The sequence below is a fragment of the Lemur catta genome, chromosome 6, assembly GCF_020740605.2.
Source record: "Lemur catta isolate mLemCat1 chromosome 6, mLemCat1.pri, whole genome shotgun sequence".
In the NCBI taxonomy this organism is placed as follows: Eukaryota; Metazoa; Chordata; class Mammalia; order Primates; family Lemuridae; genus Lemur; species Lemur catta.
The window spans coordinates 14,478,185-14,766,542 of NC_059133.1; the positions used below are offsets into that span (position 1 = coordinate 14,478,185).

At 40.2% G+C, this 288,358-nt stretch overlaps 3 protein-coding genes, 2 long non-coding RNA genes and 1 pseudogene across 13 annotated transcripts; 2 read left to right on the forward strand and 4 right to left on the reverse strand.

The window, feature by feature from the left end:
- Positions 1–32,246: 32,246 nt before the first annotated feature.
- POLR3B (RNA polymerase III subunit B) lies at positions 32,247–148,799 on the reverse strand. 3 transcript variants are annotated; one of them, XM_045553042.1, is made up of 28 exons: positions 148,515–148,799; positions 143,600–143,632; positions 141,365–141,421; positions 141,215–141,279; positions 138,567–138,642; positions 135,759–135,859; positions 131,408–131,499; positions 130,286–130,403; positions 128,494–128,602; positions 119,305–119,427; positions 114,056–114,175; positions 109,415–109,549; positions 94,985–95,146; positions 92,108–92,308; positions 89,937–90,099; positions 88,539–88,692; positions 85,572–85,646; positions 84,921–85,019; positions 80,794–80,921; positions 71,867–72,076; positions 69,320–69,478; positions 67,448–67,565; positions 63,344–63,486; positions 45,267–45,370; positions 44,487–44,653; positions 40,691–40,804; positions 37,892–38,065; positions 32,247–33,009 (listed from the first exon to the last, which is right to left on the reverse strand). In XM_045553042.1, the coding sequence occupies exons 1-28, from the start codon at positions 148,584–148,586 to the stop codon at positions 32,880–32,882; spliced, it is 3,402 nt and encodes a 1,133-aa protein (XP_045408998.1). In that variant the 5' UTR covers positions 148,587–148,799; the 3' UTR covers positions 32,247–32,879. The 3 variants fall into 3 exon arrangements, with proteins under 3 accessions (XP_045408998.1, XP_045408999.1, XP_045409000.1); XM_045553043.1 differs by lacking the exon at positions 109,415–109,549 and having other exon boundaries at positions 148,515–148,741; XM_045553044.1 differs by lacking the exon at positions 94,985–95,146 and having other exon boundaries at positions 148,515–148,741.
- LOC123639344 lies at positions 102,107–102,782 on the reverse strand (annotated as a pseudogene).
- On the forward strand, positions 148,781–153,102 carry LOC123639346. Its single transcript, XR_006735696.1, has 3 exons — positions 148,781–148,845; positions 150,039–150,173; positions 153,077–153,102. It is a non-coding gene; the product is annotated as an uncharacterized LOC123639346 (long non-coding RNA).
- A 1,423-nt stretch (positions 153,103–154,525) lies between these two features.
- TCP11L2 (t-complex 11 like 2) lies at positions 154,526–192,168 on the reverse strand. 4 transcript variants are annotated; one of them, XM_045553046.1, is made up of 11 exons: positions 192,076–192,104; positions 184,761–184,952; positions 182,452–182,587; positions 178,807–178,927; positions 176,279–176,499; positions 174,274–174,410; positions 169,426–169,563; positions 164,499–164,686; positions 164,107–164,288; positions 161,140–161,312; positions 154,526–156,868 (listed from the first exon to the last, which is right to left on the reverse strand). In XM_045553046.1, the coding sequence occupies exons 2-11, from the start codon at positions 184,915–184,917 to the stop codon at positions 156,624–156,626; spliced, it is 1,698 nt and encodes a 565-aa protein (XP_045409002.1). In that variant the 5' UTR covers positions 184,918–184,952; positions 192,076–192,104; the 3' UTR covers positions 154,526–156,623. The 4 variants fall into 4 exon arrangements, with proteins under 4 accessions (XP_045409002.1, XP_045409001.1, XP_045409003.1 ...); XM_045553045.1 differs by having other exon boundaries at positions 191,970–192,104; XM_045553047.1 differs by lacking the exon at positions 169,426–169,563 and having other exon boundaries at positions 191,970–192,168.
- A 32,580-nt stretch (positions 192,169–224,748) lies between these two features.
- On the reverse strand, positions 224,749–234,613 carry LOC123639348. 4 transcript variants are annotated; one of them, XR_006735699.1, is made up of 5 exons: positions 234,538–234,613; positions 228,878–229,081; positions 228,616–228,708; positions 228,172–228,285; positions 224,749–228,061 (listed from the first exon to the last, which is right to left on the reverse strand). It is a non-coding gene; the product is annotated as an uncharacterized LOC123639348 (long non-coding RNA). The 4 variants fall into 4 exon arrangements; XR_006735700.1 differs by lacking the exon at positions 234,538–234,613 and adding an exon at positions 233,825–233,854; XR_006735698.1 differs by lacking the exon at positions 234,538–234,613 and adding an exon at positions 233,334–233,704.
- Positions 234,088–242,962, forward strand: CKAP4 (cytoskeleton associated protein 4). Its single transcript, XM_045553049.1, has 2 exons — positions 234,088–234,681; positions 240,423–242,962. Exons 1-2 carry the CDS (start codon positions 234,241–234,243, stop codon positions 241,749–241,751), a joined length of 1,770 nt encoding a protein of 589 aa, XP_045409005.1. The 5' UTR covers positions 234,088–234,240; the 3' UTR covers positions 241,752–242,962.
- The last annotated feature ends 45,396 nt before the right edge of the window (positions 242,963–288,358 follow it).

Below are 288,358 nucleotides of genomic sequence, written 5' to 3' on the forward strand. Positions count from 1 at the left end.
CCGGGGGCGGGTAGTGGTGGGGGGGCGGTGGCAGGGGACTCCTGGAGCCTGGAGCGTCGCCTGCACGGCCACGAGTGGGGCCCCATTTCCTTCCTTCTCCTCTTGTGGCCCTATCCGTTTTGATCCTGCGGTAGATTTGGAGTGGGGGCCCTGGGAATGCAGGAGGGGGTATGTCTTGTCTCCCACGCGGATACGCAGACACGCGTGGGAGAGTGAAGAGCTCGAGGGGGAGAGAACTGGGAGGGGAACTGAAGCCCTAAGTCCCCATCCCCCAACCTGAGCGGCGTGAAGGCCGCTAGGCTGGGAGGGGGTGAGGGTTCGCCTCCTCCAGATCTTTCTGTCTTCCCCCGGGTCTACGTCCTTAGTCCCGTCTCTCCTTCCCGTCTCGCTCTCCGTCTCTGCCTGTCTCCCTGTCTCTGTCTCTCTCTCTCTGTCCCGCCCTCGTCCGCTGTGTCTGTCCCTGCGCCCCTCCATTTCTCCTTCCTTGGCTGCTTGTCGCTCTGTCCAGTCCCTGCCGCCACTTCTCTTTGTCTCTCTCCAGGACTCTGCCCCTCTCTGTCTCTATGCCCCTTGGTCTCTCTGACCGCCCCCCGCCCCCGCGTCTTCCCGTAACTCTGTCTGTCAGTCTGTCTGGGTCTCAGTCCCTCCCTCCCTCCTGTCCCCACCCCCCGTCCGCCGCGAAGTTTGTGAGAAGCCCGGCGTCCAAGTGGGGACGCGGCTTTCCCAGGGACCCTCCTCGGCAGAGTTTAAAGTACAGAAAGCGGGGGCGACGGGCTGGGGGCTGGAAGTGGAAGTGGGGGGAGCCGGCTGCGTCTCCCGCGGGCCGCGATAAAGTGGCCGTTCGCGGGCCGGCCGCGCTGTGATTAGAATATGAATGGGGCTCGGCGGGCGGAAGAGAAAGGCGGATTACCCGGGTGCTTTGACCATGGACAGAGGCAGCGCCCGCCGGGCCGCGGAGGGGGCGGGGCGGGCGGGAGTCCCCAACTCCGAGCGGGGGGGGGTCTCTAACCTGGGACCCCAAGCTGGGCATGGCTTCCCAAGACCCTTCGGAAATCCCCCCAGTCAGCAGCCCCCACAAGCGAGGCCAAGAGGGACAATGCGGGGGCGGGGGTGGCAGCGGTGTGGGGGCCCAGCACGTGCCGAGTTAAGGTCACGGTGCGGGAGGAAGGAGGCGGCGCGAAATGTGGTCTGGACAGAGCCCCAGCTTGGCTGACTGCAGCGCGGGGTTCAAATCCCAGCTCTGTAAATTCCTTAATCTTTCTGGGCCTCAGCTTCCTAGTCTGAGAAATGGGGCAAATGCCCTATCTCAGGGTTTGAGGGAAGATAAAACGAGGTAGTGGGTGTAAAAGCAGCATGTCCTTCAGCGGCCAACTCCTTCCCTTCGCCCTGGTCTCAGCTAAGTGTCGCCTCCTCGGAGGCCGAACCTGACCACTCTGTGTGAGGGTACCTGTGTGCTCTGGCCGCTGATGGGTTCGTTACTCCGTTTGTTTCTGCAGGAACTTTGTTCACAGCCTCATGTCCAGTGCCCAGAACAGCGCCAGGCACGTTCTCTCCCGTTGCAATGGTTGGTGAAGGCAAAGGGATCCAGGAAAACCTTGGCAACTGAAGGCCACGGTGGCGATCGCCGCATGTCCTCCTGGTGTGAGTGGTGGCGAAAATGGCGGGATTCGAAATCAAAGATCTGAGTGTCTGGGTCCACTTCCTGCAGCCTTCAACTTCTCTGTCAGCGAAATGGGCTGAAGAGTAAAAGCCTCCTTCAGCAGGCGGGAGGGTCCAAGCCAAACGTAGATGGAGCTTGGCCGGGTGCGTTCCGGTGGCAGCAAGGAGCAAGTCTTCAAGGTGGACAGCTGCCACCACATGGGGTGCTTTGGGTCCCTGAGAGTCCTCGAGGGATGCTGTGGGAAAGAGGTGGTCTCTGGAGGGCGAATGAGACTGTTATTACTGCTATTATTATTATTATTTTAATTATCGCACGCCAAGTGGGGTGGGCCTGGTTCGTGGGGAAGGATGAGGGGAAAGAACCTGGAGGTAGAGGAGCAGCGAGTTGCTCAGGGGCCCACAAGGTAGGGTGCAAACCCTAAACACCTTAGGATGTGAGGCTGGCAGGGTGCCTCTGGTCCCTGCCTAGCGCTGGGAGGGCACAGATTCTCAGCCATGACCACGCTGCTGCACCTGGGAGCTTAAATGAAAGTAATATCACTCATTTGTTCCTTGGCAAATTTTTATGGAACACCTACTGTGTGTCTGGCACTATTCTAGGAGCTGAGTATACAGCCCTGAACAAAATAGACTAAAAAAAAAATCCTGCTCTCCTGGAACTTACATTGAAGTGAGGGGAGATAGATAATATATATGATATATAATTAGATTACATAGTACAATTGCTAAGTACTGTGGAGGTGGTACCAGGGAGGGCCTCTCTGAGGTGACATTTGAGCTTAAAAATAATGCTATCTAGGGGCTGTTAACAAAAGTATGTTTATTTTTGACAATTTATTGAGCTGTGTACACTTACAGTTTTGTGCATTTTCTGAATGTATTTCATACTTCAATAAAATGTTTGCTTGGATGTAATGCTAATAACATTATAATAATAATAGCTACGATTTACTATTTATGTATTGACTATGTGTTTCCATGGTAATAGGCATTTTCCACACATTATCTCCTTTAATCTTCACAATACAATGAACACATAAATATTATTGTTGTCCCCACCGTTAGAGGGGAGGACAGCTGGGGTTCACTGTGGCTCTCTTGCCCTTTATAGGCACTGTAGATACAGGAATGAATGATCCAATTCCTGTCCTTCAGAGACTTGAAATCCCAATTGAATATAACACAGAGAGGCGATGGGGACAGTGTGGGTGCTGTGGGAACAAAGAGGGAACGCATGTGATAGAGTGTCATTGGAGGCCGATGTCCAGGCCATCCTGGAGGAAGTGATGACCAACCAGGAGCTGAATTAACCAGATAAGGGGATCGAGGGATGTTACAGACAGAGGCAAGCGCAAAGAGGAGAGAGTACCTGGTGTGTTTGGGGGCTGGAGCCTGGCCTGGCTGCCCAGGGAACCCAGGAGAGAAGTAACAGGTGATTTCACTGGGAGGCAGGCAGGGGCTATGCTAAGAAATCTATCCTGGAAGGATTTTGAGCATACAGAACTAAATCTACGTTTTGGAGAGACTACTATGGCAGCAGTGTGGTGGCAGGATGGGGGATGGCTGATGGAGGGGCTGGTCTTTGGGAGGGAGGCCATAGGTACATGGCAATGGGGGACACTTTCAGGACATTCCTGACCTTGATGGTGATTACCTGTGGCCAGTGAGTTGGAGAGAGGTGATATCCAGGTTTCTGACTTGTGCAATGAGTAGCTATTGATAGCATTCACAGAGATGAGCCAATTGTGGGGGAAGAAGGGAATAGTGGGAGGAGGGAAGATTTGGCAGCAAGAGAGAGGTAGCTTGATGTGCCCATAAAATTTTCTAGTAGCCCAGTAGCAATGCCAGGCATGCAGACCCACAAAGGTGTTCAGTTAGCACTGCTTGTGTAGACCTGGGTGGCTGCTGAAGCCCCCAGAATGGATGACTGAGCAGTATAGAAGAAGAGGGTACAGGGTAAACACCCCCTTAGATCGTCAGTCATGCTCAGCCACCACTAGTTCTTCCCCCCTCTCCACCCTTGCCCTGGCTTCCCTTCCCCCTTATTTGGGGCTTGGCCATTGGCTTCATTTGGCCAACAGAATGTGAGCAGACACCATATGTCACATCCAGCCAGAGACCTTAGATGTGCTGGGTTGGTTTGGCTGGTGTTCTTGGACCCCTGACTTGCCTTGAGCAAGCCCCAAGTAGTCACTGGTCCCAGAATGAGAGACCCGTGGAGCTGACTGGAACCTACTGAGCAGCTTGAAGAGCTCCCCACTTCTCCAGAGGCCTGAAGACTTCCCAGTAAGAAATAAATGTTTGTTGTTATAAGATATTGAAAGTTGTTAGTAATAGTCTTACCATCCTAAAGGGGAAGACAGGTCTATCAACTGGGTTTTGGTATATTAATATATTCTCCTTTAAGATAGTAAGACTATTATTAACAATAGCTAATGTTTATTGAGCATTTACTAGGAGCCAGGCACATTTATATCATTGAATCATTACAAAAATTTTGTGAGATAGATACTATCATTATCCACACTTACACATGAGGCACAGAGAAGTTAGGTAACTTGCTTAAGGTCACACAATAAATAACAGCAGAGTCACGATTTGAATCTGGGAAATCTGCCTCTAGAAAGAATCACCCAACATTTAAGGGGAGCCTATCAAGGTCCTGATGAGACTGTCCCTCTGGGGATGACATCACTACTGTGAACTGCCTATGAGAATAAGCCCGTGGAAGAACGCTAGTTGACCACTCTCTGCACACATTCTAGCTTAAGCCAATCTTTCATCCAGAAATCCTTGGGACTCTAGCAAGTACCTCAGATCTGAGCTCATCTCCAGAGCCACCAGAAGCCAGGCTTCCAGGTCACCTGACCCACATGGACCTTTATTCCCACAATGCAAGCTGACCTCATTTTCCCAAACCCTTCCACGGGCCTCTGCAACTCATGGTCCATCACCAGCAAATTTTTCTACATCCACAACCTCTTCTCTCTAATGTCTCTCACCTTCTTTCCCTAACTGAAACTTGAAGATACCACCTCTCCCACATCCCTTTCAAAAAGAGACCTTTTTCCCGCTCACATCTCACATACCTGGGGCATTGAGGTGAGGAATTTGTGCTGTTGCTCCTTGGAAATCTCCTCCAGTCCGGTGGCTGTCAATGTGCTTGTGGCCCCTGTATTAGATTGGAATATTTTCCAGTAAATATTCACTCACATTTCCTTCCTTATTACAGCAGAGTAATACCTACTTTTTCACTGACTTTGGGCTTGGCCTTGTGATATACTTTGACCATGTGAGAGAATGAGATACAAGCAGGGGTTTAAAATGTTCCTATGCAACTTACTTTGCTTTTGTATTTCTGCCATTACCATGAGAACATATCCCAGTGGCTGCTGGTACAAGGATAGTGAAGAGAACTTCAGAGCAGAACTGTCCTAAGAGCTCTTATTTTGCTTTTGCACTTCTGCCATCACCATGAGAATATTCCCAATGGCTGCTGGTCCAAGGACAGTAAAGAGAACTTCAGAGCAGTTCTGTCCTCAGAGATTCTGATTCAGAAGGTCTGCAGTGGGCCCAGCGACATGCACTTTGTAAAAATCTTTATTATAAAACATTTCAAGTAAATATAAAATAAAAGGGAATAGTGCAATGAATTCTTATGTAACCATGAGGCAGTTATTATCAACATGTGGTCAATGTCATTTCATCTATAAATCTATTCTATTTAACCTCCCCTCTCTTTCACCCCCAACAGGTTTATTTCAACACAAATCCAGACATCATATACGTTCATCCATAAATGTTCTCAGTATGTATCTACAGAATATAAAAATTTTTAAAAAACACAACCCTAATATTATCACACCGAAAACATCAACAGTAATTCCATAACCATCAACTATTTACTGTGCAAATTTGCCTAATTGTCTGGTAATTTTTTTAAGTTGGTTTGTTTGAATTAAGATCCAAACCAGACCCACAAAATGCATTTGTTTGCTGTAACTCTTAAATCTCTTTAAATTTGGATATTTTCCCTCCTCATTTTATTCCTTCTTATTTATTTGTTGATAAAACTAGGTCATTTGTCTTGCTGCGTGCCCAACATTTTGCAAAATGCTAATTGCATCACTGCTGTGTCATTTAACATGCTCCTCTGTTCCCTATAGTTTTTGTAAATTGGTAATTGGGTTTAGAGGCTTGATCTAGTTCAGGTTCAAGTTTTCAGCAAGAATAGCACATGGGCAGTGGTGTGCATTTTCTATTATATCACATTGGGATTCACATAGCATGTGTCTGTGCCATCAAGAAAGTCAGTGGGTTCAGGGTTACCAACCCGATCCATTGTTGTAAAGCTCCCCAACAGCTGTTCACCTAGTGGTTTTAGCAGCCATTGATGATCATAGCCTAGATGGATTATTTCTTATTAGGGGTTGAAAAATGGTAATATTTAATTTTATCATCCCTTCTGCATATATTAGCTGGAATTATCTATAAAAATTGTTTCCATCCACTACTTTGTTGCCTTGAGATAGAGTTCATATAGGAAAGGCAGGATAAATGTTTGACTTTTTCCCTTTACTTACCAGTTTTCAAAAGAATAATTTTGTTCCCTAAATTCTTCCAAAGGTGACCTTCATTGGATATTTTATTTTACTAGTGTTATGACATTATAGAATTTAACAAATTTGATGGGCTTCAATCCATTAAGTTATTATTTTTGATGCTAAAATTGTCCTACCTTTAAGTTGGCCCCTGAGCCTTTTGCCATGACCCTTGTGGCTTTTGATAGCTTCTTTGCTCTCTGGCATAACAAGATGATCCAGGCTCATCTTTCACAGTTCTTGCCTTAGACATGGAATCAGCTATTTCCCCAAGGAGCCCTGCTTTCTTTCAATGGGAAATGATATTTAGAGCATTTGGTAAGCTTTTTAAACAGTGGTCTCCCTGTCTCTAATCTCTGTCTCCTCGAAAACATCCTCCATCCTCTATACCACTGTCTAATGATCTTTCTCCAATGCAAATCTGATTGTGCTCTTTACCTGATATTAACTGCTCGTGGTGCATCTTCATTCACAGGTTCAAGTCTAGGCTCCTTACATTGGCACAATTCCCGTTTGCCTAATTTTGTGGCTCACTTTTCTATCTTTCTAGGATTTTTTCATGGGCATACAGTATCCCCTAAGCCTGTCAAAGCATTTTTGTAGCTTTCTAACCAAGCCATGAACTTTGTCTTTATAAATTAATCTTTGCCTGGAATGTTAATCTCACATTGTACTGGAAATTCATATGTGGCACACTTGTTAGTTATTCTGGGAAGTTTTCCTGGTCTTATCACAAAAAATTAAGTATTTCCTCCTGGCTATTACCTTCACATCTTGTTCATATCCCTATTATATTACTTATCATGTTGCCACGATTATTAGCCTTTATATTTATCTCTTGCACTTGGCTGTGAGTCCTGAAGACTAGGTTGTGTGTATGTCTGTGTGTAATAGCTTCAGAGTAACAATACCATATTATTACTAACAATATAATTACTGAAAACAGTTTAAGGTCATTTTCTTGCAGAGCCTTTTGTCATTAGGGCATATTTTGCACAAACTGTACAGTCAACTAATTGTTTCAAAGTCCCTTGGGAAAAATAGATAAATTATCAACTTTATCCATTTGTTATGTCTTCTTGGAGAATGGATCCTTTTATTATTATGTAGTGCCCCTCTTTGTTCCTGACAATTTGCCTTGTTCTGAAGTCTGCTCTGACTAAAATTAACAGTTATTTCAGTTTTCTTTTGATTAGTGTTGGCATGGTATATCTCTCTCTTTACTTGTAATCTATCAGTGTCTTTATATTTAAAGTGTGTTTCTGTAGACAATATATATTGAGTCCAGTTTTTAAAATCTACTCTGATAATCTCTATTATTGGCATATTTTGACATTTGTATTTAAAGTGATTTTTGATGTATTTATGTTAATGTCAACCATATTTTTAACTGTTTATTATCTATTGCCAGAGACTTACTTTTCTGCCTTATTTGGCTTTAATTGTGTATTTTATCTTCTTAGTATACTGTACTTCTTTTTTCAAAATGTTAGTGGTTGCTCTAGAGTGTTCAATATACATTTCTAACTAATCTAAGTCCACCTTCAAATAATACAATTCCTCTTTATGTGTAGAGCAGGCACCTTGTAGCAGAGTATTCCCAGTTCCTCTCTCCTGCCCCTTATAACATTGCTGTCATTTATTACTTATCCACATGCTATAATCACCCATTAGATTGTTACTATTACTCCTTTAAACCACAATAATCTTCTAGAATAATTAACAAAAAGAGAAATAAAAGGTTTTATTTTACCTTTATTTATTGCTCCCCCAATGCTCTTATTTTCTTTATTTAGATCTGAGTTTCTGATATCATTTTCCTTCTCTTTCAAGTTCTTTTAACATTTATTGCAAGGAAAGTCTGTTGGCAAGGATCAATGAATTCCTTCAGTTTTTGTTTGTCAAAGAATGTCTAAATTTCTCCTTCACTTTTGAAGGATGATTTTCCTGGATGCAGAATTCTTGGTTGGTATTTCTTCTTTCTTGGACCACTTTAAATATATCACTCCATTCTCTTCTTATTTGCACAGTTTATGACAAGCCCACTATAATTCTTACCTTGGTTGTTTTATAGGTAAGGTGTTTTCTTTCCCTTCAGCTTTTTTCAAGATTTTCTCTTTGTTTTTGGCTTTCTGCATTTTGAATATGATATGCCTAAGTAGGGGGAGTTTTGTTTTGTTTTTTGTTTTTTTAGTATTTATCCCGGTTGGTGTTCTCTGAGCTCCTAGTTTGATGTCTATCACTAATTTTGGAAAGTTCTTGGTCATTATTACTTTAGCTATGTCTTAGGCTGTTTTTGTCTTTTCCTGATGTTCCAGTTATATGTTTTGAAACTGTTACATATTTTGAAACAGTTACATATTTTGAAACTGTCCCACAGTTCTTGGATATTTTGTTCCATTTTTTCCCATTCTTTTTGTCTTTGCATTTCTATTTGGAAATTTTCTACTGATCTGTGTTCAAGCTCATTGATTTCTTTTTTTAGCTGTGTTAAGTCCATTAATGAGCCCATTAAAAATATTCTTCATTTCTTTTGTGGTATTTGTGATCTCAAGTATTTCTTTCTGATCCTTTCTTAGAAGTTCCATCTTTCTGCTTAAATTACCCATCTGTTTATGCATGTTGCTTACTTTTTCCACTAGTACCTTAATATAGTGATCACAATTATGTTAAATTTCCTGTCTGATAATTCCAACATCTGTGTCATACCTGGGTCTGGTTCTTATGCTTGCCTTTTCCCTTCAGCCTGTTTTTTTCTTGCCTTTTGGCATGCCTTGTAATTGCTGAAAGCTGGACACAGTACATTGGATAATAGGAGCTGAGCCTTTAGTGTGAGGACCTATGTTAATTGGAATAGGAGTTGGACTTTGTTTAATGTTTGCTATAGCTATAGATGCCAGAGGATTAAAATTCATTCAGTGTCCTTGTTTTTATCTTTCCTCTTGACTTTGGGCTTCCTGAAAGTAGTCTTTTTCCTCAGATACAGTCTGAGTCTTGCAACTATTTCAGCTGTAATGCCTTATTTTGCTGGAACCCTGTTGGTGTGGTGGTTAAGGTGTGAGGGATAGGGAGTCTTCTGTAATATTCCAATTGAACATTTTAGTGGGCCTGTGTCTCTGGACTGTAATTGCACAAGTATTTGTTCTTTTATAGCTTCCCTTTTTTCCCCTTCCCCTTTGGTGAGACAGGCTAGAGGCGGCTGGAGTGGGAGTGATGCCCTCCTCGAGGGCTCTGGAACAAGGCTCTAATGAAATCTTTTAGCTGGTGAGTAGCCCTTTGTTATGGAAAAAGCTGGGGACATATTTCACAATTATTAGTCTTTTATTCTTCCCTGCCAGAGCCACAAAGCAATCTTTCTCAGATTTTTTTTTGTTTGTTTTTTAGAGATAGGATCTTGCTGTGTTGCCCAGGCTGGTCTCCAACTCTTGGCCTCAAGGCATCCTCCTGAGTAGCTGGGATTACAGGCATGAGCCACTGTGCCTGGCTTTTTCTCAGATTTTCACATGAGAGCTTGGTGGGGTTGCTGGAGGTAAAACCCATGAAAGTTGGAGGGGTGGCATCTCCTTAAGACTGAGGTCCCCAGGAACTTTCTTGCTGTTGTACTAGTTCACATTCAGCCTCTAACAATTCATGAAAATGACCATTTAATTATTCCTGTCAGTTCATGGCTCTAGTGTTTTCTGTTCTAGGTAAATAGATCTTGAATGTGACCCTCTGGATCCTACTGTCTCTTCATATTTTGGAGTGACACTTTGCCCTGCAACTGCAGTTTTCTAGTGGGTCCAGAAAAGTCATTGCTTTTCAGTTTGTCCGGATTTTTCTTGTCATAAGAATGGGAGTGACAACTTCCGAGCTCAAGGGGTGAAATTGGAAGTTGATTCATTTGTTTTCTTTTTATTTTAACTTTTTTAAAAAAAGTAACTCATTTAAATCTTTCCAAAGTCAAATCTGCATATCAACTCTAGAAAACAAGCTATACTAAGAAAGATTTCATATTCCATCCTGTTCCCATCAACCCTGTATTTTCCTTCCTCTATAGTAACCATTTCTTTTTTAAGAAAACTTTTGGTTTATCCTCCCATTTTTGTTGTAGTGGCCTTTATATAAATGCCCCATGTGATTGTGATGCAGAAAGTTCTTGCATCCACTTTGAGAGACACTCTTCTAGGGAGAAATGTCTTATGAGGGAGTCAGTAAATGTGCATTTGCAAAAAGAAAGAAAGGAGAAAAAAGAAAGAAAGACAGACAGAAAGAAAGAAAGAGAGAAAGAAAGAATTAATTTCCAGTTCAGAGAATTACAAGATAAATAACCACCTCACCATTTCTACCAAGTTCTAGAAACCTAACTCAAAAGGCCTAAATGACAGAAAGTCTATAGTCATAGAGAGATTCCAAGTTTGGCTAATTGAAAGGCTCAAGAATGCCATCACTCCCCCAAGTTTCTTCCACATTTATGCTCTGCCTTCTGCTTGCTCTTGTTCTCTGCTTGTCTTTCCTCATCATTACACAACGGCTGTAGTTGCTAAAGCATCGTAGCCTCCCTTACACACTTCTCAAAGACTGGAAGGAGGAAAAAGAATATTAATATGTCCCTTCCTTCTGTCCTTTCTTAAGAGTAGAAAAACTTTCTCAGACTCTTCTGGGAAGATTTTCCCTCCTATACCATTGGACAATTGATTTTCACCTGTCCATTCCTTAACCAATAATAGGCAAAGGGAAAATAAATACCATGACAGGCTAAGATAAACCAGAATTCTCCCCTGGGGCTGGAGAGGGATCTATCTTTCTCTGAAATACACAGATACCAGGTACATGAACCAAATCTGTGTTTGGTTGCCAAGGAAGAAGGGGAGGAATGGGTAGAGAGCCAGGAGTGCATGCTATACCATTTAAAAGAAGACCAGCCTTGCATAACTTCACGCTGTGTAGTGGGAAGGGCCCTTTTGCTCAACTAACAAAACATACATCTTGTCCATGAATACCTTCACCCCAGGTTCTATCCTTGCCAGAGCACATGACCTCCAACTCTCTCCTGTTTGATTCTCATCAATGGTTCACTTGTGAGAGATAATACTCATTGCAGATGACACAAAGCTTTCTGCTCCACTCATTTCTCAAGATGGTATCTTAAAAACTGGGTGGTTTGGTTTAACAGGTATAAAGAAGACTCATGTCCCCAGCCCTGCAAAAATACCTCTTCTCCTTGTTCATGAGAAGAATGGGTTTACCACAGCGGAAGGCTTTACTCTTGGTAGCCAGTGCTTTTGCATACAGTAGACAGGCTATATGCTCAGGGAATATGAATGGAATGAATGAATGAATGAATGTCTACTTTTGAAATGCAAAACTGAGAGAAGACAATTTACACATTTAATGCAATTCCAAGAGAAATTCCAGTGTGATTTTAGTTCCTCTGGAAGTATATCAGTGGGACTTAGTCAAGAAAATTTTTATTTATCTTTTTAAAAAATTATTTTTGCCTTTGTTAAATGACAAAAGTAATAAACGTTTGCTATAAAAACTCAGATTATATGAGGGTGTATTAAAACTAATAATCTGCCTTTCCCTCTATAATTCTACTGTGATAATATGTATTAATAGTCTGGTGTATATGATTCTACCCCTTTTTCTATGCTCAAACATAAGCAAATTAACAATTGGATAAGAATATTGCATAGTTTTGTTTTATCATAATTTCTCTAATCTTTTCCATACTGAAGGTCATTCAGGATGTTTCCAGGGTATTATGGGTTTTTTTGCCAGTAGAGATAATGTTAGACCATCCTTCTACATATATTCTCAAGCACTGGTGCTTTTATTTATTTTATTTTTTATTTTTTTTGAGACACAGTCTCACTCTGTTGCCCGGGCTAGAGTGCAGTGGCATCAGCCTAGCTCACAGCAACCTCAAACTCCTGGGTTTAAGCAATCCTTCTGCCTCAGCCTCCCGAGTAGCTGGGACTACAGCCTTGTGCCACCATGCCGGGCTAATTTTTTTCTATATATATTTTTAGCTGTCTAGATCATTTCTTTCTATTTTTAGCAGAGACAGGGGTCTCGCTCTTGCTCAGGCTGGTCTCGAACTCCTGATCTTGAGCGATCCTCCCACCTCAGCCTCCCAGAGTGCTAGGGGGTGCTTTTATTTCTATGAAATAAATGCTATGAAGGATATTGCTAGGTCATTTAACATTTTAATCACCCTGATGCATTGCTTTCCCCAAAAGGTTAACACTTCATACTTCCACCACCAATATGTGAATGTGCCAGTTTCTGTATGCCCTTCCATGCACTAAATGTTATTACTTAAAATTTTTTTTTAGTCAAATGTAGAGTAAAAATGATGAATAATTGCTGTTTTAATTTGTATTTTGTTGAGTACTAGTGAGGTTCTAGTACATTTTCTTGTGTTTATTTGGCTTGCATTTTGTCATTTGCAAATTGCTTGTGTTAGGCAACTTCTAAAGTGGCTCCTAGGGAGCCCTACCTCCTGGGCTTCATGCACTTATGCAATCCTCTCTCCTTGAACACGGGCTGGATCTAGTGGGTCCCTTCCAATCAACAGCATATGGCAGGTGTGATGGGATGTCACTTCCAAGTTTTTTTTCCATTGTATGATTTGTTCTTTGAGGGCCTTATTTAAGAGGTCTTTCTGTCTCCAAGATTACAAAGATAGTTTTCATTTTTCTTTCATATGCTTAATCTTTTATTATTCAATCCAGGCATTTAATCCATCTGTAGCTCACCTTTGTATGCTATTCTTTCCCCAATGTATTAATAATGAACCATTCCTTTTCACCAGAAACTATTGTCTTAGCTTGACCTGTCATAACAAAATACTGTAGACTGGGTGGTTTAAATGACAGAAAATAATTTTCTAACAGTTCTGGAAGCTAGAAGTTCAAGATCAAGATTGCAGCCAATTCAGTTCTGGTGGAAGGCTTTCTTCCTAGCTTTCAGACAGGTGCTTTCTTGCTATGTTCTCATAAGGCCTTTTCTCAGTGCATGTGCAGAGAGTGAGAGAGTCTCTCTTCTTCATTGTCTTCTTCCTTTTTTAATACCAGTGCACAATATTTATTTATGCTTGCCTGTTTTTCAGAGGTAAAAAATGTTTGTTTCTGGCTTCATTAATCATTATGAAAGGAAATCCAGCTCTTTGGACCATGAAATTATATTACTTAGGAATCACCAGGTAGCCAAGTGCCTTATTTATACCTAGGAGAAGTTAAAGCAGCTACTGGACACTGGCCTGGAGAATGCACTAATGAGAGATCATGGTCTAGGTCTCTAAAACAGAGGGAAGGCTGCCCAACATGATCCCACCATATGAAAGATTCTCTCTTTCCCGACTGCTCATAGAGTAAAGGCTCATCCACTCTCTGCAACCAAAGGCAGCCATGTGGTCATCTGACTGGTGCATCCCAGGATAAGTCAGAGGAGACTCAAGACACAGATGCCATTCAGTGCAGAGTAGGTGCTTCCTGCCATCTTTGTGGTCTAGATGGCTTACACACTCTTGGCAAGAAAAGGATTTCAAAGCATGGTCTACAGCTCCTAGAAACCCTTTTCCTCTGTTTGGGGAAAGTCAGAGATGGGTCAGGAAATCTGTCCATCAGATCCTGTCTCTTTGTTCACTTCCAAGGTGCCCCTGTGTGGTGATGCCATGTAGTCTGACCCCAGTCCCACTGTCACATAGATAGCTCCAGCTAGAGGAAGGGTGAAACCCAGCAAGGTAATGAACCTATCGAATTACTTCCAGTTTTTATAAACGTGGGCTTTTGATGCTGGGGAGATGGCGATGAAACAGACATGGACAATTGAACTCAGGCATAGCCAAATGGAAGATATGCATAGGGCAAGGTATGGGTGGGGTGTGTGTGCACCCTCTCTTTGGTGCCACTCTCCCAGAACCTCAAGGTGTTCACCAACCTGGAAGCTCTTTCTTCCACTTCTTATAATCCTATTGGATTAGGGGTCTACGCATATGACCTCATTTAAACTAAATTAGCTCCTAAAGGCACTATCTCCAAATACAGTCACATTGGGGGTTAGATCCTCAACATATGAATTTTGAGAGGGCACAATTCAGTCCATAGCAGCTATCTGTTAAACGATCCATATTTTTCCCCCTGGTTTGTGGCATCACCACAGTCATACTCTAGCTTCCCATATATGAGCTCTCTGGTCTTTTTTTTTCATCTATTTGCCTCTTCCTCATTCCAGTTCCACTTTATTTTAACACTATGACTTTGTGACATTTCTTTATATCTAGTAAGGAAAGTTCCTCCTTCTCTTCTTTTTCAAAATTGATTTAGCTACTCATGTAACTATGTTTTACATATACATTTTAGAAGAAATTTGTCAGTGTTACCAAAAGTCTTTGAGTGATTTTAATTGAACTTGCATTAAAATTAAAATTGTTTTGAGTTGAATCAGCATGTTTACATGTTAGTCATTCCACATATGAACATGGAATAATCTGTTCATTTACTTTTTTAAAAATATGCCCTTTAATTGAGTTTCTTGGTAAAAGTCTGCCACTGTTTGATTTAGTCAGCAGACTTCATGGTTTGACTGCTATTGTGAATGCTATCTTATTGGTTCTATTTTCTATGTGGTTATTGCTAGTGTACAGGAACTCTATTGGATTTTTTCTCATACCTTCACTTAGGCATGTGGCAGTCACGCAGATGTGCCACTCGGATTTCCTTTAAGAGAAGCCACCTTGGGATCGTAATAGTTAAATAATACAAAACTATAACTTGAAAGCGTTGTTCTCCTTTCTTCTTTACTTAACAATATATGTTGAAGCACATGAAATATTATATGTATATGGTGCTGCATTGGTCTTTAAAATTTTGAATGGTATGTCTTCACATGGATGTTCCATAATTTATTTAATCAATTCTATCTTTGTTACATTAGATTGTTTCTAATCTTTTTCTAGTATAAACAATGTTACAATGCTTGTACTTTTGTCTTGCATACATATGCAAGTATTTGTATGCTATAATACTAGAAATACAATTGCTAGGTCAAAAAGAACATACATTTTAGAATCAGCTTGTCAAGTTCCATGAATGCCTTGTTGGAATTGTGGTTCGAATTTCATTGAATCTATAGATCATTTTAGGGGAGAATTGACAGGTGTATATTATTATCTTCCTATTCATCGACATAATAGATCTCTCTATTTAGATCTTTGTCTTTTAATTGATATCAAACAATAAAAGGCCCAAAGAAGTCAACATTGTCTAAAGAAAAAAAGTAAGGAGGAGACTCTTGTCCTACCAGCTATTAGGACTTACTCTGAAACTATAGTAATTGATAAATTTGCCTCTGTAAAATTAATAACAACTGTTCATCAAAAGGCATTGAAAAGAAAGTGAAAATATAAATTATAAGCTGCTGCTTTAATATTGTTATGTCAACTTTTTTGATTAGCAATTCCGTGTTATACATTTTTCTTACCATTGATTTTCCAATCTTTATGTGTGATTTACCTTTACGTATGTATTTTGTAATCACTTTATAGCTGGATTTTAAAGATCCAATTTGATAGTCACTTTTTAAAACTAGGTAAGTTAACCTGTTTAGTGGTTTGAACGGTGACCCCTAAAAAGGTATGTCTACTTCCTAACCCCTAGAAACTATGAATGTGACCTTATTTGGACAAAGGGTAGATGTACTCAAGTTAAGGATCTCAAGATGAGATCATTCTGGACTATTCAGATGGGTCCTAAATCTAATGACAAGTGTCCTCCTAAGAGATACACAGAGGAGAGACATGGAGAGAAGAGAAGGCCATGTGAGAGAGGCAGAGACTGGAGTTAGATGGTTACTCACCAAGGAATGCCTGGAGCTACCAGAAACTGGAAGAGACAGGAAGGATCCTCCTCTAGAGTCTTCAGAGGGAGCGGCCCCCTGCTGACACCTTGATTTTGGACTTCTGGCATCCAGAACTGAGAGAGAATAAATTTTGGTTATTTTAAGCTATCAAGTTTATGGTAACTTGTTATGGCAGCCCCAGGAAACTAATACATCCTATTTATATTTATTGGGATAAATAGCATATTTGGCTTTATTTTTAACATTCATTTCTGTGTTTTGCTAACCATCCTTTTTATTTGTCGCTTTCTTTCATGATTTCTGTGGGATTACATTTGCTATATTTTTTCACCTCCCTGTGCTGATTGTATTTCTATTCTTCTAGCAGTGCCCTTGAAGTTTTAGCTAATACTTCATTAATCTTCTTATAAAAAGACTAAAATCACACAAAAAACAAGAACCTTCACATGTTATAACTGCTCATTGAATGTAACTCCCATTTAATATTGATTTCTAGAATTTGTTTCACTTTTCTATACGCAAAATTAATGGTTTTTTAGTCTCTAATTAATTAAATTTAGCCACACATTTATTAATTTCTGTGTTCACCACCGTGTCTTGAATCCCATAGCTTTCCTCTTTTCTTTTTCTGAAGAACACATTTAATGGGTAATAAACTCTTGTAACCTTTGTATACTGTCAAATGGCTAAAATACTGTTAACTATTATGTCTAAAATAGTTATCACTCTAAATTAAAATTTAGCTGGGTAAAAAATCCTAGCTAAATTTATCCTTTCTATCTCTTAATGACTGTTCCACATTTTAAAAAATCTCTCTTTCTCTCCTGTTTTCTGTATTTCCCAGTCTACTATTTCTTTCTCTCTTCTACTAAGACCAGTCTGGAGTTTATTTTTTTCTTCCTTAGATTTCTAATTGGAATTTTTTCATATGTATATACATTTTAAATTTAATTTTTATTTCTATTTTATTTTATGTTGCTAGTTCTCTAAATATGTTATTTTTCATTTATTTATTTAAGGACACTAAACAGACTAATTTATAGGTTTTGTTTTAATTTTATCTAAAGTGAATCCATATTCTGATTTTTAAATCTTATTTGTTTTTCTTAACGTTAAGATTTCTTAATGTGCTTTGGAATTTTATCTGCAGGCTCATTTTGACAAGAGTCTTTCTCTACCCTCTTCCCTCCTCCCTCCCCCACTCTGTCCCTCTTTTTCTCTGTGTTCATTCTCCTGCCAGCTAGCTTAATGGTTCCACTTTGTCTTCACCCTCCTGGACCAGGTTTTATGTGGCAAGGTAAGGTTCCTGTCCCATGGTGATATTGAAGAAATGGCACATATGCTACCAAGCTGTCAATGGATAGCTTGATTTAGTCCCTAGTCATAAACCATGGTGTGTTCTTTGCCTCCCTGGGACCTACAGCTTCATGCAAACCTCACTCCTGGCAGCAGTTGGCAATGATTTTTCATCCTCCTTTTATAGGTAGAGGGGCCTTCGGTACACCCTCTGGTTTCTGGTGGTGACCTTAGCTGCATAAGAATACTTTTAGACCCAGTTACCCTGCAGAAGACAAACTTGCAGCTGTTGTGGCCAGCTGAGCCCAGTTTGCTTGTTTCCTTACTTGGGATTCTCACCTTGTGTCATGGTCCTACTTGCCAGTGCATGGAGCTGTTAATTTTGTTCTTTGAGCCTGGCTATGTTTGCTTAATTTTCTGTTTGTGTACTTTGTCCATTATTGCTATTTGTTTGGGAAAAAAGGGGGAAAGTACCTCAATGCATGGACTTATAGAGCTATATTCTTTAATGTTCCCCAGGTTTTTTTTTTTTTTAAAGTATTAGAGTTCCTAAAATTTTGGCTCAATTCCTACTAGGAAGGAATCCGTGTGGGTCTTTTTTGGAGGAAGATACCTGGCTAAATCTTTACTACTTTGTTTTGTCTATATGATTGGTCTGTTGAGATTTTTTCTCTCTTTTCTAAGGTGAATGTTAAACATTCCTATTTTCCTAAAAATCATCTTATTCTGTTTTTTAAGTCTTGTTTTATTTTTAATTGACAGATAATAATCGTACATATTTATGGGGTACAGTGTGATGTTTTGATATATGTATACAATGTGTAATTAGGGTAATTAGCACATCTGTCACCTCACATTTATCATTTCTTTGTGGTGAGAGCATTCAAAATCCTCTCTTCTAGCAATTTTGAAATATACTATATATTATTGGTAACTATAGTCACCCTACTGTGCAATGGAACACTAGAACTTATTCCTCCTATCTAACTGTAACTGTTGACGAATCTCACCTAATTCCCTACCCTTCCCAGCTCCTGGTAACCACTATTGTAAGTGATCAATTTTTTTAGAATCCACATGTGAGCGAGATCATGCAGTATTTGTCTTTCTATGCCTGGCTTATTTCACTTAACATAACGTCTCTAGGCTCATCCATGTTGCTGCAAATGACAGGATTTCATTAGTTTTTATGGCTGAATAGTATTCCCTTGTGTAAATATACTACATTTTCTTTACCTATTCATTTGTTGATGGACACTAGGGTGCATTCCATATCTTGGCTATTGTGAATAGTGATGCAGTAAACATGGGAGTGCAGATATCTCTTGGGCATACCAATTTCATTTCCTTTGAATATATATCCAGTGGTGGGATTGCTGGATCATATGGTAGTTCTGTTTTTAATTTTTTGAGGAACCTCCATACTGTTTTTCATAATGGCTGTATTAATTTACATTTCTACCAACAATGTACAAGGGTTCCCTTTTCTCCACATCCTTGCTAACACTTGTTATCTTTTGTTTTTTTAATAATAGCTACTCTAATATGTATAAGGTGATATCTCGTTGCAGCTTTGATTTGAATTTCCCTGATGATTAGTAATATAGGTGCCTTTTCATACCTATTGGCCATTTGCATAAGTTCTTTGGAGAAATGTCTATTCAGATCTTTTGCATTTTAAAGTCAGATTATCTAGTTTTTTTGCTGTTGTTTAAATTCCTTATATATTCTGAATAATAACCTCTTGTTAGATCAATAGTTTGCAAATATTTTCTCCCATTCTGTAGGTTACCTCTTCACTCTGTTGATTGTTTCCTTTGCTGTGTAGGAACTTTTTAATTTGATGTAATTCCACTTGTCTATGTTTTGCCTTTTTTGCCCATTCTTTTGAGGTCTTATCAAAAAATCCCTGCCCATACCAATGTCATGAAGCATTTCCTCTATGTTTTCTTCTAGTAGTTTCACAGTTTGGGATCTTACATTTAAGTCTTTCATCCATTTTGAATTTATTTTTGTAAGTGGTGGGAGATAGGGGTCTAGTTTCATTATTCTGCATGTGGATATTCAGTTTCCCTAGCACTATTTATCGAAGAAACTGTCCTCTCACCAATGTGTGGTTCTTGGCACCTCTGTCAAAAACCAGTTGGCTATAAATGCATGAATTTATTTCTGGGTTCTCTATTCTGTTCCATTGGTCTATGTGTTTCTTTTTATGCCAGTACCATGCTGCTTTGGTTACCAGTCCTTTGCAGTATATTTTAAAGTCAGGTAGTGTGATACTTCCAGCTTTGCTGTTTTTGTTCAAAATTGCTCTGGCTATTTGGGGTCTTTTGTGGTTTCATAAAAACTTTTAGGTGTTTTTTTTCTATTTCTGTGAAGAATGTCATTGGTATTTTGATAGGGATTGCACTGAATCTGTAGATCACTTTGGGTAGTATGGACATTTTTACAATATTAATTCTTGCAATCCATGAACACAGGATAGCTTTCCATTTATTTGTGTTCTCTTCTTTTTTTTTTTTTTTTTTTGAGACAGGGTCTCACTCTGTCACCCTGGCTAGAGTATAGTGGCATGATCATAGCTCACTGTAGCCTCAAACTCCTGGGCTCAAGAGATCCTCTTGCCTCAGCCTTGTAAGTAGCTGGGACCGCAGGCATGTGTCACCATGTCTGGCTATTTTTTTCATTTTTTTGTAGAAAAATGTTGCCCAGGCTGGTCTCAAACTCCTGGAGTCAAGCAATCCTCCTGCCTTGGACTCTCAACATGCTGGGATTACAGGCATGAGGCACCATGCCTGGCTTATGTCTTCCATTTTTTCATCAATGTTTTATAATTTTCATTGTAGAGCTCTTTCATCTCTTTGGTTAAATTTATTCCTGGGATTTTTTTAAGCTATTGTAAATGGAATCGCTTTCTTGATTTCTTTTTCACATAGTTTGCTACTGGCATACAGAAATGCTCCTGATTTTTGTATGCTGATTTTTTTTTTATTCTGTAACTTTACTGAATTTGTTTATTAGTTCTAACAGTGGTGGAGTCTGTAGGATTTTTTATATTTAAGAACATGTCATCTGCATACTAGGTCAGTTTGACTTCCTCATTTCCAATTTAGATGCCCTTTATTTCTTTCAGTTGCCTAATTGCTCTAGCTAAGACTTCCAGCACTGTGTTGAATAAAAGTGGTGAAAGTGGGTGTCCTTGTCTTGTTCCAGATTTTACAGGAAAAGCTTTCAGCTTTTCCCTGTATGATGTTAGCTGTGTGTTTGTCATAAATGGCCTTTATTTTGTTGAGCTTTGTTCCTTCTATACCTAATTTGTTAAGAGTTTTTATCATAAAGGAATATTGAATTTTATAAATGCTTTTTGTACATCTATTGAGATGATTACAAAGTTTTTGTCCTTTGTTCTATTAATGTATCATGTTTTATTGATTTGCATATATTGAATGATCCTTGCATCCCTGAGATGAATCCCACTTGATCATGGTGAATAATCTTTTTGATTTGCTTTTGGATTTGGTTTGCTAGTATTTTGCCATTTTAAAAATGACAAATAAGACTTGTATAATTATTTTAGTTTACTTGGAGATTATTTTCATTATCTCTCTTTATTATTTTGTGTTTTTGTGCTTTTCTCTTTCTTCATTAGGTTTATTGATTGACTGACTGGTTGAGCTGGAGTCTTGCTAAGTTTCTCAGGCTGGTCTTCAACTCCTGGCCTCAAGAGATCCTCTTCCCTAGGCATCCCCAAAAGTTGGGATTACAGGCATGTGCCACAGTGCCTGGCCTTTTATTTCCATTTAGAAAACTCCTTTTATTTTCATACCCCTCTAACTTTCTAATACTTTAAATTCTGTCTTCACATTAGTTTTTCCTTCTGCTCTTGTTATGTTTATTCCCTTTTCCTTTTTGTAATTTCTTGAGTTAGATTATTTATTTTCTTCCTTAATTATTTGTAAGTATTAATGTCTTTGGTTATGAATTTTTCTCTACTTCAGTCATGTCTCATAAGTTTAATAAAGTATTTTCATATTTGTCCTTTTCTAAATATTTTGTAATTTTTGTTTTGATTTCCTTTTTGATTAAATAGTTGTGCTTTTTTGTTTTCTTACTTCTAGTTTTGTCATTGATTTTTAGTTTACTTGCATTGTGACTGTATGTTGTATGGTTCTTGAAAAGATATTGGTTATCTGCTTTGGTTGTGTAAAGTCCAATGCATTGAAGTTGCCTAAAGTATTTTATTTAGGCCTTCTATCAGCTCACTTATTATTTTGTAAATTATATGGGATATAGATGGGGAGAGATGAAGTATCTTACTTCTATTTCTACCTCTTATTTCCTTATGTTTTTGCTTTATGAATTTGGAAGGTATTGTATTTGGTATGAATAAATATAAATGTAAGGTCTTCATTTCACAGTTTACCTTTTATTACAAATTGCCTTTATTTGTCCTTTAGGCAAAAATGATGCTTTTTGCCCTGAATTTTCTTAAGTGATAGTTTTTCTTCACAATTGAAGGATAATTTTACTGGATATAAAAGTCTAGGTCAGTAGCTTTTTTCTTTCAACGTCTTATATATTTCATTCCATTTACTTCTTGTTTGCATGATTTCTAATGAGAAATCCATTGTAAGTCTTATCCTTGTTACTTTATAGGTAAGATTCTTTTTCACTCTGCATTGTTTCATGATTCTCTCTTTGTCTTTGGTTTTCTGCAGTTTGACTATGATATGCTTGAGTGTAGCTTTTTGGTATTTATTCCACATGGCATTCTCCAAGCTTCCTGGATCTGTGGTTTGGCATCTGTGATTAATTTTGTGAAGTTTTTGGCCATTATTACTTCAAATTTTTCCTTTGCTCTGTTCTCTCTTTCTTCCTCTGCTATCCCAATTATGCCTATGTGTTACATATTTTGAAATTGTGAAATTCTTCCACAGTTCTTGGAAGTTCTTTTTTTTTCTTCTCTCTCTTTGCATTTCTGTTTGGGAAGTTTCTATTGATCTGTCTTCAAGCTCACTGATGGTTCCCTCAGCAGTGTTGAATCTACTTATGAACCAATTGAAGGCTTTCTTCATTTATGTTAGTATGTTTTTGATCTCTAGCATTTTCTTTTGATTATTTCTTTGAATTTCTATTTCTCTTCTTACATTGCCCATCTGTTCTTGCATTTTGTTTACTTTTCTCATTAGAGCTCTTAACATATTAATCATAGTTATTTTAAATTCCCTGTGTGATAATTCCAACATCTGTGTCACGAGTCTGGTTCTGATGCTTGCTTTGTCTCTTCAGACTGTTTTTTCTTGCTGTTGGTGGGCCTTGTAGTTTTTTGTTGAAAGCTGACATGTTGTATTGGGTGATAGCAACAGTCTTTGGTGTGAGGATTACATAGGTTATTAAGTATGAAATGTCCAATTTCCTTAAGTACTAAGTTTGACAGTTGATATCTCTGACATTTCACTTTGACGCTTCTTGTTTTATTTTTATTGTGAAGGTACATTCTTAGTCTTTCAAATTCATGTTTTGGCTTGTGATTATCTTATAAATGTTTTTTAGAGCAATTTTTGTGAAACCATGGATAACTCAAAATTCATGTTATTTTAGAATATGAGTTCTGTCATGGAACCAATGCAGCACATACAGCTTGAAATATCAATGAAGTGTATGGGAAGGATGTGGCTAATGAATGCACAGTATGTCAATGGTTCTGGTGATTTTAATCATGAAAATGAGCCATGTGGGTGACCTGAGACCAAGGTGGATAATGATGAGTTGAAAGCTATAGTGGAAGTGAATCCATCTTAACCTATGCGTGAATTAGCAGCAAGGTTTGATGTTACGTATTTCAACAAGATTGGACCATTTGAAACAAATCAGCAAGGTAAAGAAGCTGGATGGATGAATTAAACGAATGTCAGAAGAGAAATCATCTTGAAGCTTGCTTTCTTTGCTGTCATGACATAAAGGTGAACCATTTCTATACTGTATTGTTACATGTGATGAAAAATGGCTTCTTTTTGGCAATCTCAAGTGTTCAACACAATAGTTGGATAAAGATGAAGTCCCAAAACACAGTCCAAAACTGAATATTCATCAAAAAAAAGCTAACGGTGCCTGTTTGGTGGACAAGTGGGTCTCTATTGGCTTACCACGATTCTAACTGGAATTAATGACATGAAGCAAGGGTTCTCAAAGAAGAGAAGGGCTAAAAGGCTCAGAGGGCTCCAGATCAGCTGATCAGTAGATAATAATATTTCTTTGAAGCCTCTCTTGTAGCTGGACCCAACTCATTGATAGGCTCTGGCCGGGTTTCAATTGCTGGTCTGCTTGTGCCTCTCATCCCTAATCTAGGTTTAACAAGACGAGCCCCATTAAGAAAGTCAGGGCAGTTATCCTTTAAGTGAGCAAAGTGACTCTTCACAGAAGGACTGATTTTAATAACCCAGTGCAAGACCCCCTTTAAGGTACAGAATGATTCTGGCACATCAGTTAAGTGTTACACAAAACAGACGTGGGTATTCAAAATCAAAGGAGTTTTTCATTCATGTGAAAAGGGATCAGTAAGCTGCCTGAAAACTGGGGTGCGTAAAAGTCTCTGGGGCCTCTGTCCACAGCAGGAAAAGCTCAGAGCAGATTGGGCACAGGGGGAGGTAGCCTCAGCTGCCCATAACTCAGAGATAGAAGACAGTGATCTTCCTGGACCGCCTCTGTTTCATGTGCGGGCTCCTGCCTCTGATCTTTCGGCAGTTGCCTAATTGCCAATGACTGTTTCTGTGGACACGAGGGTCTGCTGAATGTGTAAGGCCTGCATTTTTCCAGGGGAGACTTTTTCCTTTGCACATAAGCCAAAGATTCCTTCATACACAAATTCTTTCTTATGCAGGTCATCAGATTCTTATGCAGGCAACATTAATGCTGAGTTCAATGCATACAGCTGAATATGTACAGAATATATAAAATCTGGTAACACGAGGCAGTGGGGATGCTGGATGGGAAGAACAACAATGCCATATGCATGTCTTGAATTTCTTTCACACATGAAGACTGCACTCCTACCCCAGTATTGGGTAAATACTTTAAGCTGTTTGTTTCCTGAGGGTGGAAATGGCTTTACTTTCAGTCAGCCACACCCTTTGATCCAGCCTCCAGTGTAACTGAAGGCAAACATTTTCGAGTTTTTGAACAAAGATTTAAACTTACTACTCCAACAAAGATCGAACTCTAGCCTTATGAGCGTGATGGGCTGCCCCACTTGGGAAACCAATCACACAGCTGGACTGAACTTCATTTAAAAAGAGAAGAGATGCTTTTATAGAGGGATGGTAAATAGGTTTCACAAGGAAGCCACTTCAATTAATCATACTGATAGCTGGTATTTATCGAGCCCTTGTTATGTGGCTCACACAAATTGATTCGATTGGCCTCATGGGTAGGTACTATCATAACCTAATTTTTACTAGCAGGTTGTGGGTCAGGATTTGAGGGCAGGCAGTCTGATCGCAGAGTCCTTGCTCTGGACCATAGCATGCTCCTGCCTCCCAGCTGATGGGTTATGGCTGTCTGAGCTTGGAGTTCAAGAGCCTGAGGCCAAATTCAAGTTCAGCACTGTAGACTGCCCTGAGTAATTAGGGAGCTGCCAAGGGGATCCAGACACAGAATGGAAGCACATGTATGTGTATTTGCTGTCCCTGACTTTATTTAAACGGAAAGGTCCTACAACATCTGTACTATCAGAACTGTGCCTGTCTCATAATCTCTCCAAATATTTACTCCTAGATTTTTGTAACATCTGACACTGAATAAGGTAATTAGAATAACTCTCCCTGCAGGCAGAGCAGGTAATAAATTACTAACAGCCTCCTGTTTCATTTTCTGGACCAATGTTTCTATATTTCAGGTCTTGAACTTACAAAGACAGTTGATGCTGAGATTTCTGCTCTGGGGACCCAGCACTATTGCTGTCATCTTAAAATGCAAGCAGTACTTTAGCTGGCTTAGGAAAGGGCTCTCGCTAGGACGTTTGAGCCCATTTACTCTCACCAGACCATTCAAGAGAAAGGCAGAGTGTTCAGCTTTGGGGTAGACTGGGAGCTGAACAGTCTCTGCCACATGGCAGGCAGGCAGAGGCAAAGCTGAGGGTTGATTGAGTAAATGATGAAAATCAGCATATGTCTTTGACAAAACCAAAAATAGGCTAGATATAGAACAAAATCAGGCTGTGGGCAAATGTGAATATAAAAATAGAGATTATAAAACTAATCTTATTTTTATGACTGTAACATTACAGTCAGATATATAAAAGTACAATGGACAATAGGAATGAACCTTATTTAACTTAATGACCAACATATGACTGACATTAGTTTTATCTGATGACAATTACAACTGTTATATTGAAGAAAAAACAAGGGCACTGAGTTCATGTTAACATTTGTTAGTACAGTCACTCTATTATTCAGAAGCAGATTGACTATCACTTTCCTGAGGACAGATATGCATAACTACAATTTTGAAATTGTTCTCAATTACTTTGTAGTTTAAACCACTTTTATACACATTGTCCAGTTCAGTGGTTCTTAACTGGGGGTGATTTTGCCCTACAGGGATTTGTCAATGTCTGAAGACATTTTTGGTTGTCAAGACTAGGGGGACTTTACTGGCATCTAGTGGGTAGAAGCCAGGGGATATTGCTAAACATCCTACAATACATGGGACAGCCTCTCACAACGAAGAATTATCCAGCTCAAAATGTCAATAGTGCCTTGGTTGAGAACCTCTGGCCTAGTTTGATGTTTACATACATAAAGAGAGGAAAGCTAATCTTTATCAAGTGTTTAGCATGGGGCAGGCACTGTTCTAAGTGCTTCACCTGAATTAGCTCATTTCCTTGTCAAAGCAAACCTATGGGGTAGGTAATATTCTCATTCCTGCATAAACCTGTATAGAGTGGATGAGGCAGGTAGGGGGGCATACCTACTCTACGGAACAGATGAGACAACTGAGACTCAGCTTATTGGTGGAAGAACCTTGGCTCTCTCCTTTGTCGATAACATCACTGCCAACTCATTTTCAGGACAGCAGCTGTAAGGTAAGTCGCACTGGAGCTTCCTGACTCTTACGGCTCAGCCACCTAGAAAAGAATTGAAAAATTCCAGCACCAAACTATTCCTGTGGGCCCCAAGGAAGCTGTGCAGCACCCAGACTTCAGTCTGCTAGCTGAAGTGCTTTGCTTTGGGAGAGGCAAGGCTGTTGCATCCCTTGGACTTGGGCAGGAGACTGACATAACCAGCTGGGATAGGAATAGAAAGTGTGGCTTTCTGAGCAGCCATCCGGAAAGCATCTTTGCTGTGGAATATCGTCATGGGAATAGTAGGTAGGTCCAGCAGGGAGTAGAAAGGAAGCTGCTCAGGGAGAAAGTGGAAACTAAGGGCTAGAGTCAGAAACCAGTCAGCACAAATGAGAAGCCACATCCTAGGTTGCTAGAGAAGAGCTTTTACTATATAAACCTTAGATAAATCAGGCTTTTCATGCCAATTTCCTCTGCACAGGGTCTCCATGAGCAGGGGAGGAGGTGGGGCAGGTTGGAAAGTGCTCCCAAGGAGCCGTGGAGCCCTGTAGGAGGTGAGAGCCAGTACAATCTTCTCCTTAAGGGGAAGTCATGCCTAGCAAGCAAGAGAGAAGAGTGGGGAGTTAGTTTCCAAGGAGGATTTGTTGGCACCCCTCAAAAATCCTGGCCGGGCGCAGTGGCTCACGCCTGTAATCCTAGCCCTCTGGGAGGCCAAGGTGGGTGGATCGCTTGAGGTCAGGAGTTTGAGACCAGCCTGAGCGAGACCCCGTCTCTACTAAAAATAGAAAGAAATTATCTGGACAACTAAAAATATATATAGAGAAAAAATTAGCCGGGCATGGTGGCGCATGCCTGTAGTCCCAGCTACTCAGGAGGCTGAGGCAGTAGGATTGCTTAAGCCCAGGAGTTTGGGGTTGCTGTGAGCTAGGCTGACGCCATGGCACTCACTCTAGCCCCGGCAACAAAGTGAGACTCTGTCTCGGAAAAAAAAAAAAAAAAAAAAATCCTAACACTGGCTCTAAGAGAGTTTGGGATCCAAAGTCTTGTAGCTTAACATTGGTTCTCAAATTTTAGGTTGGATTGGAACCACCTGGAAGTCTTGCTAAAACACAGATTGCTGAGTTTCTCCCACAGTTTTGTAATGGGTTTGAGGAGGGGCCAAAGAATTTGCATTTCTAACAAGTTTCTAGGTGATGCAGATGCTGCTGGTTCAGAGACCACACTTTGAGAACCACTGGCCTAGAAGCATCCCAACTGAGTCAGGCTACCCACCCTTCCAAAGATCTGTCATCACTATTTAACCACAAAAGGTATTATTATTCCACTTTCTTCATATACAGTGTTCCTTATAGGAGTCACTATTTTAAGTATAGCAAATTCGCCAAACTTCCACTCCAGTTATATTAAAAATGTGAATACAAATTTCATCCCAGCATCCAATATGAAAGCTTTTCAATCCATCATGTTTTAATTTATTCACACTTCTTGCCTCCATTAATGTGGATGATTGGGAGTTAACCAGAGTTAAAATTTATCATCCATACAATGAGAGCTATTACCTGGACTTGGAAAATACTTTAATGCCTTTGACCCTGTTGTGAGATGTTAGACTTGTGAGTAAAAATGCCGAGTTTTGGGTTGCTCTGAAATTTTCTGCCATGACATCCTGACCATGAATTGCTTCTGGAGCCCGTGTCTGAAATCCAAATTGGTAGCTTGGCTTTGGTAATCTATATACTTCAAGATTGCCACTACTCCCTCCCCTCCCCCATTTAAAACTGCTTCTTTAAAGCTCAACATTAATTTCCCACCAACCTTGGTCCTATGGGCTGACATAGTAAAAATCCAACTTTTGGTCAACAAATGAAATAAGCTGTTTTCAAGACACATATGGAGTAAATATGGATGGTAAAGAGGTGCTACTTTTACAGTCACTTTTCTGACCATCCATTTCACAACGGAATTATTTACAGGTCTCTCAGAAACTGGCTTCTCTATTACTCAGACGGCAGAGAATGGATGGGCCCAGCCACTTGCCCTAATGTGTTCACTCTCATGTGACTCATTACTGCAAATAAAGGTGTTGGCCAAAAATGCTCTGAAGCAGCTGAAAACTATCCCATTATGTAGCACCCAATCAAGGACCTTCTTTTTTTTTCCCAATCCTTTGCTTGACTCTCACCACATGGAAGCATTTTGAGAACTGGTTCTGTGGGCTTCAAGAAACTATTCTGGGACTCCTGCACTGACAACAGGCCTCACTTTGATGTCAGTCGTGAATGGTTGTTCCAGGGAAGTATGTTCTCTAATTCCACAACCTTCCTTCCTCCCCATCACCATTTAACAGGGAGGCTTTCCCAAATAGCTTTTGCAAAACTCTACAGTTTCTGCACTTAGTCCCAGTTTCCAAACTTTCTCTTCCAAAAGAAACTCAGGGTTTGCCTTTCCTAACTCTTGCCTGATGAAATTGTACAGGACAGGGCTAGTCCTGGCAGTGCTGTTAGTAAGGTGTACATGATTATTATTATTATCAATTAAAACAATAGCAAACATTTGTGAACTCCTGTTATGTGCCAGGCACTGTGGTAAGCCCTTTAGATACATTATCTCATTTAATCTTAAAAATAGCTCTAGGTGTTGGTACTATTATAATCCCTATTTTGAAGATGGGAAAACTAAAAGAACACAGGGTGTTCATGTATTATGTATTATATTCAGGGTGACATGTATTATGTGAAGAGACTAAAACACAGGTTTAGCTGTATTCTTAACCACTTAGTCACCTGGTAGTTTTTTTTTTAGCTTATTAAAGAATAATGCACATTCAGAAAAGTGAAAAATCCTGAGTGGATATAGCTTAATGAATTTTCATAAAAGGAACACACCCATGTAATCAACACTCAGTTCAACAAAATATTACCAGTGTCCTAGAATCTCCCCTTTTGTACCCTCTTAGCCATTAGCCATATACTCTGCATAGGGAACTGTTATCATGACTTCTTATACCATAGATTAACTCTGCCCATTTTTGACCTTAAAAGGAACCAATACAGTATGTATTCTTTTGGGCTTAACTTTTTTTGCCCGATATTATCTCTGTGAGATTATTTATAATATTGTATGTAGTAGCAATTCATTTTTCATTGCTGCATAGTGCTCCATTGTATGAACCTACCACCATTTATTCTATTGTTAATGGGCAGGGGTTATTTACAGCCTGGGACTATTACAGATATACTGCTAGAAACATTTTTGTACACACCTACTGATAACACATATGTATACATTTCTGCTGGCTATACACCTAGGAATGGACTCGCCGGGTCTGTTCAGCTTTGATACTGCCGACAGTTCAGTCTGTGCTGTTAAATTGGCAAATGCCTTGAGGGGTATAATGGACTGAATTGTGTTCCCCCCAAATTTGTATGTTGCAGCCCTAACCCCCAGTGTGACCGTATTTGGAGAAAGGGCCTTTAAGGAGATAATTAAGGTTAAATGTGGTCATAGAGTGGGACTCTAATCTGATAGGACTGGTGTCCTTGTAAGAAGAGACACCCAAGCTGGCTCGTTTGTGTGTGTGCACTAAGGAAAGACCATGTGAGGACGCAGTGAGGTGGCCACCAGCTAGCAGGCAGGGAGGCTCACCAGACACCAACCCTGCTGACACCTTCACCTTGGAATTTGAGCCTCCAGAACTGTGAGAAAATAGATGCCTGTCATTTAAGCCATGCAGCCGGCAGCATTCTGTTCTGTTAGGCTGTGCTGAGTCAAGGGGAAAGGTGGTAACGAAGTTGAGCTCACCTCAATGTGCTTCCTTTCTATCTGGGATCTTGACCTCTCCAGTTCTGGTGTCTTGGCAACTATGAGCCCACAGTTTTATCTCCCCAGCTCTTCGATTCTGCCAAAGCTCTTGTCAGGGTCACAGCCTCGTAGTGGCTTTTGGTGTGACCTTTTGGCCTCATCCCTGTGCCACATCCAACCTGGCAAAAGCCTTGAGGGGGAAAAAGTGTTTCGAGGGTGGCCTGTAAAAAGTTGCTCTATCATTACTGGAAATGGAAATCTAATTGGTAGCTTTAAAACAAGTAACTTTAAATAATTTTAAAAAATAAAACTAGTAGAACTAACTCGCCAATTATGGCTGCCTTTTTATTAAAGTATTTCCCAGAGTCAAATAGCTATTCAAAGGTAATCTCTGCTAATTTCTGAAATATCAAGCTGAAGAATTTTTTCCCTTGAGGATGTCTCAATTTGGAACCCATGCTTTTTAGATTTTGTAAACTTAGAGAACTTAGAATTTCCCAGATGGTTAAAAAGGTCACTCCTCAAAATGATCAGAATGGCCTGGAACAGTTTTCCAAAAAAGATATTTATCCATAAGTGATACAACCACTGACTGGCACTTGAATTAAAAAAAATTGTCAATTTGGAGACTGAAAAATATAATCATGGGTAAAATCAAACCAAAGCTAAGTGAGGCAGCCTGGTCTTGAAGTCCTTGCTGTCCCCTTGTTGGTGGTATGACACTGGGGAGTTACTTACTTAGTGCCTCAGTTTCTTCTGCTATATAAAGGGAATAATCACACTTGTGAAGTGTTTTCAGATCTCCAGAGCATGGTTCATCATTTTGTCCTGGGAACTCCCTCACCACTGACGAGGTTAATCCTTAGCATGGATAGCAGGACGGTTGCTGTGACTAGATGATGTGACTCTGCCTCCTCCGCTGGATCATGTGCTCCGTCAGGCAGAGACCATGTCCCGCTCTCCTTTTATCCTTAGCACAGTGCCTCCTGCATGGCAGGTACTGAACGATGAATGATGGAGTCCTCGTGCCAGTATTCAGTAAGCACACTGCCTAAATCTTCCTGGCCTGATCCTCTGAGTGTTCACTGAAACAGTGAGCCACACATTGCTGGCAACTGTATTTCTGATGAAGTTGGTTAAGGGGAGTTGCCACATAATGCGGGGTAGTCAAGATCACCGTAGAAATTCCTTCAACAGCCCACAAAGCACAGCATGATTGTATATTCAAATCTTCTATGCACCATCAATTTTGAGAATTACAAGCTAGACTAAAGGAGCAACTGGCGTAGCAAAGATCTGGGCATTCAAAGTCCTCTGCCTTTATAATAGCCATGGAGCCCCTGAAGGGAAGGCTGAGGAAGGCCTGCTCACTTGCAGAGTGTCCTACATAGTGAAGCCTCTGTGACTTTTACACCTATGTTAGAGATTTTTATTGTGAAGAACACGAAGTGAGGCTGAGCTCTCAAGTCAACGACTAGTCTGGCTCCTGGAGCATCTCTCTTTTGGACAGTCCCAATACCTATTAGCTTGGGATCTTAAAGGCTTTGAAAAAAGCCTGTGGATGTTTAACTTGGTTACACCCAGCTTCTCAACCTTATTTTGACACTGGAGCTTGATTGTTGTTGGTGTACGATACCTATTAATATTCTGTGGACCATTTTCAGTATGACATGCTAGGATTGTAACCTTAGAACATTACTCGAAGCTTTTCTGATTCTTATTTTATAAACAATCCTTAACACAAATATTTATCTGGCTTCAGGGCAGAGCAGTTGAAAACAAATTATAAATGAATAAAGAAGGCTGTCAGATTAAAAAGAAAATGGAAAGCTAACATCCTGATAGAAATGGAAGGGACAGAAAATGACAAAGCATCCATGGAGTTATATTCAGATATTTAATAAATATTTTTGCATCGTATGATCATGGAGGTTCAAAATAGCAGCAATTGAGTATATGAGAAAAGATGAACTTCTTGCTTAACAAGGTAGGAATAAATTTATTATATTTCATCAAGATTAAAATTACAAAGTTTGGGTGTGTAAAGGCAAGGTTTAATTGTTGGGAAAATTTATCCCCCACAATACCAGACAAGAAAGCCATCACTTGTTGGCTGCCATCACAGCTTCATGTGGTCCTCTTTCCTCCACATACTGCTCAGAACCAGCCACCTCAACAAGAGCCAAGCTGACCAAACCAAATGAATTCTTCAGATCCTCCAAGTTGCAGAAGAATCTTGAAAATTGTTAGCCAGAAGATATCATGAGAAATTTAACCCCAAGCATTCTCTTTAATGAATAAGTTCTTCCAATGAGTAAATTTCAAGGTATCAGAACATAAATAAAAGTTTATCCTTTAGGTCATGTCCATCTGTGAATCAAACTGCGTTACAGCCCATGTTGTTGACATCTCTCCCATGGCTGGAAGCTCAATGATGGAGGTTGTTTACTCAGTCTTCTAGTACGTAAAAAGACTTTCATCAATTTTTTCGTTGTTTTAGAGAGAGAACACTCAAAGGAATTATTCAGAGTAGTAGCAGTCCTCAATCCCTTCTGCTTTCCATTGCATTGAACACATCACTTGTTCTGTTTAAATAATCATCTTTTCCATCCTCATTCATTGTACTTGGACAGTTTTAACCTGGGAATGATGTTCATAGATTGCAGCTCCTGGAAGAGCAGCTTGCAGGCGTACGGGATGCGGAGGGAAGATACGTGGCATGATGACTTGCAGTAATGGCACCTGAAACCCAAGTCAGCATGTGTTAGAGGGATAGCAGCTCAGAAACAAAGGTCTGCCACACAGGAAATGAGAACTGTTTTCTACAAAATTGTATTATTCCATGAAATTAGTTATTTTTCTAAGTGTTCAGTCGCACTGTCAAATATGTACATATGTGCCCAGAAAATAAACATCCAAGCAAAAGAAAAAAATTAAGACAAATACCACTCCCTCCAGTGTTAAAAGCATGCAACTTGAATCAGTTGTTATCAAATTTCTAGACCTTTCTCCTTAAAATGAAAAACATCTGCCCACAGACTTGTTTTAAATGAGCCCTAGAAATCCAAACCATCAGAAATTTACTCAGGTTTGGATTTTTTCATTGTTTAAAGAGTTTTAAACTGATTCAATCAATCTCCATGTATTTGGTAAGCATCTACGATTCTAGTAGTACATGATTATAGGCAAGATCCATAACAATTATAATTTGGTTTCTGTCATTGAGATATTTAAAGTCTTATGGAAAAAAACAAGACTTCTGAATAGGAGAGTGGTGTCCAACTAAATGGCTAATTTTTCCGGTGCTTTCGGGCTTGGTTATTTCCGTCAGTATTGGAAGGTACTGTACTTGTACTTATGCCGTGCTGTCCCCTGTGCAAAACTAAGGAATATGTGTGTGTGTCTATGCATGCGCATATATTCCCACTTAATCCTTACAAACAGCCCATGCTCCTAACCAATATGCCTGCCATTCCAATTAGGATTTTCTTTTCTCTTCCTTCAGGAAAAGCCAGTGAACTGAACTTAATCAATGGCTACAACTGAAGAAGGGTCCCTGGGAAGAAAATGAGTTATTCTTTCAGGTTTCAGACCAAAATAGAACCTGACACTACTCCTCAAGGGTCTGGGGCAGCTAGGACAAATCCTGATACTGAATAGGTAGAAAACTGGGTCCTCCCAGTTAATGGGGGAAAATGAATGCAAGAAGAATAGCAACTGAAGCTTAGACCAGAACCTGGAGGGAGATTCCTCAGCGAACAAAGGGCTAGCCATTCTGGAGGGTAGCAAGACAGTATATGTACAAAATGTAAATGTGTGCATTCTTTGATTAAGTAATTATAAAGTGGCGAAGGTGTGTGCACAAGAATGTTTGCAGCCACACTATTTACAAAAGCGTAAAGCAGGAGACTGTGCAACTGTCTACTAGGCAAGTGTTTCTGTGACTGTAGGACATTTATATAGAAGGATGCTGTGCAGCTATCACATGTGATGATGTAGATTCATATTTATTAAAATGTAAGGTGTCCAGGACACACTGTGGAGCGAAAAAGGCAGCTTGCTGAACAGCATGGTCTTAATGGGGCCTTCAGATGGATTTCAATAAGTGTATAGAGCCCCCAAAATCATATGTAAAATTTTTAAAGATTTTTTTTTTTTTGTATGTGTGTATTTCTATTTTTCTGCTATTATCAGAATCTTGAGAGGGTTTGTAACCAAAGGGGGAAAAAAAAACTTAACTACTGGCAACCAGAAATGTCCCAAAGAATTATTAAAATGTTAATAATGGTCAGCTCTGGGTGGTGGGAATTAATGTGACTGTCACTTTTTCTTTATATTTTTTATAACTTTATAATGAGCAGGGATTATTTTTGCAATCAGCAAAATAAAGTTTTTATTATTTTAGAAAATAAAAGTAAGCACAGAGGCTGTGAATTTGAATGTGGTGGTAAATAACTATGTAGATACAGAACTTCTTGAGGAGAAGAGAATGGGAGAAGAAGAACCATCACAGATGCATGCTTGACGTCACGATCACGGGACCCTGGGTGCTTAAAACTGTGGAGTACTTGATCTATCAACCGTAATAATATAAACTTGGTAAGTTACTTTTTCTTAAAAGGTTACCTGAAGACCTCTTTAATGTATTAGAATTTAAGAATTATGTTTTTAATGTGCCTGAGTTGATCTAATTTATTCACCATTCATGTTCATGCTTTAATTAAATTGAGGAAATGGATTTAACTGGGGTAACTACTGGCTGATTCTCATGTCTAGTACATTACTCTATGACTTCAATCCAAGCTAATCTAGTTAAAATTTCCATATATGCTGATTCAAAATCCAGAAGGCCCATTAATCTTCTCTATTATTAAATATTTCTTCATCATTTAAAATGTTCCAATGCAACTGTGTATGTGTATATATAAATAAATTACCTTACCCTGTATCTGAACAATTTCCAAAGCTAGAAACTTGACCTGAACAACAATAAAATAAACTGATTTTTTTAGGACAAAGACAGCAAAAGGGGGTGGCTGTGGCTTCACAGGAGAAATGATTGTCCAGTGAAATATCCTCTATGAGCTAATTATCTTAATACGGATTTTCTTTTCCCTGTAGCTTTCCTTATGGACCTCTCTTTTGTGACTTATGCCCTTGGAGTCTTCTGCAGAACAACAGTCTTGCTGTAAACATCCCCATAGCAATGCCTTACTAATGTGCAAATCACTGACAAAAGGCCAGTTTCAAGGTTCTGAACTGCTCTAATTACCCAGCCTCCATTGTGCGGCTCATTAAAGGGCGACTTCCTCCGACAAGCGCCCATGCTCCCTCCCACACAACCCTGCACACATGATCAGGTAATGATGAGAAAAATGACAGCATCATTATGTTCCTCGGCCAGAAGCAGCGCACGAGGAGGCGGCTAGACTACCAGAATGGATTAGGATTTTTTTCTGTTGGCAACAAGGGTATAAGTAGGCCACTCAAAATCAGACATTTGGTATATTAAGGTCTGTTTAATTACAGTAAAGAACCTCAAACTGTATAACCTGATTTGGTCCTTTCAAAGGATTTCAAATACAATACACACCAAACACATGGGTTTCAAAACAGGCATTGCCATCAGATGATCTCTAAATGAGACAGAAATGAAGCAGGAAAGAAGACATACATTTAACAGAAAAATGCTGAGACATCAATCACAGCTTACATTAGTTTCCCTGAGTACCAGTAGAGGAGAAGGGAAGGTTTTCAAAGTGCTTAAGTGAATCTGGTTTACTGTTTTTTCTTTGAGGATGAGAGGAGGGAGGAAGAATGCAGGGAGAAGAAAAGGAAACTCTTTTTGAAATTTCATGACCTCTATTTTTAATGCAATGATTCTTCTGTACCGTCCTTTCAAAGTAAATTACTTAAAAATCCTTGTGCCAAATTTAAAGATTTAAGCATAGTAGAACTAGGTTCCAGGCAGCTTTCCCTCCCTCCCTCCCTTCTTCCCTTCCTTCCTTTCTTCCTTCCTTCCTCAGCCCAGACTATAAAAGGCAAGCTCAACATGCATTCCAAAAGATGAATAGACATCTCAACGCTGAAGCAAACTCCCATCTCATGGATGTAAGAAAGAGCCAGGCTTATTCTTAGAATTATGTCGCCCCACTCTGCAACCTTATGAAAAGAACAAACTGTAAATGGCCACCTCTTCTGCTAGTTTTTAAAATGAAATGATTTCTTCAAAGACAGGACTCATCAAATCTTCTACACCAAAATCATAAAATAATTGGCTAAAATGTTTTGTTATTTAACTAGCAAGATATACATTGTGTTCTAAGAAGCCACTTGTTCTGACTCTTGATTGGCTTTATTCAGCCAAGAAACTGGCAGCTCAGGATGGCAAGAAGTTAGGACTCTGTCTGGAAGGAGGCTTCGAGAGGTGACTCATTGGGCAACAGGTGGCCCATGTATTCCTCAAACCTCAGCAATGAATGCTCATTTGGACCTAAATATATCCTTCTGGAGATGGCCTCTCCCTAGGAAAAAGGTGCTCTGGGGAGGGTAGGTGAGAGGTGAAGGGGGCATTGGGGCTGTTTCTCAGCCCTGTAGCACCTGCCTTAGACCTTGCCTCTGACAGAAAAGTTAAGTAGAGCCTGGAGAACTATGGGCTCTCTTGCCTATAGGAGTATTTTAGGACTTAGGATCATGACTAACCCTAAATAGAGCTTTTTGTTCTTTGGTGGTAGACTGGAATCATTACAAATAGGAAAGGTGCTACAACTACACAAACAAAAACAAAAAAATATATAACATCATCTTTTAAGCTGCCTTTGTGTACTGAACTGTACATGGAAATGATAAACTTTATGAATTACATAATTTATTTATTGGCAATCTTACAAATGCAGGGTATCATTCAGCAAGTATTTTTTATATAGCATCTACCAGGTCCCAGTCTGGAGAAGTGGGGCAAACAAAACAGATGTGATCAGAATGAACTAGAAGATCAGCGCCCTTGAGCAGCCATCACCTGTTCTCTGCTATATTTCTGGGGCCTAGAACAGTGTCTGGCAATTAGTAGCTACTCATTAAATGGTTGTTGAATAAATGACTGAGACATTCCATGCCCTCATGGAATTTACAGTCCAAATGTGAAGCTGCTTGTCATGGGAGAGAGAGGACAAGTGGTCAGGGTACAAGAGTTGGTCTTGTCTTAGTCACCAATTTGCTGTAAGCATCCCTGGCTTTTTGAGTCTGAAGTTTAAATGAGGGCATTTGACACAATCTTTTTTAAAGAGTTTCTTTAACATGCTGTGATTCTAACTTCCAACAATGCATCTGCAAGGATTTTTTTAATAGGCATATAGTGTCATAAAAGGTTCCTGAAATAATATTAAGAATAAGATAAAGTTTGTATTCTCTGGGAGCTTAAACTCTAGTAGTGTAGAAAGTAGATTATGCAGACAAACGAAACATGTACATATAGAATCCCCAGGTACAGGAATGCATGCACAGGGAAGGGCACGTTAGTGATCACAGACACTGGAGAATATGTGGGTATGATCCAGGGTCAATTCTTGAGCTGTGATTTAAGAGGCAAGGGGTGTGATATGAGAGACATATGGAATCCACTTACCAGCCGGAATACCCTAGAAGTCCACACTGCCCACAGACGTCAACCTCAAAGGCATCACTTGAAATCATTAGTCTCTCTAGCAAAAGCATACTGGCTCCATAACCAATTAAACAGTCACGTTCCATTTCTCCAAGACGCAAGCCACCATCACGAGATCGACCTTCAGTGGGTTGCCTTTGAAACAGGTTATTAGACAAATGTGTTTTATTACATCAAACAAACAAAGAGACAGCATCACATGCTGGCCAAGAGCACAAGGGTTTGGAGCAGGGCTTACCTGGATCCAAATCACTTATCAGACAGTGACCTTGAGCATGCTCCTCGGCCTCATTTGTAAAAGCACACCTATCCTAAAGAGCCTCAAGTGAGAAAAGATGTAATACTGGTGGTTGCTATTAAATGAAAATAATATATAATTATATAATATTATAAGATGTACTAATATACTTATATGTAAACACCTAAAACACAAGTGTTAGTATTACTATTATCATTACTATTACCGTCACTATCATTATTATTAGGATAGTAGAGTTCTCAAATAAGGGAACAATATCTTTGAATATTTTCAGAGATGTCTCAGTACTCTGTTACTTAAAAGCAGAAAAAATAAGCAGAACAGATTGTGGAAGAAATCTGGGTCTCCCAGGAGTCACTGCCAGAGCTCCAGGACTGTTAACCCCTGAAATGGATTCCTTGTGGTTTATGTACATGCTGGGCTTGAGAATACTTTAAAAGGGTAAGAATCCAGGACCCAGAGATGTAGATAAAATTAGGGAGTTATGAATAACTCAGGGAACCCCACTTAGGTACTGAGCACACAAATTATTTTGAAAGAAAAGAAAGTGAGTTCCCTGGCTGGCTTATTTTGGAGGGATACTTCCTAGAGGTCCTCTCTGGGAAGGGGTGAACCATAAGCCCTTTGTTTGCTTTATTCCATAGCGTCTTTTAATCTGTATTGTTCTTGCCAGTCCCCCGAAGAATTAAGAAGGTAAACACAGTATATGCCAACACATGCTGAAATATTTAATATTTTTAAAATGTTGTTGAAAATTACAAGAGGAGATCAAGTAAGTTGTAGATTATTTGTGGACAGAGAATCTATGCATGAAAGACTCACAAATAGGTCTAAATGAACACATTAAGTGGAAACTTCATAACTGAGCACAACATCTATACATTTTTATCTGTTGGCAGAACCACCCGTAGGTGCTCCGTCGACCTGAGGTCACTGTGCAAGGTGAAGGTGGTCAGAATTCAGTACTTGGATTTTAACCAGCTGAGATAACTGACTACAAACAAATGCTCTCTAGGCAGTCTTCATATGGAAGACACAAAAGTAATACCAAAGTAATAACTTCTTTTACACAACAAAGCAAAATATAGGCAATAACTGCTTTGACATTTATGTTGCTCTGAAATAGTTTTTGGATGTTGTAACTGACATGGCAGTTTAGGAGGGAACAGAATTTAGAGGAGAAACACACCTAACCTTAAGTAGGGTCTCATTGCTGAGGTGATTATTGTGTTAAGAATCTCAACTTCTCTTCCCTCTGCTGCAATTTTAAGCCCACATATGTCTATCGTTTCAATAGACATATGCATTTGCTCAGTTTTAAATGGTCAAGGGATTGAATCATCTATACCCCTCCCTTGTTTTTAAAAAAAACAAAACCTAAACAACACTAGCTGCTTCGTTCCCTGCTCCCCCGTGTTGTTACATCCAAGCAGTGCTCAGTGAAAGTGGGGAAGGAAGCAGGTACTGACTGAGCATCACCTATGGATCGGCACTCTATACATTCTTTGTTCAAACCTTGATGTTCACCAGCACCCTGTGAAGTAGGTATTACCATCTCCACTTTATATATGAGAAAAACTGAGGCTGCGAGAAGCTAAGTGATCTGTCCAAGGCTTGTGACAGTGCTAAAAGGTGGAGATGAGATCACATCTGTGCCTATCTGGCTCCAAGGCCTGGGTTCCCTCCCCTAGCCCAGGGTTCTTCACTACTGACATACAGAGCTGGGCAACTCTTTGTTGTGGGGGGCGTACCTGCAGTATCCTTGGCCTTCACACACAAGATGCCAGTAACTCCCCCCCACCTCCAAGTTGGGACATCTGAAAATGTCTCCAGACGTTGTCAAATGTCCTCTGGGAGGCAAAATTGTTGAGAACTACTGCCATAGACCATGTTTCTCCAACTGGAAAAAGTAGTACTAAGAATATGTGAAACTCAGTAGTTCTAATTCTCTTTCCCAGCAATTTACCCATTCATCAACACCCAGACATTGTGCTTGGAATTAAGGAAGGATACACTGGTGATCAGGGCACACATGGACCCTAACCTGCTGGAGCTTATTCAAATAAGCATGCAAGTACAGGTGCCTTATGCTTCAATAACATTAGTTTTTTAAAAAGTACAATTGTGGTTTGGGCTACCAAAGAATGTACACATGTGTTCACATGGGTGCATGCAGGTGTATCAGTATGTGTGTGGGTATGTATGTACCTTATATATGAACCTTTCTCAATAGAACCATATCTGCAAACATTTACATAGTAAATGGCTGTGTTAGGAGTCCACTGGCAAGACCTACAGTAGGTTTTTCCTCTTGTGCCTGTGAAATAATTTTTAATTGGCTGCTATGTTTCATATTAATCACACATAAATGATTTTTCTTAATGTCTAACCTGAAATTTTGACATCTCTAGAAAACAGAAACTTTATTGAGTCTGCATTTTGCTGTATCTGGAAAAAATTGACTGCGTTATAAATTCTTTTTGTAACTACTGTTCTCTTACCTGGTAAGGACGGCTCGTGGGCCCCGGGCCCGGGCATGCATTTTATCCAGCACCATGTGTTTCAGTTTCTGATAGTACACGGGGCCGAAATAGATGTATGCCTCTAAGGGCTCACTGAAAGAAAGGGCAGTGTTTTGGATTAAGAAACTAAGTTTGGGCTAACAAGAGACAGCCTTTTCTAGGACTCATCACTGGCAGGTCCTTGTTTATGAAGAGGTTTATAACTGATTGGGTAAAAATGATTTTCAGTCTGTAGTGAATGAAAAGGCTAGATGTAAAAATATAAAAGTACCATAGCTATATTAAAAGATAAGTGGTTTTATAAAGAAATAAGCATTTAAACAGGTTGTGAAACAGTATATATAGGACGATCCCTCCTTCATGGCTACCACCCTGGTCAGGCCACCATCCTTTCGTGCCTGGGCTACCACAAATGATCTTCTAATTGGTCTCCCTGCTCCCACTCTTATCCTTCAACAATCTATTCCTCACATAACAAGCCAGGGTGATTCCTTCTAAAAAGTAAATCACAATAGGTCATTCCTCTGCTCTAAATTCCCCCATGTTTCTCATCACACTCAGAATCTGTATTGCCAAAGTTTTGTATCACAGCCATACAGCCAAATACATCTTGGTTCCCGCCCTCCTCATACTCATTTCCTATTCCCTCTTCCCATCACCGCTCACTCTACTCTAGTAACACCAGCCTCTTCATTGCTCCTCAAATGAGGCAAGCCTGTCTCTGCCTCAGGACCTTTGTGCTTACAGTTTCCATCACCTGAAACCTTCTTCCACATGGCTCTGTCAAACACTTCACCTCTGCAGAGACACTTGTCCCGATCACCTTATCTAAGGGAGGCCTCGCCACCCCCAGCATTGCCACTGCCCTCCCCTCACCCTTCAGTGCCCTTACCACCTTCTGGTTTCACAGTATACATTTATCATTTCTGATTATTGCCTGTCTTCCCCATGAGAAGTAAACTCTGCAAGGATAAACACCTTGATTCCTTTGTAACTGTGGGTCCAGCACCTATGACCTTGCCTGACACACAACTAGTGCTCAATAAATGTCATAATCGATTCAGTGAATCTTTAGAAAAACTATAGTAAGGGTTTAAAAAGAGAGTGAATATACAAGTGCTTTGACAGAAGAAACCTTTTTTCTTAAGTCTGGAGCAAGAACCACCAGGGAATTGATGCCTTTAAAAAAATTTTTAACTGCCTCAGAACTTCCCTCCTCAAAGGAAAGGAAGCACCTACCATGTGCCATTTCATCCACATAATAATCCAGGGAGGGAGAACTGTCATCCCTGTTTTGAAGATGAAGAAATAGGCACAGAGGGTCTGAGAGGTCAGCTGAGAGCTGGTGAGTGGTGCAGCAGCAGTTCAAATCCAGAGCTCTCCCTGTCACACTGGCCAGTCCTGAAACAAGTAAATTTTGGGCTATAGTATGAGGAAAGAGTGAAAAGAGCAAAGGAAGGAACAGAAATGGCAGAGAGGCAAATAAAAATACATGGCCCCTGCTTGCTTGGTATATCTGATCGCACTCTCAGCATCACTAGCAAAGGCTTTCTGCAGTGTTCAAGCCATTCTTGCTGGCTTAAGCATGACCAGATTCTTGGAAAATCAAAGTGGAGTGGAAGGCACAGTGGAGAGGGTATTAAGAGACCCTGTTTTTGCTTCATTTCTGTCACATAGCAACTGCATGACCTCTCCATCTCAGTATGCTTAGTTGTACAACAAGGCAGTCAGAACAAGGTTCCTTCCAGCTGTAATAGCGAATGATTCTATTCCTCAATAGTATGGTTGCTCATGGCAAAATTTATGAAACTGTTACCCAATGCTATTCCACCATCAACAGCATAAAGCCATAGGCAATTTCTCCTCCAAGCTACGCTCAAGAATGAACAAGGGATGAAAGTTGGTGGATAAATATGTTTGCAGGCCCTCTGGAATTTTCAACTAACAAACAGTGTTTTTCAACCTTTGCCAGTGAAATAAATGACAAAGAAATGAAAACTATGGCTGGAGGTGGCAGGCCTGGGGGAAGCAGTGTGGACTGGGACATAGACTACCACTGTCTACAGCAGGCAGGATATAACCCATCCAATCTTTTAGTACAGTTATGTTCAGGAAGGTCCACCAACTTGCCCCTGTGATTTTGCACACTTTCTAGTCAACATCTGCATTATTTCTGGGTGGAGAAGTGAAGACTAAGGTGATCAATTAGCAATGACAACTACATTTTTTGAAATGGATCATTAGTCTTCTCCTGTACCGCGATTTTCTATAACATCTCAAGTATGATACACCTAAAGAAATTCACATTACTATAGTCTGAAAAAATCATTTTAAAAAGCAATCCATATTTTTAAAGGATACAGATTTTATTTTAATCACATCTGGAGAGTCTATTTGCAGCACCAAATCAAGCTCTGTTCTCACACATGCCTCTACGCTGAATTTCACTCGTGTTCAAGTGGCTTAAAACCTCAGAAGATGAATATAAACACTATGTCCTAGAATTTTACCTGGCATAAAATACATAAGTGTGTCTTAATTTAAGCAACTGATTTGATCCTTTAAAATCATGTGTGATTCAAGTTTCTAAACCCTGTCGTTAACGATGATTCCAGGGACCTTTGTTTCTCCTTGGTTAATAGGAAGATCCCACACTCTGCCTGGGTGACCTGGCTCTTCCCCTTCTCCACCTGCACCTCCAGGCCACCAGCAAGGCCTCTTCTCTACACTGCAGCCAAGCCTGCCTCTTCTGGTTCCCTGACCTTCCCCACCTCTTTCTCTGGCAAAGTGTTAAACATACTTTTCCTCGCCATTAAACACTTTTCAAATGGCCTATCCTTCTCACCCTTCATAGCTCAGCTTAAATATCCACTTCCTCACAGGGGTCTTCTAACCTATTCTTTGTCTTCATTTTGGTGAGAGCCGTTTGTACTTGAATTTATTTGTCTGCATTCCTTCATGTAACAAATATTTATGGAGCACCTGCTGTGTGTCAGGTCCTGTGCTAGGCACTGGAAACGGAACAGTAAACAAAACAAACCAGCCTTGATCTCATGGAGGTTACATTCTAGCTGGGGAGACAGACAATAGTATTATATGGTATTATTATATAGTATATTTGATAATGAGGAGTGCTATAGATAAAAATAAAACAGGAAATAGGCAGTACTGGGTTACAGTTTTAAATTAGGTAGTCATGATAGGCCTCACTGAGAAGTAATCTTTTGTCTGTTATTTTTCAATGTCTAGTAATACATCTAAATGGTCAGCTCCAAAGGTCAGGGACCATGTTTACTATATTTACTGGTATATACTTAGTGCCTAGCACATATTAGGTAGGTGCTTAACACATCTTAGTGAAAAAATGCATGAATGCTAGGACTCAGGCTATCTGTGAAAGCATTAACTATCTGATACTCATCATATGAACGAAGAGAAAGTTCAACAGGTAAGGGAAACCTTTGCATTACATACAATTGATGTGTTACTTAGAAGAAGGGCAGAAGTCATTTTGGTAAATTAAATCTTTTCTACTTTTAAAATTATAGCCTTACCAGTATAAATGGCACTCCTCAATTTGTCAGTTTTCTAAATTTGGATTTTTTTGGTATCAGATTTCTTAAAGAAATAAAGCTTTCCTCCTTAGTCCTTAAAACGCTTACACCTTAACGTATGCTTCTTAAGGTATACTTAAGAAGTGTGTCTTGAGGGATCTTACCTCCTTATCCTAATAAAACCATTCTTTTTCTTTGAAATGGCTCAATCACACACTTACCCTGTGATGCCAGATGTAACATAGTCTTTCCCCAAGTAGTTATAACCATGGCGAACGAGGTCTTCACACACATCCTTCACTTTACTCCCTCCAAACGCAGTGCCATAGTGGAACCGGCCGTCCAACACACCGGCCTTGCCAGCCAGCAGCTCAATTAACTTCCCCACCTGCGGGATGTGAACAAATTATGTGAGTACCTCCCTGTGGCACAGGAATTCTCTTTGCTGATTTATCTCTGGCTTGAGACTATTACTATTAATAATAGTGATAAATTAATAGCAGCAATATTTATTGATCTCTTGCTATGACAGACTCTGTTGAAAAAGCTTGACATGTATGATCTAATTTATACCTCTCAATCCCCCTATGGTGTAGGTACTATTATTTTGTCATTTTACAGATGAGGAAACTGCAGTACAGGGAAGTTAAGCAACTGGTCCAAGGCCACACAGCTGGTAAGAGGTAGAGCCAGGACTGCAAAGAATAACCCCCAAAAGGGAGATCCACTGAGGTCTGATACAAGGGGCTTTCCTTGCTGAGGGATAAATTCATCACTCAGAAGTCTCTGCTCTTGAAGGGAAGTGCAGACGAACTCCTTATTCTCCCTGTAGAGGAGAGTGGCCCAGAACTGTCAGGAGCTACCAGGAACCTGTTTATCTGGCAAGGGCTCTTTCTAAAAATCAGCTTCAGGGTCCCATCACCTCCACTCATTATAACTAAACTAACAGCATGCTTTGTTCCTTAAAGGCAGCATCTCTGAAAAATCTAAAGATAACTGACCGTCATTCGAGATGGGAAGCCGTGTGGGTTCATTATGATGTCCGGACAAATGCCAGAATCACAAAATGGCATGTCTTCCTGGGGGACGATCAAGCCACAAACACCTGGGGGAGAGAAGATTTCATGCCACGTAAAGCAAATCGGCAGAGAGGAAAAATACAGTACTTAATTGGGATCTCCCTGCTGCTATCTCTATTTCCACTACTCTAAAACCATCCCCATGGTCCCTATCAAGAGTAACAAAAGCAATTTCCAACAATCCTGCTAGACAAACAGTTCAAAAATGACTCTCCCTGCAGAAAGGCACTGCAGCCTGTGTACTGTCCTGCTGGCATGACACACAATGGTGTTGTCAGGCTGCTTGCCCACCCTCCCGTGTCATGGAGACTGAAGAGTAGAGACTTTACTGGGCCCTGGGTCTGCGATGTCCCTGAAGCTTTAAGTCAGCAGCAGTTTTGCTCCTTATCAGCTAGTTCGTGATCCGCTAGTTTCTATGCCCAAATTATAGGAATCCAAGTTCTCTGACCACCAAACACAGAAGTGATCGAATGAGGGGTATACTTAAAACGTGGATTTAAAAAACTGTGACAAGAAGTACTCGTGTGTGGCTGATGTGCTAATAGGTCTACCTATTGGCTGCAGAGCTCTGGCTGGTTGGCTGGTTTTTGCCAGGGCTTCCATGGCTGAGTCTAAACTGCCTGAAGGAATTTTAATTCCTATAGCTTATAGCACATTAGAAAAGCGATCTTTGATTGAACTTGTAAAGTTGAACAAGAAAATTAAATGCCAAATCACTATTAGAAAAAAAGACTAGAATTAGAAATGGAATTCTAAGAATGAAAACAGAACAAAAACCTACCAACTCTATGCACTACTGATATTCTCTTAAATTAACTGTACTTTATTACTCCCTTAATATTATTCTAACCTGTAGGAGATTTTGTTGCTAAATAGTTTTTGATTCCTCTTATTTCTTTTTCTTGGGAGGAGTAGGAATAGAATTTAGATAATTAACTAAAATCTCCATTATTCAGAATCAGAAAACTAGCATACAATAGCATTGGACTAAGAAAATGCTTTTATATTTGTAGTAAGATAAAATTCCTTTTCCCCACGTGTAAAGTTATTAAACATCTTCACCTATTGAAAAGAAACTGCTCTCAAATTTTTCATTCCTGTTTGACTCCTACATAATTATTCAAACTACTTTAAAATAAAATTTTTTTGTGATTTGTTTTAATCACTAAGAGCTAAAGTCTAAAGGAAAAGAAAGCCATTTGCCTATTTAATACCACTTATTAATAGTCTGATTTCTAGTGGTTGCCAGCAATATGGTAATTAGGTTTGTGGAGCTGAATTCTAGAGCATGTAGTTCCTTTAACTGGCTTTTTGCTGGAAATGGTATTGTTTATTTAAAGAATGTATGCTTTCCTACATGAAGAACAGAAACAATTATTCAGTTAACTTTATTTCAAATTCAGCTACAATGTGTTAGAATTTAAATCAAGCAGACTGTGTGACCCTTTTTTCTTCCCTCCAAAAATCCATCTTACCCACACTGAAATTATCTGACAAAACCCTAGGGCTACTGGGAAATCTACTTTGAAAGAGATCAAATTGTAAATCTAGGTGCACCGACAACAACATTGTTTAGCAGTGAACAAAATGTTAGAAACGGCAATTCCTAAATGGGCCGGTCTCGGGACGTACTTGGGTGAGAATGTAATTTTGGCTGGTTTAGAGATGGAGGGTTCAGCTACACCCCTTAAAAACAAAACCAAAGAAAAACCTCGGCACCCCTTAAGCAGTAGTTCACAGGGGGATGCTGGCGTCTGCTCAGGAGGAAGCTGCCTGTCCACCCTCCAACAAGAGAAGGTGGGAACGAGGGGCAGGAGGTACAGAAACTGACCAAGGAAGCATGACATACTTATATTGAGGGAGGGTGCGGAGAGATGACTTGCATTTTGTGTTTTTAGTTTCAATTGACATGTTTAATCAAGCAAATTCAACTTTATTATGTTATTAAAATGAAAAACTCCTCATTCCCCTTGAAATGTGAATTTCTAATAACTTTGCTTGAAATCTGATTAATATTTAGTATAGAGCTTCCTTTTTGGGAAGTTTTCTTTCATATCAGCCTTTTTCTGACATTTTGTTAAAAAATACATATACGTAGCTTTCAGATTTTTTTCATTCTGTCACAGGAACTGCTTTGGCTGTATCTGAACCAAGGCACCTGTAAGCCAAAAATTAAATCTTAGCTAACTTAAAATTACTTTAGGCTCTGAAAACCCTTTTATATGCCAAGATGGTTCCCATAGCAGACAGCCCTGTGTTGTTTGTTTTGTGTGAAAGTGAATGATAAAAGATCCATGAAATCGACACAGAAAGCCAGAACAGCAGAAAGAACTGAGGGCTCTCCATCACTGCGGCTTCTACCCTCTGCTGACTTGCAGAACAATGGAAGCTACACATCCAACTGCAGATCTGACACAGCTGTGCATTTCATTAGATGAAGAGCACTAGTGACACAAGTAAATAATTAACTTATTCTGGTCCGCTGACTGTGCTTATGAGACCAGTCATAGCTGACAGATTTTAATACAAGTTAACACAAAGAGACCATAATGAGCTTAGAAGTTAAAACAAAATATTTAGACAGAATTTGGTGATCTCGAATCTCAAATTAGACAGATGATTTTTAAAAGTTTGTATTTTACTGAATTCATTAAGGGTAAAAAGAGAGTTCTCAATCTTAGAACCAGACTTTTCTTTTTTTAACGGTATTTTTCTGTTTCAGAATTATTCAAATCCTTAATCAAAATGGGAAGGTTTCTTTTCTTGTTTTAAAATGGAAAATTTAGAATTGTGTTTTCTCCATGGACAGAGGCATAAAGTCCATTCCAATATTTAGAAGTCTTAAAAGTTATGGTCATTTTCCTTTAATGCTGGTTTAAAAATGTAAACGATATGCAGTACGCTTCAGTGTGTTAATACTCCCCTGGATCCTTGAAAAGAGGATGGACTACAAATAAACCATATCTAATGGAAGCTGTTGTGAAACAATTACCAATTCATACCTTAAATGCTTACACAGCATTTCAGATTTTAAAATAAAATTTCATCCCCTAGCTCATGATGGTGTCTCAACCCCATTGTTTATAGCACAACCTCCTGGCAGTAAAATGCAAATACACCAGTTTAACATGCCCTCCAGGAACATTTAATGCACTCCTGGGGGCAACTTGGAATCAGACCACAGACTATACTACAGAACTTTTAACAAATGCAGACAGGTAATAAGGAAAACTGGAGTCACAGAAAGTGATATATTATTCAACGAAATATTATTCCATCACCAAATCTTAATTTTAAGTTGTAAAGAGGAAGAATTTAGGGAGTCTTAGAACTCTCACTGCCAATACACTCAGGAGAGGCAAATCTGGGTCCCAGTGTCACAGTTCTCTGTGTTATGTCCCAGACACTGCTGGCTCCTGTACCAATTTGTTATTTGTATTTCTTTGGTTTCACAGAACCATATAGAAATTGTTTAGGAATAGGTTTACCCAACAAAAGTCCTGTTAATCTCATGAATCATTTGATTGTCCTGAAAGTATTTCCAATGTGATAAACAGCAACTGACTTATGCAAAAGACATTTTTGGCTTTTTAAAAATACTAGTTTTAGTGTACTGGCTCTGTGGTAATGGGTTATCTTAATTCAAACAGAAAAAGATAAAAGGTAAGAACATAAGGAAAAAGGTAAGGAAAAATCAAAGGATTCTAGTGCCATATCAAGACAGGAAAGCAAATGGCAACTGCAGAAAACTATAATAATATCTTTATTTCAGGAGCTGTCTTTGATGTGACTCCAATGTGTTGAAACCTGGCTAGTAAATGGTTTTCGATTCTGCTGGTGGCCAGGTGTCATTTTAATATCACAATCAGCTTTAATTTTTAATTTTTAAATTTTGATTGAGCAAGTCTACTTTCTACGTATAACAACTTTTGGATTACATTTACCACTCTGAGGTTGATATATATTATTACTCTTCCAAGTGAGGAAAGAAAAAGAATTATTTCCCTCAATCACTAAGCATATGCTGTGTGACAAGTGCTGTGAGGAGGTAGGCATACAAAGAGGTTCAGGACCTCAACTCCAGAAAGCCAGAGGTAGCTATGCAGAGCGATCAGAGCGAATACTGAAAACTAAAACACATTCTCATGCTCTAAATGATGTGGAGCACATCTGGCAGAGTCTAAATTACATACTTTTACTTTCTGCAGATACTTAACTATTAGACAAGGCTATTTATTCTGCACAGTTTAACACTCTCTGCACTGAATGAAGGGTGAAATGATGCTGTGATTTTTCTCTTATCATAGTGCAAGAAGAGGGTTGTGTTTACTAAAGGAGGGAACACTATCAATGCCCTGTATTAACGAGTTTTAAAAATGTGGGGGAAATGCCAGCTGTAAAGGATTCATCACTCTGTGGACCCAGAGACTACATAGGGCAGACTATCAAGGAATCAGGTGACCTTAATTTGACTCAATGCTGTTCAACTGATATTGTGATACCTTGAGGGTGCAGGGGAAGCACCACTTTCTGGTGAGCCTTAGTTGTTTGGTCTTTGTAACGGGAATAATTAGCACCTATCTCATGAGGCAATTGTGTTAGAAGAACTGATGAGCTAATGTCTGAGAGGTACTTTAAGGTCCTTAGAGAAAGGCTGCATCTAAATACAAGGAATTATTATTATATAAGAAACCTAATTACTCTCAGCAGGAAGCAAACTAGCAAAGCAAAGGAGACCAACTTAATGAATAGAAGGAGCAGTTGCAGTTGCACTAACTTTGGCTGAAGAGGCCTAGAAGAGCTAACTCCTCAGTGGGCTGTTCAGGTCACTTAACATTATCAAGACACTGTCTCCTGATAACTTTAGAACTTCGTGAAGGGTGTGGTGCTGTGGATTTCTAGCGAGGAATAGTTTACTGCTGATGAATATGGTGGTCAATGGGGCCAAAGCAGCAGCAGGAATGCTTTCAAGTTTGTTCCTATTAAGTAAGAAATGGTTTGCTTTGAATAAACTCGTCTCAATAAGCCTTTATACATTCAGAAATGAAAATCTCTAAATCAAAACAAGAAGGCTAACACAGGTGGTTACTCCTTTCTTCCCTCCCTGCTTTCCAGTTATCAAATTAACCTTTTATTTTCACACCACCACCTTAAATAATCCCAAGGGGGAGGGGAGTAGACAAAAACTGTTGAATCATATTAGCTTTGTTCTGTTGTTGAATCATTTCCAGATCTATCACATCACTTGCCATATCCCGGCTGACATATTTTTAATTCGGCTCTTCCTTACATGTTAACAGATAAATAATGCATAAGAAAACTTGATTAGCTTTCTTATTAAAACATCACTCTAAATGAGAGGAGGCGCTAGAAGACAATACAGTTTTTACACGGCTTTCCCATGAGCAGTTGAATGGTTTGATGTGATAAATTTGCATAGTCTGAAGCACACAAAGGGCTGATTAATTGAAACCCTTACAATGCTTCTGGAAGCAGCTATTGTAAAACAATAACCATAGGAACTTTACAAAATACACACGGCTGAATGTGTCAAGAGCTTAATAAAATGTGTTGAGGCTACACTATTTGGAAACAGAATTGGAGATTTTTATTCTGGGCCATAAAACACTAAATACCCTAATTTCAAAGCTTTAGTTGGATATTTACTGAAAGGTCAGAGGGTTACTGGCTAGCTTCTGAAAACCAAAATTTGTTCTTAAAAAGGTAAATTCAATAAACTCTTCTTATAATAGGGTGTCTATGTGGACAAAAGAATCCTGATTTCTAACATTAAAGTAAGAGTTGCTGGAATTCTTTCTGGACCCAAACTCTGATGGATCGCTTGGCATCATACACCTTATGTTGAGGCTCATACTGTTAGCCCCATCAGGCCCTTTCTCCCCTCCCACTTAGAAACTTCCATTCAAGAAGGATCAAGCAAAGTAGGGAGCCAAAGATATCCAGACTGTTTGAAACTTCAGACTTGCAGAGAGGATTTTAGACAGTCTCAAGTGCTACATGAGTACAAGATGTTATTATTATTACTTTAAATCAGGGTCTTTACACTCTCAATTTTAGAAAACATAATTTAGAAAAAAGAAATAACAAATGAAAGTCCAGCAAAACTAAGGTTTTTAACCAAACCTTTTTCAAAAACAGATCAACTTTCTTCCTGGCTTTTCTACTACACATGAATTAACATTTTCTTACTTTCCACAACCTTTTTATATCTACTGTAAAAGGATTCTTTAATGTATTAGAAGGTCAAGGTAGGTTTTCTTTTCTTCTAAGAAACATTCACTCAAAATCTTAATAAATTAATTCAGTAGGTTGCTGAATAACTTTTATTAATGCAAAATGGAAGCAAGTGACCTAATAATGGAACTTTTTTGGAATAAAAGAGGGTCAACGATGAATCTTCCAGATGATTTTATCTGTATATGTGTAATCCTTATGAACCAAAGATAGATATCTGACCATTAAATGAAAAAACCACATTTTGATAAGACTAGACTTCTATTTGAAAAGAAAGGTTGACTTTACTCCATTTAAACGAGCTGTCTGGTCCTTCAGGAATTAGGGGGAGATACTGAGGAGTGTATGCCATTATCTCAGATTTGCAGTTATTAAAAAGCTTCTGTTTGCCAGGACAAACACTCTTGCTCAAATATAGTTTTTCCTCTCCTTAGGAATACTGTTCGGTATTGATGCCTGATTCTGTGATCTACAGGACCTTTGTTGGAGGTGCTAATCCTTTTTCACATGAGAGACTGAGAAATGTTCTTTCAGGGAAGTGATATATTGTTTTTTTTTTCTTCCTCCCCACATCAAAGGAGTCTACTTTTTCCTCCTTCATTGTGAAAGGCAGCAAAAGAGAAAATCTGGAAATATAATAATTTGGTTTGTCTGAAATGAAATGTAACTTGAGAATTCCTTAGACTGTCAGACATTTTTGTTAAAGAATTTTTTTTAAAAAAGGAGTAGGAAATCTTCTAATAAATGCACTAATCATCAGAGAAAACAAGGCTCAAGATAAAAATATTTGCCGATTATGAGTTCCCTCCATTAGAATTTATACTGAAGTTAAAGAGGCTTTCATCAGTTGTTTTGATTTTAACAAGAAGTTTAGTTCCAAGCATAATTCCAATCAGTATTATATGTGAATGTCTCTTCGTATCTTTAACTCTATCCATAAAACTGATCAGAATATGAAGAGAAAACATAGAACATTCCAGATTCATGTTCAGCTCTATTTCCCCCTTGGAATTTCATTATCAGTCATGGCTTCACTCTAAAACACCTAGAAGTCTGGGACGCTTGGGAAAGGAGATCGAGGCTTCAGGGTTTATATGCTTCTCCTCAAATAAATTTCAAACAAAACTAAACAAAACTTTCCTAACTTTGTAAATAAACGCACAACAAATTCACAACTTTGGTATACAGCTATACATATCTCACCTTTGCCAGCATTTTGCATACTACTAAAGGTTGAACAGCTCTAGAGATTCTTGATCAAAGGGCTGGCTCTTTTTGGGGAAGCTGATTCACTGTACATTTATTGATAAGATACATAACTGACTTTACAAAGATGCAAAGGAGGGCTGTACTTCATTAAGATTCTTTGAATGTCTCATTAGAAGCCTGTATTGAAATTCCCTCATTTCAAAGTACACTGCCAGTGAATCCTGCCTGCCTCTGAGCCCAGAGTAGTCTTTCTGTCAACTGTGACACCATCTTCTTTATAAAACACTTTTTCCTTCTTCAACACTTGGCTCTCTCAGCTTAACCATCCTCCAATTTGGAGGTTACAGAAGGTGATGCTGTTTATTGGGTCTGTCACATCTTTAACTGACGAAACACTTTCACTTCTCCACTGGACCTTCTCCGACCAACTACATTCAATCTTTGCTTATCACACAGCACTGATCTGATTCCCAACTACTTAGTATCGATTCTCTTGTTCCAGTTTACCCACTCATCGTGCCCCCTTCAATCTTCTTCACAATCTCTTTCAACACATATAGCATATGACCACCCCTGTTCAGCCTTCCCTTCAGATTTGTTTCATTTAGCTACTAATTATCCTACCACCTTTGAAATGATCAGGCTTGAGTGGGACAGACACTCATGTTCCATGAAACTAAATTTTCAAGTCTCCTCTAATTGTTAGAGAGGATATTTTAAGAGGCATTAGGCATGCAAATATGATCTACACACCATGCACGTACAAAAAGAATTCCTAAAAACAGCTTTGTTGAAGTAAACTTTTTTTTTTAAAAAAAGACAAAAATCAGGTAATCTGCAGGGCCATATTATTTTCTGAATGACAAGAACAATACATTTAAGGCTCCAAATGAAGACAGAAAAAGAATACGCAAAAAGATACACTAAGTAAAAATAATCTTTAAATTTTCTTATAGAAAATACATATGTGTCAACTTGCAGATTATGCTATAAAGGAAAAGATAGCATTTCCAAACAATTCTACATTTCAAGAGTGAAAACTAAGTTGAACTAACCACTGCTTTTACTCTGGTATGTGTCTAGATCAAAGCAGAAACAAACAAAAAAGCACTGCAAGAATCATGGTATGATACATGTATCCTGAAAACTCACACAACACTTTAAAATTTTTATCAGCTCATTTCATGACAATTACAAATGGCATAACTGACACTGTGGACCACATTCTCTGTTTTATTCACACTTTACTTTTAGGTCTGATCCAGTTTCTCTTTGAGTCCCACACTAAGGGTTGGGTTATTGTGTGGCTCCTTACAGACACCTGCCAGCTGTGCTCACTGCACATGAAGGTTCCAAATGAACTAACTGTAATCACTGTCCAAAACACTTCCTCCAAGTGCCCGTCTTTTTCTAGCTTTAACTATCACAACTAGCCAGATGAACTACTAGAATGGTCAAAGTTGAGGGCTCAAAAAATTTACTTTCTTTTATATCTGTTTGAATTCTCGATAGATTTTTGAATTTTAATCAAGGCTACTAAAACCTGACCAGAAGACCAATTAAAGAAGGGAGAAGGGATAGTGTTTTACAAGTGGATTTTAGAAGGAAAGGGATACCAGAAAATACAGCTCTATTTTAGGAGTACCTCTTAATATGAGGGTTGGCAGGCATTTCTGGAACAAGGTGTGTGAGGATAAAATTTATTCTGAATTGGAGGCAGGTGTAAAGCTGCTTATTCAGGAAGAATGGGAATTTTGAGAAGATGCTCATTTTAAGGAGGAGCCAAAAAAGAATATTATGAAGTACTGGGATTCAGTCTCAGGAAAGGCTGTGTCTCTTCCAAGGGGAAATCTCTGGGAATATGGCAACCCCTGGGGGCAGTGTGGTAATGATATAAGAGCCACCTTTAACCAGATTTAACAGAATGGGCAATAGACTCGGAATAAAACACCTGGATTTAAACCTTGGCTCTGCCAGCACCAAACTGTAGCAGGCAAGCTACTCACCTCTCTGAGCCTCAATGTCCTTATTTTGTATAGTAGGAATAACAACACCAACTAGAACTATACAGGTTAAAGGATGGAATTTAGATGAAAATTATAAATTATCAATACACAAAAAGTATTAATAAATATGAAAAAAATGCTATAAATCTGGGGATAAAGAGCATGTAGATGACTCAGTTTTTCCCTTAGCCCTAATCTCTCTCTGGAGCTCCAGATTCTATATCCAATTGTCACTAGCATCTTCTCTTGGAGTCTAATAGGCATCTCAAACCTGAGGCTAAAACTCTCAACCTCTGCCCTTGCCTAACTCCCTTCAAAGCTATTCCTTCCCCAGTCTTCCACATCTTGGTAAACAGCATTACCAGCTGCTCAGGCCACAAACCTCATCCTCAATTCCTACCTTTTCCTTTCCCACCAACCAAGCCATCAGCAATTCCTATTGGCTCTATCTCCAGAGTACATCCAGAATCCACCCACTTCTCTCCATTTTCCAACTGTTGCTGTCCTGGTCCGAGCCACCACTCTCTGTTGCCTGGACCACTGCAATGATCTCCTTGACTCCCTCTTTGCCCCCTTCACCCACTCTTCATACTGAATACGGCTCTTAAAGTTGTAAGTTAGATTTTGTCACTCCTTTGCTCATACTCATGGCTATGGTTTGTATGTCCCCACCAAAACTCTTGCTGAGATTTAATTCATGTGGGGCCTTTAAGAAGTGATTAGGTCATAAGATCTCTACCCTCATGAATGGATTAATGCCATCATCACAGGAGTGTTTTAGATATTCCAAGGATGGCAAGCTCTCTTGCCCTTCTGCCTACCCACCATGGGATGACCCTCACCAGATGCAATGCTCTTGGACTTCTAAGCCTCTAGAACTGTGAACCAAATAAACATTTCTGTATAAATTACCTAGTCAGTGGTATACTGTGATAGCAACAGAAAACAAACTAAGACATTCACCATCCAATGGTTCTATTGGTTCCCAGTATATTTAGAATAATGTCCAAGCTCCTTTCTTTTGGCCACAAGGTTTTATAGGATGTGCCCCTATCCTATTTCTCTCACCAAGTCTCATACCATGCTCTGCCTCAGGCATATATATGCCTGGCCAGAGTGGCCTTTTTTCTGTTCCTTGAATATACCAAGCTCATTCACACCTCAGAGTTTTTACTCTAATGGTTCTCTCTGCCTAGAACTTAATTCTCCTAGACTTTTGCTTGGCTGGCTCCCTTATATCCTTCAGGTCTCAGCTCAAATGTCACTTCCTCCAAAAGGTTGTGCCTGATCATCAATCTAAAGTACCACCTCAGCTTCCCAAACCAGGTGCTCTTTTACATCATCCTTCACATATGGCACTTATTACTACCTTAAACTACTGTGTTTATATTTTTGTTTACTTCTTTTCTGTTTCCTCCCCCAAGATAACATAAACTCTAGGAGAGCAGAGACCTTGTCTGTCAGTCTTGTTTACCCCTGTACTTCCAGTATCTAGAGCAGTGCCTGGTACATAGCAAAAGCTCCATACGAGGATGAATTAATCAATAATATAAACACTAGAGAGATCCTCCATCACCTCAAGTCAATGAGACGCAAAGTTGCTTTGTGATTGGTGCCATCATTTACCAGGCTTCAAACCACAAGCCCTGTGGCCTCCTTCTCTTTATTTCAGTCCATCAACAAGTCTACTGATTTGCTCTTCTCTGCCGTCCTGCACTTTCCTTTCACATCTTTATATAGCCCTCCAAGTCCAAATCCTGTTTAGTCTCTGAAGCCTTCCTTTGCTGCCTAGTCTATATGACCTGGGACAGATCTACTAGTAACTCACCTTTACTGCCTGCTACATGTGCACCATGCACTGTGTTCACTGTTTTACACACACCAGTAACAACCCCTAGGAAAATGTCTCCTATTCAAAGACAAGGAAACCAAGGCATAGAGGGACAAAATAGCTTACCCAGTTAGAGCTCAAGACCTTTACCTCTCTGTTATATTTATTTATTTATTTATTTATTTTTTTGAGACAGAGTCTTGCTTTGTTGCCTAGGCTAGAGTGAGTGCCGTGGCATCAGCCTAGCTCAAGGCAACCTCAAATACCTGGGCTCAAGTGATCCTCCTGCCTCAGCCTCCTGAGTAGCTGGGACTACAGGCATGCGCCACCATGCCTGGCTAATATTTTCTACATATTTTTAGTTGTCCAGCTAATTTATTTCTATTTTTAGTAGAGACAGGGTCTTGCTCTTGCTCAGGCTGGTCTTGAACTCCTGAGCTCAAACAATCCGCCCGCCTTGGCCTCCCAGACTGCTAGGATTATAGGCATGAGCCACCGCGCCCGGCCTCTGTTATAGTTTTTCTTAACCTGATGATTTTCTTTAAATACTGAACAGAGGGTGGCCATTCAGTATGGCCCACTGGACAGGGCAGGACTAACAGCACTAAATTACAGAATGTGTACTTCAGACTCAAGTTCCATTAGAATCTTGCTACTACAGAACAGGTTGTCTCAGAAAGCAGCAAGGGCTTCCCTTTACAGGCCACAATAAATGTGGAAAATGATCTGCCAAAGATAATCTAAAAAGAACTTACACTGGAAGATGAATTTAGACTAGACTTCTAAAATGTCTTTTCACACTCTAAAATTCTGCTCCTATGCACAATAAACTCTGAACTTCTCTATCATTTATGGTCTTTCCCATATAACAGTATTTAACTATGTGATCCTTTGTATCCACCTTTTTGCTTCAGGTGTATATTCAACTCTTCAAGGGTATTAGCCGCAAGCTGAATTTCCTTTCTATCCCCTGGGAGCTCACCACAGTTCTGATCTCACAGTAGTGACTTTAATATGACCAAATAGATTTCCCTGGGGCTGTCAAGGCAGATTCACATTTGTGCCCAGGGTGAATGTGGGTGGGGCATGTGTACAGCTGACCCCTGAACAACATGGGTTTGAACTTTGCAGGTCCACTTATATACAGATTATTTTCAACCAAACACAAATTGAAAATACAGTATTCACAGGATGCAAATCCACATATGTGGAAAGCCAACTTTTCATATACTTGAGTACCACAGGGCCAACTGTAGCATGTGAGTAAGCAAAGATTTAGAAACAATCCCCAAGTATCTGAGGAACAATTGTATTTAGTTATTTTGGTTGGAAAAGCTTTAGTGGGCCTGTTTCATCAGTGAGGATTGAGCAGCTCTGAGTCTTAGGTATAGAAACTCTAGGTGGTAGTTCAGATAAAAAGGAGACATCCATTTCTCACATTTACTAGGAAGAATAAATTACAATCATTTTGGGGAGCAATGATTTTGGCTTGTTATGTCATTACAATTTCCAACAAGAACAATGAACATTTGAGATTGTTATTTAATAAATTATTCCACTGACATGTTGAGTGGACACCATATTATATGGAAAGTGCTGTGCTGGGTGCTTTCAGGTTAAATAAATTGGTAAGGCATGTTTCCTATCCTCAATGAACCTAAAGTATTCTTATCTAAATTAGCCAGAAGGTATTCTGGATATTCAACATCAAATAACATACAATTATTTTAACAACACCATTGGTATTTTTGAATCTTTACAATTTTTTTTAATAAATGAAAAGAACTTCAAAAAATAGACTTCTAGCTACTGTCACACCTCTAGCTTCAGACGGGTGGCATTCAAGGAAAAGATCACAGTTGTAGAACTCAGTTACAATAATAATCTAAAAAAAAGATAAATTATCTTCAGATAATTAAGAGTTGATAAAATATGATTAATACTTTTCTGACGATTGTTAGCATTTAAGTCATAATTCTCAGGGTGTAAGCTTTAAACACTTCAATCTTAGAAGTGATTAAAATAACCAAATCCCCCAGAAGCCTTAGAGGCAAGGCTCAGGTCAGCACATAAAAGGTTAGCACTCTAAAAATCCTTCTCACTTCTTATTAAAATAATTTTAATTTCAGTTCTATAAGCTGCACTGAAAAAAACTGAGCACACTCACTAAGCATTTTTGTGTTGAATATTCCCAAATAATATACATATGGATTTCCTGTTAAACATGATGAATGGAACACATGTGTTTATCACCACTGCTTTCCCAAAGTACCTACCATTATCCCTCAGTACCTGCCATTATCATCTCAGTACCACCATTATCCCTCTTGCCCACAAGAATATAAGTCCCACAAGGGCTAGAATTTTTGTCTATTTTGTTTATTGCTTATTACTAGGACCTAGAGTACTATCAGACACTCAGAAGATACTAATTATTTGTATAAACAAATGTCTGTATAAGAAATCATCAGATCTCTGAGTTTCTATTCCTCACCTCCTATAGCCAGGAAAGTACTCTTTTCCCCTAACCTTTACTTGAGTAACTGAGCCACGATGCCTGAGACCCAATGGTGGCAAGCACAGCAGAGGGTGGGTGCTCTAAAGCCTGACGTAGAGGAATTAGATAAAGTTTGCACACTGAACAGTGAGCTGCAGCCCCTGCCCCTACCTGGCTCCTGGAGATCAGCTGATAGACTTAAGCACTGTCCCCACCCTCATTCCCAGCTCCACCCTTTAGGTAGGAGTTAGAAAGATCCTACTATGTAGAAACTGGCACCAGCAATACAAACGGTTCACCATCTGATCACCCTATAGTCATGTCCACCAGTTGGCAAGTTCTATCCATGAGACATAGAGCTTTCACATGGTTTTTAGGGTTCAAAGGTGTACCAGGTATTAGGGGAAAGCTTCCAACAATGACAACGAATCGGACACTAAAACAAACAGAAGAGGAAAAAAAATCTATCAAAAGGCAGAAACAAGATTAAGAACAGAAAAAAATTAAAAAGAAAAAAGAAAAACCCAAACACTAAAACTAAAAAACCAAAAAATATTTATTGCTATAAAAAAGAAAGAGAATATATTACCTTTAAAAATTAATTAGAAGCTGGATGTAGTGGCTCACACCTGTAATCTCAGAACTTTGGGAGGACGAGGTGGGAGATCACTTGAGGCCAAGAGTTCAAGACCAGCCTGGGTAACATAGCAAGACTCTGTCACTATAAAAAAGTAAAAAAATTAGCTGACTGTGGTGGTGCGCACCTGTACTCTCAGGTACTCAGAGGCTGAGGCAGGAGGATCCCTTGAGCCCAGGAGTTTTAGGTTACAGTGAGCTATGATCACACTACTGTACTCCAGCCTGGGTGACAGAATGAGACCCTATCTCTAAAAAAAATAATAACAATAATAAAAATTTTTTAAAAAGATAAAAATTTAATTAGATATTACAAATATATGTAAAAAAATCTGAAAAATAAAGTTGATCAAATCTCCTAGAAGAAAAACAAGAGGGAGAAAAAATTTTAAAAAACTATAGCATTAATCTGGAAGATCCAACATCTGACTAATAAGAAAAGCAGAAAAGGTACAGGGAAAATAATGAAGAGGAAATTAGCAACAAAATAATATAAAAACATGTGCAAAAATTGGAGGAACTTAAACTTCCAGAAGGAAAGGGTCCCCAATTTCCCAGTACAAGGAGTGAAAAAAAGGCCTATGAAATTTCAGAATTCCAAGAAGAGAAGACGACAGTAAAAGCATCCAGAGAAAAAGGGATGGGAAAGGAAGCAGGAGGAGAGACAAATGGGGTACAAAAAAGATCAGGAAGAAGAAATGCCATCAAAATCCTTTGGGAAAACAATTTTTCAACCTAGAATTTTATACCTAACCAAAGTTGGGTCAAAAGGAGAGGTAGGGACTGATGTTTTTCAATTAAAAAAAAAACAACCCCCAAAACCCCTTTTTGTACTATTAAACCTTTTAAAATCATGTGCATTTATTATTTGATAAAAATTATACTTAAAAGAAAAATTATGTCCACTTAAGAGTCCTATGTCACTCCTTCCATTACTCCGCTGAAGCTTACACTACCTATTTTTTGTTTGTTTGCTTGCTTTTCCCCCAATCTTTTCAATAAATCTGATGAAGCTGTAAGAGAAGGGACTATCAAGGGAATCCAGGCTAATCAGAAGGTTTTTACCCTTGGATTAAAAGCCATCTGGAAAAGAAAAAGTGGCAAGACAATCTCCTCACTACAAGTGAAAGGTCAGCTAAACCCAAGAGGATTTCTTCAGTTTCGTAAAGAGATGTATAAGTCAAAGCCTCCCTAAGATTGAACAGATCTCTAAAATCTGCTATTTCAGATCATTGCAAATTAGAAACTGTTTCTGTCAATGAACAATGTCCCTATCACATTAACTGTCTGAAAAAATGCTATAGCACAAAGACTTCATGATATTTTACCTAGAGGTCTGTATTTATAGTAGCTTACTGATCAGGTGGTTTTCAGTTTCAAAAGCACTCCTTTGTTTATACGCATGTACTCACATACATAGTATTTAGATTAAAACCTGAGTAAAATCAGTCCATCAGGAGTAGAGAATTTGCTCCTTATTACTTCTACCTTCAATTCATTCATTCATTCATTCATTCATTCATATTTATCCATTATCCACTATCTATTAGGTGTCTACTATGAGAAAGGCTTTATCAGGCTTTATGGAGAATATAAGGACATGGTCACTACCTTCAAGAAGTTTAGTGGCGTTAGGACACATTAGATAATCATTGAAATGTCTGCTAGTCTGTAACTCTTTGCACAATACTCTGATGAGACAAAGACACAAGGATTTGCGTTATCTGAGGCTTGTAAACTGATTTGAGAATGGGGATATTCTCTTATGGTGTGCATTCCTGTAAAGCTTCCAGTGTCACCATTTTATAAGAAGAGTATCACACTTTGCTCTTGTCCAGGTAATAGTTACATCAGTTAACACCGAGACTATACATGAGGCTATGGTTAACCCAGAGTAAGAATGGCTCAGCAACTGTCAACCAAGAGAAAAGGAGAAATCGTTTCAATACAGAGAATTTGATTTTCACTGGCAAGCCATATAAAACATTAGAACCTGAAGATATTTTAAAAAGCACTCAAAGGGCATTAAGAATTGGTATCTTAGAGAACTGTATGAATTAGAGATGTCAAATTCACATTAACAGATGGAACAGATTTTTTCTTAAAAGTATTGACAGGCTAAAATAATCTTGCTGCTCACTAACTAGAAATACTTTTGATGAAAGAATACCTTGGTCTGAAATAGTTTCATTAGCAAAATGAAAACTAAGTCTGAATTCACTTAACCAAACTGTAATGTTAGATCTACTTGCTTGGCAAATAAAGTTAAAATAAAAAATCAGCAGGAACAAAATGTGTAGTTATCTTCAAACCAATCAATTAAAAACAAGAAGATATCATACTAGTGATTTATATGCAAAGGTGAGAGTCAAGGTTAAAAAGTATTATAGAAGTGATATATCTCAAGTATACATCAAAAGAATAATGGTCAATGTTAATGATCATTGCTGCCATTTCTTGTGCACTTATTATGTGCCAGGCACAATGCTAACTGCTTAACAGTCAGGATGGCTTAGTAGTTAGTTAAGAGCTAGGACTCTGGATCCAAGCTGCCAGAGTTCAAAAACCATTTCTACCACCAACTGTGTGACCTTGGGCAAGCTATTAATTTCTCTGTGCCTCTGTTTCCTCATCTGTAAAATGTAGATAATAATGGTACCTACCTTTGAGGATTGTGTGAGAATCAAATGAGTCAGTACATTTAACGTGCTGAGAACACTGCCAGGTACACGGTTAGTGCTACAAAGTGTTAAACCACTGGTGTGGTTCTTAAAGCTAAGTGGCAGGCAGAGCCAATTTCAAACCCTAGGACAAATTTTTCACTTTAAAGACTACACATATTGATTAAAAGAGGCCCTACTGATAATGAGTTAATCAACTGTGATATAGTACTATGTTTCTTAAAGATAAACAAAATGAAACAAAACCACAAATGAATAAAAACTTAGCAGTAACCATCAATGAAAAGAGTGAGGCTTGCCAACAGGATCAGATGTAGGAGACGGACAAAGCAGTGCATTGGGGTTAGGAGACCCAGGTTCTAATATCACCTCAGCTACTAACTACCAGTGCACCCTTGACTGGCCACTGAGTATGCAGGGTCCGAACCTCCTCATCTATTAAATAAAGGGGCAAACAATTTTGAGGTATCTTCTCATGCTGACACCCTATGATACTATGACCCAACAGAACATAGAATAGTTTAAAGATGTACCTTTCAGAAAAAAGAATAGCTATTACTATATATTTTTTGAGCAACCACATGTACTTCAATAGGTACATCATCTAGAATGTATTTATAATTATAATTTTGCAGGACAATGAATTGCAGGAGAATGAAATGAATAGCATAGCGAAGCAAGTCTACCATATATTTTTAAATACCATTGAAATATAAACAGGTTAACCTAAGAAATTAAACAGGAATAATTTTGATTACAATGTAATAATTTTCTAAACATGCTAACTTTTTAAAATGAAGTTATAAAAAATTTCTTACATATGGGTTAATAAATACTTTAGCATATTCAGTTTTATAATCAGGTTGAGAAATGATACAATTTACCTTTTTGCCCATGACGACTGCTGAATTTGTCTCCAATCTCTGGACGCCTTGTCTGTCTCAGCAGCATTTTGATCAGAAAAGCATCTTCAGCATTTGAAGATATCATTACTTTTTCAATATATGAATCTGTTGCTCCTTTGTAGCTAATGGTAAGAGAAAATCACTAAAACACAGTTTTCAAACTACTCTTTGTGAACTTATCAGCCACATGTCATATTTAATTTAATGCCTACTGCAGAATATTTTGACATTCTCATCTTGGGCTCTGAAAAATGACTTTCATTTTTTTAACATTAAATTCAAATTTTACAATTTCCCTTTCACAGTCCTATACATTTATATGAGGCAGGCACACTCAATTTAATCCTCACAACAGTCCCATATCGTTATTTTCTTATTATAGAAGAGGAAAACTGATGCTTACAGAGGTTGAGTAACTTGTCCAAGGGCACACGACTCAGACAAAGTGGAACTGGGATTGGAACTGAAGTCTCCAAGTTCTTAATCACTTTTGTAAGAGCACTTTTACCTACTCAGCTTATCCATTACTAATTTTGTCACACACATTGCCCCTTCTCTTACTTGTTTTCACACAACAAACATTATTAAGAGTCTACTATTTTTTTCCCTGAAACTCTGTGGTTGAGGAAAAAAAAGTCTATTTTTTTTTTTTTAAGCTCAGTAGAAAAAGAGTCTACTATGCATCAGATCCTTATAGGCTCTAGACACACAGAGACTAAGTGGAAACAGTTCCTGTGCAAAAGGAGCTTTCAATCCACTAAAGGAAGAGAGGAGGTAAATGTGATAAGGACATCAATGGTATGGAGAACAGGAAAGGCCCAAGGGAGACAACAGTTAGCTATGCTGGGGGAATGACAGTGGCAGCAGGGAGGGGCAGGCTGTCAGGCCCTGCTACAGAGGAGGTAAGCCTGGAGGTGAGACCTGAGCAGGCAGAGGGAGCAACCTGAGCAAATGCATGAAGCCTAACGTAGGATGGTTTGTTTTGGAGACTAACAGGTGACTTCCTGAAAACACAGGGCCTAGCGTGTGAGGGGGAGGTTAGAGAGGTGTGCCGAGGATGCTCTTCCCACAGGCCACATTGTCATTCCAAGATTTACCTAATTTACTCAAGTTTTACCTAATAAATTACCTAAGAAAGTAACATGACCAGAGGAGTAATTGAGAAAAACCACCCTGGCAGTAGCGTGCAGAGAACAGAGAGGTACAAGCCTGAAGGCAGATGAACAGTCAATAATAACTAAGAGTTCAGGAGCAGAGGGTCAGAACCTGAACAGCAACAGCAGAAAGAAGGGAAGAGGGAGAGGATAAGAGAACTTCTAAGAAGATAGGACCTACAGTAGTGGTCCTCAATGTTTTTGGCACTAGGGACCAGTTTCATGGAAGACAATTTTTCCACAGACTGGTGCCAGTCCACAGCCCGGGGGCTGGGGACTGCAGACCTACAGGACTGGTTTGTGTGGCAGGTGAAGGAAAGGAGTCAGGTTTGTGCTGTTGGCAACTGGCTGGCTGGTGATGCCATTCACTGAGAGGGATCCAGAGGAGGAGCCCATTTGGGGCTGGGTTTGGGGCCCCTGTAAAGCCGTCCAAGTGCTGGTACAGAGCCAACATCAGGTATTAATAGATGTCTATCTGGAGTCATCAGCAAAAAAGAGGGTGACCGGAATGCTGGGAATGGGGGAGCTCATCCAAACAAGGTGCAAGAGCCACTGGCCAGGCAGGAGTGGTGTCACAACATCAAGGGAAGAGGGGTCAGTGGTGTCAAATGCTATAGAAAAGTCGTATGAAATTCACTCATTCACTTAATAACTATTTACTGATGATTATCAACTATGTGCCAGGCACTGTGCCAGGCACTAGGTACAAGGTAAACAAAAGAGACAAAGTCTCAGCCCACAGGAAGATTTGGACTGAAGACTCCATTGAATTTGACAGATCTGACCAACTATGGGTTTTGCTTGCTTATGCCCTGTCTTCCCTCACCAGGGTGTGAACCCCATAAAGGCATGGACTGCTGCCAATTTTGTTCACTGCACTATCCTGTGCACTTGGAATAGTTCCTGGCATAGTGTTAGTGCTCAAAAAATATTTCTTGAATGAACTGAACAAATAGGAAGTCTTTGGTGACCTCTTCTGGGGCCATTTTAGTGGAATGAAGAGGTAGGAGGATAGCTCTGAAGCTAAAGGAGGGTTAGGGAGTGAGGCGAAGGTAAAGAGGTAGAAACGGAGATGACAGACTTCTCTTCTGAGGATTTTCACAGTGAAAGAAAGAGGAACAGAGTGGTAGTTAGAAAGGAACACAAAGTCCAGAAAAAGCTTTTATTTTCTTTTAAAAATAAGAAGTATTTGGGTGTATTTTCTAGCCTGTGGGGAAGGAATCAATAGAAAACAGGTTGAAAATATGGGAGGATAAAAGAAAAGTGCACATTAAGAACTCGACAGAGGAAATGAGCTTTGAATAGAAAAAGGTATCCTCCTTCAGTATAGGAAGAAAGCCAATGGTACAACCACCTTTGTATCTTAAAACAGCTTTTGGCTTTGTAGGACTCAGTGCAAGGGTCCAGACTCTTCCCCCAAAAGAGAACTGCCTGTTTCTGCCTTGCTGTCTGACTCCAGAGACAAATCCATGGCACCCACAGCACTTTGCTGTATTTAGCACAGTGGACAAGCATGGGGCTCTGGAGGCAAACTGTGTGAATTCAAATCCTGGCTCTGCCGCTTGTACGTTACTTAACCTCTCCCCTTCCCTCAATTTCCACGTCTTTTCTAATGACTTACTAAGAGAACATAGCTCATGGGGTGGTAGTAGGATTAACTGACCAAACACATGTAAAATGCCTGGAACAATAACAGGCACAGCGTAAGTTCTCAACTAAGCTATTATGAACATGGTAATTACTGTACTTTTCTGTGTGGAGATTTTTGTCAACTAGATGTGACTCTGTAAACATGGCTTGTGGCTTATTTCAGCTTTATATCACCGGTACAAGATGCAGGGTGGCTGACACAAAGCAAGCCTCAACAACTGTGTGTTGAATGGATTTTAAAACTGTCTTCACAGCTTGGGGATCCAGTTCTCCTATGTAACTTCCACCCCCCACCTCCTGAATTTAGTTAATCTGGTTTACCTTGGCTAGTTACTATCTTTTCTAGTTTGGTGTTTTTTTGGTTTTTTTTGACACAGGGACTCACTCTGTTTCCCAGGCTAAAGTGCACTGGTGTAATCATAGCTCACTGCAGCCTCGAACTCCTGGGCTCAAGTGATTCTTGCACCTCAGCCTTCTGAGTAGATGGGATTTCAGGAATATGCCGCCATGCCTGGCTAATTTTTTTTTTTCCTTTGGTAGTACAGATGGGGTCCGGCTATGTTGCTCAGGCTAGTTTTGAACTCCTGGCCTCAAGTGATCCTCTTGCCTCAGCCTCCAACAGTGCTAGGATTATAGGCATGAGCCACTGTGCCCAGCCTAGTTTGGTTTATATATCACAATGTGGTAACTATCATTGGCTTATCTCATTAAGTTTCATATATTATTATATTTTAGAGCCTAGAGGAAATTTAGAGATTAACAAGTCTCTTTCATTGTACAGATGAAAAATCTGAGGCTAAAGGTATTTAAATCCTTTACTTACCCGTAGAAGAAAACACACAACACAACCAGTGCTAGAACCTGGTATATTCTAGTATATTGGTGATGCCATGCTGTGTCCAGATTTTTTTTTTTTTTTTAAACACAAATCTCATCATGTCATTCTCTACAGAATAAATTTCCACCTCTTCCACATCCCAGCAAGCTGCACTGATCCTCCAAAACCCAGGCACTTTTATGCCATGTACCCTTTACCTTGCTGTTCCTTCTACCTGGAACCCTGCCTATTTGGTCCATACCTCAAATCCAGGTTAGAAGGTCTACATGATTCCACAGCCTAGTTTTATCTTCTATGCCATGCTGTTTTCATGACAAGTAACAGTACCCAAAATTGCTATCTCTAGTTCTCCAACCCACCCAAACCTGACTTATAACTTCCCCCATTCCTTCTCTTTCTCTAACCTTCCTATGTTACTACCAAAGCATAACCAATACGTACGTTATGGGCACATCTTTGTACTGTGGTTGCTGTGGCACATTACTTCCTTCCAAAGGAATCTGAGTCACTGTGGGCATGGACTTATTTACAAGCACTTGTTTGTTTTCTACTTTCTCACCTAAGAAGAAAAGAAGAGGGTTAGACATATTATTATCATCTGTGTGGAATACAAAGATTACTGGGAACCAGGCACACTGGCTTGCACCTGTAGTCCCAGATACTCAGTAAACTGAGGCAGGAAGATCGTTTGAGTCTAGAAGTCTGAGTCCAGCCTGGGCAATACAGCAAGACTGTATCTCTAAACAACAACAATAATAAAATAACTGGGGCATAAAACTATATGGTTAGACTTGGTCCACGAAATCCAGACATGGAAGAAAAAATGAATCCATACAGTAAGAACTAGAATTCAACAAGGGCCATGTAATTTTACAAGCCATTTTTAAAAATCACACATTAAGATCACAATGTGTATAAAATTAAGAAAATATTTTAGAGGACCACATTAATAAGAGAAACGTCATCTCAGTAAATAGCAATTTTATATATCTCTTAGGGTATTAGAAGAGGTTTAGATCACTTATTTTTACTTATAGTTATTTCAACCAGTAATAAGTCACCACCAACTTAACTTGGGTGATGAGGAAATTAAAACATTTCTTTGGTTTTGCTGATGTTTCCATTTTTGCTTTGTATCTCTTCATAGTAAGCTCAAAGAACAACTTCTGTCATACTGTCACCATACTTATTTTCCAAGAAACACTGACCAGTGTTAAGAGTGAGAAATTCTCAAGCAACAAAGGCAGAAAGGAGGAGGAGACACATGCAGCGTGTGCCTTGTGAAACCACGGCCTGATACAGCACTCACCACCCACAGGCCACCCACGACTAGGTCATGTGGATTTCCCTCCCAACCACCATGTTCTCTCCACCTTCACCACAGCTCCCAGTGCCTGGTCCCCCTTCTACTTTGGCACCCTTCTCATCCTTTCTCCACACCATAGCCAGAATGATCATTTCAAAATGCATATCTGATCATATCATTGTTTCTACGATCATAATGAAAATAGTAACATGGCTGCAACCATGTTAGTCTGGCCCCAACCCCCACTCCCCATCCAATTCACGTTCACCATGATCCTCTGCGCTCTCTTTGTTTTAGCCACACTGGCCTTCATTCAGATCCTTCACCTGTCAAGCTCCAGGATACTGACACCAGCTTCTCTCACTGCTTAGAATACACACCCTGTCTCTCTTCTTTAGTTAATTCCTACCAGTCCTTCAGATTTCAGCTTACTTCCTTAGGGAAGGCTACTTTGATATTCCTAACTAGGTCAGATCCCCTTGTTATAAGATAGCGTCATGGCCACCTATACGATTCCTTAACCTGGTTTAATATGTTTGTGTGTGATCCTCTGATCAATGCTAGTCTCTTGTACTAGCTTGTAAGACCCATAAGGGCAGGGGCTATGGGTTGCACCAACAAAATTCATTACGAGTTTGCAATTATAATGGAGTCACATCTTTTAGAGGAAGAAGATTTCAAAGCAGTTTGTAAGTTAAATGCATAAATGAAGAAATACCAATGTAGATACAGGGGCCTGAGCCATTCTAAATATTTCCCTAAAGTGGTTTTTCTACAATTCAAAATTATAACTAGAAAATTATAATTGGCATACATCACTGCCATGTAAAAACACAAGGCATAGGAAAACAGACAGGAAGGGAATTCATCAAAAATGACCACCCTGGTTGATGGATAGTGGTATTATAGATTGTTATTTTTTTCTGCTCTGTTTATCAAATACTCATAAATATTATTGAATAACTTTCATAATTTCAAAAATGATAAATTTTTTAAAAGGCTTTTACCTGGAGAACAAATACCGTCTGCATCTAAAATTTCATGTCGCCAGATGGGTTTCCTTGTAGCAGCATCCAACATAGGCCCCATTACTTTATCAAAAGTCTGATTGGTGTATCGTTTCAATGTACATTTAGCATTTTTATACACAAGGCAACGCCCAAAGCCTAAAATGAAACCAAAATGGGTATCAGAACCATCAGTAATACAAAGCTATAAGAAAACATGCATTTGTGTTATTCAACAATCTCACTCTTCCCCAAAACTCAAAACTGCTCTACAATTGGATAATCTGAGACTGGTACAAACCAAATAAGCATCTGATGATCTCAAGAAATGGCTCAGGACTCCTCCTCTACCTGCTGTTTATATAAACACTGGAATCTCTACAACCATTTTTCAGCATGGAGTACACCTTGTCATGTTGGAGAAAGGTGGGAGAAATCTAAGAGTGACACCATGATTCTTTCAGAGTACAGAGCCACAGAATATTAGAATTGGAAAGAGCCTTAGAAATCACCTGGCTTAACCCATCTCTTTTACAGGCACTATGAGTGGAGTCCAGAGAAATTAAGTGGCCAAGGTCACCTAGTAAGTTGGTAGCAGAGCTGGGAATAGACCAAGTCCAGTGACTTTTGAGCCAGGACTCCTGGTATACAACCTTTGGTGCATAACTTTTGCTAACCTTCCCCGGAAAGTTTTCCTTTTTCTAATTTTGGCATTTAGAGGAAGTTTTAAACAAGCAAACAAAAATATTAATTTTTCTCCAGAGAAGAAAGAGAATGAAAGGGGAAACAATCAAATGATTTTAATGGAAGAGACCGTTTGGCTCTGCTGTAAAGATTAGAGTTTACTTTAATTACATTTTTAGATCATATTTATCTAGTAGGTGAAGGAAAAGCCTTGAGACCAACTGACAATCTAAACATTAAGAAAAATAAGAAAAATGGACAGAAGAAAAACCTTTGGGTGGGGCAAAAAATCTAGCCACTGAATCCCTCAAAAAGAAGTTCATCAGCTGTAGAGTTACCCAAAAAAACTGTCATTCCTTCTAGCACTAAATATCATTTCCCAAGATTCTGTGGCTGCATTTCTTTTTCCCTTTGGCTAAGCAGTTATTTTAAACTAGATTCTCTCTCTAATCTCCTCAGGATATACTCAGCCATGTCAGAGTTTACTTAAACAGGAAAATGTCTCAGGATTAAATGTCAGGTATTACCGATGAAATAAATGCATGGCTATAAAATCCTTCACTTAAAATTCTCCACCAAAAGCAGAAATCTAAGAACGTGAGCTTACAAAAACAATCAGGTAAAAGTGGATTTCTAAATAAAATCTCAGTGCTCTAATGTAATTTTTTAAATATAAAGGTGATCATGCAATGAAATAGCAAGTTTCAGCAACTGAACGACAGAAGACGACATTTGTATGTCTTTGAGTAAGGTCTTAGTCATTATGGCTCCTAGTAAATTGTGTATGGCTATAATAAACTCAGCTCACAGTGTCAGCTGGTTTGGAAATATTACATGATCTTGATATTTCATACAATAGACATTAACTGCAACACACTGAAGTGCAGTGTGAACCTGAACTGCCTGAAATCAAGAAGTATTTTCTTCTAAGTGTAAATGGACATTTTATTTACAGGTGGTAGCTTAAAAGCTAGGGGACAGTAAACTCCTATCATTAAATTGGGTTGCGGAGTTTCTGACAGACATCACAAAGTCTTCAGATTTCCACATAAACGTTACCAGTTGATCAGAAAGGAAAACATCTAGTTTTAAAGCATGGCTGTTGTCATTTGCAGGAAAAAAAGAGGCATAAATTAAGTGCAGCCAACATTAATGCCAAAGACACATGTCTAGGAGTACTATTATGGCTGCCTAGCAACTACAAAGAGGGAAGGGGAAGGCATAGTGGGTATGCCAGAGAGGAAAAAGAGAAATAGAGATTATGAATAGAGAAGTCAGACTTCAGATCAGGTGATGGCTAACAAACCATGAAGTGGTGACTTACAAAAGCAAACTGTCAAAAACTGAAAAAGAAAAGTGTAAAAATTACATACAAGTCAGGGTTTGTGCATGTGTATTTTAACTTTTGTCATCTGGCCAAGAAAAGGGGTGTAATAGATTATGAGGTTATAGAAATAAAAAACAGCCTGTTATACCCAAATATTGCTACTACCTCTCAGTTTTGTTATTGAATATATCACTAGATACATTAAAAAAACTTACTTCATAAATTATAATTCCAGCTGGAAAATAAACAAATTCTTACTTTTTTTCTTTGAAGAACTGTCTCAGGCCACCAATAAAATAACAAAGAAAAAAAGATTGTGTAGTAGTACATTTAACAAATTATTTCAATATAATATTCATTTTTTTTTAAAAAAGCTTACACCAAAACACAACTGTCTCCTGTTTATATATTACAAAATTCAAATCACTTGAAACTGACATTGATGTTTTGACATCAAGTGATTTTTACATTAATCATCCCTGTATCTAACTCTGCAAAAAGCATCTTTGGTGTTACAGCTTTGAAAATTCACTTACCTCTGTCCAAGGAGGCTTTGTTTAAAACAAGAGCATCTTCGATATCATAGCCACTATAACTCATCACAGCAACTGTCGCATTCTGTCCAGCTGGCAGTTTCTCAAACTCTATCAATTCAATCGTTTTTGTTTTAACCATGGGTTTTTGTGGATATGCTAGTAGATACATGAGAGTATCAATTCTGTTTCGCTGGTTGTATCCAATGGTACCTTCATTGACATTAGAGAAAACAAAATGCAACATTCTATTATATGGAATAATTAGGTATAGCAACAATTAGCAATGAATATAGAGATAAACACATTAATTTTGATAATTAAAATAAAGAAAATCTTCAGGTCATTTCAAAAGCGATACTCTCATGGTGGCTAACAACCTTCAAAAGCAGTTTTTCTCACTAATACTTAAAATCCTATAAAGAAGAAAAATTACACTCAGCATACTAACTGAAATAATTTCAATATTTTGGATTTATATAATTAATCCCATCTGAGAAATTTTAGTTTCTGCTTAGCTAATTTCACAAGTAAGTCAACAATTCTGTATTTGGTTTTACCATATTCCAGGCACATTTCTAGGTGCTGGGGAAAGGTAATGTCCACCCGATGTTCACAGGCAAGGAGCTTATACAGAAGGACAAACAGATAGATGTCATAAAAAGAAATCAACCATTACAAAAGTTCCAAATGAAAAAGAAAGCAGGAGAGAAGGGAAGGAACAGAATGAAGAAAAATGAATTCAAGTGACAACAGGCTAGAGTGGACTTATTCATTTGCTTAACTATTCATTTCTTAAGCAGTTAATAAACACCTACTCTGTGCCAAACACTGGAGATAAAATGGAGAAAGGCATGGTCCCCTCTAAGGAATTTAGGGTATAGTCCAATCAGGGATGGGCTCTTCCCTCCTTAGTGATCAGCCTTTCCACCTGATTGGTCCTTGGAAGGGTGTTACTCAGTCACTGTCAACTAGAAATGAAATCAGAATGTTAACTCTTTCTCTCTTTTCCCTTTAGAAACACTCTGAGGTTCAAGAATCTGCCTGTAGAAAAGTCTTTTGGTCTCCGGGGCAAGTGGGCCCAAACGGAATCCTACACAGAAGCTTTAACATTGGAAAACTCAGGCTCACCCTACTGCTGAGCTTCAGTGTGGGCTCCTGAGCCTATTTATCTTCTCTTAAGTATTTCTCCCCACCACCCCCAGGAAGCGCTGAGAAGAAAGAACAGATTTTAATGTTTAGAGAAAGAAGGTAGTTGGAGGTCTGTCTCTCTTGCACATGCTTCCAAACTGACACATACACAACATGCACACACTTCTAAGGTACCTATGTACCTTTCATGGAGTTATGCCCAGGGTGAGCAGATACCAAAATTCAATATTATTTCCTTTAACTTTTTCTCCATACTCATGTCACTCAATCAATGGTGATTTCAATTCAGGGATGAAAAGAAACTATTCAAGCAGCAAAAATGATATGGTACTCCTTGACAATTCCTATTGAAAGAAATAATAAAATCTGTAGGGAGTACCAAAGAAATACACCTAGTATAGTGCCAGGCTCCTTATAGATGCCCAAGAAATGTCAAGTAAATTACATTAAAGAATCCCATTATACTTTTTATGACAGTTTGTATTTGTGCTTAAATCTCTACAAAATTTATCAAGGTTCACCTGAAAAACAATAATCAAACTGAACATTATGAACTTTTTATTGAGTTTAGACCATAAATTACCAATTAATTTATGCTATTTTAGTGCCAACTAATAAACTGGGTAGGATACCTGGCAATAGATCACTGTTTTAGAAATAAGATTCCTGCTGCTGGGATCATGGTAAAGTTCACTGACAATAAGTTTGTCCTTTCACATGAAATCATTTAAAATTTATGTTGAGATTGCAGCTCCAATTGTGTACTTTACCCAGCTTGAGACAAGGGTTCAGGCAATGTCCCACCAGGCTGCCAAACATGTCTCCTGAAACCTGAGACAAGCATTATTATGCAGCAGGGAAGCATAAATGGCTGCACCTCTAAACAATGGTGAAAGAGACTGGATCCTGCTATAAATTGTGCTATCAGGGCCAGAATGTAATTCTCAGGCATTACAACTGACTATTGAATGGATACATAGCAAAACAGTTTAACAAATGTTTGGCGCTTATAATCTCTTCAGAAATTTTTCTTTAAAGACGTTTTGAAGAACTTGTAGAAATATACATGTACATAATTTTTAGCAGCACCAACTATGGATGTGTAAATTAAAATATGATGCCATCAGACCCCCATACTTCTGATAAAAATCATGAATGGCTGACTAGCTGTTTTGCCAATAAGCAAATGTTTTTGAGAAAATGTCATAAAGCCATTATAAGGCTTGCTTGTGTGAAGCACATGCTCAAACAAGGATACCCCATTACTGTTTTCAGTTTCCTTGAAAAGGACATTACATATATAAATAACTAATACAATCAGAGTATCTATGAGCTGCCTTCTACTTCTATTGCCCCATTTTGCTAAAACTAAAGTCTTCAATGATTTCTTTTTCTCACTACCCAGGACAAAGCTACATTTTCTTAATAACACCTTTTTTAAGAAGCCACAAGTTGGCATTGCAAGGTATATAAATGTAGATTAAAATAGTGAAGCAGTGCTTTTTGTAAGGTAGGATGAAAAAGGTTAATAAAGATGTAAACAGCTTAGAAAATGTATACTGAAAATAATAAAGTGAAGTTTTATGCATTTAACTACTTTTTGTCTTCCTTTGCCCAGTTTCTTTTTTATTTTATCAACATTATTGAATACAATAAACTTTACCATTTAAAGTGTACAAATTGATGAGTTCTGATAGCTGTAAGTGTCTGTGAAACCACAACCACAATCAAGATCCAGAACATTTCTAACACCCCCAAAAGAACCCTTCCTCTGTCCCTGGCCCAAGGGAACCACTGATCTGTTTTTTATCATTATAGATCAGTATGCATTTTCTAGAATTTGATATAAATAGAATCATATAGTATCTGCTTATTTCATTTAGTATAATGATTCTGAGATTTATCCATATGGTTATATGTATTCCAGTTCATTTTCTTTTTATTGCTCAGTAGTAGTCCACTGTACAAATATACATTTTGTTTATCCATTCACCCATTGGTGGATATTTGTGCTGTTTCCTGTTTTTGGCTACTGTGAATAAATATCCTACAAACATTCATGTATAACTCTTTGTGTGTTTTCATTTCTTTGGGTAAATACCTACAAATGGAATTTCTGGGTGGTTTGGTAAGGGTATGGTTAACTTTAAGAACCTGTCAAAGAATTTTCCAGAATGAATATACCACTTTACATTTCCACTAGCAGTGTATTGACATTTCAGTTGCTCCACATTATCACTAACACTTTGTATGCCCAACTTTTTAATTTTATCATTCTAATGAGTGTGTAGTATTATCTCATATCTTAATTTGTATTCACCTGACAGCAATGTTGAACATAGTTTCATGCACTTATTGGTCATTCCAAAACTTTGTAAAGTGCTTGGTTTTGGTTTTTGTTTTGTCCATATTTTTACTGGGCTGTTTGTCATATTATTATTATTGTTTTGAGACAGAGGCTCTATTGCCCAAGCTAGAGTGCAATGGCATCTAGAGCGCACTGCAACCTCAAACTCCTGGGCTCAAGTGATAATCCTGCCTCAGTCTCCCGAATAGCTGGAACTACAGGCACATGCCACCATGCCTGGCTAATTTTTTCAATTATTTGTAGAGGCAGGGTCTCACTATGTTGCTCAGGCTGGTCTTAAACTCCTGGCCTCAAGTGATCCTCCTCCCCTGGCATTCCAAAGTGCTAGGATTACAGGCATGAGCCACCATGTCCAGTCTGTGTTATTATTGAAGAGTTCTTTACATATATTTGATACAAATCCTTTATTAGATATGTGTAGTGCAAATGCTTTCTTCCATTCTCTGGCTTGCATTTTTCATATTCATAATAGTATCTTTCAAAGAGTAAAATTTAATTTTGTGAAAGTCCAGTTGACTTTTTTTTACACTTCGTACTTTTTGTGTCCTAAAAAATCTAAGCTTAACTCAATTCATGAAGATTTTCACCTATGTTTCCTTCTTCAAGGAATTCTTGTGGTTTTAGCACTTACATTTAGGGTTATAATCCATTTTGTGTTTATTTTTTATATGCTATGAGGTAGAAGTTGATATTCATTTTTTTCTATATAAATATATAGAAATCTTTGTTGAAAAGACTTTCCTTTCTCCACTGAATTGCTCTGACACATTCATTGAAAATCAGTTGTCCATAAATGTGTAGGTCTATTTCTGGACTCTTGATTCCATTCCATTGACCTGTGCGGTGAGTTGGTGCTCTTAACCCCCGCATTGTTCAAGGATCAACTGTAGTACAGGTTGAACATTTCAAATCTGAAAACCTGAAGTCCAAAATGTTCTAAAATCCAGATTTATGAGCACCAACATGATGCCACAAGTGAAAATTCCACATCTGACCTCATGTGATGCGTCATAGTCAAAACACCGTCAAACTCTGTTTCATGCACAAAATTATTAAAAATATTGTATAAAATTACCATCAGGCTATGTGTATAAGATATATGTGAAACATAGCTGAATTTCTTATTTAACTTGAGTTCCATCCCCAAGATATCTCATTATGTATATGCAAATGTTCCAAAATCTGAAAAAATTCAAAATCCAAAACACTTTTGATTCCAAGCATTTCAGATAAGGGATATTCAACTTGTAATAAATAAAGTAGTCCTTGTCTTGAAGAAGCTTATAATTTACAGTCTAGCAAGGAAGGCAGCTTGATAGTGATCCACAATGGATAGGAAAAAGTGAGGAAAGAAGTTAGTTTCAGTTGAGAAGAATTTTAGTAGGTTTTACAGATAACATTATGTAGAAGACATAAGATAACCTTTTATATGTTACTCAACCAAACTAGGATTCATCTTCCTTGTCAGGGAAAAAAAGGTATGTATCATACCTGAGGATCATTATTGTAATTAAAAGAAGAAATGCATGTAAAGAATTTGGGTACTCAACAAATGGCAATATTCATTATGACCAATATTAACAATATTAGTAGTAATAACAAAAATACATATTCTATCACCCTGAAATATAGCCCATTCTATCTCTAACTCAAACCTACGTATTAAACCTTAGTTTAATTTTACCTTCATAAGTATTCATTGCCAACATTCTAGTCTTAGCAAATACCACATATGCCTATAGCCAAAAGAGCAACAGTGATTCTAAGTTTTTGTTTAACAATAGCAGAACCCTAAAAAGAATTTCCAGGGGTAATTTGGCAGAGACCTTTCTTCATTTTGTACCCCCAAATGGACAAAGAATAAATACGCTAAAAAAAAATTCAAACAGACAGTGGGAAGAATGTGTAGAATGAAATAAAATTTTATGAGGTTCTTTGTATATATACACATATATTTTGTTTATCCGCAGAGTTCGTGATTCACATCTTTGTATATTATGTGTTTTTAATATCTCAAAATTCTTCAGCCTGTTTCCAGTACATCCCATCCTACTGTAAAGTGGGGAACACAGGGGAAGAAACTATCTGCTTAGAAACAGAAACTATTGAAAACAAACACAAAAACAGAAGCTGCCTTAGCTCCCCGAGTTCAAACAAAACAAAACAAAAAACCTCAAGTCCCAGCAGTTCGGAGTTGGAGGGGGAAAGAGTGGTGAGAAGTCCCAGCAGTTTGGAGTTGAAGGGGGAAGAGGTGGTGAGAAGAAGCCACAGGTGTGGGCTGGGGATTCTGTGCTGCATATTCATTAATTGAGCTGATAGTGACTGAAGGAGTGTTCCACTAGAGGATTGCCAACTAATAAATGGGCAGGATATGAGAGCCAATGTGAACTGGGCATTGGGTGCCAACGAGAGGACACACAACGGAGCTCCAACATACAGCCCTTGCTGGTAGCACTGAGTAACTACTTGGGGACCTTGACATTTCCAGATGTCTACCTGATTTCTTGCTCTGAACCATGTCACAACACACATAGCCTTATCTATGGAAGAGAGGTGTTTCTCAGAAGCACAGTAAGATGCTGTGAGGAAAACTTGTACTTTATTAATAACCTAAAGTACCTAAGATTTAAGAAACACCCTCTGCTGGTGTTTTATGTTGGATTAGCTTTCTCTTACATACAAGGTAAGGCTTTCGGTCTTCGTGGTTTGAGCTACTCTTAATTTTTTTCTTCATAGTGATAGAAAATGACTTTCTCTCATTTCTTCACTCTTGGATGAGGGGGAGAGGGGCTGGTAGGGAATGGTAGATGGCAAATTTTCCAGGTTGGCTAGACCATTTAGTGCATTAATTCTGGGCTACTGTCTTCCATGTCTGTTCTGCAGAACAGTTGAATAGCAACTGAAATATTATTTCAGCAAATCTGCATAGAATCTGTGAATTTACATAGTCTTCAATGATGGCTCATATTTAAAATGAGACAGAGCGTGACTTTTAATGATTAGCTGTCAAGACGGCATGGAATTAAAATGATCCAGAGAGGTCCTACTCAAAGTGCTAAGTCTGCATTACAGACCTGGTGATCTGCTGCGGGCTTCCTCTCTCTGCAGACCTTTTTCCTTTTGTGATTTTTCATATAGACTTCACTCAATACTTCTGCAGCTATTTCAACGTCCAAAGAGAAATGCTGCCATGTTAATGTGCCACCTTTAAATGTACTTTTATCTCGCTGCTTTTCTTTCCAGTCAGGTGTTTTATAATAACAAACAGTAACAAAGGCTTTTTTTAATAACTTAAGATATTCAGTGGCTTTTGTCTTCCTAGCGTCAGCAGTAACGTCAGAGGATTGTATCCAAGGAGCTAAATGTGCAGGACCCAGGGTCAGAGCAGCTGAATACACCAACCTCAGAAAACACAGACAATGAATTGCAAATGACACTCAAAACAAAACAAGAAAAAAAACCTTCACACAGAAAACTACAAAAGAACTCTACAGACACTGAATTGGCTTTCTGTACACACTGATCCTGCTTAACTGTGTGTGGTAACTAACCAAACGCTTCAGATACTCATAGCCACATATAAAGGCTTTTTTTTTTTTTTTGTGGGGAGGGGAGTTATAAGAATAAAAATGTTATTTCTTTCCTTCGAGTCTATTTTTCTTTATTTTTTTTTAAAAAGCTTCACTAAGTGCAGATAGATGCAGCTCTTTCTGTTTCAATCTTCAAACACACTAAAGAGTGGCATTAGCGATGAAGTGATTAGTCTTCCGTTAATTCTGCTGAAGGTTCTACACAAAAGGTGTATTGTTTCAGCTGGGATTCACATCATGAAACAAAATGGTTTGGTAAACCCAATAGAAGTGATAGCCCTTTCATGACACACAGGGTTCTGTACTGTATATTTCAACTTGTTAGCAAGTCAGAGGCACAAGCGGGAAATCAGCCTACACTGCTGCCGAGGCTGAATGGGAAACACTAAACTGATGAACTGCTGTTTAGATTTTCCCACTGGGAATTATTCAGAACTGTCCGGGCATTACATCATCCAGGTAAATGGTAGCAGGACAAAATGCTTTTTATATCTTTGTAGCCACCCAAAGGGTAATATAAAAACTTGAAAAGAAATATATATATTCTCTATCCATAATGAAGAAATAGGATTGCTTAATTGTCAAGCTGTGGTCAGCTGCAGCTGGTTCTTAGTAACTGAGAAGCTGACTGCATTCTGGTTGTTGCCCAAAGGCAATGCAAACACCTTCTTCTCTATATTTTTTTAGTTTCCTTATGAAGCTCCTTGTATCATACTTTAAATCTGAGATGGCAAGTCAAATTGTTGTCATGGATATTTATGAAAAATAAATTTATTAGATTTATTAAGATTTAAATGATTATTTAAAAATTTCAAAAAGGTTTATAAGCAAAACTTTTTTTTAGCCTGGTAGCCTTTCTATATCTCCTTCAACATAAAAGCCAAATTCCTCAATATATGGCACCGCCCTAGCACACCTCTATACCCACACTGCACTAGACAGTCACACTAGACCGCCATATCACAGCACCATGATGTTCCCAGCCACGACTGCTTACACTTCCATATCTTTAAAAACTACTGTCTTCCCAGACTCAGCTCAGTTCTATCCTTCAGAAACAATCCACTCTCTCACTGTAAGTGATCTTCCTCTTCTGATTTCCTTAGATCTTGGCTGTCAGTCTATTACAGCATTTATCACACCAGATTGAATTACTGTTTTATTTGTTGGTCTCTCCTACTAGACTCTGAACTCCTGAACACAGAGGGTCTGTCTCATCTCTGTATTTTCAGGCTCCAGCCCCATGTCTGGTCTACAGTTATACTCAACAAATGTTATAAATGGATGGATAACTAAATTAATAGATAGATGAGAGAAAAGAAAAATAGAAAGGAGGAAGGAAAGTAACTCGGAGATTGGTGTGACATGAATTGGGTAAGTTTCAGAAGTTACAGTAACAACTGTAAGGATACAATGGGTTCAAGGATTGTTATCCAGGTAATTATTAGGTACATCCTAATACACATTTTATACCTTTAGCTCTGGTTTTTCTTCTTCTCTCCTCTTAACCGTTAGTTTTTTTGCTCTTTCTCTCATGGTTAACAACTTACATTTTATAGGGCTTTTCTCTTTATATTTACACCCTCATAATTCTGTGACACTTATTATATGTCACTGTTTGGTCAAAGAAACATGTTCAGAAAGGTTTTCTGCATTGTTGTTTAAACTTTAGACATGACAGGGCACCTGCAAGCATTCTAGAGTTCCTCAGGTGTTCCCAACACCTGATGTGTCCAAACATGTAATATTAGTGAAGTAAGAATAAGGATACAAGACTTTTCCCCAAATATTTAGAACCAGGTTCAAGAAGGAACTCTTACCCATGGCTTGTTTCCCCATGGCACACTGGTATGTGTTTCTTGGAGACTGGTTATGATGAGGGTATGGGATCAGGCCAGCACAAACGCCGAGAAGAGTGAAGGGTTCAATCTCCAAGTGGGTGGTATCTCTATCAAGTTAATTAAGAATTAGACATCTTAGGCATCAAGTATTAAAATAAATGTCTCTTAAAGGGTATAAAAATATTATTCTCTAGGTCTCCCAGGGATTTATAGGACAATAAAATTTGATGCTAGTAAAACTGGTAAAACAAAAACTTGCTTAAATAAAATACAATAAAACATAAGAACACATAAACGAATTACTGTATTGAACATGAAGAAATATAATATCAACAATGGATGCATAGCCTGCTTTTCCTCATTCTTCCAACATCATCAATGAGTAAGATGTATCACCATTTGAGAGAGAAGAATAAATCTCCTTTAAGAATAATTACTATATGCCTACGGGGACCAATACCACAGCCACTAGGCTAATTGTGGCTATTGAGCACTTGAAATGTTAGGGTAGTGTGATGGAGGAACTGAATTTTTTATTTTACTTAATTTTAATTACTTTAAATTTTAAAACTCAAATTTAAATTTAAATAACTCAGTTCATTTGTTTTTAGCATCCAAATTGAGATGTGCTGTATGTGCACATTAGGTTTTGGAGACTTACAGTAGGAAATAAAAATAAAACATCTCAATATTTTTATATTGATTATATGTTGACATGATAATATTCTAGATATACTGGACTAAATTAAAATATTATTAAAATTAATTTCGCCTATTTCTTTGACTTTTTTAAATGTGGCTACTAGAAAGTTTGAAGTTATATAGGTGGTTTGCATTATATTTTATTGGACAGCTCTGCTATAGATAGTATTGGACACAAAGTAAGATTTTATCTAGTAGGTGTCAGAATCTTAGTTACTTTCATAATATATTTCTGCAGAAAACTCAGTTTTTGGCTAAATGATAGGAGAACTCAAATGTGTTAATAGGAAAGAGCAGCCAGATTATTTTTAGGACTTGGCTGAAAGTAATAGATATCACATCCAGGATCTGTGGACTCCGTGAATCCACTATTCCTTCCTCAAGTGTTTGTGAAGTATAATCTTAAAAATTTTCAGTGGTTTCCCCATGGAGAAAAGTGATTTCCAGGAAACCACATCCCAATTCATCATGGAAATTTAGTTGCAATGTAAAAGATCTCCCACTTACCATTCCCCATCTATTTTTTTTTTCCCCAGTACACATGTATTGAATTATGTCCCTAGTTTGATGAGAAGATGCTTTCTATGTAGCTCTTGGTTTGAAAAATATTGTCTTGACCTTATGAGGCAGCAGAACCCTGATCCTCTCAGACACTAGGCCTTTGTCATTAAGGAGGGAAAGGGATCTAAGTTTTGTTTAGTTTTGTCTTTAAAGAACATCAGCTTACAGCTACATTTTATAGGCTAGAATAAAACAGATTTTATTTTAAATGTACTGTTTCATTTAAATATTGGCCAAGTTGACATTCCCTGTAAAAACCACCTTTTCAGATGCAAAGATTGAGTTAAATTGAAAAATGAAGAAGAGAAACATCTGAGGTTTCTTTTTTCCTATAATTGTGACAACAACATCTATAAGATCATATAGTATCTAATAATTACTCAAAGTCCAAACACGCTGGATTCTGATTTTAACAAAAAGGAAGGAAAACTATTTCCTTTAAAATCATAACCACCGTAAGTTTCTACCCTAAAAAGGAATTAGATTTCCTATTCACTGTACATAAAACACTTACATTTATTTCAAATTAAAACTATGTAACCTATTGCTTATAATAGTGGAAAAACTGGAAACAATCTAAATATTCATCTGCAGGGAAAAGTTAAACTAAAAATACATGTAGGCAGATAATGTAATAACAATTACAAAATAATATATTTATGTGTATACAGTCATGCGCCACATAATATTTCAGTCAACAATGGACCACCATGTACAACAGTGGCCCCATAAGATTATATTACCATATTTTTACTGTATCTTTTCTCTGTTTGGATATGTTTAGATACCCAAATATTTACCATTGTGTTGCAATTGCCTAGAGCGCCAGTACGGTAACATGCTGTACAAGTTTGTAGCCCAGCGGTAACAGGCGCCCCTGCACTGCTGCCTACTGTGACTGTATACACAAAAGTACATGTATATAAACATATACACATACATTAATATGGAAAATATCCAAAATATACTGTTAAGTTTAAAAATCAAGACACTGAAAATGTTACCATTGTTTTATATACACACTGTGTGAGGTCATGTATGTTTTTACTCAGAAAAAAATCTAGAAGAGCACATAAACTATTAGTATCAGCTACTTTTGGCGGGTGGAGTCTGATGGGATGGGGAAGGAAGGGGATTGATTCTTTTTACTTTATGTAGTTCTATGTTTTAAAAAACTTCTTAAGAATGAATAATATAAAAATTTTTATATTTTTAAAATAAAGTGAATTTGATGTATGGAATAGCTTGGTCACTGGGTAATGATGAGAGTCATATTCATTTATAGCAATAAAAAAACATGAAAATCCCCTGCCTTCATGAAACTTCTGGTGGAGGGAGATTGCCAATACACAGATAAATCAGTAAAATATAAATTTTACTGTATGGTAATAAGCATAGAAAAATAATGCAGTGAAGAGGGGTGGAAAGAGATAGGGGTTTCTATTTGAAATAGGGTAGTCAGGAAATGACTCACAAGGTGACACCTGAGTGAGGATCTGGAGGAGGTGAAGCAGTCAGCCATGCAGGTATGTGTGAGAGAGTGTTCCAGGCAGGAGAAACAGCCAGTGCAAAGATACCAAGGCAAAACCATGCCTGGACTGTTTGAAGAGGTCACTGTGGTTGAAACAGTGAATGAGGAGAGGCAGAAGATGTTGCAGGTGTGAAGTGGGGGTGGGCAGATCAAGTAGGAACTTGAGGGCCTCTGTAAGGACTTCTGAGGGAAACAGAAAGATGCTAGAGTATTTGACATGAGTGCTCTGCTCTATTAGAAACAGACTGTATGGGGACAAGTGCAAATACAGTCAGGAGCGAGCCTTTTTTAAGAATCCAGGCAAGCAACAGGAGTGGCCTGGAGTTGGTGGTAAATCAAGGTGGTGAAGAGTTCAGACTCTGGGTATATTTTGAAGGCTCAACTGACAAGCTATGGATTGATGTGGATGTGGAGAGAGGAGCTGAGGTTGAAACAGGTTTTTGGCTTGAGTAGCATGAAAAACAGAACCATCATTTATGAGTATACTACAAGACAGTTCTCTTTTATATTCCATCTTGAAATGAGGGGTATAAAACAGTACTTTGGTAGATTCATACCTTTAAGGACTAAAAATTCTGACTAAAAATCATTTCCTAGATTATAATAAAGTGGTATATTTCATCTGGTAGGAGAAAACAGAAATGTACTTGTTCTTAATTGAAGACATAAATAGTTATTAGGTGGTGGTATTAAACTCTAACTATTTAACAATATAATTGCTAAAATTCCAATTTCAGGTAAGCGAAATCAGTCGCATGCATCAGACAGCACGTTATATAGATGCCCTCTAATGTATTCCAAATGGAACACAGATGCTTCTAAAAATATTATCGTTCTAGAAGAAACATTGTGAACACATTACCGTTTCAAGTTTACACTGCACACATAAGCTCAGAGGTATCTTTACAACATACTATTAATATGTAGGGAATTCTTATGCTGACAATAAGAATTCAGATGCCCACTGACAAAATGATCTCTAGAAAAGATAAATACATCTTTACACAGACTGATTTATTAGTTTAATTTTGGCAGTAATCAAATGTTACACATCAGAGAAGCAATTCTTTTTAAAAAATATACAATAAGTGTCACATGAATAGGAAGAATAATCTAAAGATGACTTGTTAGCAGCTTTGTAACACTCATAATTGGGATAAATGATGGGTTATGCTTCACGATAAAACAGTAAACTTTCAGCAGTTTCTACTAAAAGAGTAATGATATAAGAAATGAAGATTACAATGACAAGAGAAGGTAGTTTCTATAGTTAAAATGGGTTTTAATTCTGGTTGTTATGGATTCTACTTACTTATTAATTGTATGTTCATAGAGTGCAATGTTACAATCATTTTCTTCATTCACATCTAAATATTCAACCAGACTCTCATGTAAGAAATCTTCAAAATTCCTGGGAAAATATTGGTGAAAGAGACATCATTAAAAAACATTTTCTGCAGTACTCTACATAATAACAGAAGATATTGGCTTTCATTTAGGTCCAAAGCACCTTTCTCTTCCAGGGAGTATCAGTACACTAGGATACCTGAAACATGTTGTTCTTGGATCACAGAATAAATTGCTCAAATAAAAACAGTAAAGTATGACTGTTATCAATCTGGACCCTATTTCTAAAAAAGAAATAAATAAATAATAATCTGACTTTAAAAATTCCATATGATGAAAAAACCCACAGCATCTATAGCAAAATATTGCTGTAAGTCCTTTTCTTACTAGAAACACTTAACTGTGCACACTAATTTACACCAAGATTCTATAACCCTCATGATCTAAATTGATAAATATTTTACAATGTCCAAGCAAATTCACATGGAGAATACGTTTTTAACAGGCTGGTATATTTGGTGGGGAGGAATTAAGAAACTAAAATTAAAATATACTTTTCTTAAATCATGTATGCATGTATTAAGGAGATTGATAAATTTTACTTTTGGCCATTTACCTGTATCCTTGGGCCAGCTCTTCCATATGCTTATTTGTGACTGCTGGCTTCTGTTTCTTGACAATTATGTAGGGTCTAGAATGAAAAAACAAAAAACCCCCAACAAATTAATAGTAGTTCCAGGGAAGAATTACTTCAAGTTAGTTTACCATGGTGAAATGAGGGAAGATGGAGATACAATCAAACTTATTCCTCAACTCCTTGAGGACACCAGGTATTTTTTGCATGTGTGAGCAGGGTGTAGGGGCCTCTCTCTCATATATAATACACACACCCCACACATAAGCATGTGAGTATGTGTGCACACACACATGCACACCCACAGTACTTCCCCCAAGCATCTTAGGAAACATTTAGTTTTGAATGAAAAGGCAACACAAAAATGATACTCCATAAAGTCTGGAAACGAAACAAAACCTTTAATGTCATATTTTTAAAAATTGTAATGCATCATTCCAAAAGCATTTCCTGATTTCGCATTGGGAATATTTGGTATACTACCCATTGAATGAGCAGGCAAAGAAGCAGTTACCGAGGATAATCATAGCATTTTGTTCTGAGGGTCAGAGGAATATCCAGATGTTTAGAGTGGTTTGATTCAGGCTAAACATCACTGAGCTAGACTAGCAGGTTCCTTAAAGCTACATATGACCCAAATAGGTGGCTATAAGTATGGAGAAGATAAACTTGTCTTATTTTGTGATTTTTAGTGATATAACGGGTGTAAGGTAGAGAGAGCATTCTGGTAGATTAACCTGTAACTGTCAGTGGAGACTTGCTTCTGAGGGCTTCACCACCGCGAGGAAACACCGACACAAAGGATGGCATGCAGCACTGAAACGTCAAGGGCTGTTGCTATTTGGATAAGCAGCTCTTACAGGGAGAAGCAAGTAACCACCAGACACTTGTGAGCTCTACCCTAAAGTCCAAATAACTATTTGAGGACTAATGAGCACTTTTAAACAGTTAAGAAGAGGAGCTGCACAATTACAAAAGGGGAACACAAGTTGTTGAAAAATGAACTGGGTGAGCTTTTCATGGAAATCAACAGTACCTCGAAATTCTGGCTCCCTCTTGGTAGGGAAGCAGAGCAACCCTGCTGCCTCATTCAAGGGCTGCAGTGCAGTTCAGGTTAAGACTCAGAAGTGAGGACAAAAACAGGAGGAAGAGAGGGAGAGGATCGCATTTAGCTACCTCAGTTACCCTTACTTAATAAACTACTAATTCTTCCTGCCAGATCTGTTATGCTATTATAAAATTGCTTCTAAAAAAGAATTAGTTTTTTTTTAGAATACGCTATATTACACTGGATGTAACAAAAGAGAAAAATCCTAAAAAAGAATAACCTAGAAATTGTCATTGTTTTTCCTGCCCCTACCTGGGCCATGTTGTTATCAGCTATAAATAAGCACCTAACGTGCGCCTGGCACCTTACAAGGCACTTACAATACCTTATATCAATCAGTTCTCAGGACAATTCTAGTGAGGCATTAATATTCACATTTTACAGCCAAGGAAACCAAGGCTCAGAGACTTAAGTAATATACTCAGAGTCATACAAGTCAATAAGTGTGAAGTTAGGATTTGAACACAGGCATATCATCAGCTAACCATTCTTTGGTTGCAAAGAAGAGAAATCAATTCTGGCTAACTTAAGGAAAACTGAAATTTACTGGAGGCATTAAGAATTTAGTGAAAGGACAAGAATCAAAGAAAAAGGTGAAATGCTCAGTCTCAGAAAGATAAGGAACTACAGTAGTCTCAAGGATCCAGAAAACATGGGGTAATGGGCAGTCTCTCTGTCTGTCACCATCAGAATGAATCAATTCCAACCATTTCCCTGTCTTGATTTATTCTGCTCGGGATTCAAATTCTCTGATGAGAGTGTCTGACTGGCCTCTCTTGGGTCATATGCCCGGCCCTTGGGCGGGGAGGAGAGGGCATTAGACTGACCATCCCAAGAAGACTGCCAGTGGGGAGGGGCAGTCCCCAAAGGAAAATGAAGTAATGAAATCAGAGGGAGAAAAAGATGCTGGGCGGACACAACAATAACAGCCCACTCTGCCAGCCATGACAGACTTCCAACTACTGCTAGCTCATTGCCTTGTGCTTTAACACTACCTGAGGTCTACAGAGAATGACTTTATGTTCAAATCACTATAGAATCAAATAGCTGAATGCAGTAAAGCAAGGGAAGGCTTATGACACGGTAACGTCCTCAGTGATGTCCCTGCATATCCCCCTAAACCAGATATTATGTCACATTCATTTTTGAACCTCCAGCTCCTAGACAGTACCTGTGCAGAATAAGCCCTTAATAAATATTTTCTTAAAGAATAAAAGGGACTTACTTTTCTACTGGGTCTAATGTTATTTCATTTCTTCATGTCTCCATGTTTTTATTCTTGAGTTTCTCCTCTCACCCTACATTCAAGTAACACAATCCTACTCATCCTTTTAAAGCTCATTTGTAGCAAGAGAATACAGTGGGTAAAATCAGGATTGCTGGAGTCAAATTCTAAGGACCTTCGAGAAAAAAACAGACTCCACCACTTTCTAGCTTTGGGTTAAGTTACTTAGCCTCACTGAACCTCAGTTCCTGATTCGTTAAATGAAAAGAATAACCCAACCTCACAGGGCTGAATGAAGTTAAAGCCTTACACAAATATTACATCCATTAAAATAATAACTAGAGGCTAGCATTAATTACCAGCATAGTTGACTGTTATTAGTAATTATTTCTGTCTCTCTGAACAGACTGAGCTCTCTGAGGGCAGAGACTGTCTCCCACTAATCTTTGAATCCTCAGTATCTAGGATTCATACATATTCATGAGTGTTTGCTAACGGAATTAAATTTATTGTAACAGCGAAAGAGGTTAAAGCAGCTTCAAAAATAAAAACAAGTTTATTTCTCTCAAAAGTAAATGTAAAGAGATGCTTAGAAACCCCTTTTAGTAACATATACCTGCACAGCCTTCCTCCATCAGAAGAAATATAGACACATCGATCTGTAAGATTTGTTGAGATGGAAACAAATTCATTGATATATCCTGCTCTTCGCATCAGCCGAAATGTATTCACTAGCTTTTTATGGTCTCGAATGACACCCAGGATGTTACCTAAGCAAAAAGAAGAAAGAATAGATAAGACAGAAATAAAAAATCTAATCTGGTTTAAAACATCCACCCAATAAAAATAATAAGCAGCACCGAGTAGTCATTTCAAAATACTCTTATTAACTGCAGCCAGCCCAAAAGGCTGCAAGAAAGTAACACACTAGAGTGATTAGGGGCAGAACCTGGAGTCTAGGGCCAGTCCTACCATATGCTGTCTGAGTAATACTGGAAAAGCTGGTTTCATTTTCCTCACCTGTCAGCACAGTGCTGGGAGCACAAACTTGTGACCCAGACCACCTGGGTCTGAACGCTGGCTCTATCACTTCCACGGGGTGGTTGTGAAGATTAAACAAGCTGATTTATGCAAATCACTTAGAACTCTGCCTAGCACCTAGTAACTGCTGTTATTAAACTGCTCTTGTTATAATCATCATGTGTGAAATAAGGAAAATAAACTTTGTCTCCCGGGGTCACTGTGAGGATTCGGGGAGGTACTGGGTGAAAGTGCAGAACAAGAGCTCACTCAATGTTAGGAATTCACTGAATGAGGAAGTCAGTTAACAGCCCTGCTGAGGTTCTGACCCCTTCCTCATCAGCCCACACCGTAAAGGGTTAATGTCTCCCAGACTGGAAGGAAGCAGAGAGGAGAATAGACATATGAACTAAATGGTCAGGGATAAGCACACGCACACTGCTGAGACACAGGCACATAGACCACCAAATCAAAAGTAGAAAGGACAAGGACACATCTGTTGCCAAGACTCTGGAGGACTTTGAAGGAGGTGAGAACATGTGTGTGAAAGAAGCAACTGGAGTTTGAGCCAAAGAAAAGGAATTTTCTTGCCATAGGCTGTTGACACATCAGTTATCAAATGGCTAAACATAGTCAACTCACTATAAGGATTGATTTGATTATTTTTGCAGAGTGACTCAGATATTCAACCTGTACTTAAAGATACCATCTTGAACCTTATTCCACTGTGGATATGCTAGCAGCTGGAAAAGGGCAGAAAGCAGCTAGTCTCTACAGTGTTACCCTTAAGCTCTGACAGCTGTATCCTCTCAGAACCTTGGATAACCCACCAGCCAACAGAATCGCTGTTTCTGTTATCATTTTTTCTACCTTTAAATAAAAGTCAACCTGAGCCCAGAATTAAAGTATATTTGTGCTTTAAATAAAAGGATAATAATGGATTCTTTCCCTCTTCCCACAGATTAAGATCAACATGTCTCTGTAACATACTTACCATTAAGAAAAACGAGAAACACATTTGGGTAAGAAAGCTCTTCCCCACACAATAAATTCACATCTTCTACTCCTAGGTTACTGGCTAGTTTTACAATGGGTCCATCTTCCATATCAGTTGTGATGTGTGTCATAAGGGCCAAGTTTTTAACCAAACCACATGCCTAAAAAACAAAAGATGATCATTTCTAAGAATGAACATTAGTATCACAAAGGACAGTTTGTACCTGAAAATAGCTCACCACTTTGCTGGCAGAAATGCAAAGCAGTACACTTTGGCAATTCACATAAAAGCCTTTAAAATGTATATACCCTTTGTCCCAGAGGAATTTATTCTAAGGTAACAAGCAAGGATATAAAATAGATTTAGCCACAGAAATGCCTGGCTGGCACAGTACTATTTGTAATTGTAAATGTTGATGACATCATAAATGTTCCAAAAAAAAGAAACTGATTACATAAACAATTATTTCTAGACAATGGAACATCATCATCATTAATATGACATTTTATAAAATCAGTAAAGGAAAACATTAATAGATGCAGCTACATAAAAGTATAAAGTTTTTGGCCTGAAATGAGAGACTATAAAATAACTAGCCAGAACTCTAGAGTTTCTTGGTCATGAAAAGCAAAGAAAGACTGAAAAGCTGTTTTACATTAAAAGAGACAAGGAGATCTGACAACAAAAAACCATGTGTGATCCTGAATCAGAAAAAAGACATTAGTGGGACAACTGGCAAAATTTGAATAAGGTCTACAGATTACAGTACTGTTATCAATGTTAATTTCATGAGGTTGATAACTGTGCTATGGTTATATAAGATGTTCACATTTGGAAAATCCAGGTGAAGGACTGTAGGATCTTTGAACTATTTTTGCAACTTTTCTGTATGTCTAAAATTATTTCAAAATGAAAAGGAAATAAATCTTTCTAAACTTCTATACAACTAAAAAATCCTAAAACAAAAATATCAACAAGGACAGAATATAGCAAATAGAAAAAAAATATCTGAGATACATGTGACATGTAAAGGTTATATCTTCAATTGTTAAAAACCATCTACCATAATAATGCACAAAATAGCTACTTTATTGAAGTTAGCTGAAGCAACCTCTGGGGAATTTAGTGTTTCAAAGTTCAAGGTGTATATATTATGCAAATTTGACAAACTGCATAATTTAAGTGTGAATTTCCATATGGTTCAAGATAAATCAGAAGAGTAATTTTTAAAAATCACAACTCTACATAGACTCCTATTTTTCACCTCTTCCAAGTCATAACAAATTCCTACACTTTGGAACCTACATCTTTTACTTGTCATAACTTATTTATTCATTTAACATACATTCATGGAGTCTCTACTTTGACTAAGGCCCTATGCTAGGAGCTTGGGAAACAACGGTGAATCTTCCTTAATCTGGAAGTTCACAATTTAGAAAGAATAGAATCAAGTGAAATCAACAATGGTAACCAAAGGAGAAAGGACCATGACACAGCGAGTAAGTGAGTGCTATAGAAGTAAACCTATTTAAATTCCCTGGTTTAGTATTTAGGTATTGCTTGTTTTTCCTGTATAAGCGAATCAGAATCCACATTAGGTCTTGGACTATACACTACCAGTTGGCTGCAATTGAGTCTATGATGTCCTCTAAGCACAACTAAAGAAAATAAGGAGCTGGGCTCTATGAATACTACTTGGGTTATGGGTACACTTATAGCCAGGACTCAAGCATTACAAAAATGATCCATATAACCTAAAACATTTGTACCCCCTTAATAATTTGAAATAAAAAAAAAAAGAAAAGAAAATAAGGAGCTGCTCAAAACGAGCTCCTCCTGAGTTTCAAAAGTGATGAGCCTCTCCATTTTCCTTCACATTTTTATCCCCTTTTTGTATAGTTTAATTCTTAGGATAAACTAAAATAACCAAGAGAAATGTGGACTGTGTTTCTATTTAGGTAACACACTGAATTAAATGCTTCTTTAGGTCATGGTTTTGGAATGATACTCATGTAGTCTTGACAAGCATGTCAGTATCTCTCTGCTAGATAAATGGCCAACCAAAAAAAGAACATGGCCTGGGGGATAGGAACAGAAGCAGAACCCCCCACACCCATCCTAGTAGGTATTACTTCTGACACAGCCCAGAGACACCGTAGGTACCTTACCTCTCCTTCAGGAGTGTCCGAAGGACAAAGCATTCCCCACTGAGATGGCTGGAGAGAGCGAGGACCACTCACTTTTCTTGTCTTTTCAAATTGGGAAGATATTCTTGTCATCATGCCCAGGGCAGATATATATGACAAACGAGACAGCACTTGGGTTACACCTTGGCGGTCCATTTTAAATCTCTTTAGAGACCAATTTCCCTGTAGAAAGATGAAAGACATAAGACTAACCCTAACCCATTCACATGTTGCCTGATAGTGTGCAGTCACTCTGAGAAGTTCATCATAGGAACTGATTGCTTATAAAATTAGAACCATGATATACATTCATAACTCAAAATGTCACAATTAAAATTAAAATTTAGCCAGGTCCCTTACTGAGGTTTTCTAAAAATATAATGAATATTAGCTATGTCTAGCAACCATCCACAATGCTTTTTGCTGCATTAACCATATCACATCTGAGCAGTTGTCATCAGAGGAACTCAGTATATACTGAATAAGCCAGTACAACCAGAGATTTCCACTAGAAGTAATAAGCTAACTGATAAAACACTAGCAATTTCTATACACATTTAAGGTAAAACCAGTTTGAAGCTCAAAGAGATAATTTCATGCTGGAATGTGCTATTATTTGGATGTCTTCCAAAGTTAGTCTTAAGTAGAGGAAAATAAAGCAACAGAAAAATAACTCTCATAGCAGTTATTAGGGATAATGAATAAACTGTAGGCTTCTTAATGGAGCCTCAAGGAATCTAAAAATTGTATATATATATTCATATTAAGAAATATATATTCTCTGTAGCTATCATGTCACTATTAAAATATATTCATATGAAATAAATCTTGAACATTAAATTTATTTTATCTCCTATGCATTAAATATATATTATTTTAAATATATTATTTTATAGTTGTAGTAATTATATATACTAAATAGTATTCTCAAGGATAATTTAAAGGTTAAGGTTAGAAATTGTTAAATTTAAATTCATGGTAATGTGAAGGAACACCAGAAAATAGTTATGCTTTGAAAAAGCAAAGTAGAAAATAAAATGTCAAAAAAAAAGGGTTAATTAGATTTCTAATTCCAAACAGAAAAATTGCATATGCCATGGTTCTTCATTTCTCCTTTGAGAACCTGATGAAAGCTATGAACGGTCTCTTAAGAAAAATGCACACAGGACCATGAACACAAAAGTTTACATTCAATTTCAGGGGAGGACTCGTGGATCCTGGGTTAAAAACTCTCATAGTAGAAAAATTGCTAGGGTTGCAGAAGAAGATTAGGTGATCTGTTTGCATTAAAATATGTGACTTTGGGGGGAGCTCCTTCACAAATTAAAGTTTGATCATTATTACAGTGAAGAGCTATCACTTAAGAACCCTGAGGTTTTAATAACATGGGAAAGAGCTAAATTCTAGGAAGAAACTCTTATTATAGGGCAAAGAAACAGAGCAAACACATATATCCCACAAATTAACTTCTTATATTGCTTATTCAGTTAACTCCTTTTATCCTTGGAATGAGAATGCATCTAGTAAACTGACTTATGCCCAGAGAGTAAGAGTAAAATAAGGTAAATAAATATTCAGCACAGAGCTAAAGTAAGACAGCAGCTGTTGGCAGATAGGAAGTAGATGGGGAGTGAAGCCAAGATGTTCAGCAAGAGAATTTGTTCTAGTATTCTGCAGGACTATTACAAAAAGAAGAGAAACAGACAAGAGGTCTAAAACTACTTCGAGAAAAATTTATTTGGTGAAAACATTCTACTAATGGCAACACTTGCAGAATTTTAAAGGCTGATCTTTTTTCTGGCTGTCTACAGACAGGGGCACACCTGCAACAAAGCCTACAAATGATTTTTCTAATAAGCAGTCCTGTCAGGGAGGTAAAGCAGTGTCATTTAGGGGCAAAAGAACTACTCAAAGCAGCTATTATGACCTGAAAATCACGGGTCAGAAAGCAAGAAAAAGCAATTATAACAGAAGTGTGCTCAAGTACTCTTTGGAGGTTTCTCTTCAAATATTCAGGGATCTACCTTCAGACAAGTTTGGGCCACCAAACTTCAATGTGCCTAAATAGGCACAAAGGCCTGGTTCATCTCAAGTTTAGATGTAGCTGTCACTGCAGGAGCTGCTCATAGAGACCCACTATAAATTTCTAAAGTCAAGTTTCGAGGCATATCTGCACTAATTCTTTCATCGTTAAGGGATATCAACGTGTTAGACTATACTATGCTTTTGTTGGGGCAAAATCCTATCCATAAAACCAATTTTATGTCTGACATACAAAACATGAACCAGACTTCATCAGATAGACCTATAGTTGTTATGCTTTAAGAAAGGGAGCAAAAACCTATCTGATAACCTTTTATAAATAGCCTGGGGCCCTGAATACACAGCAGCTGCTGTGGACTGAATTCACCACTCATGTTAGGAACCACTAGCTGATAGGCCTTTAAAGAATAAAAACCTACTATGAAATGAAACATTTTGTATTGTTTTAGACAAAAGTTGTGAATTAATAAACCTGCTTAAAATATGTCATTTTTACTACAGAAAAAAAATGGGGAAAAGTATCTATTAAAACAATGGCTATCAACAGTTAAACTAAAAGATTTTTCCTCCATGTAAGAATATCTATTTTCTTATTGCTTCATATAACAAGAACTATCACCTGGCAGCAAAGTTATAGTAAAAAAATTCCTACTGGTGACATTTAAACTTTAGACTATTTTTCAAAGTAGAAAATTTGTAAACACTCTTTTAACTATATATATCTCACTTGGATTCTCAAAGTACTTTAAGTTTCCATTCCACTGAATAGACTTACAAATAAATTAAAAAACTCTAAAAGAAGGACTCAAGACTTACAGTAGAAATGGCATTCACCATGCCATTGGTAATCTGGTCTTGGCGCATGTGTTTCACAACATCAAATTGGGCTGCTCTTTGCTTAGGAATCACCTGGTCTGCAATCTTCTTCATTTCAGAATTAAATTTTTTGAACAAATCTTCAAAAAGAAGGGATAAAAGCTAAAAAAAAAAAAAAATAGATAAATAAAAGAAAAATATGTGGTGATCTTTCAAAAAGCATTACTAGGCTATTTTAATAAACTTTAGGTCTTGATTAAGGCTTTGGTAAAAAAAAAAACAATATAGAGCAACTTCTTAAAACTGAAAAAAATATACATTTTTAAAATTCAATTCAATAGATATGTACATAATTTTCTACGTACTTAACACTATACTAGGTATTGGAAATGAGAGCAAAGATGATGACATAATCCCTGCATTCAAAGACATTAAATTTAGACCAGTCATTTCCAGACTTTAAGATTTCAATGACCACTGATGTAATTTTTAATTTTACAAATACAGTTATATACTAAAACCAAAAAAGGTGAGGGGGAGAAGAATTACCATTAAAAAGTCTGATGACACCAAAGATGTCGTGTCATTCGAACTTTTCCTATATCATTGGTAAAAATGTAAATTGGTACAATCACTTAGAAAACAGTTTGCAAATATCTACCCATCCCATATGCCCCAACAGTTCCTTTCCTAGGTATATCCAATACTGCAGTGGTTCTCATGCTTTAGCATGTACAGTAATCACTCTGTGGGACTGTTAAAACACAAATTGCTGGCCCACCCCTCCAGTTTCCAATTTGGCAGATCTAGGGTAGAGCCCAAGAATTTGCATGTCTAACAAGTTCCCAGGAGATACCAGTGCTCCTGGTGGGAGGAGGGCATTTTGAGACTCAGTGTCCTACAGAAATTTGTGTTTAATTGCAGCAGGATACATATACCAGATATGTGCAGTGAAAGGACAGCCTTGCTAGTGAAACAACAGAAAAACTATCTAGTTTCTCAGTAAGGGCTAAGATCAATCATATGACCTTTCTTGCTAACAGGCACCCCGCAGAGTTCTGTTTTCACAACATTTGAAAAGAGCTGAGCAGACAGAAAGGAAATGTAAATCCTTCTCTTTTTTATGTTCACTGGACCTATTTTCTTTAAAGCCTTGAAGAGTTCCTGAGCTCCAGCAGGAGGGTGAGCTTCAGGCCTCAGTTCCTGCTCAAAACCATATCTAAGGGGCAAGATCGTTGACATCCCACAGCTGCTTCTGTTATCAGCCCTACACTAAGAAAAAAGAGAAGAAGCGGATGCAGCAGTATCCAGCTAATTGGGATACAGTTATAAATCATCTTCACCCCCTTTACAACCCCTAAATAAAAAGCCTGAGTAACTGGTCTTCTACGTCTAACACATTCTTCCTTTTTCACTTCCGTGTTGTCTCTTTTTCCATCTAGAAAAAGTAAAACAAACTTTTCCTTCTTTCTATCCTAATCTTTGTGTGAGAAATTTTTCTCTACTCACGCTGTGAGCTACTTGTAAGTTTACCACTCTTACAGGTACTAGCATTATTTTTAATGGCTATAAACTGGAAATCATAGAAATAATATTTAGTTAGACAAATTGTGGCATACTCATATAATGAAACACTATAAACCTGTAATCCCTAACCCCTGTCTGTGGCCTGTTAGGAACCGGGCCTTACAGCAGGAGGTGAGCGGCAGGTTAACCAGCAAAGCTTCATCTGTATTGACAGCTGCTCCCCATCACTCGCATCACTGCCTGAGCTCCACCTCCTGTCAGATCAGCAGTGGTATTAGATTCTGCATTATGGTGAGTTGTATAATCATTTCATTATATATTACAATGTAATAATAAGAGAAATAAATTATATAATAAATGTAATTTGCTTGAATCATCCCCAAACTACTCACCACCACCCACCCGCCCCAGTCCATGGAAAAATTGTCTCCCATGAAACTGGTCCCTAGTGCCAAAAAGGTTGGGTACCACTGCTATAAAGCAATGAACATGAACAAAAAATAACTAACCACAAAATCATGGCTGGATCTTAAGAATATATATGGTATGATTCCATCTATATAAGGTTGAAAAACCAGCACAACTACGCTATACTGTTTAGGAAGGCACAATTAGGTGGTAAAATTTTTTAAAAAGCCAGGATGCAAATTCCACAAAAGAAGAAATCAGCGAAAATTTTAAGGACTTCGCAAAGCCAAAATGTGCTACCATGAAAGTTTAGAATTCTTCAGAACTCTCGTGACAAGAGGAGTCTACACTCACTTGAGTTCTTTTCTGTGGAGTGCTCTTCTTGAAAGGATGGAGTGAGGCAGAAGACCTGAGAAAGACTCCTCTGTTGGAACAAAGGCAACAAAACCGCATCTACTTTCCTGGATTTTCTTGCTTATGAAGCAAAATCTTTAAGTCACTGGGGAAGTGTCAGGAAACCCTCCTGCCTAGTGAAGTCTCAGGAGGCAAAAGTAACTTGCACTCAGACAGGTAGAGACAAAAGCTGTCTGTCCCTGAAGGTGGAAGAGGAAATCCTCCCAGTTCTCCCAACAAACCTTATACCTAGTAACAAGCAACAGTAGTCTACCACTGGAAGAGGGCCAGCAAAGAAAAGGTACAATGACAGAGGGAAGAGGAGGGACAAGCAAAAACCATCTTTCCCTGGGGGAAGAGCAGGAGACCTGTGTGGGCCAAGCACCCTGCACTGATACACAGCAGGGGCCAGATACCACAGGGAAGGGGCAGAAATGGAAAGTGTTCCTTTATAGAATTGGGAAAAAGGAGAGAATGCCCATTCCCACCACCCCTATTCAACATTGTATTGGAGGTACTATTCAGTTAAAGAGGGCAAGAAAAAGAAGTAACAGATAAATATTGGAAAGGAAGCAATAAAACTGTCATTATTGAAAAGATAACATGTTCGTCCACATAGAAAATCCCAAAGAATCTAACAAAAAGCAACTGTATTTGAAACATTTCTGGGAGAAATTAAAGAAAATCTCAGTATGAGAGATGCATCATTTTCATAGATTGGAAGGCTACGTATTATTTAGATGCCAATTCTCCCCAAATTGACCGACCTATAAATTTAAATGCAATCTCAATCAAAAGCTAGCAGGCTTTTATTTATTTTTGTAAAAATATAAAACCTAATTCTAAAATTTAAGTAAAAATGTCAAAATTGCTACGTTTATAATGATAGACAGGAAAAAGACCTTCAGTATTCACCTCTGGAGGAAACTAGAGTACTAAATCATTATTCTGTAGACTGGTTTTATAAAAAAGCATCTAGCAAGCATTTATCCTGCCTTTCTGATATAAATTATGTTTCAGGGTAACCAAAGAGATAATGATGAAAAGTATTCTTTATAAAAAATTCTAGCTAATAAATGTATTAAAATGAAAATATTAGAATGAAATAATGAATAAAGGAAATGATCATCATCAGATGCTAAATAAAACTACCAGGAGAAAAGCTCTTCACAATGGATGAATCGGGGCCCCAAACACCTAAAGCCATTAAGGTCATGCAATTTCTGTCTTACCCACAGGAACAGTCTGGAGTCCCGAGCCACCCTGATGCAACAACACTGGAAAGGTCAGGTCCTGCTTGAGCTTAACCTTCCAGTCCTCCCTACCATCCTCTAGCAGAACTCCACCAACAGACCTTTGTCAATAACACATCAAACAGAAGAATCAAATAACCAAGTTCTGACTGCTTTCCTGACCCACAAAATTGTGAGTATGTGTAATAAAATGGTGGCTATATTAAGCCACCATTTTGGGATAAAAGAGCAACAGATAACCAGAATACCAATATCAAGTTCACAAAAAGGTAAAACTAAATAGATGGCTTACTACAAATAAAGAGCTGGTAAACTTCTTCGATAATAAAATATAATGGATATTACAAATACTAAATTCCCCTACAAAATTAACTATATTATTTTTTTTCCCTTTGTAAGCAACTTTTTTCTTTACAAAGGAAGGAAAAAAAGCTCAATATATTTGTGATCTAAGTTAACGAACAACACATTAAAGTAATATGGAGGAAGGCATTATATTTATACTAATTACTTCCTTAAAGAGGGATTCTGAGATTCAGGGAAAAATGTTTAAGTGAAAGATTTTTCCGAATTCCATATTGACTATATTCCTGAACGTTTACAACTGACAGGTAGTTTTTTGACTCATAATGAAGAAGATATTCAAATCAAATGAGTCTTCACCTCCAGCTAGTACTGAAGAAAGAATTTCCTAAAATGGGATTTGATTTTATGCTTTTCTCCCTTAAGTTAAACGTGTCCTTCTACTTTTCTACTAAAATCAACTTCTTTGCAGATATGAAAACCTGGATCTTGTACTTGAATTTACCATGTCAGAAGTGTTCTAAAAAGAAAACTTCCTCCTCTGAGAGCTTAATTCTTTCTTATAGTCAGACCCAGCAATTTCACTCATGGAAAGAAAGAATATGGGAATGGAAGCAGGTGCAGAGGGGTGAGAGGGGATGAAGAAACCCATTTCAGCAACTTCCTGCGGCAACTGGCAAAAAGAACTTGAATAAGCACCCTGAACAGAATCAAATGCCCTTAACCTAAACCACAAAAGCTCAGCTCTATTTTAATTAGTCTCTTATACTTAGACACTTTTGTCTCAAATTATGACAAAATTTTTTTGGATCTCAGTTGAATTTATTGTAGCCCCCTGATTCAAACACAGGGAAATGTCCTTGGCACTAAACAGTTTAAAGGGCACAGTCAACAGAAATACTGCCTCATGAATATATTTCTCCACCCCTAAATTTTCAGTTTAAGAGAAATAATGTCCAGCTCATAGAGCAGTGAGAAGCCACAAGTCCACGCCACACAATAAACCACAATATTTAGGTCAAGAGTAAAATGACTAAAAGGGATGGAATGCTGGTGATAATATTCAATACCTTCATTGGTAGCATGAGGCCTTTCAGCCTGTTTAAGACAGGAGCACTAAAGAGGAGATCATATTTAAGGAAAAATATGACAGCTCATCAATTGATTTTCAATGAAAATGCTAAAAAAATTAATAAAGTAGTTAAGCTCCTGAAATACAGCTTCACCAATTAGCTTAATGTCAGAGAATTCTAATTAGGCGTCTTGAGATTGCTATTTAGTGTTTAAGCCTTCAGAGTGCCAAATTCTCCTTTTCACACAAACTGGTTGCAAAATTAAAGACATTAGGCTGCCTTAATTACATTATCAGAACAGCTGGGATTAGGCAATCTCTGAAGTCAAGACGGCATTCTTTTGTCACAGGGTGGAAATCCCTGGCTTTCCAGGGTGCCGGATTTTGGTGCCATTCCATATCTCACCCATACAAAGCAAGCTGCATTAGAAACAAAAAATTTGCAGACAAAGAATAGAGAAATGCTCAGCAAATAATGAACACATTACCGAAAAAGAAAAGGTAGGTGAAAAGATTAAGCCTGAAATCGGTAGGTTTTGCTAACACCTCTACTGGCGGCTGGCCTGCCAACCCTCTGGTGGCAGTAAGACTGAGGAAAAGCTCTGTGAACTTGCTTGGCCAGCGGAGACAACTCTGTTATCTAAAGCTGAAGCACATTTATACTCCCTCATCCCATGGGGTGTGAAATTAGCTGCTATTGTTTTTACACATTTTTGCCAACACAATGCCTTTTATGTCTTTACATTGTTTATAAAGCTATGTTTTCTTGCACATGGGAACCCTCTTTTTAATTCTAATTTTTTAAGCAACAGGATTGGCTCTCCTCCCCCCCCCCCACTCCATTCCTTATTCCTCTAAACAACCAATGTTTTTATAATGGACTCATTTGACAGCATGATTTTTCCCAATTAAAAAACAGTAAAGATTGGGATTGAGGGTGGTAGGGACGCCCATAATTCCTTGCACAGTGGTCAATCTGAAGGTGGCCATCAGATTATCTACTAGGCATCAGCCATTAACCAAACAGAGCTTCCCCCAGTAGTCCAGATACTTTTCCCCCAAAACCCACAACTGCTATAATTTCTTAAATGCAGTTTTAAAATTTTAGGTGTGGCAATATCTGCTGTTATCACCCCAGTGCCATCATCTCTCATCTGGAATACTGCGACAGACTCCTAGCCAGGCCTCTCTTGGCACGTTGTCTCCAAATCAGATCTTTCTAAACTAAAATTCAAATTATGTCACTCTCCGAATAAAACTCTTCCATGGTTTTCCACTGCAAGTAGAACTAAATCCAAATCTCCTTTCATGGCCTACAAGGCCACAGACAATCCAGCCTCTGCCTAGGTCTTCCATGTCCTCTTTCATCACCTACACACCTCACTCACTCCAGCCACATTGACTCTCGGTCAGTTCCTCCATTCCCCTGACTTATTCCTGCCTTGGGAGATGTACACCTGCTGTGTTTCTTGCTGGAATGCAGTTCTCCAGGTTGCTAGGGATTGGCTTTTTTTTTTTAAAACAATTGTAACCAACACTTTAATCCCAAAGATTCTCATAAAACATACTACACATGACAGCATGAAAAAAAAAATCTTGCACAGTAACTCAAAGTTCAGCTCTACAATGTACCCTTAAACTGGCAGGACATTGGTATTTTAATATTTCAAATTTCCAAATAAAAAATGTTACAAACAGCTGTGTATTCATATATAGCAATCACATAAGGAACTTAACTTAGGACCTAAAGCAAAGGTAAACTTTCTTGGAATTTATCAGATTCTATACCAACTGGGTAACCTCTGCCCAGGGTGAAAACTAGCTGGATTTTTCAAAGACCTCTAATTTAGTATAACGGTACAGCTTTTATTTTTACCTGCTGGCTTGTTTCACAGCAGCTTTTAAAGGCTGCTTGTTCAACTATAGCTGCATACTATATGCCATATACGGAAAAACAATCTTAGCTCAATTTTTGTCAGTTTTGTTTCTATATTTAAAAAAAAAAATCACACTTTAGCTGGGCAGGATTTATAGGTTTATTATCAGTCTATTCAAAACTAAAATTGGAAGCAAATTCAATTTTGCTTAAGGGAACATTATAAAGTAACAATTTTTGGTATTATATGCCTCATATGATCCATGTCAACCATAGAGAAATGTATCTTTTATGCTACTGTTTCAAGAGACAAACAAATTTGAACAGCTAAAACATCTTGAAAATGCACCAAGCTTATAAAGTCTCAAACAAAACTTGAATTTTCTGTACATACTCCTGTCAAATGAAGTTATTTCCTGTACACCACTTCTCTTGCAAACTGGCCTTCTATTTCCTTTCATTGGACCTAGATTGGCTTCAAGACCCAGGGAAGGATCGGGAGGGCTTATTATTTCTCTCAAGAGACAATGATCTCTCTCTTCTATCTCTAGAAAGGGACCTGCTCTGGCTGCAAGAGAAGATTCTCCTTGGAGAGGTGGAGGACTCCTCCTACAATAATCATCTTGAGGGTGATGACCCCAAGAGGGAGGTGGGCCACAATTTCAACTTTTTTCACCATTTGACAGTTCCACTTTTGCATAGCAGCCACATAGTGTTCTTCCGTCTAGCTCTTGTACAGCATTGGCTGAATCTGGGGGATCTTCAAATTCAATAAAAGCAAAGCTGGGAGGGTTTCTGGCAACCCACACATTTCAGAGTGGTCCATAATAGCCAAAAGCCTATTCCAATCCAGCCTGTTGCCATTGTTTCCAAGATTACCTGCATAGACCTTAGAGTCCAATAGACAGGAACCATGATGCATTTCAAAATCTAGGGTTAAAGCATGGAAGCTCAAGTCCTCGTGCTCCAATGGATCTGCCTGTTCCCCTCTGGCCAGATTCCAGATGCTCTTTCTTACCTGGCGCCCATGAAATGGCAGCTGGGATTGGCTTTTCCTCATTCAAGTCTCAGCTAATATGTGCGAGGGCTTGGTTTAAAATGCATCATTTTTTCAAAGAGATCTTCCCTGACCACCCTGACTAAAGTAATACCCTTCCCCCACTAACACCCCAACATTCTAACATTAGCTTATTTTTGGTTTTCTTTAAACACTTATAATCATCTAAAATTACTGTGTTTATGTACTGTATGTTTGTCCATTATTTGTCTCCCCTACCAAAATGCAAACTCTTGAGAGCAGGTACCTCATTACTCTTGTTCGCCATTAGATCTCTGGTGCTCAGTACAGGGCTGGCACTTCATGTGAGAATACAGAGATGAATATAAATGGTTCCTGCCCTCAGTGAGCTTATAGTCTAAAGAAGGAAAGAAGCATGCAGGTAAAGAATTATATAGTAATTTAGCATGCAAATAAAGGCTTGAATAAAGTGTTATTAGTATAAGACAGAGCAACTAACCATGCCAGGGGGTCACAGATGGTTTCAAAGAGGACAACTCAAATGATGATAAATAAGTAGGAGCTCCTCATTAAAATAAGAGTGAAAGGGCCACGAGGGAGGGGCAACTTAGGCAGAAGGCATAACTCAAAGGTGGAGTGATGAAAGAGCGTTAGGGTGTGTTTGGGAAGATGTAAGTAGCTCACCTTGGCAAGAAATGAGGCTGGAAAGATGTGCAGGGGCAAGATCATCAAGGACCCTGCAAGCTCTGGAAGGAGTCTAAATGTCCTTCTACACAGCAAACTATGTTTATTAATTCCACAGAGGAGTTTCAGGGGAAGGGGAGGGAAGCAGAGAAATAAGCTCTTGTACCTGGCTTCAACCAGAAAGGCTCAACTTCTACCTGTTGTAATATTTGGATTCCAATTAAGAGTTCAGGATTTAAAAAACCTTGAAACCTACATCTGAAGCTCAGGCCTGCTGAGGAGTGCTCCTAGGAAATGGCGTTGGGAATGCTCTGCACCAGCTGAACAGGCAGGCACATGGGCAGATCCTCCAGAGCAGACAGATGCAAGGGGCATCTAAGAATCAGGAAACGCACATGGAGGATTCAAATGTACCGGTGCTGTGTTCATTCTTAAATCAAGCGAGAATATACAAGTATTTGCTTTATGAGACTTATATACATGATATGCATAGTCTTGTATGCATGAAATTTTTCGTAACTAAAAAGCACATACATGTCAATTTCTGTAGCAACAGACACATTTAACTGATTAAATCCCCTCTTAAGTAAAACAGGGCTTGGCAGTAATGGTCAAACAACATTCTCAGACATTGCTTTGAAAATCTGTTTCAAACTAATGAGGATGAATTGTTCCTGTTCCTTTACATTTCTCCTGAAGTTGCAAAACCTGACTCCAAACTTGCCCCTGACAAAGGTTCCCAAAGAAGCCCTACAGAACTTAGCATAAATTCACACATAGGCCTGAAGAGTCTATAGGCTAAAAATTTCCAATGTTGAACTTTAAAATACCAGTTAATAAAAATATTAGCATATACATAGTGTCTCTGGAAGGATAGAGGAGAGGATGGAAAAAATGACGGTTTCTGGGAAGGGAAACTGAGGAACTGAGTCAGATGGGAAGGGGAGGTCAGAGAGGGGACAAACTCACTTTCCACTGTAAACTTTGTTTAAAATTCTTTTTACTATGCTGGCCGGGCGCGGTGGCTCACGCCTGTAATCCTAGCACTCTGGGAGGCTGAGGCGGGTGGATCGCTCGAGGTCAGGAGTTCGAGACCAGTCTGAGCGAGACCCCATCTCTACTAAAAATAGAAATAAAAAAATTATCTGGACAACTAAAAATATATATAGAAAAAATTAGCTGGGCATGGTGGCGCATGCCTGTAGCCCCAGCTACTCGGGAGGCTGAGGCAGTAGGATCGCTTAAGCCCAGGAGTTTGAGGTTGCTGTGAGCTAGGCTGATGCCACGGCACTCACTCTAGCCCAGGCAACAAAGTGAGACTCTGTCTCAAAAAGAAAAAAAAAAAAAATTCTTTTTACTATGCTAAGATATTATTTTTTAAAAACAATTTGAGAATTATCTTTTTATTTTAATATATCTACTATTTTATAATGTTTATTATTTTTACTAACATTATTTTTAAAAAATCATAGCATTACATTTTTGTAAAAATTAAAGATATTTGCTTAAATAGGTAAAACAACCTTGAGAATAACAAAACGAGCATCTTGGGATTTGCAAAATCTCAGTCTAGGCAGGGTGGTATCATTCATAGGTATATATCTCCTAGGAGAATTTCAGGGGACTTGGGAAGTAGTACTGCCAATTGGGAGCATGCTAGTGCCCTATACAACCACATCTGTAAGTTATAATAGCCTTAATTATTAAGGAAACTTGACACCCTCTTCTCATCAATCATACCAGCATCCTTCCATGACAATCACACAGACTGGTTTCATAAGCAGGATTATCACCAACAACATAGACCCTAAATTTCTGCAAGGTGATCTGGCTAACACTTCATTCTCTAACGTGGCAACTTCCATTAACCACATCACATCTCACTGTGGTGACCACACTGCTCTCAGGAATGGGGAGCCATTCAAATAGCTTTAGCACAGGAATAGATCATATCCGTGTCTTAAAATAATTTTAGTAATACTGTTGAAAGATGAATGGAGTTGGGGTGAGGGTAAGGACAGACAGACTTATCAGGAGGTTATGCTGATGTTGTAGCCCTGTACTTCAGCAGTTACACTGGAGATAAATTGGAGATGCATTTAGGAAGTGGAATAGACGGGATTTGATTTGACTAACCTAATGTGTAGAGAGAAGGAACAGAAAGAGTCCAGAATGACACGGAAGTTTGTGGTTTGGCTGAATGACTAGATGGCACTGCTACTAACTAAAACAGCAAGTGAAGAAAAAATATCAGAATTCATAGGGGCTTTAAGGTAAATTCCTTTAGAACATGTAATAATTGATTACTTTAACAAGTATGTGATGAATGTCTACTATACCTAGGGCATCTTATTAGTTGCTTAGTTTATAAACAAGAAAGACATAGTCTCTGTCCTCAGGAAACTTCAAGTCTATTATAAAAATGAAGGGACCTCTGCTTCTTATAGCATACAGGGTTAGACTGTTTGAGGAGTCTGGATGCTATAATATGACTAGATTCTGGATAAAACATGCTTCTTATGTATCGCTGGGCTTGCAGGAAGAATAAGAAAACTCCAAGGAACACCTCTTCCCTAACCACCCTTACGCTCCAAGAGTCATAAGATTAACAAACGAGCTGAAGTCAGGGTAGGGAGTAGGGAGCAATAAGCAAACCCCAAAGGCAGGGTTGCCCTGAGAATAAATACTGATAGCAACTTAGGGATCTGGAGACTAAATCTAGGTTCAGTGACAAGGTGGGGGCTATGAACTTTAACTCATATAATACTCAGAACAATACAAGAAGACTAGAGAAGTCCCAGGTCAGCAGCATTTCCTACAAAAGAAAATACATATCCCTGAAAGAAAATATCCCTAGTTTAGTCCCCCAGGATCTAAGGTCAATTAAATGAGAGTTCATAAAAAAAGAGATAAGACAGAACACCTACAAAGGAACTACAATTAGGCCCTGTGCCATTCAAGGTATCTGTTACTTATTTAATCCTATAATGGTCCTATAAGGTACAGAGAGTACAGACCCCATTTTAACAGACAAGTAAATTGAGGCAGAAGGAAGTAAAATACTTGCCTAAAGTTAAAAAAAAAAAAAAAAAAAGAAGACAAAAGTCCTGGCAAATGGTGGAGCCTGGATCAAAACGGTGAGAGAGAATAAATACCAATCTAGAATTACACATCTCACAAACCTTCTACTCTAAAGACCTAAACTTAAAGCTAAAGGTATAAAACTCTTAAAAGAAAACACTGGGTAATGGATTTGGCTACAATTTCATGGATAGGACACCAAAAGCACAGGCAACAAGAAGAATAAAATAGACAAATTGGACTCTTTCAAAATTAAGAACTTTGGTGCATTACAGGACACTATCAGGAAAGTGAACAAACAACCTACAGAATAGAAGATAATTTTTTCTTTCTTTCTTTTTTTTTTGAGACAGAGTCTCACTCTGTAGCCCAGGCTAGAGTGCTGTGGCATCAGACTAGCTCACAGCAACCTCAAACTCCTGGGCTCAAGCAATCCTGCTGCCTCAGCCTCCCAAGTAGCTGGGACTACAGACATGCGCCACCATGCCTGGCTAATTTTTTCTATGTATTTTTAGCTGTCCATATAATTTCTTTCTATTTTTAGTAGAGATGGGGTCTCGCTCTTGCTCAGGCTGGTCTCGAACTCCTGAGCTCAAACAATCTGCCCGTCTCGGCCTCCCAGAGTGCTAGGATTACAGGCGTGAGCCACCGCGCCCAGCCTAGAAGATAATATTTGCAAATCATATATCTGATATCTTTATATATCTAGAATATATAAAGAATGCCTACAATTCAACAATTGAAAAATGGGCAAAGCACTTGAATAGACATTTCTTCAAAGAAGATCTATAAGTGACCAATAGGCAGATCATGAAAAGATGTTCAACATCATTAGTCATTAGAAAAATGCAAATCAAAATGGCACTATGTGAGCTGAAACAGTAAGGCAGAACATTGTCCTGTTAGACCTCAGGTGGAAACCTGTGTAGGGCAACTCAAATTTTTTACAGCTCTGCACATGCCTGTGAATGACCAAGAAAGTGCCATGAGTGTTGACTTGGGGGTTACAAATAAATGTTAGGGAATAGGCACATTTGCAAGTATGGAATCTGCAAATAAAGGGGTTTAATTGTATAAACTACACAAAATAGGAAACTACTTGAAATGTACTGGAGAGTGTCCAGAAGTAAAGAGAAAGTGAGGAAAAGGAACACTTATCAAAAGGAAATGGTTCTCAGTGAGTTTCCCATTTTAAGGCTTTTCACCTAACGGCAGGCCATGGTGCCTGTCACATCAGAGGCTAAAACTTGAAAAAGAATTTTGCAGTCTTACTGGATTGAAGAACCAGAGAAAAAAGACCTGAGCTATCTCAGCAGCTGGCAAGTAAGTGAGGAAATTCCAAATTCTGTATTTGACCCTGTCCAAATGCCCGACTGACTCCTGAAAGACCAAGCAGCCCAGCTATGATTAAAAGAACTAAACATATTTCAGTTGCTGTTTCCTGCAAAAAGACAGGATTCAGAGGTTTTACAGCCAAATTCATTGCTATAAAATAAAAAAAAACAACAACTCTCTACAGAGGAATATAACAGAATCCAGAGTCTCTAAAACTCATCATCCACAATGTCCATTAGGACACAATCCAAGATTATTAGACATAAGAAACTGAAAAACATGATCCACACTCAAGAGAAAAGCCACTGAAGAGACTGACCCCAAAATGATTAAGACATTAAAATCAGACAAAAATTTTAAAGCAGCTATTAAAATTCAAGGATGTAAATAAAAATATGGTTGTGATGGATGAACAAACAAGAAATCTGAGAAGAGAAATAAAGCTGTGAAAAAATACCCAAATGAACTTTCTAGAACTGAAAATTATAATATATAAAATAAGAAATTAACTAGATGTCTATAACAGCATATTAGAGGTGATATAAGAAAAAGTAAACTTGAAAATAGATCAATAGAAATTATCCAATCTAAAGAAGAGAAAAAAATTTTAAAAAATTAACAGAGCCTCAGTATCAAAGCATCTAACTAACAATAGAATTAGAGTCAGAAAGAGAAGAGACAGAAAATTGTTCAAAAAAGATAGGTGAACAAAGTCTGAACATTTCTCAATTTTGGCAAAAGACATAAATTTACAGATTTAAGAATTTAGTACACTCCTAAGCAGGGTAACAATAAAGAAAACCACATCAAAGCTCTTCTTTAAAACCAAAGACAAAAGAAAATATCAATACCACCCAGGTCTCTGCTCTAGCTCTTTGATTTAAAGGCATTATCTGATTGAAATGCTAAACATGAAGTTTCAAAGACTTTTAGACACTTGCTACCCAGTTGAAAGGGATATATACTCTCAAAATAAGATATCATTTATCAGCTAAGATTTAAAATGAGATTAGAGATATCCCACTAACCTACTTTTACCATGTCACCAAAATAGTCAGGGAATTGTTTACTTACTTGTTTTCTCACTCACTAGATTTTAAGGACCAAGAGAAAAGGGACCTTTGTCTGTCTTATTCCCTCTTGCATACCTCGTACCTAGGAGTATGTCTAAAACATAAGTGCTTAATAAATATTTGTTAATTGAATAAATTATATTAAAGTCAAACTTTATTTCCATTACACAAAATGAAGGTAAATATCTCAACAAAAGATATAATGTAGGTAAACCACTATTAACATTTAAAGAATTAATGTTTTCACAGTTAATTTCTTAACTAAGAGATAGTAAGTTGTGTGAAATGTTTATACTTCAAACATGCAACCTGTATGCCATTCAAATGTCTCTTCTTTCTATCTAAAATGGAAACCAAGTTAATTTTTATTAAATAAAATAAGATTTTTGACAGAGTATTTAAATCACCTGTCCTGCCAATTCCAATCGCTTGTTACCATAATAGTCTCTGTCATCGACTTTATTATCTCCTTGTGCCAAAATTACTCTTCGCACCATTACTGCAGTATAGATACATTTGGCTCGGAAATTGAATTCCTTAACCTGTAATTCAGAAATTAGAAAAAATTTTTGAGAAAATGCACACTAAAATTTAAGATACTCCAAGAAAAGAACCAATGTTATAACATTTAAATAATATTGAATTTTGATTCTCCCTATTTAAAGAAATTCAACTAGTCTGTAAACTTCCTGAAGGCTGAGATGATGACTTTTCATCTTTATACTCAGTACCTGTGAGTACCTTTTCTTCAGAGAAGACTACTATTTACTTCTTTCCTTCCTATATACTTCATGCCACTCCTTCATTAGAGGTGGAGTCCATCATCCCCCTTGGATTGGCCTGTGATTAGTTTGACCAAGAGAATACAGCAGAAATGATGCCAAGCCCATTCCATGCCTATCCTTTAATTAAACTGGCATTTCCTACTTCCTTTCTCTTAGAGTCCTGAGGCACCATGTTAGAAGTCCAGGACACTCTTGTTGTGCAGAGAGAAAGGCTACATGGAACACCACTGAGGGAGCAGAGATATGAGTGAAGAAGCCATCTTGGATGGCCAGCCCACTTGGGCCTTCAGAGGACTCCAGCCTCAGTTGCTGTCTGAAAGCTCATGAGAGACCTAAAATGAGAACCCCTCCCTAACTTAGGTTAAGCCCAGTTAAACCACAGAATCATAAGAGATACAGTAAACAGTTACGTTAAGCCATTAAGCTTTGGAATTTTTTGTTATGCAGTGATAACAAGTACAGTACTAAAACACTGTCTAGCATGCAGCAAATATCTGCTGAATGAGTAAATGGATGGACTGATGCATGAATTTGCTGCAAATGTTCTAGCCAATCTTCTTTAGTACAAATGCTGTAATCTATATGAATGAATCTGGCTCAATCATTACATTGAATCAGAACTGGTAAAATAACTGCACTGATTTGTTTGGGGAGATGAGGACCTGAGGTAGATCCTTTCCCTACAGCTAAAAAGTTGAGTTCTGAGAATGCGGTCTGAGCTTTTGCCAATTTCAAGAAATATTCTATAGGCCTTTCTATAGAGAATATATACTACTAGAAAATTTCCTTTTTTACTTACCTTAATCATTTACTTAAATCCCAATGAGATCCTTTTTAGTAAGATTATCATTATAACAATAATTCAGCCCATCTTGATCTAAAAGAACAGTAGCAAGCATTCTCCTTTATAAGTTTTGTTGTTGTTAAGGAATTCCACTAAATAATGTTGGCATTCTCTATGTGTTTGAAAAGTTTATTTTCCTTCAAAGGAAGTTTTATTTCTTCTCTAGGTCAATTTATTCTCTTTCTATTACTGAGAACTTTGGAATATGTTAAAAGAAATGTACTCTGAATGTGGTAAAAGAAAAAGCTCTAAAAGCTACTTTGTCATCTTGTACCCACAAAACGATTACATCAGTAAAAGGTTTTTAAAAAGAAAAGTCTCTAGTCCATTCTTTAAAAATCTCCTGCAATCATAACACCAATTACCACAGCACCAAGCAAAAAAACCACCAGTGTCTGGGCAGCTGTAAGTAATGTACATTTCAATTGCTATTTCCAAAGCTGTATGGTCCTCCATTCAGGTACGTCTAATTTACATTTTATTTTTTCTGATCTTAATGTGGCAAGTTACATGGAACACCTAACTCTTCTAGCTGCAGTTATTCTTCTTATTAATGAGAAAAATGAAGCAAACTTTCATTAACCAAATTTTCAATTTTCAATAAACCCCATCTCACATGTGCCTTTTGCATAAATACTGGTAGAGACTCCCAAGACATTTGTAAGTAGAAATAAATATGGATATTTATAGCAAATGCCCCTATTGTACTTTATACAGCTATTCCTTCATTAGAGGTGGAGTCGACCACCTCCTTGGGATTGAATCCTAATTCATTTTCACTCCCCTCTTTAACGACTATATGCTGAAAAGCAAACCCTAGATCTAAACTGAAATAATGAGTTAACACTTGGCACATTTTTCCAGGACTATTCCCATAGCTATATGGAGGGTGGGGACCCTTTAATCTAGTGGCTAACATCATTTTTTGGTAGAATGCCAACAGTAGTTCAGATATGCCTTCCTAGGATGTCCACCTGTGAATTATCTGAAAAAGGGAGAAAAAGAAGAACTAACAAATGAGCTTGGAATGCTGCAGCAGAATTGTCACCAGAACTCTAGAGACCTTTTAATGTTACCTTGGAGGAAAGAGAGGTCTGGGACTTAGGGATTTTTTTTCTGGAGCCTAACCACCCTTAGAGCAGTGGTTTTAAACTTTAGTATGGATCAGAATCACACGGAAGGCTTTTTAAGACACAGATTGCTAGGACTCACCCCCAGAGTTTCTGAATCAGTAGGTCTGGGGCAGAGTTCAAGTATTTCTAACAAGTTCCCTGGTGATGCTGACATTACTAGTCCAAGGAATGCTCTTTGAGAACCATGGCCTCCAAGGAACTGAGAGGCCAGGGACCAAGACAAAGTCCTCTTCAGGCTACCCTCAAGTACAAGTGCTGGTAACTGCTAAATATCCTGCCCATTTTCTCCCTCTATGTAGACACACCTAAATCAGTGCTTTCCAAAGTTTAGTCATTAAAGTTCCACCATCATGAGTATTGCCATATCTCTATAATACTTACTTTTATTTTTATTCATCTTTTAACAACTTGTTTTAAAGTAAGCTTCATTCTATGTAATAATACTACGAAGTCACACATACCACAAAAATGGATTTGATGTGCTAACTGTATTCTTTCTAATAAATAGATAATTACTTAAATCAAACTGTCCCTGTACCACCTAAAATCACCTTTTATAGCATACTTAGGTAAACACTGTCCTAAACCATTCTGGAAAAAGAAGATCTTTTCCTGGTTCATCTATTCTTATTTTATTCCTCACTGGATTATGTATAACCAAACTTTTTAAAATGGCAATTTAGGCTCAGTGGAATCACAGAAAAACACAAATGATTATCTTTATCAACCTAATTAAACAAATGTCAATAGAGCCAGCACTTTCTGTCAGCTCAGACTCTTTAATTAACCAAAAGTTCTCTTTAGTTACACTACAGAAGTGAGGCTTCTAATAGAGACTCTAGCTACGTGAGGAGCCATAGAAAACACAGAGTTTTACGTACATCATATCACTGAATCATCACAAGAACCCTGTGAGAAAGTGATATTATTTTCATTACACAGATGAGAATAATGAAGCTTAAAAAAGTTAAGATTTGACCAGAGTAAATCAGTTAGGATGCAGAAAACCAGGATTTGAACAATTATGTCTCAGGCACCAAAGCCCTGTTTCCACTATCCATTTTAGATATTTTGCATTTCAAACTGTCTTTCCAATCATCCAAATGACCTTAAAATTCACTTCCGACCCAGCTTTAACATCAAGAATTTTCTAATTCATTCGATTAAATCAAGGACATATATAAGGATTCTATAAAGTGTAGAATCAAAGACCTGTAATCTGACTCAAAAGGTGTTTTTACATAAGAAAACTGAATTTGAATGCATTTAGTGGTCTCAACTTTCACAGATCCCTTGACCTCCCACTCTATTTTACAATCAGTTCCTGAAGGTTGAATTTGTATACCCTGAATTAGATCATTCATGAATGGTACACATACTAACTCGTTATAAACCAGACTATGTGGTTACCAAGATAGTCTAACAAATAATAATTCTATAACTTAGAAAGAGTAGCATATATGTTAAAGTGGGGAAGGCGGGGGATGACTCTTGCCAACACCCCACATGCTAATGTGGCTGGTCTGTGTTTAGTGATAAGTCAGTAAGAAATAAATATTACACACTAATTCAAGGGTCAGAAGATAAATTCTAGCCCTCTTTCTGACTGCTAACTAGCTGGGTGACAAGGAGAATCATCTAGCATGTCTAGATCAGAAAATCTTCACTATAAGTGAAGGAGGTTAGACAATGAGATTTCTAAAATTCAAAGTCTCAGAGATGAATTCGTCCAGTAGGCACTTCAAAAATTATCTATTGTAGATAGATACTTTTATCTCTACAATAGATACTTGCACAATAATGTGAATGTACTTAAGGTCAGAGAACTGTACACTTAAAATGGTAAACTTTATATATATATTTTATATATATATATATTTTGCCACCATCACAACCAAAAAATATGTATGCACATATCGGCAAGGCACTGTAAGCTTGTCTTAATTTATTTAAAAACATGTAAGACACCTCATTTCTGTCCTTTAAAACCATGAAATCTAGTAGCAGCACTAATATGTACGAATATAAAGTAACTATAATTTAAGATTGAAAGAACCATGAAAGAATAAATATGATGATGATGGTGATGATACAGCTAACATTCTCTGAGTACAAATAAACTGCTGATAGTGAAGATTATTTCCAGTGGGGCAGTACAGTTCTCTTCAGGATTCTCTCTTAAGGAACTAGACTTTAAATGGTGTAAACTCTTATTCACAATCTTTTAACAGAAATTCACAGACCCCCACAATCATCACTATTCACAGTTAGAAATGCATTACTCACCGGTACATGGGTCAGAATGGTAGAAGCCAGGAGCTCTCTTGCTTCTTCTATTTTGGTTTTCTTTGGTCCACCTCCCCACATTCTTTGCCTTCTTACTTTGTTCCCTATATATTTTAATGCCTGTAAAAAACAGATTATAATAACGTTTGAATGACATCATTGGAGAAAATGTATTAAGCAGCTAATGATATATACATTATAAGAAAAAAAGATAAGGGCCCTGGTTATAGAAAAAGTTGTACTGGGTCTAGCCATAATCAACCTTTATCATGTTATCAATGACAAAATAGCATAATATACTGCCTAATACACTGGTTCCCTTTTTATTTCTAAATTTGTTTTCTTATTATAAAATTGGTAGATGATCATTGTAGAAAACTTAGTAAATATAGATAAGTAAAATATATATGTGTTTGTATGTATGTGTGTGTATATGTATATGTGTGTATGTATGTATCTATGTATATGTAAAGCAGCCATTAATCCTTCACTCAGAGAAAACCACAGGTAACATTTTGGGGCAGTATTTCTTTGCCCTCAAAAAGGAATCACATCATTTCAGACCTCTATGCTGAAAGTTACAAAACACTGCTGAGAGAATATAAAACCTAAATAAATTAGGGGTTATGACATTTTTGTGGATTGGAAAATTTAGTAGTGTTAAAAGTAGCTTACTATGAAAATTCCATTAAAATTCTCTCTAACTTGACCCATAAATTCATAATGGCTAATTATGATTTTAGCAGGCTTTTTAAAAAACAAAAATTAACTGATTCTAAAAGTCTAAAATTACATGGAAACGCAAAAGACCTGAAACAGCTAAAACAATACTGAAAGAGGAACGCTGGAGTATTTACGTTACCTGATTTCAACTATAAAGCTACAATAATCAAAACAGTAAGATACTGGCATAATGATAGACAAATAGATCAACAGAAGAGAGTAAAAAGTTCAGAAATAAACCCATACTATATGGTCAATTGATTTTTGACAAAAGTGCCATGGCAACACAATGAGGACAGGAAAGTCTTCTCAACAAATGATGATGAAACAACAAAATATTCATAAAGTAAAAAATTAATCTTGACCCCTACCTCACACCAAATAGAAAAATTAGTTTAAGATGGATTTTAAACCAAACATAAAAACAAAAACTATAAAGCTCCTACAAGAAATCATCAGAGAATATACTCCTGACCTTGGGGCAGGCAAAGATTTCTTTAAACGGGACACAAAAAGTAATAACCATAAAAAGAAAACAAATAACCTAATAATTAGATTTTTTTTCAAAATTAGAAGACAGTTAAGAAAATGAATATGGAAGCAATAAACTGAGAGAAAATATTTATGATACATAAATCTGACAAATCTGACAAGGAGTTTACTTACATCCAGTATTTTTTTTTTTTTAAAGGACTCTGAAACTTAATAATAAAAAGACAACTCACTAAAGAAAATGAGCTAATGGCCGGGCACGGTGGCTCATGCCTGTAATCCTAGCACTCTGGGAGACCGAGGAAGGTGGATCGCTCGAGGTCAGGAGTTAGAGACCAGCCTGAGCAAGAGTGAGACCCCGTCTCTACTAAAAATAGAAAGAAATTATCTGGTCAACTAAAACTATATATAAAGAAAAAATGAGCCGGGCATGGTGGCGCATGTCTGTAGTCCCAGCTACTCGGGAGGCTGAGGCAGTAGGATCGCTTGAGCCCAGGAGTTTGAGGTTGCTGTGAGCTAGGCTGACGCCACGGCACTCACTCTAGCCCGGGCAACAGAGCAAGACTCTGTCTCAAAAAAAAAAAAAAGAAAGAAAATGAGCTAATGATCTGAACACTTCACAAAGAAGAAAACACAAATAGCCAATAAACACATGAAAAAGAGTTTAAGTTTATCAGGGAAATGAAAATTAAAACTACAATAAGATACCACTATACACCCACTGTAGTTAAGTTAAAAAGACTGACAACATCAAATATTAGTGAGGTATGAAGCAAACAACTCTCATACACTGCTGGTGGGACTGCAAAATGGTACAATCATTTTGGAACAAGGTATATATAAAAGTTATATACACAACTGCTCTCTGACTCAGCAATTCTATTCCTAGGTATTTAAACAAGAGAAATGAAAACATATTCACACAAAGATTTGTTTATAGTAGTTTTATTCATAATAGCTAAAGACTGAAAAAGAAAACAAATGTCCATATACAGAAAACAGATAAACTGTGGTATATTCATATAATAGAATACAATGGAATACTACTTGACAATAAAAAGGAATGAAGTACATGGATAACTGACATAAAAAGGAGTAAAAAAAAACAATTTGGATGAATCTCAGACAACATGCTCAGCAAAAGAGGCTAGACACGAAGAGTATATACTGCTTAATTCCATATGAGTTCTAAAACAGGCAAAACTAATCTATGGTGCAAAAATCAGAATAGTGGGGGAAAAATCAAAAGGTAGAGGTGAAAACTGACTAGGAAACTAAAGCTGACTAAGAAAACTTTCTGGAATAATAGAAATATGCTATATCTTATAGAAGTCATATAATTAAGATTCATACATTTTAGTGTACATAAACTTACTAAAAAAAGAATTCATAACTAAAAAATGACACATTAGGGGGTAAGGAGTGAATGGACAGTGAGATGAAACATGAATGTCAGAGTGTTCCTAACTGCTGAAGGTTGGTGCTGGGTGCATGCGGGTTTATAGTACTATTTTATATACTTTGTATATGTTGAAATTTTTCCATAATAAAGTGCCTAAAGAAAAGGACCATGTGGTTCTTATTATTCTGTAATAACAATGTACACTTTTAAAAACTGGCTTTCAGTTTACCAGAAGAAAGGGTCAGTATCTCTGATTCCCTACTCTGGAATTCTTGCCACAATTACCTGCCCGGGAAATTCCTTTTTCATGCTTCAAAACCAAGATCAGGTATCACTTCCTCTCTGAAGGCTTTCCTAAGCTACTTCTCTCTCTGAAATTTTAATTTCTTATACATAAAGAATACTTTCATTCATGTTCACACCACATTATGTTTTAATTATCTATTTACATGTATGTTTGTCCTACTAGACTTTAACAGTGAGAACTTTGTCATCATTTTGACTCCCAATGACTATCTAGTACAGCACTTGGAACTGAATGGAACTCCTCCCCTGTGATAAGAGTTGGACATCAAATCTAGGATCTTCTCTGTTAAAAGGCCATTAGAGCATAAGATAAACTAAGACCTTAAAAACACTTGCTGCAGTGACCTAATATTAAGTAGTACTAAGGCACTGATTAAGGTAAGTCAGCAGTTGGTGGGAACCACAAGTAGACAGGAAGTTCCATTTTCTCTAAACTTCATTAAATTTTGGTCTTCTAATTCCCTTCGGAAAAAAGCTAAAGATTCTTTGCTTCTTTGAGGAAGAAACAGAGGAACACAGGAGAGGAAGGTATCTGTTCTGATATAACAGAAAGTCACCTTTTCCCTGGAATACCTAATAATGTTGCCAGGGTTTCATGGTGTGAGGTTTCATGCATTAAGAGCCCAAACTATTCATAAATAGGTCAAGATGACACCCCTGGTACATCCCATCCCCACAAAAAAGGTAATAAATAATTTCCTGTCTATACACTAGAGCCCTTGACAATAATTATGTAAAACATACATGATCAAAATAGAGTGAAGGCTTCAGAAACAGAATAGTGGAGAGACTAAAGAGGGAGGCATAAAACACAAAAAAACCAAAAACTCCACAGGTTGTAAGGAATCAATTAAGGCCACATCTCCAAAAGTTCTATTACATAAGATAAAGTATACTTGCTACACTTTCATTTAGAATAGCACAGAACATTCATGTTTTCATAAGTGATAATATACATTGAATGTATCAACCATTTGGATTACTTGTGCCTCTGTACCCTTTTATTAGTTGTAATAACTAATATATGCCTTAATCCAGCATAGAAAGAACAAGCACTTTCAAAGTTACACTTCCTTTTCAAGGGAAAAGGAACATTTGCCTTTCTTATGTTAACTAATTATATATTTCCCCCATCTTTTCACTGATCTGCTCTAATTCAGTTAGCTAAAATTTTTCTGTCATTTAACAGAAATGAATGATTTTCCAACCTATTATTTAGCCTCTGTTCAAAGAGCTTTACAATGCTAAGGTTATCTGATCAACAATGATGAAGTTTATAATAAGATGCTTGATGGAGCTCATTAAAGCCACTGGGGCAACATTAAGGTAAACTGCTCTTTCAGGGCCCTACACAGCTTTAAAGAATAGTGTATCTCCCAAAACTGAACCAATTATTCCTGTTCACAGGGTAGATTATGTATTTTCTACTTCCTGGATATTTCTTAATGCTTTCTCTTCATGTTCTTGGAACACTTGGACTATATTACTTTAGTTTGTAATAAAGATTTATGCCTACCAAATATTTCACTTTTAAAAAAGGCCAAAAATAGAATCTCCTAAATCCAAATAACTTTTCCTGTGTTGCTTGCCCAATAGCTACAGTCAACTATTAACTGCAGAAAAAGAGGAAGATAGTGATGAGAATAATCCTTACTGATTTGTGCTTCGGAATTATATACACTTACACGACAACCTTCATAAATGTTACAAAAATATCTTTTTTTATATTCATAATTTAAATATAAATATTTAACTTGGATCCCCTTGCATGCACAGTTTACAATACGGTTCACACTCCTATGAGAATCTAATGCTGCAGCTCATCTGACAGGAGGCGGAGCTCAAGCAGTGATGTGAGTGATGGGGAGCATCTGTAAATACAGATGAAGCTTCACTGGCTTGCCTGCCACTAACCTCCTACTATGCAGCCCGGTTGCTAACAGGCCAGGGACCAATACCAGTCCGGGGCCCAAGGGCTGGGGACCACAGCTCTACACTAAAGTTGCTATGGTTTTAAAAAAAAAATCATCACTCAAGCAAATAAGGAAGAAAAATGCTACTTGCTATTACATCAAAACAAAGGCCTCTTGGCCCCATATTTCCCTCTTCTAAATCAGATACCGCAGGCTGATAATTTGTCTAGGCAAACTCCTTCTTCTAGTCCCTAAAGAAATGAATCAAAGAAATGTCTCTACCATACCTCCCATCTCCCCAGCACCCTTCCGAAATGTACAAGCCCCAAGCCTTTGCATCCAAAGCTTTATCAATGAGCAGCATTAAATCTCCAATTCCATTTGATAGCAAAGGACAACATGAAAAGACACACCTGCATCTGTGTGAAAATCTGAGCTTTCTGGCACTCTTCCAAACTGGGCCCAAATGCAGCCATCACGTGCTCCTCTGTTCCAATCATCTGCACAATTTCCTGGTCACTCTCAACACCCATGGCCTAGGAAGGAAAGAAAAGATAGAAAGAGTGTTGGCTTTGTGTTAACTCACTGACATTTGCTTATGCTAATTTGGCATTGTTTGTGAGTATTACTTCTAAGCAAAAGCTAGCTCTTCTCTCAGAAACAGTGCCATCTGGCATTGGCAGCCATAGCCCAAGCTGCAGAAGAACCTGAAACAGAAATTTTGATTAGAAAGAGGAAAACAAACATTCTAAAACATTTTTTGTATGTGTACCATCTTCTAAAATTTGTATATATTCTAAGAGTTTCATCATGAAAAAAGGAGGTCAGAAGGTATAGTGGAGACAACTGGTCTCAATTGCGAAGGCAAACTGAAAAGAAAAACAGCTAAAGGGCAGTGAATCAGAAAATATACATTGCTAAAAATAAGCAGAACCCCAATTAGTATGGCCCAAGATTAATTTTTCTGAGAATTGTCAAATCATTCATATTCAGGCTAAAAGAATTTTTGTAGAGATATCAAACCATACTTTATGCAGGTTTTAAAAGAGGTTTTTAAAAACTAGGAACACACTTAACAGGTTTAAGAAACCCACTTAAGTGCTTCAAGGTGGGAGTGGCAAGGTAGGTCTTTGTAGATTCCATATGGTACTAAGGTTCACTCCTTCACACATTTGCCTGGAATTCTGCCATAGCAAGAAATAGAGTATGATCTCACTAAACCTCTCTTGTAACAGTAATAGTCGGCTTCTTAGAAGTTAGGGGAAGAGTTACATTTGCATTAAAATTCTTTCTTTAGCTATGTAGAGAAGATACAACCAGAAGATAAATGTCTGGTTAAGCTTTGATGCTCTAGTTCTCAGTTCTCCTCCACACAAGAGAGAGAGGAAGGGAAAAGCAAATCCTAAGTTCCAATGTAGACCATCAACGACATCATCCTGAATACAACAGAAAGGGCATCTATCTAAAAGTCCAGAGACCTGAGGTGTTCATCCTAATATAACGCCAAAAACAGGCAGTACAACTACTACTGTCATAAAACTTCTTCTATCTGAGTTTTTAAAATTTTTATAATGAAATGGCACAACCAGGTCCTTTCCAGCTCAAAATTCCATGATTCTAACATTCTACACTTGATGTTCAGGGGTCTGTATTCTGTAAATTTGATTTACATACTTTAGGATCAGATGTAAACTTACGGAAAGTTTTAAAGATTTAGGGGAAAGCTAAATAGATGCTATGTCCCTTTTAGGCCAACTGTGGCGGTTTTAAAAATTTTTGCAAATTCTTTGACATTCCCTTCAAAAGATGGAGACTAATACTCCTTCCACTGAGTGCGGGCTAAATTTAACGCTTCACTTCTGTAGGACTTCGGAGACTTGGTCATAAAAGGCACTGCAGCTTCCTGCTTACTGTGTTTCTTAGAGTGCTCTCTCTGGGGGAAGCTGGCTGCCACGTCATGAAGACACTCAAGCAGTCTGGGGCCAGGTCCAGTGGTGAAAAACTACAGCCTCTTACCAACAGCCAATGAGGAACTGTGGTTTTCTGACAACTGCCATGTAGGTGAGCGATTATGGAAGCAGACCCTTCAGCTCCAATTCGGCCTTCAGATGACTGTAGCCATGGTTTCTTTTTTGGAAAGGTGTCTTGCTATGATGCCCAGACTGGAATGCAGTGGCTATTTACTGACACGATCATAGTGCACTATAGCCTTGAACTCCTGGCCTCAACAGATCTTCCTGCCTCAGCCTCCCGTAACTGGGACCACAGATGCATGACACTGTGCCCAGCATCTGACATCTTGAATCATGAAAGACCCTGAGTCAGAACCACCTAGCCAAGCAACTCTTAAATTCCTGATCAACAGAAACTGTGCTATAATTTGTTATACAGCACAGATAACTAATATACCAACTTTTGGAATTAAATTTACTATTTGAATTTTAAACTATTTGTTCAAATGTATAATTTGTTTTCTCCAAAATTTTTTTTTTGTTTAACAAACAAGAAGTTCTCAGGATACAAACCCCTTTTTTGTACTTTAATTTCTGCAGGCTTTTTACCTCCAATTTGATATGATACATTTCTTCAAAAGGATACTAGAAATAAACTCCACTATTTAAAAATTACACAAATTCATTAAAACAGCCTTTCATGGATTATAGGAAGGCAATCCTAAAAAATTATCAGTTCTAATTTTTAAGCAGATTATTCTTAGCTTAAGCACACTAAGTTGCACTTACTCTGATGGCAATGGCACATGTGTAACACCATCTATACTTTCTCCTTGGCCTGCAAATAGCCAGTCACAAACATTAGAACAGAATTTTTCTCTGAGAAAAACTAAAGTTAGTTTTTACTTGTCAAAATCTCTCAAAATAATGTTATATGGGTTTCAGTGGAATCAGAATATAAGAAAAACAATACTAAGGTAACTAAATTGCAGTGGAATTCAGTCTGTTTCTCTAAAATCTTTGATATTAAACTTTTAACCAATGTACTTCACTTCTCAGTGGAAAGGCCAAACACTAAAAGAGATCTATATGGGACAGATATCAAACCAAATATGCAAAATGATATGGTAGAAAAAGGTCTGAGACAGAAATAGAATCCTAGAGTTGAAATGGCAGTAGCTTTCTGGATCAGCCCCCCCTTTTTAGGCACGTTAACATCTAAATCATGTGAACTGAAGGCCATCTAGATCATTTTAATAATTTTTATTTCAGTACTCTCCAAGTGACAAAGACTATAAATTGATTGCTTACTTTAGTATTTAATAATACAGGTTGTGTATCCCTAATCCAAAAATCTGAAAAGCTCCAAAATCCAAAGTTTTTTTTTTTTTTTTAAGAGATGGAGTATCACTATGTTGCCTAGGCTGGAGTGCAGTGGCTATTCACAGGTGCGATCATAGTGCACTACAGCCTTGAACTCTTGGACTCAAGTAATCCTCCTGCCTCAGCCTGCCAAATAGCTGGGACTACAGACACACACTACTGCATCCAGCTTTTAAAATTCAAAACTTCTTGAGTGCGGACATAAAACTCAAAGGAAATGCTCACTGGAGCGTTTTCAATTTCAGCTTTCTGGATTTAAGATATTCATCTGTAAGTATCATGCCAATATTCCAAAATCTGAAAAAATCTGAACACTGGAACACTCTGGTCCCAAGCATTTCAGATAAGGGATACGTAACCTGTCATGAAAAAGTCCTTCCTCATCTGAAATATGGATTGCCACTTTAAGTTGTCCTGATGCTAAATCTAAGTAGTAATTTTATAACTGCATAAAATTCTCCAATGTCCTAACATGGATCTAAACAGACTGCTTAGGCCCTCCAAATATTTCTAAGCTATGAAGCAAAGATATGCCAAGCACATGGTAAATGACACCATATGTGCACAAAGCATGATTACTACCAAAGCTTTGCTCTAAAAGGACTAAACTCTTCCTATATCGAGTCTCTGAAATACAGGGGTGATAACTCAGTCAAGTTATCATCAAAGTGCTCCAGCTGCAAAGACTGAACTGACTTTATGACTATTTAGCCTTCAGTAGTCACAGCTACAAATAAATGACATATTGCTATGGAAACGACAGCTAAATGCCCAACTATTTTACTCTACAGACATAATTTAGACATCTGAAAACTGGCTTTATATGGAACTCTTTGTACTGCAGATATCTGAAATCATTTCTCCTAATAAGTCAAAAGTAAATGCTACATAATAACCTTATGAAAAACTAGCAGAGATAATACGTTTCAGGAGAAGGTCACCCACAGTCTGGCAATCAGCAATAACACTGAACAAAAATAAGGGGAGGCGCTCTTTAAAAGTGGTACAAGTTCTTCTTGGACAGCCACAAAGTATGACTAAAAGTGTGACTTTTAAAGACAGAAAAAAGAAAGAATACTAATGAGCAGAAGAGAATAATACGCACACTAATGGTGATATGTTGAAATATGTGAAAGTGGAAAAGGGAATAACTTCTTAACACATCTAATTAGAAATCTCTAATTTTTCTTTAAAATAGACTAAAGTCAATCTATTATTACTAAAAGCAGTCCTAGCAGATAACAAGAGAACTGTGGTGGCCCTCTTTGCCTTTGTAATTATTTCTCTTTAAAGACGGTAGATTTCCATAGAAGTTCGTTTCCAGGAAACACTGCGCAGCACCCTTGAAATCTGATCCTCTTTTCCACAAAAACTTTCAAATTACAGATGCCATCATAGTGGAACTGCTGAATACTTGGGAATACAAAATGTAAAGCAGGAAAGATTCATGGGCAAGAAAACCTTTGTAGTGGTTGAAGTCCATAAATAAGGCTGATCTATGTCTTAAAAGCTTTATATGTCATATTCACACTCAGCATGTAATCTGGAAACCCTGCTGTTTCTGTCACTTTTAGCCAATTGTGGGTTACAATCAACAACCATCAAGTCCTAATGACTGTCAAGGTCTGTGTTAGGGCCACACAACACTAAAAGAGAAATGATGTGTCTTTCCTGGTATCCTAGTTTATTTTCCAGGGCTTCTGACAGTAAATGGGTAAGGAGAACTACAGAAAGAAAAAGAGCACCCCCCTTTCCAGGCACTCTACTTTTCAAAAAATACATGATCTCATTTGCTCTTCACAGCAATCCTCTTAGGTAAAATTCTCACTTTACAGATGAGTTATTACATCTAAGACTCAAAGAGATCGGGAAATTTGCCTAAAGTCACATAGCTAATAAGCGGAGAAGGTGGGATGCAAGCTAGATCTGTCTATTTCTAAGATCTCTAATACTCTATGCTACCTCCCAGGTGGAAAAGTCTAAACAGTGGTTATCAAACAAGTTTCCATCGGTTTATTAAAACATCCCAATAGTAGGAGACCAAAAAAGTGACTACATACATATTACCAAAATATTTAGTTCATTTATCTGAACTAAAAACTTAAAAATATTTATTTTAATTCTTATACACTACTAATTAGAATGTAACAGATATATTTCAGGCAAAAATCTGGAAACATGTATCAAGTTTTTTTAAAAAGATACACTTCCACTCCCAGGAATAAAGTCTCACTAGATAACCAGCAATGTGCACAAACATGTATGTATAACAACAATCATCCCAGGGTTGTGTATAAAAGTGAAAACTTGGGTGAAAAAAATGACACCTAAATGTTTTACTGTAGGAAATTGGTTAAGTAAATTAACCACATGTATGAAACATCTACACAGTGCTCACTAAAAATAATGATGTAGATTCATAGTTATAGTCATGGAAGGCTATTCACAATTCATTGTTAAGTGAAAAAAAAAATTGATGTGTATATTACAAAAGCACAGGAAAAAGGTCTGAAAAAATATATCCAAAAATGCAGTGATACTTTTCAGGGGTTTTCTAGATTTTATAATGCAAGGACTACTTTTATATTCAGAAATGAAGAAGTTTGAAATCTCAATTACTGGCTACGTAAATACACATATTGTTAATTTATAGCCCCACTCTAAAAAGGATTTAAGTCAGGTTTTTTATATATATTCACACACACATGTATACATTTATAACATAAATATTTTAAAAATTTGATAGACGTAACTGTCTTAATAAATTTTTGTCACCTAGCCAAAAAAAGAGTACTTAATAAGTCTTCTGATTTTAATGAATGCAGGCATCTATCTATGCATTTTACACATGAATGACAGAAGATTATATGCATGATAATTAGTTTATAATTTCTGGTCTAAAGAAAGCAGTACCATGCATCAAGTGTCTAAAACTGTCAAAAGTCCTTTGGATGCATGGGAACATACTGCCATCTGCTGGAGATACAATTCTACATCATTAGGTAACATTTTCTTCATTCATCACTATGTATATAAAATGCTGAGTTGGGTATTGTGGGATCACTACGAGAAAAGCCAAAATTACTTCTGTGCTTAAAAATACAAACCTCGAAGACAGAAAATAAAAAGTATATTTAAGAATTCTCTCGGCCAGACATGGTGGCTCATACTTATAATCCTAGCACTCTGGGAGGGTTAGACGGGGAGATAGCTTGAGCTCAGGAATTCAAGACCAGCGTGAGCAATAGTGAGATCCTGTCTCTATTAAAAATAGGAAGAAATCAGCTGGGCAACTAAACATAGAAAAAATTAGCCAGGCGTGGTGACATGTACCTGTAGTCCTGGCTACTTGGGAGGCTGAAGCTGGAGGACTGCTTGAGCCCAGGAATTTGAGGTTGCAGTGAGCTATGATGAGGCCACTGCACTTTAGCTGGGGTGACAGAGTGAGACTGTGTCTCAAGAAAAAAAAAAAAAAAAAAGTTCTGTCTAGACCCTCTGATATAGTGGTACTGCTATTATGATTATCATCACCACTACCACCCGAAAAGAAAATAAATGGCTCCATCTCATTTATAGAACCCAAAAGCACATTAAGCTACACTAAACATAAAAAAAATTCCCTACAACCTCCTTCATGCAATTGCATTTAGAATATGGATGTTTCCAGAGTTAAAGAACCTGACTTGCCAACATCCATCCAATACTTACAAATAACTAGGGCCATGCTCCCTACCCCCAACCAGAAGACTGACTTGAGGGCTACTTTCCTCCCTCACTCCTACACTGTCATCTGGCTACAACTTTAACAGTAAAGGCTCAATTCCCTTCTTTCTTACTCCTCTGAGGCTTGTACCCAAGTGTTTTTCCTTTTTAACCAACTTAGTAAATCCTCCTCAGAGGATTTCTTCCTCTGTTTTCTGTAATCACAACCGCAAAAATATTTCTATCATAACAACTGTTGAACAGAAACATTTAATTCTGAAGTGAAACTGAATGATAAATGAGTATTATCAATCTCTAAAATTATCTAAAGTATTCAGTATCTCCTCAATAGGCTCTCTTTATTTCAATTAAACTAGTCATCAAGATTAATTTTATAACCATATACAAGTATTGTTATTCGTGATAGTTACATTCTATAAAGTTGCTGAATTACACTGTATACTGAATAGTGAATACTGAACCTTTGCTCCTAGGAATAGAGTTCCTACAAGTTTCTACAAGCCTATTCCTACAAGGAATAGAGTTCACAACATTTCCCATAAATGAACCTTATTTTCTGTAAGCTTCTGTTAAAAAGACATCTTATTTGATGTATACCATTCACACATTAACATAGCCAAAAGGCACTATAACACAAGCCTGAAAAAAGCTTTATCTAACATGTATTTTCCCCATAAGGCATATAACAGCCTTTTTGTCCCTCAGAACACGAGACAACACTTTAGCATTACATTATACTTGGGGGCCATCTTCTGATGGATCTGGGAAAAGTATATTGAAAACCTTCTGGAAAGGATTTATCCTTCTAGACACCATTGAGAACACTAGTGATTCAAAGGAAGAGGTCAAAAATAACAACATCAACAAAAGCGTGGAAGAAGTTGATTCCAGCCCTCATGGATTCTCTGAGGGGATTAAGACATCAGTGGAGAAAGTAATTGCAGATGTGCAGGAAAGAGCAAAAGAACTAGAAGTACAAGTAGAGTCTGAAGATGCGACTGAATTGCTGCAATTTCATGATAAAACTTGAACAGATGTAGAGTTGTTTCTTATGGAAGAGCAAAGAAAGTGGTTTCTTGAGATGAAATATACTCCTAGCAAAGAAGCTGTAAACACTATTGAAATGACAGCAAAGGATTTAGAACATCACATAAACTTAGTCGATAAAGCAGTGGCAGGGTTTGAGAGGACTGACTCTAATTTTGAAAGTTCTATGGGTAAAATGCTATCAAACAGCATCACATGCTACAGAGAAATCTTTCATGAAATAGAGTCAGTCAGTGAGGCAAACTTCATTGATGTCTTATTTTAAGAAATTGCCACAGCCACTCCAACCTCTAACAAGCACCACTCTGATCAGTCAGCAGCCATCAACACCGAGGCAAGACCCTCTACCAGCAAAAAGATTACAACTCACTGAAAGATGACTCAAATGATCATTAGCATTTTTTAGCAATAAAGTATATTTTAAACTAAGGTATGTACATTTTTTAAGACATAATGCTATTGCACAATTAATAAACCATAGTATAGTGTAAACATAATTTTTATATGCACTGGGAAACCAAAAAATTCTTACGACTTGCTTTATTGCAATATTTGCTTTATTGTGGCGGTCTGGAACTCAACCTGCAATAGCTCTGAGCTATGCTTGTATCTGAGAAAGACTATACGACAAACATGATTTCTATGGAAATATCTTCTGGGTTCTACGCCAACAATTCACAAACAATGTGAATTTTCAAAAAGTCAGTTGTACACTGAAAATTTGTGTTTACATAGAAACTCAGCAAAACCTAGGTGTCCATAAAAAAGAAAACAAACTTGGTTCATACTCTTTGACCGAGAAAATTCCACTGCAGTGAATTTAGCTTAACGATATCCTTGCCCACGTATAACATGATATTACAGCAGCTTTGTAATAGCGAGAGGTGTATATATCCACTGATTAGAGATTTGTTAAATTATGGCACACTCATAAATGAGCTTTGTCAAAAAGAATGCAATAACTCTGTACGTACTAATATAATACTATCTCCAAGATACAAGTTACAAAAAAAGAAAAAAGCTGAGGGCAAAGTGGTATGCAATATATGTAAGTAAATAACAAAAACACAGAACAAAAACCTACTATATACTCATGTGCTTGTATATGCATAGACTATTTCTAGAAAGATATATAAGAAACTAGTAATGTTTCTTATAGAAAGATACATAAGAAACTAGAAACAAGTGTCACTGTGTAGGAAAACTATGTGGTTAGATACAGGGCAGGTAGGAGGCTCACATCACTATATATCCTTTCGTATTTTCAGAATTTTTTATGGTGTATTTATCTTTAAAAAATAGATTACTATTTTTAAAAATATCTGAACCTCAGTCTTATTAGCTTTCAATTTAAAATACATCATATGACTGATAATTTATCTATGCCACAAATCTTTCTATTCCTAGAATTCCTCATCTTCTAAATTTCTAATTACATATGCAAATGAACCAGAGAAAGAATTCCTTTTAATTTTCAGAAGAGAGCTCCACCCTTACCTTAAATATGATGACAATGGGTATGTCTTCTGACAAGGTATTATGCCTCAAATAAAACCGTCCTTGTTTCACAGCCATATTGGTTCTGCTTTTTTTCTCATGGGTAGAGCTACAAGTAAACACAAGTTGGTTAAACTGCATCCTTAGTTTCAAGCCAGTAACATGCAATAGCAATGATTCTCAATCAATAAGGTTCAACTGATCAATAACAATCAGTTAAGGTCCTCTTTAATATGTACTTTTCAAAGATACATAACCTCTTTTCTGCCTTGTTGCCACTTCCATGAACATTGAAAAACACAATAAATATTTCTTTAGCTCTGAGATTATGGTGAAAGTTTTGTGGGAGAGTGAGTGACATCACCTTCTGATCTACTTTACTTTGATGCCACCTGAATTACTTCGACTCAGTGTAAAGCATATATTCATGGCCAATTTTATGTAGTTGAAGAGAAAAGCCTCAAAATAAGCCTAAATCATAATGAGAAAACTATGAAGGAATTAATTTATATACTATGGGTTTTTTAACTAACAATTTAATAAAATATACCCATAGTCTTTGTATACAGTGAAGCCAAAGAACTAACGAATCTCTTCTATTGGTATCTCTTTAAGTTATAAAATTCCTAATGGATTTAAAAGCATTTTGAAAGTGCTAATCAACCACAATAATAACACATACTGACTATCTGCTATACACTATGCACTGTTACCCAGTTTTTTTATATTAGCTCTAATCTTCTACATAATAACACTTACTTTGAAGTGTTGTCTACAAATCACATATGAGGAAACTAAGGCTTAGAGAAGCTAAGTAACTGCACACTCCCGTGCCTCACAGCTAGAAAACAACAGCTTTAGGATTTGAATCCAGATTGCCTTGGCTCCGAAGTTACAGACAATGGGAATACATGGATTGCAGAACTATTGTATCTGGGTTCAAATGGTTCAAATGCTGGCTACCTCTTAGAATTGAGGTGACCCTGAGCTTAAGGCCTGTTACTCAGCTGTAAAATGGAGATAATACCACTTATTTGGAGGACAGAGGTGACAAATAATTTCTGTAAAGTACCTAGTACTTTGCCTGGCTCCTAGTAGGTGCTCAAAAATTAGCCATTATTGTTAACTGCCTCTTCATCAGTAAGAACAATGCAGAAAATCTGAGCTAATTAGTTCACTGTAGATTGTCAGAAGAGAAACTTTAGTGCACACTGACACGTTATTTATGCCACAAATCTTTTTCTGTTCCCAGAACTCTTTAACCTCCAAATTTCAAATTACATATGATAATGAACCAAAGAAAAGAAGTTACAGAAGTGCTATAAGGGATGCTGCTGTAAAAATGAGTACACTGTGAAAGAGGCTGGTCTAGAAAACTAACAATAAAATGCTAAGTCTGTGATACAAGTCATTCATAGTAAGTATAGAACAGTCTGTGATTATATTAGTGTAGGATTACACATGGAAATGGTCAAAGACTGAAAAGGAGCATGAAAATTGAAAAGTGGTTTTATGTTCTTTTAAGTTCCTTTAATGCTACAAGTTAACCAGAAATCAAACTTAAGTACAATAACTAGTGACTTTTTAAACAATGTTTCACACTTTCATCACTAAAAATTTTAAATCAATACCCTATGCTTATAGGCTTACACAATAAATTGAATGCAGATACTTTAAATATTACAATGCCTGTTATTAGAAAGAAATAACTAGCTGCCTCTATATTGAAAGACAGCCATCTGGGATTAATGGAATTACCAATATTTCTTAAGAACATCTCCACTTTCTATACCTGGTAACTGAAGCTCCAACTGCCCCTTTTCTATCAGCTTCCACGATGATCCTGTTCTTAGACAGCTGCTCTTGGATAAGAATAACTTTTTCTACTCCTTTAACAATGAAGTAGCCACCTGCCCAAAGGAAACAAGAAAAGCTTCACCATCTATTCTTCAACCAGTGTGATTCAGTAATGGTAGGGAACTCTTGAGTCAGAGATCACTACCTTTGCCACTGCTTCATGGCAGTAGCCACCACTTAATTCAAAGAAGTCTGCTGACATTGTTTTATGGATTGATGATCAGCACGTGATTTTGTACAAATAAGCCACAAGATGATAAATTTCTTGAGGACAGGGAATGTATCTTACTGGTCTATGTATCATTAGTCCCTGACATATATAGCGGATGAATGAAAAAAATACATTAAATAAGTCCTCAGATTTCTTAAACACAGAAGTAACTGAAAATCTTCAATATAAATTAAAATTTACTTTAAGTTTTCTAACAAATCAGTGACAATGGTAGACTAAGATTACATTTCCAAAATAATATTCCATACTCAAAAAAATTCACACATTATATTTTTTTGCATACAATTCAGAATAGGATAAAATGAGACTTCATTTTACTTGTAGAATATAAGCAAAAATAAAACAATATATTTGACTTATGCAACATTTTGTTATAGTCTAATGAAGTCATGTTCTTTATTAACTTCTTTCCAAAACTTCTGAGATTGTATATCAAAGCAACTTTACAGGAATCAAAGCAACTCTAAGTTAAAATAAATCAATAAGAAACATGAGTTAAAGAATTAAGAGAAACTTTCTGTTAAGTGCCAAGTTATAAAAAGAAATAAACCACACAATAAGCATGGCAACAAACCAGAACTTGGGATATTAAAGTTTTAAACCTGAAATAAAATAGAAAACAGTATACTTTTTATTAATAGTAATATAAACTAACAATAAAGTGGGGCCAAACTTATGGACATTTTGTGAACATAGTTTTATCCAACAAATTCATTATAAAGCAGAAAGGCTGGTATTGTTTTTGAGGAAACATGGTAAAACTACAGCAACAGCAGAACAAAAGAAAAAAAGGAAAGTGGGGCAAATCTAAGGCATCACACATACCTGGATCTAAAGGACATTCATTCAGTTTGGCAAATTCTGCTGGCGTTTTTCCTGTAAGAACACAGTTTGAACTGCGCAGCATTATGGGCATTCTGTTTAAAATGAAACAAAAGGAAATATAATGTACAGATTGTCACTGGTAAGAGTTAAAAAGAACACAAACCATGCAATGCACACATCACTAAGGGGTCTATATTTCTGTGTACCATTTTAGAAAAGGAAGAGAAATAGCAATTACACAAAGAGCCCAGGGAAATAAAATATTTATTTTCTCTGGCACACTGCTCTTCTAGTATAGATATTAAAAATGCAAATGTTTGGTCTACTTAAACTTTTGCATACAGTCTTTAGTGAAAGTTAGAAATGACAGCAACATTTCATTCATGGGAAACAAAGTGATTCTCTTTAGTTACTAAGAAATAGCACAATGAATCAAAGTATAAGGAATAAGAGGCTATCAAAACTAACAAGGCAATTTAGAAAAAGAACTAAGCAAAACTTCTACAAACAGAAAATTTAAGCATTAACTTAACAATCTATGAATAGGCTGAATAATAATAGAGTTGCCACTGCTGAAGATAGAATTACTAAATTGGAAAAGAGATCTGAAGAAATTATTGAGAATGTATTTCAGAAAGACAGAGAAGATATGAAAGACAGTTTAAGTGTCACTGAAAGAGTGAGAAGGTCTAATACACATCCAAGCAGACTTCAGGATGGTGAGAATACACAGAATGGTAAGTATTCAATGAGATAATAGCTATAAATTTTAAAAAATATACAAAAGTAATAAATCCTCACAACACCCTCTATACAAGATAAATAAAAAGAAAGCCACACCTAAATGTATGATAGTCAAGGTACAAAACACCAAAGGTGAAAGGAAGATTTAAAACGTGGTGTCAGGAAAAAAAAAGGCAGGTTACCAAAAATGGAAAGATGCTTGGCTGACAGATAACATCAAAACAATAATTAATAAACAACAGTATAGTAATAAGCTCAAAATGCTGAGAGAAAATAACTGTCACCCTAAATTTGTGTATTCTGTTAAGTCATCATTCAGAATGAGGTCAATATAAAGATATTTTCAGACAAAAATTGAGAGAAGTTACTACTAATCCTTCACTAAAGGAATTTCTAAAAGAAATTCATCTTCAGGAAGATGGAAAATAAACACTGGATGAAAGTCTGACATGCAAAAATGCAAAAATACATGATGAGCAAAGAAAATGGAAAATAATGTGGGTAAATATAAACAAATATTAACTTTCAAATAATGAAAATTTCTAATTTATCAGTTAAAGAACAAGACAGAACTAAAATTTGGAACAACAAAAGCATGTCAGTCAAAGGGATTGATTTGATCCAAATTAAACCTTCCTAAGGTCTTTGTTCTTCCAGGGGGAAAATAAAGATATTATTTTCAATCTTTAAGTATGCATTTCAAAATTTCTAAGGTAAACATGAACAACCAGAAATATTGTATATGACTTTCAAATCAGTTGGAGGAGAATTAGAAAAAGAAACCTTCCATTATCCAAAGAGCAAAAAGGGAAAAAAAATTGAAACATATGGAAAATTAGACAGTTTTAAGGCATACAGTAAGTTGCTAGAAATATATCCAAATATATAATGTAGATATGTATATATATATGTGTGTGTATACATAATAAGTATAAATGGACTACATCCTCAAGACAAATTTTTTAAAAATCTAGCCATATGCAGTTTACTTCAAACAAATCAAAAACATAAGGACATATAAAAGATTAAAAGGTAAGTGATGGCCGGGCGCGGTGGCTCAGGCCTGTAATCCTAGCACTCTGGGAGGCCGAGCCGGGCAGATCGCTGGAGCTCAGGAGTTCGAGACCAGCCTGAGCAAGAGCGAGACCCCGTGTCTACTAAAAATAGAAAGAAATTATCTGGCCAACTAAAAATACATATAGAAAAAATTAGCCGGGCATGGTGGCGCATGCCTGTAGTCCCAGCTACTCGGGAGGCTGAGGCAGTAGGATCGCTAAAGCCCAGGAGTTTGAGGTTGCTGTGAGCTAGGCTGATGCCACGGCACTCACTCTAGCCTGGGCAACAGAGCGAGACTCTGTCTCAAAAAAAAAAAAAAAAAAAAAAAAGGGTAAGTGATGTTTTAAAAATATATGCCAGAAAAATAACCAAAAGAAAGCAAGTGTGGCTATAGTAAGAGCAGACATAACATAATTAAAGGCAAAAATATTGCAAGAAATAAAAAATATAAAAGCACAATAATAAAAGGTTCAATTCACCAGGAATACTTAATAATTCTAAACTTCTATGCACCTAATACCATAGCTGCAAAAAGCAAAAATATATAAAAACATTAAGAGAAATGGACAAACCTACCATTATAGTAGGAGATTTTAATATACCTAGTAATCAACAGAACAAATCAAAATTCAAATAAAGATACAAAACAACTAAATCCCACAATTAACAAACTTGATCTGAAGGTAAAACATAGATAATGGCACAAAATAACTGGAGAGTACTACTTGTTTCTAAACACACATGGAATATTTATGTAAATAGGTCTCCACAAAGTTCCAAAAATCACCAATTTGGAATTTTAAAAAGTTTTCTAAATAACTCATAGGTTAAAAAAGAAATCATAATATGAGGATAGGGATAACAATATTTTCATTTTACATAAAGGGAAATCAAGACACTGAATAATGTGACAGAATACAAAATAAAGATACAAGAATATTAAAGTTACTATAGCAAACAAAAGAAGAATTACAAACAAGGAGCAAAGTTCGGAGGTGAAAGGGAGAAGCAAAGTAGGTGACATAGGTAAGCTAAGCCACATGCTCTATATTAGGTGTCAATAAAGAGTGTCTAAAGTTGATGTATCAAGAAATAAAGGTAAAAGCATAGCACTTAAAGTATTGGATGTAATAACCACCACAGAAAATAACACAAATAGTTACAAAGGAATCAGACTAAAAGGTGAGGAAGGACAGGGAGGGAGGCTCCTGTTTTGTGTCAAATGTTCTTATGTACTGTTTGATTTGTTGCCAAGTACAAATATTATATGGATTAAACTAAAATCATTTTAGCTCAAAAAATAATTAAATGAGATAATGTGTATGATTTAGACAGTGCTTAGTATATATAAACATCCTAGTTAACTGAAGTCATTTTTATGAATGCAGTGCTAACAAATGACATCACCTATCACAGTATCTGGCATATAGCAAATACCAGTTACATGTCCCCTCTCTAACCCAGGATTTAAAGCCTAAATCTTACTATTTATATTTTGCTCCAGTCTCTCCTGCCTTTCCTTCACAATATTCAATCTGGTCCATAATTTAGCAATGGTCCAAAATTTAACTGGACACAAGTATGGTCCATACATAAGAGAGAAGTTGTTCTCATCTTAATACCGATAAAAAGTTCTGCTAAAACAAAGATATTTTAAAATCCTACTTATTTTTCTAACTGAAAAATGAGGAAAGAACAATATGAATAGCCCCTTCCTTTGGGGAAAGTGCAGGAGAAGGATTTGTTAAACCTGAATGTTACCACGGTACTCTGGACTTTACTATCATAGAACTTACCAAATGGTGCCATAATTACTTATTCCACCCCACCCCTCAGCAGCTGTATTTTCTGTATCTTCTATTCACCTGTATCTAATACCCAGCATAGTACATGACAAGTGACAAACAGTTGGTACATATTTGTTGAACACAGATTAAGCTCTTAGCACTTTTAAGGGTTTGGGGCAGGGGGGAGAGTTGAACAGGAATTATGTGGACTAAGTTTAAAATCCAATACATCATTATCAAACTCACAATATGGTGGGTTTTGTCCATTTCTACAGAAGTCAATATATTTCCCTAACTAGGAAAAGCAGATTGCAGAAATGCTAGCTGATGCTATATATCATTTCCAAACTTGTTCTGGGCAAATAAAGCAACTTCTCCTTTATATACTTCTACATGGGAACCAGTTAAATTTCCAGGAAAACTCAAAATATACATGGAATCCACCAAGAAGACCAATCCAGAAGAATTTACTGAAATGCTTTCTTACCTAATGTCTCCATAACAGCTTGGAGTTATAGGAAGAAAGGCAAGCATTTCCCTTGACTTCATAAAAAAAGTTCCACAATTAATAAATAATAACAACCATAACTATGCACTGAACATTAAGTGCCTTACATGTGCTGACTTGCTGGATCCATAAAATAATCCCATTTTACCATAATCCCAGAGGTACCACTACCCACATTTTTCAGATGAGGAAATGCGGTCACATCACAGGGCTAGAATCCAGGCAGTGTGGCTTCACTACAGACTTCATTTCTCACCTGCCAATGGGTAAGGCATTGCGGATGATCCTCTGGCTGCCTCGGGTATATTCAATATCTACTGTAATGGGCGCAGAGTATGTCATGTCCCTCAAACGGCACTGAAAGAGAATAAGGAATCCGACAGTTATTGCTACTCCTCTCAGGAAAAGACATCCTGACCACTTCAAAGAGCTCAGTTTCTAGTATAAATTGTGGCCCACATTGAACTTTGATCTCTCCTCCACTAAGCTGGTCCATGTGCTGCCTCAGGACATTGGGAGTTATCAGCCTACCTTCTCCATGAGGGGAATGACGCCATGTGTTGATCTAGACATTGCCACAGCATCCCTGGCCCTGCCAGGCCAAAAATGGGACAATAAATCTGGTACTAATTTTCTTCTCACTCATCTGATGCCATCACCAGTCTGCTCCCATATCTTTAAAGCAATTGGATTGGTCCTTGCAAAGTGGGTCCATGGAAAGTAATCAACGTGGCTTGGCTTGTTCAAAACAGTTAACAACTAGTATAACAATAACTAAAGTATACACACATACAAACTGAAACTATACTTCCTTTTATTCTCCAAATATACTAAACTGTATTACAAAACTCCTTAACAAGTGGTATGTTATAGCACTAAAATCATTCATCATATCATTCTAACAATTTCTGAATCATTTGTAGGATTTTAGAAATTGTTGGTGTGTGCTTTAGTTCCCCTGGTGATGACTAGGCTAAATGATGCCCTTGCCTAAGCCATGATTAACCCCATTCAAATCTTCTGATGACTTCCCCATTATATTGATGGTCATCAGGTGGCTTGTAGTCTCAAAAAGAAAGTTTGTCTGAACATCAACCATTCAGGGTGCTGAATCTTCTCTCTGGCTTCTACTGAACAAAAGATAGTTAGATGTGACCTTCTTCTAGCCTTTGTGTCTGTGATTTTTAAAATATTAAATATTCCTATTATTGACCAATAAAAATAGGTTATGTTATATTTAACTAGGTCAAGCCTCCTACTTCAGGCCAGATCAAAGGCAGTGTGGCATGGCAGTTAAGAATGTAAACTCTAACCCAGGCGTTGATGGCTCACGCCTGTAATCCTAGCACTCTGGGAGGCCGAGGTGGGAGGATAGCTTGAGCTCAGGAGTTCGAGACCAGCCTGAGTAAGAACAAGAGCAAGACCCCATCTCTACTAAAAATAAAAAAATTAGCTGGGCATAGTGGCATGTGTCTGTAGTCCCAGCTACTCAGGAGGCTGAGGCAGGAGGATCACTTGAGCTGAGAAGCCTGAGGTTGCAGTGAGCTATGATGATGCCACTGCACTCTAGCTGGGGCAACAGAGAGAGAGCCTGTCTCAAAAAAATAAAAATAAAAAAAGAATGTGAACTCTATTGCCTAGGTTCAAATCCTGGCTCACTTAAATTTTAAATAACCTTTCTGAATCTCAGTCTCCTCATACATAAAACTGGGAATGAGAATGATTATTTTAATTCCCAAAGTATAGATACGTATTTTTAGAAGGGGCCCAGTACAGAGTACTATATAAATATTATCTCTTGTGTTTATTAATAAAATTAACATAATGAACATGATAGGCAAGCATTCAGTGAGTTTTAACAAACTCATCCCTTCAAGTGGAAATTAAATTCAACAGATGTAGTTAATATAATGACAAACGTAGCCTCAGCTTTTTTGGACTCTTTCAAACTACTTTTTCTTCTCTCTTCTTGAACTTGGTAATATAGTTTAGAAAATAACTTGGAAATTGCCAGTTGGTAACTAGTTCTCGAAAAATTGGAAAGATCTAGCAAAATGAAATGAGAAAAAGGAAAAAGCCAAATTGGGGCACATAGTTATCCCACAGCCCTAACCACTCCCTGTTTAATACAAGTGGACATATTTACCTTATCTACCTGGTCCTTCTAGGCATTTAAGTTTGCAATCCTCCATTTCTCTCTGCCATGTGTTTTGTTATTTTAAGCCACAAGAGTATAAACTCCTTGAGAAAGAATATTGTGTCTCACTTCTTTTTTTCAAAGCTGAGACCAAAACTAAATGTTCAATAATATTTGGTGACTAAATATCAAAATTTACCTATATAGAAAGGTTACTTCATCATACTACCTGTCTAATCTTGCTTAGACAGTAACTATAACCATCTAATACTTTACTTATTCTTTAATAAAGATCCCTGTGATACACTCCCTAATTGCTATTTCATCTTTACCCTAACACAAACCACATGAATCTACAAAAATCTTTTTCTTTCCTGAATCAATTCCCAATTATGGATATTAAGTGAAGGAATTTAATGAGAAATCTAGAATGTGTTAAAAGTCAATAAATAGACCTGTCTTCCTATAACCCTTTGTCTATACATCTATTAAAACCCTCATATTTCAATATTCTTTTCATCTGTCTCCTATTAGACTGTGAGTTCCTGGTCCTCAGTTTCCTCTGCTTAACACAATGCCTGGTTGACTCCCAACAAGTGTGCTAAGTGACTGACTCCTGTGATGAATAGCACACCATGCAAAGCACAAGTGGTGGGGGGCAAGAGACTGCTAAAAAGCTCAGAAACAGGACATCAGTAGGACACACAAATATAACAGTGTAAGCTGATTAGGATTAAATGATAAAATAAATAGTGCAGAATTGTTTCCTAATATACGATAGCTTTACACAAGTGCTTATTTATTTTAGTTTATCTCAGAGGAAATTTTGTTTTTCCTGTTTTTAAATCATCTTTTAAAAGTATATATTAAGGACAGACTCTTTAAGGTAAAGCAAACAAGTCCAATTAAAGTAAGATTTATAATTACCTCATGAGGGGACACTGGTCTAGTTACATTGAAGCTTTCTTCAACATCAGGAAGCCCAACATAGATATTAAGATATCTGAAAAGCAAATTATTCCAGTACAAATTATGCTACTTCCAAAACATATAAACAAGGTATTTTCCTCCCAAATACAAGAATTATGTTTTGGCAAATGCTTATCTTGTTAAGGATAACAAGTTAAAAATTATCATTGGAGATCTTCTTGGAATGACAGTACATATAGCTTTACCAAAGAGGGAAAATACTATCATCTTTTAAAAAATATTACAAATCTCTTTTAAAAAATACTGTAAATATAGCTCTCTAAAAAATGAAACAATGAAAAAAGCAAAGTACAAAAGAGAACCAATGGTATGCTATCATTTGTATAAGAAAGAAGAGGATACAAATGGGAAAAATATGTATATATACCCATTTGTGCAAAAGAAACATAGAAAGGATAAAGCAGAAACTATGGAATTGGTTACCTACAGAGAGTGGCAGGGAACAGGGTGAGAAGAACTAGAAGGGGAGCAACAATTTTCTGAATATACTTTTTTGTATAGGTCTAACTCTTACAACCATAACAATGTTTAACATACCCAAAAAATAAAGATAAGAACTAATTTAAATAACTGTAAAAAACGGTATTTTGACTGGACACTATGGGGCTAAAGACAAAAAGGACAGTGCACAAATACTGTACTCTAATTAAATTTTATTCTCACAGAAGTATGAGATAACAATTTTGAAATGTTATGTATAGTTTAGTATTGAAAAAATAAGAAAATATATTGGAGATCATGAGAGCCAGATTTCTCACTGTCAGGGACAGAAGTTACAAATAAAGAAAGGGAAAAGATAAGAATGAGTCCTGTAGTGCTGGACTGGAATAGGAGGTATCAGTCTGCATGGTTCTTAATATAAGTACAAATGGATAGGATATAGAAATATAGATGTGTATATATGTGTTAGTATACATACATACATTTCTGAGGTCTGTCCACTGAGACTTTAGCATCCATATCTTGGTTTCTAAATACTATTTTCCAATAAAAGGGACTAGAGCTCCTTGGAGAAATAGCTGATAATACCCCCATAATAGATGAATCACATCTTATGGTGCCAGAAAGTAAAGGAGTGCTCCAAAAAATAATGGTGGCATGTTGAAAGGACACAAGAGTCAATTTAAATATTTCCCTATGGCCAAAACTGAGACAGTCTGAACAACAGAATAATCATAGTACTGAATTATAACCCATAGGCTAAAATAAAATCCATGAGTCCAAACTGATATAAATTAATAAATAAAGAGATATAGAAAGATAAATGGGGGGAAAGGAAAGCTCTTCCTTACAGTAGAATTCCAATATTAATGCAGAAATAATGATGGAAATAGAAATTCACTATTCAGTAAACCCCACAATAACTGCTATTAATGTATGCGGATGATGAGAAAAAAGATATTTGCATAGTCAAAAGATCTCCCCGTAAGATTCTTATTAATTACAAAAGGAAAAATATTAATAGTAACTTTACAGTGGAGAAATCTTGAAGATACCACCTTAACCAAGTGAACAAAGTTAAAGTCATCACTAATAAAATATACTGGCATCTGTACCCCCAGTATGAATCAGTGAGCACAAAACATCATTTCTGCAGCATTCTTACAGAAATACATAATCTAATCTAATCATGAGCAAATATATAAACTCAAAACAAAGAACCTTATACAAAAACTGACCAGATTATTCAGAAGCGTCAAAGTCATGAAAGACTAAGGAACTGTCACAGATTGAGGAGACTAAAGAGACGAAATAAGTAAACATAATGTGGGGTCCTGGATTGATTCCTGGACCAGAAAAAAGATACTAGTGGGAAAACATCAAATAAGGTCTATGGATTAACTGACAGCACTGTATCAATGCTAAGTTCTTGGTTTTGGTAATTATGCTGTTATAGTTATATAAAATGTTAACATTAGTGGAAGCTGGGTGAAGAATACACGGGAACTCTTTGTACTATTTTTTGCAATTTTTCTCTAAATCTAAAATTATTTAAAATAAAAACTTGTCTAAAATATTGAAAACCTAATAGTTTCATTAACTTCTCAATCATAACTCTACTTGTTATAATTAGTTTACCAATTAAAAATTAAATTTAGGCTGGGCGCGGTGGCTCACGCCTGTAATCCTAGCATTCTGGGAGGCCGAGGCAGGCAAATCATTTGAGCTCAGGAGTTCGAGACCAGCCTGAGCAAGAGCAAGATCCCATCTCTACTAAAAAAATAGAAAGCAATTAGCTGGACAGCTAAAAATATATAGAAAAAACTAGCCGGGCATGGTGGCGCATGCCTGCAGTCCCAGCTACTTGGGAGGCTGAGGCAGGAGGATCGCTTGAGCCCAGGAGTTTGAGGTTGCTGTGAACTAGGCTGACACCATGGCACTCTAGCCCGGGCAACAGAGTGAGATTCTGTCTTAAAAAAATAAATAAATAAATAAATAATAACAATAATTCAATTTGAGCACTTTATAATTATCTTAAACAGATACAAGGGAATGATTTTAAAAGAGTTTTGATAACAACTACATTCACTTTAAAAATGCTAGACATAATCAAAATAGCTAATTAACAGTAGTTGGTTCCTTACTTTAAGTACCACATGGGGTCAGCATCACTCGTAACCTTTTCATTGGCTTTCATTATCTTCTTTATCTGCAGTGGAAAGTGCAACATTAGGCTAGACTCTGGCTTCCAACTAATTCTTAGCTTAGGTCTGTTTCTACAATCCAATGCTTACCTCTACATTAATGAAATAGTTAAATGAGTCTATATGCTGTTTCACAAGGCCTTTCACCTAAAGAGATAAAAAGAAAAAAGTAGGTTAGCAACAAAATAACAGATTATATAATGGAATCTAATCATAGATGATTAGATTTTTCTCAAAACCAAAGTGACAAAAAAAATCCATTAATTATATTTAATAAAACTTTTCATTAAGTTTCATTAAGTGTCCTCACTCTATTTCTCCACCATCTTACTAGCACACTCCCAAGTTTTCCTCCTTGAGAAGCAACCTGACCACTGGAATTCAAAATATGAATATTTGAATATACAGTCATATGCCATGCAATGTTTTAGTCAACGACAGATAGCATATATGACAGTGGTCCCATAATATAATAATGGAGCTGAAAAATTCCTATCACCTAGTGACTTACACTTGACTTTGTAGTGCATATTTCTGAAAAGAGTGACACCTGCCCAAGAGCCTCAGGTAGGTATTCTAGAAGAAGGCAATGCTATCACAGGAGATGCAGCTCCCTTTGTGTGATTGTCCCTGAAAACCCTCCAGTGAGACAAGATGGGGAGGTCCAGAGATATTGATGATCCTGGCCTAGGTTAATGTGTGTCTTAGTTTTTAACAAAAAAGTTTAAAAAGTTAAAAAAGGTTTAAAAATGGAAAAAAGCTTATAGAATAAGGATGTAAAGAAAATATTTTTGTACAGCTGTATAATGTGTGTTTTAAGTTAAGTGTTATTACGAGTCAAAAAATTTTAAAGTTTATCAAGCATTAAATAAAAAGTTACAGTAAACTAAGATTATTTAAGAGAAAAATAATTTTTTATAAATTTACTGTCACCTAAGTGTACTGTGTTTATAAAGTCTACGGTAGTATGTTGTAATGACTTAGGCCTTCACATTCACTCACCACTGACTGACTCACCCACAGCAACTTCCAGCCCTGCAAGCTCCATTCATGGTAAGTGCCCTATACAGGTGTACCATTTTTTTATCTTTGATACTGTATTTTTACTGCACCTTTTCTATGTTTAGATATGTTTAAATACAGAAATACCACTGTGATTCAATTACCTACAGTAGTCAGTATAGTAACATGCTCTACAGGTTTGTAGCCTGGGAGCAATAGGCTACACCGTATAGCTTAGGTGTGTAGCAGGCCATGCTATTTAGGTTTGTGCATGTATACTCCATGATGTTCACAAAATCGCCTAATGACACTTTTAACTCTACTTGCTTTTCAAGTCTCCATTCTTTCACTTAGCATAATGCTTTCAAGATTTCGCCATGTTGTAGTATTAATCAGTACTTGATTTCTTTTTATTGCCAAATAATATTCTATTATATAGCTATACCACATTTTATTTATCCATCTACCAGTTGATGTTCATTTGGGTTGTTTCCACTTTTTGGCTATTATGAATAATGCTGCTATGAACATTTATGTACAAGTTTTTGCATGGACTTATGTTTTAATTTCTTTTGGGTAGGCATCTAAAAGTAGAATTGCTGGATTATATGGTAACTTTATGTTTAACCACTTGATGAACTGCCAGGCTGTTTTCCAAAGCAGCTGCAACATTTTACATTCCTACCAGAGGAGCATGAGGGTTCCCATTGCTCCACATTCTCATCAACATTTATTTTTGACTATAGCCATCCTAGCAGGTGTCAAGTGATCCCTCACTGTGGTACCCACTACTTCTTAGCACAAGCTCTTTCAAATTGAAGTGAAGCCCTACACCATGTTATATTACATTCAGCACTCCTCTGACTATCCACCCATCCATTTTAGCCAAACAGAATGATAGCTGTTTCCCACAGACCTGTGAAGGCTCCTCTGGAGCCCCCTGATTAAGCCTTGCTCTCTGCATCCCACCTTTCAGCTTAGTTAAATCCTCCTCTTTTCACATGTGGCTTATGTCTCTCTCTCCTCATTTGGGCAGCCCTCTCTGACCATCTGTAGCGTCATTCTTTTGCCAGTAGCATTTTAGTTTTTATTAATCATGTGCCATGCCACTATGTATACTCCTTCTCCCTAAATTTAGACTACCACTCCCCCAACCAGCACCTTATAGGCAGAGATTTTGTCTTAAAATTCCTTGTATTTCCAAAATCTAGCAAAGTGCATAGTTGTATCATAAAAAGCCAAAAAATTTAATCTTTAAAAAGTTTATTTCTTGACTTTTCCATCTGAAAAATAACCAATTATTAGTAAACGTAAAATAATTACCTTTAAAAATGCTGGGAGCAGCCTCCATTTTTCCTGTGAACCAAAACAATAAGAACATCAGAACTCTGTGTCAGCATCCACAACACTTTCATAAGAAGTTATTTTAATGTACCAAAATGAACAAAAGGAAGTATATCCAAAAGAACAAATTTTAAATTGTAACCACTTCTATGGAAATCATGTGCGCATGCAAATTAATACAGGTATACACATATATTCATACATATATAGTCCACAGATTTCTTACATAGAATATATTTAATCTCTTCTTGGTGACTCAAGACTTCAAGCACTTTTCATACTTTATTTTATTCTCATGACACTTTCCAATAAGTGGGGTTTACCAGTCTGAGAAAGGGAAAGCAGGTCTCAGAAAATCTGGTGGAGGAGCTGAGACTTACCACCCAAAGGGAGTTCTTTTTCCCTCCCATTGGTCAGAGCTCATCTCAGGGCTGCAGAAGAACAGCACACGTGGTGTTTGCCTCCTACATTAAATAGCTGCAAACTGCCACACTTCTTGAGTTCTTGGGCATGCTTTTTATACCTTCCTGAGGTTGTAAGTGACCTACCATGATGGCCTCTTTTCATGTGTGACATCTAATCTGCTGATGGGAAACCTGACAAATGGTCAGAGCCAAGTTTAAAGTTAGAATACACAGTTTCTGACAAAGGGCCTAAGGATCACACAGGACCCTGAAGCAACAGTAAAACCTTTGGCTAACACTCTGAATGATCTGAGAAGCACTGGAAGGCTCTGAGCAAAAGAGGGACATGATGGTATGACTCATTTTAACTGGATCCTTCTGGCTGCTGGGCTGAGAATAGACAAGGTTAGAGCAGCAGGGAGATCATTTAGGAGTTTACTGCAATAATCCAGGCTCGTAACAGTACAGGTAGTGAGAATTTATCAGCTAAGGAGACACAATTTGAAGATAGAACCAACAGGACTTGATAAGAGATTAGACAGAAACTCTGAGAAAGAAAGGAGCCAAAATTAACACCAAGATTTTTGGCCTAGAGGGAAAGAGTGATGATTAATGAAGATGAGGAGAAGTGGAACAATGTAGGAGCAGCAGGCTTAGCTGTGGAGACGATATCAAGAGTTTGGTTTGCGGCATGTTTGAGATATTCACTAGACATTCAGTTGGAAATGTCAAGTAGGCAACAAATGAGTCTGGAACTTGGGAACAGGGTAGACTAGAGATAGAAATTAGGGAGAGGTTGGCAAGTGGATGGCAATTAAAGCCATGTGATGGATAAGACTATCTAAAGAGTGTAGACGGAGAAGAGTTCCACAAAGTGAGACCAAGAACATTCTAACATTTAAAGACGATGAGCAGAAGGTAGATCCTGCAAAGGAGACCTAGGAGTGGCCAAGGAGGGAGGAAGACAACCTGGAGACAGAAAAAAAACATTTTCAAGAAGGGAGGCAGGCAAAACTAATCTATGATAATAGAAATCAAAAGGTGGTTGGGGGGGATATAGATTGAAAAGGGTCATAAGGGAACTTCCTGGGGTGATGGAAATGTTCTATAGCATGTACTGGGTGACAGTCATTCAGATATACATAATCAAAACCCATACAACTGAACACTTAAGATCTGTACATTTTATTATATATAAATTATACCTAAATTTTAGAAAAAAGAAAACAAGTGTATCCAACAGAGCTTAAAGGTATATAAATGCTAGCTCAGTGGTTCATGCCTATAATCCTAGCACTTTGGGAGCCCAAGGCAGGAGGATCACTTGAGGCCATGAATTAGAGACTAGCCTGGGCAACACAGCAAGACTCCATCTCTAAGAAAAATTTTTTTTAAAAAAATTAGCTGCATGGTGGTGACACATGCCTATACTCCTAGCTATTTGGGAGGCTGAGTCAGGAGGATCACTTGAGCCCAGGAGTTTGAGGTTGCAGTAAACTATAACTGCACCAATGCACTCCAACCTGGGTGACACAGTAAGACCCTACCTCAAAAAATAAAAGGAAAAAAATTTAAAAGGGTATATTTTAAAAAAAAGGAAAATAAGAAGGGAATGACAACTGATATAAGCCAAATTGTGTCCCTCCCAAAGGGTGTCCTTATAAAGAGGGGAAATTTGGACACAGAGATGTACACCCCTGCCTACTCCTCCAGCCTCAACTTTTGCCAAGCTCCCACAGCACAGCGCAGGCTCTTGTCACAATGCTTCTTTTGTTTAGAAAGCCTCCCCTACCACAACACTTCATCCACGACTGTCAAGACTCAGTTCAGGGATCACATCCCAGCTACCACATGTAACAGCAACATATCCCTCTGCCTACTTTTATCACAGCATCTACTGCATGTTATTCCACCTGCTTACATGTCTCCCTTATAAACCTGTAAGCTCCTGGAAGCTTTCTAAACTTGTGTAAACCCTGTGGGTGATACACCACCAGGTAAGTACTCAATAATACTGATAAATACTTGTTCAACAAACAAATGATCAACTGGCTCCAAAGCTTGTGTTATTTCTCCTACCATGCTACCATACAGAACACAGCCAAAATATACAAGGCATGGTTGGTTCAAGTAAAACTGAGCTCCTATTTAGAAAAAGCTGCAGAGGAAACAATCAAGTTGGAAAGTTGAAGTAAATATTTTAATCTCTCAATAAAAAGGAAATGCCATTTTCCATTCAGAGAGAACTCAGCATTATTAAAGAATTTCTCTAATAGAGTACTGTTCAGATTAATCTTCGTTAATTCAACACTGAAATTATAGTGTTTACCTCACAAAATCAAAAATGCAAAGAGAATACTCAACAATATAAATAAGTGAAATGTCACTTTCTGAGCCCTCAAATGCCATTCGAGATACTCTGCTTTGGAAAAGGCAATAAAGTTATTTTCATATTCATTCATTCAATAAGAATGTTAAGAACCGATGACACAGAGAATAAGGCAGCAGGAAGAAGTTTAGTGAGAAGAAACAAGTAACTATCACTGCTAAAAAAGAACAGGGTACCATGGCAGCAAATAGCCAAGAGCTCTAATGTCTTCTGGGAGAATCAGGGAAGGCCTTCCTAAGGAAGGCATATCATAGATATGTAGGATTTAATCTACAAATAGGAAGGAGAGAAAAATCCAGAAGGAACTGTATGAGTAGAATAGAAAGATCTCAGGGCAGGAAGAGGAGGGAATGGTGGAAAAAAGGCTACAGAAGTAAGCAGTGACCAGACTGAGGAAATTTATTACAAACATGGAAAAGACTAGATTTTGCCCTAAGAGCAATGGGCAGAGATTGAAGAATTTTAACCAAAAGATCACCATAACTATACATGTGTGTTTAAACTGATGGCTCTGGCTACAGAGCAGAGAACAGATTGGAGTGGGACAAGTCAGAGGGCAGGTAAGCCAGTGATTGTAAGCAATGACAGCGGTTCAGAGTTGGAAAACTGTGGGAATGATGCTTCAGATTTGCATGTATTCAGAATGCAGGGCCTTTAAGATGTGACAGCTGATTAAACGCAGTGGGCCAGGAAAAGGAACTGTTATTCCTCAATCAGAAGACTGAAATTGAGGTAGGGTTTCTTCATAGGTGAGCAAATTTTGACGATATAAATCTTCTAGGCTTATTTCTTCAGCTCTCTAGAGAAGTGGTTCAGTCCGCAGTTAAAGACTCGGAAGTCAGAATGACAGAGTCCAAACTCCACATCAGCCACTTACCAGAATTCTAACACTGGTAACTCGAACTATACTTAACCTCTTTGGTCCTCTGTGGCAAAATAGGGGTAAATGTGATACTTATTTCAGAGGATGAAACAACATAATGCATGTCATGGTTAAACAAAGCCTGGCAGATAGTAAGTGCTCAGCAAATGCTGGCTCTTGACATTAACTCTTCAAGGCTAAAACCCAGTGTTGCCTGATGATCAGCAGTGTATCACATGTACTCGTAGACAGAATCTGATGGACTGATTATAACTCAACTGCTTTAAGCTGCCAAATAATCTAACAGAGTCACTCTCGTTTTTAAAGCCTTCAAAAGCATCTCACAGCTCCCAGGAGAAAGTCCAAGCTCCTTCAGATGTTTAACAAAATCTTTCATAACCAGGACCCTTATCTATTCTTCATCTTTTATCTCTCCTCCTCTATTTTTCTTCACTCTAGGACTACTGGATTTACTTTAGTTCCTCAAAAACATCAGATGGTCTTGCCTAGCGGGTTTCCAGTATCCTGTGTCCTCTACCTGAAATTCCTCCCTTGACTGTCTTCCCCAGCCCCATTTCCCCACTTCCCCATTCCATGCCAATGAAGATTTTGAGGCTCAGAGAGATCATAATACATGCCTTTCCAGAAAACAAAGTATGTCAACAGCTGCACTTCATTGGGCAGCTTACTGAAGGGCAGTTGTTATCTTTAACTTTTGAATATCGGATGAAAGCTATGGAGCCCCCCTTCCCTCTCAAGAAAACACACGGGCAATTTTCTGAGTAAACATTCAGGGCGTTTAAAATACCCCTGTAGCCCAAACTTGAACTCCGGGTTAAAAGTTAAGATTATCAGCCTAAGATTCAGACGATTTGGTTTTACCACCACAGACAGCTGTGGTACCTCATGAAAGAAAAGCCTTTAAAGGTGCGATACGTCGCCCAAGGTGGGTGCTAGGGCCAATTCACCCGCCGCACACCCACACTGGAAGAGTCCCGATCCGAGCGCCATCTGAGGAGTCCTCGGCCCCCACAGCAGCGGACAACTCCTACAGCCTCAGCCCCGCCACGCTCACGCGGAGGCCGGCTCGGGAAAGGACTCGCAGTAGCGGAGCTCTGAGCATGCGCGGAAGCCCGAGCATGCGCAGAAATGGCCCCGTTTGGCGGCCCGAGCATAAGGGGTAACGCCTCCTCAGAATGCATCCCCGCCCCTTCCACTCCCCGCGTGCCAGGCACTCACCTCTACAGTCGGGATGGGCGCAGCCAGCTGTTCTGGGGTTAGGTTTCCAAACTCCTCCGCGAGCACATCCATGCCGCTCACGACGGAAGAAAAAACAGACTCTCCACGCCCGCCTTCGCTGCCCCAAGGCAGCTGCAGCACTTGTGGAGAGCGGTGCGCAGAGGCCTAAACGGTCCCCGCTGCGCGTGTTAGATGGAGGTGCGACAATAAGGTTCCGTCTGCCCCCGGAACCGACAGTGGAACCCGGATGTGGCCGAGCGGTGCCGGGAAACTCCGCCCCCTGGTGTAGTTTGGAGGTCTAGCCCGCGTAATACTAAACCGCGGCTGACAGGTTTGTCGATTCTCTCATAATTGAGACCAACAAAACATAGTGGTTGTAATTTTAAAAGTAATTCGAAGAAAAATGGAAACGGATAATTTGCACAACTTGAACCACTGAGGCAGAGTGTTCATTTAAGTCAGTCCGAAACGATGCGGGTTGTGTAGTGTGGAAAAGCGGGAAACTTCCCAAATGCGTAGTGATAGGGAGTCGGTAAAAGAAATGATGGCACATGCATGTTTTGGAATGGTATACGACCATCCAAATAGCCATAAGGGTGGGGGGTGGGGGAGAATTAGCACTAGAGAGTAGGTCATAATAGGACAGCAATTGTTAAATTCTCAAAAGTACTATTAACAGATGGAAGATCTGGGAGTAAATACCAGCATATGGAGAAATTTAGTATGAAAAGATGACATTTAGATTAGTAAGGGAAAGAGAGCCTGTCCAGTAAATGATGTTAGAACAGCTGATTAGCGATTTTGGGGGAAAAAGTAAATCTAAGTAAATCTTATGTGGATTAAATATTTAAATGTTAACAAAACCTTAGAAGAAAATGTAAATGAATATATTCGTAACACAGACGGTGAAGGCCTTCAAGGACTGCAACACAATCAGAAAATATAAAGGATTTTATAATATAATTCCAAACATGGTTTAATAACTCCATGAAAAATTTAAGATTTCTGAATAGATTTTTAAAAACCACCGTGAGTAGAGTTTTTAAAAACACAAGTGGACAGAAGACAAAGGGCTGGTCTCCCTAACTTAAAATGAGCTTATACAGGGAGGCCAAGTTTTCCAACTTTGGCATATGTGGGAATCATTTGGAGCCCTTGTTAAAACAATCTCAGCTTTCTGATTGGTAGGCTGGTGCCTACAAATTTGCATTTCTAAGTTCCTAGCTGCTGCTGCTGCTGCTGCTAGTCCAGTGATCACACTTTGGAAATCACTACTCTAACCTAAGAATTATCACTCAATACCGTAATCCTGTATTTATGTGTCTAATTCTCCTTCAGACTGTAAGCTCTTAGAATAGGAACTGTCTTGTTTGTACCCCTAGGTTCTAGCCCATCATTTGTTCCTGAATAAATTTTTGTTGAGTAAATATTTTGGAAGAAAAAAAATGCAATGGATGATAATAAGTTTGATGTTTTAGTCACATTTTTTAATCTGATTTTTCTTTTTCTTTTTCTTTTTTTTAGTTTCTATTGTAAAGTAGAAGCCTCTGGTAGCAGTGGTCCCAAAGTTCTACATGGCAACAGTTGGCTGATGCTGAGTGGTGTCGGCCCTTAGACCACAGCTGCCACAATCCTTCCTGTATTACACTTGCACCCCAGGTCAAATCTATGACTTCTTTCTGATCCCCTAAGGGGCTGGATTTTTGAGACCAAAAAGCTAAGAACAGTCTCATGATTCCTCTCTTTTCTGCTGTCACACCCCCTTTTCCTGAGATATTGATACAAAAAGATTGGGGGTTTGAATAGAGGGCTGGGAAATTAGAGAAAGGAGATCCCAGAGGTAAAATGATTAACATCTTGGAATACTAATCCCATCACTAATCTATAAAGTGTTGTGGTTGCCAGATGAGAAATTGACCAATGCTGTGGGGCAGGGGTGGGGGAACAGGGAGAATTGGTTAAGGGAGATCAAGGGAAAGGGAAAGGCAGAGGTGTCCAAGCTGGGCCCTGAAATATTAGGGAGAGCTTTCATTTCCTGAGTGTTTACTCTTTGTCAGGCGTTGGAATAACCACTTCATGTGCATTCTTTAACTGAATGATCACCCCCTGGGGAATAAGTATGATTATCCCCACTTGACAGGTGAGGAGACTAAGGCTCACAGGCTTAACAAATTTGCACAAGTAGAGTTGGAATTTAAATCTATAATTATTTGACCCCAGAATCCATGTTTTTAACCACTATATCATAATACCACACTGAAAGCATGGGTTAACAGAAGACATTTCAAGCAGAGAGAAACAGCCTGAGCAATGGCATGAGGGCTTTTGAGTTCGTTATACCACTTCTGACAATTGAGTGTGGTTCTCACATAGGGCTGGGGGAAATGTCTGTAGGTGACACTAGAAAGATCCACTGGAGCTGGGCCATTTAGGGCCCTTATGCCATGTTAAAGAAATTAGATTTTATTCTGAGAGCCTTCAACATTAAGATGCTAGAAACAAAAGAAAAACTTTTTCTCTTCTTAAAACCTTGGTGCATTCAGACTGGAAAAAAAAAAGTATGGTTCTGATTGCTATATCTGAGTAAATTAATAGCAGAACTAGAGAAGACCAGAAACAACATCAGAGAAAGAGTAAGACTTTAGTCTGAAAAGGCAAGGGCAGAGGGAGAGTCCTGGAAGTTATTTCGCAAACAGCAAGGTGAGGGTGAACAGGGACAGAAGTCTCTACGTACTGTAATCAGAGAACATTCTGCATTTTGAGCAAACCCATATAGTCCAAAAAACTTCGGCTGCCTGCCATACCTACAGAACTTTCTCTGAAAAGCCTTACTTTGTGTGGTATGACCTTACTATCCTGTCAAACCAATAGGGCCAGGTACCCGCCCAAGACAGCCATGTAGGCTGGATGTAAGGGAGCTGAGGTAGCTTATCATGAGAGCCCTATCCAATGTGTGGGGGAGAGGGGTGTCCATACTGATTAGTGGCAAGTAAACAATCATATTCTTTCTCTTGGGGTATTTTTAATCACGACACATCAAAAAGGAGAGCAGAACAGAACCTGAGAAGTAAATGCCAAGTCAGCATTTGGTAGCAACACAACAGTGAAAAATACTTTTGATTGGATGACCTAAGGAGCCAATACAGTAAGTAGTTAAGAGCACACATTCCAGGGTTAGACTCCTCAGGTTCAAATATACTTACCAGCTCTGTGACCTTGGGCAGCTTCCTTAGCCTGAGTCTCATTTTGCACATATGGAAATAATGATAGAGCCTGCCTCACAGCATGCTGTGCAGTTATGTGAGATAACTTATATAAAGTGCATAGGGTGGGCCCTGCCATAAGGTAAGAGCTCAGTGGCTATTTTATTATATTCCGATTCACCGTGCCTGCAAGTGCAGCTGCTGAGACAAATTCTCAGGTTTCCTTTCTTTTTCATAAAGCTTTACAATAAATACCTATGTTCCTTTCCGTTGAAATCTGAAAGAGGCTAACATGGTAAACTTAGAAATGAAAAGATAAAGCTTTACTCCAAAAATAGAGAACAAAAGGGCACAAGTTAATAATATAAATATATTTTGGAAAGATTAGATTAAATCATGGAGGAAAAGGTCATACATGATTACTAAATGAAATTAGAACATGTTGGGTTTTGTCACTGTCCTTTGAAGTTGACATCAAGGACAGTAACTGCAGCCTTCTGCATGCCCTTGAGTTTCTCTGCCAATGACAATATTGGACTTAATGAACCATGGTTCTGAGGAGATAGGACAATTTTTGTTCTTACGTACTTAAGTACTTGATCATCACATCTCAAAATACTAAAACCCCTTGAAGCTTGAAAGAGATTTAAGACTCATAAATTACAGTTATTATAATGTACTCTGGCTACATTGTGGTTTAGAGTGTGCAGACAATTTCAAATGTATCTCATTTGATTCTCAAAATATCTCTGCAAGGTAGGCAGGTGGTAGGGTAGGTAGGTAGGGTAGAAAACTGAGGTTCTTGGAGACTAAAAGACTGGCTTGAGTTCATATAGCTATTAAGTTGTAGGAGTGAATTCAAGCTCAGTTCTTGTGATGGTCAGTCCCATGCTACTTTTACTAAACAATGAGTAGAACATTTTGGAACTTAACATCCCCATATTTAGAACAGGCTGAACTTTAGTTTTGAGAGAGATGCAAGAAAGAAGTAAAAATATGTTGCACAAAAAGTGGCTCTCCCCATGTCTGTGGCATACTTTGTCAACCAACCACAGAACTCTTTATTGATTATCCTGGGTCTGGGTTCTAAATCGTCTCAACAGCTCTAGGGAGCTACCACCAAAATATCAGAGCAGGCACATGATTTTAAACCTATTTTCATGAAGAGTAGGTTCACTGTTGCTTGTTCAAGAAAGGTGGAGGGATCTGAGGTGGAAACTCCTAATGTTTACCAATATCTATGCCAACCTCTTTCTCCCGGGCACATTTTCCAGCCTCCCTTGCAGTAAGATGAGGCTACATGATTGAATTCTGGTCAATGGAACATGAGTGGAAACGGGCAATCCTTTTCTTTACCAGGTGAGTGAATGGACTGAATATCTAGAAGATGGATGGATGTTGGGTCTCTGTATGGTTGAGTGGAGCAGCCCCCCACACTCCACCCCTTCCTTTTTTGAACTATGAGAAATGAGTTTATACTGAGGCCACAGAGACTTGTGGGCTGTTTCTTCAGCAGTTCATCTACACACACTAATAAAGGTTGACTTCATTTAACTATGCCCTTCCTTAAATCATCTTTTGTATCATTCTCTTGCTGGTTTGGGTGTTCTCCTCACACGTCTCATATTCAAGTCTTAAAGACCTCATAAATGTTTATTATAGTGGATTAGTTTTTCTGCTCCTCAGCATACCCTTGCTATTTGGGAGAAATCCCTAATTAGATGACTTTGGTGGGACCACAGGAGTGTAAGGAGCTACTCTCTCATTCCATCCCCTGCAAATTAAAGCCTGGACACTTGACCTAGACTCACAACTGAATGCTGATATCTGAGATTTTAAATCTTAAGAAAATGAGGTAAAGAAGCAAAGACAGTTGAAAAATCAATCTCTGAAGCCACAACATTGAATCCAGCTTGGCTGGATTCCTGCAGCTTTCATCGCCTTGGTTCCTATCCAGTTTCCAAGCCTGGTTCCTCTGATTAGATTCTGTGAGGTACTTAATACTCATCCAATTAAACTCCTTTTCTGCTTCAGTTAACTGGAGTCCATTTCTATTGCTTGTATCATATGTTCATGTGAGTGCATGTATGCAATATATACACACATAGGAACATTATAGCAGCAATAAGTGCTCTTTGCCAGGGCAATCTTTCCAAAATACATATTTGTGATCTATTTCAAAAGATTTAATAATTATCCAATTTAGGGATTAAAAAATACCCACAAATTTTAGCATGGCATCCAAGAACCTTTACACCTTTCTTGTTTCAACTCTACCTTTTTTTTTTTTAAAGAGGCCAAGAATGGCACTCAGTTGGCAGACCCCTCCCCCACCACACTCTTCTACCTTATGCTGGTCCCTGGGCTCACCATTTCTCCATCCATTGTACTTACTGTGCTTTTCCCTTTCTTGGCAAGTTCTTATGTATCCTTCATGTTTTAGCTCAAGAATCATCTTCTCCATGAAATAGAGTTTGACAGTTTTTTCTCTAGCACTATGGATACTTGTTTTGTACCCTTATTACATTTTGTTGTAATTATTCACAAGTTTGTCCCTCTTACTAGATTATAAACTTCTTGAGGACAGCGTCTCTGTCTAAGCATTTGTGCATCACAACAACTAGAATATTTCTTGGCACATAATAGATGCTTAATAGGTGTTTGTTAATTCACAGAATCAACGAACATGACCTGATGTCTGTAAGGCTCTGACAATCAGCACAAGAATCATTCTAGAACAACTACAATAAAGACTGTCCAATATTTCAGCCCCAACTACCCAAAGGTGGTTAAAAAAGAGACACTGGCTATCTTGAAATAATTTTTAATGTTTTAAAATTTAGTAAGTGCACATAATACATGTTTTAGCAGTAGAAGAATGAAAATGTATATATGGTGTTTAATAAAATTTATGTTGCAAAACAAGACCACATTAGGAAAACCTTAAGAGTAGAAGTAAACATTTAAGTAAAAACCAAATAAACATGCTAACAGATATGATTAAAAAATCTTAATAAACGTAGCTGCCTAAATTTAGGCTTGAGACATTGAGATTTACTTTGCCACTTAAGAAAAAAAAAGCAGAATGCCCTTCATTTTAAATGTGTTTTTAAAAATGTTTGTATATTGTTTTCCTATTGGCAACAGCAGTATAATCAAGTATATAAAAGAATATCAGCTGGATTCCAATCTGGTAATAAAAAAGTATGCCGCCTGTTAAGTACACAGTTCACCTCAGAAACAAAAAAAATCACACTACATACTAACTTTCTACTGTCAGAAACCCCCCAACTCGTGCCCAAAGTGAGCACAGCTGAAAACTACTTCAGCTTAAGAGAGAACGAAAACGAAAGTCTTCAGCACCTTATGGTTTCTAAGCACAGGAAAACATGGGCAGAACGAGATTGTAGGAGGAGAAAAAAATGGCTAAGACCATGTGCTCTTCAGTAAAATTCCACTTACACATAGCTGCTTAAATGGAGAGAATGGCTGATTTATGTACTGGGTATTGTGGAAAAAAACTTGACCTTCAGAATTTCCTCAAATTTTGGCAGATCCCACAAAATGCAAAGATTGGAGATAATTTATCATTTCCTAGAACTTTATAAAATAATGAAGTCACACTATAATGGTGAAGGTTGAGGTGAGAAAAAGGAGCTTGAGGAAGAAAGGAATACTCCTACCTACTCTTCCTCAATAAATTACTAAGGTTCCATTGAGTCCTTAGAAATAATAAAAAATGTATTTTATACAAAGCACTTTTTAGACAGAGTGACCTCAACTGTAGTGCTTCCCTCAACACTCCAAAAAGGAGTATGTAATTCCAGGATAAGCAGATTTCTCTAAAGTCCCAATGACAACTAGTGCCCAGGCTTCCAAGGTTTGCTTTAGTGCCAAGAATGGCAAATGATAATGATACTTAGAAGGCCATCTTGGTCACAACATGGTAAGGATTTAATCAGCACAAAAGACATCTGTTAGTTAAGTTACATAGGTAAGAAGATAAAAGTTCAAATGTTTCTTTCTTAGATGTGAACTTCATGGAGAATGGGATTTTATTTTATTGTTAACTTCCCTTCTCCTTCTTACAAGTAAACCAATTCAAACCAGTCCTGCCTTACATAAAAATATTAAAATTTTATACAAACCTTATCAGTGGCCTGAGAAATGCAAGGACATTCACTAAGAGATTTGTGCAAAAATTGGGTTTCTCCAGAGAGCAGGTTAATTTGTAAAAAGAAGCCAACCTCTAGAATAAAATTTTAGAAGGGATTTGTTTCTATTTTCACTAAACAAAGGTTTTATCTAAAATTTGTATATAGCATTCAAATGTACTTAATAAATTTAAAATCTAAATACTGACAATTGGCATTATAAATGTGATTTGGTACATTTGTGGAATTTGAAGATTTACTATGTAAGTTTCTATTACACATTAATAAAATGTAACTTATGTTTACTTCACATCATTTATTCAGAACATCAATTCCCTTGGTTATTCTCACAATTTTCAACCCTTTAAGAAGTTGTACCAAAATTAAAAATCCTTAGATTTGATAATGACAAGTAAGAAAAACAACTCCTTATAGCTTGCATGAATAAGCTAAATATAAATGCTTAAGAAAACATTTACAAGTATTATATAGGTAATATAATTAATTACAAATTGCTTTCTGTTCATTACAAACATCTATTTTAAACTTGAAAATAATGCACAAATAGGATCTAGTTCTAGTCTATGCAGTGTGTCTTCTGTAATGCTAATATTACCAGATTACACACATTTGGGCTAACACTGCACCACGGCCAGTACTGAGAATGTGCCGTGTCTATAATGCCATCAGTGGAAATGGACTGGGTACCAAAGTGTTGGATTTCCAATCTCTTATCCAATGTCAGTTCCACTTTAGTTAGTAGGAGGCGAAGCATCTAGTTTCCCCATGGTTTCCTCCCTGAAGAGCAGCTTTCGAAGTATATTTGCATAAAATGGTCCATACACTTGTTTGTTGAGATTCACAATGTTTGCATATTGAGAGCCTAGGGCTTCTAGCTCCTGCTGGATGACAGCAAGGCCTCCTGGCATGGGAGGCATGCATTTTTGAGGGATTGGAAGACAAAGTAGGCTTTTCATGTATAGTTGAATTCGTTTATCTGAAGGGGGAAAAAAAGATATATTTATCTGTCGCATTACTAAAGTACCTATTTAAAAAAAAAACAGAACAATTTTAGTAGGTTGACTGCAATAGTGTTCCCAATTCTTTACCCCTCCCTGTATCCATGCCCTTTGTAAGGTGGCTTTGCAGTTCCTCCTATCAAAGGCTAGAGTGTGTTTCCCCATCCCTTGAATCTGGGCTGGCCTTAAGACTTGCTGGCCATTACAGAATCCAGTGGAAATGCCAGGGTGCCAGTTCCATGCATAAGCCTCAAGAGGCATGGTTTATGTCCACTCTCAACCTACCACTGACCTGAGAACAATCCTAGGCTTGCTAGAGGATGAGAGACCAAGTGAAGGGAAACCCAACTGTTTCATCTGAGGCCATCTTAGACTGGCCTGTAGCCAACCATATCCCAAGCACTTCAGAGAGTCCAGCCAGGATCAGCAGAGCTACCAATCTGAGCCACAGATGACCACAAATGCATTAGTGAGTCCAGCAAGACCAAAAGAACTACCAAGTTGCCCCACAAACTTCTGAGTAATAATAAATGCTTATTTTTTTAAGCTATGGAGTTTTGGGGTACTTGTTATGCAGCAATACCTGACTGATAAAAAACATGTAGAGAGCACTTGGAGGGGGGCATCTTTTACAGAAGTCAATCCTTAATGTCCATGATTGTAAGTTACATACACGAAAGCTGAGTTTGTAAACTGGCACCGCCAGTCTGGCCCATATGGTGTTTTTGTAAAAACAGAAGCCATTTAAAATCAGGGGATTTCACACAGAAATCCAAATTTCTGGTTCCTCCCCCAACTAGCACTGCAGTTTGCCACCTTCTCCCCTTCCTGCTTTACTGCTTCATGTATCTGAGTTTGAGACTACTGCACAAAAGCATGCAAATGCATATTTAATTAGGACAACTAGTACTGGACAAACCAAACCTGCTATAACTCAGGCTGCTCCAAGGGCTTTCGCTGGCTTTGGAAGCAGAAACCTCACAAATCAAAGGTTTACTAAGGAGAATACACTCCACTGAATATGAACTATGACATTATTGAAACTCTTATCTCCAGTCATTTCTCCCTAAAATCACACATTCCAACTAGATACAACCTAGATCTCAAAGTTTCCAATGTCCAATGTCTACGTATTACTAGAATGCCCTTCCATCTCACATCATCTCATCTCAGCCCAGAATCAGAGGCATCCTTCAATGCCAAGCCTAACGTTACCTCCTTTCTGTGGCTTTCCCTAGCCATGTTATTGCCAGTTGAGAATGTGCCCCCCTTTTCTTAGACAGTAGACTCTCTGAGGGTAAGGGCTACGTCTTTTTTATCTTTATATTCCTGCCCTAGCATGTGACAGGTACATTGCACATGCTGATGGAATTTAAGTAAGAATGGAATGAAAAAGCTCTATAAAGACAAATGCCAAACTGAAAACAGTAACAGCCAGGGAGAAATGGAGACTGGAGAAGGCAGGCAAAGATGACTTAAGCCTTATCTGTAATTTTCAACAAGGAGAAATTATTCCTGTATCACCTGTACAACTGAAAGTACTTGTTAAAAATGTAGATGGCTGTAGGCATGCAAATAATCTACACAGCAGGTAATCTATAAATAATTTTACCTGGTTTTTGTATATATTTGAAAAAAAATTGATTTGAAAGAAAACTGCTTTATTAATATCTTTTTAGAAAGAACTGTAGTGGGAATTGAGAATTGTAATCCCATTGGTAAATACATAGCACATCAACTAAAAACCAAAGAAAGCAGACTATAGGTACCCTCAATAGGGAGGAAAACCATGGCTAACACTGGCTGTACTCTTCTTGTGTCCCAGGGATCTAAGTGCTTAATTTAGTCTAACTCCTCTACAGGCAGAAAATTAAGAATTAACTGAGTACTAATTTCCCTTTAGACTGATAGCCTGACTCTCACGGGCTCAGATCTGTATTCATCATAGATGTGGTCCAAGCACTCTCATGCAAGGAAGTTTAAAGAATGAAACCATTTCAAAATTGTTATTATGCCAACAAGTAGTTCTCTTGCCTCTGTGGATGAGTTAGTTTTGAGACCAAGACTAAAGTGATAGGAGCATTTGTCCAGTTAGGAGCAGCCAGATGGAGTCCCTGCCAAAGGTGTGTCTTTAGCTTCCAGAGTCGAAGCAGAGACACTCAAGTGAGTCACTAGCATTGCTATGGCAACAGTACTTTGAATCCGGTTAAAAACTGCCTTCAATTTGCAAAAGGACAGGAAAGTTGGACTGGGGAAAGCTGCATGGATGAAAGTTGCTTGACTGGATTTTAAGAGGCATCTCTTGGCCCTCAGCTTCCCTCTCCCTTCTTACACTGCAAGCACTTCCCTCATCTAAAGCAAGGGCACAGAGTACACTCTGCCAACAAACAGCCGGGCTCCAGCTCTAACCAAAACGGCCATCAGAGTAGTTAAGAAGATTAGCTCTGGAGTCAGACAGGCTAAGAAAGAATCCCAACTCTGCCCCCAGCTAGTTATGTGACCTTGAGAGAGTTACTTAACTTCTCCAAGTCTTCCATGCATTCACCCATTTCACAAATATTTATTAAATGTCATGTATGGGCTCAGCATTGTCCAGGGAGGTATCAGTGAACAAACATGCACCCTGTCCTCATGAGGCCTGCACACTAGTGGGGAACTAACAGTGTGTGGCAGAGACTGCTAGACAGTGTCTCAGTCCCCATTCTACCCCTCCTCCTCCTAGGAACACAATCTCCCAAGTATTAATTGTTCAGCTGGAGACTACATGTTGTGAGGACAGATGCACGTCAGCACATGATGTTATAAAGATAAGGGCTCAGTCATAGGTGGCTGTAGTTATGCTTTGTTTGTTACTATTATCAATTGTCCCCTGTCAGCAGCAGCCTCTCCTGCAGCCCACCATAGTATTTACGCCAGCACTGTTCTTTTCTAGGGGCCAAGTTGAAGCCTTGAGCCACTCAGGTAGCCTGTGCAACCTGGATTGCCAGCATTCCATATCCCCAGGGATAAGGATGAAAAAAAAATTTTTTTTGAGAGCCTCAAATAAATAATAAAATGTATTTGTATTCTTAGAGCAGTCAATGTTGTACTTTGAAAACTTGTAGATCAGTCCTAGAATGTTAGCATATTTTAATTCTATACTCTTTTTCCCCTAATTTTTATCCCTCAACCTCTGTAGTGGACAATTGCTTTTTGCCACACCAGCTACTCCCCCTTCGTATGGCCATAATATTCTGATTTTGTTTGGGGGTAACTATCTCTGCCCCACTCTCATCAGGTGTTACAGGTAAAGCTGACTCCACCTTGGCTCTAGGAATTGAACACGTATCTCAGGCTTAAGTTCCTTCCCCTCTGGTTGCCATGACTGATTCAAGAATGGAACATGACCCAAAGTCAGGCCAACTGGAACAACTGAGACTCAACGCTGGGGTCACTGTCTGAGCTAACAGGGAGGTAGATTCCTTGTTTTTTGCTTGACTTAAATATGGAAAGATGTAGGCTGACTGAAGCCATCTTGCTACCATGAGAAGAGTCTGTCTTTGAAGGCAGTCAGCCTGGAGGAAGGCAGGAAAACTAGTGCTGGTGACACAGTCTGAGCTCTGATTAAGCTGTACCAGCAGCCAGCCCTACTCCTGGTCTTTTGAGATACATGAGAAAATAAGTCCCCTTTTTACTTAAGCTACTTTAGAAGTTTAGGTTCTTTGTCACAGATAATAGAAAAAATCTTCACTGATACATTCTCCATTTTCCCAACTCACCAACACAGCTTGACACTGAAATAGTCACTTTCATGGCCAATAGGTACAAAGAGAGCCACTCACCATGCATCCCAGTTCCACAGCCTTTTTACTCTTTGTCTCTTTAAGCTTGACCAAGTTCCCTTAGGCTTGCTCACAGCAGAACTGATACCTACTTTCTGTGAACATACTGCCATCTGGTTTGAATTGTTGCATTGATCTAGGATTTTAACATTACTGGCAGCAAGGTGTTATTTTCTTCACAAAAATCTATTGGCTGCATAGATAAGATAGTGGGCCCTGAAACATCCTACCCCACTACATATACCACAGAAAAAGCACAGTCCCAAACCTTTAAAAATATTAATATTTTTTACATTTTCAATATTTATTCTCCAAAAGCAAGTATAGTACTTAAGACTAAAATTTGACTGACATTTAACATTAGTCAAAACCAGAAAGTTAAAGTAAATTGGAATTGAAGCAGAAACCAATAAAACATGGCGACTCACCAATCAAGGACCAGATAGGATTGTCCTCCTCTTCAATACTTGAAAATTGACCTACAAGATTAGCTTGAATCTCAGAATTTAAAGTGGGTAAACCTCTTTCCATCAGGGCCTTGTTAACCTCAATACAAGTCTGAACACCAATAGAATTCAGGACTTCCTTCAAGTTAAAGGTCCTACAAAACAGAAAATGAAATTCCATCAGGGAAAGTTTTTGTTCATCAGGTTTTTGGGTTTTAATATACTAACTTGTTTCAGATGTCTACCAATTTTCTCTTATACAGATAATAGTAACCTCTATTAGAATGAATTTGTAAAACAGTAACTCCTCCCAACCACTAATCCCCATATGTAGAGCAAATTTTTAAATGCCTAAAACCACTCAATTGTGTAGGTCGTGTTTAAATAGAAAAACAGAGGAAAAAAATGCAGTCCCTGAAAATAAGTCAGCAACCCCACTTATATGCAGGGCTATCAGAAAGGGACAGAAAATACCAATTTATTTCTTAAAATAAATCCTTTGGTCTGAGTGGATTCATTCATACATTTTTTTTAACGTACTTGGAAAATGAGGTAGAATCAATTCATTTATCTATGCTTGATCAGTAAATCTATAACACCAATCAAAAACAACAAAGATATTTATTTAGAGGTCATATTACCTAAAACTCTTGATTGATCATGACCAAAGATAACAAGCTCCTTTCCATTATTACTTTCACGTAACTGATGAATAATCCCAAATATATAGATCCAGAATATTATAAAAAGAAATTATAGAGTGGGTTATTTAATAGATAAGGAAAAGGAGGTAATTAGAAAGGGCATTTGTTGGCTCTACACTATTAGGGAATGATGACTAAAAATTATATCTCACTATCCAGAAAGGGTCTTTAAGATAACCCTGCAAAATGGGAATTAAAGGATGAGAGAAGGGCCCAATGCTACAAGGCGATACAATGGAGTGAGTTGGAACATAAGCTGTGATGTCATGTGGACCTGGGTTCAAATTCTGATTCTACCAATGAACTTGCTATATGCTTAAATTAGCTCTTATCAGACTGTCTCAGGCATGTAGTAAATGTTTAATCAGATGAAGAAAAAGAAAAATGGTTTATCATTATTATCATCACTAATAGCAATAAGAAATAAATCCTTGGTGTTATGCCTTGAATGGAATTTGTTATAAATTCACACTGGGCCTACCTTTGGGGTTCTACAACTCAAAGGTAGATTGTTTATGGCAAAATTTTTACCTCTTGACTTTTTATCCACTATAAGGTACTACCCTAGCTTCTTTCTGCTTTTAATCAGTGAGTTCTTAGGCTAAAGGAAAAATTAAATTTTAGCATAGGCCATGGCTTCCAATTCACAATAAAGAAGGCAAAACTTTGTTAGCTTTCAAGATGCATCATCAAACCAAATATAAATGACATCTGGGTCTACTCATTATTTCATGTCATCTGCTGTTTTATATTATGAATGCTATTACACCATCCATAATGAAGATAATTGAGAATTGACTGTATTCATTTCCTAACATAGGGGAAAAATTAAAACAATAAAACAGCCAGATAAACAACCAGATAAAATTATCAAGAAGATGATTTAACAAGTAAATAGTTATTAATGGCTAACATTCATCAAGCACATACTATGTGCCAGACACCTATACTAAGTGCTTCACATGAATCTTCTTAAGTTCTCACAACTCCAAGGTAGGTACAATTATTATTCCCTTTTTACAAGTGAGGAAGTGAGGCTCAGAGCAATTCAGGAACTTGTTCAAGTGTATATAATAATAGTAGAGCTGGGATTTAAACCCCGGTCTATCTGACCTAAAAGCCTGCTGACCTTAAGCAGGACTGGGTGTTCACTAAAGACGTAATCAATAAAAGCTTCTGGAAAGCAATGGTTACCTAGTGTGGGGAAATGCTAAGATAAGAACAACTGCAAAATCAGAGAAGTATTTTTCACTATAGATATTGGGTCTTGGAATGTGAAATGAGCCTGGCGGGTGAGTAACAAAATCAGGAGAAAGAGCAAGGCCTTGAGATTGTCAGATCAGGGCTAGGGCCTTGGTTTGCCCTTTTCTAGCTGTGCAGCTCAAGGCAAACTCTATTCTCTCTTTAAGCTTCAGCTAAAAATGAGAAGTTTGGGTTCGGTAACCACTTGAGTTCCTTTTGGCTCTTAATATTTTAGGATTTTTATCAAGTAATTTATGTGCTGAGTAATGGGTCGGAGGATGGGAGGATAGGAGCATCTCCCTTCAGTAATAGGAATAAAGAGGACACACCCCTGAAAACACGTGAAAGGGGAACCAGCAGGAGCTGACTCACATAGGACTAATGAAAATGGCCATTGGCCAAGATAAGAAATTTTCTGAGTTGGATGGTATGCCTAATGGGATGATCTAACTGAAAAATCAAAATGGGATTCTAGCATTCAATGAAGGTATAACAATGGAGATACATTTAGCAAAAACAAAACCCTTCAGTGGATTTGTGTCACATCTCTGAAGGACAGAATTATCACCACTTCTAAAGACTTCATAGGGTGAGTTAGTGAAGCCAGTAAACATTCATTGCAGAAAAATGATGAATTCAGAACAATTTAACCTAGAAAGCCCTTTTTGATAGGACAACTCAAAATACCGAGCGTGGTGGATTTCTGTTTTTGTCTTTTTTTTCACAACGCTGTCAAACAAAATTTCTTGCACGCACCCATCATAAGTGGAAATACTACACTCATCCTGGCACTTGTCATGGAAAACACCTCTCCCCTCCTATGAATGGACTTCTAACCCTTCAGAGATATTAAAAGAAATTCTAGAAAAAGTAGGTGTAAGATAAGCTTCTCTAAAGCACAGTCCTGAATATCACATCCAGATGTCCAAGGTTATTCTTGTTCTCTGAAATAGATGCAGAGCCTTAATACAAGGAGGAGCAGATAGATACATTTGGAACTTACTCTTTGTTCATGCCTTCAAGTAGAACAGCTGAAATCCTTTTTAACCTGTTAGCAAGCTCAGGCAGACCTTCTGTAATAGCACCCACCATGTTGTTGGTAATTAGGGACAGGCAGGCAATAATTTTCAATTGATTCAGCTTTTCTGTCAGTTCCTGAAGACGTGCTCCATCTGTCATGAGTGTCTAGCATATTTATTTAAAATGTAAAAATAGAAAGAGAAGCTCAGTACCATGAAAATGTAAAATAAGCAATGTCATATCCAAATTCCCATTTTTATCTGATTTTAGTGAAGTCATTAAACCACATGCAACACAGACAAACTAGCTGATTCAAACTCAGAACTTAAGAAATAATATATTGGAAAACTTGGGGGAAGGAAAAATATCACTCACCTCTGGTAATTCTTTTTTCTGATAATCCCACTGTAACAGTTTCAAGTAACTGTTATTTAGCACCAATGTAGGGCTCAGGGTTGGCTTGGAACTATTTTCCACCCCAGGAGTTAAAGCAGTCTCAGAAAGAGAAAGTAATTCTTCATTTACAGATTCTTTTATCCATTCTGTAGTTTGATCAAGAGCACCTAAGAGTGAAAAGGCCACATATTTGTCCTACAGTTGACTGATCCCTTCATTTGTGTACTCCACATGACAGATGCTATGTTAGATGCTAGACATGAATGAAAAGACACAGCCACACACCTCAAGGAGTTGATAGACCAGATGTGGAGATAGACCTGTAAACTGACAATGGTAACAATATAATGAATACTAGAAGGCACAAAGGAAGTGGAGGGAAGAGAGGTTTTCCAGGAAAGAGTCTAAGAAGAAGAGCTCTTTAAGTGACATTTGAAGTTAAAAGGTAAACAGAGGAAAGGGATGGCATTCCAGGAAAGGAGAATAGCCTATACAAAGACCTGGAAAAGAGAGCACATGGCACATTCTGGATGCTACAAAGAAATCTGTATTGCTGGTCATAAACAACTAGGGGAAAGAGGGTGGTAGCAGATGGCATTGGATGGGCAGACAGAAGTCAGCTCACAAACGACCTTGAGTTTTGTGCAGAGAGGGTATTTAGACTAAAGGCATTACTCACTAAACATCCTTGGGTCCTGGTCCCCTCTGAGTAAGAAGCATGTGCATGCTCATGTGCACATGCCCACAAACAATTTTCATTCTGTCTTACCAGATTCATTGACCCTATGTTACAAACACCAAGTATGAAGAATAGAGGGTCTTTAAATAAATTTTTTCAACATGTAACTGATATGATTAGATATGTATGTTAGAAAAATAACTTGGAAAAGAAGACTGAATTAGTTGGAGGAAGAATAGATTGTTGCAGTGGTTCAGACAATAGAGTGAATGGACAAGGGCAATGGAAGTGAAGAACAAAGGGGGGAAAAGTGAGAATATTTGCAGGGAGTACCCATAGGTCTTGGTGATCACTTAAATGTGGGAAGTAGGAAAGAGTGACTCTCAGATTTCTACCTTGGACAGCTGGTTGTGCCATCTACCAAGATATGGAATACAGGCTAGAGGGGTCCCAAAATAAATCCTTCCCAAAACCTTTCTAAGGCCACCACCAATCTCCTGTTTGTCAAAGGCAACAGACATGTCCTTCCTATTTTTTTTTTAACATTTCTGTAATACCTATTGCAATTGCTAGGTTGTATGGTAAGTGTATGTTTAACAAGAAACTGCCAAATGGTTTCCAAGAGTTTTACCTTTGTTATTAATATAATTTATTTAACTGTAAATTGATACAATTTAAACTTTAGTAATGGCTGTGTTTACTAGCTCACAAAATTCCTGAAAGTGTTCAAATGGCTCCCAAGTCGGTGCCAACCACATCTAGCACCCCACTGGCAGTGCCCATTTCTAAAATTAATTATCTGTCAAACAGAGCCCAATATAAGCAAGCAGAGAGGTACTTTACATTTATTCATTGAAACAGATTTGACAAGAACATAAACATAACCTGCAGTGCAAAGAGACTGATAAGCAACAGTCTCTTCTGCAACAGAGCTCAGAAAAGCAAGACAAAATGAGGAAGCAGCTTGACTGTCGAGTCAGATTTGCACTGCAGATGAGTGAATCTCAATTAAGTGTGACCCGATATCAAAACAGTCAACACAGGACTAAGAACTTGTGCTAGGTTCTCCCTTGCAGGGTAACCTGGTAATCTGAGCCATGCAGTCTCAACGTAAGTCTGGCCTTTACCACTGATTCTTTAGACATTATTTAACAGTTTCCTCATCTATAAATTGGGAATAAAAACAGTACCTTCCTGTAGTTGTGGTAACACATACAAAACACTTAGAACTGTTTCTGGCACAAAGGAAATGTCCAATAGGTGTTGGCTATTGTTATACATGCTCATTTAACTCTCTAAACAAAGGGGGAATTCTTGTCTCAGGAGGTCCCAACTGACACACAACAGCTGCCTTACTACTAAAGTTGCCTCAGCCAGAAGTGATCACCCACGGAATAAAAAGAGTGAGTAATCTAAGCAGTGGGTTTGTTAAGACAGGCTTTTTTGGGAACCTGGCTTAAAAAAAAAAAAAAAAAGACTGGTTAGCAAGCATGCTAGCTTGAGGGAGTGGAATCTCAGCAGATGCCCTTAAAGAAAAGCCAATGCTTTAAAGGAGATGTTATCTAGAAAACATGCAGAAACTGAAAATCTAGTTTACTCAGCATTATTCCTAGTATTTGGCAAAGGCTATTCTAGAAGGGAAGTGGGAGAAGGATGTAGTCAGGAAGGAGGAAATCACTGAACTTGAGTCTCATACTTAATTTGACCTTAAAGAATGTGTGATAATGTCCAGTTAGGTTGTCCTTTCTCTTTAAACAAGCTTATTTATCCAGTTCAATTATTCTGCATTAAAAATATGTATTACAGGAAATGAGGTTTTATACTTGAATTCATTCCACTTTGAAGGATATATCACATAAATGTTACTATAGTATGTGTTATTATTATTAGGTGCATAATAGTTATTATTAGCAGATTCCCTTAATATTAGCAGTTTCTGTTGAAAAACAACCACACCTACACAGAATTGTTACAAAAGGTACCCCTGCAAATGCCTGTCTCTGCAAGTGGAGACAGTCCCCTCCAGACAAGGGAAAGACGGCAAGAAGGGGAAGGCACCCACCATCAACCATGACTAGCTGAAATAGACTGGTTCCAAACACAAAACAATCCCCAAGTGCTCAGCTGCCACCAGACTTCCTTGTTAATTGAAGCCCAAATAGTCCTGGAGCATGAAGATAATTCTTTGGGCCATGATGAAATGGATTCATTCCAATTCTTTACTTAAGGTGTCTCAACCTCAGCACTATTGACATTCTGGGCTGGATAATTCTTTATTGTGGGGTGCTGTCCTGTTCACTATAAAACATTTAGTAGTATCCCTGGGCTCTACCCACTAGATGCCAGTAGCACTCCAAATCCTCCCCCTGCCCCCCACCTCTACCCTGCCAGGGTGGGACAAACAAAAGCATCTCTAGACATGGCTAAATGTCTGGGGGTAGGGGGTGGGGTGAGGGATGGCAAAATCACCTGCAGCTGAGAACCACTGACTTAGATAACAATAAGTATTTATTTATTTTTGTTCACAAGTATTTCCTCCAACCTTGACTAAAATGTCTCTTACGTCATGAACCAAACGAAATGTGACATACTGAAGGCTATTCCAGAAGGCTTAAAGATTGGAGGTGACATTTCTCTACTAGGGCTGTCTGCCTTAAGGCAAAATTTACTTTAGATCCAGTTCTAAGGTTTCCTGCTAGAAACAAATTGTTTTTTATACCACAGTTCTTATAAAATTATGTATTTGGTAGAATTTATAAGGTGGCAATTGCTAAGAAAATGCTGCCTGAACACAGATGCAGATTTAAAAAAAAAAAAAAAATAGAGCCAGAGAGAAAATAAAGAATAGGCTGACATTCTTCCTCAGACCCAGCACTTGAACAGGGATAATTTAGGAGTGGTTGTTTGCCACACTAAAGCAATACTACCCCCAGAATTTCACAACTCTGTTTCTCCTCAGTTGGCAAATGTCGTTCTTGGTTTGCTAGTTTTGTTTAAAAAGATGTAAAAGACTTGCAGTTTTTTATTTAAAAGACATCCAACTGAGACAGAGAGAGTGGAAATCATCATGGATATAATTACAATGTGGCAGTAAGAAGCATTTATACTGCAAGTTTAATCATTTACAGCTGACACATTTAAAAGCCCATTTAGTTATCTTGAACAAAAGCAACAGTGTGGCGTAGTGGTTCTCAATCTTGGCTGACTTTAGAATCACCTGGGGAGCCTTTAAAAGAAAAAAATGATCACGGGCACAGCTCCTGGAGATTTTGATTTATTCAATCTGAGGCCAGGCTCAGGCCTCTGTTAAACGCCCCAGGTGATTCTAATTTGTAGTCAGAAGTTAAGTATGCCAGGCAGAGCAAAAGGAGCATGAGCTTAGAGTGAAACATCAGCTTTTCTTGTCAGGGATCTGCTCAGATTTCACTCCCACGAGCTAGCATGTCGACTGCTCTATGTGGCTCCAAAAGCGAGGTTGATCCCATGAGGCACTTGTAACCACAGTTTTTCATGGGGACATCAGTAGTGCTTCTCCATTCGCTCATTTATTAGGCAATAACTACCGAGCACCTACTAGGTGCCAGGTATTGTACCAAGTACTGAGAATTCACAAATGAATAAACACAGTCCCTGCACTCAAGAAGTTCCTAGTCTAGTAGGAGAAACACAAGAACAAGCAGTGGCATTACAGGTGTATTTACTTAAGTGTCCCAATTTTCAGTTAGAAAAATGTAGTTCCCGAGCTTTCTGGTTGGCAGACACGTGGAGGTGCTGGGAGGGTGGCACACTCAGAGATGGCAGGGAGACTCCGTGTCCCCACCCTAGCCTTGCCCTGCATCTCTCTTCCGTTTGGCACTTTCTCAGTTGTAGCCTCTGTAATAAACTGGTAATAGCAAGTAAAAAAAAAAAAAAAAAACGAAAAACAAAAGAAAACTGTAGTTCCCTTATCTATGATATCTGCTTGTTTGCCATCAACACTTCACTTTCCCTTTTTTCCCCCACTTTCCCTTCTTTTGTTCTTTGATTTCCTTTGAGAAACCATTTTCCCTCATTCTATTTTCAATTGTGAATATCAATTATGAGGTCCCACCTTCCTGACCAGGAGTTTGCCTACCTGAGTCATATATCCATCAGAGACTCTTTCATGGGACTTTGAGGGGTCACCAGAGTGTTCAAGGATGGACCATGTTTGAACCATCCATTAACTATTGTGACAATGGAGCCTACCTTGCCCTTGGTCTTTCCTGCCCAGATTCCTGACACTCTCCTGGTTTGACAGTTTAGCTTTTCCTTCAATTCTGTGAGCTGCCTTCATCCTTCCATTATTCACTTCCTTTTTGGCTAAGTCAGCTAGAGTTTCTGTTACTGAAAAATCCAAAGAAGGTAGAAAAAGTAGTAGTTTAGTTTAATCTGGACTTGGATTTGGGAGACCCGGCTTCTATTCCTAGCTCCACTACTTACTAGCTGTGTGACTCTGACTTTGAGTAGGTCACTGGTGAGCAACAGTTTGCTCTTCTTTAAAATGTTCCATAAATACTTTCTGAATGCCTTATGTGCCAGGCAAAGGCAATCATAATGCAGTTTGATATATTTCTGAAAAGAGGTATTTATGTCTCATAGAATATTTGAAAGAATCACATGAAATAAAGTTCATGAACACATGTTATCAGATATAAGATATTATCTAAACAAAGACTTTTCCGTGTACCTTAAAAATTACTTATGGTCTCCACCCAAGGATAATCTATTACTCTTTCCACAGATTAGTGGTTGGATCTAATGTGGTTACCGTGTTGATGCTTACTTAGTACACACACTAACTGCTGTTGACGCTTACTTAGTACACACACAATTTTTGCCTAACGTTCTCCTGGGTATATTTTAAATAGGCAATTATATAAAATCTCTCCTTAGCAAAATGAAATATTTTCCTGGAGTCAACTAAGAAATCCTGAGAATGTCTCTGTATTAATTTTCCAATAATTTTTACATAAAAATCATGCATTTTTGTCCTTCTGTGTGATACTAAGAGGCTCTTATTTTAATATTAGGGCACAGGGGCTGACTTTTGGCAGAGTGACTTAGGGATATAATTAATGGGTGACATACACACTACTTCCAGGGCGTTTGATTTCTTTCACTGGGCAATAATGACCTATATGCAAAGCTGGATTTACTCTACTGTTAAACCTATAAAAATATCTAAGTCAATAGGAAAGGTGTAAATGGATTACAGGTCACTAAGCCTGGGTTTTAAAAAGAGAAGCAAATAATTTGAGATGAATGAAATTATAATTCAACCCTGCATTAAGGAATTTACTCAAGATTCCAAGCTATCGTGATTCAAGACATGGGCACATTTGTACACATGCGTACATATTCAGGCACACAAACAAAACCAACCACATTAAGTCTCAGGAAAATTCTGCTGAGGATAGTTGCTACAGTTCAGGTTTCAGATTTAGGTTCTAAGTAGGATTCCACTTCCCTTCCTCCCTCTTCCTTTGGATCTAAAACAATATTACTCTTGAAGTTATAGAATTTTTGTTGCAGAACAATCCTTATAAGTCATTTGGTTATACCTGCTAGCTGATGCCAGAGACTCCTCTATAGTATCCCCCCCAGATAGTTAGTATCTTGTTTGAAGAGAGGTGGTATTGCACAGTGTCTAAATGCACATTCTTTAAGGCAGAGACCTATCTGGGTTACACAGGCTCTACCACTTACTAGCAGTCACCTAGGGTAAGTATCTTAACCTCAGTTTCCTCATTTGTAAATAGGGGGTGATAACTGTACCAACGTCATAGGGCATTGGGTGAGGCTTGAGTGAACTAACAAATGAAAAGTATTTGACACATAGTAAGGACTTGGCATGTAATCAGTGCTCAAACAAAATGTTAATTAGCACTGACTACTATCACTGTTAGAGAGGCCCATTCCAAAGTTAAAACAGCTCCAATTTGTTACGAAAGTCAAACTGGCTGCCTGCTACTTCTCTTGTGTGGATCCTAGTCTACCCTACAGAACTTAACCAAAGTCTCTGAGTCACTATCACCAGGGCAGGTAGTGCTAGCCACGCCGGAGTCTCCTTTATACCAAGCAGAACATGCCCAGCTTCATAGAAGGTTCCTCATGTGGCCTTCCATGTGCTCTCCCCTGGACGCACTCCAGCCTGCCAAAGTCCCTTTAAAAGTGGCACCTGTTTTTGCTTTTCTTTTATTATTATTATTATTTCAGCATATTGTGGGAGTACAAAAGTTTAGGTTACATATATTGCCCTTGCCCTCCCCATCCTCCCTGCTTTTTTTAATATAAGGCTATTGTGTTGATTATTTTAACAGATATCACCTAACTCAGCCTTAGATTGTGATTAATTAAATCCCAGAGGGTAGTGTCAGAGGTTTGCCAATGAGTAGTTATCCAGGCTCTTGCCAGCTATGCAACATCTAGCATCTCAGTTTCCTCACCTGTAAAATGAAGAAGATAACAGTACCTACACCTCAGAGTTACTAGCAATTGTGAAGATTCAATGAATTAATACTTCCTCTACTCTCCTTTTCCCTTGGCTCCCCTCCAGTCTAGTGCCAACGAGTCCACTGAAACTGCTCTCATCAAGGTTACCAAAACTCATCATGCAGTCAAATCCAATGGTCAAGACTTGGCCTTCATCTTCCTCGACCACTTAGCAGCACTTGTCACATCCAATCACACCTTCCTTCTCCAAACACTTTCTTCACTTATCTTATAGGACACCCTCTTCTCCTGACTTTCATACTACCCTGGCTACTCCTTCATAGCGATCTTCCTCCTCATCTTAACCCTCTAGATGCTAGAGTGTCCCAGGTCAGGCCCTTTCAGTATCTACACTCACTCTCTAGGTAGTCTCAGCCAGTGTAATATAGTGGACAAGAACATGGACCATTGAGCCAGACAGCCTGCATGAGTCCCCAGCTCTATAACTTATAAGTTGTGTTATGGAGGCAAGCGATTTAACCTTTCCATGCCTCACTTTCCTCATCCATAAAATGGAGGGTAACTTCTTACAGTTGTAAAGATTAAATTAGCCTAATACAGGTAAAGTGCTTAGAATGTGCTAAGGACTGTATAAGTGTTAACTATTATCCAGTTTCATGGCTTTATATGCCATAAATATAGTGATGATTTCTAAATGTATATCCATAGCTCCCATTATTCCCCTGAACTCTAGTCACTCATTTTTAAATGAGATATTTATGTCTGATATCACCACATTAATGGCAAATAAGATCTCAAAGTTCACATATCCAAAACTGAACTCCTGATTCCACACCCTCTCCCAATCTTCTTTCCCCTAATCTCCCCCATCTCACCAAAATGCATCACCATTTACCCAGTTGCTCAGGCCAAAAACCTTAGTATCATCCTCAACTCCTCTTTTCTTCCTCATCCAACCTTCTGCAAATCTTTTTACTCCACCTTCAGAATACATCTGGAATCTGATCTCTCCTCACTACTTCCACCACTACCATCTGGAACAAGTCACTATGATGTATTGCCTGAGCAACTGCAATAGCACCTAATTGGTATATCTGCTTCCCTTTTTGCTCTCATAAAATTTATTCTCTACCCAGGAATCAGAATATTCTTCAAAAACAAAAATCAGGGCCGGGCACGGTGGCTCACGCCTGTAATCCTAGCACTCTGGGAGGCCGAAGCGGGTGGATCCTTTGAGCTCAGGAGTTCGAGACCAGCCTGAGCAAAAGCAAGATTCCGTCTCTACTAAAAAAAAATAGAAAGAAATTATATGGACAACTAAAAATATATATAGAAAAAATTAGCCGGGCATGGTGGTGCATGCCTATAGTCCCAGCTACTTGGGAGGCTGAGGCAGGAGGACTGCTTAAGCCCAGGAGTGTGAGGTTGCTGTGAGCTAGGCTGATGCCACGGCACTCTAGCCTGGGCAACAGAGTAAGACTCGGTCTCAAAAGCAAAACAAACAAACAAACAAAAAACAAAATTCAGATGTCACTCCCCTGCTCAAAACTTGCCAATGACTTCCCATCACACATGGAATGAAATCCAAACTGTGATCTGCCTTTGTCTACTTTTTAGCCTCACCTTCTGCCCCATCCCCTTACCTACTCTTCTCCAGCCACAATGTCTGCCTTGTGTTTGTCAAACCTCACAAGCAAGTTTCTGCTTCAAGTCCTTGTATATGCAGCTACCTCTGGCTAGAATGTTCTTCTCTACCTCCCAACCACCTTCACATGCCCCTTCCTCATTTATTTGCAAATTCTGTTCAAATATTACTTATTAGAGAGGCATTCCCAGTCCTTCACATCGAAAAAACACTACTCCACCCTCACTCCTGCCCCATTACTGTTTGTCCTTTTACCCTATTTTTCTTCATAGCACTTGATAATACATCTGACAATATATGTTTATTTATCTGTCACACCTACTAGAATGTCAGCTCCTTGAGGACTCTGACTTTGTTTTGTTCACTGTAGTATCCACAGCACCTAAGCAGTGTCTAAAATACAGCAGGCACTCAATAAATATTTCTTTCTTTCGTTCTTTTGTTCTTTTCGAGGTAGGGTCTTGGTCTGTTGCTCAGGCTAGAGTGCAATGGTGTGATCATAGCTCCCTAGCTCCCTGCAACCTCAAACTCCTGGGCTCAAGCAACCCTCCTGGCTCAGCCTCCCGAGTAGCTGTGACTACAGGCACATGCCACCACACCTGGCTAATTTTTTTTATTTTTGTAGAATTGGGGTCTTGCTATGTTGCCCAGGCTGGACTCAAACTCCTAGCCTCAAGCTATCCTTCTACCTCGGCCTCCCAAACTGCTAAGATTACAGGTATGACCTACTGCACCCAGCCCTAATATATCTTGAATGAATGAAGAAATCAATAGTATTTAGCACAGTTCCTGGAACACAGTAAACAACTATAAGTTTGTGATATCGATTTTAGAAGGTAAAAAAATATTTGCTAGAAAGGCCAAAATTCTTTGGTGACACTCTATGTAAGATGTCAAAAATTAAGTATCATATTTTCACCTAGCTTCACAATAAATACATATTATATTATACTTACTTGGAGTTTCTTCTAAAATTTCCTGGAACTTGGTTCTCTCGTATTCTACCAACTGGCGTTGAAGGTGTGGTCTAAGACTCCTAATTGTAAAATTGGCCATGTCCATTTTCATGAGGTCCAGGACATGGAATATTTGTCTAAAAATTTCAGAATTAAATTAGTTAGAAAGCTGATTAAGAAGTTCAGCTGAAATTCATTAACTATTATCTATGTTCCAAACTGGAAAAAATAAACATCCCCCAAATGGTTTTGAAATTCCAATTGCCATTTGGCAAGGTCACTTTTCATAGAAGGCCACACGTGTATTCCAAATGTGTTCTTTCACAGACGTCAAAAGTATTTACTTTAACTGATATAATACCTCCAGCTGATCTATTACATCCAGTCATAAAATGATAAAGACACTAAGAAGCATAAACAATCAGTCTTAATGATATAAGAAAAATTTAAGAAGGAATTTTCATTTGAAAGCCCCAGAGTCTAAATATATTGTATATGGTTTCTATTCCTAAGGGAATAAGAAAGAATAAATAAAAGAAAGAAAGAAAGGATGGGGCAGTGAGGCACCGAGGAAAAATACTTCCTTTTAGAGGTGGGCAGCCCTGTACTCAAACCCAGCTTTGCAACTGACCAGCTCTGTGGGCAAGCACAAATTACTTAATCTCTCTGAGTCTCAGTTTCCTTATCTGTGAAAGAAAAGGATAACATCAACCTTGGAGGGATGTTGTGAACAGTCAATGAGACAATGAATGTAAAATGCAGAGAGGAGTGGCACTCAGTGGGCACTCAATGAACAACCAAGATGAACGCCATAAATTTGATATCATACATGGGTAATAAGATAACTGAAAGCAAGGATCCTGCCACTGAAGAATCACAATCTGCCAGAGCCGAGCACAACTCTAAGGATACATAAAGCCCATTTTAAGGCAGGGAAAGTGTCACTTTGAGAGACTATTAACTTGCACAAGGTAACAAAGTAAGTTACCCAGTACATGCAGAGTAGTTTCCTTCTCCTACCTTTCCAAATATTTACATAAAACTCAATTCCCAATGTAGCCGTATTTACACACAAAAAGAAGAAAAGTTTCCCTCAATGACAAAAAGGGTTGTAGACCCTTCTTTTCTCTCAAATCACAACGAAGTTATTGTCTACATGGCCAGATGAGATTCTCACTATTTAATGTATACCCCACTTCCTCAGGGAAGCTGCAGCAGAGATGTCTAGCTGACCACCAAATGTCCATGCTCCCTGCACACAGTGCACATCTGTGGCTGAAAAATGTGTTTCCAGACAGCAACCACTTTTCTCAGCCCCCTCTTCAATCTAGGTGGGACCATGTGACTAGTCATGGTCAAGGGAATTTGTCACTTCTGGACCAAGGTGGTTACATATTAGGTATGCCTTCTCCATGGTCTCTTTCCCATTCACCAGCTGAATGGAGAGGACTCCAAGGACCTAGACGGGGTGGAGCTGAGAACAGAGGAGCTTCCATATAAATGACATGTGGGAGGCTGCCTAAGAACCCTTGAATCGGACTACATGTGAGAGAAACAAACTTTTATTGATTAAATCACCGAGAATTCAGAGTTTATGTGTTATAGCAGCTAGTGACCCTTGACTAGATTGGTCCCACTACTGGAGGCTCTATTTAGACCCTCTATAATAATTCCTCTTCCACAGTGCTTATCACAATTGTAATTAATTGTTCAAGGTCTCTCTTCCCATTAGACTATAAACTTCCTGGGGTCAGGGATTATATCTGTCTTTTTCATCACTGCCTCCCCAGGGCCCACTGCATGCTAACAGCCTTGTCAGATCGTCCTATCTGAAAACTCTACGTGCACAGTAAATGACTGACTTCCTCCTGCTTATTTGGTTTTCTTCTAGTGTCAAGAATTCCTTTGGGAGATCAGTTATTATTCTGTGTTTCCCAATCCCATACTTCCCTTTTGAATGAACTCAAAAGTAGTCTAAGAAAATGCAAGCAGAAAAGATGCTAACCTCAGCACCTCCACGATGTTCCCAGTAGCCTTTAACTCTCTGATATCATTATCTCTCACCGGAGCACACAGCTTTCCCATCGTACTGATGACATAGTTGGCCAGGCCTTGGATGTCAACAGCACTGTGCTCAGCCTGCTGCCTAATGAGGTCTGTGTCCAAAACTTCACAAATCTGGTTGCGAAGCCGGTTGCCACAGGGAATCAAAAAAGAGAGAAGAATCTACAAAGGGAAAGAAAGAAGAATTAACAGCATCATTACATAAATAAAAGTTGTCACTTTTCACTTCAGTGTCTAAATGACCAAACTTCTTGTCAATATTTTAGAGCCCTAGATGCCATAGAAGTTGACAATTACTGGGTGGTGGGTCAGACAGCAATTCCAGCGTCTCAACAGAAGTTGACAATTACTGGGTGGTGGGTCAGACAGCAATTACAGCGTCTCAACCCTGGGAAGAAAGCTCTATCTTCTGAATTAAAGTCCCCCCACCATGAAAAATTAGTGATACTGTCAGAATGAAAACAACTAACAAGGAATCAATATTACTGAAGTCACAGTAAGCTCTGACTTAAGACATCACTAGGTTCTAAGAAACCACGACTTTAAGTGAAATGATATACAATGAAACCAATTTTACCATAAGCTACTTGATATAAACAACAGTTAAGTTCCTACAGCACATTTCTGGTTACAAAAACATCATCAATCTTCTAAATAGCTTCCAAGACACTTCTAATATTAAACACTGAAATAAATGTGAGTTATACTTACATTTAAGAAAGATTAATAAAACACAAGTAGATTATTATTTACCCAATTTTTGGTAAATCAGTGACAGAAGTCAAAGTGGTGGTGGGTTAAATCAAAGAATAAATGTTTGCAGAGCAAAAATCATAAGGAGCATCTCCTACCACCATGCAGTTCAAAAGTAAACAACAAACAGTCTGGCTCGCTGAGCACTTTCATACCACATCACTTATTGTTGTGCATTTGTATGATTATCGTATACTTTACAAATTCTTATTTTACAATAATTTGTATCCATTCATTCCTTTTCCAACATGCTTATTCCAGTTCAGGGGTGTGGGTGGCCAGAGCCTACCTTGACAGCTCAGGGCACAAAGCATGAAGCAGCCCTGGACAGGATGCCATCCATTGCAAGGCACACTCATGCCCGTGTCCACACTCACTCAGACTGGGACCATTTAGACATGCCAATGAACCTAATGTGCACATCTCTGGGATGTGGGAGGAAACTGCAGTACCTGGAGAAAACCCACACAGACATGGGGAGAACATGCAACTCTACACAGACAGTGGCTCCAGCTAGGAATAGATATTTTTTTTCCTCATTAACATTATAGAGAAAAAACACTGAACAAAACAACATTATTTGAGGACCTACAACACTTCAAAAAGTCTACAGATAAACAATCCAGAGAAGAAAAGATAAGTTGGAGATCATGGCTCCAAAAGAACCCTTTAAATAAGAAAAGATGAAAACACTCCATGGGGTCCACTAAATATATTTTATGTATAAAACATTTATTATATATTATATGGGCAAACTATTTATTGAGTGTTCAGTACACAGCTGACACTGTGCTTATATACATAGCACATGGTTAGGAGTATAGGCTCTGAGCCAGAGTGGATCTGTGCAAATACTTCTCAACCTCTCAAAGCTGCATGATCCTACATGAGTCAGGGAACTTGGTTTCTTTATATAAAGTAAGTATAACAGGAGTAACTACCTCAGAGAACTAAGGTAAGAATAAATGAATAATGTAGTGCTTGGCACAGAGCAAATGCCCTGTAAATGTTAGCTAAAATCACTACTGTCATCTCATTTAATCATTATGACTACCATGTAAGTACTCAGGAGACAGAGACTTAAAGAGAGCGAGCCCATCACTAAACCTGGACTATCTAACTTCAGATTTTGTACTCTTAGCCAATACTCTGTGTTGTAAGCATCACCCTGAGCTCTGTCCACTGCCCTATTTTTCCAGCCTTCACTCTACTCCAGAAGGTACAGGAGAAAACTCTCCCAGTGATTGAACTCACTCAGTTTCTCAAAAAGAGTGGCCAATACAAAAGACATGAAACAGTCTTTGGAGAAACAAAACAAAACTAACTGCTATAGTCTCAATGTTAGTATCCCACTCAAATTCATACGTTCAAACCCAATCCCCAATGGGATGGTATGAGGAAGTGGGGCCTGCAGGAGGTAATTAGGTCATGAGAGTAGAGTGCACATGAATGAGATTAGTACCCTTATAAAAGAGACCCTAGAGAGTGCCCTTTCTCCTTCTTCCATGTGAGGAGACAGCAAGAAGGTGCCTTCTATGAACCAGTAAGTGGGCCCCAAGCAGACACTGAATCTTCTGGTACCTTGATCTTGGACTTTCAAGCCTCCAGAACTGTGAAAAGTTAAGTTTCTATAATTTATAAACCACCCAGTCTATGCCAGTCTGTTATAGCAGCCCAAATTGACTAAAACACTAATTGATACAAACATCAACTTGCCTCTCTTATTTCTTCAAACAGTTTGATGGCATGTTCATACTCAGGAGGGTCAGCATTTAGTTCTGATTCCAAGACATCCCAGAAGGCCTGGTGAACAATGTGCTTCACTCGACCAGCCAAACTATAGCAATGAAATGGATTGTTTTTTAAAATAAGCATCATTTTTCCTGATTATAAGAGAAATATGCTCATTGTGGAAATCTTAGAAAATGCAGAAAAAACAGAGAATAGTAATTGCCCTTAATCCCTTTATTAATCTTTTGAATATTTCTCTTGTTCAATGCATTGTTTTAACATAGTTAAGAGTGCCCAGCATATACAATATTATATACTTTTTTCATTTAACATTCTATCCCAACTGTTTCCCCTAGACTTTTAAAATGCTTCCTTACTATGGTTTTCAATAATTTCACAACATTCTCTCCTAAAGTGAGAGAATAATTTATGTACTCTTCTACACAGATCATTAGATTTGTTCTAGATTTTTGGGATAAGATGGCAAAGTTGCTCTTTCCTCAACAGCTGAAGTTTCATGGCACAGAACGGAACAGTTTGGCCCCAAGGACATATGTATTTGAATGCCCGCCAAATTCAGCTTAGATGTCCTATTTAAAGTTAGCCACACCAAACTGCTGAAATAGGATCCTTCCTAGGAAGAGCTCACAATAGAATAGGTGGCCACCTCACTTCACCCATTATGTCAATGCCCTAAAATAGGTGCACATTACAATACACATTCCTACTGAACTCCTACTCTATTTGCAACAGCTTTTAGAAAACCACATATTTCCCTGCACTGTAATTACTGATGAGTCTCTTTCTCCATAGAGCTAAACACTTCTCCCTAGCAGAGCCCACACTCCTTCTTCTAGGTACCTGCTACTGTGCCTAGCACAGTGCCTGGCATATAGTGAATGTTCGATGAACGCATGATAAATGAATTAATAATTTGACAGTTAAGCATATCTCCTAATTTTTCTTGTTAAAGTACAAATAGTTAAGTATACAATAATGCTATGAGAAATGAAAATTAGCTTTTGAGGAGTGTAAGTTAAAATTGTGTCTATAACCGCAAATACTGTATTCTACTCAACAACTTTAAATATTAAAATTTATTCTAATTGCCTGAGGGGATTTATTCAATATAAATGCCATTTCCAAAGTTTGAGACTCTCCTGGGCAACTCCAGAGTAATGAGAAAGGCAAACATTGCTGGGATAGATTTGCACTCTTGACTTTACAAGCCACACATACCTGGTTTGAACAGACCAACAAGGAATGAACTAAAACAATTTTATAGCTCCCTAAGCAACATTAGAGTTTAAGTTTTCCTAAAGGCTGCAGTGTACTTTTTAGCTCTTTAATTTTCTGTAGAGGTGTGGAGGTTTGGAGGAGACACAATCAATCATTTATAAGCATTCCTATTATCAGAAACCAGACTAATTTTACCAAGTTTTTTCCCCCAAAGAAAATAATTCATAAAACATGAGAGTCAGCCATATTTAAAAAAGGAAAAACTTGGCCATTGTGGAGGGTCATCTGAAAAATCAACAGTTAATACTGTAATATGCTACTTAATTTTAAAACAATGGTACTACGTCCTAACTCTGCACTTTGTTTCCCTTGCTCACATTTTCTAGCACAGCAGAAAATGAAAGGAAGAGGGATTACTATTTTTCCATAGTACCAAGAACTTATGTGCAAAGCACTTTTATGGCAGTGAGCATGCATTTGAAGTGAATAGTGTAGTTCTCATCTTATTCTTAGGGAATGTGAGGCTCAGATATGATCTCACCAAAACCAGGATTCATACCCCAGGGCCTAATCCTAAAACACCTTCACTATGGCCTCTACTTGCAACTACTGAATTTAAAGCACAGATATGCCCAAATTGTCCTTTGCTATACTGAATAAAAAATACTAATTTTAACTTTAAAAATTCATTTGTATCAGTCAGTCCACTAAATGTTTATTGAACATTCGATATGTATGAGGCCTTGTTTTAGGAACTGCGGATATTCAGTGAAAAGAAAGTCTCTGACGTCAAAAAGGGACAGAAAGATAAAAAACATATTAAAAATTAGTAAGACAATTTCAGATCTATGAGGAGGACAAGGTAAGACAATGTGGTAGACAGTGTGGTGAGGGTGCTGATTTCACTGGGTAGTTGAAGAAAGCTTCTCTAAAGCAGTGACCTTTGAGTTCAGACTCAGATGGGGAGAAGAAAGAGCCATGTGAAGATCTAGGAAAGAATATTCAAAAAGAGGTAGTAACAAAGTCTCTGATCAAGCCTGGTGTACTCTGAGATCAAGAAAGAAGCCCGCATGGCTGAAGCACAGCATGAGGGAGGGAAAGGGCTAAGACAGGGTTGGGGAAGTAGGGCCTCCAGGCCATAATGGAGTCTGGATTTTTATTTTATGTATACTAGAAACCACTGGAGAGTTTTTGGCAAGGAAATATTGTAGTGTGGTTTATCCTTTAGAAAGATCATTATAGTTACTGTATGGGTATGGAAGATGGACTGTGGTGAGCTAAGAATAGAGAGGGGGCAACCAGTTAGGACTGAAAGAGTCCAGGCCAGAGATGATGGTGGCCTAGCCGAGGGGTATAGCAGTAGAGCTGGTATAACAGATCACAGCAAAACACAGTTACCAAAGAAAGCAAATAGATACACCTACTTTAGATAGTAATCTTAAAAATTATTATTATATAAACAATATCCCCAGGAAGATTATGATCCACATTGTAAAGAAGGAAAATTATGTTTACTTATTTTCCTGCTTTAAAACAAAAGTTCTAAATGGGATCAAATATTCTAAGTTGTTTTAATTGATAGAGAGAATGCCTCAGGATTTATAATTGGCGTTGTGAGGTTGAAATTCAATCCATGAGCCAACTTTGCTTCTAAAGATGCTTTATCTATAATGATAGTCTCAAGCCTTCTCTCCTCTTTGTCCCAGGAAATTTGTAAGCCACTGACAGCAGAGAGGCTGAGGTAAGGATATGAGGGTGTGGCTCCAACTAGAGGTCCCTGGGGGTGAGGTTACCCAGGAAGTGCCCCTTGTAGCTACGATTCCTACATCCACATAGTTTTGGATTGCCTATTCTTAGCACTTTATCAGTTCAGGTGCATTTCTTTATCCTTCACAACCTGAATATCAATTTTTAATAAATCAATCTGCAAATATTTCTTCAGTCCATACTGTATGTCAGGCACTATGCTAGGCAATAAGGAGAGAGCAGCAAACAATATAGACATAGTTCCTCCATTAATGGTGCTTTTGGTAAAGTGGGGAAGATGGACATTGAACATAAAATTATAAGATCTCTTAACAGAGGGGAGTTAGCAGGAGCTACAGGATTCTTTAGCAAAGGGATTAACTGTATGGAATGTCAGGAAAAGCTTCCCTCAGGAAGTGACATATAAACTGAGTTCTGAAGATTACGAGTAACAGGTACTCTAAAGGAATGTTTTTTAAAACAAGTATAAGACCTTGTTAGAGAACTAAACAATGTTTGCCCTCTGTAGATATTATACAAGAACTTCCAGGAATCATTGTGAATATATTTCGCACACACAAAATCTTTAGCACACACACAAAATCTTCAGCACAGTTTTACATATAACAAATGCCTTCAGGTTACCTGTTGTCTGGGAGGGCATCTTGTTTCAATTGAAAGTTCTCATTTACAGCAATTTCATGAGCAAGAGTCATGTTTGATAAGTTCCTTGCTGCAGCCATCACTTCATCAAATGTTACAACCCTGGGAGGGCTTGTTGCTGAAAGAAAAACAAAAGCCAGTTAATGTTGTAGAAGAGAAGTTGCCATCCAACAAAGCCTACTGATACAGACAAGGCTTAATTTATTACACTGGATATTACAGGGTTTTAAAAGTAAGGAGAATATATACTAAAATAGGTGGATTCTCTCGCTTAATAAAGACTTCAAAAATTTAAAAACTCCTTCAACACCTTCAGTTACCATATTTGATAATAAACTCTCAAATACTTCTGGGACAATCTTATTATTATAGGCCTATTAAGACAGACCTCATTTTTAGTGCCTATTGATACCTGCATCATATGCGTTTTATAGGAAATAGATAAGACTATTTTTTATTCTGTAATTCAGAAGTCTCACTACCTTAAGTAGACTCAATATGAAATAACTGATTTTTAAAACCATAACTTCTAAATGTATAGGCAGTATAATATAACATTTAAGTTCAATTCTAAATTTTGCCAACTGATAGTTCTCATTTGATTTCATTGAGGCATCACTTACCTCCTCACAGGATTAGCCTGAGGTGATTAAATCAGATAATTTAAGTAAAGAAGACCATAGTAAGAACTCAAGAAATTTATATAATTAAAGTAAAATATAATAAATCTGAGAAACTAGATAATCTACTTCTCAGTAGGAAATAGTACAAGAATTTGAGTAATTTCTAAAGATTATACTAAGAAACTATTCTAATAAATCATGTTGTTTTAAAATCACTGTTGGAAATCTTAGCTTCTGTTAATTAAAAATCATGACCTCAGATGACAGCACTGACAGGCAATACTTTGCTACCTATTTTTTTTTTTTTTTTCAAAAGAAGGAGTTGGGAGGAGGAAGACAAGAGGAGGAAGAGGAGAAAGACAGATGATACACAGAATTAGTAAAACCCTTCTTCAGCGTGACTAGGGTGCATCAACCCCTATACAGTATAAGTGAGAAAAGGCACAGAAATCTGAGGCTGCTATTCTTTTGCCAACTCTGCCTCAAAATTCTCCTTAAAAATGTCTATATTCTTTGGTCCAATAATCCAAAGATAGCCAAAGGAATTTCTAGAAAGGCTTTATGCACTAAGATGTCCACAAAGCACTATTTGTAACAGAAAAAAAAAAAAGAAAGAAAAAAAGAAAAAGAAGCTAAATGTCCAATGATAAGTCAATGGCTCAGTAAATTTATGGTTAAGGAAATTTAAATATATTCACTTCATGAAGTAGTAGATAGTCATAAAAACAATGTTTTAAAAATATATAATCATGAGTAAATGTTTTAGTTATAATACTAAGTGAAAAGAGTCCACACATATGTCTGTGTGAAGGATAAAGATGGCAATGCACTGCCAGCTGTCGTTTTTGGGTGATATTATAGGCAACATTTTCTTTTCTCTATACTTATGTATCTTCCAAGGTTTTTAAAATGAGAATGTATAAATTTGAAATAAATACAAATGAACAAATATTTTAGAAGTGGGCATTTAATCGTAATTAAACATTAGTTGCTTTTTTCTGCATTTGCTTTGTCAGTTAAAGGTGTTATACTTCCTAAACAAAATGCCAATTAAAAAACTAGGAAAAAAAAAGGCAAACACACCTGCTTCACACATCTCTACTTTCCACATACAAAAAAGGAAAAAGATATCTCCCTTTGCTGTGGCCTCTGTTTTAACTCTTTCTCACACCCTTAGTGTAGTAATTCTCTCAGGAACCTTTTTGGGGTGAATTGCACAACAATTTTGAAATCAGCAAGAAACCCTATAGATTATTTCACTTCCTTCCTGACCCTTCAATGAAGGCAATTTTCCTTCAATGTAAATCAGAAACAATCAAAAAAGACCAATTTTAATTTATCCTTAAGGGTAGTCCAAGAAGTAATTGCAAGGAGTGGCTTTTTGCCATTTGGAAGAAATGACAGACAGGGTTGAAGTCCTGATTTATGGTGAAACAAAAGCAGATCAGAGACAGTGATTAAAATAAAAATTGGCAGGTTGTAAACTTTAGTGGCTATTTATTTCTGAGAATTTGTCCAAGAAAGCTGCAATGCCTCTGCAGTGCTATTCTGGTACATCTAGAAAGGAGGGGAAGTCTGTTGATCTTAGACATTTCTGAGTTTTCAAATCCAACACACAACTCTAGAAGTACCCCCACCACCCCAGCCCCTGCTCCCCTGTCAGCTCACAAGCAGGAGAGCTGGATTTGCTGGAGGAGTTGCTTGTGAAGCTCTGCCTGGAACACTCATAGTCACTGAGTGAAGCCATGCTTTCGGAAAACCGTGAAGAGTCTGAATCGCTCGTCTGGTCCTCTCCCACACACTGCTTCTCACCATTGAAGGGCATTTTGTGTCACTTAAGTATGGATAAAGAGACAGCACCTGCACAGACAAATACACCTTGCATCAACATTCTGTGGTACTTCCACTGGCAGCGCCAATGCTTCTTTCAGTGTAGACAGCCATATCTGCAAGTGTCACAATGTTGGAAAGGCCCTCAGAAGATGACCTTGTCCTTCCCCCACCACTAGGCCATCAAGATGGCCTTCCCGAAAAGGGATTCCACAGCCATAGGTATGAGTTTACGCAGGACGTAACCACTGTAAACGTGGAGCAGCTCTAAGTAATGACAGATCCTTATAAAACAAACACACCGCAGAACACACACTCTCTCCCCCAGGGTTTCTAAAACATAGCAAGGTATGAATGTGGGACTCTGGAGTCAGACTGCTCATTCTATCTTTTTCCATGTGGCCTTGTGGAGATCACTTAACCACCTACCTCATGAGTGAAACTGGACTGAAAGACTAATCTAATATGGTTGTCTGAAGATTAAATGGGGTTAATCTTTCTTTCTTTTATTTTTATTTTTTTGAGACAGGAGTCTTGCTCTGCTGCCCAGGCTAATGTGCAGTGGTGTCATAATAGCTCACTGCAACTTCCAACTGCTCAAGCAATCTTCCTGGTTCAGCCTCCCGAGTAGGTGGGACTACAGGCACACCGGCCAGAGTTAATGGCACTCCTCTCTGCACATCTGGAGCATATCTCCTGCAGCTCTATAAGAGCACTTAGTCTCTTGTACATTTTCTTCCCATGGCCACTTCTGAATTCCCTTAATAAGGCAGAGATTGTGTCTTGTCCACTACCAGTGCCAAGTATATGACAAGTATTCATTCAGTGTCAGCTAAATCAGAATAACTGAATCCCATCTGGTACAGCTTCAACCAGAACATTTGCAAGCTGATATCACTACACGTTTACAGGCCTGGGACTGCCAAAGTTCAAGCCCTAGAGCAGAGAATCTACTGACTAAACCTGTCTTATTTGATATAAAACTCAAAATTCCCAGGTCTTTGTCATACTCTTATTTGAATACCTTAAAGTTTGTTTCCCCTTTATTATTATTTGTTTTTTAGTCATTCTCTTGTAATGTAACAACTGTGCTTAGTATGCCCTGGTCTTAATTTTTCTCTACTATAGCTGCTTCAAACCAGCTTTGGCTGATTTTCCAAGTAAAAGCGAATAAAAGCGTTCGGCCATGGAAATTTACGAACTAGCTTAATAGTTATAACTATCCATTTCATTTTTCTACTCTTGCTGGACAGCATGCTTGGTAGCTTTCTTAATTGCGTTTAACAAGGCAGAAAAGTATAAACATTTAAAAAATAAAAAGCTCTGGGTTAGGAGTTGGAATCCAAGGTTTGGGGCCCGGGTCCACTATTAAATCATTGTGTGACTTTATACACATGATATCTGCTCTCTTCACTTCATGTTTCTGAGAGGGTTGGGCCAGTTATAGGTTTCTTTCAGTTAGGAATCACTAAGATGCTCAAACCCAGAGTTCCATGAGCCATCACTACAAGTTCTGAGAAATCAAATGGCAGGCACACTTAATAACGCACAACTACACTTTCTGGCAACAATTCACTGGAGATAGAAGTCCTAGCCCAGTGGCTGCCACAGAAAATTTAAAAGCTTCATAATGTTTAGAAACTCCTATTTAGTTGGTAGAAGCCTCCACATTACAACCATAGTGTATCCAAGCAGAAGCCTATCTTTGGAGTAAAAATGCCCATTGTTACTTTATTAAGAAATTGCCTGTTTCCTTATATAGATTTACTAATAATACCTAACTAATAGGGTTGCTGTGAGATTTCATTTAGTCAATACATGGAAAGTGCTTGGAATAGTCACTGACAGAGTAAAAATATACAGTTGTTTGCTATCATTAACTTTTTTGGTTTTTCTTTGATATTCAAACGAAGAAATTTTTAATTGGTGCTGATACAGTATCTTTTTAATTAAAAATGAGACAAATCTTTTTGTGCCTTTTGAGGTTTCCTTTGAATCTGCATGCCTAGATTATCTATTTAAATAATAATTTTAAAATGTATACATAGGGACAAGCCATAAAACTGCATCAACTGGATCCTAGATCCTCTTTCCCCAAGGGCAGCCCATTCTTGGTTCTTAACTTTTTTTTTTGTTAATGTCATCACCTCAAGAGTTAAAAAACTCTGGAGCGATGAACAGTTTTATGTCAGGATGATGAAAGCATGTTCCTCTACAGATAAACATGGCTAGTAGTTAACCTAGCAGACAACTCTAGCACTTGTTTGAAATATAAAAGCCAAAACCAAATGGCAATGTGAATGGTCTCCTGCAAGTTCCTTCATACCTGCTCTTACCCTTCTTGGTCTCAAGTTTCCAAATAAGTCATCTGAGGACAAAGCTACTTGATTTAGAAGGCATCGAGGGTAATTAGACTGCTTCTAAAACCATTTTGGATTCTCTCCTGGACTGGTAATAATGAAACCAGGCTGTTTCTTTAAGAAAGGTAATAATTCTTATACAAACTTAGATCTATCTAGCCTTCACCACTGCAACTCACAAGTAAATCAAAGTTTTCAGGGATACCACATCTCATCCTACCTGGAGGATTTAATCACTGGTCAAAGGTGAAGTAAAAGGTAAAGACAGAAGATAACTCCAAGTAAAGCCTCTAACACTACAGAGGGTCGCTATTCAAAGAAAATACTGTCATATTCACATTTTTTATATTATTCCATCATTTTATGATCATAAATACAATATTATATCATTCCTTCTGAGGCCAATGCCTAGAATGCAGCAGGTACTTAAATATTTATTGTTGAATAAATGAATGGATGAATGAATGGCAGTATGACAACTGACATTTAAGAGAGGAGGGAATGGTACAGGGACCTAAAGGGGCTAGTCCTATGACTCACCACAGATGGAGGGGAGTTTGGTTTTTAATTTGCTTATGATTCCTCAGCTTGTGTCCAATTGTACTTCCTTACTTCCTTTTTGTAGCAAACTCTACCTGCAAATGGTCCTGTACCAGTTGAGGATTGCAAAGATACACCAATGATAATACACATGTCACTGAAGCAGTAAGAACACGCAGGCAGACTGCGTTCTTGATCCTCGCTCTTGATATTTACTGCCTGGAGACAGAGAACTTACTTACCATTTGTAAAATGGGGATAATAATAGTATTTACCTTGTAGAACTGTTGTGAAGCTTAGCTAAAATAGTCTTCTATTTCAGTACTGAAACATCAAGTACTTAAGCTCCTAGTAAGTGTCTAACAGATGTTAACTATTATTCTCATTAAAAGAAGTTATGAATTCCAAAAATGTCAACGTCATAAAGAACAAAGAAAGACTGAGGATATGCTCCAGATGAAAACGCACTTGATAACTGGGTGCAATAGGTTATTCTAGACTGGATTCTGTACTGGAAGAAAAAAATGCTATGAAGGACATTATTGGACAATTGATAGCATTGTTACAATACTTGCATCTACTGTCTGTATTCCAATGCTAAATATACTTAAGTTGAAACACACCATGGTTATGTATTTAGGAATAAAACACCACGATGTATGCAACTTTCTCTCAAATGATTCAAATGAAAGAGAAAGGGAGAAAACAATAAAGCACATGAAACAAATTGTTAATAGGTAAATCTGAGTAAAAGGTAGACCACAGGGTATTCTTTGTACTACTCTTGCAAATTTTTTTCTAAGTTTGACAGTACTTCCAAATAAAAGTTTAAAAGAGAAGATGGAATGCTGAACTGAAACTTCAAGATTCTAATTCAGAATAGTCCAGTGTCTTGCAGTTTTTAAATTTTGATTTTTCCCACCTCTGTGACAGTTTGAATAGCATTCTATAATAAAAGCTCTTCTAAACAGTCTAACTTGTCCCAGTGTCCTTCCACAGGGCCTAAACAATAAAACTGGAAATAGGCCAGAGCCCTCCAGAAAAGGCAAAATAAATAATCCCTTTTAAGAGTTCATCCCCAGGTGGTTTCCCTTTTCCTAAGAAGTCTCATGGCCATGGTTTACAACCCTCTGTGGTCTGACCTCTGCCCATCTCATTCTGTACCACTCTTCCCCAGCCCTTCATAATCCAGACACAACAGCCTTCTTTGGGTTCCTCGAACACGCCAAACTTCCTACTTTGGAGCATTCGCACCTGCTATTCTTTCCCCCTGGAATGTTCTTTTTCCTGACCTCCATGTGGTCGGCCCCTTGCTTTCATTCAGATTTGAAATTGAATGTCACAATTTCAAGGTGACCTTCCCTGATACCCCCATTTATAGCATCTAAATGAGCTATATAGAGCTTAGAACACTGCCTGGGGTAGAGTGGGAGCTCAATGAATATCACTGCATGAACAAATTATGCCACACTCCTATTATTCAAAAGATAACCTGGGTTTTCCTTCTCTTCTGCTTCCCTCACATTGCTCATATTCTCATTGTGCAGTCACTTAAACTACTAGAGTTGTTTGCATAGCTGTCTCCCCACTAGATTTTAAGCTGTTTGTGGGAAGAAGCTGTGTCTCCCCTCTCTGATTCTCAGTGCCTACCTCAACACATTTCCGAGGTACCAATAATTCAAACTAGCAAAGGTTCACAATTCCAGGAGCCTAAAGAAACTATTACGTTGTGTCTTTCCACCCTCTTAATACTCACTAATAGCAAATAATAACAATTAGAGCTAACAGTCACTGAGTGCTTATCATGCCCTCAATATAAGTATTCAATAACTGTTTTTATGATAAGTGCTTTCAATATTTTATCTCCTTGAATCCTCATTTACAACCTGTTAGCTAAGGTATTCTTATTGTCTCCATTTTATAATGAGACCCTGAGGCTCAGAAAGGTTGCATTACTTGCCCAAGGGTTCACAGCAATGTAGAGGTACAACTCAAATTGAGACAGTAGATCCCTAAAGCCCATGCTCTCTACTGCTCTAGGACAGCTGGAGGAAATTTGGTGTGCTGCTCATTCTTTCCACTCCTATTCTGCCAGATCGATCTATCCATCACCATGTGGACACTTTCACATATGGCAGTAAGCTGACATTATCCTGGAATAGCTGCTTAAGTGCTATTTCATGAAGGACATCACTGAAAGAGTCACCCAAAATGACTTTCAATCACCCCGCTAGAGTGACTGAAAATCCTCTAGCAGGGAGCCATTCTTTAATCACTGCAAAATCCCTGGTTAAAACCCAAATATTATCAAAAGGGTTAACCGCTTATAGCTAGTATGAGTCATAAACATTTTGGAGTGAATTATTCAGATTATCTAGCAGGGCCCTGAGGAACAGAACCCATCCAGTTAAGGTTAGCTCATAGAAAAGAGAAATTTCAAGAAATACCTAGTGGGTACCACCCTTCAAGACCATATCAAGGTCAGGTGCAAGGACAAGCATTCACGTATGTACAGTAAAGGGCAGGGAGTCAGAGGAGCCCTGAAGAAAAAAATTGCAGACAGTGTAGAAAATTGCCATTTTCTGCAAAATGCTGCTTTAGAACCAGTCCCAAATAGCAATGCTAAAAAGTCATTCATCCACAGCAAAGCAAAAACCATACAGCAGAGAGAGAGAGATGCCTGCACCATTCAGCTAGACAATACTGGTCTTCATCAAGTTAGAACCAACAAAAACCTAGATAAAAATCAACAAGCCAGTCACTGTCTACAAAGCAGATGTTCACTCTACACATGGTATTACAGCATCAGGGAGAAGGATTTCTAGGCACTTTTCACACTTGAAAGCACTCTCCTCCCACCCCTGTTAGTCTGTTTTGGTACCTGTGCTTCCTCCTCTGGGGCCCTCAACTCCTCACAAAATGGCAATGAAGCTGTTTTCACACATGACTGGGCATCTTCAGCCCTGGGCCTCTTCAAGTTAGGCAACCTCCACTGGCTGCCAGGGTGATGTACGAAATTCCTAGAGAAAAAAGCTGTGGGCAGACAGGGAGCCTCCTAAAGTGGGAACCACCGAGATAACCTCACTGCCAACTGGCAGATAGGAAGAGCAGGGTCTCTGGCCTGGAGAACGTGGGTGCTGAGAGGCCCCCTGGGAAAAGCACTTGTCCAGTTTCTTTACTGGTAAGGTATGAGGTCAAACATCTAAGATTTCCCAAACTTCATTTGAGTACCACTCTTCACCACTGTTTCCGTCCCTACCTTTAATTTACGAAGCACTTTTCTTTGGCAAGATTTTGGCATTTTAAATACGTTTATTCTGAAAGGAAACTATGTCATTGTGAAATCGCTCATTTAATGGAACAGATTTTCCTAACACTAACAGAAACACGTAACTACGTTCGGCCACGCGCCACCTCAGATCATCGCTGTCACCCCCAGGGGCGCCACCCACAGTAGCAGCTTTGGAAAGCACAAGCCACCCCTGAGAGGACAGGGTTCGAGCCCAGGCCCGAGGAGCCTTTCTCCACCTCCTTCACCCAATGGAGGGTCCTGCTGAGGGGACCCACCTGGAGTCTGCGCTCTCCCGCCCACTTCCTCGGCACCCGTCCCCTCCCGGAGACCTTGTTTCCTGTCAAAACAAACCCTTGAGGGAGGGGACGGCGGAGGCAGAGACGAGCGCCAAGGAAACCCCGGCAACAAACCCAAACACACACCGCGAGCCCCGCCCGGCCCCCACGCCGGCTCAGTCCCCACTCCAGGGGGCCGGGGGGCGCGGAGGAGGCGGTGACCCCTCCTGGAGCCCTAACGGTGGGAAGCCGCTGGCACCAGCCCAGCAGGGTGTAAACGGCGGCGAAGCGGCCCCGACCATGCCACCTCCGGGGCCCGTGTCCACCGACACCCGCGGCCACTGGGCGCCCGCGCCCCGCTTCCACGAGGGACGGCGGTTCGAGGTCAAACAAGGGGCCGGGGGCCGGGTAGGGGGACGGGAGCAAGGAACCGGGCTCCACGGCCCCTGGCCCCGCCGTCCCAGTACAGAGTTCCGAGGGGCGGGGGAGGCCCTCGGGCTGCCGGGGAGAGGTGTCCCCTCCGCCGGCCCTGGCCTGTCACCTCAGAGCCGGCGACCCCTCCCCGGGGATGGATACGCACCGGGTCCTACAAGCAGACAGGACGAGGAAGGCAACTGAGTGACCCCGGGTCAAGGGTCTCTGGGTGTCACCTCACAGAGCACAGCACAACCAACTCGAAAACTCACCAGCTCGGCGTCCCCCCCCTCCAGCCCCACGCGGTATTTAAAGGGCCCTGAGGGAGTCTAGGGAGGCAGCCACCGCGCGGCCGTCACAAAGCCGGCGAGCGAGGGGACGGCAGCGCGGCGGAGCCAGGGAACCCAAGACATTTCAGCCTCCAATAGCCGAGTTCTCACAGATTCGACCTACTTGAGACACAGTTTTCCACATGTTCGGATCAGAGAGGCCGAGGAAAGCTTGGATTGGAGAGTGTCTGGGATGCGACAGGGAACGGTCCCCCCCGCGCGCTGCGAGTGGTGCGGTCCGGGACTACTAGGGGCGGGGAGAGAAGTGTTTACGGAACTGGGGCAGCAGCGCCGCCGGGAGCGCCCGGCGTTGGGGGCGGGGCCTGTCGGGGCGCTGGGGGCGGGGCCTGTCGGGGCGCTGGGGGCGGGGCCTGTCGGGGCGCTGGGGGCGGGGCGAAGCCGCCCGCGGAGCTCGTGGAGCGCTGGACGGACACCCTGGGTCCCCGGGGCCCACCGGCGTGGACGATGTTGCAAGCTCCCGGCCGCCCGTGGAACATTAAGTGCCGGCACACCCGTTATCTAGACGGCGCAATCCAGACTCGGTGCCCACCCTCACGCTGTCCACACTTACAGAGACAACCGCACCAACAACGTTGTTAGTGGGCTTTCCCACGCACGTCAGCGACTAGCCGCGTCATCCTCGTTTGTGTCTACGCCTCCACGTAAACACGGATCCAGATTTGCACCTGGACGGGGCGATTAGCTCCTGAGAGTTACACCCACCTAGGCTCTCTGAAGACTTCGTGTGCATGCAAAAGATAAAGCGTCTTACTTCCTCTAGTGTTCTTGGCAGCACTTATCTCTGGGAGAGGTTTCAACATTGGTTAATGTAAATAACCAGTCCCAAGAAGCTCTGTGCGGTCAGGCCTTGTGTTCAGCTCTTATGGGTGTGCTTCAGGGTGTACAGAAACAAGCTTCCCCCAACCACGCACATCAAAACCATGTCTTCTGCCAGGTGTAACTTGGTACGGTATTATTTGGGAGATAGTTCCAAGCAGGAATGTTAAGTGAATTTTGTATAGACTGAAGTATTTCTGTTTAGTACTGAAATCATTTCTGGATTGTGGAGGCAAATTGGCCACCACCATTCTAGAAAAACAAAAAAAGCAATATTTTAAAGAGGCATAGAAAGCCAGTTGTCCCGTGGTTACAACATGGACTTCTCTGGCTCTGACATTTACTACCCACGAGATCTTTGTCAATGGAGAGAACAACGATAGGTATCTCATTGGGTTATTGTGAAGATGAAGTGAGGTGTGCTTAGTGGTGTACACAGTAAGCACTTAATAAGTGTTAGTTATTGAAAGTATTCAGCAAACCACTCTAACCAAACTTAGCTGGTGATCTGTATAAATTGTAGGTATCACCTTTTGCCACTCTTTTCTCTCTTTTCCTAACATGCACAACCTGATACTGATCAAGAGATTAAAGAGAAAATGCTGTCTCCACCCAGGGTTCTTTCCTACAAACATGCTCTTGTTTATATCGTTTGTTGGAATAAGCAATCAGGATGACAGAAGCCTCCAATTTCAATTCTTGCCAAATAACCACCACCACACAACTGCTATCACCACCCTGAAAACTCCACAATGGAAAAATTAGCCAAAAATATCCCCCAAACTCTGTGACCATGACACATCACAGCACTGTTTCCTTTTTTGGCTTTGTAGGAACTTGTTAAGTATTGTTTTGTGCTATGATATAATTTGGAACAGGTGAACATGAGTCAGGGTAGTTGTCCATTCTACCTGGGTGACCAGCTGCTTGACCCCAGGCATGACACTTCTTTTAAAGCTCAAATACGTGACTCTCAAAGTCACAAGGAAGTGATTTTTGTCAAAACAAGTTTCAGCATGTGCTGGGTGAGAACCTTGAGGTGGAAAAGGTGGGGTAACATCAGAGACCCAACTGGGAGAGAACAGATCCTGGAAACACAATCTTCTATCACTTTGACGTTAAATAACTTGCTGTCTGAAATCAGTTTGGTGAATTACCTGACCAGCTGCCCTCAGCCTGGCTTGAGTATAAAAGCACTTTGAAAAAATAGTGCTGTAAAATATCAGGCAGTTCCCTTAAAAATCAGGCTTGTATCACATCCTTTCTCAGAGAGCTCAAACAGTCGTACAATTAAATCCTGCCTCTTCAGGTTATGTTCATGACCTTCTGGGGAAAAAAAAATGTCTGAGAAGGCAACATCTTAAGGAAGTAAAATAATATTTTGTTTGAAGAAGACTCATTATTACAACTAATTTTTCTAGCTTACCTTTTGTGAACTTACCTTTTGTGAACTCATGGTAATACAGATTGTTTTCCCCCTATAAATTACATGATAGACCAAATTTGGTCTATCACCCTTGGCAAAAGACTAAGGGCAGATCAAAATTTTTGCTTGGCAGAGAATTATAAATACTCATTTTCTTTTTACACATCTGAAATTTTAGTTTTAAATTACAACGAATCCTTGGGAAACAATCAGAAAGTCCAAAAGTATAATTGTAATATGGATTACAATTATAATATGCAATCTCTTAACCATTTAACAACTAAACAAACTAAAAACAATAATAACAACAAAAACTGGGTGTATCCCAGGTCTTATGAATGATTTAAGAAATTTGGAAGACTAATTTTTTTTTTTTTTTTTTTGAGACAGAGTCTCACTCTGTTGCCCAGGCTAGAGTGCCATGGCGTTAGCCTAGCTCACAGCAACCTCAAACTCCTGGGCTCAAGCAATTCTGCCTCAGTATCCTGAGTAGCTGGGACTACAGGCATGCGCCACCATGCCTGGCTAATTTTTTCTATATATATTTTTAGCTGTCCATATAATTTCTTTCTATTTTTAGTAGAGACGGGGTCTCGCTCTTGCTCAGGCTGGTCTCGAACTCCTGAGCTCAAAGGATCCACCCGCCTCGGCCTCCCAGAATGCTAGGATTACAGGCGTGAGCCACCTTGCCCAGACTGGAAGACTAATTTTGACTGGATATGATTTTGACCTCATATTATCCCGTTAGAGCCTAACTCCTCACATAAGATGTGACTCCATTGTGAGAAAAAAAAAAAAAAAAAAGAAATGAAATCTTATCTCTTTTCTCTCCCCTATCCCTCTTAAGGTGCTAGAGAAAGGGCCAAAAATCAGTATGGGGTTGGAGCGGGGTCGGGGGTGGGGGGGGCGAGCAGTGGGGGCAATGCAGTAGAAAGCAGAAGGAAGAAAAAGAATTTGGCTAAGATACCTACTAGAGAATTGGGCCTTGAATGTTAAAAAATTAACATACCTTCTTCTCAATTTTACTGTGAACCTAAAAATTAAAGCCTATTTTTAAAAAATTAACCACAACTTCTTGGCAAATTTTGTTGTTTTTCCTTTGATCTCGAAGATAAGGTAGATTTAGGTCATTGACCACTTCTGACTATTAGCTGATGCTTGATCAATTTTCCAAAGCACCAAAAACAATTTTCCCCTGACCCTACTGAACTGAATTAGTATAAGATTAGAGGTCATTTCTCACTCTAACTGCTTGTACTCTCACATTTAGACACTGCCCAGACCCTAAAACCCTGTGAGAGACTAAAAAGACAAACATTCTTAGTGCCTCCCTGACCCCTCCATGGGCCCCTTCCACTTACCTGGACACGACTGTTTTCCCCTGAGAAGCAGAAAGGAGAGTGAGAAGCAGCAGTGAGGACAACCCTGGGCAGGAAGTGGGAGGGGCTAAGGAGAGCTGAAGCTCAAAGGAGCACCTATGGGAGGCCAAAGATGCAATGGTTTGGTCCCCTGACCAAGACAGTCACTCTCCTTAGCCCACCTCTGGGCCAGCAGGCCATCAATCATTTCCTAAATGCTTTCATGGATGAACATTTAAAATCAAATGGAATACCCAATGGAGTGGGGAAGAGCTTCTAAAATAAGATGCAAAATCCAGAAGACGTGAAGGAAAGATTAAGAAATGTGACTCTTTAGATACAGTGTTCAACATAAAAATATGTGTTTCAGAACAACGATTATGGGATGATAAGATTTATGCTGAGAGAGTTTACACTAAAGATAGTATATATGTATTTTGTATATATGAAATACATAGAAATGGACTAAAAAGATACTCTCCTAACTGTTTAGGAGGCAAGTTAGGAAATGTTCCTGATTTATTCAGTATATATTCAAAGGGCTTATTTCTTTTACAATAAGAATGTATTCATTTATATGTTAGTACTATAATTTCACACTACCATACAATGATACTACTATTATCATTGTGTGTCCTCCTAACTATACCTTAGTGGAGACAGGCTGTTAATACTGAACAATAAATAATTTTCTCCTCTCCTTTTCATTCATTTTTGGGAAAGTCATGACAACAAATGGAGCTTTTCATATAAAGTATATAAAGGAATAGATTTACAAAGGCCTCTCACTATGGTATGTCAAAATTATCTATGCTGGGTGGGGGAATCCTCACTTTTTAAGTTGTTCTCTTTAAGCCCTTTTCTTAGTTAGCTGAAGTACGTGGATTTTACTTTCATTTTAAACACGTTTTTACTCTAATTTCTGACCTCTAAGGCCTTTTTTTTTAAACGAAAAATTGGATAAGTGTCATTTCCCCAAGTGGTATGGGACTTAAATAATTATACTACCTTTCCAGGATGAAAAATTGAGAAACTTGAACATTCAGATGCCTGTATAGTAGCTTTTGCATGAGTTCCTGGGCATTCTAGTGGAAGGTATGATATTAATAGTAGGGCACTGAGGGTTTATGACTGACCAGAGGGATACTCGGCAGTGACTCACTCACTTGGCAGGTCAAGAATAGAAACCAGAAGAACTCATTTCAGCACTTCTACACACACAAACACACACACACACACACACACACACACACACACACACACACATAGTCACACACAGTGTCACATGCAAAGTATTACCTATTGATATAATTATCTAATTTCTATAACAATATGTCAGCAAGCATATCAACACTGAACCAACTACATGCCCAAAATATTTGTAATCACATTCCATTACTCTAGAAGGGTGCTTGGACCAGGTACTGGGGTGGCAGCACCTTCCAGAAAACAAGAAGAATAGAATGCTGCTAACTATACTAAAATATGAGGCTGTTTATGCTTCATATAATAAACATTTCTGGCCAATTCCCTGAGAGGGATCCCAGGCCATGACATTGTTTATGTTACAGAAACGTCTACATGTACATAATCAGCAAATCCCTGAAAAACTGGGTACAACAGTATAACATAATTATACAAATAAATTTTAGTGCTCAAACTGAATTCTCTTTCAAATTTTTTTTTAGGAGACAGTGTCTGGCTCTGTGGCTCAGGCTGGAGTGCAGTGGCACTATCATAGTTCCCTGCAGCCTCAAACTCCTGGGCTCAAGTGATCCTCCCACCTCAGCTTCCTGAGTAGCTGGGACTAAAGGCACATGCCACCATGCCTGGCTACTTTTTCTTCTTTTTTTTAGAGATGGGGTCTTGCTATGTTGCCCAGGCTGGCCTCAAACTCCTAGCCTCAAGCAATCCTCCTACCTTGGCCTCTAAAAGTGCTGGGATTACAGGTGTGAGCCACTGCACCTGGCCTGAATTCTTTATTTAAAGGAAGGCTACTGTGATTATACCTGTGAATTTTTAAAAATGACTTTTTAAAACTTACAGGTATTATGTAGATCAAAATTTTCAAAGAACTAATCAATAAAGACACAAAGTAACTATATATAAAAAGGAAATGCAGTATGGTGGAAAGAGAGTGGGCTTTGGATTCAAACAGACCAGAGGGTTCATAGCCAAGTTCACAACTCACTATACATATGCCCTTATCTTTTTTTAATGATGCAACTACTTTGGGAAATGATCTCAAAGTTTCTTATAAACTAAACATATACTTCCCAATGACCCAGTAATTCTACTTCTAGGTATTGACCAAAGAGAAAAAGAAGCATAGTTCACAAAACTCTTGTACAAGAATGTTTATAGAAGAGTTTTTCGTGATAGCCACAAACTGGAAATAGTCCAACTGTCCATTAATAAGACAATATACAACAAACTGCCTTATGTTCTTACATTGAAATACTACCAACCAGTTAATAGGACTAAATTACTGATACAAGCAACCACATGGATGAATCTTAAAAATGTTATGTCTGAGTGAAAGGAGGCTTACACAAAAGAATATATACTGCAAGATTCCATTTCTGTGAAGCTCCAAAGCAGGTAACACATTGTAAGAGTCTGACTACTTTAAATACCTCAGGTAAATGGAATCATGCAGTATTTGTCTTTTTGTGACCAGCTTATTTTACTAAGCATATGCCCTTATCTTTACAGGTGTAAAATAGGGATAATGATGTGGGGGCCATTTGTCATTTTGGTGGTCCAGCTTCCCAAATGTTAGTCCCATTGTTATCATTTATTATAGAAGCCAAAGTGGGGATGATATGGTAATCCCATTAATACTTTACTACTGAAGCTGAAAAGACATTCTGTCTTCCAGAACCCTGACAGCTGCAGTGTGGGCATGGGACCTAAGCATGTTCTGTTAGATGCTGACCACCACAAGAAGGTGGGGATGATTCACAGAGCCTGCAGTGGTGGTGTCCAATGCTATGGCACCGGCCATAGCATCCTTAGCAGATCATCCCTGTGGCATGGTCTTAGCTGTGCCTGGCTTCTCTTAGGTTTTCCCCAAGACTGGTTCTTCAGCCTGAAATATGTTAGGCTCACTCATTAGCTAATTCCATGAGCCACGAAGACCCTCTGGTCTCAATTACTTCAGCTACCAAGACTCTTCTGGTCTATACAGAGTAGATGTCTATTATTTGACACTAAGAACCTTGACTAGAACAAACACTGACCTCACAGTTTGTTGGAGAATTAAGAGAGATAATGTATATAAGGAGTTGAGCAGAATGCCAGGTACCTTGTATGGATGAATAAACCATAGCTACTATTATTAGAGTCTTGTTATTTTAATGATTTAATATTTATAGTTTCAATAGGTCCTGAGCAACTTAAAGGTCTATGACATGTGATAACTTTAAATTCTACCAGAGAATAAATATGAATCCAACAAATTGGTGGTACAGGAGCTATTTACTTAGCAAATAAGTGAGCCTAACACATCACTCAATATTTACACAACAATGTGAATATTTTAGTTCTCTATTCATTGGATCAGAAAATCAGGATCCATTCAGGAAAACAAGGGTTTATTGCAGATCGGTCAACAGAGGGAATTTAATAGGGAGAACAAACTATATACAGATAGGAAGAGCTAAAAGTCCTACCATGGGATGACAAAACAACCCAGATCACACAATCAGTGGGAAGCTGCTACCAACTCTACAGCTAAAGGAATAAAGATACAAAATCAGAGCCTAGGAGTCAGGACTGCCCAGCAGGAGCTGATGATGCAAAAGCAGGGAATGATTGATGAGCAGGAGGTAGAACCACAGAAGAAACAAGCCACTACTCAAGTGAGGGAAGGAAAGAGAAGAAGGGATGGGAGTGGAGGTTTCTCTCTTCTTCCCACCCTCTTATCTCCCTCCAGGACCACCTATTAGCTAAACCTAGCTTGAAGCCAGTTGGCAAGGGAGCCTGGGAGATGCTGTATCCAGGATCAGCCCCCTGAGACACAGAACAGAGCAGGGGAAGGGAAGAGAAGGGATCTCTGAGCAAGCAAGGAAATAACCAGTAGAGTAAGTTTTATTAAGGATAAGGGTCTTAGGCCATTTGGGCTGCTATGACAAAATGCCACAGGCTCAGTGGCTTATAATCAACAGAAACTTATTTCTCACAGTTCTGGAGTCTGGGAAGCCCAAGGTCAATGTGCTGAGAGATTCAGTGTTTAGTGAAGGGCCTCTTCCTGATTCCTGATGGTGCTTTTTTGCTGTGTCTTCACACGATAGAAGGGGTGATGGAGCTCTGTTGGGCTTTTTTTTTATATGGCCACTAATCCCGTTCATGATGGCTCCACCCACATTGTAATTCCATCACGATTAGGTTTCAACATTTGAGTTTTGAGAGCACACAAACATTCAGATCGTTTACATTTTAAAAAGATATCTGATGGCATTTTATTGGGAGAACTACATTCTAGACTGATATTTGCTAATTGGCGCATTCAAGAAATATCCCAAGAAAATGTTATGGGTTTGCAATAATTCCTCATTCAGCAATTATGCATTCATTAACTTAGCAACTATTGATTAAGTACCCAGTATGGCCTATGCTCTTTGCCAGGTGCTGGAGATAAAATAAGTTAAATGAGATAGACACAGTTCCTCTTTGAAAAGCTACATTTTAGAAAGGGAGCCATTCTCACAATGCCTAGTAAAATGCCTGGCACTTATAAGGCACTCAACAAATACTTATTTTATAAATAACTTCATAAATGGATAAAGAATGTATTGGTTCTCACCCTCACACCCACCATTATACTAAACATTTTTACTGATGAAAAAAAGGTGAAAATAAGGACTTTAAATTACTTTTTAATTACTAAAAGAGGATGAAAGGGCAAATTAAAAATGAAGTCTGACAGAGCTAGGTGTGGTGGTATGCACTTGTTGACCCAGCTACTCGAGAGGCTGAAGTAGCAGGATCCCTTGAGCCCAGGAGTTTCAGGCTATCATGTGCTATAATTGCACCTATGAAGAGCCACTCCACACCAGCATGGGCAACACAGTGAGATCTCTTCTAAAAAAAAATTTAGAATTGGAACATGATTCTCTACCTTTACATGATCAATTTAATTTAAATAAACACATATTGAATGCTTATTAGGTGTTGATATCAGTAGATGCAAGAAAAATGACAATGAACAAGAAACCCTGACCATTGCCCTTATGGAACTCATACTCAGTGAGAAGATAGACAAATAAATGGGCTATTTTACTATTATGTGACAAATGCTATGAATGGCTAAGAGCACAGATATGGAGTCAAACAGGCAGATCTGGGTTATAATCTCTGCTCTATCACTTATAAGCTGAGTGATTTTGGGAAGGATAATTCCACTAAGCTTCAGTTTCATCTGTAAAATGGGCTAATAGCAACACCTTCTTCTTAGTATTAAGCACATGAGATAATGTATATGCCTAATCATATGCCTGCCACAGTTGGTGTTCAATAAATATTAACTATTATTATTAACTAATAATAAAATAACATTATTCTTTTTAAGAACAATGACCCACAAACTTGGGTAATTATTCAAACATTACCAAAAAACTTGGAAGTAGGTGGAAGGCATTACTGGATGTCCTCTCAGCATGGTGCTGTGTAGTGCAGTGCAGTAGCTGATTCGTGCAAGGATTAGCTAATTCTCTAGGACTGTGTACCTTGAACTATTGGTTCAGATATTATACAACTTTGTAAAGGTAGATGTTGATTTATTAAAAAACTAATAGCAATGCAAATGATTCTTGTCCATTACCAATATAAGTAAGATTATTTCTGTTCTATAGAAAAGATAACCCCCAAACTTACTATTTATTAGCCTGTAAGACATTAACCAATTTTGTATCTAACCCAGTAATCTTATTCTAAGGTTTTAAAAAATGCCTTTCTTGATGGGAATATATAAACCCCTATTCCTCAAATACTCCTGGTTTCAGCTTTATCACTTTACTGGCTACCCCTTTAATTGACAAAATAATTTTTTTTATCTGTTTGTTCTATTTCATATGAGTCACGTTTTTAACTTTTTGAAAATTCGACTTTGATAAATAAAAGTCAATCCAAGGTGCCATGTAGTATGAGCATGTAATCCAGACCTGAGGATCAGGTTGGGCTTCCCAGAGAAAGTAGTGTCTGAGCAAAGATGTGGATAATAAGTTCTCCAGTGACCCAAATAGATTAGACTCAAGCCCATAGCTATGGTATTTGGGTCAAATTCATTGCTGAAAAATAAGGCTAATGTCAGCTTAACTGACTTGGAAGAAACTTGGCACTGCTTAGCCAAAAATCTGGATTAGTTTAAACTACTTGGGTAGTGCTTTTATAATTTTCAAAAATGGCAGTAAATGGCTCACTTTGGCAGCACAGGTATAAAGGGTTAGACAATAACCCTTTATAACCATCTTTAAATTAATCTACGTTCTTTCACACAGTGCCTGTGATATAGTAGATTCTCAGTGCTGTATATACTATTTAATAAGAGCACATTACAGGCAAACTTCTAAATACTTACTGGTTGGAAGCACACAAAGATAACTGAAAGAGAAATCACTGATTAGGAGGGAAATTAACTCTGACAAACTTTGACTATAACTTTCTTTCTTTTTCTTTCTTTCTGCTTTTCCTGAAAACCAGGAAATATATAAGGTAGTCAGAGGGATCAGAGAGCCAATTGTGAAAATTAAGATGGAAATATATTCCCTTATCTCTGTTTAAACTGCAAAGGAATCTCTCTGTCTCTTTAAAGAAGGTCAAAGCTATATGGGTGCTGACTGCAGAGGTTCTTGAGAAAAGTCTAGACAGATATTTCGGAGCTAGGATAAACTGAAACAAACCCCAGGCAAACCAAGAAAGATTAAGGATCACATAGGACTACCCAGAACTTAGGGAAGTATAATATTTGATTAAGCCATGTTCCATTACAGTCATGTGATGCTTAACAATGGGGATACGTCTGAGAAAGGTGTTACTAGGCAATTGTGTTGTGTGTGAACGCGATGTAGTGTACTTACACAAACCTAGATAGTATAGCCTACTACACACCTAGGCTATATGGTATAGCCCATTGCTCCCAGGCTACAAACCTGTAGAGCATGTTACTGTACTGAATACTGTAGGTAACTATAACACACAGGTAAATATTTCTCTATTTAAACATATCTAAACGTAGAAAAAGCACAGTAAAAATATGGCATAAAAGATAAATAATGATACACCTATATAGGGCAGCTCCATTATAATCTTATGGGACCACTGTCATATACGTGGTCTGTCTTTGACTGAAACATCATTATGTGGCACGTGACTGTAAAATTTTTATAAAGACACATAACAATCTAAGCATTTCCTTTGGGAGATAGTAGCAGGGGAGGGAGAAATAGCATAAGTGCAGTGGAAAGAAGGTGGATTTATTTTTTAAAAAACCTTAAATTTGAATTGCAGCTCTACTACCTTACAGCTGTATGATTTTAGGCAAGCTGCTTAACCTTTCAAAATCTGAATTATCCTATCCATAAATATAGAATGATAAGGCCTAACTCATTGGAAATCTTGTGAAAATAAAATGAAACGGATGTGTATAGAATATGTGCCAGATACTGAGTCATCATATCCATTTCCTTTTCCTCGTGGGCACACGGCCTCCCTTACGGTTAGATATTGACAGCCAATGAAATAGGAGGGAAGTGATGGATGAGTTGTCACCTACTTTCTTGGGGCCCCTTGTAAAATTGATACCAATACAACTGATACCATTGCTGTTTATTTACATGTCCTGTTACATCTGTTCCTCCCACTGCACCCTGTGCAGGTAGGGACTGTGTCAGTCATCTTCATGGCTATCTCTCCAGTGCCTGGTATGGTTTCTGGCACAATATTTGGTTCTTCACCAATATTTTGTAAATGAATAAATAAATGGGCTGCTCCAAAGCTGAGTCTTAAGAGATGAGCTAGCTAGAAGAAAAAAGGGACTCAGAGTGTTCCAGGTAAGGGGACATCATGACAAAAGGCAAAGAGGTGAGAAATAGCAGTGTGTGCCTATGGGGAAAAAGCCAGACTTAGAGAGCAAGAGCAATGGATACATTTCATGTTATTTAGTTGATTTCTTTTTGTGTAAGTCTCACCAATCTATTTTCTCTTAATCTTATGGAAAATGGAGGGAAAGGCTGGCAAAGACGACTAGCTTTTGGTCTAATATTCAGGTCCCAGAGCAGTGGTTGTTTTACATAGCAGTAGATCTCAGATATTCCTGCCCATCATATTTCTGTTTTTGTGTTTCCCAGGATTTCCCAAGGAGGTGAGAGAGCTCCACAGAGATGGATGCTTCTGCCTCCATACCACTTCCCTGGATTATGGACTTCATATCTTGCTCTCTTCCTCTTCCTCTCTCTGTGATAATAAAGCTGCAGGGAAATACCAAGCCATTCTCACAAAAACACTGGAGATCAACTTAGGAGAAGTCATCATGTCCCATCCCTACTCAAAAATCATCAGTGCCTCCTCATTACCCTTGAATAAAATGCAAACTGCTAACATGGATTTCAAAGCCTTCATTGGTTCGGAAGCAACCAATTCTTTCTGCCTTATCTCTCAGCAAACTTTGTCTATTTACTACAGTTGTGGAACAACTTACCCCAAAACTCAGTGGCATAAAACAACCTTTCACTATGCTCACAGATTCTTATGTGTCAGGAATTTGAACAAGACTCAGCAGGGAAGGCTTATCTCTGCTCCACAAGGTCTGGGACCTCAGCTAGAAGACTTGAAGGCAGAGGATGAGGATCACTAGAAAGTTCCCATACCTGTGTGTCTGGCGGTTGATGCTGGGAAGACTCAAATTGCTGCGATTCCTGGGGCCTCTCTCTCTCTTCCCGCTGTGGCCTCTCCATGTGGTCTCTCCAGCCTAGTGGCTTCTGGGTAGCTGGAATTCTCACATGTGGGTTCCCAAACCACATGTCATGAGAGAGAGAGCGAGGTGGAAGTTGTATCACCTTTTCTCATCTGGCTTTAGAAGTCACACAGTGTCATGTCTACCACATTCCATCACTTAGAAGCCTGTCACGAGGGCCAGCCCATATTCCAAGGAAGAGGAATTAGATCCTGCTTTTTGTGGAAAGAGTGTCAAAGAATTTGCAGACATGTTTTACAACTACAGTTGTCCCCACTTATCTGTGGTTGCTCTTTCTAAGGTTTCAGTTACTTGCAGTCAACTGCAGTCTGAAAACATTAAATAGAAAATTTCAGAAATAATTTATAAGTTTTAAATGGTGCGCCATTCTGAGCAGCATAATGAAATTCTGTGCCGTCCTGCTCTGGCCTGCCCAGGAGGTGAATCGTCCCTTTGTCCGGCACATTCGTGCTGTCTATGCCTCCTGCACTCAGTGCCACTCAGTCATCAGAGTGAGTGTGGCTGTGTCACAGTGCTTGTGTTTGAATAACCCCCATTTTAGTTAATGACAGCCCCAAAGAACAAGAATATTGATGCTGGCATATATTATAATTGTTCCATTTTATGATGAGTTATTGTTGTTAATCTCCTACTGTGCCTAATTTATAAAGAGTCTTAGTTTCCATTTGGGCTCTCAAAAATGTCAGTTAAATGAATAAGCCTGCCTCCTCCAAACCACAGACACATACACACCCCTGTGCATATTTTGCTAATTTGCTACTCCTCTATTAACTAGGTAATATTTGGTTTGAGGCAGGTTGCAACGACTGGAAGAGATAATCTCCAAATACTGAAAGAGTATAGGAGGCTCTTGAACCCTAAGATGCTATAGGTCAGAATCGACGGCCTTTGCCATGGCTGCCTTCCAATCACTTTTCTGGAGAGGATGGATGCCGTTGTTTCAAACAGACCTGTGAAGGCTCCCGGGTTTTAGCCTCACCCCTAGCCACCCTCTCTAGTCCCTTGCTTCCTTGATTTTCTCTTTTGCAAAAGCAGAACTTTCTGGGCCACAGTGAGCAGATTAACCAAGATCATTCTGTTCACAGTCAATATGAGTGCTAAAAAAAGCATCTCACTGTTAATCAGTTTATGATTTATAAACCAATCACGGCCCAATAATTTTCAGGGATTCTTGGCAAGAATAGCTGGTAGCACATAGGGAACTTAAAGTTCCTGAGGTGGCTCATAAAACACTATTTAAGCAATAATGTCTTTGAAATGCCAAATAATTGCAATAAAAAAGATACAACGCTAGTAGTTAAACAAAACTGAAAAAAATTGAATATAGATTTTTGAAACAACTTCTCCAGCATGCTGATGTTTAGGGGAAAAGCTAATTTGAGAAAAGAAAAATGAGAATGTAGTTGGAGAATGTTGGGGTACATTTACTAAAGACTCTTTGACCCATGACTTTGATGATTAATGTGCCTGGTTCATTTTTATATCTAACTCTCATTTCTAACTCATGCTTTCCTTCTCAGGTATACAAAAGTTGACTGGATATTAAAAGTTCTGGTCCACACAAGCTTGTGATTAGAAAATGAAGTCACACTTCCTTTTTGTACTCAAATTATGACAGCAGCATGGATGCCTACCAGCAGTATTGCCGAAAATGCGTCTTCTTTAACGCATTCCCTGGTTATTTCTGAGCACTCATACATGTCTCTGAGCTTACAGACACTGCATGGCATGAGCCTTGTTTGTCCTCTCTTACACTGATCCTTGCATGTGCAGGTCTACTGCTCACAGAGACCCGTGGACACCTCTGCCACTGTGAGCCATAGGACAACCAAGTTTTATTCCAGACAATTTCTGGGTGCTTCCAAAGCTTCTGAAACTTGTGCTGGGCTCAGTGCAGAGGTGGGATGCAAGCCCCCTCCCTGACCCTGTACACACTCCTGTTTGCTTATGTTTGGAGCCTCATGAGGTCTTCCTTGATTAGTTCCAGCACAGCTTGGCATCCTGGAGACAGCTCTGTCAGTACCCAGCCCAAGAACTTTGGCAATAATCAGATTATTAATCAGGCACGACTTCTTAAAAAATTGTGTGTGTGTGTGTGTGTGTGTGTATATGTATATATATATATATATATGTATGTATATATATATATATATATATATATATATATATATATATATATTTAAATCAAGGGAGTGAAAAGATTAGATGGAAGTCTTTCCCAAAGATATTATGAGAATTGGAGGAGCAGGGAAGAGGAAGAAGAGGCTTTAAAAGGATGTGTGTCTGTGTGTGAATGTCCTCTCTTGGCCATGGAGTGAGGTAGAGCCAGTCAAGTTATCATTAATTCGTTCAGAAAATATTTATTGAGCAGCTACTAGGTGCCAAGCAGTGCTTGTATCTGGAGAACCCAAGAGTGCAGAATCATTAAGGTCCTTGTCCTCAAGGAGCTCACATTTTAGTAGGAAAGGCAGGCAGCACAGAAATCAAAGAATGGATCTGTGTGATCATTTCATGTATGACAAGTGCTATAATGACAAATAAGGCAGGAGATAGACACAGGGGTGTTGGAGGGCTATTTTAGGTATCTTGGTCAGGTAAGGCCTCAGTGCTGAAGTTACATTTGAGCAGAAATCTAAACAAAGTGAGAGCATAAGCCTGCAGATGGCTGGGGAAAGAATGTTCTAGGTAGCAGGAATGGCAAGTGTGAAGGCCTAAGTGGGAGCACACTGGCGTCCTTGGGCGTGGCTGGAGCTCAGGGAGTCAGGGGCAGGTGTGGGAGGGGAGGCTGGAGCTAACCCAGGGCCAGATCGCTTGGTACCTGGAACTGACGGGGTGTGATTGGAGAGAAGCAACAGGATGTGATAGCTCTTCTAAAAGAATCGCCATGGCTGCTGTGAGGAGACCAGTTGCAAGGCTGTGGCAGCAATTCAGGCTGGAGATGAGGGTGGTTGTGCTGGGGTTGTGGGGTGGCCTTGTCCCTGTGAACACAGCATGCCTATGGACAGCAGTTGGGTGTTGCTCCATTTGAATCCTGTCCTGGGGGTACACGTTGAAGTGCAGCTTTCTGACTGCTATGCTTGACAGCGAGAAGGTGATTACCTGGGATGGAGATAATTGAATAGTACCTGGGAAAGAACACAGTGTCATCAAAGGCCCTCAGGAAACCCCCCAAATGGAAATTAAGACTACGGCATCTCCTTGTAATTATCTTTCCTTGCCAATGGAACAGATGGGACTAGTGGATGACAAGCATTGCTCTTAAGGAAGCCATGCCAAGGAAACTGTCTCAATTTAGTCAGAGTGCTGTCAGCTTCAAGGAACAGAAATCCAATCCAAACTGGCTTAAACAGTGAGGAAATCATCTCGCATAACAGGAAGCCCAGTGGTATTCTGCTTGCTTGCACATTTCGGTATGCATATGTTCTCAGACAGAACCCCCTGACCTGCTCAACTTTTTCTTTTTTTCCCTAGCACTTGTCTTCGAGCATATGATGCAGTATACTTACTTATCATGTTTATTATACTATATTGTCTTTCTTCTTCCATGAGAATTAAGTGCCATAAGGGCAGGGATCATTGTCTTGCTCACTTAGGTATCCTAGGTGCCCAGAAAAGTGCCTCACACATAGTAGGCATTCAATAAATGTTTGTTGAATGAATGAGTAAAAGCATGAAATATCTTCCTTTGGATCCCAAATGAGGAAAAAGGAGGGTCACAATGACCCTACAATTTCTCCCCTGGGGAACTAAGCAAAAAAGTCAGGAAACTCTTCATTTGTTGGAATAGTTTCCTTGTGAGCCTCAAAAGGGCAAGACTGTAAACTGCAAACCAAACCCCATTGTCATTTGCTCCCCAACCATCGAGTGAGGAATGCCAGGTTCAAGATAGTTCAAATGACCTGTAGGCTTGCCCAAGTGGTGGATATTACTGGGCAATGTATTTGATAAAGATTAAAGAGTGTGTGGTCCCTTTAGCTGGTCTCAGCCTCTGGATTTTGAGTCTTGACCAACAGGGACTTTTTTCAGGCCTTACACAGTTAGAAAAAAGAGGAAGCACACAGCACCGTTCCCTTGAGGCTATGGTGTGGTTAGTTCTTTCTGCTTCAATATCTGCTTATTAACCCTCAGTTTCCTGTGTTCCAGGTGCTGTGGAAGATTCTGGGGAGATAACAATGACCAAGAGACAGTCCTATCCCTCAAGTTTAGTGAGGAGGTTTAGGGACAGAGCCAGTTTAGTATAGGAAACAAACATAAACAGATAGATAATTATAAGCAAATATCATGGGTTTGGTATTAGATGTAAATGCCAGGCATAGTGCAAAGAGTAATCAACCGTATGTGAGGGAAAAGACAGGACTGCAGGAGGGGACTTTTAAGTAGGGTTCTGAAGTCTGAATAGGAGTTTGCCAGGCAAACATGAAATAGAAGTGGGCAGAGTGACACTCTAGGGAGAGAAAATAGCAGATACAAAGATATGGATGTGTGAAGCAGCGCTGTGTGTTTAAAGAACTACAATTGGTTATGTATTGCTAGAGTACAAAGTGACAGCAAGAGAGTTACTAAAATTGAGGCTGGATAGGTGGGCAAGGGGCAGAGTATTACTACCTTGTATTCTCTGCTAAGGCGTTTAGGTTTGTTTCAGGTGACGAGTTTTCATCGGGAGAGTGAGAGGATCAGATTTGTATTTAGAAAGATCACTCAGGCAGCCAGGGGCAAGATGGGCTTGAGAAGGGCAAACTGGAGACTAGGAGACCCTTCAGAGAGAAAAATGCTAAACCTAGGTAGTACCTCACACTGCCCAGCAGGTGGAGCAAGTAGGCCAGGACAGCTTGGTTGTGGGCTGCTAGGTAAGGAGAAAGGATGGGAAAGCACCAGCAGTGGTCTGTTTTTGTGAGTAGAAAGCTTCTCAGCCAGCTGCTTATAACTCTGGAAAGAGCTGTAGTGATTTAAAGGATTCTCTAGCGCAAACTGGAAGCCACCTAAATGTTCACAAACAGGAGACTCCTTAATCATCACAAAGCATTCACATACTGAGTTGCTAGGTGGCCGATGAGGTACATCTGTATGCATACACATGGAAAAAAGTCCAAGTGAAAAAAGCAATTTGTAGAATAGTGTCTACAAATTGTTTTATGTCTAGAAAGATGATCATAAAATGAATATCAGTGGTAACTTCTGGAGAGGATTTTGGGGCTATGGACTCTGTGTGTGTGTGTGTGTAGATGTGTGTCTACTGTAACAAAATACTATAAACTGAATAGTTTATAATTTACTTCTCACAGTTCTGGAGGCTGAGAAGTCCAAGATCAAGGGACTGGCTAATTTGGTGTCGAGTGAGGGCCCACTTCCTGGTTCATAGAGGTTGCCTTCTTGCTGTGTCTTCCTGTGGCAGAAGGTGTGAGGGATCCCTCTCAGTCCTTTCTTATAAGGGCACTAATCCCAATCATGGGGGCTCCATCCTCATGACCCAATCACTTCCCAAAGGCCCCACCTCCAAATATCATCACGCTGGGGGGTTAGAATTTTAATATACAAATTTTGGGGGTACATAAGCATCCAGTCCATTGCAATGCATGTGTGTGTATGTGTGTGTGTGTGTGTGTGTGTGTGTGTGTGTGTGTGTATTTTGAACAATTTTATTGAGGCATAATTGATATAAAATAAGCTGAATATATTTAAAATGTACAATTTAATAAGTTTTGACATACGTACACACCTGCGAAGCCATGACAGTAATGAATATATCCACCGCTCCCCAAAGTATCCTCACACCCCTTTGTGATCCCTCCCTACATCCTCTCCTGTCCCCCATCCCCAGGCAACCACTGGTCTGCTTTCTGTCACTAAAAGTTTGCATTTTCTAGAATTGTATATAAATAGAATTATGCAATATGTACTATTTTTAGCCTTGTTTCTTTCATTCAGCAAAATTATTTTGAGATTCATCTATGTTGTTAAGTGTATCAATAATTAATTCATTTTAATTGGTGAATAGCATTACACTGTATGGATGTATCACATTGCTTATCCGTTTATCTGCTGATGGACATTCAGATTGTTAATGGTTTTGGGCTACTGTGAATAAAGCTGCTATGAACATTTAATATACCAGTCTTTGTATTTACATATGCTTTCATTTGCATATGCTTAATTTTTTAAGAAACTGCCAAACTGTGTTCCAAAGTGGTTGTACCATTTTACATCCCAGCAACAGTATATGAGCAGTCCAGTTTCTCTATATACTTGCCTATTTCTGGTATGGTCAGAATTTTAAATTTTGGCCCTTGTAATGGAAAATTTTTATTTAATGATTGATGATGTATGCTTTTTTGTATGCTTATTTGCCATCATCTTTGATGAAGTGTCTATGCAAATTTTTGCAAGCTATTGACATTTATATTTTACTTTATAATTCCATAAAGTTATACCATTTTACAATGAGCATCTCTCTCTTTTATAATTTTAAAAAACTAATTAAAAATATCTGAATCCAGAGTACAACAATAACTACAATTTGAACTTTAAACTTAATAGCAATGTGTTATGCTAAGGTGAAGGCAAATCCTGACTATATCCTAAAAGATAAAACATTTCGGTTCAGCATTTTGTCTCAAATTACTAGAAATAACCTCAAAATCAATACAATTTTTATTTCCATAGATTATTGCATTTGAGAGATACCATGAGTTTACATGCAAACGAACCTGGTTTCAAACTCCAGCTCTTTTACTTATCAGCCATGTGATCTTGGGCAAATTCTCAGAGCTTCAGTTTTCTTCTTTTAGAACTCTGACATATCATTTACTTCATAGGTTCATTTTGAGGATTAAGTTTGATGTTATATTTAACCAGTCAGCACAATAACTAGCATGTGGTATGTGCTCTACAAATATTAGAACTTCTATGACAAGGCAGTTTGATTGTCTTGACAACCAATTGTTCCATACTCAAAATTCAAGCTAAGGCTAAATAAAGCACAGTCACAGTATTTTGTAAAGGAACTGTTGAAACCAATGTCAAGGCAGGCAACATCCTTTGTGATAACAGAGATCTCTCCCCCGCCCCCATTTATTTTTAAAGATTCTGAAAGAAGAGCCCTGCTTTGCATTTGGTTTTGAAAGGAAAAAAAAAAAAAAAAACAGGAACAGGAAACCAAGGTTGAAATGGACTTTACTGAGGATCTTAGCCCATATTAACTTTCTCTGTGGAACCCTCAATTGTATCTGTTGCTTAGTCCACCAAATGGTCTTGCAGAGATGCTCATGGTACCCTGCAGGATGGTTCAGAGTTAGTGCAGAGCTAATGTTTCACACATTTCAAATTGGGGTTATTGTCAAGTTAGTGTTATTGGGGTCAGTGTCAGTCATAAATGCTGTATATTGTGTAACATAATGGAAGAATCCTGGAAGTTACATTCAAAATGAAGCTTTTGGAAGGGAGACAAGGAACACCAGCTGAACACACGGCTAAAGGAAGGAAATCAAGACAACTGCAATGCCCTTGAATCTCTACAGGGGCAAATCTGCCAGCTGTCCCATCACCTTGAGCCCCATGGTCCTTTGCCCCTACCTCTGTTATAGCACCAGTGACCTGGTATGGGGGTTACTTGTTGCATAAGCTGTAAGTTCTCAAGGAACTTAAGGTTTTAAGTTCTTAAGGATTGCTGCTTGTGCATTTTTTCAATTTTGTATATCTCTAGCATCTGGCACAAAGTAGGTTCTCAATTAAATTTATATATTTAAGTGTAACAGGAGAAGATTAAAAGTTTGCTATCCACAACACAACTGTCTTGTAAGAAGAGTGGGCTCTGCATCAATGAAAGGTGGACCCCTGGGAGGGTTAGGAGCTGAGCCTGGGGCTTGAGTGAGCTGAATGGCTGTGCAGAGTAGAGAGAATCTAGAGTTTAGGTACAGGGGAGTGTTAGGGGAGGAAGGCAATGGGGAGGGAGAGAGAGGGAGGATCCAGCAAGATACTACATAGAGCAAAGCAGCCAATGAATAATACATCTCCAGGGCCTGGTGGCCAAAGAGTTTTGTTTAGTTTCATTTTGTTTTCACAAAGGATGTCTAAGTTCACAATGAAGTTGTCTGAATTTCAGCAGCATAAACCTCTCCTTGGCCCTCTACTATCTTCGATAAAGTCTACACATTCAGATTGCCTTGTAAGTGTGGGTTGTCCATGAAAACCGAGGAAGAGGCTGAGTTTCCGTCTGGGTCAGAGACAGAAGGGTGAGACCTTTTCTTGAATGAACTAGTTCCATGGAGACTCAGGAGTTGGAGGCGGAAGAGGCCCTAAGAAAGCAAACTTAAAGCAAGTTCCCAGGGAACTTGCGGAAATGTTGGGTAAGGCTTTTAAATTTCCTGTAAGATACCAATTTAAGTTTCTAGCTCATTTTATCTTACGGTGCAGGGAGATTGCAGCTGAGGTCTAGGCTACAGCAGGAGGAAAAGAGGGGCAGGGAAGGAAAGAACAGAATGAGGAGAAGATGCTTTTCCTACCTCAGACTTTCTGATTATTTGGTGTATAAATCCTATGTGGAAGAAAAACAGCCAAGAATGCAGAACAGTGTAGGAGTCAGTGAAGGGAGCAAACAGCAGTGCAAAAGCTTAGAGATAGGAGCAGAGGGTCTCACAAAAGAGCTAAGCCTTGAACTAGACTTGAAGCATGGAGCTACCGCTCTAAAAAGTTTATTTTTCTTCAATGTGCAATTCTTTATATGTATAGGTATATGTAAATTATTTATCTAATTTCTTCTCTTATTGGGGAGGGTGGGGTGGATAATGGGCTTTGGCTCTGAAATCAAACAGATCAGGCTCTGAATCCTGGCTCTTCTACTTATCAGCTGTGTGACTTTGGGCAAGTTACTTAAGCTCTCTGAGCCTTGGTGTCTTCATTTCTAAACTGGAAATAATAAAAGTATCCACCTCATAAGGTTGCTGGAAGATTTAAATAAAATAAGCTATGAAAAGTGTTTAGCATAGGGCCTGGCATACGGTAAATATTTAGGAAAATGGTACCCATTTTTATGTAAGTTTATTGAACACAACTTGGAAAATATGGAGAAGAAAAGAACTAAAAACCACCCAGTTGTTCTACCATCCAAAGAAGAAAACCACAGTTAACATTTTTGAGTATATTTTTCTGGTTTTCAGTTAACATATAGTTTAGTTTGCCTTTTTTTTTCTTTTTGTATCGCTTGTCATTCTGAACATAAAATTTAAAATCCTAATTTTTATTTAGTTAACATAAGAATTTTTCCATCTTATTATAATCTCTTCAAAACATTTTTAATGACTGCAGTGCATTAAACTGAGTTAACATATTGTAATTTACTTAATCATTCTCCTATTGTTAGACATTTGTGTGGATTCCAAGGTTTTTTCCCTATTCTAAATAGCTCAGTAATAAACAAGTCTGTGCATAAACCTTTTCCTTTATTTGTATTATTTCTTTAGAAATGATTCCCAGAAATGAAATCACTGATGTAGAAGGTATGAGCAGTTTTAATGCTCCTACATAATGTCAAAATAATTCTGAAGGCATGTGGAGGAGGGACTTCTAACTCCAGTCTCTCTCCTTATCCTCTTCCTTCTTACCTCTTTCCAACTAGGAGGAAGAAGAAGAGGGAGAATATGATTAACCAGAGGCCCAGGTACTCATTGGGTCACCTTACCAGCAGGCAGGGTCATTTAGACAGGGTGACTGGGCAGAAAGAAATCTGGAGATAGTGTCTCCTTTTCCTGCCACTCTGTTGAACTCAGTGTGAGAGACAGGCTGACCCAGAGCACGGAGCCCTGGCTGTTTCCTTTGCTCTCTTTCCTGCCATGTGGCCCACAGGCCTGACTCCTGCCTAGGCTCCTTGCTGAGCTCAGAGGCAAGTGACCTTGCTGTTCACATCTCTTTCTCTGTGGCTCCATCTCATCCACCGCTGATAAATACGCACTGGATCATCTTTCTCTGCAAAATGACTGACCCAAGATTCAGACTACAGGAAAAGGCTAATCCTCATGTGTCTAGCCTTGACTGTGCAGAACAGTTTCATGCACCAGATTTCTGCTTTGAGGTTTGGGGCCTAAAGCCCAGCTAAAAGTAAAGCTCTCTTTGGATTTTTGCCTCTCTTGGGGTCTGCCTGGGGGAGGTTTATTCAATTGTAATCTGGAGATAATAAAAGTCTCTGGTGGGATTTAGGTGCTCTCAGCATCTCTGGCTACACTGTCCAAAATTCTCTAAATTGTTAGTGACAGAAATCCAGCCCAGTCTATGCCATACCACCCTGAATGTACCCGATCTCCTCTGATCTTGGAAGCTAAGCAGAGTCAGGCCTGGTTAATACTTGGATGGGAGCAATCCAGCCCAGCCCAGATACCTTAAGAAAAGTTGGTAAATGTTTAACTACTGGGTCTCTAGATAAAAAAAAAAAAAAAAGCCCTGATGTACTGTTTGCAGATTTCCGTGGGCTAGATAGTCCCATCGTGGCCTTAGAGTAAATATTAAGGGCTGATTTCAAGCTCCAACCATTTAACAACCAGTTTACAAAATTCGTGAACATTTAACATTAGGCCCTTGCAAGTCAGAAGAAGTCTTCTCCAGCACACCAAGGGTGGAAAAAAAAAAAAGGAGGTGGATGATTCATTCCCTTCATCAACATGTGGGAAGAGCAGGGACATAGAAAATTACCTCAAGAAGGATGGGAACCAGGGAAACTGAAGCCAATAGGGTTCTCTCGGCAAACCAACTTCTTTTCTTTCTTTTTTTTTTTTTTTTCTAGTACAGATCTACTCTCTCCATGTTTCAATAGACATGGCTTTTGACAGCTTCCAGAGTTATATCTTCACAGGCTCATAACCCTAGAAAAAGGAGAGCTTTGGCGCTGGTGTGAAAAATCCCAGCGAAGGCTGGACCAGTCTTTGATCGTGCACTCTCTCCTGGGATCAGAGGGCAGGTGCGCTGCCTGAGGATTGTGGGGTCTGTCAGGAGGGGGTCAGGGAGGGTTGCTGGTCAGACAAAACCACTAATTTCCATTCCAGTGACCATCTCAACACATCAGAACCTTGTTCCCATTTTTAGTAGTCTCCAAAGAGGTGACATTAATGGCAGCATGAAGGAGCTATGTCACCTTATGTGTTTGGCATTGTATTTTATAGTTTTCTTTTTCCCCCCAATCTCAGATAATTTCATAGGCAAAAATAATAACCCATTGGTATTTTAAGTACTTCCATTTCTTACATTCACAAGTGAGGTTAACAATATGCTGCTTTTTTTTCTTTTTTTGAGACAGAGTCTTGCTCTGTTGCCCTGGCTAGAGTGCTGTGGTGTCAGCCTAGCGCACAGCAACCTCAAACTCCTGGGCTCAAGTGATCCTCCTGCCTCAGCCTCCCAAGTAGCTGGGACTACAGGCGTGTGTCACCACGCCTGGCTAATTTTTTCTATATTTAGTTGCCCAGCTAATTTCTTTCTATTTTTTGTAAAGAGGGGGGGTCTCACTCTTGCTTAGGCTGGTCTTGAACTCCTGACCTCAAGCAATCCTCCTGCTTCAGCCTCCCAGAGTGCTAGGATTAAAGGTGTGAGCCACTGCGCCCGGCCAGCAATATGCTTCTATGTGTTAAATAATCCTATTTCCTCTTCTGTGAATTATGTTCATGTCTTTTGCTCACTTACCTTCTGGGATTTTAAGTTGTTTTTCAATCTCTTCATTCAACAAATATTTACTCATCTGCTGTTGTAGGCCAGGCACCTACAGACGTAGGAAATATGATGGTAAACAAGACAGATAGGGTTCCCATCTTCAGAGTACTCACCCTCTATTCGTATGGCCTGTTTAGATAATGGTATACTGACCTTTGCCTGTCATATTTACAACAAATATTTTTCCAATATGCTTTTTTAAATTCTTCAATACAGCAGTTTTACACTTTTATGTAGTTCAATCTGACCCACTTTCTTCTTTCAACAAAACCTTTTTCTTCCCTGCTTAGAAATTCCATTTCCCTACCAAAATTTTAAGATATGATTCATTTTATTTATTTCCTGTTTTCCTGGGCTTTAAACGTTTGTATTCAATTTTTGAATTCATTTATAATTTATTATAATATGTGGGGTGAGCTGACCATCTACACTGGTTATTTTTTCCAAACATTTAACACTTACTGAAGTCTTCCCTTCTCCATTGATTCGTATAGATGACAATAGGCAGAATTTTGATCAGTGGAGTAGTGAGAAAGGAGTTGTTGAAGGGCAGTTGGAGTTGCCCAGTTTGGGAAATTGGGTATGGGAAATGCTAAGGAAATGGGTAAATATGAGGCATTAATGGGGGGTGGAGTTTGTCTGGAATAAAAGGGTCCACGTATTGTAGTAATTCTTAACCAAGGATGCACAAACCTGCAGACTGGGGGAGCTTTGAAAACACACTCATGCCTGGGTCGTCAAACCATTAGTAGGTCTGATATAGGGCAAGGAATCAGCTATTTTTTTAAAAGCCCCCCAGGTAACACTGATATAGGAAATTGTGGGAGATAAAGCTGGTCAGATATGTAGGGAGCAGATGCAGAGAGACGGCAATGCCAAGCTGAATTTAGTTGTAGGTTCAGGAAGCCTATAGAAAAGTAGAGTTGAAAGAACATGGCCTTTGGACTCAGGCAGATGTAAGTTTCAGTTGCATTTGTACTACTTGCAGGCTACGTTATCTGGGCAGATTGCAAGTCCTCACTGAGTCTCTGTTTTTTTTTTTTACTCCTAATCAAACTTAATATTTACCTAACAGGGTTGTGATGATTCAATGGAAAATCAAGTACAAAATACCTGACTTGGCACCTGACAGGGAAATGAATTTTCCCTTCTTCCTCTTGAATGAGCCTTTAGCAACATGCCAGGCCAGCCTCATAACTGCCTTTGAGATGAACTGATGTAAGACATTTCCACAGAGAACATGCAAATACATGTCAAGATAAGAAATGGAAAAAGATCCAAATTGTCCTTTAATCTCAGAGGTTTCAGAAACCTTCAAAGAGGCTGTACTTTTTAGGAGAGGAGCACTTCTTCCTTAGAGAAATGGAGAGAAGCTTTGAACTTCACAAAGGCCTTGGCTTCGTAGCTTGACAAAGGCGAAATCTGGCTCTACTACAGGCCACCTCAGCTCAGTCGCAAGGATAATCCTAGCCTCCGGGCAGCTTAGCCTGTGAACCAAGGTCAGCTGTTATGAAAATAACAGAGTCATAGTCATTTTTATAAAAGAAAATTCCTCATGCAAATCTGTTTATGGAGCAAAGAATCTCCTTTCTTGAAGATGGAAAATACCATTCCTTCTCAGAAGATCCACCTGCCTTAACCTCATATCATTGATATTAATTCGGATATTGATACATATTTATTGATATCATTTCTGTTTGACAACTACTTTGGAACTGGCCTCAAGAGAGTAATCATTTAAAACCGATTTTCCATGCTGCCTTGTATTTTAAAGTGACACCAAATATTTATTTTGGGATTGGGTGCTAATCAGCATTAGGCTGTGTGTCTGGCAGAAAGGGAGAGGGTTTGGCATCAGACATATATGATCTCAAGCCTTGATTTTTGGTAGGGACGAGCTGTGTGACTTTAGGCTAATCACTAAGACACTCTGGGCCCCAGCTTAATTTTTCTCTAAAACAAAAATAATGTCTTTCTTACTCTAAAGCTAGTGCTGTCTCTTCAAAGAGCAGCATTTCGTTGGGTGGAGAGGAGGAAAGTGCTCATTCATTCCAGGAGACGGGCACTGCTGTGCTGTGATAGGTGTCTGCGAAGTCTCTGGGTGATGGCAGGGCTTGAGCTGCAGGGATGCACAGGTCAAGAGTCCATTTGCAACTGAATTGAAAGCCTCCTGTGAATGGAGAGTTCTTTTCTGCTTCACCTTTACGGGGCATCAGAGAAATAGATCAAGAGAAGGATGGCATTGTTGTCACTTGAAGAAAGAACAAGTGGAACCTGGGCTTATTGAAACAAGAGGGGCTTAAGTTAGTAATTTATCCTATGTCACCAAAGAGTCTCCTTTCTAAAAGACTTAAAATCTCCTGGCTGACAGAGACTCAGGAGTTCATTAGTGACTCTCAATCTCTTCTATATACAGCAGATCCTCAAATAATGTCGTTTCATTCAATATTATATTGTTATAATGTTGATAAGAAAAAAATAGATCCCTGGCTGGGGTCACTGTGTGGACTCTGCACGTTCTCCCCGTGGCTGCGTGGGTTTCTATGGGTACTCCAGTTTCCTCTCACATCCCAAAGATGTGAATGTCAGGTTCATTGGCATGTCTGCGTGTTGTCCATCTGAGTGCGGGGTGTGTGTGAGTGCACCATGTGACGGAATGGTGCCCTGTCCAGGGTGGCTGCCGGTCTTGTACCCTGAGCTGCCATAAGATCCAGCCACACTCAGACCTTGAAATGGAATAATTGGGTAAATAATTATTGCCCTTGTTTTTATTAATCTTTCTTAAATGAATGTATAACTCATATTTATTTCAATGTTTAATCTGAGAAGTGTTTTGGCCTTTATTCAGAAGTTTGGTGGTGTTTTTGTGACCAGAAATGTGCCATAGGAACTTAACTCTTGTTTGTATCAATTAGCCTCTGGTAAAACTGGTTTCGTTATATGTCATTTCTCTTAAAGTTGCGGTTTCCGAGAACCTGTGGATGACGTTATGTGAGGATTTACTGTACTAGACAAGTCTCCTGAGTTACTGTGATGATTACTGTGGTTGAAAGTGTCCTGGTGAGCTCCCGTTCCCTCACTCTCATCTACCTCCTTCTGGGAAGAAACCCTACAGAGGCTAATCTGAGTTTCCAACAGCAGGGTCCTAGTTCTGGCTGCTGCGTCCCAGGTGATATTCCAAAGCTGATGAGGATGCTGGGCCCCATGCACTTGCCCTTAATGGGTCCCTGCTGGACATGAACCTATAAAATGAAGGGGCCCAGGGAACTGATCAGAAGTCAGAATCCAAACTCCTGGACTCTCTTACCATTTTGAAGGTAGAGGAATTCAACCAAAGAACTGTAATACTGCATTTATTGTACAATTCTGATATCACATTAAGACCTAATGATTTTCAGAGCAAAATGCCAATGTAAGGACACAGTAAGTCTCCAATGCAGCTAAACTTCAAAGAATAGCCAGGTGTTAATGGTTAGGGACACCAGCCTAACAGGACCATGAGATTCAGCTCCCCGAGCAGTTACTGGGTTCTTACTAGGCAGCCTGTCTTGTGCTGGGTACTGGCCATGACAGCCGTGGCAGGAGAGATACAGAGATAATAGTGATAATGACACTTATAACAATAACAGCCACATGTGCTGAGAGCTGATTATGCACCAGGCATTGTGGTCATTTATTTGTTCGTTCAATAAATAGTAGGGACTCATAAATACTTGCTGAATGAATTGCTCACTCACGTCAGCTGTACTGGACTCATTTCTTTTCCTTGGATAAGCCTCAGGGTCTTTGCATTGGCTCTTTTTTTCTGCCTGGAAGGCTCTTCTTCCAGATATTTGCTTGGCTGGCCCCCTCACTTCCTTTAGGTCTTTTCTCAAAAGTCACCTTCTCAGTGAGATCTACCTGAACACCTAATCTAAAATTATAACCCCTGTCCCAATCCCACACTGTTTTTTTCCCCTTAGCACTTAGTACTACTGTGTCTAGCGCACTGTAATTTTACTGATGTGCTACTGTCTGGCCTCCCGTGCTAGCTTTGGGGCTCCACGGAGGGCAGGGACTTTGGACTGCTCTGCTCACTTCTGTACCCTCTTTGCTTAGGTCTGATGCTCACATTTTTTCAATGAACTGAATGAAAGAAATACTTTCTTAGTGCCGAGTATGTGCCCCACCCAACAATAAGCACTAGGACAGTTGCCGTGAACATGGCAGACAAAGTTGTGCCCTCTAGAGGCCTAGGGCCTGTTGAGGATAAGATATTGAACTAATTACACAACAATCTCCATTCTCCTGAAATAGAACATGCTGGATGCTTTAGTGATATCATTTCACTGAAACCCTACCACAGCCCTAGGTCGTGGGTACTATAATCCACAGTTTGCAGAGGCTATCTTTGTTTTTTCCATAGCTGAAAAGATCCAGATTAGGCTCTGAATGACAGAGGGACAGGACCTAATTTAGTTGGCAAACACTGATGATAACCATGTATATGTAACTTACAATTATAATGGTCTTTTTCATATACATTACTTCCCATGAATCCTGTGACGTATTCATCCTACCTTATAAATGAGGAAACTGAGGCCTAGAGAAGTTAGAAAACTTACCAGAGCCACATACCTAGTAAGTCTTCCAGATAGGATCAAACCTATCCTGCATCCTCGACACTCTTCCTCAGTGTGAGGAACCCAAATGAGAAAGGGACTGATGAGTGGGGGAGGCAGTGGGAGACTAGATTTTCCTAGACAAGGAGGCAGTTTGGACTTTCAAGTTGGAAGGCTGGGGAGAGCTTAAACAAAGAACAAAGGCTTGCAAGTGGCCATAGGGCAGATTGAGTAGAATCCTAGGTGGGTAGGGAGGTGTAGTTCCCAACCCCCAGGCCCCCCAACCTTCACATACATTCCTGGTCATTGTGGTTTGATTCTAATAATTAGCAACATATATTTATAAAGTATCATTGGAACCTATCATAAAACATTGCATTTACATATAATACCCACTTCTGCTGAAGTTTCAAAGCTTTGAGACTTTTCCAACATCCCCAGGACCTAAAGTGTGGGTACCCTGATAATGCAGCATGCTGAGAATCAGAAGCCTAGAATTCTAAGTCATGTACTCTCACAGGAATCCATTCAACCATCGCTTATGAGCTGAATTTTATACCCCCAAATTCGTATGTTGAAGCTCTCTAGTACCTCATAATGTGACTACATTTGGAGATAGAGTCTTTAAGGAGGTGAGGAAGTTAAAATGAGGCTGTTATGGTGGGCCCTAATCCAATGTGACTTGTGTCCTTATAAACAAAGGAAATTTGAACACACAGGGAGACACCAGGGATGCATGTGCACAGAGGAAAGACCATGTGAGGACACAGCAAGAAGGCAGCTATCTGCAAGCCAAGGAGAAAGGCCTCAGAAGAAACCAAACCTACTGACATCTTGATTTGGACTTCTGGCCTCCAGAACTGTGAGAAAATATAAATAATTTTTTGTTGTTTAAAGCTACCCAGTCTGTGGTATTTTGTTATGGGAGCTTTAGCAAACTAATATACCATCTCTCCATCCCTCCATCATATGTTGAGTGCCTCCTACAATCCAGGCAAATTGCCTGGCGCTGTGTATAAAAGAGGAACAGATCATTTTCCGCCCTGAAAGTGATAGTGTGGATGCCAGTGAGTAAATAGACAATTACAATACATTGTGATAAGCGCTATGACCCATCTGGGAGCTGGGAGTGTACCAGGGAGGGACACTTCACCCAGGTTGCAGGGGGGAAGGCAGGAAAAGGGTCAAAGAAGCTGAGTTCCTAAGAGAATATGGCAAATTAGGGCAACTGCAGGAAATTTAGTCTGGCTAAACATATAGTAGAAAAGGATTGGAGGGAAAAATGAGATCAGAGAGAGAAACACAAGCCAGATTATAAAGGATTTTTTAAAAATGTCATGTTAAGGCAGTGGTTCTTATAATTTTTTTTTCCTGCGTACAATATACCTAAGAGAAAAGATGTCCGTCAGCAGCATGGTGAGAGGGAGCAGTTGTGCAGGTGAATTACCAGTGTCAGGTTGAGATATAGCCCTGCTTTCCCCCTCCCGGTTTGAGATTCATGATGCTTACTAAGAATCTAGATTTTATCTGAAGGCTGAGTAGCCTTGGGTTAATTACTTCACTACACTAGGCCTTCTCTTGCTACCTGTCTATACGTTCGTGTGCTAGCTGAGAGTGTGAGCTTTAGTATCAACTGGATCCCAGTCTTTCCCACCCATTCTGAAGCTGGGTCATCTTGAATAAGTCGTCCACCCTCATCAGTAAACTGGATCAATACTACTGTGGTGCCCACAGCAAAGATTCACTGAGGATGGAAGGAGGTAATGCATGTGGAGTTCCTGGCATGGTGCCAGTCATATAGTAAGTGACCAATAAATGTTAAAAATTACAAAGCATGTGATCCTGCGGCTCCCCTGCAGCCCAGCAGTGTTAGTGATCATCTTCTCAGTGTTATCATCATTGTCATCATCCTCATTGCCATCTCGTCATCACTATCTTACCATCGCATCATCACCATTTCCATCACCACTGTCATTAGCACCACCAGCCCCACCAGTCCCATAATAATCATTGCCATTATCTTTATCACCATAATATCTAAGCTCTCAGAGGTCGTTCCTCACAGGGTTCCTTCCCTTCACTGCTCTCCCTCGTGGTTGTCTTATGAAAGGGGAGGCCCACAGAGGGATTTTAATAACGTGATAGAACATTTATTGAGCTCCTACTGTATCAGACATTGTTCAGGGAACTGGGGACATGAGAATGAGCTGCATAAAATTCCCACCCATGAAATTAATTTAATGTTGGCTGGGTGCGGTGGCTCACACCTGTAATCCCAGCACTCTGGGAGGCCAAGACAGGAGGATCCCTTGAGGTCAGGAGTTTGAGGCCAGCCTGAGCAAGAGTGAGACCCTGTCTCTACTAAAAATAGAAAAAAAAAATTAGCCAGGTGATGTCTGTAGTCCTGATGCCACAGCACTCCAGCCTGGGTGATACAGTGAGATTCTGTCTCAAAAAAAAAAAAAAAAAGAAATTAATTTAATGAGAAGAGACAGACGATAGTAATTAAATAAGCAAATATGCAGTATGTCAGAGAAAAACAAGTACTGGAAAGAAAAGTAAAGCAGGGAAGCAAGGATAGTTTCTGGGGTTGGGCAGTTGTTTGTACGGTATGGTCAAGGAAGTGCTCATCTAGAGGTGATATTTGAACAGAGGAAGTGAAGGAGACCCCGTGTGGATACCCGGGGGTAAAGTTCATCAGGCACCGGGAACAAAATTACAAAGGCCCCAGGTAGCAACATACCTGGCTCATGAGAAGCAAAATAGAGGTGTGGTATGGCTGGATGGTAGCGATCAAATGGGGAGTAACAGGGGGTGGGATCAGAGAAGCAGCAGGGGACAGAACATGGGGACCAGGAGGTCATTGGAAAAACTCTGGCTTTTACTCTGACTGGCACAGAAAGTCATCGGAGGCTTTTGGAGGGAGGTGTGACATGACCTGCCATATTCTAGTGAAGTTGCTCAGGCTGTTGTGCTGAAAACAGATGACAGGGCAGCAAGTACTTAAGCAGGGAGACCAGTCTGGAGGTTATTTTGTTTCAAAAAACCAAGCGTGAGCTGCTGGTGGCTTGGGTCAGTGGGGTGGCTGTGGAGGTCACGAGAAGTGGGAGATGATGCATATTTTGAGGGTAAAGCCAACAAGATTCGCTAATACATTGTACTGGATATGGGAGTGGGTGAGAGAAAGATGACTCAAGGATGACTCCTGAGCAGCTGGATAGATGGAAATGGCATGTTCTGACATGCAGAAGACTGTGAGCATATGTGGAGGAGAAAGTCGATTTTATGCTCATATTATCCATATAAGGTAGGTATTATGGTTATCTTCTATAACTGGACTCACTAAAGTGAAGTCTTTTGCTCAAGGGCACCAAAGTGGCAAGAGCCAAGATGTGAACTAGTTTTCTCCAATTCTGGAGCATATAACCTCACAACAAAGCAAAACTTACAGAGGCCCCGGTCTTGGCTGCCTTAGACCCGAGCTGCAACCAACCTCTCATGCTGCAAGTGCTTTACCGCTGACCATCAAAGGCCACACTGGTGGTGCCCATCCAGCCGTAACAAGGTCCCTCTTCTCCGCAGGAATGAAACTTGTGCACATGAAGGCTCCCATTCCTCCAGGGAGAACATTCAGGGCCACCATCCTTCCAGACCACCAAACAGAACCTCACTGTGCCAGCGGGAGGACGGCCCAGATCCCTTTGCCCACGAGCCAGTGAAATTTTGGTGCACGAGTGAAATTTTGTCTAATTTATTCACTTGACAATGAATGAGTTTCAGTAATTGATGATAAGGTACCCTTGACCGAGCTGTTTGATTTTCATTCCAGCTCTGGGTGTGAAGATTTCTCCATCCTCACAGCCCCCTAGAGACCATCCTTTCCCGGTTCCGGCACTGGCTGGGCCTGCTAGGGTTGTAAGCAGCTAAATGGTGGTTAACAGCACGGGGTCTGGAGTCAGTCCACCTGGGTTCAAATCCTGGCTCTATCACTTATCAGCTGTGGGATCTAGGGCAGGTTACTTAACTGCTCTGTGCTTCTGTTTTCTACCTTTAAAATGGGGACAGGATCACAAAGTCTTTCACAGCGTTGTTGTGAAGTTTAAAAGACAATATATTCAGAGTGCTTAGTACAGTGAATGCACATGATAAAGACCTAATAAAAGCTAGCTATTCATTTTAATATTTTTTTATGAAGACCTTACTTTATGCCCATTGTAATCATCATGATTATTGTTGAGACTTCGCTTTGTATATAGCACCCAACTGTGCCCCACAGGGAGGGATATAAGTAAATAATTATTTAGCACCTTGTAGTTTAAAAAATACTTTCATGGGCATTATCACTTGATATCACCCCAGGATATGGATATGTTAATCACAGTTTAAAAGAGGTTGAAGGTCGGTTTATAGCATATAGTCAATTTAACAAAGTGGCATTAAAATGTAAAGCTGTTTTATGTTCACAAGTGACATGAACATGAGGCCTTCCTTACCTCCACTCTCAAGTCATCCCTTGGTCTTATCCACCCCTCAAGCTCACCTCAGAAGACCACAGATGCTACTGAGCACATATCTTAGGACTGCAAAAACCAGTGGAAAGCTGCTTATTTTTAAAGCAGTATCAAAATGCCTCCACATCAAAATGTCACATATCCATCCGTTAGCCAAGAGGTGCCCCTGCTGGGTCTTTCCCCTCCTGCATGGGACTGTAGCACTTGGAGTTGGGGAGCTCCCAGAAATGTGAACTCCTTAGGCTGGAAGGGGTGGTCCTAGCTCTCCAAAGCCAAACCATAAAGGATGGCGCCATGCCTGACACCACTCAGTGTGCAGGGCAGTCAGGCTCATGCCTTGGCTTTCTAAGGGCCTTGTTAACCCAGAGCAGAGTCAATCGACATTAACAGGGGCTTTCTACTTAGGCATTCTAACTGACCTGCGGAAAACCAGAGGGCTGCAGGCTAACAAAGCCTGACCTTGTAATTTACAGTCCATGCAGTCCTAGCGTGTTCAGAGGCATTTTCACTCAGCTGGATGAAAGGCAGAGATGTCTCCAGCTCATCGTCTTCTCCACCCACATGCCAGACCATCCAACCCACTTTAGGGAGGAAGAAGAGGGAAAGGGATAGAGGAGACAAAATCAGGAGGAAAAGCTGAAGGGAAACTCCCCTAAATGTGTGCTGTGCTGACATGGAAATGGGGTAGAAGAGTGGAAATCTCCAAGAACTGTTGGTCCCTTCCTGCCTTAGAAGATGCACTTCCATGACTGCCCACCAGCCTCCCCCTTTGGCTGTAACTGAACACCATAGTGGTGCCACACTTCGGAGAAAAACACTGCCTGCTTTTTTAAAGTTAAACACATCGTAGCTTGTGGTTTGTAAGCCACATATGGTCCTGAGAGCTCCAAGAAATAACGATGAAAGAAAATCGTTGAAATCTAGACACAGAAGCTCTGTGAAACTATATTTTCCCTCAATGACTCTGCAAATTTTATTGGCTACCCTTTATTCACTAAGCCTTGATATGTGCCCAGTGTCCTTTATGTAATCTTCCAACAACCTGGTGATGTAGTTCTTATTACTTCCATTTTATAGATGAAGATACTGAGGTTCAGACAGGTCACATTCTGAAATCAGTCGTGGAACTGAATTTGAATCCAAGGCAGTCTATTCCAGAGCCTGTGTTTTAACCATTACACTCACTACCACCTAGAGGGAAAGGGGTGACAGGCAAACTCAGTCCCCTTCCCTACCCTCTATTCTTCCAGTGCTTAGTAGAGGCAAAAGTTGAGAAAACTTCCATTCCCATATCTAGCCTGCAGTCTGGATCAATTTTTAAAAATCCAAATATCACTGAATTATTTCTGATAACAATCAGATGACCTTTTCTCTAAGAAATAGAATAAGAAGAAAGGTCCTTAGAGGTGTACTTTACAGAAGCGGTGACCCTGAAATTCAGAGAAGAGGTTAGGCATACTTCTCAAGGTCACCCTGTTTAGGGGCAGAGCCAAGGCTAAAAATGCAGGGCTCTTGCCTCCTAGGCCAGAGGTTGGCTTGGCCCCAGCAAACCGCTTTGCAAGTTATCAATGCTTCTGCCCCTTACACAGAGCACTGCTTGAAGGGGGATAACCTCTTTTAGTGCACTAGTGATTTTAAACACAACTGGAAGTGAGCTGAACAGTTTTTACACAAGGTTCTTCTGGGCACCTTCTGATGAGTTAGTCCTCTGCTTTCCTCTGTCGTCTTCCCACCCCCCAGGTCAAATTCCTGTGCTCTGTTGAACCAGGAGGCTCCTGGTATTTAGCTGAATAGGGACGTTTCTCTCTGTCTGGGGTAGATGGTTATGTTTCTAGTCCAGAACCTGTTATAATTTCCTCTGGCCTCCCACGCTAGTAGCCACTCTTCCGCCTGCCCGGCTGGCTTCTACAGCCCTCTGCAATATGGAGTTACTCCACCCAGTACATCTCTTTCTTCCCCATATGAAACACAAACTCTCATGTCCACCAGGTGTCCTGGGCTCACCCCATTTCCGCTACAGAAATATCCTCCCTGCTTTCCTCGTATGCAAATTATTCTTCAGGGCTTTGCTCAAACCCAATGCCCTCAAAAGCCTTCCCCTCCTATGGTTTGCTTTTCTAAATTCTCTTTATGTTTATATTCTAATTTACAGCAATTAGCCCTTCACATCTTTCTGCATATTTCTCCAAGTAATGCAGGCTCCCAGAGGGCAGGCACACAAGTGTCCATTCATTCACCAGAGAGTTTTAAAAGTGCCTCATAGAGGCCGCTGGGTCAGGTGACTGAGCGGGCGGGCAGGACTAGCGTGGAGGCTCCACGGCGCGGACCCCGCTGCGCCGACAGGGAAGAGTAGGCGTCGGCGGCGTCCGTGGCGGCCTTGGCGGGCTGCAGAGACGAAGACGTGGCGGCCCCTCGGGCGGCTGGAGCGGCAGCACTCGGAGAGGAGCACACGGCGGTGGCGCTGCGGCAGCGGGCGGGACCGCCCTGGACGCTCCCCTGCGCGCACCGGCAGGAGGCGGCGCACCGTCAGATGGTCCCTGGCCAGGTGAAAACCTCCTCAGAACTTTTTAGTAAGTCTGAGAAAGAAGACACTGAGATTCCTAATAGCCATGGAAGAGAGACAGAGCCGCTAGAAGAATCTACTGACCTGGAGGAGATCATGAGTGCTGGAGATGACTGTTGCCTGATAACTCTCCCCTTGAAAGACCAGTCTGCACCGCCTCAAAGAAATACAGCTGAGAGTCCATCTGAAAAACTGAAACTGGATGATACACAACAAGAAGTTACTTCAAAACATGAGCATTCTTCCGATTTACAAGAACCATCAGTTAAAATTCAGTCTCCTAAATTAAGTGGCAAATCTAGTTTAATTACAGGAAACATCTCTTCTCTGAGAGTAGTCAAGATTCAAGTACCAGTACCAGTGAACTATCTTGGACCAGTAACCAAAAGAAGAAATCCCTAAAATCATACTCTAGTAGAAAAAAGATAAGAACCAGGAGTAGTATAAGAATCTTGCCACTTTTCCCTCTCAGTAGTGGCAGTGACCATGACCACAAGAAAGACCAAGCTAAACTTCTAAGACCATTACCGAAAGACGTGTCCAGGCAAAATGACACCATGCCTCCGCAAATTTCTGAAACAAAATTCCCAAGTAGTTCTGCCTTTTTAACTCTTGAAGATTCTGCGAAAAAAACAGATTGTGAACCAAGAGTCATTACTGGAGAGTACTAGCTTCAAACATACGCTGCAAAACTTGGAAGATAGAGGTTACGTACAGAAGGAGTCCACTTTATTCAAAAGATGCAAAGAAAGCACCGAATTGCATAATGAAACTTTTAAACCAGATATACCTGTGCAGGAGTTCGAGGGGAAACAGTCTGCTCATCTGAAATTGTTCTGTGATCTGCAAGTGCTGAGGCTTAATCCAATGCAGCTTTCATAAGGAAAACCGAAGCCTGGTTTAATTATTGCATCCCTCAGGTGTTCCTCTGCACCCTGACCGTCTGTCCTCTGAGGACTCGTTTCATCTTCAGGAGGACTGCTCTACATTTTGCCTGTGCCATGGGCGGGGAAGAAGTGGTGAGACTCCTCATCAAGAGAAAGTGCAAACTTAACTTGTCTGACAACAAAAACAGGACAGCTCTGATGAAGGCCGTCCAGTGCCAGGAGGAGGAGTGTGTAACCGCACTGCTGGAGGCTGTGGCTGAGGTAGATCTTCAGGATACCTATGGCAACACTGCTCTTCACTATGCTGTTTCTCACCAGAATGTATCAATAGCAAAACAACTGCTCTCACGTGGTGCATTTATTGATCGCCAAAACAAGAGTCACCTCACACCACTTTTACTTGCTGTAAGTCGAAAAGAAGAGGAAATGGTGAAGTTTTTACTAGCGTTTGGAGCAAACATAAATGCAGTTGATAAGTGGAAAAGAAATGCTTTCATGCTGGCAAAAGAATCTCAGTCATCACGTGTACTCAGTCTTCTTCAGGACCATGTTGATAGGATGGCCTTAGGATGGAATCTAGACGACACTTTTGCTAGTGGTTTTAATAGAAATAGAATTCCCCAACAAATTTCACAAGATAAAGAAGAAAAGATTCTGGAAAATCCTTCTCAAATTAGCAATCCAGTAGTGGATGAGATTACTGAAGACCCCGTGTTCAGGATTTCCATCAAACCGGGTATTTATGGAAAACCAGATACTGACTCATTTTCTGAACACCTCGATGTTGATACCAAGGAGGGAACAGCAAATCCATCAACTACAAAAATGGAAAATGGTATCAGCATTATTGAAAATGCTCCTCAAGTGCAAAATGCTAATGGCAGTTTTACTGCTGTGTGCCGTAGTAACAGAAGTGATAAGATGTCCGCATTAGTATCTGGAGAAAATGAAGTTGTAGAAGTGCCTTTGGACTCGGCTTGTGAGAGTATCTCAAAGAGTCCTCTACAGAAGGATGTTGGTCCTTCATCTAGGGCTGTAGATAAAAAAGGAAGAAATACAGTAAATGGACAAATAGAAGGTTCATATCATGAAAATTTGAGTTCTTCACCACATAGTGACAGAGCATCAAAAGTATATCTAAAAGAAGAATTACGGCAAGATACGCAAAAGTTTAAGAATGAGGTAGACATGTTACAAGTAGAATTACTGTCTGTGGAGAAAGAAAAAGGTCTGCTTGAAAAAGAGATTTCTCATAGCCAAGAAAGAGAAAAAGATCTACTCCATAAGAATCGCATGTTGCAGGAGGAACTTGCCATGGTGAGAATGGAGACAGACAAAATTAAAAGTCAGAATGAAGAAAATGAAAAGAAATATCCAAAGGACACGGAAATTACGAAAGAAAAGTATGATGACGTTTACATGACTCTATTGCGGAATTTGGAAACATTAACTAAAACTGTGTCTCAGTATGGTGAGCGGCTTTGTGTTCTCACAGCTGAGAATGCAATGCTAAAGTGTAAACTGGAGAGTGAAACACAAAACGAGGAAAGACTGGAAGAAGAACTTGCCTCTTGCCATTCCAGACTGACTGCCGCTACACGTGATTTTGATGAAAGTGAGACATCAAGAAAACACCTAGAGCTTGCATTCTACACAGCAAGAGATGAGTGGGATCACTTACAAGACAAAATGAATTTTTACATGTCGAATCTAAAAGAAAACAATGAGATTCTTTCTGAAAAACTTTCTAAAGCAGAAAGTAAGATTGATAGCCTGGAAACGGAGCTCCATCACACAAGAGAGCTCCTCCGAGAAAAAACGTTGTTTTTAGAAGTTGTACAAAGAGACCTAAGGCAAACACAGCGCCACACGAAGGAAATAGAACAAACGTATGGCAGTGACCAAAGCAAAGTGAATCCACACATGGGCAAACAGGAATCTCTAGAGCAGAGATTCTGTGAACTACAAAGAGAAAATATGTTGCTTCAACAGCAACTACATGCTGCTCACAACAAAGCTGCCCAGAAAGACGAGACAGTAACCAATATCCAGGACCAGCTTCAGGATATTGTGAAACAAAGTCAAGCTGGCAGTGACAAGCAAAGTCTGCTTCTAGAAGGAAAACTTCAGGAGCTCACCAATGAATGTGATCGTTTAAAAGAAACAATGTGTCATTTGGAAAAAGAGTCTGCAGAAAGAACAGTACTTGTGAGACATCTACAAGAACTGGCTACTACCTTGAAAAAACAACCAAGGCCAGAGGCTTTTGTAGAGGTTTCACCGTGTCACGTTAATTTAGAAGATGGGACAGGTTCAAAGAAGAAAATAGATCAAATCAAAAGTCAAATTGATCAACAAAAACAAGCACTGGAATTTCCATGTTCAAAATGTGGACGTCAATATGCAAAGAATCAAGTTGTTCAGCCGGAATCGTTACCTAAGGAAATAATCCAAGAAAGATATGAGAAATTACAGACAAAGAATATGAGGTTGAAGCAAGCAATAGTAGACCTCAAAAATTACATGGAAAGGAATATGGTAGACCGTCATCAAGCTGACCAGTATAAACGGGAGATTAAAGCAAAAGCCGAACAGACTGTTGCAGAACAATTCAAAAAAATCAATCTGTTTTTGCAGGCCTATGCAGCACAACGAGATAAGAGACAAGAATTAAGAGAGAAAGAAGTGGCTGCAGTAAAGCGTGAGATGGAACTGAAAGTTAAATTTCTCGAATCTAAACTCCACAAAATGAAAATGTATCAAGAATTTAATAATGTTGAATTGCAAAAGATAAGCTACTCTATGAAGTTAGAAGGAGAAGCTAAAAAATCCTTGGCATGTGGACCAGAAACACTCCACACTTCATTCCTGCATCCCTGTGGAAGTGTCCAGAGGCAGGCTGAAACTGTTCACAGAATAACCAAACCCTCCTCAACTTCTCAGGTTTATGGCCAAAATGGGACAGCCGTTTCAGTTCATAAGCAATCACTTGACAGATCCTATAGAGCTGCTGCTCTAGGATCTTCTGATGAGTCAGATCTGCATGAAGATCTAATTTGAAAAGCGTCCTGAAGATGTGTACTGATGTTAAGGAGAAATTATATTGTACTGGGAGACTTTCGAGGAGACCTCACAAATGAAAACCAGTATCATTGAGCATATGCAGGCTGCCCAAGTGTCTGCTGCTTAATCAGCCAAACAAGCAAGTTTTCAAGAATACATTAGTGGCATACATTGATGGCTAATTTCTGTTTTCCAGTTTTTATCACTATATATAGTGACAGACATCACTGTATGCTTAGACAGACATCATATCGACATACTGGGACTGTGGTCACTGTCGATGTTTGCATTTATAACAGTTGTTACAGTACCACTGAACTGGCAGAATTTTAATTTTAAGCACTGATTTATATGACTTATTCCTCATGGAAAAATAAAATTTGCCTAAGGTTTCTTACTTTAAAAAAAAAAAGTGCCTTATAAGTGAGATACAAAGAGAAATATAAACCATGGTTGCTCCCAGTCCTCAAGGAGAGGCGAGTAGTTTACAGATGGCACATAGCGAGCCCTCAACAAAGGTTTGCTATATTGAACTAGCATATATAATGCCTATTGTTGCAATTATTTGCTAAGTCCCATGAGACGTATCAAGTGGTGTTGTTATAGGAAAAGTTATTATGAAAGAGGTGGCACTTGAAACCTATAGGCTTTAAGGACAGGAAATATGTATATATATATTTAACAGAATTGGGAGGTTATAGACAGAACAAACAGTGTCCCTATCACATGCTGCTAGGCATACACCAGACACCGGGTAGGGGGAAGCAGTGGAGTAGAGTGGAGCTCCGTGTCTGCTCCAGCACCAACTAGCCTGAGGGGGTGGGCAAGTTGCTTAACTTCCCTGGGCCCAGTTTCCTTCCCATTCTGAAGTGATTAAGCTGCACAGTTTCTGGTAGAATCAGATAGAGGTTCAAATTATGGCTTTGTGTGACCTTGAGGTAATCAGGTGGGGCTGGGGGCTCAGCCTCAGTTTCTTTCCTGTAAGATAATTGCTACCGTACAGGGCTTTTGTGAAGTTTTAAGAACGCATGTAAGTCACTAAGCACAGAGCATACTGTATTTCCTTCTACAAAAGTAAGGGTGGCAACCCTGATCTGCCTCCCTCTCCCTGCGTCTACTGTTGGTCTCCCGGCACCCAGTCCAGAGTCCGTTCCGAGTAGGGGCTGTGGACAGACTTCTTGATCCCCAAAGAGAAAAGAGTTGAAAGGGCTTCGAGAAAAAGGAACAAGCTGTCCACAGCTGGCTGACTTGGCTAACAGGCACGCTCAATAAATGCGTTCCCTTGAACTGACTTACCGTGGTCCAGGAATCTTCGCTAACTCTTACCAAGCATGATTCCGAAGCCAACTGGTTTTTAGACAGCCCTTTGTGCCTCCGCCTTCAAACCCGAGGAAAGAGACGAGGGCCAACCCGGTGGCGGGCTGCGAGGATGAAAGGAGGGGATCCCCCAATTCCCAGCAGAAAGGAACCGAGATCTGCTCCCACCCGCTTACTCCCACTCCTGGGGGCAGGCTCCTCGGCGCCCCCTTCATTCTTCTCTCTGCACAGGTCGAGAAGGGAGTGGGGGGCTCGCACTTGGCCCAGGAGGTCGTCCCTCCGGCCCCGCCTGGCCACCCATTCCCGGCCCCCGTCCACGCTGCTCTGCCGCCAGCCCCGGCTCGGGTCGACCCAGCCCTCCGCCCCCTCCGCTCGGCCACCGCGGCTGCCGCCCCCGGCCGCCGTAGAACCCGCCGGGCGCCCTCCCCACCGCGGCCGCCTCCCGTCCCCTCCCCTCCCCTCGCGGCTACCTCCGCGCCGCCGTAGCCCCCGCCGGGCCGCCCCCGCCTCCAGCCCGGCCCCCGGAGGCCCCGCCCGGCCGCCCCCTCCCGTCGGCCGCCGCCGGCCCTCCCTCTCCGGGGTCGCGGCGGCAGGGAGGAGGGGCCGCCCGGCGGCCCGGCGTGCGTGGCAGGCGCTCCCAGCTCGGCGCGCTCGGCCTCCCTTCCCGGGAGGCGGGGTCGGCGCCGCGGCGGCGGAGCCAGGCCCCCTCCTCCTTCCTCCTCGGCCCGGCCTCCCTGCTCGGCCGCCCGCTCTCTCGGCCGCTCCGACGCCGGCAGCGCCCGCGTGCCGCTCGCCCAGCCCCGCGGGAGCCCGAGCAAGTTTCCCGGGCCCCGCGCCCCGCTCGCTCGCCTCCCAGCCCGCAGCCCCGGCTGCCGCCGCGCCCGCCATGCCCTCGGCCAAACAAAGGGGCTCCAAGGGCGGCCACGGCGCCGCGAGCCCCTCGGAGAAGGGCGCCCACCCGTCGGGCGGCGCGGATGACGTGGCGAAGAAGCCGCCGCCGGCGCCGCAGCAGCCGCCGCCGCCCGCGCCGCACCCGCCGCAGCACCCGCCGCAGCACCCGCAGAACCAGGCGCACGGCAAGGGCGGCCACCGCGGCGGCGGCAGGTCCTCCGCTGCCGCCGCCGCCTCGTCCTCGGCGTCCTGCTCGCGCAGGCTCGGCCGCGCGCTCAACTTTCTCTTCTACCTCGCCCTGGTGGCGGCGGCTGCCTTCTCGGGCTGGTGTGTCCACCACGTCCTGGAGGAGGTTCAGCAGGTCCGGCGTAGCCACCAGGACTTCTCCCGGCAGAGGGAGGAGCTGGGCCAGGGCTTGCAGGGCGTCGAGCAGAAGGTGGGTACATCGCCCCCCCCAACACTATCCGCACCGGCTGCGGTCCCCCGACCCACGGCTGGGCCCCCTCGTGCCCTCCCGGCTGCCCCTAGCCCTGCCTGCCCAGGCCCGGTGGCCGGAGCCGGCCGCCCCGCCTTGGCTTACCCCGGCCCGGATACCCCCTTCCCCCACCGGTCCCCTAGTTCCGAGGCAGTCCCCAGACCCTCTTTGTTAATGGCCGCGGAGGAATCGGCCCCCAGCGATGGACCACTGCGAGGATGGCTGGGCCAGCCTGGGAGGGTGGGCCAAGGCCCTGTCACAGGACATTAGCGGTGAGCTGTAAGGAAGCCGGCAGGCTCCGGGAGAGCCCATTCTTTTTGGATTAGGAACCGCTGAACGGGCAGAGTTGTCTGAAAAGGAGGTTAGAAGGGAAGCCAGCGCATCTCTGGAAGCCTCAGGCAAGGCCGCACCTTAGCTCGGCCAGTGGGAGACATCTGAGCCAGCTTTTACTAGACCGGGAGCTTGGAGAAGGAAGAGCTGGTATTCTTATTTATTTGCTAAGTCCAAATGAAATAGTATCTATCTTTAGTCCCCTTGTTTTGTATTGGACCAGCGTGCCCATGTGGGCCTTTGAAGTAGTCTTACTTTAGCTTTAGGGGAAGGGAAAGACCAAAAATACTAGGTCATTCTGGTGAATAAGACTCCTAGCCACATTTATATGGTGTTTGGAGTGCTTACTCACATATTATCTCATCCTTATAGCAGCCCTTGGGGGCAGGAAGGACTAACGGTTTTGACTCCATTTTGCAGACCAGAAAGTTGAGGTTTATGGAGATTAAGTGAATTGAAAAAGTCCCCAGCTGGTGAGTTGGCAGATGTGTGAGAATGTCTAGGCCATTGCCATGTTAAGGGTCCACAGGGCCTACTTCAGGTATGGATGGACCCAGCTCTCAAGGCAAAGTGTCTTACTTAGCTTCTACCCTTCTGTGGTTTTTCCAGACCAAGTGCGGTCCCTTTGATCTCATTCCCCCTCCTCCAGCCTCCACTAATGTCATTGCTCAATGAAAGTTGGTTGCAAGACTGAAACGAAAAATCCCGCCACTTCTGACCCTGGAGCTGCTGCCTCCTTTTCCCAGCATGCTGCCTGTCCTGCCAAGTTTCTCTCTACTTTTGTTGAGAGTGCAGGACTAGGAATTTCCTCTTAAGACTGGCAGAGCAACTGGAATGAGTCAGCCTGCTAAATGCTGCAGGCCAAGGGAGGTGACTTTTCTAAGGGAATTAAGTAGGCAGTGCTGCTCTGCCTCTCCTGAATGTCAGATCATTCTTAAAAAAGAGACATACTGCTGGAGTAGAATCACTAGCCTCTCTGTCTCCTCTCTTTCATCCACCTACTTGCTAATCAAACATAATATTTGTTGAAGTCTGATAGTCATATGCTCTGTGTAGGCCCTGTGGAGGTGTGAAGAAGCAAAAGACCGTATTTGTGAAGCACAAAAGGAGGTACCAGTTAAGGGTAACTCCCGTGCAAGTTTAGAAGAGAGAGGGTGTGGAATTTCCCTAGGCCTGTATCCCAGTGGTCAGGGTGGTGTCAGCCATCTAGTTGGTGATCGATAACTGTTTGAAGGAATGTGAAGAACACACAGGCAGGGGTACTATCTTGAGCCTGTTTTAGGGACAGGGGGTGGCTACCCTGTCTATGGCAGAGTAACATTTAGGAAATCATGAGAGGGGAGGTTGAAAGTTGGCAACCTAACTTTGAACCCCTTATAACTCTGTGAGACTTGGTGGGGCTGGGGGTTTGTTCTTAGCAGGAAATACTTTATACTGTAAGTACCTACAGTATTATTGTTAATAATTAATATTCACTATTGGCCAAGCATGCTATTAAATGCTTTATAGCCACGATTTCAGTTCTGGTAGCCACCCTCTGAGGCAAGTATCACTTAATTAGCACCATTTCGTAGATGGGGCACCTGAGGACTGGTTGTGTTACTTGTTCAAGGTCACACACAGACCATAAGTGGTGTAGCTGGGATTGGAGTTAGATACCTACCTGGTCTCTCGTTTTCTAGTATTGGAAAATGGCTCAGATCTTCTGGATGGCTGTAGCACAAGCAGAGAGGCTGGCCTGTCCTTACCCAGAAGATTCAGTAGGCATAAGTGGGTCCGGGGCTTTAGAAAATGTTGATAGTTAAGTTTTAGGCCCTCTTAAGAGCCTGTGTTGCTCTGGGAGATCCAGGGTGGCATAGAGTGATTGTAAAAGTAGGCTCAGGCCTGGCAGGGAGAGTTTAATGAGGCTAGCAGCTATTTGTGGAAGAGGGAATTCTTTGGTCATCTTTGTTTTGTCTCAATTCTCTGGACAGGGAGTCAGGGCTACAGGTGCTGGCAGCTTCCCTTCCAGGCATTCTGTGCTCTGCCTGAGCATATCACACAGTGGTAAGAGCTTGGCTTCTGAAATCAAACAATCTGGGATTTTGATGTACCATTTACCAGTTTCCTCATTTGTAAAATAGAGATCAATGGAAGCCACCAACCCATGAGAGTATGATGAGGATGTAGTGAGAGAATGTCTCTGAAGTCCTTTGCACAGTTACTGGTACACAGTAAGTGCCTATGGAATGTCAACCATCAACCACTGCTAATAGCTGGACCCCACCTGTCCCAGCCCCAACCACCACATGCACACTAAGCTGTGGGCTGCTTGAGGGCAGGGGTCCTGTCCTCACCGGTGTTCCATCTCTGGCATCTTGCCCAGTGCCTGCCTGGGTATCCCCCACATATGCTAGGGGAACAGATAATTCTAGTGCATATTGATTGTAATGAGTTCTTTGGACATAAAGATGAACAACTCACAACACCCTTGGTAGGTGAACACTGTTGGGCTTGGTTGGTTTGGTTTTGTCTGTAATTTCTGGTCTAGTCTAGTCATTCTGGTCTAACCATTTGTAAAGAGCCAGTCCAGGTTAGGGGTGACAGTCAGGGATCAGAGAGGAAATGGACCAGTTCATTGGGATTTGCTCTGAATTCATTCATTCTGTGATTCATTCAGAAAACACTGGCTGAACACCTCCCATGTTGCAGGTACTGTGCTCTCCCACTCACACCTCTGTTCTGGGTGTTGTGCTTAGAACAGGTTAATACTGTGCTTTAATAACCTAGTTTCAGGGATGAGTTCTCTCTAGTACCTTGGTAAAGTGCCCTTTATGACTCAGATTATATTTGGTTGGGCAGGGAAATAGTCTAGTATTCTGGAGTCCCTGAGAACCTTATTCTAATCTGTCTGAAAATCAGAGACTGATGGAGCCAGATGGGACTTTAGAGACCTGTTTGTTAATAGAGGAGGAACCTGGATGTAGAAAGGGATTGGGACTTGTCGATGCTTGGAGCTGGTTGCTGGTGGGGCTGGAACTAGAGCCTAGGTGTGCTGCTCACATTCCTGTTGTGGTTTCAGTCTGTTCTGCCCTTTGGCATTGGGCTGAAGACAGTGCTAGAAATCTGCAGACTTCTGAGATAGCTGCCGTTTGTTTAGCAATCACTATGTGCTAGGCATGGCTTATGCACTTTACACATATTAATTCACTTAATTTTCACAAAGACAATCCTGCACGTCAGGTACTGTTTTTGTTCCCATCCTGCAGCTGAGGAAATCAAGGCGCAGATAGGCTAAATAACTTCTCCGAAGATCACACAGCTGGGAAGTGTATTTTTTAACCTCTTATCATGGTAATGTTCAAGCATAAATAAAAGAAGAGAACAGTATAATGAACCCCAGTTTCAGTAATTATCGAGTTTTCGCCATTCTTATTTCATTCCATCCACTACCCTTCCCCTCTCTCATTTTTTTGGCTGTATTTAGAACAGTCTGAGTCTGAACCGCTCTTCTGCCCTATTGGGTACCCACCTGGTGTCTCTTACTCTCCAGATGCTCTTAGTATTGGAAATGGCCCAGGTATTCTGAATAGCCATAGCACAGGCAGAGAGGCTGGCCTGTCCTGAATCCAGAAGATTCATCAGGTACAAGTAGGTCCAGGGCTTCAGAAAATAATTGGCAGTTGAGTTCTAGGCCCTCTGAAAAGCCTGTGCTGTCTTGGCAGACCCAGGGGAAAGTGAACTAGGAACTAATTTTAAAATGAATCCCTGACTGACATATTAGTTCACCCAAAGTATTTAAGGATTTATTTCTAACTGATAAGGGTTCCTTTTCCTTCCCTTCCCTCTCTACTACTTTCCTTGTTACTTTGAACAAAACAACATATCACACCTAACAGAGTTTATAGTAATTCTTGAATGTCATCTAATACCCAGTCTAGAATCGGATTTCTCTGATTCTCCCCAAAATGTCTTTTTAAAATTTATTTATTCTTGCCCAGGCTGGACTTGAACCTAGTCTGGATTTGGCTCAAGGGATCCTCCCAAACCTCGGACTACCAGTGTGCACCATCATGACAAGCTCAAAAATGTCTTTTTAACGGTTGGTTTGTTTGAATCAAGACCCACGTAAGAGCCACAGATTGTATTTGATTGAAAAGTCTCTTAAATTTCTTTTAATCTATGATAGTTTCCTGTCGTTCCGCATTTTAAAATGCCACTTAATTGTTAAAGATCCTGGTCATTCATCCTGTAGAATTTTCTGGATTTGCTGGTCACATCCTCATGGCATGTCTCTCTCTTGCATGTTTTCTCTAAATTAGTGGTTAGACCTAGGGACTTGATAGAGTCAGTTTCTCTTTTTCTGTTCTTTTTTTTTCCCTTTGCAACAAAGCAGTATAGGTGGCACCGTATACCACCTCAGGATAAAGTCCAGGTTATTAATCATCATACTGTACAGCCTCTAAGTAGCTCCCTGGATAGTTCTCAGGTCAGACCTTATTTAGGGTAGAATTTGTTTAAAATGAATGTGTAGTGGCAAACAAGATGGTAATGTGTTCACAAAGCCAGAGAATGCCAGGGGTCCTCTGGCCCATTGCTCACACTTTGCAGGTGAGGACACTGAGGTCCAGGGAGGACAGTGACTTGTTTAGGGCCACACAGGTGGAATTGGCGAGCAGAGACCTGGACATTTACTTCTTGACTCCTAGCCCAGTGTCTCCCATGTGCCTCAGCTTTTTTCCTTTGAAAATTCGTGAGCCTCTTTCAATTGTGGGAGCTGGAAGCCCACCCTACAGTGGCTTGAGACGGGGAGGGTTGTGTGGCTCGAACTAAAAAGTTCAAGAGTAGATTCCTTCAGGGATAGCTGTATCTAGGTGTTCGGATTATGTCTTTGGAACTTGGTCTTGCCATGTCTTAGTTCTGCTTCCCTCTGTGCTGGCTTGATTCTCAGACTGGCATTCCTTATGCTGGCCTGAGCAGCTCCAGGCTTACCCCATCCTATAGCTAGCAATCCCAGTGGAAAAAGAGGTGTTCTTTCCCAACAGCTTTAACAGAAGTTCTAGAATTACCTCGTTGACCTGCCTTAGGCCACATGCCCATCCCTGGGCTAATCACTGTGGCTCTGGGTTCGGGGAGTGGGGTGGGTAGAAAGTGCTGATTGGACAGGCCTGGGTTACAGACCATCCCCAGAGCACTTGGAGGGGACCCAAGGGTTGGTCCCCAAAACCACATGGCCTGTGTGTGGAAGGATGTTTCTCCAAAGGAAAATTGTGGTGCCAGTCTGGAAGAAAAGGAAGCTGGAGGTTGGGCACACACAAAACAAAACAAAACAGTTGTGTCCTATACAACTCATCAGCTGTTCTTAGCAATTAACACCTGGGTTTTGGTTACAGGTACAGTCTCTGCAAGCCACATTTGGGACTTTTGAGTCCATCTTGAGAAGCTCCCAACATAAACAAGACCTCACAGAGAAAGCTGTGAAGCAAGGGGAGAGTGAGGTCAACCGGATCAGCGAAGTTCTGCAAAAACTCCAGAATGAGATTCTCAAAGACCTCTCGGATGGGATCCACGTGGTGAAGGACGCCCGAGAGCGGGACTTCACGTCCCTGGAGAACACGGTGGAGGAACGGCTGACGGAGCTCACCAAGTCCATCAACGACAACATCGCCATCTTCACTGATGTCCAGAAGAGGAGCCAGAAGGAAATAAACGACGTGAAGGCCAAGGTCGCCTCTCTGGAAGCATCTGAGGGGTACAAGCAGGATCTGAAAGCCTTGAAGGAAGCCGTGAAGGAAATGCAAACCACTGCGAAGTCCAGAGAGCGGGACATGGAGGGCCTGAGAAGCACCCTCCGGACCATGGAGTCCGACGTCTACACGGAGGTCCGGGAGCTGGTGAGCCTCAAGCAGGAGCAGCAGGCGTTCAAGGAGGCGGCCGACACGGAGCGTCTCGCCCTGCAGGCCCTCACGGAGAAGCTCCTCCGGTCTGAGGAGTCCGCCTCCCGCCTCCCGGAGGACATCAGGAGACTGGAGGAAGAGCTGAGCCAACTGAAGGCCAACTCCCGCCGGCCGGAGGAAGATGGAGTCTTCAAACACTCCGACGCCCTGGAAGCGCTTCAGAAAACCAGTGAGGGGTTGGACTCCAGGCTCCGGCACGTGGAGGATGGAGTCCATTCTGTGCAGGAGGCTTCTGAGCGCCAGACCGAGAGCCTGGAATCCCTCTCGTCCACGAGCCAGGAGCACGAGCAGCGCCTGGCCGCCCTGCAGGGGCGCCTGGAAGGCCTGGCGTCCTCCTCGGAGGCGGACAAGGACGGCCTGGCCAGCACGGTGAGGAGCCTGGGCGAGGCCCAGCTCGCGCTCTACGGCGACGTGGAGGAGCTGAAGAGGAGCGTGGGCGAGCTCCCCAGCACCGTGGAGTCGCTGCAGAAGGTGCAAGAGCAAGTGCACACGCTGCTCGGTCAGGACCCAGCCCAGGCCTCCCGTCTGCCGCCTCAGGACTTGCTGGACAGACTTTCTTCCTTAGACAACCTGAAATCCTCAGTCAGCCAAGTGGAGTCGGACTTGAAAATGCTCAGGACTGCCGTGGACAGTTTGGTCGCATACTCCGTCAAAATAGAAACCAACGAGAACAACCTGGAGTCGGCCAAGGGTTTGCTAGATGACCTGAGAAATGACCTGGATAGGTTGTTCGTGAAAGTGGAAAAGATTCATGAAAAGGTCTAAATGGATTGTGTGTGCAGGGTGCGGATTTAAAGTCCAATTTCTCATGACCAAAAAAATGTGTTGTTTCCTCCCATGTGTCCCCCCAACCCCAATTTCTTGTCCCCTCTTAAAGACCGGTAGATACCACCCGAACACCAAGGCATTGTATTTTTGTGCCCAATTAATTTATTTACAATTATTACCACACTCTGTTGGTTTCTTAAGTTCTCTGCTTCTGCTTTTGGTTGGTTTCCTGAAGGCCCAGCCCCTGTGAATAGGAGGTGTCTTTTCGAGGGGATGTCTCTCATGTCCGAGAAAAACGGTAGTGGCTTCAGCTGAGGATTAACAGAAGCAGATTAACCTCAAAAATCCTGTCTGGCTGGCAGAGTTCAAGTTAAAAAAAAAAAAGCGGGGGACACTTTTCTTTCTAATTGTTTTTAAGGAAAATTAATTTTACTTTTTTTTTTATACTCGTGGCCGAAGTTTTTATGAAAGAGCTCTCACTTGTTGTCTTCCACTTTAAACTGGTTAAAACTCATAGATGTCAGCTCTGAAGCAGGAGGGGGAAGAGCCCCTCAGCCTTTGTTTTAAAAGAGTGGGCTACTTGAGGGTCCTCTCCGTGGTGTGAGTGTCTTTTCCATTCCTGAATCATCTAGTGATATCAAAGGTAACTATGCAAAGAATCCAGACGGTTCTGAATGTGAAAGCCCAACACCCAGCAGAGTCCCGGTGCCCTTCTGTCCCTGGTGGCCGGCCTGTGTCAGCTCTGCTCTCTGGAGGGTCACCAAATAATGCATAGGTTTAGAGGTTTAGAATCCCAGACAGGGGAGTCCTTGGGTTCCTTTAAGAAATGTATTAACATTATGAGACTGTCCATACGCAGGACAGGAATGGGATATCTCCCTGGAGAACGTAGGCCAGATCTTTTTATTTTCACATGGTGTCCATGAAGAGGTTTGCTGTCAGAGCGGACCACGTCTGTCGGCAAGGAGCGTGTGCACTGCATTTCTGTAACTGTTTGCTGTACCTCCCCTTCCCCTTTGAGCTGTATTGTTCTTTAATGGCTGTCTTGCCCTTCAAACAAAACAAAACAAAACAAAAAAAAAAAGAAAAAAACCCAAAAAGTAAAATTAAAAAAAAAAAAAAAGGTTTGTTTAGTTTACTGTGAAATGAACTGTATGGCTTATTTACAGTATTTTTAATTCTTAATAAACACTTGAGCTTTGTTATGACTTTTCCAGAGTGATTGCTTTCTGAGAATTTAGTAATTATGATGTATTTTATTAGCATACAGTATTCAGGATTAGAAAATAGATACATCTTTAATTTTAAGACTATTTTTTTTCTTTCAATTCTAAAACCAGGATGGCCTCACTCTTGGGCCTGGGGGCATGCGTCTGATGGACTGTTCGCAGGTTTGTTTGTAGGTTATTGTTCGTCTCCAGCTGTGTTAGCCTCAGCAGAGACTCTTGACCCTGACTACCTACTAGAATCTTCTGGGGAGTTTTGAGAAAAAATGCCTGGGCCCTGCCCTGCCGGATTCAGATTGCATGGGTGGAAAGAGGCTAGCCCTGGCATTTTAAAAGCTTGCTAGCTGATTATAATATGCAGTCAGGGTTGAGAACCACTGTCTTAGACCATCTTAGCGACCTTCATCCCCAGTGCACACCTGGGCACGTTTCCTTTACTTCCCTGGGTTGCCTTCCACCTACCAGCTAATGATAACAGATGCTGTTTATTGAGTACCTGTGTGCCAGATACTGTGTTAAGCACTATATAGGCCTCCATTTATTCTTATATTCTCCCAAGGGAGGCATACCATTCCCTGTTGCACAGAGGGGCAGCAGGCTGGGAAGCAAGATCATTAGCCAGGAAGCAGGGCTGAGGTTTGAACTGTCCTTGCTCTAAACCGTGACAGCATCCTCCACTGTCCACCAACACCAGGGCAGGTCCACGTTGGCCTATGGATCACCTGCTGTTTCCATTCCAGAGCTGGAGGCTGCAGGAGGTTTTTTTCTCTGCCATCCAGGGAGTAGGGGGCACAGGCCCTGAGTGCTCGTGTGGCTTCACGTCCCCCTTTCTGGCAGATGGGCCCCTTATCTCTGAATTGCTGTCAGTTATTCTGAGCTCAAAGTTTTTCCCAAAGAAGTTGGCCAGTCAGGACGGGCCCCTTAAATCACTTCTATTTTTATTTCAAAACAAATCATTTTATTTTTCCAATCATTTTAAAGTCTTAAGAGTTGATATGTGTGCTTTAATGACTATTGCCCTCTTAGGGAGGGTGCTGAACATCACAGTCCCATGTATGGAGAAAATTAAATTCTTTTGGTTCCTTTTCAGGCCAGTTGGTAACATTGAGCATATTCTTGCTCTTCCTCCTGCCATCATTTCTGCAGTCTCTAACCTCAATTATGGAATGGTTTAACAGATTCATATTTAATATTATGGTAGAAAATTTTTATAAGTGTCAGATAATAGAAATTCAAGTGGTGAAAATAAATAAAAGGAATGTATTAGGAATTCACATATTCCTAATGGTGAGGAAGTTAGAGATAGTTCCTACCCCAAATAATAATTATAGTTTAGTCTTGCTCATATGTCTGCTCATTCATTCATTCAACAAACATTTATTGGGCCAACAGCCAGACATTTTGCTAAGCATCAGTGAATTAAAGATGCACAGGACAGGATCCTATTCTCAAAGAGTTTACAGCCCAGAGGGGGCAGGTGATGATCATGTTAAAATGGTGGGTGTCCTAAAGAATTATAGGTGCTATAGCCAGGTGTATTGGGCCAAGGGAAAGGAGTGGCCAGTTCTGCCAGGGTTGGACTAAAAGTGGTTAGAAGAGGTTTTCAAAGGCTTGCAGAAGTTCCTTGGTTCCACGAGTCATGGAATCTTCAGGAAACATCAGGTTGTTCTGCCCTCTGAACAAAGAATAGGCACAAGTTATTGAAGGCATTGATTAAATTGCAGATCCGGCACCAGGATAAGAGGCTGCAGTGCAACTGCTTAGGCAGGACTGTCAGCACACTCGTGGGAAGACTGCTCCACCATTTACCACATGATCTTGGGTAAGTCGCGAGTGATGATGATGATGATGGTGATGGTAATGATGGAGAAGGTTATGATGGAGGTGGTAATGATGGGATGGTGGGGAATGATGATGATTGTGATGGTAATGATGGAGATGATGATGATACCTCACAGGGTGGTTGTGAGGGTTGAATGAGATAGTGGGTGGAGAAGGCTTAGCTTAGCACAGCATCTGGCACATAGTTAGACCCCCAGAGCTCAGGCATGTGCAGCCATACCAGAGGTTCAAAGACTAAAATACTTCTGTGCTGCTTGGTATTAATAAATAGCTGCTGCCCCAAGCCCCCTGAGTGTCCTCTCTCTGGACCACTAGACCTCTTCACAATCTAGCAACTAATAGGTTAATACCCTAGCATGGCAGAGGGCCTACAAGACTCTGCTCCTGACCCAGGGCCAGCATTTGTTCTGCTGGGTGGGTGCCCATGCTTTATCAGTGGCTAACTATTTTTAAATCACTTTTCCCTGTGAGCTCAATAATTGGTGTGTGCGCATGTGTATATAATTTGTTTTAAAGAAATGACTACATAAAGAGGTGGTGAAACTTAAGCCCAGTCCTAAAAGCTAAGTAGGGTTGTCAGGTAGCCAGGGAAGAGGTCCTGGGTCTGCAGTGGCCTGGGGAGTTGAGAGGCAGAGCATAGTTCTCGGGGCTGGAACAGGAGGTGCAGAGGTGGGCAGCAGGTGGAGATGGGGCAGTATTTGATGGCTGATGGGGCCAGGTCCTGGAGGCCTGTGTGTCATCCTGAGGTCTGGATTTTATTCTCTGAAATATGAGGAACCAACAAAGGGCTTTAAGTAGATCGGAGGTTGTAACTGTGCTCAGAGTTGGGTTGTAGAGCACCTCCCACTGGCAGAATGATGAGAGCAGGTGGACATCGGGAAATTTAGTGGTCCAGGCCAGGTTTGAGGAAGGTTTGAGCAAAGGCAAAGTCACTTAGAATGGTGATGATGATGATGGTGTTGATGGTTGATGGTAATGATGAAGATGATGGTGATGATGAAGGACATGAGGATGATTGTTGCAGATGGATGTCAGAGACATGCCATGTTGGACACCGCTGACTGCATGTTGGGTGAGGGAGGGAGAAGCGTCTAGGATAATGACCTGCCCAGACTGAGAGAGGATATAAGAGGGTGACTTGTGTTCATGTTGCCTCTACAGAGCCCATGGGACGCCCGGGTCTGGAGCTCAGCTGAGATGCTGCTTTCAGAGTTACTCATCCACATTTACCATTAAGTTAAGGAAGTGGATGAAACTGCTTAAAGCATTTAAAGGAGGTGTGAAGGAAAGGAACCCACGAAAGAATGATCAGAGAGGGAGGAAGAAAACTAACGCTGAGTAATATTAAGGACACCAAGAGTGGAGGACATATCCAGTAGGGTACCCGCTGGCAGTTGTAAGCAGTGTGGTTTTAATAGTTAACTGCTCTTTCCTGGGGAATAATTCTTTATATTAAAATTTCCCTAATCAAATTACTAATTTACTGTCTCTTTCCCGTCTGGACCCTAACTCATATAGAAGGCTTTTAGTGGGTAAAACATTTTCTGACAAGAAAATGTGCCGTCCCTCATGTTTTCCAGCAGTGACCATACCATTACCTCTGAGACTGGCACAGCGCCCAGCCTGCAGTAGACACTTAAGAAATGGAGTCACTTGGGATGGCTTTGCAGAGTTAACCCCTTGAAGACTTAGCATTTCTTCCTGACACGGCATCTGCAACGAAGGTAGCTGTGGCTGCTGGTGCCTCGGTGTGAGCCATGCAGCCCAATCTCACAGTCTGTCTTCAGTTGTCTGATCAGACCCAGCTGTGGCCAGTATGTGATGTCAGGCTAGTACAGCTTTTAGTTTCTCTGTATCTCATTTTCCTCATATGGAAGATGATGGCATTGGGCCAGGCCAGTGGTTCTCAAATCTTAACATGCATCAGAGTCGCCCTTGAAACCTCGTTAAAATGCAAATTGCTGGAGGCCAGTGCCCCAGAGTTTCCCAGTCAGTTGGACTGGGGAGGGACCCAAGAGTTTGCATTTCTAACAACTCCAGGTGCTTCTGGTCTGGGGCCTTGCACTGTGAGAACCGCTGGACTAGATGATTCCTGAGAGTACACTTAGGGGGTGCCCAAGACAAAACTCTGTGGTGCCAGGTGTGAGAGCAAAGGGGCAAGGGAGCAGGCAGCTAAAGCCTAAAAAGAAACATAAAAATTGTATTTAATGAATCCCATCTCAACATTTTTTTTTTCATAACAAGGATGGGTATGAATGAATACATTGAATTTTCTTCAACATAAAGGCCGGAACCATGCCAAGTCATCTTCTAGACTCTTTTTTGTCTATGCATTCGTATAATTTACCACCTAGACAGCAAAAATTCCCAAATCCCTATGTCTAGCTTGGTGCACACCTATGAAAAACTGATCTGTTTTCCCAATAATATCTGAACTCCCCAAGCCCCTCTGAAATCTCACACGGTTCCCAGCTGAAGTCACCGTTTTCCCCCAGAGTAAATAGAACAACTGGCCCTCACGTTGCTTAAGCAGAAGCTCAGAGTCGCCTAGTGTCTCCCTGCCTCTCTCCTGCCCCTCCCTCCACATCCACCTCTGTCCACTCCTCCCAGCCTTCTGAATCCCAGCAGCAGCCCCCTTCTTGTGCTGCCCGCTGGTCAGCTGAGATCAGAAACATGGTTCATGTGCTCAATATTCATTCAACAATATTCACGCAGCACCCACTCTTCACCAGACACCGAGGAGATGTGGTTCCTACCTTCATGGTGTTTGCGGCCTGGCTGGCAGGAAACCAGCAGTAAATGTGGAACAGGGGACATACATGTACAGACTGCAGCATGTGCGGCAGGGACAGGCACAGCCTCCTCATCGGCCTGGCTCCCATTCAGGCAATCGCCGCCTGTGACCAGCGTGATCTTTCTCAAGAGCAAATCTGCCTGTGTCCCTTCCCCCCCAAATCCATCAGCGTCTCCCCCTGGGCTTCAGGAGTGGCCCAGCTCCTGAGTGTGGCCGAGAGGGAGCTTTCTGACTGCTGTCTCCCTGCCATCCAGCCTCATCGTCTGTGTGCCCTGCTTGCAGTGGCACGGACCAACTTAGCCACTCCTCGTGTGCCCCTTGTTCTGTCACCCTCCGTGCCTCCCCACCTGAACCACAGGCTGGATTTGGGAGCTCCTGTGAGCACCCGCACTCCGGGCTTCCTGTCATCGAAGTGCCCCTCCCTCTGTACCATGACGGCTTGCTTTCCTGCCTTCTCATTGCATGGTGCACTCCATGTGTGGATAAGGCTCTGTCTTTTATCTGAAATATCACTGTGCTTGGCCTACATCAGTAATGTTAATAATAGAAATAACCAACATTTATTGAGCACTTACTATGTGCCAGCCACAGTTCTAAAGGTTTTCCAAGTATTAGCTTATTCAATCATTACAACAGTCCTAAGGGTAGGTACTATTAATAGTATCATCCCCATTTTACAGATGGAGAAACCAAGGCACAGAGGGATTAAGTAACTTGGACACAGTACTTACTAGTCATAGCTGGTAAGTGGTAGAGCCAGGTTTCGAACCCAATAGTCTGAGTTAAAGGTCTGTGTTCAGTACTGCTCTAGAACTGATGTCTTTTCTTCACTTAGAAAGGCTTAGCACTTTTTGGGTTGGTATGTATGTGTATATGTGGGTATTTGAGTATTTCTTTCTTTCTTCCCTTCTTTCTTTATTTGAGATGGGGGTCTCTTGATGTTGCCCAGGCTGGTCTTGAACTCCTGGCCTCAAGTGATCTTTTTGCCTTAGCCTCCCGAGTTGCCGGGATTACAGGAGTAAGGAGTAAGCCACCACGCCTGGCTGGAAGTTATACTTTAATAAAAAGCTATACTTTTTTATTAAAGTATAACTTCTGTGCTTTAAGGCACGCGCTTCTGATCACACAGCTGAATGAATTTCTGCCCGTGCTACACCATGTATCACCACCAGATCTGGGTGTTCGGTTTTCCCAGGGCCACAGAGGCCTCTATCAATCAACACCCCTAAACTAACCACTATCGCCATAGACTACGTTTGCTCATTTTTGAATTTCATATAAATGGAATCATACCATATAACAGTATAGCAGTGGTCCCCAACCTTTTTGGCACCAGGGACCAGTTTCATGGAAGACAATTTTTCCACGGACCAGGAGGGGAGGGGAGGATGGTTTGGGGATGAGTCAAGTACATTACATTTACTGTGCACATTATTCTATTAATATTACAATATATAATGAAATAATTATACAACTCACCATAATGCAGAATCAGTGGAAGCCCTGAGCTTGTTTTCCTGCAACTAGTGGTCCCATCTGGGGGTGATGGGAGACAGTGACTGTAAATACAGATGAAGCTTCCCTCGCTTGCCCGCCACTCACCTCCTGCTGTGTGACCCAGCACCAGTAGGCGTCCCGGGAGGTGGGGACTGCAGCCATACAAGACCTGGTACCCCCTTAAAAAAAAAACAGCTTCACTGAGATATAATTCACATACTATAAAATTCACCCTATTAAAGTGTATAATTGTTTTTAGTGTGTTCACAGATAGCTGGAAACATTCCTACCTGGATGAATCTTGCCTCTGTCCGTATGATGTGTGGTACATAGTACGTATTTAATAAACAGCAGCTGTTTGAGAACATATGGACTTTTGAACTGGACAGTACATTTATTCAGTTGCATTTGTGCTGCTGGTCAGCAACTGAGAGAGAAAATGAGAGGGTACGGTGTGGTGGGAAGTTTTTTCCTCTTCCCTATGGCTGGGTTTGCAGTGGGAGGGGCCAAGCCCACAGAAGCAGAGAGTTGAATTTCCCCTTCCCCTCCGGGCTGTTTGCTCAGGGGACTGATCCCACACGCTGCTGTTTATTATAAACTGGGCGCTGAGCCGTGTTCGCTCAGGGAAGATGAGATGAAAGATGAGGTCTCCTTCCCTGAGAGGTTCCCAGCCAAACAGGGGACATGGACAAGCAAATGGCACCGTATTTGCACGAGTGGGATCCGTGCAGCAGTAAAGAGGTGCACACAGAAGACTGATGGTCCCGGACATTTGTTGCTGTCGCCTGCCCAGCGTCCAGTCCTCCTTCGCTTGGTAACAACACCGTTTGCCTTTAGGGAGTTCTCCCTTCCCCACGCTCAGTGCATGTGGCTTTGGTGAGACTGCCTGGGACGAGCAGGTTTGGCCAGTGAGAGATCTGGTCTGACTTGTGCAGGATGAACACAGGTTGCCATCTGGGCCATTGACTATTGCTGGGACTTTCCGGAAAGTGGTGCCTTCTGTCCACTGGGGCAACTTAAAAGCCCAGAGCTGCTAAGCGTTGCCACATGTGGAGAGACCACTGAAATGAAGCCAGTACAGAAGAAAGCAGAACCAAGAGATGGCGAGACACACGTCCCTGAGGACATAGTTTGAACACCTGGATCCACTGTGCTTGAAGTGCCAGAGGCCATGTGAACCTCCACAGAGCGTCTTCACTCTGCTGTCCCACCTTTCACGTGTGCCAGGTGACATGGTGCCATGGAAAGAATGGGCATAGCAGCGCTGTTTATGATTAAAGAGAATTGGAAACACCTAAAAAGTCTGGCAACCAGATCAATAAATCCCCTGTTACTTTTTCATACAATAGACCTCAAAACAATAATAAAAGTGAATAAATCAGAATCCCATATATCAGTGTGGATGAACTTCACAACTAAAATGCTGAATGAAAAAAAAATAAGCTGCAGAAGAAAATACACAGTATGAAAATTTACATATGAAATTAAGAAATTTTACCATGCAAAACAGTACTATATATTGTAGCAAAAGTACTAAGAAATGGCTGGGAGATGGAATATCCAAATTCAGATGGTTTGATTTCTTAGGCTGAGTGGAGGCTCCATGGACATCCATTATATTATTCTTAATACCCCTTTTTTCTCCTGTCAATATTTTATTATGAAAATTCAAACAAACAGCAAAGTTGAGAGAATTGTCCAGTGCATACTCATCTATCTACTACTTAGATACTACAAATAACATTTTGCTATATTTGCTTATCATATGTACATATATCTCTCCATATTCTTGATATTTAATACTTTCTTAGGTCAGAAATATTTTGTAATTAAACCTTTTTTTTTAAAAAAAGGAGACAACACACACTTTTAATATCTAAAATAGTATAGATCAGAAAACAAATGATGTCTACATATATTACGTGAAGTGCTGTATTTAAACATGATTCATTACTTTTCATAATAATGACAGCTAAATAGCCAGGTGACAGGCCTTAGAAGGCCAAGGCTGAGGGAGGTTCCGGTCTAATGCCCTTATTGTACAGATGGGAGACAGAGCCTCAGAGAGAGGAAGTTGTCCACCCAAGCGAATGAAGTGGTTAAGAAGGCGGGGCCTAGTTCCTTCTCTTCTCCGATGCTTGTTTCAGCTCCACTCCAGGGCTCAGCAAAGATCTGAAGTGCCCAGAAGCAAGCAAAGGACGGGGCAGCCGAGGTGCTGCAGGCAGCAAAACCAACTCTTGGCGGGAAGGGGTGCGGCACCTGGGCCAGGCTGCGCAAGCCTGTGCTGCCCACGAACACCCGAGCAACACCTGTTAGGTAATGGGCTGGGAGGAAACCACGGCCTATCTGTGTTTAAATACCTGGTAATGTTCTGTTGAAATGGGTGTTAGCAATTGGGTGTAGCTGCTGGGTGTCAGGATGTGAATTGTCCCGTGGAGTCATTCCTGGAAACTCAGAAACCTGGGTTTTGTCCATTCACTGGCATGATCCTAATTTGCTCTCCTGGGGGCAGTCCCCAAGTGGCAGTATAAGGGCAGCAGGCAGGGAGGAAAGGAGCTGGGGTCAGGAAGCTGGTCCTAAATCTGCTCTGCCAGGCCATGCTGCCTTGAATGATTCAGTCCTCCATTTGGGCCTCCATCTGTCTTCCTACCTGAAAAGAGAGGGGAGACAAAGTGATCTCCGTGTTCTCTTGCGTCTCCAACTTTCCTTGGTTTTAACATCCTATGGGATTCTTTTGGAGCCTCCTGTGGGGACAATGAAGCCTGAAGGGAAAAGGACTAGACAGTGGACAGATCTCTGGAGGTCAGGGATGGCTTCTGTCCTAACCAAGGCTGTGCTCCTACCTCCTCCCATCAGGAGTGGGCACACAGTGACTATTACCTGCTGGGGTGACATCTTGGATAACCTCATCTGAAGTCTGTTCACGTTCAGAAGATGCCTGGATGCAGCATTAAAAAATCCAAAGCAGCTCAAGCTCCTGAACTTTCAGCTGGGGACTAGCCCCACATCACCAGCACCGGCTGTGGGAACCCAGAGAACGTAATTGAAGTGAGAATTTAGCGCCATCTAGTGGCCGAGGCAGGGACCACGGGGATGATATCTTCAATTTGAGCTATTGTTTCAGAAAGGAGGGGATAAAACCAATTGTCCCATTAAAAATACCAGGAAAATCCATTATTTAAAAGACCTTCAAGTGTATTTTTGTGTGCCATAAACACTTTTGTATTATGTATACTATCCCCGTAATCAGCCTATTTAGAAAACTTAGGGTTTTGTTAATATGAATCTTTTGTTAAAGTTTAGAGTCCTAACGACCTTTATCCTTCCTGTGTCCATCTAGTTCAGAAGCACAGGTGGTGACATTTAAATTAGGCAAGTCAAATGTTGGATGCTTAGTCATTAACTTAAGTAATAGCTCCCATAATTGTGTATCTGCGTTTGATGTCATGCCTTAGGTTGAACACATTTATCATCTCACTCCTGGCAATTATCCGAGGGAGTAAGAACAGTTGTCTCTGATTTACTGATCAGACACTGTAGCTAAGACAGAGTCATTAATTTTTCTCTGGGATCACATGGTAAGTGGTAGAAGCAGGATTCAGACTCAGATATGTCTGTCTTTAATGCCTGCTCTCTGTCCAATAAACCAAACTCCCTTGCCCATAGCGAGAAAATAGGCTTCCCATAATGTCCCAGGGTACAACTCTATATACCTCTACTGTATATATAATACTAGTGGTTAAGAAATTGGGCTCTGGAGCTCGACTATCCAAGTTCAAATCCCAGCCATACCACTTTCTATCCGTGTGACATTGGGAAAGTTAAAGTGATCATGCCTCAGTTTCCCCACTTATATGCCCATTTATAAATGGGCATGGTGCTAAGGTGAGCACCTACTTCAGAGGGTTGTTGCAAGGCTTACAATAGTTACTACATCTAAGGTGCTTAGAACAGTGCCCATGAGACAGTAAAGAACTCAATAAATAGTACTTAGAAATTGACTATAGGGAGGGAGTTTGAAATCTTGTGAGATGAGCCCACCTGTAGTTGGCCAGCAAAATGCGAGTGTAGAACTTTGAGCCTGAGTGCCTTCAGGTGGTGCTGAGGCCTCTAGATTCGCACAGTTCGCAGGCCCACTCGCGTCTGCGTCGCCATCCATTTGGGCCCCTTGTCTGGCTCCTGGAGGCATTTGGTGTTTTGATCCTCGCAGTGTATGAGATGAATACGTGGGAATTGTCACCCTGAGAGATGGAAACTTTGGGCTCTTTGTTGATCTCTTTTAAGGCCCGCGACATCACGGCTTTGTAGATCAAAGATCTTTGGGTTTTCTCGTCGTACAATGTGGGTTTTCCTGCCAAGAACTAAGGCCCACAGCGGCCCCTCCCCTCGGCCCAGCTCCAGCTCCAGGATGGTCTCTACCTTCCTCCCGTCCTTCACTGGGAGGAACTGGGGCCCGCTGAGGTGAGGGGGGCGCGGGAGAGAGGGAGTGAGATCTGCAAAGAGAAACAGCCTGCGGACTTAACCCCTAGAGCCCCTCTGCGGAGATAATCAGTGCCAAGGGGGTGTCAGGGGTGCAAGACAGGCCTGAGAAGCAGGTGCCACCCAGAGGCCGTTTCCACCCACCGCCAGAAGAGGGCACTGTAGGGCAGAGGCCGGCAGGGAGCAGGTGCTCCGAGGTGAAGGTTCTAGCCCAGCCTGCTTGCTTGCCAGTCTGCAAGTTAAGAAGCTTGATCCAGTCTTTCCTGATGGCCCCTTCTAGCTATGACATTTGTGATCCCATCAGGAGAGAACTGGAATGAATCAGCCAAGAATTCCAAGTGGGCTTATGTACATGAGGAGAAACCAGAAGCAAGGGCTTGGGGGCAGAGGAGGGCGTGGCTGGGCAGTTTTTTTTTTGTGGGGGGGGGCTCAAATCTCTCTAAGTGAATCCAGCAGGAGCAAAAAAAGCCTACGAACAGCTCTCGTAGGGTCACGTGCTCAGGTTGGGCAGCATGTCAAGCCACCCCAAGTCATTTGGCATCCAGCATTACATTACAGCCTGCAGCTGCCCTTGCTGGGGCGAGTGCTTAATCCCAAAGAAACAATTAAAGTTACAAACACCACACACTGGTGGTTTGCCCATCTCTGCATTTTGTAATAGCAAAGCCTATTTTCTTCCTTGATGGAAATGCCTTCCAGAAATGGCTCGATGCAGAGTCTGTGGTGGCCTCGGGTGCTCCTTGGCAGAAATAAAAAGTGAAGTCAGCAGGCGAAACCCTTTCTGGCTCAGCCCAGGCAGCCACTGAACATGCCTTGTTATGCTTCAGAAACTCCATCGGAGTCCCCCGACCCCCTGCCAGCAGCTGACTTTGGGCAGGGTCTCTTTCCATCGGAGTCATCTCAGCGGGTGCCCCAGACGTCAGGGCCAGTCTCTTAGGAGAACACTCAGGGTTTAGTTTGTCATTAACAGATGAATGGGAAAAAAAAAAAGAGAGATGAATGGGTATTTCTGATGGTATATGCATCTCCATCGGCCTCTGAGCCTGCCAGACTCAGGCAAACACAAAGGCAGAACCAAAAGTATAGACTCCAGATAGGTAAGACTTGTTCAGGGCCCTCCTGCCATGTTTCCTGTCTCTCAGCCTATGCCTGCATTCACTGGCCATGGCCGTTACCTGCTGTCCTGCTATCACCCTTGGCTTTATTCCAGGATAGCCTACTGGCTGGAAACGCAGGCTCTGCAGCTAGACTACCTGGATATGTGACTTGCAGCAAATGACTTAAACTTACTGCCTCTGTTCCTCACCTGTAGGAAGGAGGGTGATTATAATAGTATCTATCTCCTAGAATATTTTTGAGCATTAACTCTGGAGAGTGCTTAGAACATTATTATTAGGCACCTGATAAAGATTTGTTGAATCTATTAATATACATGCGTGTCTATATTACACAGATGAATGTATGCCAAGAAAAAAATCTCAGAAGAAAATACATTTAAAAATCATGATCTCTACTTCTGTTTCTGGCCAACGTAGAGTAACAAGGACTGGGTTTACCCAATTGTCTGAAACAACTAAGTAAGAAGCACATAGCAAGTGCTCATTAAATGTTTGCCATTGTCAATGTTTCCGTGCTTTACCTCGTTTATTCCTCACAGTGTGAAGTGTGTGAAGCAGATTGTATTATCAGTCTCATTTACAGCCAAGGAAGTTGAGGATCACGGGGCTTATGTGACTTGGCCAAGGTCCCTTAGCTAGTAAGGGGCAGAGTCAAGATCCCGGCATTCCAGAGCCTGTGTTCTGAACCACTGTGCTCTCGTGCCCAAGCATGTGGCTGAGGGCTCAGTGATATTTGCTGAACGAATGACCCCAACTACCCGGAGTAACGCACTCTCCATCCTGTCCTGTATCTTCAGCCTCTTCTTCCCCGGCTTTCTCCAGCCCAGTTTTACACATGTCCATCTCTCTCCTGGTCAGGAAAATCGAAGAAAAGAAAAGAAACTTCCAGTGCCCATGCCCCCTCTTGCCTCCACGCACAAACTTCTCGAAGGAGTCACTAGACTCATCTCATTTTCTTCCCTCTTCAGTCCCCTCCATGGTGAGCTCCCCTCTCTGCTGTCAGGATGGTTCCTGCTGAGGTCACCAGTGGTTTCCAAGATCCCAGATCTTCCCGTCCTCATCTCCCGTCACCTCTCGGCTGTGTTCATGACAGGTGCCCACCCCCTCCCTTGGTGTTCGTGTCACTTCACGCTCCTGGTTTTTTGACTTCCTTGGCCACGCTCCCTTGGGATCTGTGCAGGCTTCTCTTCCTCGACCAGACCTAAGTGTGGGCATGAGCGACTGCTCTGTACTCTCTCTCCTTGCTCTGTACCCTCTTCCTGGGGATGCCATCTGTGCCTGGGTTCAGCAGGCCACCCACATAGCCTGAGAACTCTAAGGTTTTATCTCCAGCCCAGACCTCTCTCCTGAGTTCCAGTCCAGCTCTGGTTAAATGCCCACTGGGCCTTTCTGCCCGGACGTTTAAAGACCCTTCAGCAGAGTCTCCATCACGAGGACACTCTTTCTATGTGGGAGAAAGGACATGGACATTCTTTCTTCTAGTTGCCAGCTAATTACTCTCAGACTAGAGCTCTGAGTCTTTGTGGTACAGAGATGATCAGAGGTTATTTACACTGAAACCAAAGAAACTGAGCACCCAGGGTTCAGGAGGTAAGTGTCCAGGGGTGGCAGCGCCACTAGCAGCATCCACAAAAGACTGTTTTCCTCTGAACTTTGCCTCCTTTTTGCCTGAATATTTTTAGTACCTGGGTCTCTGGCCTTTCTGATGAACCAGTGAGCCACTTGATATTCTTCCAAGGCAGAGTAGTTTTGCTTTGATTGTAACTAAGACCCATGAATGATACAAGCTTATTAAATTCGTTGTGCTCCAAATGAGCTCATTATCAACTCCTCTGAAACCTTTTCCTCCCCAGTTGAAAGCCATTGGAGTAAATGGCTTTTCCATCTATCCAGTTTCTCATATTAGAAGCATGAGTCCTTACACCTCCCTCTCCCTCACTGTTCACATTCCGTCATCAAATACTATTGATATTATCTTTATAAATATTTCCTGAGAACTTTTCACTGGTCTCTACTGTCATGACGCTAGTGCAAACCACCATCTTCTCTTTCCTAGACTCTTGTAATTGCCTCCTAACCAGTGGCCTTGCTTCCCCCAGTCCGTCCTTCACACAGAAGCAAGAGTGATATTTTGACAAGGCAAATCTAAAATGTGCTGCATAATGATGTTTCAGGCAATGATGGACCACATATATGATGGTCATCCCACAGGATTATAATACTGTATCTTTACTGCATGTTTTCTATGTTTAGAAATGTTTAGATACACAAATATTTACCATCGTGTTACAGTTGTGTATCATATTCAATACAGTAACCTGCTGCACAGGGTTGTAGCCTAGGATCAATAGGCCATACCATGTGGCCTAGGTGTGTAGTAGGCTATGCTACCTAGAGGTGTGTAAGTACACCCTATGATGTATGATATATTACAGAATATATGAATATATGTATATATTACAGAGACTAATGTATGCAAAAAAATTCCTGAAGAAAATAAATGAAAAGCTCATTATCTTGATTTCTGCCTCTAGCCAAGGTGGAATAACAGTACTGGATTTAGCCACACATTTGAAACAACTAAAAAGCAGGACCAAATATATGAAACAATGATTTTCAAGACACTGCTCACTAGGTGATGAAGGACAGTAATCCCTGAAGGAATGGAAACAAATGAAGTGAGCACTGCAGCTGCCTTAGCTTACTGCCTGGAGAGAAGTATGTTGCCCAATTGAAGACAGCTGGGTCTACGGCCATACCACCCTAAACACGCCCGATCTTGTCTGAGACAGTTGGGCAACCCAGGCTGCGATGCAGGGAGGGGGACCCAGGTGGATCCTGGCAGTCTCCCCAAGTTGAGGAGGCAGAGCCAGGAGCCTGGTGAGGCCAAAATGGCTAGACATTACAGGACAGAGAACTAGACAGAAGAGAAAACTCTGAGATCTGAAGACTCTCAGTCTTCAACTGAGTACTCATTAGCACATGTGTTTCAGGAAACTAACTGAGATTGGAGAAAGAACTACTCAAAAGGATGAGAAGTCATTAATTCTCAGAGCTCACACAGGGCTGTGATCCTGTTCCCACCAGTCAAAATGAAAACCTCATACTTCACAGGGCATTAGGTAGAGGATTCAGAAGAGTCTTGTCTCAGTAGTGGAGAAAATTAGCCCCTGCTAAACTGCTCTGGTCCTGCTTAATAAAGTTTAAAAGCAAGATTTGGTGAAAACATGATACCATTTCCAAGTAACTCCACTCTGTCTTAGAACAAAGTTTAAGAATACTTATAGGAATAAAAAAAATATGGCACTCAAAAAGGAAAAATTCACAATGCTTGGCATTTATGAAAACATTATGAGGGCTGGGCATGGTGACTCACACCTGTAATAATCCTAGCACTTTGGAAGGCTAAGGTGGGAGGATTGCTTGAACCCAGGAATTTGAGGTTGCAGTGAGCTATGATGATGCCACTGCATTCTTGCCCAGGCAACAGAGCAAGACCCTGTCTCAAAAAGAAAAGAAAATTATGAGGTATGCAAAAAATCAAGAAAATACAATTCACAATGAAGAAAAAATTTAATCAACTAGAATAGAACTAAAACTGATACAGATGTTAAAAGTTGTAGACAAGGGCATTAAAATAATTATTATAAATATATTCCATGTATTCTAGAAGCTAGAGGAAATATTGAATATATTAAGTAGAGATATGGAAGTTATGTAAAAATGACCTAAACAGAATTTCTAGAGATAAAAACAGCAATGTCCAAGATGGTATTACTGGCAGATTAAACATTTGAGAAGAAAAGATTAATGAACTTGAAGACATAAACAATGGAAACTACCCAAAATGAAACATTAAAAAAAAAAACCTGAAAAAAAAAAAAAAAACTTCCAGCATTAGTGAGCTGTGGTAAAACTATCAGAAGCCTAACATACATGTAATTGTAATCTCTGAAGGAGGGGGAGACAGAAAAATATTTGAAGGAATAATGGTGGACAATTTCAAATTTGACAAAAAGTATAAACCCACAGATACAAGATGCTTGATGAACTCCAAGAAACATAAAGAAAACTACACTAAGATACATCATAATGAAATTGCTTAAAACAGATGATAAAAAGAGAATCTTAGAAAGCAACCAGAGGGGGGACAAACACATTTTGTACCAAAGATAAGACAGCAGATTTCTTGTTAGAAACCATGCAAGCTAGAAGAAAGTTGGGCACCATATCTAAAATATTGGAAGAAAAACCTGTCAACTCAGCAAAAAAATGTCCTTCAAAGATGAAGGCAAAATAAAGCTGAAAGAATTTATCCCCGGCCAACTTGCACTATAAGAAATATAAAAGGAAGTCCTCAGGCAGAAGGAAAATGCTACTAGGTGGGAATTCGAATCCATACAAAGGAATGAAGAGTCTCAAAATTGTTAATTATATGAATAAAAATTCTTATTACTTAAATCTCTGTACAATATAATTGACTATTTAAATAAAAGAGTTAACAATGTATTGTGGAGTTTATAACATATGTAGAAGTAAAATATATGACCACAATAGCACAAAAGGCTGGAAGGGCAAAATGGGATACTGTTGTACAATTCTTATATGTGAAGCAGTAGTACATGCTCGAAGGTAGACTGTGAGTTAAAGACCTATATCATAAACCCTAGAGCATCCACTAAAATCACAAAACAAAGAGTTATATTATTAATATGTGCTATATATATTATAGCTAATAAGCCAACATAGGAGATAAAATGGAAAGGAGTGGAAAGGAGAGATTCCAAGGTGCAGGAGAAAAATTTTGGGAGAGATGGATATGATTGTTATATTATTGTGCTGATGGTTTCATGGGTATACACATATGTTAAAAGTTAACAAATTATATGCCAATTATACCTCAATAAAGTTGTTAAAAAGCCCTATCTCTTGATGGTAGGATTATGGATCACTTTTATTTTCTTCATTATCCTTTTCTGTGTTTTCCAGAATAAAAATGAGAAAGATAAAGCCAAACAATCTGTTTTTGTAAAGGCCCTTCCTTTTTCATTCTTTTCCTTTCCTTATAGAAAATCACAACATTCTCTTGTTTTCCATACTTGCTCCTTTTCTCTCTCTGTAATCCACCCAGCCAGAGATCACCAGCTTCATTACTCTAAATGTTCCTTTCATGCATCTCTCCCCGGCTAAACATCACCCACACTCTAGCCGAGGCCCTGAATCCTTACCTGGGTACAGGACACTGTCAGCCCAGCAGCTTCCTAGAGGTGGTCTGGTCGGCCGACTCCAGCCGCACGTTTTGGGTGTTAGAGGCTTGACTGGGACTTGGGTTTTAGTCTTCCAGGGCACCTTTCCCCTGAGCCTCCGTCCAGGTGAGGGGGCTGCAGAGGCAAGGAGAAAGCAGGGGCATCGCCCCCAAAGTGGCAGCCTCACCACAGAGCTGGAGGCCTGCAGCCTCAGTGTCCCAGGAAAGAGAAGACCTTGAACTGAAGTGAGCTACACAGGACTCTAAGGTGCGTGCACGCGGGTGTGTGTGTGTGTGTGTGAATCTTTCTCCCAGCCATAAATTCTGAAAAATAATACATATAATCTCAACATGAATGGTTTCTCTCTCTTCGTTCTTCCATTTGGTCCTCCCTCCCTCCCTTCCTCTTCCTCTCTTTCCATTCCTCTTTTTCCTTCTCCACCTGCTTCCACCAACCCACCCTCCCTTCTCCTCACACAAGACTCTCCTTTCTTTATTGTCACCATATCTTGGTCTGTGCTTTAACAGCACATGGTCTTAAAAAGTGCCCAGCTGACTGGAGGGCTGTCTTGCGAGGCTGTTCACAACAGGTGTGCTGTTAAGTGTTTGCCCCAGCCCCCGGCCCTCCGGCCCTGCCCACCTGCGTGGTCCGCTTCCCCACCCAGCTTTGCAGGGCACTAGAGAGGGCTGCCTTAGCAGGTGTGCCCCTGGCGACCTGTCTGGCTGCCAAAAACAACGGTCTCGGTGCCAGGCAAACGCTCTCTGCGTGGCAGAATGTTTATGGAACTTTTCCTTAGAAAAATCTGGAGTCTAGCAGTTTGCAACTAGGGGGAGGGATCCCGAAAAAGAACTTTTTTTGCACTTTCTCCGAGGAACTTTCTCAAAAGCAAAGGCAAATTGCATTGTTTATGGAGAAAAAAGAACACGATAAACCAACAATAACAGAGTAATTGCAGAGGATGGAGCGAAATGCTGTCGGTGATGGAAGGCGGCTATATTTTCCCCCCTTTAGTGTTCTTCATGTTGGAGGCAAAATAGCCACGGCTGCGCTAAATTCCTGTGGATGGGCCCATTTTTTGCCAGCGTGGATTTGGTCGGGACAAAATCTTTTGGTTCTGAGTAAGGGTGGAAAGAATAAGGAGTGTTTGCTGGAAAGATCATAAATTCCTTGACCTTCTCCAGGGTCTGGGTCTCCTGGGGAGCTGCGGTTGTGAAGCTCCCGGTTCAGTTTCTGTGACATCTGGCTCTGGTCTAATGAAGGTTCAGGGACCCCTGACCCCTGAGTAATAAAGTCCTGTGTTTACACTTTTCCCTTCTGCTGGAGCTTGGACTACCTGCTGACCTGCCACGTCACTCACCTTCGATGGTAGCGGTGGTCGTGGAGGGTGTGTGTGTGTGTGTGTGTGAGTGAGAGAAAGCAAAGCAGGCAGGCTGAGAATGACTTTCAAAGAACTTTAATAGAGCAGCCTTGTGTCAGTTTTCTGTGGCTGCTGTAACTAATTACCACAAACTCGGAGCCGTATAGCAACACAAATTTATTCTCTTGCAGTGCTGGAAGTCAGAGTTCAAAATCGGTCTCGCTGGGCTAAAATCAAGGCACTGGTGGGGCTGCGTTCCTTCTGCAGGCTCTAGGGAGACCCTGCTTCCTTGTCCTGTCCAGCTCTGCGGGGCCACCCGCATTCCTCGGCCCCCATCACAGCTGGCAGCGCAGTGTCTTCCAATCTACACGTCCACTCTGACACTTTGCTTTCATCTTTGTGTCCCCTTCTCTGACTCTTTTAAGGATCCTTCTGAGTATCCTTGGACCTTTGGACCCACTCAGATAATCTGGAATAATCCCCCCATCTCAAGATCTTTAACTGAATCACATTTGTGAAATCCGTTTTGCTATAAGGTAACAGATACTTAGGCTTCAGGGATTAGGATGTGGACATCTCTCGGGGAGGACATTATTCTGTCTCCCGTGGGCTTCGAAAGGCAGTTAGTTCCTTCAGTCGTGTGGTGGGGACAGAGGGGACTTGCTTTAGATTGCAAATGCAGTCTGTGGCTGAGACGGGATTTGAATCCCGGTTTAGGACTCCCTGTCCTTTCACTGTACTAGGCTTTGAGGGTGAACCTCTGAGGAGATCCTTGTAATGCCAATCGTAGCTTTCTTAGAGAGGAAGCAATGAGATGAGATTCCAAGCCCAGAGGGTGTTGGAAGGATTGATTAAAAAATTGCAGAAACTATGTATTTAGCTTCGCTTTGTGCAAAGATTATGGTAAGTGATTAAAGGCCCTACTTCACAAAATTATTCCCAGAACACCTTGCAGCAGGGGCAATTATTAGCTCCTTTCTACAACTAAGAAGACCAAGCCTAAGGGAGATTAAATAATTTGCGCAAAAAGCAGTGAAAACAGGATGCAAAATCAGATCTGACTTCAGAACCCGAGTTCTTGGTGATCGTGGTGCAAGGGGAGGACTCATAGCACACTCTTGTGGTGGAGAAATTTTGCCATTTCTCCCAATTTACCTGCAAAGCTAACTCAAAAACACTCAGAGGATAGCACAGAAATTTATGGAGAAATTCTAGGCACAGAGAGGTTGAATAACTTATTGAATGTCACACAGCCAGGCAGGGGCAAGGCCCAGAATAGATGTCTGAGCAAATCAACTGTTGAGACCTTTGGGTCAAGCGTCCCAACCATAAAGGTGGGACGTGTAAAGAACGCTAGGAGAAGTAGCCCCTCTGTCCCTCAACCCTCTCTGGAGGATAGAGGAGAATGCACATAGAGTTGTCCCGTGAACAGAAGATGGTGGGATGAAGTCCAGCACCCTCCCTGTGGCCAGCAAAGCCCTCCCTGTTGCCCTGGGTCTGCCCTCCAAGCGCATTTCCTGCTCTGTCCTCCAGCTTGCTATGTCCCTGCTGCGCTGGCCTGTCTGCTCTGCCCCATTCCACTTACTTCGTCCCTCAGGGCCTTTGCACCTGCTGCCCTGCTGCCTGGTTCTTGCATGGCTGTTTCCTCTTGTCTCTGAGACCAGTCCTCTCCTCAGGAGGTCTTCCCGGGCAACCCAATCGTTCCCCACCTGCAGTCACCTCTCTCTGTCACGTAACTGTTATATTTTGTTTCCCTGCATTTACTACCATTTGATTTTCTTATTCATTTGCTTTTTTATTACTGGGCTCTAGGCCCCACCTCCCCTAAGCTTCACCGGCTGCGGCAGGGCCAGGTCTGATTATTTGCAGCTGTGTCTCCAAGCAGCTGGCACGTGGTATCCCCTGAACAACCATGTGTTGAATGAATAACAGTTGACTAGGAGGACAGAGATGGAGGGAAGACTTTCTAGGACTCTAGGTGGAGGGAACAGTATGCGCAAAGGCACAGGGTTTTGAGAGAACAAGGGGCAGTGCGGGGTGGTCCGCCATGTGGCTTGGCTGCTGTATGAATGCTGAGATGCAGAGTGGAGGAGGTAAGCCGTTGGGACAGGCAGGGCCAGCTCATGCCGGGTCTTGCATGCCAACCCAGAGAGCGTGGGGTCCATCTGACAGCTGGAAAGCCACTGAAGGATTTTGAGTGTGGGTGTGTCATTGCCAGATTCTCATGTTTTATGGATCATTTTGGTTGAGTATGAGGAAGGGATTAAATCAGAGTAAGGCTGGAGGGAGGGGTGGCAGGATGTCAAATAATCCAGATAAAGGGGTAAGAACCTGAGCAATTTGTTTAGCCTGGGGATGTTGCCAGTAACTTTTGGGTGGGCTGTGTAATTTATACTTTTATGCATGTACACATCATATCTCCTTGCAGCTTGTAGTAGACGCTGTCAGTGCCCCGCCCCTCCCACATCCTGCCTCAGGCATCTTATGGCAGGGCAGACACCCAGCACTGCCCGCTGCCTTGCTCTTGGCTGCCCAAGGCAGGTCTGAAGTGTCTGGGAGTTAATACCTGGGGAGCAGCCTCAGCCAATAGCCAATGTTGGAGGATAAATGCCTCCAGGACCCCGGGGCAGGGGGCAACTCAGAAGCATATTCTGTGCCACCTCTTGGATGTTCCCAGAGGGACTGAGCCCTGGTTGCCCATAGTGGTCATTAAAGAACCTCCCTTTAGTGACTTCCTCACTCCCTTCTCAATGTTTCTGGCTCAACTACCAAATAAACCACTTCCATTCAAATCCTTGTCTCAGGGTCTGCTTTGGGGGGTTCTAGTTTACTATACTGTCTCAGTCCATTCGGGGTGCTATAACAGAATACTGTAGACTGGGTGGTTTATATACGACAGAAATTTATTTCTTACAGCCTTGCAGGCTGGGAAGTTCAAGATCAAGGTGCCAGCAGATTCTGTGTTGGGTGAGAGCCTGTTTCCTGATTCATTGATGGCGCCTTCTTACTGTGTCCTCACATGGTGGCAGAGGCGAAAGAGCTCCCTTGGGCTATATTATAGGGGTGCTAATCCCACTCGTGAGGGTTCTGCCTTCATGACTTAATCACCTCCAAAGGCCCCCGCCTCCTAATACCATCACTTTGGGGGTTAGGATTTAAACATATGAATTTTGAAAGGGACACAAACATTCAGACCATAGCAGATACTATTCCTCAAATATACTATACACATTCCTGTTTTAGGGTCTTTGCATATGCTGTCTCTGGGTTGCTCTTCCTCTAGGTTTCCAGAATTTTCACTCCTTTATCTCCTTGGATCTTTACTGAAAGATCATCTCCATTATCAGTCAGGTTGGGTTAGGTTATGCAGAAGTTACAAACAAGCCCTTAATCTCAGTGGCTTAACCAATAAAGATTTATTTGTCCTCATGCTACATGCCCACTGGGGTTGGCAGGGGTGCTCTGCTCCACAGAGTCACTCAGGACTGAGGCTCCATTGCATCATGGATTCCATGATCACCACGTCCTGGTGGGGCCATGGAGAAGTGATATTCACTGTATCTGCTCATATATCATAGGCCAAAGTCACCGGCTGCCCCTGAAGGGCAGCAGAGATGTGCAATCCTACCTGAAGTCCAGAGGCAGAGAGCTGGAAATACTTTGTCAACAACTCTAGGGGCAACTCCCACATCTCAGGAAAGTTGGCTCTGATACCCGATTTAAAAATGGAACCTCACAGGGGCTGGTCACGTTCTGTGCTTTGATCTGAGTGCTGGTTACATGGTATGTTCACTTTGAGAAAATTTACTGTGCTGAACACTTATGGTTTGTTCATTTTTCCTTATGTGTATGACACTTCAATGACAAGCTCAAAAATTGCACTCCTGTACTCACTATGCCATTTCTACTTTATTTTCCTCCATAACATTTGTCACCATCGAACCTACTACATATTGCACTACCTTGTTTTGTCTTTTCCATTGGGATGTAAACTCCATGAAGAGAAGGAATTTTCAGGTTTTCTTTTCCATTCAGTCTTTCACTACTGTTTGACCAGCGTCTGGCATACGGTAGGCACCCAATAAGTACATAGGAAATAAGTGAATGCTCGGAACCAGATGCAATATTCAAAATATTTCATAACTAGAAGACACAGACTTGATGCAGTTGGGATGAATGCTCATTGTAAACGACTGGTATAACCTTACTGGGAAAATTGGCTGAATGTTAGCCCTGACTGGGATACTAAATGCAGCAGTCGAAAATCTCATACTCTCCCTGTAGCAGTGTATTAAGCACGTTCAGGGAACAGGCATTGCCAAAGCTAATGTCTCTGTTAGTGTAGCTGTAATTTGCAGGAGGAAGGGGAACTCACACCTACTGGGCATTTAATCTTGTGCCAGGTCCTGGGCTGGCCCTTTTATAGCTATTATTTAATTTAACTTCATGGCCTATGTTGTTTTATTTCAAAATAAACCCAAATTGCCTACCCCAACATTCTTTTTCCTCTGGGCCTCTGCTTTCCACTCCACGTGGCCACTTTAGCAGTGCACCTGGCAGGTAAAAAGGCACTCCTGAGACCTCAGCAGTTGATTAAAACCAGGTTAGGAAAAGCGGGCTTCCATGTGGATCTACTGGGACCAGACCTCCAGCAAAACCCTGAAAGGCCACACCAAGAGAGCCAAGCGGGCCCCCTTGTCTATCTGTGTCCACACCTCATCTTTCCCTATCACATTCGGCACCTAGGCGGCTTTGCACTGAAGCTGCCTGCTTGGCCCAGGGGTCCATAAATAACGGCGTAGAGGCAGTTATTCTTTCAACTCATTATTATTGTTTTATTGAAGCAGTGGCTCGAGAATGCTTAGTCTGCTTTTTATGAATTTTGGCTTGCTTCAAGACCAGGCCTCTGGGTCTGGCTTGGAAAATAACTTTAGAGTGAACTTCACAGACTACAGGCTCGGTTGCTTCTTGATTTACTCACTGGAATCCCCACAATATATTGAGGAGTCAGTCCAAGAACTTTGTAAGGTTTGGGTTCTGTTATCCTTTTTAAAAATGGTCGTTGGTTGTGATGGTCCCAGAAAAGGAGAGTCTTCAGAATCAGGAAGTTGTAACAACTCTTACCTGGGGGGATAATTTCATTTCTGTATTCCTGTCCCACCATGCAGGGCATTAGAGCTGAAAATGAATGCATGAACCAATTCTTAATGAGCATCTTTGCCATGTATCTTGCACCAGACCAGGAGCTGGAGATGCAGCAGTGAACAAATAGGGCTAACAGTCTGCACACTAGGGCTAATAGTCATACCTATCTTACAGGGCTGTTGTCTTTGGAATAGGATTTAGTAAGTGTTCAGTAAATGTGAGATAGCTATTATTATTAATAATTTGATTATTAATCTAGTCAGGGAGACAAATGGGCCAAATTTCACAATGTGATAAAATCCATAACACATGAAGCATTATGAAAACATAGAGAATAATAAATTGTTCTGCTGGAACAAGAACAGGCTTCATGGAAAAGGGATTTTCAGGGATAGGAGTGGGGGTGGGCAGGAGGAACTGGGGAAGGGCAGTCAGCAAAAGGGAACAAGATGAGCAAAGACACAGATGTTTGGGAACCCAAGATGTGATTAAAAAGAATAAGAAACCCTGAGGAAGAGGGACAGGAGGTGGGAATGGACCAATCTATTTTGGAAATAATATGGACTCCAGAGCCAGATAGGTCTGAGTTTGAATCCTGGTTCAGCTATTTCTCACCTTTATGCCTTCTATTAAGTCACTGAACCTCTTTGGGTCCTTGCAAAAGGGTAATTAATAATTACACCTTTGTCATATATACCCATGTTTCCAAGCCATTCCAACTCGGGAGAAAAATGGTGTCACGGAACTGTCACAACATAATATCTCTCTATTCTTTTCTCTTGTGGAACTACAGACCAATTCAGAGTTATTCCCATCTATTTCTGAATGGCTTCAAGAAAAATCAAGCCTGCATTCAAAGTCCTGCAGCTTCCTTGAGACATTTGTCACACTCTTCTCTCTGGCTCCTGTTGAGTTGTTTTGGCTGCTGTGTCAGTGACACTTGGGACTCTCTAGGTCTTACAGTTACTTCAGTAAAACAGTGCTTTGGCTACTTTCAGGGAAGCTCCCTGATTTCCGGGGCTTAGGAATGAGTCAGAGACAGTCTGGGAATAGAATCCTATGCTCAGAATCACCTCACCCTGCTGTAACACCGGCCCATTGCCCTGGACACCAGCCCATTGCCCATTGCCCTCTCTTGTGGGCTTTTGCTCTCTCTTCCAGTGTTCTTAAGCTTAAGTGCATGTATGAATGTGTGCATGCACATGTGTGAGCCTGTATGCATGTGTATATGTACACACACCAAGAATGTGCTTGGCAGTTTGGAAAAGCCTATAAATTCCTTCTCTTTATCAAGGTCATAGATACAGCTAATGCTACTGAGGTTTACTGTCTACATCCTAAATGAAAAAGAAATGACATATTTTGATTATAGTTTAGTGAAAATAAAGATGTATTTTTTTCCTTTTGAAATTTATGGACTTCCTGAATTCTATGCATCAGCACTTTGGAATATGTGGGCTCCAAATGTCCCAGATGTTATGTTGCATAATAAACTGCGCCAAAACTTAACGGCTTAAAGCAATAACATCTTATTTTCTCTAACCAGTTTCTGCACAGAAATTCAGGCGGGGCTCCACTGGATGATTCTGTTGCTCCACATGACCTGAATTGCTTGGTGCCATTCATCCGATAGCCAGTCTGATCTGGACCCTCCAAGAAACCAAAGGAAAACCTCTTAAAAGGCTAGCCCTAAAATTGTTATGGTGCCACTTCTGCCATGCTCTCTTTGCCACAGTAGTCACAGACCAGCTCAGATTCAGGGGAAACGAAATATATCTTACCTCTCAATGGGTAGAGTGTCAACAAATTTATGGTTATCTTTAATCTGCCATGCCAAGTTAGGAACCTTTGCTCCCTGAAGGTGGCTTATTTCCTAGGTCCGTTGTCCCTCATGAAAATACATATACCATTATTTCCACAATCTTCTTTTGGCAATACAGGTCAGCCCTATTCCATGTGGAAAGGGTCTACACAAAGGTGTGACTAGCAGAAGGCAAGGATCACTGGGGCTATCTTGGAAGCTGGTCACTACACTGTATCCTTTCGCACATAGAAAGTACTCAAGAAGATATTTCACATCTTTGGAATGGTATTGATGGAAGTGATAGACTTCTGAGTTGGAGCTATACATCTGGGAAGTATGTTAATAATTAGAAAAGTTAGGAGGTCTAAGCCACTCATTTCTCTTTGCTCCTTCATTCCTAATTAATATCATCATTAACTGACACCATCACCACCATCATTATTGCCATCATTAACATCATCATTCTAGAGATGTCGTAGACCACTTTCAGAGTTTACAGTCTATGATTTTAAAGATAGGGACAGAAATATAGACAGTCCACACATTCATAATGTTATTATAAATATATACTGTAAATGCAAAGTAGTGGCTGTTATCGTGGAATGGGATGAATGAATCTGGCATTATGGCAAAGACCTACCCATTTGCTCTCTGGAAATGAGGCCTAAAAAAGGAGGAACTTGGTACCTTATCTGAAGGATATGAAGAAATAATCCTATAAATTAAAGTGGGCTGGTCCTGAATGCCTTTGCTGTACGTTCCTTCAGCACTCTGAATTTGTCATTTCTTGTGTAACAGGATGTTAAATTTGACTTTTGGTGTTTTGGCAAAGTACCCAAGGGTTGAGACCATCTGTGTTGTACATGCTAAGAGATTGTGAAATCAGTTTTTATTTTAAAAAGTTCTTAGCTTGTCATCTACATGGAAGGCATCTATGTGGGAGGCCACGGGACAGATTGAGAGGGATTGGAGAGTGAGAAGTTTCGCTGAGAAAGTTGTCAGAATGGTGTGTGTGTGTGTGTGTGTGTGTGTGTGTGTGTGTGTCCCTTTCCCTCCTTGTGGGGTAAGGAAGGGGTGTGCTTTCTTCCCTTCCTCCAAGCCAGATGAGAAGGGCTTCTGAGAATCATTTGGAAAAATCCCTGGCATCGAAGGGCCTAGTGACCGGTGTACAACTCACTCTTGGAGGATCTAAAGGAGAGAGGCCAAACATTCTTCTGGAGGCTTTGAGCTATCTCAGGCAGGCACTTTAAGCGGGTGTAGGGCCATCCTAGGGATTCAGCCTCGAGCTGTTAGAAACTATGTTAGTGTTTGTTTAAGTCTTTTAATGTGAGTGGGTGGGAGTAAGGAGTGTCCGAAATCATTTGTGTTGAGAATCTGTAGTATTACGGGTCATGGCTGAGGTCTAGTCAAAGGCAGGGCTCAGAGGAGCCTGGCTAGAGTTTGGCCAAGGAGGAATCTTTGTTAAGGGGCAAGGTGACCCCAGCAGAGTGTCTGAATAAGATAGACTGCTGGATCACTTCCTGGTCTTTGGGCTAAGGTCAAGTGTAGGATAGACTGCTGGAAGAAGGGGTGAAAAGTCAGCTGAAGGAGGCATGGCCCATGTCAGAGAATCATAGGAGGCCAATTTTATCAATGGCAGAAGTGGGTGGAGAGAAAGCCCTCAAGGGAGAAAGAACCAGCATTTGGACAGCTGCCATGACTGAGGACATCCTGCTAGTACAGATGGCCCTGGCTCCATAATACACCCAGGCTGGGGTGCAGTGGTGCAATTATAGCTCACTGCAGCCTTGAACTCCTGGGCTCAAACAATCCTCCCACCTCAGTCTCCTGAGCAGCTGGGACTACAGGTGTGTGCAACCGCATCTGGCTATTTTTTTCTATTTTTTTCAGAGATGGAATCTTGCCATGTTGCCCAGGATTGTCTTGAACTTCTGGCCTCAAACGAATCTCCTACCCCAGCTTTCCGAGTTGCTCAAATTACAGGCTTGAGCCATGATGTCCAGCTCCCAGACTATTCTTTAATGCCTAAGAGTGACCAGCATAGCTGTAGGATCCATCTAAAATACATAAGATTTCCAGGGAATAGGAAGAGACAGCAGCTTTGAAGGAGCAATGATGGAAAAATAAAGTTGCTTTTTCTGATTCCCATTCATTCCATAAGCTAGTTACATTCTTAAAAATGTTCTTCTTTTGTGCTGGACTGTAATCTCTATGAGGGAAAGAAACCATGTTAGTCTTGTTCACCAGTGGTATTCCCTGCACCAAGCACAGTGTATAGGTCATAGAAGCTGCTCAGTAAACCTTTGTTTAATTGCACTGAGTTGAGTTGAAGGGCTTGGGCAAGAGTTGGATGAATGCACTGTAAAGTCTAGCGATTTAGTGGGAGAGAAAGAAGCCACACCTTTGCCCCATTTAGGATTCCAGTGAAGGATTCATGACCCAATGGTAAGGGCACCACGGTACAAGCCCTGGTTCTAGTCCTAGCTCTGATGCCAGGAGGCTAGTTACCTTGGGCATGTCACTAGAACTCTGCACATCAATGCTCTAGTCTGGAAAATGAAGAGGTTGGTTGGATTGGTAAGTGGATTCCAAACAAGCCTATACATGAGGATCATTTGGGGAGGTCTGAAAAGACAGATTCCTGGGCCTACCCCTATCTATTTTGATTTGAGGGAGGAGAGGTGTCCAGAATAGGTCCCAGAATCTATAGCTTTTAGGGTTTCGTAGATGAAACTTATGTACAATTTGGGTTTGGATGATTGCTAAGGTCTGCTCAAGCTTTGAAGGGTCCAAATTACTTTCTTTATCTGAAAAATGGGAATAATTTTAGCATCTGCCCCCTGGCGTTAGTGTCAGGATTAGATGAGATGATATATATAAAGGGTTGAGAGCAGCTTCTGGCACATGCTACCTATTCAGTAAATAATATCCCATAAATTGTAGAAATAGATATTTGCTAGTAGAGTAGAATTGTCAGCTTTAAAATTGGTTTTAAACCCACAAAAATGAATGCCAAATCTTTTCTTGTTTTCATTTTATTTTCTTACACATTTCTACCCGGGGCCATGCTCTTTCTCCCTCTCATGTGTTTGTAATTATTTTCTCTTTCAAATGTTTTCTTGCCCCATCCCACACACATCCCACGTTTGCAGTTGTGTTTCCCCTTATACTAAAATCATGGACATTTCTCACCAATTTTCCAGTTCTCAGGGCAAACTTCCACAAGTACCCCTGCCCCAATGTCCTTGGAATGAAGTGTCTCAGAAAGTCCCTGGCATGCAAGGCAAGCTTTCTGAGAGTTGCAGAGCAAGTTAAACAAGGACTCTGGGCAGTGGGTAACTCTGCTTCCGCGGTCAAGGCCCTCTGGACAGAGAGGTTGCTGTTGTCCTGGTGAAATGTTGATCTTGGTCATGCTCAGCTTCCCGGTTGGTTTTCATTGCATCTTAACTTGGCCAAAGCCAAACATTTTGTGCTGGGCCAGCAGTTGTGAAATCCATGGCAGATCCAAATGGTATTTTGTGTCTATTTTTAGATGTGTGTCCTTGGGGCCACAGAGGATGGGGGTTCTGTGGTATTTAACTGCCTCTCTTGGGCCTTGCTGTCAGAGAGCTGACCTCATTTTTCACTCACCATCAGTAATTGAGTGCACAGCCATCTCTGGACTTCTCTAGAACCATCTTAGACTTTCTCCCCACACCCTCCTATTAATGAGCTGCAAGTATACTGCCTGGCTTCTTGGATGGGAGAGGAAATTGATTCTGGCCTAAGGCCCCGTTCCAATACATTTCTCTATAGCTCAGAGAGTAAGCCAAAGACCAGTACACCCTAAGTCCCCGCAGGTCCCTGCTTTTGATGAGCTGCTAATCAAGGGGAAAGTTAGAATCGGAGAGAGTGGGGTTGGAGAGGCTTATTCCAAGGTTTGTCATACCTGGCATGAGGCAAGTGGTAGAAAATGTGACTCTCACTCACTTCCTCTTGTTCTCACCTACCCCTCTCCCTACCACTTAACAAACTGAACTGTTAGTTGCATGTGAGTTTGTCTGCATTTGCCAGCAGATTATAAACTATTATGGCTCAGGCACATGGTAAGAGCTCAGATACTATTTGTTGAGTGAATTTTGAATGAGCTACATGAGAACTAGGTCTCGTTCACCATTTATTTCCAGTTTCATATGGGACTTGGTGATGGTAGGGGCTCTATAATATTTGTGAATGAATGAATTTCAGCATCTATGTATGGCTTTGGAGTCTGGCAGATGTGGTTTCAAATGCTGCCTTGATAACTGTATGGTCAAAATTGATCAGTTTCCTGTCTGAGCCTTACTTTCCTCATCTGTGTAATGGAGATAATAGTATTATCACATAGTGCTCTTAAGGGTTGGATGAACTAATGTACTAGTTAATGAAATGATTAGGTAAAGGGAGACCCTCAGAGGATCAATGGTGACCCTGGGGAGAAAGGAAAACAGAGAGAGTAGTGTCATAGGGGAGGTGGTGGCAACAAGGGCAAAGCCATGGTGAAGGCCAGTGGGGGCAGAGGATTTATCCACTTCCCTCAACTCGTAGCTGTGACTGGTTGTCTAGCCCACCCTCTCCTTGTGGATCAGAGACATAGAGGTCCAAGCAGGAAGACTGGAGAAGGTTCCTGGCTGGCTCCAATGTTCAGTCTTGGGCACGTAAGGCCCCCTTAACTCCACGGAGGGAGCCTTTGCTGGAAGTGGTTCTGGGATGGGATGCAGGTCATTGGGTCCATCGGGATCCCAGGATGCTGAGAAGCTGAGCACAGATCCAGATGTTCTTCCCAGATCTGGAAGATCAGTTCTGCTTACACCAAGGTGAATGGGTTTTTCAGACTGTGACTTCTCCAGAATTCTTGGTGTCTATAATCAGTTCACACACTTAGTGTTTGGATATGATATATAGAATAGTGGAATGATTGAAAGGGGTAGAGAGTGGAGAGAAACAAGTTGCTTTAGAAACGTTTTTAAAAAATTCCTAATTACCAAGGAAAATTCAAATAAAATTTACCTATGTATAAAACTATCAGTGTCTCATTCCCTCTAGACACTCAATAGCCATTACTTTTTCTTATTATCTTCAGGATTAAAAGCTGGTAAAAAACCAAGTCAGAATGGAAGAAAAGAGCCCCAAATCCTGTATTCCAAATCTAAATCAGTAAGTCCAAAAACATTGCCGTATTGTAATTTCTTGCACTTATTTCCAAGGCTCTGTTTAATCACCCTGAACCAACTTTCTGTTTTCACTGGATGCCTTAGGAGAAACAAGCTCAAATAATGATTCTGGAGAATTTTCTCTTTTGCCCTGACTATCATCCAGCTCTGTGTGCTGGGAAACATACTGCTCGAGTGAATCGAAGAGGACAAACAGAGGACAACCGTGAGCAATCGTTCCTTGCTTGCCAAAGTGAAACTGCAGGGAAGAACAGGAGGCCTAGGTCCTTGCCCTTGTTCTGACACTGGTGACCCCTGTGATTGTGAGCAAGTTATTTAACTAATTCAGGCCTCAGTTTCCCCATCTGTCAAATGAGGTACTTGAACCCAGTTACTCCTAAGTTCTTGGCAGTGTGTCAGATTATTGTTTCCAATTAGTCACTGCCCTTCTTGTAAGAGGATAATACATCCCTGCCCATTGCCACACGACTCTCAGTGCTTCCCGTTGATATTTGGCTTGGCCATAGACTTGCTTTGGTCAATGGAATGTGGGCAGACATGACAGAGCCACCATTCAGCAGAGGCTTTAAGAGCCATTGTATGGTTCAGATACTGTTCTGTGATTTTGTGCCATGAGACTAAGACAGGAGCTGCTCCCAGCCTGGATCCTGGAATGCAGTAGAATCTGAAGTGGAGCTCCAAAGCCAGACCCAACCTACAGACCACATGCAATGTGAGAGAGAAATAAACCTTTGTTGCTGTAAGCCATTGGAAGCTCAGGGCTGTTTGTCACTGTAGCCTCACCTAAGGAAAATGGGCTAGTACAGTCTCCAGCCTTGAAGTGCTGCTCTTCTTGCCTCTACTGTAGGATGCCCTGCTCATTCCTCTCCTAGCAGATGGCTCTTTCCAAATCCAGATCTGATTCTACCCAGTCCAGGCTCTATCTGGCCCAGCTGGATCCAGAGGTGCAGGAGCAGGACCCCATCTTTTTTCATTTCCTGACTCTGCTTTCCCATGTTTGACTTCATTCTCAAGCCATCTGTGGTAGCAAGATAGCCACCTTATCTAGGCTTACACCTTTCTAGGTACAATCTAGTACAATAAAGACATTAGTGCTTACACAAATCCCAAAATTTAGTCTGACTGGATCAGATTGGGTGAGAATCCATCCTAGAAACTATCCCTCTAAGTCAGAAGGATGGAATTATTCTGATAGGCTTACTTCTAAAGTAATCACTGTGGCTTAGGGAATTTTGTGCTCTGATCGGCCAGGTCTGATCACATGTGCCTCCCCTACCGCTAGGAATTGTAGAGACATGGTTCTACAAAGAAATCTGAACTACTTTTGCCAGAGAAAGGGGATGGAAAGGAGCAAGTTGGGCAGGGAATCTGTGTTACATTAAGTATGTCACTTGCATACGAACTTAAAAAAAACCCACACATAATTTTCAAAATCAAATCCCAGCTCTTTGATCAGGCCCTTGTTTACTCTGCTGACTCATCTCCTACCTCCAGTAAATCCTTCCCTCTTGGCAAGTTCACTGCCTCAGAGGTCAAGAGGCGCCTGGGCAGGAGGTGCCCTGAAGAACAATGAAGACATGCCAAAATAAGGTTAGGAAAATTGTGGCATAAATATCTGGTTAACTGTCACTTTTAGCATTAAGAGTTCAGTGTTTATACAATCTTGTTTGATGATTAGAGTCCAAAGCCTGAATCTTGGACCCTCTGTGATGGTGAGGCCCAGGCTGAATGGGCTTCCAGCCACACTTGCAACCCCCTGAACTCCTGCTGGCTTTAGAGACCCTCTGCAGTCTCACCAAACAGTTACAGTGTCTGCAAAGCATGTACTTTTACAAATGCTGTTCCACAGCCTGAAATGCCTTCCCCTCACCTCTTTCCTTTGCCTGGTTTAATTCACGCACTTTAAATTCAAGCAACCAGTCCTTCAAAAGACTGCTCCTGCATCCCCTAATTCAGGGACCATTAAACTTGTTATGTCTTGGACCTCACTGGAAAAAAAAAAACTGAATTAGTGGTATAGTAATTATGTACTTCTTTATTAATACATTAAATAGCAATATGTAGCAGCAGGTCTAATAACTGCTGCGGTTTTGATGTCATAATCCACTTCAATGTTATTTCAAGGTTTCTGCCACAAATGAAACGTGATATGAGAATATCTGTGATTACAATTTGTGGCAAAGTCACAGGTACGGCTAATACCACTGTGGTTTGTTGCCTACATTCATGATGGAAGACCATGATTCATTTCAGTTGGAGGTTAGTAAAAGTTAAGATAAAATTTTTTCTCTTCCTAGTTCAAGGAGCCCCTAAATGCAATGTACAGACTACAGGTTAATAACTGCTCTAGTCTAACTTAGATGTCCCTGACCTACTATCTGGGGGCACTTCGTGTATGTCTCTGTATCATGACTCGTTCACCCTATTCTCTGCAAGCTGGATGAAACATTCAGGCACCCTAAGCCAGCACATAACCATAGCAGGAGGGGTGAGGGTAGTGTAGGGGGATGGAGAGGAGGTTAGCTCTCTGCTGGCAACCCTGAGCGTCGGTTCTACTCTCCAGTTCAACTCAGTGCCAGTCCAAATCCACACACTTCACCCAGTAAAATGTCCCATCCTCCTTAGAAAGCAATCTAGAGTTTCTAAATTGCTTAATCCTTGGAGGTCTAGTATTGATGGAAGTGCTAGAAGATCCTTTCTTCCTAAGCAGTTTCCACTTCTTCAGTATTCATAAAATCTTCCCTCAGAAACCCAATGCCCATTTTCCCTTCCTGATTAGAGGACTAAGGAATAAGGCACCAAAAACCAGTCAGAATTTTTCTTTATTTTCTTTGTTACAAATATTTTATTACCTAGAACAACTGCTTAGCTGGGTCTCTCCCTTAATCTAGAGTAACAGCAATCAGTGGTGTATTAATTAGTTCTCTGGTTGACCATATGTCCCTTGAAGACAGACAGGTTCCAGGGCACACATTAGATACTCAGTATTATTGGAGGAAACACCGCTATGAAAAAGCAATGGTTAATATCCAGAATTTACAAAGAACTCAAGCAAATCATCAAGAAAAAAACAAACAACCCTGTTAAAAAGTGGGCAAAAGACATGAACAGAAGATTCTCAAAAGAAAAAAGAGAAATGGCCAATAAACATATAAAAAAATGCTCAACATCACTAATCATCAGGGAAACGCAAATTAGAACCACAATGAAATATCACCATACCTAAATCAGAATTGCCTTGATTGATATTAAAAAGTCTAAAAACGATAGATGCTGGTATGAATGTAGAGAGAAAGGAATGCTTATACACTGTTGGTGGGACTGCAAATTAGTACAATCTCTATAGAAAACATTATGGAGATTCCTCAAAGAACTAAAAGTAGACCTACCGTTTGATCCAGCTAGATACCACTATTGGGTATTTACCTGAAGGAAAAGAAGATTTTTCATCAAAAGACACCTGCACTGGATGTTTATTATAGCACAATTCACAATTGCAAGGATGTGGAATTAACCCAAATGCCCATCAATACATGAATGGATTAATAAAATGTGGTATAGGTATACCATGGAATACTACTCAGCCATAAAAAGATGAATTAATACCTTTTGCAACAATCTGGATGGAACTGGAGACCATTCTCCTAGGCGAAGTATCTCAAGAATGGAGAAACAAACACCACATGCACTCACTATTAATTTGGAACTAACCGATGAGCACACATGTGCACAGAGGGAAGTAAAACTCAGTGGAAATCAACCAGGAGGGAGGAGCAGAGGGGCAAAAACCTACCTAATGGGTACAATGAACACTATCTGGGTGACAGGCACACCTATAACTGGGACTCAAGCATTATAAAAGCGATCCATGTAACCTAAAATATTTGTATCCCCTTAATATTTTGAAATGAAAAGAAAAAGAAAAAGCAGTGGTTAAGAGGTTAACAGATCTCAAGAATGAGAACCTAAAATATTTGATTCTTGCTCAGGCATAAGGCTTTCATTCAAGCGTTTTTGTTTCAACAAATCAGTCTTTCCTCGTATACGGGATCCTGCTCTTTCACTCAATACTACGCCCTAATTAAGTGGTTTTGTTTTATAACCTGGAACCAGGAAATGACATGGACCATAGACCCCCAAACACACACCTGCTACCTATATTTTTTGGGTGAAAGGATTACAGATTTGAAGGGACTGAGAATAAAATTCATTTAACAACCTCAGAGTGCAGAAAATACAGGTTTTCATATATTTTCTTTTTACCACCATAATGTTAAAAAATAAAAAGTCTGTGTAGCTTGCTCATACTTTTGTCCCTGGGTCCTTTTACTCAGGCACTGGGATCTTCTGGCCCAATTGTGCAGGAATTTGGTTCAGATTTAATTTGGTGACCCTTTTGATGTGCCATTTTTGTTCCAGGCAATGTATTGGTTTCTTCCTGGAGCCACCTGGCTAATCAGGTGACATGGATTTAGTTATAGACTTTGGTTTATTGAGGTTGGAGGAGCTGCAGATTGTGGAGTTGACCAGGTGTTCTAACAGGTAGCTGTTTTCTCACAATATTTAAACAGTTGGGAATAAGAGGCCTATTTTAAAATATTAAAAGATTTTTACATTAAAAAAGTCTAGATTTCCAGCTTCTTAAAAAACTGGAAGGCCTAGCAATGCCTGGGTCCACTATTGCACATTCCAATGGCTGGCTGGTGTTGAGTGGAGGCTGCTGTGGCCTGCACATGGGCTGTGATTCTCCTCTGGCCACGGTCACTCTTTGTCCTCTATGCTTAAAACCTTTCAGGCTTCCCTTTGTGTTTAGATAAAAACCAGCATTCTTTTCGTGGCCCCCAAGGCCTGCACAGTCTGACTCCTGCCTACCTCTCTGACTTCATCTTGTGGCAGTAATAACAACATCAAACACACATACAGTGCTAAACATGTGCCAGGCTCTTTTAATCATCAGAAGAACCCTGGGAAAGTGGTATTATTATTATCTTCATTTTATACGGGATGAAAATAAGGTACAGAGTAGTCAAATAACTTGTCCAAGGGCACACAGCTCAGAAGAGCTGGTGCCAGGATTCAAGCCCAGGCAGCAAGCCCTGGGGAGACTCTGCCTTTGACCACTGCACGCCCTCTGCACATTCCAGTTGTATGGGTCCCTCCGACTACAGCTTTTACAGGCACTGTTTCCTGTGCCTGGCAGGCTTTCCTGCCTCCCCCAACCTTCTTCCACCTGATTCCCCCCATCCATCAGTTCCAGCTCAAATGTCACTTCCTCAAGGAAGCCTCTCAGTGTCTAAACACCCAGAATTCATAGTTTTGCTTCCTTTCCTCTGAAGCAACACCCTCCAGTAGAAGCTTCTGTGATGGAAATGTTCTATATTTGCACTGTCCAGTATGGTGACCACTAGCCATGCTGGTTGTTGGGCACTTGGCTCATAGGAGTGAAGAACTGAATTATTCATTTTGTTTAACCTTCGTTCAAAGTTAAGTTTTTGTTTTTTAAAGAGACTGGGTCCTGCTCTGTCACCCAGGCTGGAGTACAGCGGAGCAATCACAGCTCACTGCAACCTCGAACTCCTGGCCTCAAGAAATCTTCCTGTCTCAGCCTCCCGAGGAGCTGAGACTATAGGCACATGCCACCACGCCTAGCTAATTTTTCTATTTTTTCTTTTTTTTGTAGAGATGGGGTCTTAGTATGTTGCCCAGGCTGGTCTCAAATTCCTGGCCTCAAGTGATCCTCCCATCTCAGCCTCCCAAAGAGCTGAGATTACAGGCATGAGCCACTGCTCCTAGCCCAAATTAAGTGTAAATAGCCACCTGTGGCAGGTGGCTATCATATTGGGCAATGCAGCTTTACAGCGTTTGCCTCATGCTGGAATTAAACTCCCTTGCTCCTGCTGGTTTGATCTATGTCTGTCTCAGCCACAGACCGTAAGCTCTGTGAGTGTAGACACGGCATCTGTTTGCTCCCATTGTAACCCTGACATGGTGCCTGGCACATCCTAGACATCGGCTGAATGGACAAACTTTGCAGCTTTTGTCTCTACCAGAGGGGAATGTGCTAGAGAGGGACACTTGAAACCCGAGAGCAGGGGGTGACATGGCAACCGCAGGGACATTGGGGTAAGAGCTGCAGCTAAACCCAGGCTCTCAAACTTACGAACTCTGAGAGCCTCAGTTTCCTCATCAGGCAAATGGAAAATTTTTTGCCTCTGAGGATGGTTGTGAGGAATAAATGAAGAATTGTTGGTAATAATAGTTGAGATTTATTGTGCATTTACCATGTTTTCTAACAGCTTTCCACATATTTTTTCATTAGATAGTCTCAGCAGACTGAGGCACGGGGGGGTCAGGTGACATGGGCACACGTAGGGTGGCACAGCGGTGGAGCGTGTTTGAGCTCAGCGGTTTCTCTGCTCAGCGGTTGCCCATGATCATCATGCACAGAGTCTGGCTGGTGGCAGAAATCCGCCATGTTTAGCTGTTGTCCCTGCCCCCCACCAGCTCTTCTCTGAGTCCAGATGCGGGAATTAACCCCTTGTTGGTGTGAGCCCCTTCTGGGGGCAGCTCTGGGCAGCCAGAGCCTTTGTGGGGTCCCAGGGAGCTAAGCCCAGCAGGGCAGGAGGACTTCTCCCTCACAATAGCCCCAGAGCCCCTGAGGCTTAGGGACGGGCAGGGCGCCAGCTGTCCCTGAATGGGCTGGTGACCCGGCCAACTTCTCGGGTGACCCCACTGCTGCCCCCGAACTTGTGTGGCTCAATTGGTCACTGGGAGCTGGGTCCAGCTGTGCGAGGTCGGCCCCTGTACCCTCAGGCGGGGAGGCTTCCATTTACACTCCTTGGAGGCTCCTCTTGGGGGGACTCAGACTCTCAGGCTGAGAAGGGGGTGGGGGGAGGGGAAGGGAAGGGGGAGAGAATGAGCTTTATGGGTGAGGGGTCATCTCTGCCCAGGTACAAGGGAATTGTGGGATTCTTAAGCTCTTGAGCAGCACTGTGCAACAAGGCTAATGCTAATATTACCGATAACTAATTTTTATCAAGCTCTTGGAATGTGCTGGACATTTAATCTCTTTATCCTTCAAAATAGGTTCTATGATTTAATCCCATTTGACAGATGAGGGAACTGAGGAACAGAGAAGTTAAGTAACTTGTCCAATGTCACACAGTAAGTGGTACAGCCAGGATTTTAATCCAGCAGTTGGACTTCAGAATTCAAATCCCTATGAAATGATAAACCCAGATGATTTTATCATCTAAGTGCTTGTTGGGAACTCCAAAGATTAGCCATCTGGTATACCCTGTTCATTTCCTAGCTGGCACATCAGAATTCTAGGGAGGTGGACTCTTGAGGGTTTGCTCAGGACATGCCCACGACTGGAGACAGAGCTGGGTAAGAACCCAGTCCCTGACTCCTGCTCAGTCACACACTGAAGAAAAACCAGGGCTTGTCTATGCTAAAATGACCAGAATGCCACCTCCACAGTGACTGCTAACAGACACTCCAATTAAGTGTTTCTGGAAGTGTGTCTATGAGATGCTCGGGGGAGAAAGAGTGCAGAGGGAGGGAAGGTCTGGACGATGCCATGTGGATATTCACAGTGCACATTTGCTGGCCAAAAGCATAGTCTCTACATCAGCTTGGTGATGAAGTTTTGGTAAACTGATTCCTAGAACTTAGAGAGAAGTGCTAGATGCAGCTCACTTTGGGAAGAAGGAGGTGGAAATCAGATACACTGGGAGGGAGAATGACATGGGGGAAAGGCTATGAACTTCAGAATTGGTCAGACTGGGGTTTAGATCTGCCGCTCTACTGCCTGTGTGACTCTGGACTACTCCTTGGAGACGGCTTCCTCATATGGACCAGAGAAGCTCTCGTGCATGTGTGCGCAGAGGTGAGGTTGTTGAAACATGTAATACACAGTGTCATCTCGACCAGTGATAGCTATAAACGCTGTTAAAATAGCTAACAACTGTTCCCAAACTCAGAGTGTATTAAGATCATGTAAATTCTTTGGGAATTAATAAGCATTACTTGACAAAAGTTTCTGTGGTCAAATAAGGTCATAAAAATCTTAGTTAAGCAAAGGGACATAGATTTCTTTCTGCAGGACTTCTCAGTGCCTTTAGGTTTTGGGTTCTTATCCAGCTCTATCTCCTGTCACGTTTCTTAAAATTACCAATTGTGATCTTTTTCAAGCAAGAACTTTACTTTTCTATTTGTTTTTTGAGAACTGTTTCCCCCTTTGTGTTCTCTAAGTATTAACGTACTTGGAATCTTTTATGCTAATTTGATACTAACTAGTAAGGTATCCAAGCTAAAAGGATGGTATGTCTGTCATAAAAGGTGTCATGGATGATAACAGCATTTATTGAAAGCTTGCTATGTGCTGGTTACTTAACACACACAATCTTATTTCTTTCAAGCAAAAATCATGTGTACTTTTGTTATCTCCATTTTGTAGACTAAGAAAGTGAGGCTTGGATAGCTTAAATATCTAAGGGAACTCGGGTAGTTTATGGCCCTGTGAAACTTAAAACCAAACTTCAGGCTGATTCCAAAGTCCGTGCTCCTGGGGCGGTGGGCAAAGCATGGAATTTAGAGATGTTAGAAAATGAAAAGTAACCAAATAGAGCAATGAACATGTCCTTGGCCAATGACATGCAAACAAAGGAGCCTCACGGGAAAAAAATGAGCTAGCTGGGCCACATGTTCTTCTCTGGCTAGGGTGCTGGGGCTGGAGAGATAATTGAATAAATGAAGAACAAGGTCAAGTTTTCTGAAGGTTGACAAGCCAATAAAATGACAGCCTACATCTAAATTAAGGGATGGAAAATGGGCGTAATTAAAAGAAATTGGCTATTTCTGCCTCCTTTGGCTTAGCCCTGGACCTTACGTGTGTTCACTTTGGATCGATTGTGACTTTCTTGGTCTGTTTCTATTTTTTTTTCCAATTTCTGAAAAATGAGTCTGAAGTCAGTTTCTGAGAAATGACATTTTCATTTTACATGGGGCTGTTTTAATGACTTAATATTACTCATTGTCATTTACAATAATCCCTTGAATATAGAAAATAAAATCCTTTGGGGATAAAAATCTTGCCTTCTCTCCCATGTGGTGTCAATGATTTTTCTTCTTAGGGAGACTTAAATGGAACATGGAAAATTAAATGTAGAGAGGGAAAAATGGAAAGTGGGCTTGATATCAAAGCATTTGGGTTCTAGTCCTAACAGAATTAAGACTAGAGGCATTACCGAGCTGTGTGACCTTGGGCAAGTTCCTTAACTTCTCTGGGTGTCTATTTCCTCATTTGTGAAATGAGGGGGTTAAATTGGGTCGTCTTTAAGATGTTTTCCAACTGTAATATTCCAAAACTATGCACTTATTATGTGTGTATGCGTAAGATAAATAAATGCACAGTAACAACTTAGGACTCTGGTGAGATCAGGCTCAGGGTATCAGGTCTGGGGGGGTTACCAAGGGTGGGGTGAGTGGGAAGGCGAGGTCTCCTTCATGACCTCTGCCTCAGAGCATTAGAGGTGCTTCTGCGAACTCTGGGTCCGCTGCTGTACCTTGCCGAGGCTGTGTGGCACAGTGGTTTTAGGAGGGTTTAAGTCTCAGCCTGGCCATTTTGCTAGCTTTGTGATCCAGCCAAATAATATTCCAGTACTTTAAAAAAATATCCCAGGAGTTGTGATAGACAGTTAGGTCTGGGAGCCCTGCTACAAATCAATTTTCAAGTGTTTTCCATCTCGAAGATGGCTCCAGATCAGTTATTTTTTTAATGTGTAGAATTGAAGTAATAAAACTTACAGTGTTGTAGTGAGGGTTCAGTGAGATAATATGGGCACAGTGCCTATAATGCTCAATAAGAAAATAGGAGCACCAGGTTGGTGTTCAATAAACACCTGTCTATTTGCTCTGTGTATGTGTCTGCAGCCGCCCACCCCTGCCTACTCCCAGGCCCTTCTGCACCACACCCCCACAAGGACATTCTTCTCCCTTGCAGTTGTCCCTGTTGTCCACTCTGCTCTCTCCTTTGAGCCCTTGTCCCAGAGCAGCTGCCCCTTTCCTGGCACCTGCCTGCTGGGCTGGCCATTTGGCCTGGCCACTTTTCCCAGCATGCTCTTCCATGACCTCATTGTCTGAGACTGGAATTCTTTTAAATAAAGAAAGTGTTTCCTCTTCATTATAAAGGTGATCCATACTTATAATTAAAAATCTGGAAGAAGGAAAATAGAACTGAAAATAGGAAGGAAAAAATTAAATCTTCATTAGTCTAAAACTAACAGCAAAATATAGTGACCAGAAGCTCTTATGTTTGTATTTTCTTACATTCTTTTTGTCAACACAAAGTATGTTTGAATGTAGTTGGATTCATACAATGTATATAATTGTATAACTCTGTTTTTTCCTGTAACATTATAGCAAGCCCTTAAGATATCGCAAGTGCTCTTGGTCAAGGATATCCAATACTTCATTTAATCAGAAAATGATTTTGAAATTGAAACTATTGAAAGGAAATGATTTTGAGACTGAAAAAAATGCAGACCGGGACAAAGAATATCATAACAGACATCCACGTACCTAACACCTGAATTGACATTAACATTTTTTCTTCTTTTGAAAATCTAAAAACTAAGGTTGAAGTCCTCTCCTCCCTTCTTTCTTAGTCCACTTGCGTCTACCTCCTTCCTCTCCCCGGCTTCCCCACCTCACACACCACAGGCACCAGCGGCATACATGTAGTGGTTTCTGTGTTTTATATTAACACTTGACAGTGTTGCTTTAAACAACAGATAAAGTGAGAAAACAAAACAGTTTTACTCAATCCCTGTTCTGTTAGATGCCAGAATGAGAAGCCTAAAATCTCAGTTTTAGAGACTAAAATTTTCCAGTAGGCAGAGGACGGTTCCTAGACCTTGGAGGGTGGTGTTATGTATTTGATGGGAACACACATGTCGAGTACAACTAGAGAAATGACAATTTGTTTAAAGTTCGAAATGTCACTTAAATGCACTTCAAGTACATAATCTCATTTAATCTTGCAACTTTTTCAGCCCCATTTTACAGATGAAGAAACTGAGACTTAGGTGAAGTGGCATTTCAGGTTACTTAGCCAATATCAAGCTCAGCTGGGTGTGAGCCGAGGCCTGTCCCACTCCAGTGCTCATGAGAAGGGAGAGGGACAGTGGAGTAACACGCTGCGAATGGACTCAGGGTGGCTGGACAAAGTTCTCATTAAACAGGACTTCTGTTTGGTGCTCTGTTTTTTTTTACACCACTCATAATTTTCCTGAAAATTTCTGTCCTTAGGGCAACGTTTTCCATCACAAAAGGTGATTTGTTTTGGAAAAGTTGGAGTAAAAACAGCTCTATATTTCTTGATTTCCAGAGAATGGAAAAACACATGCTATTCAGTCGTGTTTTTAATAGCTACTTGAAGACATAACACACAGACACATAAATTATTCTTCTTTGTGAATCACCCCAAACGCCATCCAATAGTGTTTCCAAAGAATGATTGGGAACGTGAGTTAAGCAATTCACTAATTTCTTAACATATTTATTCTGTGTATGAACTCTGTATCCTTTGCTTTAGAAAAGTAAATGTGCTTGCTGTTTCTCAACTTGGAGTTATTTCACATTTTCCAAAGAATAGCAGACTTCCAAGTGCTTTGAGGGGCATTCAAGTAGACACAGTCCCTATCTATGGGATTTTCAACTTCAAAATCTCATAAGATGGGTAAAGACATACAAAGCTGTATGAACCAATAATGGCTAGTATTTGTACCATGTTTTGCAGTTGCAAAAGCCCTGGAGGATAGGAGAGGGACACTGTTATCCCCATTTTACACAACAGGCAAGTGAAATGCTCAGGGACTCAGGGACTGGATTGGGTCATCTGGCCAGTGAGTGGCAGAACTGTCCCTCCAGCTAAGCTCTTCTGACTTGTGGCTCTGTGTTCATTCCACAGGGAGGCAGGCTGATCCGGGTTCGAATCCTGACTCCGGTGCTGGCCAACTGTGTGCCCTTAACCAGACACTCGACTCCTCTACCCCTCATGTCTTTTTCTGTAGAAGGAGCAACCAGGATGCCTGTACCCAGGAGGGACACGAGAAGGATCAGTGAACTGGGGAAGAATGGATGTCTTAGGTCAGGCTTAGCAAAAAAGGGGATAGGATGGGAGGATATGGGGATGTCTCATGAAATCCAGGTGCACGTGTTCTCTCTCTCTCTCTCTCCTCCCTCCTCCTTTTATTGCTTCCCCAGACCCTGTTGCCTCACATCTCTGCTTCTCATTCTGCCTGTTTTCTTCTTTCCCGCTCCCCACAGTCGTCCCCTCCATCTGTGGGTGCAGGACACAGAATGGCCACCCCAGCTCTTGATTGTCGGCTTGTGTCAAGTACCCACGACAAAGAATCAGAATTTCTGAGTAGCAATTACGAATTTTAGAAAGACAGAGTCCAGCTGGCTTGGGTCAGGGTTCTTGGAGAGGGTCCCAGGGGGTGTAAGTGCAGCGGTCAACAGCATTTCATAAGCCCTAAGTACAAGGCAGTGTGTTTACTGCCAGGACCGGGGCTAAGCGTTTCTGTGAGTCAGGCACTGTGCCTGGCACCAGAGATTTCATTCCATCCTCACAGCAACCCTTTGAGGGCAGCATAATAAATCCCCCACCTTTTTTTTTTTTTTTTTTTACATATGAAGAAACTGAGACTCAGAGAGATGAAACCATGTCCCCAGACACAAAGGTAATAAGAGGCAGAGCCAACATTCAAACCCAGGTCTGTCTGATTCCAGAACAGGCGAGATGTAGGGCCCTGGCTGTCCTGCCTATGATACATGCGGGAATGAATGAATGGAATGAGTGATTCAATTATCATTGTTGGAAAGATTCATGAGGGCTGGGGAGTGCCACATTTCCTTCCCAAGTGCTCACGGGGATGTGCTCTGATTTACATAAGGGTCATTCTCAGGTTCTGGTTTAAGGGATTTCTTGAGCCTGTCTTGGCCCTTCATCTGTCGGCTCCTCAACCCTCTCCTGTCCAAGCCCAGCTCAAGACAGACCTGCCCCCGCCACCCAAAGGTACCCAGTTCTCCTGCACTGAAGTTCCAGCTTGTCTCTTTGCACCTCTCAACCCAAGATAACAGACAAAATAGGACTTTGTTCAAACAGAACGGTGCCTTTTCCAGATGCTTGTGTGATAGGAAATCTTGGCGGGTGAGGTGCGAAGCCTGCTTGCTGACCATAGGGGGCCTGAACTGGCCTTGATGTTCACGTATCAGCTGCATAACCACCCCCAGACCCTTCATAGAGCTCTGCTGGGGCTGGAGAGTCAGGAGATGGTTATGCAGGGCATGGTGTGACCCCCTCCCTGCTACCCCTCCGAGCTAGACTTTCTGCTTACTTATTTAGGAAACAGGTGAAGGATTTTATACCTAGTTGACACTAGGATGGGCCAAGACAGCTCATGAAGTCCCAGGACGCCCGAGGCGGAGAGAGGAGACTGTGAATGAAGGGGTCCCTGGGAATGTGCACAGGTTGGACAGAGTAGCCTCCTTTAGCTGCGTTTAGTGCCCACTCAAGACAATCTGGTAGAGATCTTGACCCATTTACATCTGGGTTAGGAATAGAGCCTTTGCTTGGGATTAGAAGAACTAGTTTATGCTTTTGTTCTGCCTCTTATTAGTTATGTGACCTTTGACAAGGAACTGCTCAAAATTACTGAACCTCTCGATTCAAACTCTCAGATTCCTTCCCTGTGAAATGGAGATTGTAATGTCTGCTCTGCAGGTCATTCTGAGGAGGGAACAAGGTACTGGATGTCTAGCTCTTTGCATACTGTGCACTGCGCATGTTTCCCCCCCCCTTCTCTCCTGCAATTCCCTCCGCTTCCGGCTACACTCCAGGAATGTCTTCTCTATCTCTTGGGGCTCAGCTCCCATGTCACCTCCTCCAGGAAGTCTGCCCAGCTCTCAGTCAGAGTGAGTACGAATGTCTTCTGTGTTCCCACAGACCTGTATGCTTTCCTATCTTGGAGTCCTCCTTGCAAGGTGTTCTAAAAAAAGTGTTTTTATGTCTGGCCCCCAGGCTCATTTGAGCTCCTTGGAGGGATTCACTTAATTTTATTCATGATCTCATTCTTCTTTAGTTGTGGAATTTTTACCTGGGCATGTGGCTGTCCAGGATAAAGACTGGCACAACCTCCCCAGCAGCTAGTGTGGCCATGTGACCAAGTTATGACAAGGACAGAAGTGACATGGGAAACTTCTAGACCCTTAGCGAGAGGGGGTCTGTCTGCTTTCCCTTTCCCCCTCCTCCTGCCCACGGGCTGGAATGCACACGTGGTGTGAGCTGTCTGGATCATGCGCATGAAGGCACCAGACTGTATCAGAATTTTCTGGGGCAGCTGTGACAAAGTCCCACAAACTGGGGGCTTAGACAACTGAAATTCATTGTCTCATAGTTCGGAGGCTGAAAGTCTGAGACTGAGGTGTTGGCAGGATTGTTCAGAGGTCTATGAGGGAAGAAGTCATTCCAGGCCTCTCTCCTTGGCTTGTGGACGACCGTCTTCTCCCTGTGTCTCCACACCCCCTTCCCTCTGTGTGACTCCATGTCCCATTTCCCTTCTTATCGGGACACCAGTCATACTGGATGAAGGGCCCATCCACTCCAGTGTGATCTCATCCTAACGAATTATATTGGCAATGGCCCTATTTCCAAATAAGATGGCACTCTGAGGTACTGGGGGTTAGGGTTTCCACATATGACTTTTGGGGGAGACATAATTCAACTCTTGATACCCTCCTAGTCGATGCTGCCTTGCAATGCCCAGATTGCCTTTCAAGGCTAAAGGACTTACTCCCAAAGCTGCCCGCTCTTAGCTCTCAGCCCTTGCCGAGCAT

Bases quoted from the DNA above. Each gene is read 5' to 3' on its own strand.
- POLR3B (XM_045553042.1), bottom strand. From the start codon at position 148,586: ATGGATGTGCTCGCGGAGGAGTTTGGAAACCTAACCCCAGAACAGCTG. The intron at 143,633-148,514 runs GTGAGTGCCTGG...TTTGGTTCACAG, and splicing joins CGCCCATCCCGACTGTAGAG to GAAAAATGGAGGCTGCTCCC. The intron at 40,805-44,486 runs GTAAGTGTGTGA...CCTTTCTTTCAG, and splicing joins GTTACATCTGGCATCACAGG to TGAGCCCTTAGAGGCATACA.
- CKAP4 (XM_045553049.1), top strand. From the start codon at position 234,241: ATGCCCTCGGCCAAACAAAGGGGCTCCAAGGGCGGCCACGGCGCCGCG. The intron at 234,682-240,422 runs GTGGGTACATCG...TTTTGGTTACAG, and splicing joins TGCAGGGCGTCGAGCAGAAG to GTACAGTCTCTGCAAGCCAC.
- TCP11L2 (XM_045553046.1), bottom strand. From the start codon at position 184,917: ATGCCCTTCAATGGTGAGAAGCAGTGTGTGGGAGAGGACCAGACGAGC. The intron at 178,928-182,451 runs GTAACCTGAAGG...TCATTGCTATAG, and splicing joins GATGCCCTCCCAGACAACAG to TTTGGCTGGTCGAGTGAAGC. The intron at 164,687-169,425 runs GTAGGCTCCATT...TTTCACTCTTAG, and splicing joins CAGGAAAGACCAAGGGCAAG to GTGCTCTTGATCAAACTACA.